Consider the following 288,358-nt stretch of genomic DNA (forward strand, 5'->3'; position numbering starts at 1 on the left):
ATACAGCACTTAATGCATCTGATGAAGATTATAATCCACAGGCATTTATGTCATAATAACATTGTTACTCTTTAAGGTGCCACAAGACACTAACCTGGTCCGCACGTAACGATAACCTATGGTATGGGTTGTTGAATTCTGGGTTGTCATGATGTGTGAATGTGACTGCTAACAAATCATGGTTAAACCCAGAAAGAGTACTCATGGTTTGTTGTTGGATTACAAAATCTGGGTTGTTTAAACCATGGGTTGCTGTTATATGCAAACCCAGAACCAAGGGTTAGTCATGTGTTATTTTGCCAGGCTACAAAGGCAGCAGGGAGTAAAACAACAACACCCAGGCACTCAACCTGTCAGTACTTCAACACCACAAAGGCATTTGGGATACAGGGAGGGAGCAGGGCAAAGGAGGAGGGAAACAAACAACCCAGAGATTGAGAATGCAAACCACGGTTTGTTTGATCATCTGCCAAACCAACCAGGGGTTGGGCAACAAACAGTGAGACAGTTTGCACAATATGACAGCCCATCATTGGTTATTCACCCATGAGGATTTGCGATGTGTGCCAACCACCATTTTGAATATAAAGCCCTGGCCAGGGGTTGCCATGGCCTGCACATCCAAACTGATAGACAGCATGGGCTATGAGGCACCAAGGTTTAATTAACCCACAGTGGACTGTTGTGACATCTGAACAGGGTCAGTGACCTGGTTTGCACAACAGAACAATCCTTGGTGGGCTGTCACCCTTGTTGGTTTCAAGGTGGCTTGCCGTGATGTCCAACCCCATTTCCTCAGCAGTTTCCTCATTGTGGTTTGTTAACCACGCACAAACCATCCTCAGAACCCATTGCATGTTATTTGCTTGTTCAGGATGGCTTGTCGTGACTGGCAAACTTGGCAGAGTGGTTTTATGCTTGTCAGAAAGGGCTACTGAGCTACCTGGCAGGAGTGGCGAAAAAAACGGTCATCTCGCTAGTGTCGCCTCCTGCCTCCATCTTCCTTTGCTCTCCATACCTCCTCTAATACATAAAACATGCCAATTTACTCCTCCACTTCATTGCCTCCCTAAACAATTTTTCCACCTTCAGGGATTTGTGCAAATTTAACTTGTTTTTAATTTGGGGAACATTTACGCAAATTTACAGTAATTACTGTTCTTATGTGCAGTTACTATTGTACTTTAGTGGCATTGTGCAGATCAGTCCAAAAGTTCTTAAAAATAAATAAATTGTGCAAATATCCCATAAGGTGAAAAAAATCTACAACCCCCCCCCATGTCACTAACGAGCACATTTGCACTCGTTAGCACAGTAAGCTCCTGAGGCTGTGCTGCAAAGGCTTATGGGATGCATGCTGGCAGCGGGCAGGAGGACTGAGGGGAAAACAACCCACAGCACACTGCAGAGCACCTGATCGTCTGTCATGAGTAATATTGGTTAGTGACTGAATAACCCACCCATGCTTATTTTCAGTGTGGCTTATGACGTGGGAACCAGCCATTGGGTTAAATAAACCACGGGTTAGGATTATATGAAAACCAGGCCACTCTGTTTTTCAAAAATCTGTCTACACTGTGACCCACACTTGTCTTTGGGGAAAAGGCGCATATGAAATAGAAACACTTCATGGCTTTCCAAGAGCAGTATATTGAGCTGTAAATACTATGGAGGGTTCAGGCCCCACAGGTTGTTAAGCAGGGTGGCCACTTACTCATAGGCAAAAAAGAGGAACTGCATCACCAAACAACACAAAAGAGAACACAGATTTGCATATGCATAGATTGAAATTTAGAAACAATTCCTAAAATTTAAATAGGAATATAATACATCTCACTTTATTGGGGAAGACTATTGTCAATCATCCCAGAGTGCAGGACACGGAATAATGGCCTCAAGTTACAGGAAGCCAGATTCTGGCTGGACATCAGGAAAAACTTCCTGACTGTTAGAGCAGTACAGCAATGGAACCAGTTACCGAGGGAGGTTGTGGGCTCTCCCATACTAGAGGACTTCAAGAGGCAGCTGGACAGCCATCTGTCAGGTATGCTTTAAGGTGGATTCCTGCATTGAGCAGGGGGTTGGACTTGATGGTCTTATAGGCCCCTTCCAACTTTACTATTTTATGATTCTATGTGATCTATGCACCTAGTCAGTCTGCTGTTCAGATGTTAACTGTTCATGGGCAACTTCAAGGCCCCTTCTGCTCTCCTTCCTTATGGTTCTTTATCTGGATTTGGGTGGATAGACCTTCAGAGAACTTACCTTTGTAAGTTAAGATACATTGCTGCCTTGCTACTAAGCTTGTAAAAATAATTTCCAAATATTTAAATACAAACCATGAGAATATTGCTTTGGATCTTACTTGCAAACCAAGTTAAATTTAATAAGCAGCAGGCCTGCCAAGTGCGACCATGGATAAGGCAGCTAATGTAAACACAGGGAAAAACAGTTATGTGTTGGAAGGGGAAAAAAACAATGGAGAAAAAGGTGTGGCCCTTCATCTAAAACATGCTACAAGTCATATCAACATATTGGCTGTGCTTGGACATCACTTTATGCCCCGATGGATTAATAAACTACTCACAACAGCTTATTTTGAGCATAAGCTACTGTTATCCCCCACACGATCAGACAAATAAGCTACTGTGAGCAATTTGAGGATGAAAAATTGCTGCATTTGGCTTTTTTGTTTCTGCCTTTGGATTGCGAAAAGTCATGGAAGGACATGTTAGTGCAAGAGGTCTGCCATTTGCCTGAGGGGGCAAAAAGAGTCCCAAATTACTGTAGAGTATTTTATGTAAGCTGCCTTGGGGGATTCTTCTGGATCAAAAGGTAAGGTAGACATCAAATGAATAAAATAGCTGTATCGTTTAATTCCATATCCCTCAGATGTTCCATTTCTATCTAGAAACATTGTTATAATTAAACATCTTCAAATGTGAAAAGAAATTTCTGTATTGTCTTTTTTAATCTCATCCGTGTTGAAATAATACACGACATAAAAATTGAAACAACTTGCTTGTTCTTTGTCTGATAGCCCATTTTTAAAGTAATACTGGAGCTAATGTCTTGAAAATTTGGTAAGAATTTTAAATTCAATTCAGTCTCCTACTGCCTGTCCTCTATCGCTGTCCCTTTTCCTTCTTTCAGCATCTCTCCTGAGTGTGCGTCAATGATCCACCCAGCAGGGGTGCAAGGTAATACTAATCCAACTAAAAATTAATCTAACATTAAAGTTTAAAACAACAAGAGGATAATTGTAGTGTTCCTTAACAGCAATATAAAGGAAACTGGCAAGAAAGCTAGCATTGGTATATCACACATTTTCTACTCACACAGGGCCTTGAAATGTTACAGGAAAGTGGAGGCGAAACGTATTTCATGTATTTCAATTACATTTTTTGCCATAGTTAACCGTCTTGATGACTATATTACTGAACAATTATTTATGGACAGTCATACTTTTATGTTGTGTGAATGGATATACTTAGTCCTCCAACCCAAGCTTGAAATACTAGAATTCAGGCTAGAGATGTAAAATTTCTGGAAATTTTGAAGCCATGGGAAAAAACACGTTTTTTTCTGGGTGGTTTCGGGAAAAACAGAAATTTTCAGAAAAATTGAAACATTGCAATATTAGCACTTTTTACAGATTGAAAGTCACTTTGTTACTTTAGTAACATAAAATGTAATTATGTCCAAGTTGGTTTGGCATAAAATTATTACATTTGGTATATTAAAAGTACAGTGTATTCAAACAATTATTACAAATTTACTTTACCTTTTTTTTTTGTAACAAATGGAGCTACAAGCTCCTGAACTGTTAGGAACACCTGAACTGTAAGGAATTTCTTTGGTTCTGCCAGTTTATGAGGAGCAGGCAAAAAATCAATTTAAAACAACAACAGAAGAAACCACCAACATTAGTAACAAAGAAAATTGTTTGTTTCCGCTAGTCCTCCAGTGTCAAGACATAAAGCCCCCATTCCCATAAAAAGAACTGAGAAAAAAGGGGGAACCAAGATTCAATGAATATGTATGAAATTTATTCAGAATCATTTTCTGACCTATAGCTATCACTATCAGTTTCAGTCTCTGCTTCAATGGCAGTGCCCCCTAGAGGCAGAAATGCATCTTGCTCTTGCATTTGAGAGTTGTAGTCTCAGTTTGCAAACTAGGACTTGCTTGTCCTTGGTGCACAGACACTGTAATAATCTGATACTGTACAGTTTTTAGAAATCATTTGGAGAAGAAAATATCTGAACACCTTGTCTTCGGTGTTTTTTTCTAAATTTTTCTGGGTTTTTTTCCAGGCCTTCACATCTCTAATTCAGGCCAAGCGGGTTTTTGGTTTTAGGCTATTCAAGAAGCCTTGTTAGTTGAAAGGCATTTGGCCGATTTTAAGGATTTTCAGATGGGCGGAAAATCACATTTTCTTACCGTTGCTCTGCTTCCTGCTTCTCTTCCGCAATAGGGAGGAGAAGAATCACATGAGAAAGCAAGCAGTGGCCCGTTCAATTTAGTGGGACAGCACCCCCTGTTGGGCGTTTTATACCACAACTTCTCCTGCACATAGCAGGAAATAGTGACAAATATCATTATTGTTCACAAGACTTGGGTTTTCACTCTTATTTTGTAACGAGAAACAGCAGAAGACGCGGGAGATGCACAGGAGGATAACTGTGTCATCAAGATGACCTGCAAACATCCGTGAGTGGCCAGTCATGAGAGTGCTATAATGTACTCATCTAAAGAAATTCTTTGTCATAATTTTTAGATTTAAAATATTAAGGCTTTTTATTTTTTGCATTGTTAGATTTCTTATAATACAATTTGCATTAATTTGTATTAAATAATCCCACATGGAGATATATATTTTCCTTAACTTTGGATTTTGTTGAGGTGTGAGCTCATACCATAAACATTTTTGAAAATGTCTATGAATGCAGTCTTCCTGGGAGCTAATGGCAGCACTGACAAATGTGTAGTTTTAAAAAGGCTTTATTATAGACAAACTTGCTCTTCTTACAATGTGATTGCTACACACTATGAAACACACCAGTCACTGGTTGTGTGCAATTGTTACAGATTGTGTGTTCTCTCACTATAATAAGTCACAAATCAAGAGAAGTTTTACAATTTTGTTAATCTGTTACAAAGAAAACACCTCTTTACAAGCAAAACAACAAAAAAACACATACATAAGCAGTCAATGGAGTTCATTGAAGTGTAAAAGACTTCATATGGGCATAAATATGATTTAATAGAAAGCATTTCTTTCATGTGCATTATAAATGCATTTTGGTTTCTATAAAGATCAAGTTAGACGCTAGAACTGAAATCCTCAACTACTTGATGAGATAGGCTCAACTTGGGCAAACTAGTTTGAGGATTGCAGCATCACGTGAATCTGTTGTACAGATTCATGAGTGTCATCAAATGAATCTGCTGTACATCATTTAGGATACAAGCAATTGTATACATTAGGAGACAAGCAGAATAACAGGGTGTTTTCTCTAGGCACCGAACAGAACCACAAAGTAATTTAATGTATGCAATAGTAAACATGTCAGTCTAGTGCATAGAGATTCACCATTTAAAGGTGCATCAGTTCCAGTGTTTTCCATAAAACATTAAGCATATCTATCTTTTTATCTATAAAAAGGCAGCACCTCTACTGCACCACAGTGTAGGGGCAGCAAAGAACAAACAAAAACAAAATAAAACCCCAGAACATTTGACAGGCCTCTAATGTACTTTGACGGTCACGAGAACACGAGATCGAGGCAGAAACTAGCCATTTTAGTCATCCTACTTTTAAGCAGCAGCTCTTGAACCAGACCCAGGAGGAGACTTAAAGATTAGTAAAAAGAACCTGTCATGGCAAAATAAAAAGGAGAGGTGTGTTCTGCTGTACTTTCAATAAGGCTTGAGTTCAGTACACACACACACACACACACACACACACACACTTTTCCAATCAAAATTACAGGGCCAGAGGGTGAACAAGAAAAGCAAAACAATGAGTACCCTGAGTTGTATCCAATGTTAGTCTAATTTAAGTCCCAGAAGATTAACATTGGATACAATTCTCTGTGCTTTTGCAAATTCAATTTAATTCCTGGATTAATTCCTGGATTTGGGGGAGAGCAAGAATTGGAGGGCATGCTTAAGCTGTTGATGTGGTCTTGCAGGCACAAGAGCAGCCATATTTGGCAATCTTTCACCTCAGCGATACCAATGCTTTCTATTCTTCTATGCTGTAAGCATCTAGAAGACAGTTGAGACAATATGCAGGCGGCTCTGCGTTTAGAGAAATCATAACTCCCAAAGTCACTCAGTTTTCAGTAGTAAAGCACATACTATACATCTCTCGGGGAATGTGGGGGGAGGGGAATGAGAAAGAACCCATCACACACAGCCGTATTCATACCAAACAGTCTGCTGATCACCATGGGGATCTGGTGATGATGGAGGGTTCTTGGAACTGAGCCCTCTGTTTGCTTCTTCGGTGCCCCCTGCCAGGTTTTTATTTTCAGGTGATCGATTCTGGCACTTGGCAAAGGAGGTGTCATTTGCGCCTGGCGCTTGGGGATTGCTCCCCTCGGTGCTGCCAGAGACAACTCTGACAGGAGTCACAGTGGCCACTTCCCCAGACCGCAACGCTGGCTTAGATTTTATTTTAGATGTAGCATACTGTGGAGAGGAATAGTGCTGCTCCACACCTTTCGCTCGTTCCTGCGGCAAAGAGTTCAGATCATCCTTAGATGTGGTGGGAGAGTAAGAAAATGGAGGCAACAAGAGCGACCTGTCATCTTTTGGAGGCGCTAGAGACAGGCGTCTAACATCAAGCTGTCGACAGCGAGAATCAACACTTTGCAAAGAACCCACCACCTTTGCAGACTGTGGCCTCTCTCGCATGGAGACCTGAGAGCTGGCAGCTTGGAGAGTCTGGCTGTCTGAGTCCTTGCCCATATGGATATCTGCAGTCACAGGCTTCGGGAGGCTATCATAGCGCCTGTATATCTCTGGGCCAGTGGCTCTGAGGAGGTCCGCTGAAGCCAAGCTGAATGCACGGTTAAGTGATGTGCTCTGCCTGCTCGTGCTGTTGCACAGCTGAGCCTGTGCCACCTGCCTTGATCCCCTGCTGGCCTGATTTTGAGATGCATGAGTCAGCTTGTAGGAACCTGTGGAGTTTGCCAGAAGCTCCGATTCAGTTGGCCTAAGGTTTGGTTTGACATAATGGCCTGGCTTTGTTGACCTTCCGTCTTCATTAGTGCTGGGCATCTTTACGGTTGGAGTGACATAGCTGGTGGGTGTCTTGGTTGTCTCTTTCCTGTTGGCCTGAGAAACCTGACTTCCAACAGATGGAGGCTCATTTGCTTTTCTGAAATAGTCACTCAACAAGTCATCTCTACTGGATGGATCCTAATAAACAAACAAACAAACAAATAAATGCATACATAAAATAACTTGAAGCTAATAAAATCACACGGTGAATATGTGCACACACACATTTAGCTTTCAGAGTTTTCACCAAAAAATGGTTTGGGTATACAGAAAAAGTAAAAAATGCAAAATACTTTCAACAGGCTGTCAGATCAATCTATCCATGAGCAAGTTGATTCACAAGTACTCATAGTAATGTGCTGTTACAAAACATGCACTATTATTCACACCCATTGGTAAATTTACTGGGCACGTGAACACCCCCCATAATGCAAAAGTCTTGGGAAGGGTAGGAGTATAGCCAGGGGACATCCTGAGAGCCAGTGTGGTGTAGTGGTTGGGATGCGGGACTGGGACTTGGATGATCTGGGTTCTAGTTCCCACTCAGCCATGAAGCTCACTGGGGCAAGTCCTAACCTATGAGGATAAAATGGAGAGGAGGAAGATTATGTAAGCTGACTTGGGCTCCTTGGAGGAAATAAAGCGGGATATAAATGTAATCATAGAAAATAATAATTAAAATTTAAAAACCTAGAACGATGATAAAAAGTAGTACTAGTGCACTCCCAATCTTCAGGTTGTCTTGTGAAAAGATCAGAACCACGTGGTATCTTACAGCTGCAATATTTTTCTATGGATACCAATGAAGCAGCCCATGATTTGTGAACCTCCATTGAATGGGGCTGTGATCCGACCCAATAAAATACTATCATCAGAGAAAAGTAAAACTTACATAAAAATTGGTTTCAGGATTGAGGTGCATGCTGAACATAATGAGATGGTTGCCTGTCCCTCTAGCTTGCTGGCAGCCCCTTCATAAGCCTAAAGTGTTCATGTGGAAATCCCCAAAACTGTGTGCTCCGCCCACATACCATAAATCAGCACACAGACACATCAATTTCAAATCATAAATGGAATTCTGGATAACTTGGCAGTTGGTGGTGTCATAAAAAATAATTTAAGATGGAATAGGAATTAGCAAGGATATTTACTGGTTTTGCTGGAGTGACTTTATCAAACTCTTAGGAGAAGGGGAGAATTATAGATTTTTGAAGAGAGCTAAACAGGCCCTAACAGAAAATATGTGGAAAATGTTCCATGGATACAAGAAAGGTCTCATTTCTCAGCTGCTAAAGTACTACAGGTAAAAAAAAAAGTATCATCCCATGAAAATAATAATAAAGGCACTCAAAAGCAGTAGCTTCTTTTACACACAATCATTAAATCTCAGCTTTGATTTAAAATGGGCACTTTCTAGCCTAATGGAAATGTTAGCCTAATGGAAACAATGAGTTCAGGAAACTTAGCTTTTTTCCGCTCAAGGGACCACAGAGTTTCTCCCAATCATACAGCTCTACTTCCAGTAATTTACATACAATATTCATTTTATTACAATACTGCTTCTTGTGGAGAAAAATAAAGTGAAATTCTACAGAAACTCAAATATTAAGCTCAGTATTTTGCTAATGGAATGAATGCACTTTCCAATTAATATTAATCAGCCTGAATTCTATCACTAGGTCGTACCACACGTATCAAAACAAATGAAATTCAGGTCCACTCCTTTTAGTAGATCTACTCATAGAATCACCCAGTAGTCAAACTATCCAGGCTCTCACAGGGCTATATCCAATGTTAGTCTAACTCAGTGGTTCCCAAAGTGGGTGGTACTGCCACCTTGTGGGTGGTGGGATTGCATAGGGAGGCATTAAGAGGCAAGGGGGCGGCAGGGGGCGCTAAGAGGCAAAGGGGCAGCAGAGAGGCGCTCGAGGTGGTCTTTTCCAAAAAGCGCCTCTCCAGAAGGTCTTAAAACCCAGGGACATTTTTATGGGAGAAGGTAGTTTGGTCTCAAGCCATATAGGGGAAGAATCCACACATGTATAATACAGTTTAAGAAGAGTCCTTTTAATGGTGAATTTAAATGTTTCAAAAGCATCAAAACGCTAATGAAGAGACATACCCTGCTTGGTGTGCCACGCCACGCCGGCTGCAAAACAGAGGTGTTCGCTCTCTTTTCCCTCCCTCCCTCGGCAAGCTTGCAGCGGGTGCTCCAGATTTTGAATAAATATTCAATTAATTGTTAATGTTTTGAATTTATTGTTATTAACTTCCTTAGTGGGTCATTGAAAACCACTATTCTGAATAATGATTTTTATAGAGTAGGGTAGGGGGCACTGGGCATGAGTTTGTGGAACCAAGGGGGCGGTTACCTGAAAAAGTTTGGGAACCACTGGTCTAACTGAAGATTCATCTACTCTACATAGGACTAACATTTGGATTCAAGCAATGGTACATAGTTTTGTGCTCTCCCCTTGATCTTATCACTTCCAATCCCTACACACAGAAAAGTTTGTTCTTACATTCAGGGGAGAAAGTCTGTTACTTTCTTGCAGGAATTCTTCCAAGGTTACCATCTCACTGCCCGGAGAGGCGGATCGGTGCCTGACAGGCGGCACCTGGGCTTGGTTACTTTTCTGAGGTATATCGTATGAGAACAAGCCATTCCTAACAAGGGAGGGGCTGGGCTTAGTGTTTGAGGCCCCAATAGTAGAAGAGATGGGACAAAACAGGCCTTCTCTAGATGAGCCAAGCACGTCTTTACTCAGCGCCATATCTTCACTGCTGAGACTCTCTGATCTGCCACGAATACGGTCAAAAGATCCTGTGTCAGGAGATTCAAAAATATCAGTTAAGACACTTTTTCTTTTACTTTATGAAGAAAAGCTTTCTTTGAGCACTACCAAAATGTGCTCACCAAAGACCCAGGGATACTTGCAGTAGTGTAGCTAAGTAACTTTAGACCCTGGACCTAATGGTCCGATCCCCCCGCCTCTCCCCGCTCTCTGGGTGCTCATTTGGGGGGCACCTCGGTTTTGGGCCTGTGAACTTGGCCCCAAGACTGAACACTTGGTCATATGTTCAAACATGGATTTTTAATACCAACTGCTATACAGAGCAGGAAATAAACCGCCCAGAGAGCTTCGGCTTTTATTTATTTATTTATTTATTTATTTATTACATTTTTATACCGCCCAATAGCTGAAGCTCTCTGGGTGGTTCACAAAAATTAAAACCATAATAAACAACCAACAGGTTAAAAGCACAAATACAAAATACAGTATAAAAAGCACAACTAGGATAAAAACCACGCAGCAAAATTGATATAAAATTAAAATACAAAGTTAAAACAGCAAAATTCAAATTCAAGTTAAAATTAAGTTTTAAAATACTGAGAGAATAAAAAGGTCTTCAGCTGGTGATGAAAGGAGTACAGTGTAGGCGCCAGGCGGACCTCTGGAGAGCTCATTCCACAACTGGGGTGCCACAGCAGAGAAAGCCCTCCTCCTAGTAGCCACCTGCCTCACTTCCTTTGGCAGGGGCTCATGGAGAAGGGCCCCTGTAGATGATCTTAAGGTCCGGGCAGGTACATATGGGAGGAGGCGTTCCTTCAAATAACCTGGCCCCAAACCGTTTAGGGCTTTAAATGTCAATACCAGCACTTTGAATTGGGCCCGGACCTGGACTGGCAGCCAATGAAGTTGTAAAAGGACTGGTGTAATGTGATCTCACCGGCCAGTCCCTGTTAGTAAACGGGCTGCCCTGTTTTGTACCAGCTGAAGCTTCCGGACCGTTTTCAAAGGCAGCCCCACGTATAACGCATTGCAGTAATCCAAACGAGAGGTTATCAGAGCATGGATAACTGTAGCTAGGCTATCTCTGTCCAGATAAGGGCGTAGTTGATATATCAACCTAAGCTGATAAAAGGTGCTCTTTGCCACTGAGTTCACCTGTGCCTCAAGTGACAGTTCTGGATCCAAGAGCACCCCCAAACTACGGACACGATCCTTTAGGGAGGGTGCAACCCCATCCGGACAGATGAACCACCCGCTAACAGTACCTCCGTCTTGTCTGGATTGAGTCTCAGTTTGTTACCCTCATCCAGTCCATTACCGTGCCCAGGCACTGGTTCAGAACAGTCACTGCCTCATCTGGGTTTGATGAAAAGGAAAGGTAGAGCTGGATATCATCTGCATATTGATGACACCTCAGTCCACATCTCCGGATAACCTCCCCCAGCGGCTTCATGTATATGTTAAACAGCATAGGGGATAAGATAGAGCCCTATTGGGCAGTATAGAAATGCAATAAATAAATAAATAATGCAGGCCTTTACGGTGGGATTAAGATTCAGTCTATTAAATTCTAATGCATTATTTAAGTGAAAATACCAGGCTACAATACACCAGATATTTTGAAAATACCTTACCTTTCAAGTTTAAAGGAGAGCTGCTGGTGGATGCATTTTCACTATTCTCTAAGCTGTTTGGCCTGGAAACTAGGGGGGAAAGAGGCAGAAGGACATTAAGGAGGTTAAAAGGAGTCCCATTTCCCAAGCTGCATCAAATTTGAAAGAAAAGGCAACATTTTTACACTAGAATAATTCACTGGAGAACAGAATACTCTCTCATTATGCTCCAAGGGAATATCTTCTGTACTGCATCATATATATCAATTAACTTACTGTGCTTCTTGTTTGAAAGCTCTACCTCAGGGAGGTTTTCACACAGATCACCATCTGAATTATGACCTGGAGAGAAGAAAGCAAGATATAAGAAGGTGATGTTCAGAATAGATGGATAAAACCAGCAGACATGTTCTGGTGAAGATTTTTAACTTTAGGAATAATATATGCCAATATAGGGAGACTTGAAGGATTGTTGTAGAGAGACAGTTGCCAGTTTTAAGAGGAGTCATGCAGTCTAATGGCACCTAACCAAATAGTAAGTGGTCATAGGATTCAAGATCACACCCCAGTAAGAACTAGGATGGCCATATAGGGTAGGGGAGCTGTTTGGGACTCTTAATTTATTATTTATTTATTGAATTCATATACCGCCCCATAGCCAAAGCTCTCTGGGCAGTTTACAAAAGTTTGCTGCAGAGACAAAAGCAGGCACAGTAAGAACACTTAACAGAGGTGAGGGCTTTCCAATGCATGTTGTCAAAACAATTCCTTCTATGCCACACAGCACCAACAGTGTGCAAGGGCCAATGTAAATTGATGGTGGCTTTTTTGGTAAATGGGGCAGTATATATGACAAATTATTAACGAATATACTGGCAACCCACTAGAGATATGCTTGACCTGCAGCTGAAGTAGAGGAAAGGACTACCATATACAATATCATACTGCAGACTTCCCTATTCTGACACCCTACAGATATGTTGGACTAGAACTCCCATCATCCCCGGCCAGAAGGCCAACACAACTGGAGGCCGCCAGGTTGCGGAAGATTGGCATATCCCTTTTTAACGCTAGGGTCAACTGTAGTACATGCCAAGTACTTACGAAGAGCATGTCTTTAAAAGGTACTGGCTAACCGTCACACACCTAGACTAAGGAAAGTCCTGCAAGGATTCTGCCAAACTGAGGGCCAAATCACACATTAAGTGTTCTATTTATTTGCTGTTTCTCCCCTCCCATGCAAGTGGCTTACTCAATTGGCCAGTATAACACATGAGCCAGTCAAGAGATCAGAAATCAAGGCAATGCCTGCGCATGTAGCGTTTCCTTCTTTTGAACATGGAAAGTGCTTCCTAAACACAGATCAGACTGAAGCAGAAGTCCCAACGAGGTTCGACGTGCCACATACCTTTGGGTCTGTTTTGTTGTCTAGAGGTGGGAGTAGAACTTGAGGTGGCCAAGTAGGTGGCTGAGGCTGAGTACATCCTGGAACTTGGCTCCATAGAGCAGTGCTTGATAGCAGAGTCTGTGGCATTTTCAATGTGGTCACTGCTGCCTCCGTAATGAGAAAACCTCTTCAGCTTTGAATCCACTAATGATCAACGGGAGAAGATGGAAAAACAAAGAGAGAATAAAGCACACCACAGCGAGACACATATCTACCCATTGTCTTATAAATGCAGCAAGCAGGCACACAGCAGTGGCACAAAAGATGCACAGACTATGCAAGCTGCATCATTAAAGTTTGTCAGAGGTTATATATTTGCAACCAGATGCCAGCTCAGTAAGAGGCTCACGAGTGACAGGAAAAGGAGAGTGTTTTATACCTGTTATAGAAAAAGTGGAGCCATACAGAAGATGTGGAAGGAGACATTAAGGCGGCAAACCTATGAACAATTACTTGGGAGTAAGCTCAACTGGACTCATTAGAATTTATTTCAAGTAAGCTTTCATAGGATCAGATTGCACAAATGCCATCTCTTTCAGTTTAAAAATAAAAGGTAATTGATGTTTGGTGTTAACAGAACAGGATTTGGGCCTACAATCGCCAGTACACCATTTTGTTCCTGCAACAAATCATGTTCTTTAGGGAACTCCTTTTATAATACAATAGCTTTTAACATGGTTAAAAGTTAGGTTGGGGGGTTTCACTTATAAATTTTAAAGTGGCTCCAAAAGCATTACTTGCCAAAATTATTTGCTGCAGTAATGAGGCAGAATTCATTAAATAATTCAGAGCCTTGAATGCCTTAAGCCGAACAAGGGGGTGGGGTGGGGGGAAATGGGCAGATCCGACACTTTAAAAATTAGCTCTGATGAGAAACTAACTTTCTATGTTTCCAACTGTTTTCTAGAATGTTTCTCTGTGAGCAACAGCACTGAATTACTGAAAAATAAATAGGATGTGGCACAAGTAACAAATGGCTGGCACATACAACAGGAAAAAGTAAATTAGTGCTAAAGACACAGATTAGTTACAAACTATATCAAAGAAAGTCTGAGGAAAATGTCAGGAAGCGGTGCTGATTATCAAAAGTTATCTTTGTGTAAATGTATGGTGCAATGGCAGAATGTATGCTTTGCCATATCCTGAACAGCAAATAAGTTATCTAATGTGCCCCACATTTTAGTGGTTTATAGAACCATCCATCCGACAACAGCTATGGGAGCTTGCAAGCCAAGGTTTCTAAGCCAAACTAAAAAGACAGGAAAGTAATATTCTTTATTCGTTCAATGCGGAAATCCATGACATATGATAATGCACCATATATCATAACACACTCTGGCTGGGGAAGCAGAGGAAAAACATATTTAAGCAGTTTAACCAAACTGCCTGCTATGATGAATACAAAATGGATTGGTACAGTTCACTCTGATGCAGTGCCCTGTGGCATTAATGTCGGCTTGCTAAGGGCAGCTGCTGTGGTGTTCAGTATGTATTGCAGTGGTGTTTTCTTACTAATACTGAAACCACTTTTACTGCACATTGTGATGATACTGCTCACTCTGCATTTTCTAAAAGTGGGAGACACAGGTTAAGGTATTAAATTATTTGGGAGATTACAAGGTCAAGCTATCTGCCAGTAATAGGTGTCTCTCTATTTCCATGTCTACATTACAACAGTATCAGAAAATAGACAACAGCATTTTGGGAATAACGAGTACTGCAAAAGCTCTGTTACATATAGGGAATCCTTCATATGAAATAAGCAAATATTAAGGAGGATGCATTATCAGCAACATAGCAACAGCAGTTCATTTCCACATTTGGACAGAACATGAGGCACATCAGAGACTGCAAAACATTACCGAAGCACACAGCAAGTTCACTTACTTAAGATGTGCACCATCACCAATAGCACTGTAAGCATATGGGCACATTGTCATAGGGCTCATTAAAGTGTACTGCACTGAAGAAATGATCCCGGTTGTACAATAAAGAGCCTTCATCTTATTGAGAGGGAAGTGTGGTCCATGTCGACTTGATCAGCTCTTGGATTTAGTCTGTGTCAATGATGTGCTGAGTGTGTGTGTGTGTGTGTGTGTGTGTGTGTGTATAGAGAGAGAAGTTATAGGTTTGATTTTTAAAAATATATATTCAGAAATGCATTGAAAATAAATGACAAGAGAAGGTATTAGAGGCCTCCCGTTTCCGAGAAAGAAAGTGGCTCATTAGAAGAGGATGGGATGTCAGAAGACGACCAGAACCGTAAGCGATTAGAGAGAGACGGATGATTCGATGGAGACTTAGGAGACTTTTCTTTGGGCTTGCTTGTGCTTCTCAAAAAGGCAATCTTTTTGCGTTGAGCAGCTAATTGTTATCACCCAGAGATCCCAAAAAGAAGAAGAAAAAAAGTAAACAGAAATAACTAAAATGTATTTCAAACCACTAAGACACCAACTAAACACGAAAGCCTAATTATTTCTACAGCAGCCGCTAAATCAGGTAAGGGAATTAGATAAGAGAAATGCAGAGCAGCAACTACTAGTATCTATGATTAAACATACACTGTAACTTCATACATATAATAGACAACTTTGTTCTTGCTTTTTTGGTACTAAGTTTTAAAATGACACCGTATTATAGCAATCCAAATGTGTATTTCTTAACCAACAAATTATACGGAGGGAATACAAACAGTATTTCATAGAACTGAAGTTTTCAGGGCACTTTACAAATAAAATTATAAAAACATTATCAATACAAAAAACAATAGAAACATTAGAACAGCATTGTTGGGGAGTGGTAATTGGCTGCAGCTTCTTAATATGTATACAGTGTGTACATGGAAAGAACCCTGCCCCCCAGTGTGAAATTATAATACATGAGGGATTCATGTCAATTTCTTCACAGAATCGTATATATTTGAATAGTACCCTTGAACTCAACATAACTTAAGTACACAATTAAGCACTCAATTTCCATAAACTACAACTGGGATATAGCCCTAACTTCCCCTTAAGATTCCTTTGCTCAAAACATGCTAAGCCATGGTTAGGTTGCTAACCATTTTGCAGCAAATGGTTAGTGGGCATATTTAAACCGCGGATACATAGACACCATGGTTAGGAATGGATCACACGAATGCGGAGTCAAAATGCTTAGCTCAAAGTGCTTAACCACTGTGGCTTAGTGTGTCATCTGAACAGGGCCAATATGTTGCTACACGCATTTGTGATACTTCATAATCAGAAATATCTGTGCAGCACAGAACATTAAGTGGAGAGTATTCTCAGCAATTTCACATTTTGTTTCTGTCCTTTAATAAACACATTTCCCCCAAAACTTTCTGGGAGTTACTTCTACCTCTATAAATCAATTATCTGTTACAATTTATCATAATGTACTCCAATTTTGTACTGAGAAATAGGCGATTATAAAAGGAAAAACCACCAGCCAAATCCATATGTCTTGTGATATCACTAACAATTCTTCCCATTTTCCAAATCTGAATCTACACTGCTGTTTCTTTTCCACCTGCTCCCTCTGCTGTTACCAAGTCAAACCACATCTTTGATGTGAAAAAGGTGTTATATTACATGGTTTTTAATAGATGAAAGTTAGACTCATTTTTTTGTGGAAAGCTCCCATAAACTGATGGTAAAATGCAATACATTCAGAAAACTTTGGGTTATCATTATGTGTGAAACAGATAAATTAAAGTCTAACTGGTGTGGTTCAGGTGTAACCTTAAGGCTGCAGGACATCTAGAAACATCTAGTCATTTAAATCTACAATTCCTCCTCCATTAAGGCTCCAAACCTGATGGAGTTCCAAAGAAGCCCCCTGCTCCTTGTTGAGAATGAGTGAGCAGTGAAGTGGCCAAGTTTGCTGATGACACCAAATTATTTAAGGTTGTTAAAACACAAAGGGATTGTGAAGAGCTCCAAAGGGATCTCTCCAAGCTGGGAGAGCGGGCATCGAAATGGCACATGTAGTTCAATGTAAGCAAGTGTAAGGTGATGCACGTTGGGGCAAAAAAAAACCCAACTTCAAGTATAACCTAATAGGATTTGAGCTGGCTGTGACCAAACAAGAAAGAGATCTTGGGATTGTGGTGGACAGCTCGATGACAATGCCCACCCAGCGTGCGGCCGCTGTAAAAAAGGCAAACTCCATGTTAGGCATTATAAGAAAAGGGATAGAGAATAAAACGCCCAGTATCATACTCCTTTTATACAAATCTATGGTGCGACCACACTTAGAATACTGTGTACTGTTCTGGCCACCACACCTAAAAAAAAGGATATTCTAGAGCTGGAAAAAGTGCAGAAAAGAGCAAGTAAAATGATTAAGGGGCTGGAGCATCTTCCCTATGAGGGAAGGTTACTTCAACTGGGATTGTTTAGCTTGGAAAAAAGGCTAAGGGGAGACATGATAGAGGTATACAAAATTATGCGTGGTATGGAGAATGTGGTTAGGGAGTCATTTTTCTCCCTCTCTCAAAATACTAGAACCCAGGGTCATCCCATGAAACTGACTGGTGGGGGGTCCAGGACAAATAAAAAGAAGTACTTCTTCACACAGCGCATAGTTAAATTATGGAACTCACTACCACAAGATGTAGTGATGGCCACCAATTTGGATGGCTTTAAAATGGGGTTGGATAAATTCCTGGAGGCGAAGGCGATCAATGGCTACTAGCCCTGATGGTTGTGTGCTATCTCCAGTATTCAAGGCAGTAAGCCTGTGTGCACCAGTTGCTGGGTAACATGGGAGGGAGGGTGCTGTTGCACGATGTCCTGCTTGTTGGTCCCTGGCCGATGGCTGCTTAGCCACTGTGTGAACAGAGTGCTGGACTAGGTGGACCCTTGGTCTGATCCAGCATGGCTATTCTTATGTTCTTATCTAGGATCCACAATTAATAGCAATCAGCGCTGGGATTCATTGACAAATCTTTATGTCCTGGAAGATGGTTAATGAGCAGTATAGCCCTGCTCCAACTCATTAGTTTGATAAGCAGTGGATGCAACCTCAATGTGTACTTTAAAAAATAACCAGTCTGTAATAATAATAATAATAGTAATTTGCAACCTGTACAAACATGCACTTATTTTTAAGGGTGAATGGCAGAAATGGCATACTGGAGCCACAAGAGTGCCCACTGTCTCAAAAAGACCATTCTCATCTTGTATGGATCACCCTAGAATGCCCGAGACAGATTCTCAATAGGACTCTGAATTCTAGCTTGGTTCTGTTTTGCTTACTGTTTTCTGCTTCTGCTGGAAGGAGAAACAAAGAACTATACAGTTGCATGGAAACCCTGGTTCCTTCCCTGGTGAATCTTAATCTTTTCCTAGCTAGCTTCCTTCACCAGACCATTGTCCTTTTCTCACTTTCCTTCCTCACATTCAGTACATACATGATTGGGAAGGTGTCTGCTAGCCCTGCATTCAAGTGGAAGGTGTGTAAATGCATCAGCCTTTTCATGCAACTGGGGGCCTGGAGTGACCAAGGTTCCCAATTACACATGCAGACCCTGTGCACCTACAGGTGCGCATGCACTCTCCCTTCCCTTGTTACACTTTCCACTGAACGTGCAGAGGTAGAGACCAGCAGTTGTAATACCCTAATACAATCTTTATTGAATGTGTGGAGAGAAGGCAAGAATACTTTCAAGCTTGTCTCCTTAGCATCTCTTGCATTTGGACCACCTAGCAGGCAAGAGCTCATCTCCTGAGTGGAACCAGAATGTACCACGAGCCCCTCAATTTCACCTTTCTTCACAAAATGGGCTACTTGGCTACCTCCTTTGCCTAGGCCCTTGAACCTGTTTTGTTAAAATGCTCAGAAGAACGCATCTTTCACTGTCCAGTAACACAGTCTGTGCTTCAATCTTTCTTTTGCAGGGTTTCAATGGCACTTGGAAATGCTCATCTCTGGATCTTAATCTTTTCCTAGCTAGCAAACTTTGCCAACATAATCTATCCAATATGAAACTTCTGAGCTGGTTAACTACACATTAAGTGCAACACCATTTACCTTTGCCCGCAGATCCATTATCAAGTTCTCTACCTTCCATGGAGTTGGACTCTACAGAGGTGTTCTCCAGACTTTCCTGCTGCTTGGGCAGCTGTGAAGGAGATGGCGACCCTGCAGTGTCTGTGCTTTCGGAGGGCCATGGAGGGCTCTCGGCTGAAGATTTCAGCTGTTCTCTTGCAGCCTCTTTCTTTGGCTTAATGAGTTTAACCAAGGCTCTAGCTCCTATCCAGTGGTTTTTCCTGTTATTGGCAAATTTTAACAAGGATCAAGGGGCAGTCACTTTGCTCTTTAAATTTTTAACACAGTCCACTAATTTTCTTAATTATCTTGATTTCCTCCATTAAATAGCAATGCAAAATGGCCTTAGAGCCAGGAAGTCAGTAAATAGACTAGGAGTTTTGTGGCTCAAAAGTTAGCAGGATAAAAAGGCACAGAAAATACTCCAGCATTGAGTTACGACATAAAGATCCATAGATGTTGGTATTTGTTGGCTCTATCAGGGCTGTTTTTATTTCCATTACAATCAGAATTGAGCCATCAATAATGGCTGCATTTCCCCAAATTTTATTAAAAATTATCTGTTAAAAACTTTTCTGAGAGATAGACTGGGGTTCTTTAGGATACAACCAATCTACTTACAAGTTGATTATGTCCTTGTTCACTGTTTGGCTAAATATAGGTTTCAGAATCATTATAGATACACCTTACAACAATTTGGCAGCCATGTTTGGATGATCATATCTCAGACCTAATAACCTGAAACATGGACGGACAGACACAGCCATTTTACTTAGCCCTTCATACGAGCTGGCACACAAACCAGAAAGTCTACCATAATTTATAGTTTTCCATTCCATCCAAACTGGGAAACTATAGTTAATGGCTTTGGAACTAACCAAGACATTAAACTGTAGTTTCCTGGATGAAACAGGAAACTGTAGTTAACTGAAGACCTCCTGGCTGCTTCACCTGCATAAAGGGAAGAGTGAAGCAGCTGCATGTGCAAACACAGTGTTTCCTCTTATCTTGCTAATTAGGTCAAGATACAATTGTTTGAATGCAGCTTGAATCTACAATTGAACTGATTAGCATGTGACAAAAATAATCCAAATCTGGATTGGCTAAGCCTCAATAATATTTTTTAACAGCAGAAAAGAGATGCTAACCAATCTTCATCTTTCTATTCACAGAGGGATTGTATACAAGTTGCTTCACACAGATAAGGGACATTTTTCTGCATAAGACTGGCTTTCACATGTGCTATTTCAAAATTGAGAAAACTTACTTTTTTGGAGCTGGATCATAAAACTTATACTGATCCATTATTTTCTCCTCCAGTTTTTCTTTGTGTCTCCTTAAGGCATTTAGTTTATCACTGTTGAGAACCAAAGAAGTGGGGGGAAACATTTACTGATTGCAGGGAATTGAGTGTATTTAACAAATTAAACTATTACAACTTTCCAGGAGAAGAAAATTCTGTGTCCCTCAGGGCAAGATCTGGAGTGATGAAAAAGCCTTCTGACAGTACCTATCACATAACAGAAGTAATTAAAATTAGGATTAAGCTCCTTAAGAAGACTTGATTGGTAAGGTAATTAAAAGGGTACAGCACATAAACAAGAATTTTAAAGAGCCACAGTCTTTGGAAAGTATGGGGGGGTGTTTGGAGGGGGATAGGCTGGTAATTTCCTCCTTTCTTTCTTTTGGGGGTACCTATATATATGTCATGGCATCATGAAGAGCCTTCTCCATTGTATGCATTACAGCATAGTTATGTTGGGAGCAGAATACCGCTTTAGCTTTTATCTACTGTGTGTTGTAAAGTAGGTAAAGAGAGTGCTGCTCTTACATATATTGCTTCTGTTCCTCATGGTACTGTTCCTTGTTCTCCATGTTCTGCTCCAGCAACATTTGGTTCTGCTGACTCAGCATCTGGATCTGACTTAGGAGATGGTGATTCTCTTCTTCTAAGTTTCCTTTTAGTCGAGCGAGCAGCTATTCAACAGACACATCACGGGTGAATTTTCTTTGGCTGCACTCGCCTATGTGTCATTAATGCAATTTGAAATACCAACAGAAAGGTAGTGAGCTAGGGACTCTTGTCCCAGGTCCAGGAATTGGGGTGTTGGCCTGTTCTGGAGGCGGTTGCACTCCTTCTGAAGGAGCAGGTCCATAGTTTGGGGGGATGCCCCTGGATCCATCTCTGTCACTGGAGGCCCAGATGGTCTCGGTGGCCCAGAGCACCTATTACCAACTTCGGTTGGTATGGCAACTATGCTTGTGCCTGGATAGGGATAGCCTAGCCATGGTCATCCATGCACTGGTAATCTCATGACTAGACTACTGCAATGCACTCTATGTGGGACTCAGTTCAGAAGCTGCAGCTAGTGCAGAATGCAGCAGGTAGGGTGCTCACTGGGACACCTAGCTATGGTCACATAACACCTGCGTTAAAAGAACTGCACTGGCTGCCTATTAGGTACTGAGCCACATACAAGGTTATGTTATTATCCTATAAAGCACTAAACAACTTGGGACCAGAATACCTAGCACACCACCTTCCCTTGTACAAACCCAAATGACATTTAAGATCTTCAGAAGAGGTCTTGCTGGTCATTCCAAAATGAACAGAATGTCACCACGGAGAACCTCGATGGTGGGCTTTCTCTGTAGTGCCACCCACCATCAGGAAAACTCTTTAGGAAGTAGAAAATGCAACATCCTTTAAACACCTCCTGAAAAAATATCTTTTCACACAGACTTTCCCTGTGAACTGCTGCTGGATTTATTTTGGTTTTACAGGGAAATTTTAAACTTTTATGTTTTGATTTGTTATATTTTATGGTTTTAAGAGAGAACTGTCCAGAGAGTCTTGGCTACTGGGCAGTATAAAAATGTAATAAATTAAATATAAAAATAAAATTATTGTAACCCCAGCTCAGCGCTTACATTGGCCAAGTAGTTCAATGAATGACAGACTTGTCAACACTACCCATCCCCACGTAAGATTTTTACACTTAAGACGCACAAACCTAATTATGTCCCACTGAAATCAATCATTTCCATAGAGAGGGAATCTAGACATGATGGGCAACATGGACCAACCTGGTTCGTATCCTAAAAACCAGGGGGGGATTTAAAGTGCTATTATGGATCTGAACTCGACCAGCGCCCTCCCTTTCCCAAGGATAGCAGGAATAAAAAAAAACATTCTTGAGAGATGGAGACAGTGAAGGCATGGAAAGAACTTAGTTTCTCACTCCCATCTTGCTAACTTAAGATATGGCAGCAACCCAATCCTAACACATAGGGTTTGACCTGAAACTGTTGCCATTTAAGAGCAAGTAATGGCCATCAAATTATGGTCAGTTTGCACAATCACAGAGAGGAAATGAACCATGGTGGCTTATTTCCTCACCACATGTGTGCCAGTTGCATGCTGGCATAATTACCCTTGGCAGCATGGCTCTTCACGTCATGTGAACCCGGCCAGGATGGCTTGTTGCCATGGGTAACAGGCCATGGAGAACCCATGGGCTGTTGTAGGCTTCTGGGTTTCTATTTACCTACAGCTGCCAAAGGTAATTATGCAAACCCCCCAAACACATGATCAGCATGTGCGTGGGAGGCAGATTAAGCAACCACGGGTTATTTTCCCCTCCGTGATCATCCAAATCCAGTCAGTGTTTATGGAAGGGTGAAGCGATCCAACAGTCACTGCCTGTATTTCATGGTCCATAAATCTCACCTCACAGTGGTTGTCCAGTTTGGTCAAGGAGATGTCCATGTTTTGGTGTTGTTCCTTCAACTCATCATAGTGAGCTTGCCAACGATTCAGTTCTAGTTGGGAATTATTCAAAGATGTTTTCAACTCCTTAGTGTGGATATGAAGCCCTTCATACTCTACTTTGAGCTTGCTGTGTAAGAAATTCACCCTAAAGTAGGAAAAGAAAAACATGTCACATCCCAAAGCAAATCTGAAACTGCAATGTTAAAGCGAGTGAATACCATCATAGGATTTAAATCTGCAATAAGCACAATAGCTAAAACCTTGGTCTTGCTGAAGAAAAGGAATTCAATGTTTTTGAAAAATCAGAAAGTTTTTGAACCATTTTTAGCAATGCTAAATAAAGAGGCTGATCTTTTTTCTGTTAATAAAAAAATGAGCACCACAAAATTAGCAAACTAAAAATTCCTAATACTAAAATATTTGAGAGGAATTACAAGTTTCCACAGTAAGATTTATTTTATTTTTTAAAGTGAGAATCTACTTAATCCTGTCGGGGATGCTTTAGGGTAGATTCCTGCATTGAGCAGGGGGTTGGACTCGATGGCCTTGTAGGCCCCTTCCAACTCTGCTATTCTATGATTCTATGATTTAATATAATAAATGTTTAACTATTATGCCTTGGCCAAAATCATTATTGTGGTGTTTGAGTGGTTTAAAATATAGCACTGCCATATTTTTATGCCAGTCTGAAATTTCTACGATTTTTCAATCCTGTGGTAGTTAATATTTATTAAATTTATATCCTGCCGTTCCCCCCAAAATCGCACTCAAGATGGCAGAACACTTCCAAAGTTTCCAAACTTGTAGCTGTAATGGAGTTGTGGGGAGAATTTCAGAATGGGAAAAATGCAACAAAGTGAAGGAGGCATCTTTATCTACATAAAAGTGAAAATACTATGCTGGATTCATCTTTCAAAAATTTACAAATCATTGCCTCTGGGCTATATGATATACACTTGTACACACTGCTATTGAAAAAGATGGGTCAAAGACTTAGAAAGTGCAAAAACACTGGAAGGAAGGAAGGAGAGAAAGAAAGAAAGAAAGAAAGAAAGAAAGAAAGAAAGAAAGAAAGAAAGAAAGAAAGAAAGAAAGAAATTATAGCTTGGGGACACACAGAAATTGAGTACTAAAGCTATGATATTGATGATGCTGGGCCATATACAGCCAAGCATGATGAGAAACAAAGGCTGATGTTCTGACACATCTCACAAAGGGCGTGAGCACTGTTTGCATATCACGTAAAGAATGTTCAACCACTAGGGCATGCTTTTTTTATATTCCCACAAATGGGATGGGATCAACCAAAAGCGTGCAAAGTGGCCTACATCACTTCTGAAGAGTGCTACCTTTCCAGTTCTTCTCTCAGCTTCTGGTTCTCTGCAGTCGCTATTGTGCTCGCTCTCTTTTCCTGTTGTAGAAAGTCTTTTTCTGTTTTTAAAACCATCTCCAGCTCTTCCAATTTGGCTTTGTGCTGTATCAAGCCGTTATATCTGCAAGAAAGAAATAAGAATGGCTATTTTGCCTTAATGCCTCTCGCTATAAAAATGTGAATCAGAAAAGTCTCTTTCCTCTGTACCATAAATCCCAATGGTTTACAATAGAGAAGGTACAATTCTGCCAGAGTTAAGCACTTCTGCGCACAAGCTTAATTCTCTCCCATTCAATCAATGAGACATAAAAGTGCTTAAGTTGGCTGGCCTGTGACCACGTGGCTTGTATGTATTAAGTTATTTTATGCATCTAAGATACATGCCTTGTGTGTGTGTATGTTGGAAACCACTCTAGTTTAAGGAGAAGGAAACATTAATACTTCTATACATAAATATCAAGCTTATCTATAGTATATGAATGAGGTTGGGGTTTATTTTTTGTAGATAACTTGACACATAGTTATTTTTTATTTAAAACTGATTACACTGAGAACAATCCTATGGTCCCTATGGCTAGAGTTTCAACACAAAACCTAAAACAGATGAATGTTAGGGCCTTCCTAGACGAGGCCTTAGCGCGCCTTCTGTCCCGGCTTCCCTGCTGTGCGTACAGATGACGCACAAGGGAATCCGGAGACAGGCCGCGCTGAGGCCTCCTCCAACGCGGCATAAGCGAATTCGCTTATGGCGCGCCTTTTCCCCAGCTCCAGCCTCAGGCCGGAGCTGGGGAACGTCTAGGGACTTCCGCAGCTTTTCGCGGCTCCTCGCTTACTCGCGAGGAGCTGCGAAAAGCCGCGGACCTGGCACACCGCTCATAGGAGCGCTGTGCCCATCGGCGGGGGGGGGGGCGAAGGCTGGGAGGGTGGGTGCCTGGGTGGGTCCGATTGCACCGCGCGCCGCCCGGGCAATGCCTCGCATGGGGCGGCATTGCCTGGGCAATGCTGCCCCATGCCAGGCATTGCCCGGGCTCGGGCAGCGCGCGCGCGATCGCACCCGCCCTCCCCCCGTGCCACCCACCCTGGCACCCACCCTCCCAGCCTTCGCCCCCCCCCCCCGGTAAAAAAACAAACAAAAAAACCCACTTACCTTGTCCGCCGTCTTCGGGTCGCACCCGGCCCCTTTAAAATAATAATAAAAAATGGCGGACGCCGCAGGGACATGATGTCCCTACGCATCCGCCGTGTGGTAGCCTGGGGGAGGCGCGCTAACGTTAGCGCGCCTCGGCCCCGCCTCCCTGCCGGCGTAAGCCGGCAGGTCTAGCAAGGCCCTTAGTCTCAGCTCTAACAAGACAGAAGGAGCTTTCATCTTAAATTCAATGCAAAGTAAAGGAAGTCTATAGCCCTAATTCAAGGTAGCTTATCAGAATAATAAACGTGAGTTTTTAAAAAGGCAATCATCAATCACTGCTGCTTCCTGGGCATATGTGGTCATGGGAACACATAGCAGGTTTCTAAAACTGTCAACTGCTATAAAGTTTTGACAGGAATATATTATATTCAAATCAAGGAACATAAGTAGTTTTGCCAACTGACTAGGAAATAAAGCCAGCCTGGCCTGCTGTTGGGCTTTTAAACAAGAGCTTGATCTGTAGAAAACTACAAGTGAAGTTTTTCATGGTATGGAGACATTGGCCTAATGTACACCAAGCAGGATATTGTGCTATGAAAGTGGTATGAAAATGGTATATAAAAGGCAGGAGCCACACTAATGCTTCATAGCGGTATTGAAGTACACTGACAACTGTTGGGGCCCATTGACACACATACCATATACTGCTTTCATATTGCTTGGTGTGGCTCCTGCCTTTTATATACTGCTTTCATAGTGCAATATCCTGCTTGGTGCAGATTAGGCCATTATCTGCTAATGTCTGCGGAGTAAGAGCAACTAAAAGCACAGGAGCAGAGACCATTAAAAATGGTTGAGAACCCTACTTATTTTACTGTAAGGGTTTGTACCCTGCCCCTTCAACAAAATTGAAGGGTGGCTTAGACCTAATGATCCATTTCTTCTGACCGCCTAAGGAAGGACACCCTACCTTTCTCCCAGATCTTTGTGCTCCAGGTCAAGATTTTTGTGCAGCATTTTGAGGCAGCTGTGCTGTTTTATCAACTTTTCATATTCCGTAGACTGCCGCTCATGCAGCGATGCTAGGTGCTCGTGGTCTTGAAGGAGGGACTCGTACTCCGTTTTGAGCTGCTCTTTGTGTTTCAGCAGGTTGTCATACTCATTCTCCTTAGCCAGCTGCTGGTTTTGGAGTAGGGTGTTCTGGGCCATCAAGGAGGCACTCTGGGAATTTAGGGTTGAGTTCTCTACCTAAAGTTTTCTCAAAGACACAGAAAAATGAATTGGAATGCAGTAGCATAAATTGGAGAAACATTATAAAGTGCCCAGGTAGATGGTTTCTATTTCAGTTATATTTCAGTTTCAGATTAGGACCTGCATTTCAACAAAATATAAAAAAAACCAAGCACACAGTCCATTATTAAAGTAAAGCCAAACCACACATGTACGTTTCTGGTAAAATGCATGTGTTTTGGTTTAACTATAAAGCAGATATGGGGTAGTCTACTTTCATCAATAGTTGGAGGATGGAAACAAAACCCTAGAGACCTCTTCCACCTTCCATCCCTGCGCTTTGTGGCTTGAAAACTTTCCTGCCCAGCTGGTTCACTTCCAGTATCAGAACTGGGTAGGAGTGGGTGTGTGGGTAAGTGGAATTACAGCAGTAGAGTTGGGAGTGGGTGGGTTTCATTCCAATCCTCCATTTAATAATCCTCCTTTTTATAGGCAAACATGGTTTGGATCTTAAATTGGAATTCAGGAAATTTTCTAAACATAGAATAGGCGAGTGTGTGTGTGTGTGTGTGTGTGTGTGTGTAAGTGTAAAATAATAATGTCCATGAAATTTGTAAGAATAATCCATATGCTTATTAGCTTTCTTGCTAATGGAGAGAAACCCATCTCCCAAGTCTGGTCCCATTCTCTCGACCCAGATCCCAATCTTCTTCCACAGCATGGTTTGATTAAGCCACTTAGAGAGCAATCCTATGGTTGCTAGAGACGTCTGGGGAGCCATAAGATAGTTGAGATACCTAGACGTGAGGTCAGACCCAGTAGTCCAAGCTGCCCTCCCGATTCCTCCCCCAGCCAGCAAGGAGAAAACCATGCCAGCCACCTCTCTGAGTTCACAAAAGTGAACATGACAAGGATGGAAAGAGGGCGATTCTGTGAGTGGGGAAGGGAGAGGACTGGGAAAGTAGGGATACAAGCTACCCCCAACCCTCTCCAGTCTCCTACCCTTGCCCTCCCTGCTGCTTGTCTAGCTGAGATGCAGAGCAGGAGGAGGGCAGAGATGAAGATCGTGTCTGCCACACCTCCCACCATGCTTCGGATGGCCATTAGCCCCTGAGTTCAGAGGTTTACAGCCATCCCCATAGGATTGTGCCCGTAATGGAAGATGGAGCTTGCATGTTCATTTTTGTTTGCTTGTGGCAGGCTGCAGTAAACATGTGAGTTAACTGAAGAGGGAAAGAGGTCTTTCCTCACTTGCAAAAGGCTGAAGTCTCCACTATGAAGTCTCCATAGCCATTTTACCATTCCAAACCACAGGAGTCCCCAGGGGTAGAAATATAGGTTAACTTCCATTATCCGGGCAGTATTTTAGCCAGTCTGTAGACTGATGAATGGTACCCAGGCATGAGAAAAGGATTATCATATGTTGCAATTGCAATCTTGGATTACATTACATTTTGGAAGTTGCTTTCCCTTTTTTAATGGAAATCAAACCCTGAATAGAACATAAAATCTAACCATTTCCCATTTTTACCAATAACTAAGCTATCTATTATTTTTACCCCTTGCTGGGGTGGTAGTGAGGGTGCCAACTTGATTTCCTCCCAAATCAAAACTCAAGAGACCAGTGCTAGAAAAATGGCTATTTTGTGGACACTCCAAAATAAGCCACCTAGAAAGTTTCTGGGGGAAGCATCCAAGAATTTTCCTGACCTGGAGCTTGGCTGTTTGCATTTGCATTGCAGTGTTGTGCTCTTGAAGACAGGCATTTTGCTTTTGTAGTGTCAGGATCTGATTGTTGAAGGAGGTGTTCTGAGTTTCCAAATGCCTTAGCTGTTCTTTAAGAAGCTGCTTTTCTGCATGCAAGGCTGCATTCTGAGAGAGAATCACAATTCAAAAACCATAAGGGGAAAATACTACACATTCTGAATTTAAGTTCAAATAGAATGCAAATAGTTCATGAGCGCCTTTTGAATTATAGATTTCGAACTGGCCAGTGGTGGCAAGGGAAACTGGGAGACTGCACCTGCTGCCTCCCAGGAAGAACTTCACAGCAAAGGGGAAACCAGTGTGGCCATATCCATTGCACAGCTGCTTCACTGCTTGTTTTCCTCTTCCCTCCTCAGCCCTTTTCCTTTTGTATCTTGTCTATTTGATTGACAGCCTACAGGCAGACCCTTGTCTTATATTTTACAGCACAGAGAAAACATTAGGCACTTGCTAATAATAAAACATTAAATTAAATTATATTAAAATATAACAACAACAACAACTCATGCTACAGATGGAGGCAGGAAATAATGGTTACAATTACCCCTTGCACTTGTCTTTCAAAATAGTAGCAAGAAAGTAATTGAAATGAGATTCTGTCTCTTTTTTCTTGAACCAGTGTTTCTCAAGCTGTGTTCCAAAGTACTTTTTCTAACCCTACACAGAGCAACAGTGAGATCCCAGAGGCCTGGCCACGGCTTGGTGTGAACAGTTTGCACAGCATAAAACGTATTCCAGCAGCCTCCATAAATGCATGAGTCCCTTGTCTGATCAGTCAACACAGAAAAGGTTTCCTGAAGGTAAAAAAAAGTTTGAAAGCCACTGGCCTAAATAACTGGCTTCCCTAAAAGGAAGCCAGGCCTTCTCCCTGTTTTTCATTCAGGCAAATTCACCCTAGCCCTACCTGGGGGAAGGTGTGATTCTGTAGTAGATTGATGAATGCTATTACAGAATAGCTTCTGAAAATCTATACCCATAAGGGATGCTTCACACATTAAGATTTTCCTACAGAGAGAAACACCATATAGGAAAGTGTGTGTTTACTGAAGTGCGGTTCGCACAAGTTTTCAGAGCCACAGAGACAACAGCCAATGAAAATTTTATGCCACCTAAAAAGGACATAAGCAAATCCAGGAAAGCCTGTATTTGAAAGTACAACACTTACATTCCTTTCCAGGTCTATAGCTCTGTCTTTTACTTTCAGAAGCTCCATCGTTGCTTCCTTGTGACCCTTTTCCCACTTTTCCTTTGTCTGATGACTGGAAACAAAGTTTTCAATGGGTTGCTTTAATGAATCTTGCACATGCATTCCGTCCTCTTGCTTCTGCTTGAGAACTTCAATGTCCTTTCTCCTCATCTGGAAATATAGACAAGGCTTTGTAAAATATGTCACTGAATACAACTGCGTTGTCTACAGAACTAAATTAGACTAAAATTAAAACCAGGGCCCTTTATCACTAGATCTCAAAATATGTGATCAAAATCATTAATTTAAATCAGGGGTGGGGAATCATTTTTCCATCAAGGGACACATTCTGTCCACACCCTTATCTGGACAGAGATTTTATTTATTTATTTATTAAAACATTTATATCCTACCCTATATCTCAAGGATCTCAGGGCAGCATACAGATAAAATCATAAAATAGGACAATAAAAATACAATTCTAAAACAAATTAAACCATTAATATGTTAAAACCAATATGAAATTTTAAAACAGTAAAATCCAATTAAAGCAAGGCAGTGTGCAGGCTTTTAGATTTAGCCATTAAAGATTTTGTTAGCCTAGCAATCCAGACTCTGATAACCTCTTATCTGTATTACTGCAATACATGGAGCTGCCTTTGAAAATGGTCTGGAAACTTCAGCTGGTACAAAACTGGGCAGCGTGATTGTTAATAGGGACTGGCCAATGAGACCACATTATGCCAATACTTTTCCAGGTCTGGGCCCAATTCAAAGTGCTGGTATTAACATTCAAAGCTCTAAACAGCTTGGGGTCAAGTTATACTCCCATATGTACTTGCCCAGACCCTAAGATCATCTTCAGGGGTCCTTCTCCGTGAGCTCCTGCCAAAGGAAGTGAGGCAGATGACTACCAGGAAGAGGGTCTTTTCTGCTGTGGCACCCCAGCTGTGGAACGAGCTCCATAGGGAAGTTTGCCTGGCACCTACGTTATATTCTTTTCTACGCCAGGTGATATTACCATCGAAGTCTTTTAACTTTGCTGTTTAAATTTGTATATTGAATCTGTATTTTAAAATCTCTGTAGTGCTTCTCAGTTTTATTCCATTTGTACTTTTATATTGTGGTTTGAGTTTTATACTTTAAATTGTACTTTATGGTTTTAATTTTTGTGAACTGCCCAGAAAGCTTCGACTACTGGGCGGTGTGGCATTACACCCCACAAGTCAATTCCAAATGTATGTCTGCAGTTTGTAAGTCTGTGGTTTTTAGAATGTTGGCCTGAGTGGGTGGCGTTAGAATGTCTTGGGAGTGGGGAGGAGTGATATATAAGGGAATGACTGAGGGGATTGAAAAAACTTTTCAGGGGGACTTGTTAGGTACTCTTAGAGTCTGTAGTGCTCTCTGTGTTTATGGTACTTAAGTTCTGGGAAATTTGAGGATCAGTGTAGTGAGTGGTGTCTTTAGAGTGTGGTGTGCATGTAGTGGATGTATATTAATCAATACTGAGAATAAAGAAAGTTCAAGAGTGATTGTGTGAGAAAAAGGAAAGCGCGTATGTGAATGAGTGACAGGATTGTATGAAAGGTTTCAAAAAGGTTTTTAAATGGTTTATTTGAAACAAAGCTTGTGAACTTTTAAAAATAAATTTTGATTGTTTTATTTTAAAACTACCACAAAAATCCCACGTGTCTGTTTGGCATTTAAGTTTACACATTTAGCACCCACTCTGACAATCATTCACCTATAACTCAGAGCACATTATTATATATATTAAAATCCTTCTCCATTTAAACCCCTTTCTCCACATAGTTTGGAGGAAGGTGGTTTTTATCCCTTGCCTCAGGTGTATCAAGTGGTGGTGCTTGGCTTGAGCAGGGAGTAGCTGCGGCCGGGTCTGGTGTTCAGAGCCTGTGTCGCCCCATAATAAGTGGTGGCAGCCGTGAGGTCTGGTGTTCAGAGCCTGTGTCGTGACAGGCGGTATAGAAATGCAATAAATAAATAAATAAATAAATAAATAAATAAATAAATAAATAAATAACCTGTTTGGGGCCATATGCCAACGGTGGGTAGTGCAGACAGAGCCTCTCTGCCACCCTTGCTGGCTTTCCTTCTTACCGTATTTAGTTCATCCCGCAACTGCTGATTTAAGTTAAGGAACTCTTGCAATTGGGCCTCCAATAAAATGATTTTCTCTTCTTTATTAGCTAATGTGGTCTTCAAAGCACATTCACTTTTGCTTTCCAAGATCTTATATTTCCTGTGAGGTAACAATGACAACATGTCAGTAACGGAAAACGTAGAAGACCTACCATTTTGAGAGATTTCAGCCATTCATCCTAATTATTAGCAAAGAATTCACACAAAAAACAGTTGCCTTCTATCAGTGTCCTGTCTCGTCATCTGCAAATATTTATTTATAGAGCTAGAAAATTTAAATTAGGGATAAAGCACCTACACATGCAAAAGGGTGCTGTGCTGGGGGGAAGTGGGAAGAAAGACGTGCATCCAACACTCTGGGGGTGCAAGCAGGTCATCTGTGACAATGATAATCATCTCTGTGTGATCCTTCCTCCAGGTGGTGATTGGTGCTGTTGGAAGGGACAGTGCTGATCATCTGTTCAATGGAGAGAGTTGGAGGGAGGAGATATTTACGTGCACACCCCTCTGCTACGTTACAGAAATATTTGCCCATGTCATGTGTCCAAATCTATGTGAAAATGGTTTCAATAGTAAGTGGCATTCAATAGTAAGACACATGACTGAATCAACTGAACAACAATATTTAGGTAAAAGCAGTAGAGGCGGGTGGCTCCAATGTCAATGGGCTGGTGAATTCATAACTCTTGGTTTCATTCAGAACTCTAAAAGAGCTGTCCATGGTGCCACCAGTAAGACCTGGTAAAGTTCTGGGCTCATTGAAGTCAAATGAAAAGCTCCTATTAGTTTCAGGAAAGTCACAATTTCACCTTTAATTCATTACGGCTTGTAACACGTCACTGTTCTCAAACTTGTGCAGCACCATTAGGTTTGATAGGGGAGGTACTTTTATCTATGGCCTAATCTACATCAAGCAGGGTATTGCACTATGAAAGCGGTATGAAAGCGGTATATTAAAGGCAGGAGCCACACTACTGCTTTATAGCAGTATTGAAGTGCACGGACAACTGTTGGGGCCCATTGACACATACCATATACTGCTTTCATAGTACAATATCCTGCTTGGTGTAGATTAGGCCTATGTAAGCTTCTTGAAGAAACAACCATTTGACAATTCAATTTCTTTAGCACAAGCAACAGCATCAGCGGTCCCAGAGAAATCTTACCAAACTGAGAAACAGCTTTTGACCAGAGTATCTAGAACACAGGGGAGAAATGAGCAGAGATTAAGATAAAAAAGTACAGGGAATTCTTCCACTGCCCATCAGAAAAAGACTATTTTCTCACTTGTCATGGTTGCCATTATCATCTTCTAGGAGCAGCTCCTTATTCAATCCAATCTTCTCCAGTTCTTGGTCCAGCTTGTCCATGTCACAAGACAGCCTCTGGCTCTTTAACTTCTCAAGAACCAAATCCTGGAAACAGGGCCAATTTTGTAAGTCAGCAGAAGTGAGAACAATTATTACATAAGAGTTTTCAACAGAATACTAGATTTATTAGTCCCTCAGGTCCACTCTCTTTACACAGATATCGCAGTTAGACAGAAAAACTATGTGATTACCATATGTACAGTGTTAACGTAAGACAAATGCAAATGACTTACTTTGCTCTGTGTGTGTGTGTGTGTGTGTGTATGTCAATCTAGATATTTGCATTTGTCACACATGTGAGTGTGTAGGTTATGTTTGTGGAAAAAAATCATCATGTGAGAACAGCCCTTGGCTTTTCAAGGCAAATACACATTTGTGAAGGGCCAGTCACTGGACCTCTAGGAAAAACCAGTCTTGTAGGCATTATGAGTTTTGACTGGCTTACATATCCTATACAAGGCCCGTTTCCTATACAGGACATAATCTGAGGATACTTATTGAAGCTAAACAGGTCTAAGTATGAGTTTTGTCAATCCCACAGTAGAAAGCAGCCTGGGAACCTGGTATGCTGCCTTGAGTACCATGTAAAAAAAGTGGGATACAACTTTTATTTTTTATTAGGAACATAAGAAGTGGGGGTCACAAATCAGGAAGGCAAGGGCTAAAGGCAAGGCCTTTCACATGACTCTTCAACTCTATGATTGTGGGCCACAGAGGACTGTACCTATCAGCTACAGGAAGTTTCCTGAGAATTCAGCCATTCTTTCTGGGCCACAACAAAATGTAATACTCCTAATTGCCACACAGTGTCCCCCTAATTCTTGATTGGAAATAGATACAAAATGTTCTATATCAGATGCTGAAATACACATGCACTAACTTCCTGACTGTTAGAGCAGTACGACAATGGAATCAGTTACCTAGCTTTCTCCGCTGTGGCACCCCGGTTGTGGAACGAGCTCCCCAGAGAGGTCCGCTTGGCGCCTACACTATACTGCTTTCGTCGCCAGCTGAAGACCTTTTTATTCACTCAGTATTTTAACACTTAATTTTAACTTAAATTTAAATTTTACTGTTTTAACTCTGTATTTTAATCCTATATCAACTTTGCTGTGTGGTTTTATCCTGGTTGCGCTTTTTATACTGTATTTCGTAATTGTGTTTTAAACTGTTGGGTGTTTTACTGTGGTTTTAATTTTTGTGAACCGCCCAGAGAGCTTCGGCTATTGGGCGGTATAAAAATGTAATAAATAAATAAATAAATAAATAAATAAATAGGGAGGTTGTGGGCATTCCCACACTAGAGGCCTTCAAGAGGCAGCTGGACAAGCATCTGTCAGGGATGCTTTAGGGTGGATTCCTGCATCGAGCAGGGGGTTGGACTCGATGGCCTTGTACGCCCCTTCCAACTCTACTATTCTATGATTCTTTGATTACTTTGCTTACCTCTCTCAATGTCGCTAGTGTTCTCTTATCAATGGTAACTTGCTTAAGGAGGTCTTTATTCTCCTTTTCAAATTCTTTCATCTTAGTGGACAAGTCTCTGAATCTGGAAAGTTCTCTTTCTAGTATTTTATTTTCCTTCTCCATTGCTGCTAGTTTTACAGTGTTCTCATCCAAACTAACATCTTTCAGCTCCACCTGCTGCCAAAGCCTTTTCGTCTCTTTCTCCAACGTCTTCTTATCTTTATCCAGTTGGGACACTTCTTGCTCTAACAATTTCTTCTCCTTTTCCAACCACTCCATCTGCTTATTTGAGACTCTCAGCTCCTCTAATTTCCTCTGAAGGGTTTGATTGTCACTTTCAACACCTTGGAGTTCTTTCTCCAACTGCTGGATTTTCTTACTGCTATTTTCTAATATCTGCTCGAGTCTTTGGTTCTCAGCATTCACACTCTGGTAACTCAGCTCCAATCTTTCCGATTTCTTAACCAGAACTTTTAACATCTCCACATTTTTCCTAAGTTCCTCCTTTTCCCTTTCCAGCTCTTTATTTTCGGCCTCGAGCTGGGTCATTTTTGCACTGGTAAAACGCATTGCCTCTACCATTCTCCTAAGTTCCAGGTTCTCCTCATCTAGCTCCTTGTTGTCTTTTTCCAAGCTTTCCAGCCGGACAGAAACATTGTGTAAGGTATCTAGAGATTTTTTTAGCTTCCGGTTCTCTACTTCAAGATCCCCGTTTTCTTGCTCAAGAACCTCCACTTTCTCTGTAGTAATTTTCATGGCAGCAACTTTCTTTGTGAGCTGCTCATTCTCTCTCTCCAACCGGTGAAGCTCTTTGTCCATTTCTTCTACTCTTTCCACTTTTTCTTTAACCTGCTCAAAATCCTTCTGCAATTGCTTCTTCTCAAACTCCAGCTTGCTGAGCTTGCTACTGGTTTCTGAAACCGTTTCATGAAGTACTTTGTTTTCCAGTTCAATGTCTTTCACTCTGGCCTCACTACTGACTTGAGACCTCTGCCTCAGAGACAAAACCACTTGATTGAGATGGTCCGTTTCTTTTTCCAGGTCTTTCATCTACATTCAGAATAAAAACAAGACAGCCCAATAAATACCAGAAAGCTGCAAGCACACCAGCATATTTCAGATAAGGTAAAGCAAAATCTGGATCAACCAAGTGAGATACAGAACATGATGAGTTACATTATAGCAAGATGTACGCAAGTATAAAAGACTGTGTGGCTGGTTCAATAACTCTTTTTCCTCTGTTTTGTGTAATCTCAAGGCATTAAACATCCTACTGCTTGGTGCTAGCCTCAGGGCATGCCAGAAGACATCTCTGAGTTGGATTTCATGCCAGACATTGCAGAAGGCAAGTCTGGAATCCTTCAGGGAAACTTCTTTTGGTGGCATTTTTACACCACCTTCATAAAGTATGAATTGAGCTGCATTCACTTCTTATTCTGTCCACATATTCATACTACTGAAACAGATGTCATGTCTAAGCAAGTACCCTTCAGTATCCCTAGGATGTTTGCCTTGTCATTGCCTTGTACTGTTACAGCAGCCCACTCTCTCGGGAGGGTGCATTTAAAGGTTAGGATTACTCCACATCATGAAGCAGATACACGCTATTTCAGAAAGAGGAGCCTTCCGCTCACATGTCCCATACAAAGCTACTTGGAAATCCCATTGGCCAAGTCAGTTTTACAGGCAAGCTGGTCACCTCCATTTTTTCTTTCTCAAGACTAACAATAAATTGAATAGATGCTGCCTACCAAGCTTGTAATGCACACAACTTGGTGGAGGGCATTAGGCACAGTGGTAGAGCACATGATTTACATGTAAAAGGTCCCAGATTGAATTCCTGTCATTGCCAGGTAGAACTGGTAAAGACTCCAGCCTGAAATCCTGAAGAACTGCTGCCCTATAAGCGTAGGCAGTACGGAGCTAGGTGAACTAATAGCCTGGCTTTCTATGTTGCTTTCTATGTAATCAAAACATCAGCATCAAAAATGTGGCCATTTGATAAGCATCTCTGTAAATTTTATCTGCATGCAACTAAAGCATCTCAATTTTCCCCTGTAGCACTACTGAGATCAGACAGCATCCTCTCGAGGGGCAGGAAACCAGTGCCTGGGGACCCTCAAAGTATTTACGTGGGCAGAGATTAATTGACCTTTTTGATCTTGCTTAAGATCAATTAATTTTCCAGCAACAACAATTTTCCCTGCCCTTTTACATTTATAAGCCAACAAGTCTTTCTAAATAGGCAACCCAACATGCCTCTGGGATTACATTTACAAGGACCGTCTCTGCACCTGTCTCTCTTTGTCAGCCTTCAAGGTCTCCATCATGCCCTGAAGCTCTTCCTTCTCTCTGAGGAGCTCCTCACTTAAAGTCTCCATGTCTTGGTTACTTTGCTTCTCTCTTTCAATCTGGTTCTGCAGCTTCTCGATCTGCATTAAGAAAATTACCACAATATATTGCATGCAATCCTGGTACAAATATCGCTCACATATAAGGGCATTATGAGAAAGTATTTGAAATTTACCAAGTTACTTTTCACAAAGTAAAATAACTTAACAGAAATATTGAAAGACTTAACATGATAAATCTTTTGATTTCCACCTTCTTCGGCTGCTGTGATGTGAATCAAACGATACTGTAGCCAAGGGGGCGTTTCTAGAACAGTGAAGAGGGAATATTCTGCTCGTTGTGGTATTTGCTTTAAATGAGTTGTGTCAAGTATTACCTTCTGGGATCCAGAACAAACTTGTCATAGAGCCATTCTTTTTCTGACCTCACAATTTAAAAAGAATTAAATATGTAAATTCTTTGGTTTTAGCAGAGCAAATTCTCATTCATTTTCTACATCTTCACTGGTAACCTTTTGAACAAAAATAAATAAATCCTTAGCTAATAATCCCCATCCAAACTGGGATAACCTAAGCAACTTTCCCAATAGTTAATGCACAATTTAAGCAAGGGTGGGAAGAGATAGGGAAGAAAAAACATCACACTGCTGATGCCAATCTTTCTCTTCTTTGGCATAAGACCACCTGCTTCATTTGGCAAAACAACTACTCAGTCTTACAAATGGACTATTTTATATTCTGCTTCCATTTTAGGTGAAAGTTGTAATTTATTTATTTATTTATTACATTTATATACCGCCCCACAGCCGAAGCTCTCTGGGCGGTTCACAAAAGTTAAAACAGTAAACATTAAAAAGTATATGAAATTTAAAAACCATCAGAAACATAAAAACAACAGTATAAAAACAACAGTATCCATTATGTTTTGGATTATTTGCCAACATCAAGCTTGCATCATTTAGGATTTGGTAATTAAAAGAATTTTCTTCTTTTTTTTCTGTAGAATTAAACAGATTCTGTAGAATTCTTCATGGAAAAGGTTTGTGGCTGCAAGATGTTAAGCACTAAAAACAGAACAGCTGCTGCCATCTGGTACTATCAGCCAAGCTGCTGGCTAATTTAGGTAGCAAGAGCATTAGAGCAGCAGGGCATTTCTTCCCTTCTCTTCCCAATGGCTATGCTTGGACACAATGCTAAACTATAGTTTAGTGTTACGTGAATGGGACTTAGGGTCATGTGCTCCCCACTTCCTCCTCTAGCACAGCAAGGAAGCGGACAGAAGCTTTTGCTTTCAATTTTGATCCAATTACACTTTAATTTCACATCCACACCCTAAATTACGGTTAATCTTAACCATGGTTTATTGAAACCATGATATGAAGCTGGCTTGTGTCAATAACATATAGTCAAGAGTAACCACGGTTTGTCTGGGCCTGGACATAACACTAAACTGCAATTAAAAACAAAATGAAAGCTTCCCATCTCCTCCTCATGGCCATGTTTAGTTCAAACTCAGTGTCAAATGTAGACAATGAGTCAAACCTATATATATAATGATTTTATATACCTCTATTACACCATCTTGATTCAGTGTCCTTTCTGAACCACCACAAATCTCAATTCTGAAATTTCAATTTATTTATTTATTACATTTTTATACCGCCCAATAGCCGAAGCTCTCTGGGCGGTTCACAAATTTATAATTTATAATTACATAAATTTTAACACACCGAGTTTCAGATTTCACAGCAACAGTTATGCTCTAATAAGGATAATCATATCGCATTTTAATGTTTTTGATGTGTGTGTGTGGCCTGTGAACACCACATTGCAGAAACTGAAAATATGGTAGTGCAGACATCATAAATCTCATAAGGATGTAAGAACAGCCCAGTAGGGTAAGCCCAAAACTCATAAGAACATAAGAAGTGCCATGTTGGATCAGACCAAGGGTTCATCTAGTCTAGCACTCTGTTCACAGAATGGCCAACCAGCTGTCAACCAGGGACCAACCAAGCAGGACATGGTGCAACAGCACCCTTCCACCCATATCCCTCAGCAACTAGTGCACACAGTTGCTTGAATACTGGAGATAGCGCTTAACTCAAGTCATAGAGCCATTCCTAGCGCTTAACTCAACTAGTCCAGCTCTTTTCTAACAATAGTCAACCACAGTTTGCCCTTCAGCAACTGGGATTCAGTAGCATGCACCCCTTGAACATGGAGGTTCAGTTCATGGCTATTATCTATTGATAGATTTATCCTTCATGAAATTATCTAATTCCCTTTAAAACCTATCTAATGACCAAACTAGGCAAAATGCCATTCATGCATTTAGCATAATTAATGTACAAAAATTATTGCCGCAAGATGAGGTGGAGGCTGCTGGCTAAGGGCCAAACTAGATGCAGCACAACTCAAGCAAACAGCAACAGTATGAATGTTTTTTTAAGAGAAAATCATAGGGGCAGGGAGTGGGCTGCTCTACATTAGGATTCATGCGTGGGGACACAGGGTGTGTAGGGGGCAGGATGGTTTTAACAATTTGCCTCCTCACTGTGATCCTCATTGTGATTGGGCTCTCTGTGCCTGCTAAGTGTATTGCGGGGGAAGCTCCCATTCACTCTGATGGAGTTTCTCTACCTCTCCCCTGCACCATACAAATAGCAGGGATGCCTCACCCCCACCCCCAATCAGGATTAGAACTGCAGCACAGATCTAGGGTTAAAGCTTCTTTTTTTGTACTTAATTCTGATTGTTATGATAATGTACAAAAATTAAAGATCAGCATATGTTGTCAATTCTTTCTTTAGTCTATCAAAGATTACTATAAATGTAGGGAAGATTCATGCATTAAGATCAAGTCCAGAGTCAGTTATTCTTAAACTGCAGCCTGAGGGAATGCCAGGCAAAAGTTCAGCTATGCACCAACACTATGATGTAGGTGGAACATCAGAAGAAGAAAAAAACCAAGTGGATAGTTACAGAGATGGTAGTGAGAGAGAAAGATCTCTAAACCACTGTATATGGGGATGAGGGCGGGCGGCTGAGAGATGGCATTTTCAGTGTCATGCCTGAAATTATACAAAAGAATATCCAACCATTGTGTACCATACAAACAAGCTTATTCAAGTGATTCTTTGTGTATAAAATACGCTAGCCTATTCACATACTTGTCCAATTTGGCCCTTACTTCTGAATGAATTGGACACCCATCCAAACACCACCACATTGGCAAGACTGTCTGAGAAACAGATGGCTGAGTTAAAAAAAGAAAGGAGCTTGGTCGGCAGATTACAAGCACATATTAGCCTAAATTACAGGAAACAGCTAGATAAGGCAGCCCTGCCCAGTTTGTAGATAAGAATGTTTGACCTTTGTAAGTGTAGCAGCAACATGGTTCATTGGCCCCCAAGGGGATATCTGACAAAGGCTGGAATAGAAAGCTCTTCTGGCAAGAGCTGCTATTCGCAAAAGCCTCCCAGGGGCCCAGAAATGAAATGGCAATGTCTATTTAATCTACTTGTTTCTTCTCAAAGGCATTTGGGATGAAAAATTAAAGCAATGTAGCTCAGTGCTCACTCTTGTTATGTATCCCTTACGTAATAATAATAATAATAATAATAATAATAATAATAATAATAATAATAATAATAATAATTTCATACCCGCCTCTCCATTTTGATCAAGGCGGGGGAACAACAGTAAATACAAAATACATAAAATTGAATTAAGAACATAATATCCATTGCTAAAACATCTAAAAACCGTCTTAAAACATCTTAAAATTCCACTGGATAGGCTTGCCGGAAGAGATCAGTCTTGATAGCTTTCTTAAATGCTAACAGACTGTCAAGTTGAAGGCAATCCCACAGGTAGCCTGGACTCAAACCATGTAGGGCTTTAAAGGTGATAACCAACACTTTATACTTCGCCCAGAAACTAATTGGCAGCCAGTAAAGAGATTTTAAAACTGGTGTTATAATCAGGGCAAAAAATTGCAAGTTAAAACTATCAAGCTATTAGTCAGATACTATCAAGGGCACATCATATACCCCAGGGTGCCTTGAAACCACCAAATTGCTCAATGAGTTAGCAAGATCTATCTAATGGAGAGTTTTGGGTTACTCATATGAACATGAATTAAGCTGTCTTAGTCCACCTTGTCCAATATAGTCTAATCTGTCTGGGAACAACTCTTCAAGGTCTCAGCCATAGATTTTTGCCTGCTCACAACAGCACAACACTTGGTTTCTCTCTAGAAGACCAAATGAAACACTGTGCTATGAAAGCATGGCAGGAAGGAGGGAAGAATAGGAAGATAGAAGAAGAGGGCCCAGAAGGAACAAAAGCCAGTGAAGGAAAAATGGAACCAAGAGTGGACAATGACCTTCTGATGACATATTACAATTCCCACAAGGTATCAGTCCGCTGCAGCAAAATAAAGAAGTGTTGTGGCACCTTAAATACTCACACAATTATGGCATAAGCTTTTGTGGACTACAGTCCACTTTGAGATTTATGAAGTGTTCTTGAGCTGGTGGGTAATATTTACTCATGGCTGTAAAGTGTAAATGTGCCATATGTACTTTACCCACGCACTTATGATAACATGCCCTATACCTCATGAAGTGGACTGTAGTCCACAAAAGCTTACACCACAAAAAATGTGTTCATTTTTAAGGTGCCACAAGACACTTTGTTTCTCCTATTTTACAAACTTTGAGGCTGAAGTTCACACATATGTACTAAATGGCCTGGTTCAGAGATTATACTAAACCATGGTACACAGTTGGCAGAAGCCTTGGACTCACATACTTCCCTCTCTTTAGTGTGATTATGAGGAGAAGTTTGGAAGCAAATGCTTTCATATTAACCATGGTTTACGATCCTGAATTGTTCAATAACCATAGATTAAACTAACCACAGTTCCCTTGATTTGGACACAACCAGGAACCCTGGTTAATTTAAAAGTGGAAATGAACCTTTCTAATTTCTTCCTCACAGCTGTGGCAGGAGAGGAGAGGGGAGGGGGAGTGTATCACCCAAGGCTTGTTCATATAATGCTAAATCATAAATTAGCATTTTGCCCTAAAAGTCTATTGCAAAGAAGATGGAATTATTTGCTTTGGCTGCGATTAAATGTTCCAAAATGTTTTGTAAAGGCTGCACTGCTCTTTCTAGATGCAATTACTCCAGAATGATGCCCCTCAACATAGGAGTCTTCAAGATACAGAAGAAGAGAACCACCTTCAAACATACATTTTAATTCTCTCCAGGAATGCAAAAACTCACAAAATGAAAGCCAAAGCCAAAGCCAAAACAAAATATTGCTGTTGAATGTTATTACTGATAAATCCATTACCCGCATTTACTGTGTAACTATACGTAAGAAGGGATTCAAGCAACCAGCTATCTGGACAAATTCAGTTACCATACTGGAGTAGCTTCTGTGCTGAACCATGGTTAGCAGAATGGAATACATCATTGACCAAGAACTTTTATTTTTAATTGCTGTTCCTCAGCTGGGCTTACACTTGCAAGCAGCTGGCACTTCCTCTCATCTTTCTCATGCGTGCACATTCTTTTTTTGCCCTACCCCTGGCACCCTCCAGCACTTGGTCAGCCACAATTCCAGAGTCCATGGAATGCTATTCCGTTTTAAAACAGGAGGGCAAAAAACGTAGCAGTGAGTCATGGTAGACCATGATCTATGACCAATGTTGTACCACTTTGAGGAGGGTGAAATGCAGCACTCAGAAGAACAGGTGCAGCTGTTCAAATGGCTTACACTGCTGGATACTCTTTGCAGCCCACCTTCCTGGTATGAATCAAATAAATAGTAAGCCCTGTTGCATGAGCAGAAGTACACTCATGTGCCCTTTGACGGACCCATTGTTTTACTGTTATAGGAAGCCTCTCTGAGTTTTTGATATTGGACAGCCTATACATTAATAACAATAATTTTAATATCACCACTGCTGAATCTTTTCAGGATCTTTCTAAATGCTTCCTTTAAATACCAGAAATGTTCTGAAAGGCAGCAGGATTGAACTCCTCTGCTTCTGCAATTTGGCAGCACTGCCAAAATTTGGTGGCAAATTGCTACATTATGCCCATTGCCCTAGCATGTGTTAGTTACACCTTGAGCAACCCTTGGTTTAAGCTAGCACAACATCATTAGCACTGGGGCACAGTTAGATTCTACCCTTTGTTCTGCACCCCAACAGAACTCATTGGTCTCATAAATAGAATTTAGAATATCTCCACTTGCTCTTATGGGTATCTTTTGAAATACCTAATCCCCAATGGCTCAATCCACAGTGCAATTAAAAAAAATCTCGACAGCTTCCCCTGCTGCCCACACCCCAGGGAATCTAACTTGTTTCCAATATGTTGTAACCATTCTTCATAAAAGTCAATGAAAAAAGTTTAAAAAGTTGAGCTACGTTATCATGAAATTCATAACTTGATGATGAAGTGCAAAACATATCATGATATACCCAATCACTTCATTTGGGGACAGCATAACAGCCCCAAAATAAGCTGACCCAGTGATAATGAGGGATGGAGAAAAACACTGGCATTATGGGACAGAAGATACCAATGATGTAAGTGGATCAGAAGAGCAAATAGAAGATGTCCTAGAGAAAATATAATAGGCCCAACTCTCTCCTTAGTGAAGATTTAAATGGAATCACATCAGAGAGGCAACTGGCCAATTGTTTACTCTCTAGAAGTCAAACACTCTTTGTTTTGTGTTTTTTAATCACAGTCTATTACAATAAATTACAAATAATTGGTACATACCAATCCCTGTGCATATGCCATAAACAGTAAAAGTCTTAAAGGATCTGCACTATAAATTCCTTTCATTTATTACATACCTATACCACCCTACAGCAAAGCTCTCTGGGCATTTCGCAAAGTTTAAAAACCCTAAAAATACAGTACTGTGCATAATATAAAAAGACCTAGTAGCTACAAACATAAAACCAGGGCGCCCGCACACACACACAATATTCCATGACCTAAATAAAAGCATATCATATGCTACAAAAGGCTTGGTAGAAGAAGGTTTTAACCTTGTGCTGAAAGGATAAAAATGTTTGTGTCAGGTGAGAGTTCATTCTACAAGTGAGGGAGGCAGGGTGCCACTGAGAAGGCCCTCTCCCTTCTTGCCACCTTTCGAGCCTGCCTCAGGGGAGGCACCTGGAGACGATGAGCATAGCGTAGGGATAGATTCATGCCAGGAGAGACACTTCACCAGGTATCGCAGTCCCGAGCTATGCAAGGCTTTATAGGTCAAAACCTACACCCTGAATATATTTACTTTTAAAAAAAAGCTTAATGTGAATTTGATAAAAGTTATCCAAAATGCTATGATATAAAATACACTCAATATAAAGTATGTGCTGAACAAAGTCTGGTATATACAAAACATTAAGGATTGCTGCTCACATATATTGGCAAAGCCAAGAAGTCAGCAGAGTGCAATTACATAATTAGGAACAAAACTTGAGAGTTGGGTTGGCACTTAAAAACTGCACTTGAATTCCAAGGACTGACCCAAAGCAAAGTTCAGAATTATGCGAGGGTTTTTTTTAAAAAAAGATTAGGCCAGCTTCCAAACAGTCCCTGGTAAGCTCAACTAACATTCTATTAATTACCTTTTGGCCAAGCTGTTGGTTCTCATTTTGCAGTTCCACAAATTTAAGGCTATTCTCTTCAGTTGTTACAGATGCATCCCTGAGCTCCTGGATGACGTTTTGCAGGCTCTGGTTATCCTTTTCAAGCTTCAAGATGCGACTCGATGCACATTCGTTCAGTTCAAAGACAAAAGATTTCCTTGCTGTTGAAATACAACATTCAGAATACCCAGATGTCACATCTTTGTAAACATGGATCCACTCCCAGGATTACAAAACTATGCCTTAATCCAATCTGCATCAACCAACTTGAGTAAATATCCATCCTTCCAAAAGCAAGGAAAAATAAAACGCACATTAGCCTCAAAACACAAGGTGCATCACTTCTGCTTTGAGAATTGTATTTATTTTTATTTTCAAACTACATGTAGAATGTTTCTCTCCTTTCCATCTAAATCAAGGAACCTGTTCTAGTTCTAAATCAGTGTCTGGTGTCGGTAAGGGACTAGATGAGGATGAACAAATTGAAGCTTAACCCTGATAACACCAAGGTGCTCCAGGTTAGTCGAAAGGCAGATCAAGGAATAGGATCTCAAATTCTGATGGATGGAGTTGCACTCCCCTTGAAGACTCAGGTTTGCAGCTTGGGTATACTCCTGGATTCAGCCCTGAACCTGGATGCCCAGGTTTTGGAAATGCCCAGAAGAATGTTTGCACAGCTGAGACTTATGTGCCAACTGTGGCTGTTCCTAGAGATGTCTGTTTTGGCCACAATCACACATGCCTTAGTTATATCCTGTTTGGATTACTGCAATGTGTTCTATATGGGTCTGTCTTTGAAAACTGTTTGGAAACTTCAGCTGGTCCAGAAAGCTGCAGCCAGACTATTAACTAGGGATTCCCTCCTTGCGAATGCAACAGAAAGGTGACCTTAACTTAACACAATAGAAATGAAAGCAAGGAAGTTAAGGAAACAGGTTAAAAAATGCAAGCACGATAAAAGCACGAACAGTGGCTGTTTAGAATACTGTCTATGGGCTTTCTTTGAATATTTGGAATTATACCGTATATTGTGGGAAGTGACATCTGATTATCTATATTGTTTGGAACTTTTAAGTCAGTCCCGAGAAAAATTAGCCCACAGTACTAATCAGCTTGGCACACCATTCCTAACCATGGTGGCTACAATAACCACAGTTTATACATGCTCACTAACCACTTGCTGCCAAAGGGTTAGCATGGCTTAACATGTTGTCTGATCAGGGCCATTAAAAGTTAGTGAGAAACTCTGGAATAAATAACATATGCACCACACCTTATTTAAATTCAAACTAATTATTTTTTTTTAAAAAAAATCATCTGAAATTATCTGATTTTTAAGTGATGTAGATATTTTGTATCTGGCGCTTCTGCTAGGCCATTATGCAAAGGAGAACCATCATTCAGAAAATAATTGCAGCTGCTAATTAACAAGTCCCTGCTTCTGCCAGCAGCAGGATATGTCACTGCAAAAAGCAGGAAAATCTGGCAAGAAACCGCAAGACAAGCTTCGAACAGGAACTTTTAAGCCGCAAGGCCCAAGATAATTTGTGCCTCAAGGCAAAAGATCCAAACGGAGTCCCACCCTAACTAGTAAAATAATAATAATGAGCTATATAATTGGCAATCTGCTGGCCTTTAACAGAAGCACAAAATCTGCCACCCAGGTATGGCTGCCTCTTCGCCCAATGGCGAAGTTTTTAAAAACCAAAAAGGAAAAGAAATAGGAAATCCATCTGATCAGAGCAGGGCAAAAGCTGACTTTCTAATGTATTAGGTTTAGTATTTATTATGGGAGCCTCTTTCACACTTGCGTTACCAAACCAGAATTATAATATAATAGTCAGGTGGTAACTTTTTCAGAGTTACCTCATGTTACTTACTATCTGAGAGATCGGTGCTCTTCGACAGCTGCTCCAGTTCCCGGCCCAGGTGGACAGACTCATTCATGCTTTGCTTCTGAGCAATCTCCAACACCATATTCTCTTCCAGCAGCTCTTCAATTCTCTTTTTGTCGGTATCCCTGTCCTAATGGAGAAGGGGGCAGGCAGGAAGACATAGCTAGGGTATTATGAACTACTGAGAGTCTAGATTGGATCCTTAACATTTATACTGACAAAGGGCACTATGTATTAAAGGCAATGGCAGCCAATGTCTTCAGCCTGTTGGTATGAGGAGTTGGCCTCGTCAGTTAAATCGTTCATGTGGAGAAGTCCCAACCTAGCCAGGGCCCCTCTCTGAAATATAGTTTTTGCACTATCTTTTCACAAGCTGTAGTTCAGTAGCTTCCAGTAGCAGCAGCTTTACAATGCATATTCTCAAATTTAATTCACCAAGGTTTTATACAACATGTAAGGCATAGTAAATATTTATTTATTTATTTATAACATTTTTATACCGCCCAATAGCCAAAGCTCTCTGGGCAGTTCACAAAAATATATAAATATATAAATATATAAAATATATAAATCAACACAGTAGATGCATAGTTTTAACAAGAATATATTTTCACCGAAGAGTGGCATCAAATTGTGTTTTCCCCCAAACTTTGGGTTGTAGAGTCAGTGTTTAGATTTTTTTTAATCGTAATACTAATGTCATATATTCTCCTAGTTAATTATATATCTGTCCTAGAGTTCACAGTGTCAGATATGCTTTTAAAAATATATTTTGGCCAAGACCAATATTTTGAGTCTACAGCTTATATTAGAGGTGTTCACACAATGACTGTCGCCCACTGTAGCTTATTTATGCCATGGTGGGTTGTAGTGCATGCTGGCCACCATTTTTAATATGCAAGCCACAGCGGGCGGATACCATAGTTGGACATACCACACGTGAACCTGGGCCGCGTGGATTATGCAAGGGTTAAATAACCTCAGATAACCTTAGGGAAAAACCCTCATTGATTAATACCACAATTAAAACATAAGTATCTTCTATGAAATATGCCACAATGAGAAACTAATCTATTTTTATCACTTGTTCTCAGTATTTTCAGACTTCTCATTCTGTTCCAAAGAATAATTACCTTCTTCTGGGGTATATACATATATCATCCTACCTCTTAAAAATAATGTTTAAAAAGAAAATCCCACTAATAATTAAAGACATCACACTGTACCAGTTCTATATCATGAAGTTTGGATTTCAACTGCAAGTTCTCCTTTTCAAGTTCATGCAATTTATCACCACGAGCTCTTGCGATCATCAACTGCTCTTCTAGCATTGTCTTCGTCTCAATCAATATGATGTTATCTTCTCTAAGCTCCTGCAAATAACAAAAAAATGTAACATACAAAGTTGAGGGTGATTTCATTAAGGTTTCAAATGCCAGCTAGTTTAATACACTGCACTTTAATATGTATTTGTTTATTTGATTGATTGATCTATACCACACCTTAAAAGACAGTTTTATAGTTGATGTTCGACTTAACAAATCACAAAATCATGCCATTTGTGAAACTGAAATTGTATAAAAATAGAAATAACATCTTGCAGAGCAGGGAATTTATTTAGATCAGCAAAATCCGTGTTTTTAAGCTACAACCGGATAGCAATTTAAATGTTAATTTTAACTGGAATTAAACGATATATTAACCTCCCTTCATTCCTATGAGATTTAAGACAAAACAATCACTGTGACATAGCACCAAACTATATGTAACAATGTGCCCATATGTATGATGAGCCCAGTGGCTCCTTCTCCATTGCTAGACATTTCCCTGCTTCCCAATCCTCTTCCAGCATAGCTGTGAGGAAGGGTTTAGAACCTTTCACTTCTATTTTTGATCGACTACAGTTCAGCACTGCATCCGGACCTTAAGTTGTGGCTAATCTTAACTATGGTTTGTTGAAACAAGTCAGCTTCATATTTAAGATTAACCACAGTTTGTAGGGCTTGGACCAAATGACAAAGTGCAGTTCATAAATGGAAGCAAACCATTTGTGAACCGCCCAGAGAGCTTCAGCTATTGGGCGGTATAGAAATGTAATAAATAAATAAATAAATAAATAAATAAATAAATAAATAAAATAAAGCCAAAGTTTCCCATCTCCTCCTGGCCATCATGCGAGAAGAGAAGAAAGAACTCCATGGAAGCCAGTGCCTGGGGGATCAGGGAGGCAGACTGAACTTTTGAATTTACAGCCGGATCCTAACAACTAGCTGGATGCAACTATGGCTGAGTTCTAGCAATGGAGAAGGAGCCATTGGGCAGCTCTAGAGAGTATCAGTGAAGTCTATGGGGAGTGTCTTTAGCAGTGTAAGGAGAATGACTATGCTTGATCACGTTTTAAGGTTCTAGAGGAGCCTGGACTCACTTTATTCACATGGTTATCAGCTACTTTTTACATCAGCTAACGATACAACTTTTGCATTGAACTTGGCCATGAGGAGGAAATTGGAGCTCCTTGGAATGATTCCAATGAAAACATAAAATGAAAAAGTCATTCTTTAGCCAGGTTTTACAGGCAGCCATTTCTGGAGGGGAGTTATTATGCTGCAGCTTTAAGAACTTGCGGCTTGGGCTGAAATGATTACTGTTGGCCTCTTGTCCCTGTAACCCTTTCTGCAGCTTGGAACTGTTGTAGAGAACAACAGAAAGCAACTAGGGTTGTACTTAGACCAGCAGAATAGCAGAAGAGAAAACCCACTCTCTCCTGTAACGGTATTTGCTGCCAGGTTCCTCTAGCACTGAGGTCTTCAATGTGGTGTCCATGGGCACCAATGGACAGGGGAAGCCTTCCTTGGTGCCTCCTAGGCTCTCTGCCCCTCTTGATTTGTATTCTATTTTTACTTTATTTTAAAAAAATAATGGCAAGGGTGGCACACTGCAAAGTGAAGTGTCAGCCTCCAGTGTCATCTTTTTTTCAAATAATGCCCCAGGTCCCACTTTTCTTAGCCCTAAACATTAACTGTGAAATGAGTATTGGAGCAGAAGAATGTGTGTTCAAAAGTGTGGTTTTGTGTTTTGGAGCTCAGAAATCCCCTCTGCCATTTTGTGAATGGGCAACACACACACACACCTGGCAGCCATTTTGTGGGCGTGCTCACAGCACTCTCAATATTCCAAATACAGCACTGGCCCCAAAAGTCCGGGACCCCTATTTCAAGGGCACACTACTGGGAGTGGAAAAGGATTCTCAGCTCTTATCTGGTATCGCCTCCAGTGAGAAGAAGGGATAATTCATACTACTATTTAATTACTGGTTGTAAGCCATCTTTTAAAAACTTGCATGTGTGGAAAGGCTGGGTTACAAATATTTCAAACAATACATACATAAAACGTGAATAAACAAACCAATAAAATGGTTTTATTAGTTGTAAAGCTGTTATGATTTGGGAATAGGAATACAAATTTTAAAGGGCTGATCTGTATTCTATGAAAAACCAAGAACAAAACCTATTATAATGAATGATATTCAGGAGAGTGATATTTAATTAATTTCACTTTTATTTACCTTTCCTCCATCATGGAAGTCAAAGAGGTTTGCTAGGCAGTCTCCTACGTAAAAGTGACCAGACACAAACCTGCTTAACCTCAGCAAGGGTGTTGCATAATATGCCCTCAGATCATTCCCTCAGGCTACCTTCTTGGCTTTTATTTTGGAATCCAAAGGATAATCAAGAGTGGAGAGACAAACCTTGGGATTCCAGGGAAAGAGCCCCAAAACAGAAACAGTTATTCATCTGGTTTAAAATACAACTAAATAAACTCACTTACACTCCTGACCACTGGCCATACTGGCAGGGAGTTGGTGTCCCAAACACCTGAGAAAGCTACCTTCTGCCCACTGCTGAAATGGGTGGTAAGGTGACCAGCATCCCAACCCTTACTCAAACCTTGACTTGCCTCCATTCGTGCCTTGTAGAAATCCACGTCATGCAGTTTTTCTTTACACCGGACCAGCTCCATCTCAAGTCTCTCCACTCTGTTTGCTTTTTCTCTTAAGGAATCCAATTCATCTCTATAGGCCCGAGCAGAGCGGGCATCTGCCATGAGGTTAATGTTCTGAGTAAAACAAGAATAACAGAACAAAGTTTTAAATTGCTGATGGCAAGGAAGACATGTATGAGAAACAATACAGTCATCAACACAACACTAATTGCTACACAGAATAATCATTCAATCCCGTAAAACAAAGCTAAAATATGCAGCAAGCTTTGCCAAACCACTGAGTTACTTATGGAACTTATAACTGCTAAGCAACCACACAATGGCCATATTGGCTGGGGATGATGTGAGTTGTAGTTCAACACATCTGGAAGATACCAGGTTGGGAAAGGCTGGTCTAATCCTTCCTGAAAACATTAGGAGAGTGAATGTTGTAATACTAACATGTGTTGATAATACAATATGCAAGCATTTGAGTTGCACAAAACTCTTCACCAGACTCTTCGATAGGATCTTTTCATTCTGCCTTATAATAGCATGACTGCAGTCCTAAGGAACAGACCAAAGGTGCAACTAGTCCAGCTTCCTGTTCACATAGTGTCCAACCAGATGCCTCTGTAAAGCTTACAAGTAGGGCATGAAGGCAATAGCTCTCTCCCTTTGTTGTTCCACAACAACTGGTAATCTGGAGCATACTGCCTCTGACATGAGGTGCTATATAACGACCATGACTAACAGTCATTAAGGGCACTGTCCTATGCATTTTAAGACAGAAAGAAAGGCCTACAACCCCCAGCTGTCGTTGTAGGCCATTTTTTGTCTAAAAATGCAAAGAATTGCCTCTTGATAGACCTATCCTCCATGAATTTGTCTGTTCCCTCTTAAAGTTATCTAAGCTAGTGCCCATCACCACATTTTATAGCAACTAATTTTTGGCATGAAAAACATTGTGTGAAGAAATACTTTCTGAGGTACTTTCTAGGGTTCTGAGTAACCTGAGTGCCTGCATGTACATACACTAATAGGAGTGGTCAAAAAGGGTTTGAAAGTGATAATTTCTTACAATATAATGTAATATTTCTTCTTTTTAGTTTAATCAATATCCTTACCTCCTGCTTTATTTTCTGCAGCTCCAGGACTAGCTCATCCACTTCATGCCTAGTGTCAACAAGTTGCTCTGATTTTTCTTCCCTGAGGATTTCATACAAGTTGGTTAAAAATTATCACACCAATCCCTGAAACCATCAATAATAAACTAGCAAGATACATATCTAGGCCTAAATGAGAAATATGCCATGATTCAAGTTTTCTTTTCTGCTAATTTATCAAGATCAGCAAAGTAGGCTCCAATTATTTAAAAAAGTTATTTCTTTGTAATGGATATTAACATTCCCAGTGAGTCAACTAAGATCCACAGCCAACAAGGAAGTACATTGAAAAAGCCCCATATAATGAAGTGTAAGTAACATTAAAACTGGAGCCAAACTGGAGCTGAAAAATTAGGAGGGTAGAACAGACAGGTTGAAACAGACAAGCAAGGAGTATACCAAGAAAAAAGTCATTGCAAAAGAAAGCTACATGATGTTACATCTTCCGGCTGGTTTTCTAAAACTCTCTATATAGAAACAGCTGCACAATGAGTGAAGATATGCATCTTTGTTAAACGTGTGAATGGGCACACTCCACATCACTGGCTGCGGCTGCAGGGGTAGTGAAACACACACGAGGGTATCACAGCAAAGGGTAAATTATATCAGACCTTATGGAGGACGGGGAGATTATTTATAAAAATCTATGGTATGACCACACTTAGAATACTGTGTACAGTTCTGGTCACAGCACCAAGAAAAATATTGCAGAGTTGGCAGAAGTGTAGAAAAGGGCAACTAAAATGATCAAGAGGCTGGAGCATCTCCCCAATGAGGGAAGGTTACAACAACTGGGATTGTTTAGCTTGGAAAAAAGGAAGCGAAGGGGAGACATGATAGGGGAGTACAAAATTATGCATGGCATGGAGAATGTGGATAGGGAGAGACTTTTCTCCCTTTCTGATAATGCTAGAACCCAGTGGGGTCATACCATGAAGCTGAGTGGTGGGAGATACAGGATAGATCAAAGGAAGGACTTCAAGGACCTCCACTTCCCTTACTCGGCTTCGTCCTTTTTCTTCTGCTGCCCCTTACGCCTGGAACGCTCTTCCAGAACACTTGAGAACTACCAACTCAATCACTGCTTTTAAAACTCAGCTAAAAACTTTTCTTTTCCCTATAGCCTTCAAATATTGAGTTTGTTCTGACTCTACACTGTTTAGCTTCACCCTACCCGGTGCCTGTTTACACTTCCCTGTGCCTGTTCGCATTCTCCTTCCCTCTTTATTGTTTACTACAACTTATTAGATTGTAAGCCTACGCGGCAGGGTCCTGCTATTTACTGTGTTATCTGTACAGCACCATGTACATTGATGGTGCTATATAAATAAATAAATAAATAAATAATAATAATAATAATAATAATAATTCACACAGTGCATAGTTAAACTATGGAATTCACTAGCACAAGATGTAGTGAGGGCCACCAATCTGGATGGCTTTAAAAGGGAGTTGGAAAAATTCCTGGTGAAGGCTGTCAATGGCTACCAGTCCTAGTGGCTATATGCTACCTCCAGTATCAGAGGTGGTTGCTGGGGAACACGGGTGGGAGAGTGCTGTTGCACTCATGCCCTACTTGTGGGTTTCCTGTGGGCAGATGGATGGCTATTGTGTGAACAGAATGCTGCTCTAGATGGTGTCTTGGTCTAATTCATCATGGTTCTTTTCATATTCTTATAATTTGACATGCAGGTGTCCCTTTTGGCAGAAACTCCATCTCAAGGAAAATGTGGACTTCTGCCCTGAGAAAATACAGAAAAAGTGCCCCACCATTCACCTGCATCAGACTTGCATATGATCATTCACGTATTACCAGATTCTGTTCCCTATAGCTTTTAAATATTGAGTTTGTTCTGACTCTATACTGTTTAGCTTCACCCTACCCAGTGCCTGTTTACACTTCCCTGTGCCTGTTCGCATTCTCTTTCCCTCCTTATTGTTTACTACAACTTTATTAGATTGTAAGTCTATGCGGCAGGGTCTTGCTATTTACTGTGTAATCTGTACAGCACCATGTACATTGATGGTGCTATATAAATAAATAATAATAATAATAATAATTCCAGAGGAGAAACCTTGTTAGTCTGTTGCAACAAAAACAACAAAGGGTCTTGTGGCACCTTAAAGACTAACTCATTTATTCTGGCACAAGCTTCGTGGACACTATCCACTTCATCAGATTCATAGATGAAGTGCATTTGAAGTGGGCAGTGTCCACAAAACTTTATGCGGAAATAAATTTGTTAGTCTTTAAGGTGTCACAAGACTCTTTGTTGATAGTATCAGGTGTGCATATCCTGTTATTTTCTATACACATTTAAGAATTTAAATGCGGGAGTGGGATGAAGTAACACTGGAAGCAGCTTTAAGAAACAGGTAGTGGGGGTGTTTATGCATGTGAGAAAAACAAACCAAGTCTACATAATTTTTCAGGAATATCTTTCCAAATGTAGGGCTGCCAGTACAGATCAATGGATTGATGCTAAAACTCCCTCCACCAGGCATGCAGTTCTATATAATAAAGGATGCAAAGAGGCAAATCATTCCCCAGCAGCACTCGGGACTTAGTGTCAGTACTTACAGCTCTTGTCTGATCCTCCTTAGTTTAGCCTTTGTGTCTGCAAGCTCCACAGATAGATGCTGTTTGTCCTCATTGGAGAGGCGGCTGGCTGGACTAGGGGAAGAGGCTGGACTTGAGGTTTTCAGAGGACTTGGTGGCTGTTGGGATTGTAGGTAATCTCTCTCCTGAGTGAGATCTACAATTAACTGGAAACAAAACACACACACACACCACCCAAACCAAAATGTTATAAGTGAAGAATTCATAGAAGGATCTCAGATTGCTGCACAAAAACATCGACTATATGGAAAGATCTAAGCACAGAAATTGTTAGCGACACAAGTACATACTGTAAATCAAGTTTGTACTTGAGTTACAAAGAGCTCAGCTATGATCATAATGACCAATAATCTCATACAGCAGCCAATTTAAGAAGCTGGATTCATTTATTTAGCATCACCAATGTGTGTGGTTCTTTACAAAGGTACAACCAAGAGACAGCTCCCCACCCTTTCAATTTAAAATTTGGCAGAGGCACTAGAGAGGGGGGAAGGCGAAAGCAACAAGAGTATAGGGGACGAATATGCTTTCATGTCAGCTCTATAGACTTAGGCTTGGCTATTTCCCTTTGAAATAGGGAAGCAACCAACAGTACAGCATAAAAAAAGAGCTAGTCACTTACAATGCATACCTCCAGTCTAATATTCTGAAACCAGTGTTTAGTTTAAAAAAAGGAGAGGTATTGCAAAGCGGTTTCTACATGGAAGCAATTCTCTCCTCTTGGCCAGATATTCATCCTGGCAAAGGAGGAAAAAGCACAAAGACGCTTCTGTTTCCTTTACAAACCATGTTAGGAGCACTTTGAACTTTATAAAACACAGGAATAAAAAACATGCCTGAGTAGCAATGAACATGAAACTGGTGTATAAAATGCCATGATCTACAGTCATATTCCCATTTCATCACATGCTGCTATCACATTTTTTTCACTTGTGGGCACATATGCTAGAAAGCTGTGTCTAATTATGTCAACCTAATATGTGTACAGCAGGATGCGAAGTTGATGCATGCACAATTATCAGAAGTCATAATCCACAAAAGACCATGCGAGCTAATTCCTACATAGAAGTATTTTTCATCGAGGAGTATTGTAAAGTTTTGAAATGGTTGTTGGGAAATATAGTTTGAGTAGTTTGAGAACTATGGTGACATAATATGCCCTTAAAGTTAATTGACTTTTTCCTAAAGTGTTATGCCCTAATCTCAGTCTGAGTTTAGGAAATGAGCATTTCTGTTATTTTTTCTTTCTTTCCATCGCTTTAGCTCAGATACTAGAAAATATTATGCTTCCTTATAAGGACATTTATGTTAGTGAACCATGAAGTGTATTCAAAGTTCAGCTGTTTTAATGAAAACAGTATGAAAAATAATCTCCAGATGCATTGATAATAACATGGAGCAATGGCCTTAAAAATGCATGTCCATGTAAAGGCTCTGTTCTGATTTACTAAAGCAGCTGATAGCTTTCCCTCAAACAGCCTGCACTGGTCCCTCAGCCAGATCCCAGCACATGGCAGACTGCACACATGGCACAGAAATACAAGGAAACCTCCGTTTCCATGGTACTCTTTCAGGCACTGTTTCCTGCAGTTCCATATTTTTACCCTAAAGCACGAAGCTGGGAGTGGAAAAGATGTCTGTTTATTTCCCTTACACAAGACTGTAATTTGACAGCAACAAATCTGCCTGTTTAAATGCACATCTACCCTAAACACGTATGTAGGCAGGGGCGGGGGAGGGGGGAACAGAACCCCGACTGGCATCTTGTAGCTGTACCTCCATGTAGCCTCTCTTCCCAGCACTTTCCTCTCTGCCAAGTTCAGATACCAGAAGTGAACTCAACTGGGAGAAAAGTGCTGGGGCGGAGGGAGAGGGAGAAAGGACTGTAGAGAGAAAGGCCATAAGAAGAGCCAGGCTGGATCAGATCAAGGGTCCACCTAGTCCAGCATTCTGTTCACACAGTGGCCAATCACACCCCTTTAGGAAACACACAAGCAGGACCTGAGTGCAGTAGCACCCTCCTAAGAGACAGAGTACAAATAAGTGTTTAGCATGCCTCACCAACACATCTTTTTGTTCTTAAAATCAGCCCTTACACACACACACACACACACACACACACACACACACACACACACTTTTTATCAGGACAGACCCACATTTACAAGACATCAACCCAATTTGGAAACATCCCATGGTTTGTTAATTCAACATCAAAGCATGGGTTAAAACTCCGGGTTGTTTCTCCCTCTAATCCAGAATCCAGAATTCTTAGTTTGGACATCACGGTGAACAACCCGGGAATGTTCCTGGGTTGTTTAGCAAAGCAAAAGCAAACAAGTGGTCAAGAACCAGCACATTTATTCACTCCCACATGCTCACAAACAACCCATGGTTTGTTCATCATGGGTTGTTGATCATGCGAACCTGGTCATTTAGTTTGGCTCTTAATATAAGATCATCTGGCAAGAAACTGAAAGATGGCTTTTAAATGTGCTGAAATCAAGAGGAAATGTGCTGAAATCAAGAGGAAATGCTCTTGAATCCCAAGAGTGCAAACAGGGAATTGAGATGGCAGGGTCAGAAACAAATTAAACCTACACATCACAATAATGAGGTGGTAGAATTATGGAGAAGGATCTAATGGTGTCTGGCTGCTAGTGCTATTTACTTTATGCTAGTGGAAACCAACTTTCCATAACGTTAAGTGTTTCCAAGCACAACGCTTTTCCAAGGAATCATGTTGCACTAGCACGTGCTATTCCAGTAGTACAACATCACTAGCAGCCAGACACAGTTGGCTCATTCCCATGGACTGTACCATTTCAGGCTGTAGGTAGGTGAAAGGTCATATCTGTTGCATACCTCCTCCACACATAAAAAGGTATCTGTCTACATTAATGTAGCACTTCAGAAAGGCGTAATGCAGCCCTCTTCTCTCAGATGTGGTAGATTATGATATGCACAGAGCACTTTGCCTCCATCTACAACCTAAAACTGTATAGTCCAAAATTCTAAGCCACTCATCTATATAATATGTAGAAAGGCTCAAATACAAGATGTTGAGCAAAACAAACCCCTTACAAAGTTGTTGTTGTTATATTTTATAACATATATTTTATATACTGCCTTATCTGCTAAAAAGCCATCAAGGAGGTGTACAAAAATTTTAAACAATAAAACCTTACAACATTAAAAACAATAACATTAACTGCACATTTTAAAAGGCTATACCTGAGACACATTTTAAACCAGGAACCTGTGCTTACCTGCTTAATGTTATGTAAGCATGGAAATGGAAATACTATCACTACCTGCCTGACCTCAATTTAGACTGGGACAGAGCAAGAGGAAGCCTTAATTTACATTTTTCAAGAACAGGCTCCTAACTGGCTAGTACTTGGTTGAGGAAATCAGTATAGGTGCAAAAGGTTAATAGAGAAGGGAAGTCCAAATTGATACTTCAAATAAAATGCAATCTATTAAACACAAAGTAAAAACACACAGCACTAAGTCACATTAACCGTACCTCTGTGCATTCATCTCTCTCATCAATCAGCCTCTTCAGATGGAAAACCATATTTCTGGAGAGAGACTCTAGCTCTTCTGGGGCCATATCTGGGAGCTCTAGCCACTGTAAGTCGAATACATTCTCCTGATTATGTGTTACCTAAAATCAAGGAAAGGAAAACAAAAACAGGAGATTCATCTATTTTTTACTTTTTATTGGAAGATATTCAGATGTCACTTGACAACGACAAGATAAAAAGCTGTGCATGAGCTTTGTCCATAGACTGATCCTGCATGTGTTGATCCAGAGGTTTTACATCCCACTGTGTGTAACAGGACTTTTCCCAGTGAGTTATTCCTAGGATTGTGGGCTAAGTAAATAAACACATTCCAATAGACTTCCACAGTAATTTCTACATTAACAACATCTGCCAACACCACTGCTTGGTCCTTCTATCTCGCTTTGTAAAATGATTCTTCCCAGACTTGAAAATGTTGTCTTCCACAAAAGTTTTTAAATCTCATGGATGGAGAAAATGCTTCAACTTGTAACTGACTAGAAGTATGATGGCAACCAAGAGATTCCATTCCAGCTTTTTGAAAAAGCATTTTGGTGACCATTAGAAACCTGATCCTCCGTCCTCCTTTTACCAGGGCCATTTCTACACCTAAGGACTGTCCCAGGAAAATGGAGGGATCATGCCTGCCTGCTCCCGGGATCCCCTGTATGGCATTTGGATGCACATGCACGATCCCGGGATATAAGGCTGGTGTAGACATGCCCTACTATTCCCCAAGGAATTAAAGGAAATAGTTCTACTCTGGAGCACTAGGATGAAGTATAAGAGAGGTATAACAATACTATCTTCATAAAGTTTCAAAGCACACTTTTCGGTGACTCATGTTCTCAGAACATTGTTACTGATAATGCAAGAATAACTTAATTTTTTTAAAAAGAGAAGATGGTTATAAGGTAGACCTGCCATTTGCCCTTAAAAGCCCTTCTCCTTAGATCTAAAATCACTGGGACAAGATGCAAGCAGTTAAGTGATGAGAGGAAGGTACCTAGTACATTATAAGACGTACTCTATTACAATATCATTGCATGTAGGGCAGTGTTCTTGTTCATTAAAAAAATAAGAGACATAGCCAAGAATTAGTGCTACATTGGAATGGATAAGAAAGGAGAGGGGGGCGCTACATGACCAAGACCCACAATACATACAGGAGATTTTATTTGTTTATCTTCTGCTACTTATACCACAGGATTCTATATTCAATTTCATGCTAGTGATGTGGTAGGCAATGCAGAAGGATTTCATCACTGCAGGCTGTATGTCAGCTAAGAGCTTACCAACCCCAAAAACCCAAAACCCAAATAAAGTGTATGATCATGACTTTATTACAAGCCATGTAATAAATCTGCAAATCAATCTACAAATGTTCCTGCTCTAATAATAAACAGAAACTGGAATAAAAGTCCAACCACTGCATAACTACATCAGTGGTGCTCTAGTTGGTGCTTTTGATGCCCATTTGATGACTCTGCTTTTTCCATTTATGGTCCTAACACAGGGACAAGCTAGACATTATATTATAAAGGGAGATGTAAGGAGTCTGTGAAGTTGATTATAGCATCAGCACAATGAATTAAGGGCTGAAGAAGACAATGGGAGCCAGGTTGAAGGGAAGGTTTCAGTCACAAGTGGAAAAACATAATCTGGGCACCAGTTTTAGCCAGCGACAGACAACAGGTCTACTCTTTAACACACACGGGCACACACACACACACACGGGCACACACCAGAAGGGTAGACTCACAATTCATGTTTCTCAGTCTGAGTCTAAACAGCTCAGTAGAGTTGGTGTTCAGGCATTGCTGATAGTATATCTGTTCTCTGTTGCTAGTTATGGCTAAAGATACTTTCCCGCACCCTCATGGAAAAATTCCCACGGATACATTACCCCCCCCCATATATATATACATTGTAAATGGTGTATAAATCTATTAAATATACTCTGGTTTTTCTTCAGATTGTTTAAAACTTTCACCTACTAAAATCAATCAATCAATCAATCAATATTAGTGCAAAGGCCACAGGAGCATGACAGAAAAGGCTTAAGGAATTGAGAACCCTACCTCTTGGATGTGTGAAACAATTGCAGCCTGAGTTTCAATATCTAGTTGTTTTATCTTTTCAATGAATTCTTCTTTTCTTTCACACTATAAAGGAAAACAAAAAATGCATAGCACTCCTATAAATGGTGCAAAGATGCATGTCCATGATCAAAAGGTTAGTTCTACACTGATGATACACCATTAGCACATCCTGCCTCCCATTTATGGTACCCTCTGTACAGAGATGCTTACATAGCACCTAATTTATTGTTCCTCTGGAACCAGGCAAAGGTCTTATTATTTTCCCAGGCTTTGACAACTTGAATTTGGAAGACATTTTATTGCTGCTGGTGTTTTCTGTTCTCTTAGCATTTTTGAAATGTTTTATTTTATTGCTTTATTTAGTGTACTTATTTTTATTGTGTGATCCACCTTCAAAATGTTTACATTAAAGAATAGCATTTAAAATATCCTCAAACTACAACTAGTACTTGCATGCTAGTCATACAGGTAGTTTAGGCAATTAATTTATTGTGCTCAACAAAAGCCACTATAGGTATAACCCAAGTAGTAATTTAGTAGTAAACTTACCTGCACGGCACAACCCAACACCAACAGAAGCAGCTTTTTAATTTCATCCATACTTTTACCTAAGAGGCAAAAGCTGACCATTAATATAGAAATTATGAAGAATTTGATTTTTTTAAAAGGCCAGAGATGTTTAAATTACGTACTATTTGTTCAGGATGTGGCATATCCCTAAGTTTCAACCATAGCATACAGCGTTAACATTGCCTTGCATTTTTCCTCATCTGTTTGAGAATTTAAGCCAGTATGCTTATAGTTTCTGGTTGCCAAGGAAATGCTTAAGACCTGATCATTGTGAATACTTTTAAAAGCTCAAAAACTTAGATGGCAAAGCATACTAAACACAGGTGGTTGGTTTTTTTTAAAGAAACGTTATGACTTTTAAGGGCTTATTGAAAATTACTACAAATGAATGTACATATTTTTGGAGTCATGTGTATTTGATGAGTCCCTTTTCCCCAGGGCATTGGCATGTGTGTTACTACCAACATGTTTAAGAAACCAGTTGCCTACTCCAGGTTAAGGTTCATAATAAAGTGCCAAAACACCGTCTCTCCAATTCTTCAGTTAAAATGACTGTTGACTTGATCTACAACAAATTATTGAACTCATTCCAAGAGATTAGAACATATAAAAGCGGTCTTACAGGAGACAAACCATTGCTCAGTCTAAACCAGTGCGATATACTCTTGAGTGGCAGCAATTCTCCAAGAAATCATCCTTAATCTGCATGTTTCTTTTAACTGGAGGTGCCAGAGGTTGAACCTGGGGCTTTCTGAACGCACAACATGTGCTCTACCACCAGACTAAATCAAGACTACTTTGATCATCAAAGCGGCACCTTCCTACTCTGAATTTTATAAACACATTTTGTTCCTTTTTTATTATTATTTTAAAGGTTACTAGATTGAGAGATAGTGACTGGCTCAACTCACTCAGTAAGCCTCTTGATTTAGCAAGGATTTGAATACAGATCCCCCCAGTCTCAAACCCAACACTTTGGCTACATAGGTTGTTGGGTGTATCTGACCCTGGAAAATACCGGCTTACCAGAGCTACAATGAAGGAAATCAAGGAGAATGGAGAGAGGCAACTGAAAAGAAGAAATAGAAAGGGTTCCCAGGCAACTAACTGTATCAGTTTCATCCTCTAGGTCCACAGTTTTCACTTACATAGCCCCCTGGGACTTGAATTCAACTACTGACAATGTCATAACATGACTCACATAAATGAAATATGTTTAAAGCTCTTCCTAGTCTAAACAAAAACACCAAAATGTAAGGGTTCCATAGCCTTGTACATGAGTTTCTCCCCCCCCACACACACACACAAACACTTTTGAGTTTCCCAATGAATTTAAGCATCTCCTTAATTCATGCACAGCTATATAGCTAAGGGCCAGGTAGCTAATCTGCTTAAGTGCTTTCCTGGATCACAGCCAGGAAAGCACCCTTCACAATATGAAGTCTTTAACTTACAGGAACTACCCTTACACTTATTTTCTTGTGCCACTCTTCAATTGTACTTTTGAGAAGCAAATATGAAGTCCCACAAGTCCAGATCTACAAAAACAATTTTGTGCATAATTTAAGTTTACAATTACTTTGCCTGTAGATGAAAGAAACGATTTACAAGCTTAGATAACTTGGATCCATGGGAGAAGAAAGCCTGGATTGGGTTAGGAAGATCTGGAGGTTCACACAGGCTTCTCACCTGCAGTGCAGAGGTGCAAGCCATGGGAGGCAAAACAGAATAAAGACACAATTCTATGCATATTTAGACAGAAATATGTCCTACAGTCCCCAGGCATTGATGGGTGCTTGTGCCTGTATGGAATGGCAACTCTCTACTCTTTTTTACTTAGACATACTAAGGCCATGGATAGATGATGCACAGGAGATGACGCACAGGAGATCCCGGGGGCAGCGAGGGATGATCCCTCCATTTCCCTGGGATTTTGCCCTACCCTTCTAGCCCGGTTTTTCCATGGTCCCGGGCTGATCTCAAGATTGCGGAACATGTGGCCGGGCGTCGTGGTTTGTCCCAGCTCCTCATGAGTAACCATGAGAAGCCGGGAGCCATCAGGGGTGGGGTAGGGGGAGTGGGGAAATTATTTTTAAAAAACAACACTGATTTGCTCCTTCTCCTTTAAAAACTAAAACAAAATGGCAGCCGCAATGTCGTGTGTGTAAACAAGGGCAACGCTCTCGCGATCATAAAATCGGGAGATCGTCACCCTTTCACCCCCTCTTCTAGCTGAGGCCAAAAACAGAGAACAAATCCCATACAGGTAGTAGTCTACCCACTGCACTTGCAGGTGCAAACATACTGAAATGATTGAAAAGCACTTGAAAGTTAAGCGTATTTTACTACTGTACTGAGATTGTTAGAGTTTTGCATTAATTTATAAGCCAACTGCACTGTACTTCCCCAACAAAAATTCTAGCTATGCTTGGAAAATTCCCCTATTTAAAATGAAAGATGGAGAAAACATATTCAGCAGCTTTACTCTCTTGAACCATTAAAGTTAGGGTGTGCATGCATATAAAACATGAAGAGGATGCTATCTACAAGAATATCTACTGTAGTAACTACCCAATGCCCCAAAGGGATGCAGCCGTCTTCACGTACTGTACCAGCAAGATTTAGATAAAGCCATTGCATCCTAAATGGAGCTTAAATGCACCTATAAATGGTGTACGGGGAAAGAGGGACATCCCGGGTGTGTACATGTGTTATGAAGACATGAAATGGAAATATGATTCAAAATTTACATATGCAGAAATGTAAATCACATTTCTTGAACATATAATGAAATTCAGAAATACACTTGATTTATAAATGTGTACAATTCTTACTGTGTAAAGTCTATAACCACTCTGGTCTGGGGTGTTTATGAATATATTCTGTTCAATAGAGGGAATATTCTCAGGAAATTAATCTCATTTCCACATTCATAGAGATTTTGGGAGAGGGCAAGTAATGGGCCAACACCTGAATGAGTCTTTGGGCAAAATATACTGTACACTTGGCTATGCTAATATATGATCACTAATATATGATCGAAAATGGAATGGAATTGATAAATTGTGTTAATACATATATTTAGATTTACAAAAGGCACAGTGACCTAACTGTTATTCAACCTGGTATACAAATTCAGTATTTGGGGGAGGGGGGATCACTGTTGAAAAAACTAGCAAGAGAGAAGGGCTATTTTTATTGTTTTCCTGAATTTTATTTTAAAAACTCATCCCATGTGCCTTTCCAAAATAAAAAGAGTTCATCTTTTAAACAGGTTTTCTATGGCCTCAGCTAGACCTACGGTTCTAGAGCGATGGAGGGGTTATGATCACGAGTTTGTCCCCCTCTGTTAACACGTGGCGCGCAATGTCCAGGAAGAAAGAGGCGTCACGCCCGCCATTTTGTGTTTTTTTTTTAATGAAGGAGCACAAGAGCGCTCGAGCGCTGAAATGTGATGGTTTTTTTAAAATAAATAAATTTCCCCACTCCCCATCCCGTGTGCAGTTCCCGGCTCCTCGCGAGGAGCTGGGGAAAACCGTGACACATGCCCACACATTCCATGGTCTCGGGATCATCATGAGACCACAGAAAAAGCGCACTTAAAGGGTAGGGCAAGATCCTGGGGAAAGGGAGGGATCATCCTTCCCTGCTCTCGGGATGCCCTGTGTGTCATGTGGGCACACAGGGATGATCCCCGGGATAAGCCCTCATCTAACTATGGCCTAAGTCAAACTTCATAAAAATGATTAAAACCATGTTAGGGAGCATCCTATCCCAGGTACCATAAAATTGCTTGTAAAACTGCTCCGAGATCAGAGACTGCACTCCGAACTTGGAACGGGGGTTGGAGATCGAACCCCAGAGCCCTCACAGCTGACACAGAAAGAACCATGCTAGCTGCCTCTTTGAGGTCGGAAACACAACCTCAGAGAGGGAGGAAAAGAGGCAAGGAAGGAGGAGACCGGAGAGGCCAGGGTATGAGCTATCCTGAGTCTCTGCTAGCCTCCTTCTTTCCCCCTGCGAAGCTCCTTCAGTAGACGGGCTAAAAAGTCCATCTAACAAAGGTGATCGGAGGACAAGGAGACAAAGATCACCTCTGCTTCGCCACCTGTGCTGCTGGCTTTCAGTCCGACAGGGCAGAGGAAACCCAGAAGCCTCTGTTAAATGTCTGTGGTTTGTTGCCATTTATAGCTGAATTGTTCATATTCAAGGGCAACTCATTTACTATAGTGGCTTCCTCCTCCCCCACCCCTGCTTTTACAATCCACAGCTCTACTAGTATTTTTTTTAATTGTTTCCTCAATGCCTACTTTCCAAAGGTCAGGTTCTCTGTGCAAATAAAAAGATTGATCCTCACTTGCAACTACTTTTAACATGGAAGGTAAACTGTAGTTTAAATGAAGGGGGAAAATAATTAAAAATGCCTTAAAATGATAAAAAAAACTTAAATTTTAGTTATTTACTTAAAAAAAACACTACAGCACAAAGAGATTTTACTTATACCAAAGAACCACAGCAAATTTTGATTAGTGGGATTATATGCTTAATTTAAGCAAAACTCTTCCCTTCTTCCTAGTTTCCATTTGAATGACTGATGCACAAAGACTGTACAAAAGAATTTTTATGTGGGAGCAAACACAGGCAAATAAAAAAAGACAGTAGAGTTGAAATGAAGTTCATTGCAAACCCTTCAAAGATATTATCTGCTCCTACCAAATGGTGAGAAAACTGATTGCATATCAAATGCTGATTTACCTATATGTTACTTTCTTGCATTTTGTCCCAGCTAAACCCAGGATATTTGAAGCACACATTTATCCTTTTAATTTCATGAAGAACACTGTAGAAATAGGAACCTGGGCCAATTGGGGCTCCTTGGTGCAACAAATGCATGGTTAAAGGAGACACGTACATGTTTAGGTTGAAATCCAACCATGTCCATCTGCCACTGAAATGGGCACCATTGGCAAAAATGGATTCCCTCTCTGCCCTAGAGCTCCATTAAAATCTACTCCAGAGGGTCGGGGAGACCTTCTAGAGAAGATTGGGGGTCACTGGGGAGAGGAGAGGAGAGGGAAGGATGCTTGCATGACACCGGATGTCCCCATGCAAAATGTTTTTACTAGACAGCAGAGTTGTAATGTGTACCTATTACAAATAAAATAATAATAATAATAATAATGATGATGATGATGATGATGATGCATGACTTGCAAAGGCCGTTATGCACGAAAAGAGAAATAATAATTAATTACATTTATATTGTGCCTGTTTTCCTCTTGCAAAGAACTCAAGGCAACTTACATGGTCTTCCTCTTCTCTCCATTTTATCCTCCCAGCAACCTTGTGAAGTAGGCTAGGCTGATAGTCAGTGACTGGGCCATGGGGAGTAGAATGCAAATCTCCCAAGTCCCAGCCCAACACTCTAACCACTACAACACACTGACTCTTTATAACAAGCTACACTCCTTAAAGCAATAAGTAATCTACTTATGACGCTATAAGGCCTCTCACGATAGCGATAGTGGATAAAACAAATATTCACAAAAAGCAACTGTTCAGTTCTGGCTAGACTGAGATCACACAGGTGCACAATTTGTGTATCCATTAAACCACATGTTTCACCCTGTATTGCAGCTGGCCAGATGCTCAATATGCCCCCTGTTTTTGCAGACCAAAGTAGGTGATAAAAATAGAAGGTTCCTTGAGATCTGAGGAACTGAAAAATACAGAGGCTGGAGTTTATTTCTGCAGAGATCCGAAACTGTAACATGGTCAGAATTTTATTATTAGAAGCTTCTTTCTTCTCAATAGTTTTGCACTGTTCAAAAGGCACTACATTTTTGGACTATTTTTATTTATAAGTCTTCTCATTCATTACTTGTTAGAGATAATAGCTAAAGTCATCCATCAAAATGGAGGAAGCAAAGGATAAAAAAGGAAAGTTCAGCTGATTTGGACCTCAGGAGAACTACTGGGAAAAGGTAGACATTATTATGTCTCAGCTCTCGCTGATGTGGTCTAATTCAGGGCTGCAATACTTCATATCGCAGGTAGAGGCTTACTTGACTGAATGCTCTGCTGTATAAAAATAACAACAACAATCCCTTTCTGACCTTGTATGTATGATTTGTTTTAGTATTGTTTTTATTATGCTTGTTGTAACCATAGGTTGAAACAATAAAGCTTTATTACTACTACATGTAAGGAAGAAAAGATGCAAGTCTAATCTTCTTCTTTACATACTTTACATGAGGGCTGTATTGGTACGGAGGAGTGTTCAGTCCTGTGGGACCCAGATGCAGTCTACAATGGTCCAGCCCAGAAGCTTATCACAGGAGGTAGGCCTATTTCAGCAAAGATCCAAAATGAACTGAGCTCTTAAATACTGAACATTGCCTGAGCTTTGCTCTGTAGGTGAAGGTAATTGGAAGTTGGAGGGAGCCCACTGTAAACTCTGTCTTCTATCGTAACTTCTGTCTTCTCTGCTGGGAGCTAACACAAAAGTCAAGGTCCACGGGTGACTGGCTAGGTGACAGACCTGCAGATTTAAGTTCCTTACTTCAGGGCCAGAACTATTCACATGATGCACAATAGGAATATAAAGCCTCTTCCTCTGAGTGTCGTACTAATTGGGCTGGTCCTCAAGTAATCTGGCCCAGAAGGAGATGCAAGAAATCTAACGCCACCCACATAAGGTGCTTCTACCTGATTTTCAGCAATACTCCCTTCCCCCAGTAAAACGTGCTGTGCCCCATCTCATGTTACCCTTAAGGATCCTCCAGCCATCCAGAGATACTTTTCTGGGAGGCTTAAATCAGTGCCAGCTCCAGGTTTTTGAGGGCCCTTGGTCAAGACACCCTCAATGAGCCTCTTCCCTTGGTGATTCTATCTTCTCATTGTCATTGTCACCAACTGCTATTGCTTCTCTCTCTCATTGTTGCTACTAGCTGCTTCACAGGCAGATAATTAGTAAGCAAGCAGTGGCATCTACAGTGGTATCTTCTCACCACCACAGTCATCTGGACCAGACTGAGAGGTCATAGAATCATAGAATAGTAGAGTGGGAAGGGGCCTATAAGGCTATTGAGCCCACCCTCCTACTCAGTGTAGGAATCCACCTTAAAGCATCCCTGACAGATGGCTGTCCAGCTGCCTTTTGAAGGCCTCTAGGGTAGGAGAGCCCATGACCTTCCTAGGTCATTGGTTCCATTATTGTACTGCTCTAACAGTCAGGATTTTTTCCCTGATGTCCAGCTGGAATCTGGCTTCCTGTAACTTGAGGTAGATAAACAAGCAGGTTGCAATGGTGAAAAGGAAGAACAGCTCCAGAGGGTTCATGGCAGCAGGCCCTTGCTCGGGTCTGAGCCCTCGGCAAATGGGAAAGTTCAATTTCATGAGCATCTTTTCACTCACAGTTCTCAGTACCATTCAACAGCGGTATTCAAGCTCTAATGAAAAAGTCTGCTAACATATCCATGTTCACTACTCCAGGCTTATGGTCTTTTAAGGTTTTGTGTATGCTTAAAAAGGGAGAATGCTGCCAAACTTGTTTCATTGCACTTAGTAGTAACTAAATATCCAGATTAAATGGATTATAATTTCAATCTTTTAATCATAATCAATCAAATTTAGGTTAAGCTTTTCTAGAACTTTGTCTTCCATATTCTGAAAAATACACAATTCCATCAACTTAAATACTATATTACTTCAAGAATTTGTTAAAGTTATTTGACCATATATTTTTCATGTAGATGTGCATGTAAATGCATAGCGTACAGTATTTTTTGTGGGAGAGGGGGAGTTATTAAAACACATTATTGACACATTCTGCACATCTCAAGTCACGGTTATGGCCTTGTCCATGTAGTAAGATTTTAAAAGAGAAAAGAAAAAGTTACATGTGTTTATAATAAAATAATAACCAATAAATCAATAAAATAATAATCAAAGCTCTGGCCCCTACTACCTGGTGAAAGACTAGCTTACTATTTTTATTAAAATATATTGTTGTTGTTGTTGTTGTTATTTTAAACACATTTTTGTCCCAACAGCATTTTGTGGTTAATAGGTATATTTATTTATTTATTACATTTCTATATCGCCCAATAGCCGGAGCTTTCTGGGCGGTTCACAAAAATTAAAAACATTCAAAGTATAAAACAACAGTATAAAACCATAATATAAAATACAATATGCTGAAATTAGAAGACTAACACAAAAACACAATGCAAAATAATAAAATAAGAAATAAATACAAGTGTAACTCGATACTTCAAATTAGAATGCATTCAGTTATCACTCTTTGCTCCTGCCCTTTCTCCAAGGAGTCCACGGCAGCATACACAACTACGCTGTGAGGTAAACTATGCCAAGAGGCTTTCTCAAGACCATGCAATGAGTGTCATGGCTGAGCTGGGATTTAGAGACAAGGGAGATCTGTTCCAATGCTCTCTACTCTCTTTATATAACAAATTCATAAGCCGTCTGAAAGCATTTGTGTTCATGGGACAATGTTTGAGGCCTGTAGGGTTTTTTTCCTATTTAGCACTAGGTTCTTGGTTCAGTGCTATATGCATAGTTTCCTCTGGTTACCCTTTCATTAATGCTCACTGGATATAGTTAACAAGTTCACTCTCTCCTCTCTATGCGACGAAGAACAAACAAACAGAAAAGCTAATTAATAAGATTCAGTGACAGAGCCGGCTAGGTCTAACACCCTCCTAGTGTGTACCATATGCCAACCATAAAGCAGTTCATCCTCTCATGTGGGAATGGCTTTGACACAAGAGATACTTTACCATGTCCTTTAATGTCTAAGATTTGTGATGTGTGTTCCATGGTCCAGCTGAGATGGTGAAACCATACTGATAATTAAATGGCAGTTGTTTCTCTATTAAGCGCTGTTCGAAGATATCAGGCAAGAGCCCCAGGGGAATAAGTTCTCAGCCTCGGAGCAAAGAGGCAGGTGGCAAGCGTAATTCCTAATGAGGCCTAGCTCAAAACCTCACCTAAACTGGGAATATTGATAGTTTCCAACATTACGTCACATTTCCTGCTTCATGCCAAAATACATTTAATTTTAGATAAAGGTATTTGTTTGTTTGTTCATTTATCTCCTCTGTTGGGAACTGAATGGGAGATGCATTGAGGAGGAGGAGGAGGATACAACACCCATCCTGACATAGGTCTGAACCAAATGCAGGGAAGTAACATTAGTTTTTAGAAGTGAGAACCTGTATTAGGGGGGAAATGGTTTGTGTTGTGGGAACACAGCACTTCATGTATATTTTTATTGTTACGGTCCGATACAATGGGTTTTTGTTTTGTTTTTAAAAAAGGAAACTTCCAGACTAAAAGATTCCTTCTAAAATCTTTTTCAGACCTTAGAGTTGCAATAGTTAAACAGAGATTCCAAGGGTAACTTTGAATGAAACACTGCAGCACTGGAATCGGTTAACAAATGATATGTCATGGTTTAAATTATTCTGCTGACAGCTTCACACAAAGACGCACAACCAAACAGGTTGTTCTCCATTTTGTCTTAGAGTAAGTAACTCTTCAGTATCCATGCTTTAAAGTTTCAGAAAAAAACAGAATACATTTAGATTATGTTTTGGATGAATGATTCATAAACTAGCATTATATTAATTATATTTAAGGTTTTCCCCTTATTAAATTCCTTCCTTGCTTCACGGTACTCCTTCTCTATCAGTGTCATGCATCCAACGAGGTAAGGCTCATCTTGCCAACAAAAAGCATATGCCACAATAAATTGAGAATTTAAAACACCACAGAACTCTTAGAGTTCTAGGTCTCAACAAATAGCCTCAGATAAGGGAATCATTTTTTCTAAAAAATAACACAATGGTATTTCCCTTCTTTTCTGAAAATTCCAAGGCAGCCACTGTCATGCTAGGTCACTTAGCCATTAAACCGATGGATTTGCAGAAAGGCCATCTGCTCCCTAAAGTGGGCCGATGCCGTTAGGTCTTGAGGGAATCAAACCTGTCCTTTGGAAGCCTCTCTCCAGTACAGGGGCAGAGGACCCCCCATACTCACACAGGAAAGGGATGGTGAGAAACAGATGGCAGAATTGTTGTGGGAGGCAGGGAAAGAGATTAGAGGGTCAACAACACAAAGATAAAAAGGTAAAGGAATAAAACAATGAAGAGAAAATAGGAGAGCAGTTGGAAACAATGGAATACGATAGCAGAAAAATGGATTAAAATTTAAGACATTTGATTCGTCCAGATTGCTACTTTAACATTATTTGTTCCTAAGGAAACCGGAGATTACTTAATCTTCTGCATGTTTAGACAGAGAAAAGGTCTACTACTCCTAGCATGTCCCAGTCAGACTGGATCTCTAAACATACATAGGATGCACAGGCATGATGGGAGTTGTATGCCTTTTCTCTGTCTAAACATACATAGGATGCATAGGCATGCTGGGAGTTGTATGCCTTTTCTCCGTCTAAACATACATAGGATGCATAGGCATGCTGGGAGTTGTATGCCTTTTCTCTGTCTAAACATGTACAGGATTGCACCCTTAATGTCTCCGTAAATGAAGCAGTCCACAAAAAACGGCAGGTTCATTTTATTTGTAAAACCATCTGTGCCCATTCCCCATTCACTTTCACTGTCCCCATTTATACGCCTCCCCTTCTTTTTCTCTCTCTCCACACAAATAAGCCATACACAGTCACTCACTCAACCTGCGAATATAGGAACATAGGAAACTGCCATATACTGAGTCAGACCATTGGTCCATCTAGCCCAGTATTATTGACACTGACTGGCAGCAGCTCTCCAGGGTTTCAGCCAGGAGTTTTCCAGCCCTACCTGGAGATGCCGGATATCGAACCTGGGGCCTTATTTATTTATTTATTTCATTTATATACTGCCCCATAGCCGAAGCTCTCTGGGTGGGTTACAAAAGTTTAAAACAGTAAACATTAAAAGCATACAAAATTTAAAACCATCAAAAACATAAAAATAACAGTATAAAAACAACAGTATCCCTTTAAAAACAACCGTTCTGTGGTCCGTTAAAAAATAAACTTTGCATTGTTAAATGCCTGGGAGAAGAGAAGAATCTTGTCCTGATGCCTGAAAGATAACAGTGTTGCATGCAGTGTTCTGCATGCAAAGCTGAAGCTCTACCAGTAAGCCATGGCCCCTCCCATGCCATTGTGGTAGGTCTACCTCTAATGCCAGTCCAAGAGATTTTGCTGCCTGAAGTGGCGCTTGAGTGCTCTCACCCTACACTAGAGCCAAAACTTTAAGAAGTCTTGCTGCACCATTCAGACACCAATTGCTGCCTTCATCTACCTCCCCATCCTTTCCTACCATGGTGCCACCTGAAGTAGTTTGGTTTACTCTGCTGCATGGCAAGGATGGCCTTGTCTTTTCTATGCACCACTTCCCACCAATAGCTCCAACTGGTCCCTAGACCTGGCATGGCAACAAAAACGTCTGAGCAGCTGGAACTCTCATGAACTAGATATGGGACAATCAGGGATGCTCGAGCTCCAAAACTAGCCTGTAATATAAAACAGGGCAAACATGTTGCACACAGGCCATAGCTAGACCTAAGGTTTATCCCTGGATCATCCAGGGGTCAAACCTGTTCATCTAGGTGACACACAGGGGATCGAGTGCTCAGGCAGGGGCAAACCCTGGATGATCCCAGGATAAACCTTAGGACTAGCTGTGGCCACAGTAAAACCTGGAGTAACTAGTTCATACAATTAAGCCACCATCAACAGACTTCCTCGCCAGATCCTCCATGTACAGTCGTGTGAAAAAGAAAGTACACCCTCTTGGAATTGTATGATTTTACATATCAGGACATAATAACAATCATCTGTTCCTTAGCAGGTCTAAAAATTAGGTAAATACAACCTCAGATGAACAACAACGCATGACATATTACACCGTGTCATGATTTATTTAACAGAAATAAAGCCAAAATGGAGAAGCCATGTGTGAAAAAGTAAGTACATCCTTACTGCTTCCATAGAAATGAAGATGCTAAGTAGCAGACAGGTGCTGCTAATCAAGAGGGTGTACTTTCTTTTTCACAGGACTGTTCCTTCCCTATAGTTTTTCCATTTCTTCCTCACACATTTTCCATTAGAAGGGCAGAATCTAGTTGGTTGCTTCTCCTCCTCTCCCTTCTCTACCCAGGGCAAATTATATTATTGGGTATACTTAAGCAAGCATGGATTTAGCCACAGAAAAGACAGAAGATCAAGCAAGCAGATGGACAATTAGATTTACTGACCGATCCCTGCCACTAACCATACCCTCAGCCTGCAGCTCCTGCTCATTGGTTCCTTTTCTGGCTGACTGTTTTCTACCACTTCAGCATCATGTCAAATCCTATCAATTTGAGTAGGCTTCTTTCTGTGGTAAAAACGCTGCAACTGCCAACGCTTTTGCGAGGAAAGGGGGAAAATACTTGCGGTTGGCACAAAATTAAACACACACAGTACAAAAAAACCCACCCTCTTTAGAGATGTGAATACCACGAGAGATCAGTTTCATTGCCCTGGCTATAGCCCAACAATGATCTTGAGACTTAGGCATTAGTTCAATGAATACCCTACAATGGGGCTGCCACCACAATGGAGACACAGACACAGTTCAGAATTACAGCCCCTTTTAGTAAGAGATCAGACCCTTTTAGTAAGCATGGGTACGGATTAATTGCCAACCTTTTCCCTGCTTTTGTACTTCAGTTTTCTTGTCTTCCTTATATAACCTTTCTAGCTTCTTGTCTCCCTCTTTTGATAGATACTCTTTCATGGGCCCACTGATCAACAGTGAATGAGCACCCTGCCAAGGCACTGGTCACTGAAGAAGCAATGACTATGCCCGGAGGACAAAAGATGCTTCTATGTCACATTTCATTACGCTAGATTCTTAGGGGTCAAGATTCTTTGGATGCCAGATGTTTGAGGATTGGATATAGTTTCTAATGGTGAGGGAAGACACCCTATGCATGCTTAAGCATCCCTTTCTGTGACCTTGTTCCGATGACACTCTAAGCCACGGGGTTAAGCATTTTGAGCTAAACATTATGGCTTAGTGTGTCATGTGAACCATTCCTAACCATGGTGGCTACAACACCATGGGTTAAACACGCTCACTAACCTTCAGCCTAACTATGACTTAGCATGTTGTCTGAGCAGGCCCTGTATTATTTATATCCCATTTCTGAACTAAACTGTTTTATGCATGGATATATTTATGTATCAATGCAATGTTATGGTCACCCAGTCTTGGGTTCGAGTTTAGGTAGATCTGGGCTTAAGAACATTATACCCTGTATAAGTGCAAAAAAGGAGGAGGAGGAAGAGAAGGAATTAATAATGATGATGATGTTTGGTTAATTTTCTGCACTTACAAGGTATTCTTCTTAAAAGAAAAAAAGAATTTATTCTTAATATGAAACATTTAGTTTCAATTCTATGAAATAACACAGTGTAAGGTCCAAGAATAACCAACTGAAGCAAACATGGAAAGTTCAAAAGGAAGGAAGGATAAGAAGATATATGTTGACAAGTTAACTGACACACTTGTTGGCTCTCGGCAAATATTAATGAAAAACAAGAGCCTGAGATAATCCCCTGGGGAGAAAGGCACCCTATGTAGTCCGTGCACTGACCCACAGCAAGTCTGGAAAGAACAGGAAATGCAGTTGCTGGAGACAAGAAGTGGCGGCAGAACACACCAATCAAGGAGCGGCCGGGCTGCTGCTGGGTGAGAAAGCAGAATGGCCTGAAAGGGAATGTGCACTTTAAGCCAAAACAGTTTAAAAGATGCTACTCATCAGCTCATCAATAAGATTTGCCAGCTCCTTGAAATCACTTCAAGCCTGCCCAGACGCCAGAGGTCTTTGAGGAGTTTTTTTGTTTTTGTTTTCAAAGCAGCTTTATGAAACTCTCTTAGATGAGATTTCCTCACAAGCTATTGGAAAACGTTGTGAAGACTCTTAACAAGTGGTTAACTGATCAAAACTGCTCCTCCAACACCATCCCATGCTATTTTGCTTACACACACATGCCAGTTTCCTATATTCCAGGGACAACCGGACTTCAGCTCCCATATAACCCAGCCAATGCCCATGCTGGCTCAGAATTATGGGAGTTGCAGTCCAACACATCCGGTTGGAGAAGGCTGCTCTAGCTCAAAATTACACTAAACTATGGATTTCCAGTGGCGCTTGGGTGAAAATGAACACATCCAAACAATAAAACCAATGAGGACTTTGTTTGACTAGTTCTGCAAGGTACACACATAGATGTTCTGGGACTGTACCGATCCACCTTCTATTGTTGGAAGAACACATCACAAGGGAGCAAACCCCCACATATTGATACCTGTAAGCCTTATAAAACCAGCTTCCTGTTTTTTTGAAGCAGAGGGAAAGGTACCTGTTTTTCAAATGCTTCTGATAAAGTCCTGTTTAGCACTACAGAAAAAAATGTAGATGGTTCACGAAGCCACCGTAGGGACTTGCCCTTAGCCAGCAGCATAGCCAAGAATTTCAAACTTTTATGACAAGGTCCAGCTTGTTACTGGCAAACAGGCTGCAGAAGGAAAAGGCTCCGCAGCTGAAATCACAACACTCTAGTCTCTTGCTCTCACCTTTTGGATGATTTCAATGTCACAATGCTGACTCACTGGAAAACATGCTCTTCCCTACATGACTCTGGGCACCAGCGCTGTTGTTCAATGGAAGCAGCACAACTACACAGACCAGACTTCCCCAACCTGGTGCACTACAGAGGTGTTGGACTGAAATTCCAATGATTCCCAGCCAACATGGCCATTGGCCAATACAACTGAAGGGGCCCAGGTCAGGGAAAGGTTGCTATATAGACTGTAAGTACCTATTGTTCATACCTGCCACTTTTTGGTTCGAATAACATGTGAGATAACCAGATGTCATCTATTTTAACCAGCCTCCTCTAATCCTCAGTGTCAAACTAATTTCAACTTGGCGAGCTGCAAGAGCTGCTAGGTATAATCAAGCTTTTATTTTAAGCGTGAGAGCAACACGGTATCGCAAGGCTACTCACCAGACAGAGGATCTTTGCCAACTATCAAGACATTTGGCAAATTCATTATGATAAGTTGCTGGAGGACCTCCTAAAAAGAAGAAAAAGACAGAATAAAAACTGAAGCCAGTTTCTGAGAATGCACTGCAATAGTAGTTGTAAAATATCACTTGCCTAGATGATGATGATGATGAATTACATTTAAATACCACCTCTTAGATAGTTTACAAAGATTAAAACATGAAACATTAAAAACAAATATACAAAATTTAAAACTATAAAAAACATAAAAATAGATTACATACAATATCCATCTATTCTGGGTCAGTTAAAAACTCAACATATGCTGTTAAATGCCTGTGAGAAGAGAAAAGTCTTGACCTGGTGCTGAAAAAATAACAATGTTGGCGCCAGGTGAGCCTTGTCAGGGAGATCATTCTATAATTAGGGGGCCACCACTGAGAAGACTCTCTACTTTGTTGCTGTCCCTCGAAGCAGGCACCCAGAGGAGGACCTTAGATGTTGAGCATAGTGTATGGGTAGGTTCATGTCGGGAGAGGCATTCCATCAGGTATTGTGGGCCCAAGCCATGCAAGGCTTTATAGGTTAAAACCAGCACCTTAAATCGGGCTCGGAAATGTACAGGCAGCCAATGCAAGCAGGCCAGAGTCAGTCTTGAACCTTCTGGTTCCAGTTATCAATCTGGCTACCGCATTCTACACAAGCTGCAGCTTCTGAACCATCTTCAAAGGCAGCCCCACGTAGAGTGCACTGCAGTAATCTAACTTGGAGGTTACTAGAGCATAGACAACTGAAGGCAGGTTATCCCTGTCCATATAGGGGTGTAGCTGGGCCACCAACCGAAGTTGGTAGAAGGCACTCCTTGCGACTGAGGCTACCTGAGCCTCAAGTGACAGAGATGGTTCTAGGGAAAAACCCAAGCTACAAACCTGCTCCTTCAGAGGGACTGCAACCCCATCCAGAACAGGTTGAACACCCACTATCCAGTCAGAAGAACCACCCACTAACAGCATCTCAGTCTTGTCTGGATTGAGTTTCAGTTTATTAGCCCTCATCATGTAAATGTTAAACAGCATGGGGGTCAAGACTGATGAACAAACCAGTAATGGAGGAGAAATTCAGGGTGCAATCCTAGGTTGCATCCTTGATTGTCATAAGTCCCCGAAGTCTTATAATCTTAACAGGGTGGGAGGAACAGTGGAGGCAATCTTTGCCTCCTCATCCTCCTTCCCTGCATTTTTGCTGGGCTACTTTGGGGGCGGGGGGAAGGACGCTGGAGAGGTCTCAGGATAATTCGTACCCTGGCCTCTCCAGTCTCCTCCCCTTCCCCTGAAATGCCCGTCTCCCAGGTTGAGATCTCAACCTAGGAGAGCACCCTTCCACTTTCACTGGCTCGGTTCGCACATAATGAACAGCCACCATGGGTGAATTTCCCTGTGGGGCTTGTCGATGTGGTGACTGCCACAATTTTTAATATTCATGGTGCACCTTAATGTCTTATTTGTGAACCCTGTTAGGGTGGATTGTTGGGGTGATTGACAAGCCATCTGCAACCTTCAAATAGTCCATGGGTTCTGGGTGGCTTGTGAACACCCCAACAACCTAACCTTGCGAGGTTCGCATGTAAGAAGCCAAGCACGGGGGCTTTTATCACCAACCTGGCACCCTTGGCCCTGCAACCCACCATATCTAATAAGCGGGGGGGGGGGAGGAGCTGTAGTAATTGTGTGAACCAGCTAATTGTCTTTGCCTCTTCTTCCCTTCATCCTAATTTTAAGAGCCCTGGGCATGCTATCACTTCAGGCCTCCAGCAAGAGTAAGCTATTCCTTGCCTGGCAACCTGCTGGATAGGAAGGAAGCGGGAGAGAGAAGTGGGTGGCAGAAGAAGAAAAGGGGTGACCCGCCTAATGGTGACATGTAGCTCTGTGAGGGAATATGACCCTCACCAAAAGCTATGGCTGCCCATTCCTGCCTTACAGACTTATCTTCATAGACTGCCAACAAGTTGGCAGGGTTTGTTCTTGTATATATCTATTTGTTTGATTTGTACCCTGCCTTTCTACCAAAAACTGGCACTCGAGGCGGCTTACAATCATTGACAAAAACAACAATAATTGAATACATTAAAACACAATTAAAAACACAGCAATAAAAGAGAATGACATGCATCCAGCTCAACAGACCTGCTGACACCAAAGGCTCACCTGAATAAAACAGTCTTTGCCTGCCAGCGGACGAACAACAGAGTGCGCAACCCTTACTTTGTGCACTATTATAATTAGTGCGCAACTGCCTTGCTGTAGAGGTGCTTTAGATCTCATAGTGCTAACTGCAAGTGAAGTGACAGAAGGAGGCCTATACCCATAAATGTCATTTTGCCTCTGGCCTAGTTCAGATTCCCTAAAAGGCACCATACATACTGAAAGGCCCCTATGGCTGCACCTCACGGAGGAAGTAACATATCAGTTGGTGCAACCACATTGGCAGATGCTGTTTCCTGGCAGCAATTTTGGTGAGCCCAATGGCATGCTTTTCAGCTGCTCAGCTCATGTGAATTTGTGTAGATTTTAAGAGCGTCTAAATGGAGCAAATAATGAACTGTAGACATGCGGGCCTTGGTTGATAGATTTCTGGATTTTTTTCTGCAGTATGTTAAACAGACAGTAATAACAACATAAGCCATGAAATGAGAACACTTCCATTTGTGGTAGGGTGGGGGAGAGGAGATATGGGTAAGAGGAGAGGAAGGAGGTGGCAAGCTAACAGAGAGCTAACCCCCCCTCCTCGCTTCTAAATGTGGCTAGTCAAGGTCAATTCAGGGCAGAGGGTTAACGAAACCGCATTTGTTAACAGACTTGCTTTAAAGTCAGTCTCAGCCTTGAATACCTACTGGCAAAATTGATTAAACAGCCCAAGGGCAAGCTAATGAGCAAAAGGTTAGAGGAAAACATGCAACACCCCAGTTTTCACTTGACATACTGGATACCACAAGATAAATGGGCTCCTATATAGCAAGAATGGCATAAAACAACAATTATAAAATGATGGCTTTGTTCTTTATACCCGAAGGTTTTTACTGGTAACTCAATTTATATTTGTCACACAATATGTCAGAACTTCACTTAACATTGACATTTACTGGTACTACCAGTTTTAGAAGGACAGTGCTAAATGGCAGAAAATTCTAACATTTACTGGTGATTCTCAAGAACAACCAAGCATTCCACTGTCCAAAACATGGCTCAAACTGCAATTTGACATTTATTGATAAAATGTCACTTTTATTTTACTTTACAAGTGTCTAGATCACATACTCATCACCACGAATCCAAGGGTGGTATAAAATCAAGGCCAAACCAAATGTTATTTACAACCCCTTCCATTCCAAGTAGAATGTTAGTGTACCTGCCATATCTATTCACGAATAGGAACCTCAGCCTGATATTTGTATGTTTATCTTGCCTCTTAATTACTCCTATCTTCTTTACTGAGCTAGTAAACCGGAAACAGAGAGCCAGTGTGATGTAGTGGCTAGAGTGGCTTGGGAGATCTGTGTTCTAGTGAGCATGAAAGCTCACTGGGTGACTCTCACTGGGTGACCAACCTACCTCTCAGAGTTGTTATGAGGATAAAATTGGACAAAAGGAGGATTATGTATACCACAGTGGGTTCCTTAAGGAGGGAAAAAAGCAGGATATAAATAAAATAAAATTGGTCAATAAATATCAGCTTTGGATCCACAGGACAATTACCGTATTTCTTCGATTGTAAGACGCACACTAATTTCAGAATCACCAGAAAAAAAGCTTTGATTCTAAGATTCTAAGATGCACCCTTAATTCTAAGATGCACCCCGTTTTTAGAGCTGTTTATATGGGGGGGAAGTGTGTCTTAGAATCGAAGAAATACGGTAATGCCGCTGGTGTTTATAGGTATAAAACAATAGTACGTGGAACTAAATGGTCAATCTATTTTCCAGGAGCTTCTCTGAATACAAGGAATCAATAGCGATTTCTTCTTTTTTAAAAAAAAAAGTATTGTTCAATTCTCTCAAGAGAGCAATTATAATTCTTTTCATTTTGGGGGCCGAGATCTGCATATACACAGCTGAAATCAAGGCTGAACTTTCCAATTTGGCCTCAATCACTGGGTTGTTTTGCATCATGTGTAAACTAGGAACTTAGATTGTTGGAGAGAAACAATACAGAGTTGGAACCTAGGCTCTAAGTGACTGGCCAGTGGTCAGCGAGCTTCATGGCTGATTAAATAACTAAGCACTATACTCGAGTGGTTCTGTAAGTAATTTTAAAGTATAAATAGTTTAATATTGAATATGAAGCAGGAAAAGTAACCAGGAAAAAAAAATCAAACTTGGAGAAATGTAATCATATTTACATGTAAAAAAATAAGATGTGATAAAAAATTATAATGTGTTCTTGAAATACCATTGACATTCCACCAACTTAATTCCTGTCAGAAATGTACATAAATGAAGCACATTAGTAACTGGCAAATAACTCAAGTTATTATAGGGGATTGTCCATTTTTTATTACCCAAATCATTTGCACACCATCAGTGATAAACCAGCTACAGCACATGAGAGTGTGCCAATAAGTTATACTGAGTGGCCTACTGAGCTTAGCTCCTATTCATTGCTGAGAACTCTGCAATTACCTGCAAGAACAGGAAATCCTTGACTTACAAACAATTAAGGCTGTTAACAGTAATCAGAGGCCTCATAAAAAGGGACTGCAGGGTTTATTTCGCCCACACCCAGTACAAAACCATTGTGGCATGCAAGGGAGTTTGTTTGCACTCGCTCTGGGAGGGGGGGAGCATGGAGAAAGAAAAGCTATGCAAATTGGTTGCAGTTCCTTATGCTGATGTGTTATAAAGGTGGACTATGTAAAACATCAGACTCACATCCTGAAGGAGACATAGTTAAACATCATTAGCACAAAATGATGGATTGAACCAATAAATGTGAGAACAGCAACACATGGTAATAATCTTCCTTAAACTCTTTAAAAAATAGTGTTAATCAACTTCCCAGCACAACTATTAAAGTAGCTATTAACAGCAATTCATAAATCACTTTAAAAGTTTTTTTTATTGTAACACACATCCAAAATTAAAGACCACATGTAATCACATGTGCAAGCATTTAATTAAATTAGTCTCCAGGGAGGTAGCTCAGAACCTCCCCATCGGGGTGTTCTGTACCCATTTAGGGTAGGTACTGAGGTTAAAAAGGACCAAATTTACAGTAGCCATGTTAGACTGTTGCTGGAAAACCTACAGAGAGTCATGGGGCACCTTATAAACACATTCACAAGTGGGATATGCAACACAATCTTGTGGTGTGAAACACTAAAGTTAAGGATTTCAGCAAGCCATGCTCTCTTCCAAGATATTCCTTTCCTGCCCCTCACCCCATTTTTGTCCACCAGACACCGTTTTGTTACCACTGAGCATGCCTAATCTTCACGGAGTTGCTTTTTGGTTTCCCCACATCACAGCCTGACATTTTATTTTATTTTTTGTAATTCTACAAATCTTGGGGTTCCCCCAAGGATTCTAATATTTTTGTGCATGCATAGTGTCATTTAGCTACATAAAGGATCCACACTCAGATAATGAGTTCGCAATCAGGATATATTGGATAATGGCATAAGCTTAGATGTCTCTTTATGGTGCCACAAGTAGGGATGGCTGAACAAGCAATATTCGAGATCACTAGGATTATCCGAACACTGTCTTGTTGCTTGCTTCGTACTCAATTCATGTTCACGTTTGTGATCGCTACTCACTCTGTGTGAACAGGAAAATTTCACAAATCGAGCAGCGATCGAATGCGAAAGTTTTCCAAACTTCCCCAAATCTGCACAACTTTCCCCCACAGACTGAAGCAGGGCTTTAAATCTGTGGGGGGATTTGTACAAATTAGGAATTTTGCGCAAAAGCAAACTGGGGAAAGTTGCACAAATCAAATGCAATTTGCCTACATTTTCAGTGGATACATGCTTGTGATCGTGTTTGCAAGGGCATGCTCACATGCTTTGCAAGCAAAAACTAAATTCTCATACACCCCTAGACGCAAGTGTTTGTTGTTTTAAGGTAGTGTTGTGATTATAGTTTTTGCATATTCTCTTACCTTTACACAGTTAATTTATTCTGAATTTTGCTTTTATCGTCTGTCTCACATCACAAGTCTATTTTGACAGGGCCTGTTTTCTTGTGTGTTCTATACAGTACTTCATTAATGTCATGACCACAACGTTGTATTTATCCTTAAAAGAAAATTGGTACGTGGTTTAAACTTTTATATAGTGATTGACTGGGATTTTAGTGTTTATTCTTGAAAGCCACTTTGCGAGGACTTTCCCCCAAAGCTGGGATGTAAGCATCTAAACAAAATGTAAATAACTATCAGTAGGAATGCAAGAGAGTCACACACTGTTCTCTTCAGCGTAAACATGATGAAAAACTTGAAAGGAACCCACAAATTGAAGGGGGGAAGAAATCATGATTAGAGGAAGAGTCATGGACACACATCACACACTGTGATTCCTGAGTTGTTTAATCCAGGAATAGCCAGGGATGAGTGAAACTGTTTCTGTTTCAATTAAAAATCCAGGAATATCCCGAAATAGGTTGCTTCGTGATGTGCAAACCTGGAAACCCTGGGTTGTTTATGGGTTAAACAATGCAGAGTTAACCCAACAATTGCCCATGGTTTGTTGCTGGGTTAATTCTGAGTTGTGAACAACTCCAGAATTGCAGCGTAACATGCAAACTGAGTCCCCACAAAATTCTACCACAGGCCTGTCTTGCTGTATCTCATTTACTCACTTTACACTCTTATGAAAGAGAGGAAGTGGACATTTATCTAAGTAAAAATGTGAATATACAGCAACAAATCATTCTGTCCAGAAACTCTATACTTGTCCTATACTAAACAAGAAGGCTAAGGATATTTAGAGCATAATTAGACTGCAACCAAGGATTATTGGGCATGTTCTCAATATATAAGAATAAATAAGAATCACCATTTTGGTTGTGCATTAAATTCATATTTCGTGTTTTAAATTGACAAGTGTATTTATTGTATATTTTTTATTTAGAATCCCATATGCTCCTTTTTTAGACCATTCCATGGCTATCACTGAACTCACAAAGATTCTTAAAGATCATCTCAATCGTTTTGTCCTCTTACTTCTACATGCCAACATCTATTCTTCTAATCAGATGTAGTGCCTGCTTATAGCGTTCTAGAAGTGAGTTTAAGAATATGTAGCCTAACTACAATCATGTTTTATAGGGGCATCTGTTGCAGATAAACTCCCTGCTCATTTTCAAGCCTACTGGGTTATCGAGAAGCAACTGAGTCTGCACTAAAAGCTGGAAAAGCAACACTGATGTAAACCCACAAAAACGCTTTAGACTTTAAACATAGTCATTAAGATTCAAGTAACCCCTCCTTGCTTCCTTAAAGCTACATAACACATGCAGTCTTACCCCGCATTGCATTAGAGCCCAATGTCTTGCACTAATTTTGAGAACGTATCCTTTTAAAACATAAAACGAACATAAACATTACATTTCAACTCTCTGCCAACATATAGGTTCCCAAATAAATAATTCACGGGGTGCTATCCACTGCAATTCAATGCCTTAGCCAAGTTAATTCCATTTGTTAATGGCCCAGATGACATTGCCAAGCACTCGTTTGCTACTCGCATGTAATTAACGGCAGGGATGAGATCACTATTTTATTTTATCTTTGCAATAAGATGAAACTGCTGTTGATAAGAGTGGAATCAGTTTTGGTTTCAAAATCAGTATTTTACTTGCATCTATGCAGGGTATAAAGAACTGGCTTATTCCATTTAGTTTAATGTGGTCCAGTCCAAGTAGCATAACAGGGGGCTGCTGCATTCATGTCCTACTTGTGGACTTCCCATAGGCCCCTAGTTAGCCACTGTGGAACAGAATACTGGATATGCCTTTGGCAGGGCTCTTAACATTTCTCCAGCGACTCAAGTAGAGGCAGCTCCCAGCCCTGTTACTCTGGGGCCTGTTCTTTTCCTTCTAGTGGATTTTCTACTAAAATAATCCCTTTCAAGACGCTCCCACACCCCACTTTTAAAAAACTGACGAAACCTCCATTCTTAATTGTGCCTAGAAAAAAATAATGAAGTCAGGACTCTGAGTTTCAGCACCACAGGAACATAGGAAGCTGCTCTACTGATTCAGTCCATTGGTCCATCAAACTCAGGGTTGTCTACAACGGTAGATGGAGCTCCCCAAAGATTCAGAATGGGATCTTTCCCAGACCTACCTGGAGGTACCAGGGATTGAACTTGGGACTTTAAGCATGCAAAGTATGTGCTCTCCCACTGAGCTATGGCCCTACCTACCATCCCTTTGCCCACAATGCAGGGAGATAATTGCAGTAATTTGCCTGTACGTTTTACCAGCTACAGAGATATTCAATGTGGACAGATCTGAACATTTCAAAGTGCTATTAAAAAGGGTTGTTGTTGTTGATCAACAGCAAGTAACAGCAATGTGCATTTCTCTTCCTACGTTCTTTGAAGATTTACTTATTTATTGCATCTATATCCCACCTTCTTTCCTCCAAGGAACTCAAGGCGGCGTACATAATCCTCCTCCTCTCCATTTTATCCTCACAACAACAACCCTGTGAGGTAGGTTGGGCTGAGAGTTTGTGACTGGGCCAAGGTCACCCAGTGGGTTTCCATAGCTGAGTGGGGACTAGAACCCGGATCTCCCGATTCCCAGTCCAACACCTTAGCCACTTCACCACACTGGCTCTCTAAACAAATGTACAGTTTTTTATGAATATGGTATATTGTATGGCACCACTGTCCCTATCATAGCATTGACAACTTCATAGGAACATAGGAAGCTGCCTTATATTGTGCCAGACCATTGGTCCATCTAACCCAGTACTGTCAACACTGACAGGCAGCAACTCTCCAGGGTTTCAGGCAGGATTCCTTTCATCACCCTACCTGAAGAAGCCGGGGATCGAACCTGGGACCTTCTGCATGCAAAGCAGGTGCTCTATCACACTGAGCTTACAACTAAAGCACCACTTCAGGATTATACTTTGCTGCAAGGTAAGCACCTCTCAAGTTACTACAACAACACACAAACACTTCCGGATACAGAAATTCAGATGTTAGTATTTAATGCTATATATTTTCATAGTTAAATTTTTCACATAATCTAGGAACACAGGAAGCTGCCTTAGGCCTCAGTTGGAGCATTAGTCCATCTAACCCAGTTTTGTCAACACTGGCTGGCAGTGGCTTTCCAGGCTTCCAAGTAGGATTCTTTCCTAGCATTACCTGGACATGACAGCAATTGAATCTGGGATCTTTTGCAAGCAAACTATGTGATCTACCAGTGAGCTACAGGCCCTCTGTAGCGAAGTCTAAGGAACCCAATTCTGAAGTGTGATAAGCATTCATGGTTTTTGACTTTGGCATTCAAACACAAACTCAGCAACAAAAGCTTCTACAAATCAAAAATTTCATTTGAACATCTACCAATTTTCCCAAACCCCATTACCAAGTATGGTGAGCCAGTGTGGTGTAGTGGCTAAAGTGTCGGACAGGAAGTCAGAAGATCCTGGTTCTAGTCCCCACTCAGCCATGGAAACCCACTGGGTGACTTTGGGCCAGTCACAGACTCTCAGCCCAACCCACCTCATAGGATTGTTGTGTGGATAGAATAGAGAGGAGGAGGATTATGTTCTCTGCCTTGGGTTCCTTGGAAGAAAAAAAGGCGGGATATAAAATGCAATAATATTTTTTTTAAAATCTCACTGAATCAGATATCTGCTGTTCTACAAAGAGAAATCTAATTGTGGAAGCACAAGCTTGCAAGCTTGTATTGCCAGCAGCATCTTTTACTAATTGAATTACTAGTTGGAAATAAAAATTTAAAAAGAAGTGTATCGATTTATCCTCAACATCTCATCCTAAAGCATGTGTGAGCAACACTTCATTGTTAATATTGCTCACTAAGTAAAATTACCCCAGATTTTCATTTGATTTTGCTTTCAAAAGCCAGTGGTGGTTTCTCTGTAGTAGCTGGTAATAATAAAAAGTGTGATATGCTGAAGGGCTGTCACTTAACATTACAGACAGACAGCTAAAAATTCAATCCATCTGTTCAACATGCTTTGAGTGCCTTAGTCTCAAAGGCCCACATGTATCCTGGAGGGGAAACTAGATGCGCTACACATCAGATGACAAGTAATACATTCACTAAAAGCTAACATTATAGAAGGCTCTTTGTTTAAACAAAGCTCATCATTCCTATTTTATGTATTTTATTTATTACATTTCTATAGTGCCCAATAGCTGAAGCTCTCTGGGCAGTCTGCAACAATTAAAACCATAAAATACAATATAAAAGTTCAAAACTATAGTATATAATAAAAACAAAAACAAAAGTAAAACCTAACAGCAGTGCGAAGATTTAAAACACAGTAACAGATTTAGAACAAAAGATACTGAAAAACTAAAATGCTTGGGAAAATAAGGTCTTCACCTGGCACCGAAATGAACACAACATAAGTGCCAGGTAAGTTTCTCTGGGAAGCTCATTCCACAAATGGGGTGCCACAACAGAAAAGGCCCTCTTCTTAGTAGCCACCCGCCTCACTTCCTTTGGTGGGAGCTCTCGGAAAAGGACCGCTGAAAACGAGCTTAAGGTCCGGGCAGATATATATGAGAGGAGATGATCTTTCAGGTAACCTGGCACCAAGCCATTTAGGGCTCTGAATAGAAGCACTTTGAATCAGTGGTGGTATCCAACCTCTGGAAAGCCCTCTACCGGGCAACTCAGAAGGCAGAAAATATGGTACATTGCAAAGGCCTCCAGAAAATGCACTTGTTCACTGAGACCTTCTCTCGCTTTTAAATAACTGTAACTGATCTTATGCTGCTTCATCTTACCGCTTTTTGTATTGTTTGGTATTATTGTAGTTTTTAATTTGTTTTTAATAGTGTATTCTAAATAGATTTGTTTTATTGTTGTAACTGAAATAGTTTTACTAGTGTTTTAATCTTGTATTTAAAGGAGATTTTTAATATTGGTGTGTGAACCACTTGGAGTTTAATATTAAGCGGTATATAAATATTAATTAATAAATCATGAATAAAATAAAGGTCATCAAACAGGAGAACCAAGGCAGTTTCTGTTCCAAAACCAGGCCTGAAGACTGAAATTGGTCTAGATATTCAGACACGAGTGCCTGCGTTGACCAGCATCCACCCACTCAAGTCTCTTGCCCTAGAAGGTAATGTTGGCTACTGACCTATAATTGTTAATATCAACCGGGTCCAGGTTAGGCTTTTTCAGGAGTGGCCTAATTACTGCCTCCTTTAAAAAGAGGCTGGTACCACTCTCTCTCTCAAGGAGGAATTTATAACCTCCTGGACCCAGCTGGACATCCCCTCTATATTAGATGTAACAAGCTATGAAGGACAAGGGTCAGGCAAGCACACAGGAACTTGCCCAAGCACCTTGCCTGCATCCTTGGGCCTCAACAACTGAAACTCATCTAATAAAACTGAACCAAATGGTGCTTTGGGCACCTCTACTAAGGGTACTACATAAACTGTAGCATCCAATTCATAATGGATTTGAGGAACACCAGTTGTTGGGGGACATGGGTGGGAGGGTGCTGTTGCACCCATATCCTGCTTGTGAGTGACTGGTCGATAGCTGGTCGGCCACTGTGTAAACAGAGTGCTGGATTAGATGGACCCTTGGTGTGATCCAGCACGGCTATTCTTATGTTTAACTTTTATCTTCAAAATGCCACACAAACAGTGTGCTCCTGAAGGTTCCACTATCTCTCTCCTAGGCCCAGATTGTAGTAGGCCATGAACTACTTGGAAAGGCTCCACTGGAAGACATTGAGAAGATGCAATGGTGTTGGAAAAGAACTCCCCTTTTTGCCACCCTCACTGCCACAGTGGAGGCGTGATAATGAGTTCTAACTTGTGTTCAGTCGGACTTGGCACAAAATTTCCTCCACCTGTTTTCTAGCCATCTTCCCTCTTGCTTCACTGCCCTCAGCTCTGGTGTATCCCAAGGAGCTGGCCAGGCTCTGCTCAGAGGGAGAGAGCAATTGGGTGCAGTCATGTCAACTTTGTATTTGCAATTCTAGACTGCTTATGGAACAGCCACCCATTCAAATGCTATGAATTAAATTATGGTTTTCAGTAATAAGTCAACTACAATTGTTGCATTCAGACAACACAATAGTGAATGGTGGGTTAATAGTCAACTCTACAGTGATTATCGAGGAGGTACTCCCAACACGACTTGATTTTAATCAACTGTGATGTGGATTAAGGCTAATGTCAAGTTGACTATTAGTCAATGGTGTGTTTGATTGACACATTCCTCACCCTCTCTCCCCCTCAGCCCTCCTGCTGGTATCCCATCAGCATTGCGAGTTCCGCTGGCTGGACTAGAGCAGCCAACACCACTTTGGTTACTCTTGCCAGGGGACTCTGTAGTTGCCAAAATAACCAACTGTGTGTGACAAAATAGTCAACAGGGCTCGACAGACGACATGCTAAACAACGGTTGTTCAGATAATCAACTCTGTACAGCATTGGTTATTTGCGTTGGTTATTTTGGCCGAATAATGAATTGTGGTGTGAAAAAGTCCTGACAGATGACACAATAACCAACTGTTGACTATTTAACCCACCATTGGTTATCGTGTCGTCCAAACCCAGTCGATGAGTGAGCAGGCAGCAACAGCAAGGGTGAGCAGCAGTAGAGCCAGAGGGCTCCAGGAACTGACAGTGGGCCCTCCTGCTGAGATGTGAGCCTTGACAGGTGCCCCACGATGCTGGCTGTTAGCATGGTTGAAGCTTTCAAATGCCATCACCAAGCTATGAACCCTTAGGAATCTGTGAGTAGGGAGCACAACCAATTATCCCCACTTAAAGTAATCTATTTAATCTCTTGTGCATCTTACATATAACTAATTCGGTTAACATTAACAAACTTGTTGAGCTTTATTCTCCACCCCCCTCCAATGTGGCCCTATATTACTGCAGTACTTGATGCGTGTAGCATTTCCCACAATAAGAACCAATCAAGCATTTCTGGCTTTAAACCCCACATTTTGTTTGCTGAGGAGAAACCCATTATTCTCTCGTCCCAGGCATCTCTTCATTAATGCACCTTAGAAATCATCAGATATTTAATACTACATCTGGGAATTTCCATGAAAAGGCCAGAAAAAAATATTAACAGGTGCAGCTCAGACCTGTAAGATCCTTTTATCCTACCGTCTGTCACAGATGCAGAGGCGGGCGGCAGTGTCCCTATATAATCATTAACATTCACAAAAGATTAACTACAGAATACTCCTGCTCGGCCAGTTTTTGAGGCTTCCAGGTATTATACTTGCAGCATTACCAGCTCTTGGTTTTGCTGAACATACCATGATATTTAAGTCTGGAGGGTTTTTTGTTATGAAGAAAGTATTTTAATCTTTTGAATGATGCCAGTAATGTTTTATTTTTGAAAGGTACAGAATTTAAGAAGAAAACGCACACCGAAAGACACAGGTAGAGGAGGAAAGAAGGGAAAGCATAAAACAGAAGATGATCTCAAAAGGTCACCTCAAGGATAAGATAATGTACTGACCAACATGTTTCATTATAAGTCTTTAGTGGGAGCAACTCTGATATTCTTTCAAAGAGAGACCAAAACAGTCTTCTACGCCAGGAGGTATAGAAAAGCAGGCACATTTTAGATGTGTCAAAAGGAAGGAAATATTAAATCCAAATAATCTACCACTATAGTCTTCTTGCAATATGAAAAAAAGTTTCAAGCAACTATACTAAATTAAGACATTTGAAAGAGGAATAGTTTTATTCAGGCTCTTCACATCACTTAAAAAAAAAGTCTGTCTGCATTACTGTGTAAGAATAACCCCAGCCAAGGTGTCACTTTACCTCATCAAACCTGTTCTTTCACAGATAATGCTTCAAACTAGTTGATTCTAATAAAAGGTTGGTGAGAAACTAGAGAACTATCAAAATTAGCTCATTCTATTATAAAAGCAAATTCTGCAGGAAGCCGTCACGTTTTTAAAGGAGTGACATTCAACGTGAATATATAAGAACGTATACTCAAACCAAAGTGGGTCAAACATGATGCTTGGTATAAACTGCTGGACTGGGAGTCAGGAGATCTGAGTTCTAGTCTCCACTTGGCCATGGAAGTCACTGGGTGACTTTAGGCCAGTCATAGGGCTCATCTACACCAAGCAGGATATTCCACTATGAAAGCAGTATATAAAAGGCAGGAGCCACACCATTGCTTTATAGCGGTATTGAAGTGCACTGCAGGATCTACAATACTGCTTTATAGTGGTACTGAAGTGCACTGACAACTATTGGGGCCCATGACACATCTACACCAAGCAGGATATACCACATTGGATGCTGTATGAAAGCGGCATATGGTATGCAAGGAGAGGAAAATAATTCAATACTTAAGATAAATTAGGATGCAATCTAATGCATGTTTAGACAGGAAAAAAAGTCCTGCTTTTCCTGTCTAAACATGCGTAGGATTGCACCGTTAGTCAGCTTTCACTTTGCTACTGAAGGCTCCAATCCTATGCAAGTAAGTACCACTGAATTTACAGAGATTTGCTTGCAAGGAAACATGCATAGGTCTGGCCTGTAAATCACCAACATGGCTGCCAAGCACTTCCTTTCAGAAAGGCCCAATTAAATTTACCACAAGCCTTTCAAAAATTTACCACAGGCCTTTCAAAATATTTCACCTAAGTGCATTTGAGGGAGGTGACAGAAAGCCCTCCTCCATCAATCTGGGACCAAATGCCATTGGGCTTCTTCCGTCCCAGAACAGTTTCCCTCATTTGCCATGGTGACCTGGCCATTATAACTATCATTTTTTAATTATGATTTTTCTTTTTCGAATTTAACAAAACAAAAACAAATTGCGCAAAGAAAAAAAGAGCAAGAAATTACATACAAATATCAATATTCCATCAAGTACATTAAAAAAAGGAAATCATGCATAAGCTTCAAGAAAAGCAGGCTAAATATCCATAGATTTATCCGTTTGTAAGTGGTGCCTATATACCAACTGTTCAAATGTTGACAGCATTGTCATGTAACATTATGTAAGAATTAGCACCTGAATTTGTTCATTTTTCTCTTCCCACTCCATCCCCTTTGTATTTTATCTATTATATTATATATAATTATTTTAAATGGTAAAGTCTTCAGTGCCTTCAATGATATGAGCTGTTTGCACAACACGATACCCTGTGGGTTATTTAACCCACAGTCAAGCTGTAGCGCATGCAGCTGCTATTTTGAATAGGTAAACCCCACTCAGGGGCTATCGTATCATGCAACAACCTCACAAGCATGGTTATGCGAAGGTTAATCAAGAGTATGCAAAGGTCTGTTTTAGGGTTACGCAAGGGCTGTTTCAACCATTGCATAGCCCACACTTACCAGGTTCACATGATATGATAACCACCAAATGGGGGTTGTATATGCAACCTGGAACCTGCTGGCACTATGGCTCATCTGAACCCAGTTACTGAGTTGGAAAGAACCTCAAAGGCCATCAAGTCCAATCCCCTGCCAATGCAGGAGATCCAATGCTATAGTATCCCTGATAGGTGGCCACCCAGCCTCTGCTTTAGAACCTCCTTGGGCTCATCTACACCAAGCAGGATATTCCACTATGAAAGCGGTATGAAAGCGGTATATAAAAGGCAGGTGCCACACTACTGCTTGGTGTAGATGAGCCCCAACAAACTAAGGAAGAAGACCACCAACTTTCAAGGCAGATTGTTCCACGGTTGAACAACTCATACTACAAGGAATTCTTCCTAACATTTAGTAAAAATCCATTTTCTAATCATTTGGTTTGTGTCCTACCATGTGGAGTAATAGAAAAACAATCCCGCCCCCCGCATCATCTGCGTGTCAGCCCTTCAGATATCTGAATGTATTGAGCTCGAATACAATGCTTTGAATGTATTGGCAGAAACATGACATATAAAAGAGGTGGTGGTGGTAGAGTGAATAAAATTTAAAATGAATTGGTTCTGTTTATGATTAGGAGTTTTGAAGTTATTTAATTCAAGTTATCTACCGCTGCTTGAAAGTTTCAGCTGTATTCTTAATATTCCCCTCCATCAGCTGGAGATACATTTTGTTATTAGGGTGTCCATGTAGAGATGTGGACATCGGGACAGGGTGGGGGGAGGACTTGGAAAAATGGAGGAAATCCCAGAAAAAAAGTATAAACAATTAATCCACACACACACACTTTTTCCTTGAGATTTTTCAAAAATTCTAAGGGAAATTCCCCCCCCCCCGAACTTTTCTGCTCCTCCCACCTCCACATTTCATCTGCTTTCCTCCCAGGCTTTCACATCCCTACACAAGTGCAGTTTCATGGGCAGTGTACTGGAGAGAGCCCTGCTAACGCTTAACCACTTAGGAAATATGTCTATGGTTCTACAGCTGTTATCCATTAAATATATCATCAAAACAACCAAACACTTTGCCTCTGCTAAAATACCCATCAAATGCTGAAGTTACTATTTAAAGGACTACCAAGTCCTGAATTTCCTGCACGCAGGGCAGTGACAGGCAGCATGAAATATGCATAGCAGGAGAGGATTCTTTTGTTAACCACAGGCAGGTTGCCTCCCATACATGTGCAGCACAGACAGAAAAACCCTCAATAATGAGGATAATGCAAGGTTGTTTATTCAGAGTAGATACACACTGCCTCCCATACCTCTACCTATTTGCCTTTAGGGCTTGTGCCACACATTTTAGGATGGTAACTTGAATAGACCTGCTTTGAATAAATCTTCTAAAAGAACTTGCTTTTGAAAGATGAAACACAGGTGAGAAGATGCTCTAACAGCTTTTTGAGGCCTTTTCAGGGGGTATCCTAAAGTGGCAGATAACAATTTTCTGCTTAATGAGCTCTTATAAACACACAAACAAGAAGATTGGCCCCTCTACCATCACTGAATATTTAATGTCACTCTACATTATGTCTATCATCAGCACAGCTGCTCTTTTGCATTGGACTCATTTACCCTAGGATGTAAGGCAGCAAAAAAACAACTACGAGTATACTGCATTTATTCATTATAGACTCTTTGATATACGTAGCATTGTGCCTTTTAAGTATCTATTGTCCTTCTGGTCTACATGATCATTAGCTTGACAAATAAAAGACTTACTTTAATGCTGAATGGGGGTGGGGGTGGGAAAAGATGAAATTGGAATTTAAAGATCTAGGAACCTCCAGGCATATCAACAACTTAGCATCATGCAAAAGGCTTTAATGCAGATCTAGAATGGCTTTGGATGGGCTGTTGACCTCTGTAGGATTCACAAGGTTTTGGCTTGCATGCTGTTTCCAGACCAGATCAGAAAGCCATTCTGGGATGGTAAAAATAATGGATCTTGTGTCCAGTCTTGCTATTTACTGTTTTACTCTGTACAGCACCATGTACATTGATGGTGCTATATAAATAAATAATAATAATAATAATAATAACAACAGTGTGGAATCCATCTACACTTACGACAACCCAGGAATCAGGCCTGAATTCTAACGAGGAATGAATTCAGTGTAGGAAATTGGCAACTCCTCTTAGCAACTATGAACCATTTCATTTTTAAAAAATCAGCAGTAGGGTTCATTTGACTGAACAAAAGAACAGTGGGGGGACATGTTTGATACCTCTAGTGCAATAGGTCGGAGAGGATGGTTTTTAATTTGTTACTAAAAACAAATGTTCTGATAATCTGTTATGATGGGTTGTCAAGTGAAAAAGCCAAAGCAAACAGTGATGGAGAAAGCAGGAATTACTCAATACAACCACGCAGAACTCAATAGATTAATTATGCAAGTTTCAGCAACAATGTTTAGCACTTCAATTCCCTTAGTCGCAAAGCAACTGAAGGTGTTGACCTCAAGAGGCACCTTGCATGACTAGGCTTCCAGTTAAAGAGGATAAACTCAGAAAGACAAAATACTGGGTGGGTTCTGTATGTGTAGGCTAGGGGCACTTCACATGTTGTCAAATCAGAAGTGCATCCTGTGAACAGCGTAACACAAGTGAAATAAACCTTGTTGACAAAACTTTTATGATGGTGGTGATGGTGCTAGTAGTTTATGATACTATTTTTTGTTGTCACTTCCTTTGGGATCATCACAAAATTATTCAAAACAGCGAAATACTAAATGCAAGTACCTTAATTGTGTATATTTAGTAACATTAATAAAATGATCAGCACAGTTGCTGGTCAACTGGGAGTTTTCATTCTCACTGAGCCATGGAGTAGAACGCTGCCTGTACTTTTTTTCTTAATCTCTCCAAGTACAGGATTGGAGACTTACTTTAAAATAAAGCTGTACATGCAGCAAAGAGACCTAGGAAATTGTGGGAGGGGAGGCTGCCCTGCACTGCCACCGCAGCAATGTCCCTGACTAGAGTTATTTTGCTTAGGGCCTGGTGCTTCATTATTACAACATTATTTGGATGAAAATGTACAGAAGTCAACAAACTATATGGTATCTCCAGCTTTGCTTTTGCCACTCTATTCTGGCTGCATTTCAAGCATTTTGTGAGAATCTTTCAGTGCAGGAGAGGGAGGGGGAGGAGTTTGGAGTGAGTTTTGAGAACCATCTCAGCAAAGCAGCATGAGCTTAGGAATTTATCAAGAGCGTCAAATCCTCTAAATTACGATAAATTCCTGAAAGCTTGACAACAATGATGCCTAAGCGATAACACCCACAGCTTACTATATGAAGCAGCACAGGAAACCACAGCTAGTTAAGAAAAACGTCCCCTCTATCCCCAACATCTCTGAAATTAGAAGGTAAAAATTTGACGCATACACGAAGGTGCAAGCAGCCCTTCTAGGAAGCAGCCCTTTGTCTTACTCCCCTATCAGCCTCACCTTCTGTTTCTAAAAGCCAGTGATATTCACATGTCCCATTCAGATAAACCATAGCTACAAATCATGCCTCTTAGACAACAGCTTGAAATGTGCTTTTCACACATTCAGGAAACAAACCCTTTCCAGAGGAGTAGCCAAGACAGTCTGTTGTAGCAAAAACAAAAAAGAGATTTGAGGAGCCTCAAATACTAAACTAAACTTCAATAATAAATGTGTTAGTCTTTAAGGTTCCACGAGACTCTTCATTGCTGTTTCTTTGACCCTGTAGTACTTGTGTTCATGTAATCTAGATCCAACACCATCCTACACATTTCCTGCAACTTAGCTCAACTTTGGAATAGACAGGGAAGTCTCTGGAAAGGAAGCCACACTTCTCCTGTGCCATTTTAAGTATGATAGCCAAGTCAGGTTCAGCCTCGTTTCCCCACCATTCACTGCCTCTGTTTCAAAGCCGGACTCTGCTCACCTCACAAGGCATGAAGAAATCCGCCATTCAGACCCCAGGTTGAATTCCTGAGGCAAATGAACATGTAATTAGGCCTACTGCTGCAGCACGGTTAGGAATACTTTTTTTATCAAACAACTTTAACCTTAATTTTGGTTTTTAAGAGGTGTTTAAATCTGCAATATGTCAAATATGTTATGCTTCCATAAACCAACAGATTCCTATGGAATGTGTTCCCCACTGAGGCCCACCTGGCACGAACACTGTCATCTTTTCGGCACCAGGTAAAGAACACCCTCTACTCCCAGGCATTTAATGGTCTATATCTATTCTTGATGTTTCAGAACAGGCCTATTAGGGAAAATATTGCTTAAATTGTTTTTAGCTGATTGCATTGTTTTAATTCTTCGATGTTAAAAAACCTTAGACTATGCTGTATTTTCTATTTTTGTGATTTGCTGTAAATCGCCCAGAAAGCTTTAGCTGTGGGGCAGTATAGAATTGAAAAAAGTAATTCACCTGCTTCCATTTTCTAGTTAAGGAGTCTTGTGGTTCCCAAGGGAGCACAGCCTTTTAAGTCTTATGACAACACAGCTGTTCCAAATAAGCCAAGCATTAACCCCAAACTGACCTTTTCTTTCCTCTAACCCAATGAGTGACAAAATAGTCTCAGCCTTGCAGGTCTCTTGGTAAATACAGAATGGAAGCTGTGCCCACTCTAGGTGACACCATGACATCTTTTATGCATTAACCCACATTTGTTTCAACTATGGATGACTGAAGGTTGTTTATTTTTATATTGTTTCTGGGCTTCCCTGCAATTAAATTGCGTTACCACATACTCAGCAACTGTGACAGCCAGTGACTGCTCTGCAGAAACCATTTTGGTCTGTTGAATACATTCATTATTAGCCCAATTAGAGCCCAGTTGAATTTAATAGCTTAACTTCCAAGTCATTTAGTGGCTTAACTTTTATTATTGCATTTTGCATTTATATCCCACCTTTTTTCCTCCAAGGAACCCAAGGCGACATACATAATCCTCCTCCTCTCCATTCTATCCTCACAACAACCCTGTGAGGTGGGTTGGGCTGAGAGTCTGTGACTGGCCCAAAGTCACCCAGTGGGTTTCCATGGCCGAGTGGGGGATTAGAACCTGGATCTCCTGTCTCCCAGTCCAACACCTTTGCCGCTATACCGCACTGGCTCTCTTGTGTGTTGTGTCTTTTTAGATTGTAAACCTGTGGGTGGAGACCGTCTTATTTTACTGACTGCATGTAAGCTGCTCCGGAAAACATTTTCACTGAAGAGTGGGATAAAAACACTTTAAATAAACTAAATTATAAACATCCACAATGTTAACGGCAAATTCACTTAAGACGCAATCCTATGCATGTTTAAGCAGAAAAAAAATCCTACAACTTCCAGCACTCCCACGGTGCACTCCAGCTCCTGTTTCTTTTTAAAAAATGGCAGGTGCGACATCCTCTTGCTCCTGGGATGTCGTGTGCCGCGTGTAGATGAGGGGGATGATCTCTCGATCATCATATCGCGAGATCATCCCCCTTCAACTTTAAAAAGCTTAATTGCTGCATGGTGGTATTTGCTCTCCTCTATTGCAATGTAGCTTTTAAACAGTCTCCATTAGACCAAAGGACTTTTTTAAAAGACTGAGAGGAGAGGTGTGTGTGTGTGTGTGTGTGTGTGTGTGTGTGTGTGTGAGAGAGAGAGAGAGAGAGAGAGAGAGAGAGAGAATATATGTATATTTGAAGAGTGTACGGGCAGAGACATTAGGGCTACAAGCAAAAAAAGAGGAGGCCCTGCCCACTTTAGTTTGTGGTGGTTACTAGGGAGAGGGCCTTTTCTGTTGTGGCATCCTGACTGTGGAATAAGTTCCCCAGAGATGCTTGTCCAGCACCTACTTTATGGTCTTCTTGGCACCAGGTGAAGACTTTTTTATTTCCCAGGCGCTTTATTCTTTTAGTTTCTGTTGCTTTCAGTTCCAGTTCCCAAGGCATAGTGTCTAACTTTCAACACAGCCCTGATCTCAAAGAGCTTTGGCAATTGGGTGGTATAGAAATGCAATAAATGAATGAATGAACAAATCGTGTTTTTGCATGTATTTCAGCTTCTGCAAGTCAATCAGTGGATGGATCCAATGGGCTGGACCCAATGGTGCCCTTCCACCAGCAGAACAAACACTACTACCAGATCAAATTATCTTTCCCCCACTGCATATGCTCCAAATCCGCTCTGGAGGAACAGATCCCGAAGCACATTTGGGAGCATGCACGGGAGGGGATGGAAGGCAAACTCCTGTTGTGTGATCACAGGTCCGCTTGCACAACATTAGTTTTAACCCAGTGATGCCAGCCTTTAAATCTTGTACAAAAACAAACTGAATAAAGGAAATGCACTATCGCTAAAACGTGGCATTCCAATTTTCACACACTTCCCTTAAGGAAGCAGCAAATCCCTCTTCTATTGTTTTCCATGAACCTCCCTTCCCATTTCCATTCTACAATTTAAATCAATCACATTTTCACTTGGTAACCCGGTTTACCTCCTGCTATTAGAGATATTGCTTAAAATGAACCATTCCCAAAGCTTTGAGGAGTTGTTGTTGTTGTTGTTTTTAAACCCACTAAGAGCAAAGAGGAGGTTTCAAAGTAATTACTCCACGAATGACCAGATGGCACAACTGTTTTACATACCATACACAATTATGTTTAGCTTTGCCACAAACTGGAGTATTTTCCAGGTCTTCCTAAACCCATATCGCTCAGCTTTAAAAAAAAGCAATAGTTAAAAATGCATTTGTTTTCGATACTGACCTTGTTTACACTCAAAGAATATAACTTATTCCAGAGACAAAAGCACCACCTTGAGAAAGCACCAAAATAATTAAACGTTTGGAGGAAGACATGGGAGTGTAAAGAAAAAAAACATGCTCAGACTTGCTATTAGGTCTCCTAACTTTATGAAATAAAGATTGCTACTATTTGTTTTACAACAACAACTGGATTTATGAGAGTGTAAAAAGAAATTTAGCTGCCTGCAACGGGTGAGATGCTGGAATAGGCTGCCTGCCTGATTTAGAGTTATTTCTCCTTCCTTCAGCAACTTTCAAGCTCTTTGGCTCTGCAGCAATCTATCTCAAAAGCAGGGAGGTAATTACTGAGATGGTCACCAATTAATTGCAAAAAAAACCCCAAACTTTTACAAACCATTTCTCCAAAATGATTGTAACACGCCAGGCATAGACCCAGTTTGCACATGCATGTGCGTGCTGCCTCCTGCGCACTCTTCAATCCTACTTTTAATCAACAACCTATGATTGGTCGGGTCACAGGTTGTGAATATGACATACAGGCTGGGAGTGCTGGGTTGTTTAGGGGTTAAACAACTGAGCAGTTATCCAATGGTTTCTTGCTGGGTTAACCTCACATCTTGCTAACAACCTGGCCGATCATAGGTTGTTGAGGAGCATGTGGGAGGCAGGGCGCTCGCTCACTTCTGCATGGCAAATCATGCACGATTAATTAACCCACTATTTGCCATTACATGCAAACTGTACCATAGGCAATGTGGGCACACAATTGTTAGAAGTGACCTTGGGCAGAAGTCACAGCTTCCACATTTGACAGAAAAGTTGGTATCTGTAAAGTACATTACTTCTGCTGTAATCTAGATTACCAAAATAGCCACCCTGACTGTTACCGCCCTGTACTTGTTCTTCTGCAGTGAAGTATTTGTACTTGATTAACATAGACACCCATTGATGTTTTGTAAATGTAAAAAGAACCTCTTTTTGTGCAAATCCTGGGAATCAAAGTGCTGGTATTGACATTTAAAGCCCTAAACGGTTTGGGGCCAGGTTATCTGAAGGAACGCCTCCTCCCATATGTACCTACCCGGACCTTAAGATCATCTACAGGGGCCCTTCTCCGTGAGCCCCTGCCAAAGGAAGTGAGGCAGGTGGCTACTAGGAGGAGGGCTTTCTCCGCTGTGGCACCCCGGTTGTGGAACGAGCTCCCCAGAGAGGTCCGCCTGGCGCCTACACTGTACTGCTTTCGTCGCCAGCTGAAGACCTTTTTATTCACTCAGTATTTTAACACTTAATTTTAACTTAAATTTAAATTTTACTGTTTTAACTCTGTATTTTAATCTTATATCAACTTTGCTGTGTGGTTTTATCCTGGTTGCGCTTTTTATACTGTATTTCGTAATTGTGTTTTAACCTGTTGGGTGTTTTACTGTGGTTTTAATTTTTGTGAACCACCCAGAGAGCTTCGGCTATTGGGCGGTATAAAAATGTAATAAATAAATAAATAAATAAATACAAAGCATGCATGATTCAGGAGAAGATGCAACATAGGTATCTACTCCTGTCTTCTCAATTAGTCAGCCTAAGAAACAATGAAACATGCCTCAACTTTCTAGTAAAACACAATTGAATAGCCAGAATTAATTTATACTCAACCGAGAGCACAGTCCACTGGGAATCTCCAACAGGAACATCAACTAACCAACCTCTGCTGTGCTATGGGAACATTTACAACATATGCAAACTGCAGTTGAACAACAAAGGCTAGTTCCCAGACGCTACACAATGGAAGCACTTCACAAGGGAAGCTGCTCTAATTATTGCATTGATGGAACACTCAAGCATTATTGCTGAGGATACTCCGAAATTAAGCCTTCAACACATCACATACCACAAATGGCTTTTTTAAAAATCCTATTGTTTGCCTATCAATAGCTACAGGTTGATTGACTCAATGGTTTGTTTAAAAAAAAGATTTCTTCAATAATTTTTTCAAGCACTATTTGCAACTGAATTTTTCCACCTACATTATTCTTTTCATTAATATTCAATAAAATACTGAGAATGAACAAGAGATTAATAAAAGCTTTGATAGTACAGACAAGAGAATAGAACAGTTTTGAGATACTCCAATTTAGCAAGCATGCTTCCATACTCCCTTACCCAATAGTCATTCCCCAGTAAAATACAAATCAATTTTGAGGAAAAAACAGAATATTAAAGGTAAGAAAAATAGGGGCTCTTGTGCATGGGTGATGCTGAAGCAGAGAACAATTCTAGAAAAGGCTGCCCAGTTATATTAAGTTTCTTTTGTTTCGCTCTCCTGTAATACACAATCCATTCTTGAACTGACAAGTCTAAAAGGCTTTCAACCTATTTTTCAATTCTAGGCTCAGAACAAGATTTCTAGACCTTTAAAGTAATATATTTTGCCAAAAACCATGTTCTGACAATCCAGAATAAGGCAGGTTTTGGAGGCTAGTAGACTGAAGAAATGCAACCTAAAATATAGGCTCAGTTCAGAGAACACGTTAGTCAACACAGTGAGAAACGCCACTGGATGCTTGTGCTTTTAGGGGGTACTCCTCACACAACATGTTCTAACTCCACCATTATGTGACTGTGGGCTCCCATGGAGTTGAGTAAAAGGCAACATGATGTTTAATTGACAGTTCCTACACCCTCTCTCCTCCCCCAGTCCTCCCGATGGTATTCTGTCAGCCATTGCTGCAAAAAAACAATCCTGGCAGCTCTCCTAGAGCGGCACTCTGTCCTTTTGCCACTTTTGCCAGGGAACTTTGTAGCCAGTGGGAAAAGTCAACTCAACACAACAGAAAACTCCATGGAGCCCTCCACACAACACGCAACACAATGGTTATGCAAGAACTCTCCTCTGCACAGCGTGGATATTCACAGTGGAGTGTTTTCTAAAAAAAACCTCCACTGTGGGGTGTTTCCCCCCCCACACACACACAACACATTTCTCAACAACAGTGTAAAAACTCCACTGTGGAGTTCTAAAACTACCGTAGAGAAACGTGTTGTCTGAACTGAGCCGTAGTGTTTAAATAAAAGAGGTAAAAACAATGCTAAGGGGCAATATTCAACTACTGTATGTAATTCTGCTAATTCAAATTACATTGCCCTAGTGTAACACCAGTAGCATTTATTTCAGTAGCATTAATTTGAATGCCATGTTTTCCAGGGATTCCTGTTGCACAAGTACTGCCTAATGCTAAGGGCAACATAATTTGCACTAGCATAATGACAGTGTTAGACGCTACCCCACATTAGCGCTGTCAGTGGCATCCTTCCAAAAGGACATAATAGGATACAATATTAGAGCATTTCCAAATGTCATAGACTTGAACTGCTTGTGAACCAATCACATGATCATTTGAATCTCCAGCATTTATCTTCTTTAAGAAGCTCATATGTGTTTTTTTTTAAAAAAAAAGCTGTATCAATTTTGCAGACTACAGTATATTTGCTGATTTAACCTAAGTTCCAACAGATAAACAAGGTAATGTTCAGAGGACAACTTTCAATGCCAATTGATTAGTGTTGCACCTCAAATCATGAATCCAAATATATTCAATGTCAGGTTTGTGACCATCCAATAAACAGCAGGGCCTTAAAAGAAAAGAACAAAACTCTTTAATAGGTTTAGTATTGTTGGAAGATAAGAGGCAACTAGCACATCTGGGCCAAACTTCTGCAAAATTTGTATCTATTTCCAATTGTATTGAGATTCTGCTGAATCAGGTAACATATAGACTGGTCACAAATCTTCAAAGGAGTAAATCTCATAACTAGAACTAAAACAAATTTAAACTTCCACAAGTCAACCCATGTTTTCCACCAGATTTTCTTTCAGACAATATAGAAATCAAGATTTTCCCAGATCTCTGTGTTAGTATTGATTGAAATGAAATGAGATTGAATTGCAGTAGCCAACCAGGCCTTTCCAATCAGTTTGATGGTGTGACTATACATTGTTGGATAATTTAAGTGCTGATAGCCTCAAACTGCCCAACCATGAAGTAATCTTGCTAGTTCTAGATGTGCCCATCCAGGTGGATAGAAAATGTTAGATAAGGACCAGTGCTTCACACTAGCTAATAAGAAAATGTCATTATGGTACACTATTAACTTTAATATGTCAAATCCACCTTCATCCAGAAGAAGTTACTTGCGTATATTCTATTTTAGACTTGACATTCAGTACTGATTTAAAAAACTATCTTAGAGATTATCTATTTTGTCAAAGCATTCTTGAAGAATAGGAACCAGAAGTCCTCTTAAAAAATAAGTGCCGGGATGACCTTCATTTTGAATGTGTCTTTCAAAAGGACCAGTAACCCAGGTTAAACAAAGCAAAAGGCTTCATGAGGGCACGCATAGCTGATCATGTTCTTGAGTTACTGTCAAGGCAATTCTTCTCCTGCCCATATATAGTTTTGTGTGCATTGCAAACTGAATGCAAGTCAGAGAAGAGTAAGGTAACTAGGAAGAGTGTGTCACAGGAAATCACTTCTTATTGGTGAATGCTAGATGCTAAGATGTGAAATTCTTTGGTTTTAATAAGCCAATACAGCAATGTTGCTAGCAACCGTTTTGCACACAAAAAGCCATAGCTTGAAAGTAACTCACTTTATCACATTCACTGTAATTTCCATTGTTATCTACGGACAGTTTACACAATCTACCCAACACCATTCCTACACATGATGCATAGGAATTTGAGGAGTTACCTAAAATTAAATACATTTCCCCTTTAAAACACACATACAGAACTTCTAATGTGTTTCAAGGAACAGAGCATTAACTGAAAATATTTCAGCAAACACAGCTTCCTGTCTATTTCCTGTGGCAAGTCTCTCTCTCTCTCTCTCTCTCTCTCTCTCTCTCTCTCACACACACACACACACACACCAAAAGCAATTAAATTATTGTGTATCTCCAATATAAAAGTACAAAAGGTATACCTGATAATAGGTCTTGATGTTTCTGACCAAGATAGTGAGGTTTTGAATCCGGAGGTTGATATCATTGTTGACAGGTTCATTGACACGCTGGTTTGTTGGCCGTGGATCTCTATAAGAGGAAACCAGAGTTTTAGAAAAGTTAAAAGAATATAGGAATTTAACAATTATTAAAACACACTCTTTCCTGAGCACCCCCTCAATGTCACTTGCTCCTTTGGCTGCCACTCAGTTCACCCTATTTCACTCTGAAACCATAAATCCCTAAGTTCTTTGCCCTCACAAAGTCACTCTTCAAGTTGCACAGAACAAGATGTTAGAATTCTGGATTTTACTTCAGACAGTAGGGCCAGTATTGCATATCCTAAATATTCCCCCTCAGATAGCAATATATATTACACACATGTATGGAAAGAACTAAAACTTCAGACTAAAAGGTGCTCGTTTCACTACAAATAGGGCATTTTAACATTCCAAAATGCAACCTCCCATCTGCAAACTGAAGTCTTGCAGTCCAAATTTGACCATTTCATTCTGAACAATTTGTACAATAGTCCTTATACCCAAAATAAGAACATAAGAAAAGCCACGCTGGATCAGACCAAACATCCATCTAGTCCAGCATTCTGTCCACACAGTGGCCAACCAGCTGCCCATAGGAAACCCATGAGCAGGACATGAGTACAACAGCACCATCCCACTCATGTTATCCAGGAAGGCCCGGTCTTCATGTGCAGGAGAATGAGCGGGTAGCATGAACTGTGCTACTCCAGACTACAACATGAGGTGTGCTATTTTTAAATCATCAACAAACCCACTATTCCTAAAAACAAAACCACAACAAAACATGAGACGTCAGAATCGTGCTCGTTTCCCACTTTCAGGAATGGTAGTCCATTCTACTACCAGAAGATTCTTTCTACTTCCTGTGTAAACAAGACAGAAACTATTTGTTATGTACAGCCCCCAGCTAACTATATGTACTATGCATAACAGCACCAGCAATTATGTAATAAAGGTACTGACAATGAAGGGTGTTACAAAGGCAAACACCTAAGTAGTCCTTGCTTCAATATTTCTTAATTAAGTCAAGGAATTTTTTCTACCTTAAAGCAAACTAGCAAGCTGTTCTACTGTATGTAAACCTCAATTGTATAAAACTGTTGTAAGAAAGAGATCACTTATCTACTGTTGTATGTCAAGTAGTTTCTTGCTCCAAGCCACTCACCAGTACACAAGACTTAGCAGTTTAGGGCTAATTTACACAACACATTCTCCATCCACACAAACAATTCCAGCCTTTTTCAAATGCAGGCCCACCAAGTGATCACAGATATGTTAGAAGCCATGTTGAGGACTGAGATGTAGGGAGGGAAAGAATATCCAGTGCCCTGGTCTGCCAACTGGTGGAATTTGCCCACTGTCTTTCCCCAACACAGTTCCTGAACAGCATGTGTTAGGTATGCAGACGCGAGCAAGAAGCCCACACAGCTGCTCACAAACAAAAGAAAAGCTCTCATTACAAGGAGCTTAATCCGATTCATCAACAAGGCGGAGATCAGATGCATAATAATAATTTTTAAAATTACAGCAGGTGACGGCAAAAGCAAAAGCTTGAGGCTTTCAAAGATGTCTGGGAAAGATTACTACCCAAAGGGTTTCGATTCTAGGTTGTCAGACTTTGGCCTGTTAAATTGCCTCCATTACAAAAGGCATGGTTTGGCCTTGAAGCAAGAGAATTAGACTCCTGATTCTCATCCACTCAAGGTTTGCAGCTTCTCTTTTCACTCAGATATAGTACCTTTATTAACTCTGGGCAACAAAGGATTGTGAAGTTTGATGGGGCAGAGGGGGAAGAAGAGGGATGGTGAGGCAGTTACCATAGACAATGCAGTGAGTATGATAGCACATGATAGCACTCTTCAAATACTTAAAAGGTTATCACACAGAGGAGGGCCAGGATCTCTTCTTGATCATCCCAGAGTGCAGGATACGGAATAATGGGCTCAAGTTATAGGAAGCCAGATTCTGGCTGGACATCAGAAAAAACTTCCTCACTGTTAGAGCAGTACAACAATGGAACCAGTTACCTAGGGAGGTTGTGGGCTCTCCTAGACTAGAGGGATTCAAGAGGCAGCTGGACAACCATCTATCAGGGATGCTTTAGGGTGGATTCCTGCACTGAGCAGGGGGTTGGACTCAGTGGCCTTATAGGCTCCTTCCAACTCTACTATTCTATGATTCTATGAGTAGGGCAAGGCCTAATTGCTAAATCTCCCCCTCTTAGCTTTTCGCAAAACAAATGTGGCATCAAAGCCCTTAAAACAGCCTCCTCCCAACCTGGCATCTTCCATGTGTGTTGACTACAACATGCTACAACATGCAATTGTAGTCCAACACGTCTGAAGGGTGACTGTTTGGGGAAGGCTGCCTTAGAAGAGGTAAAATCTGCTTCCCCCATACCAACTGGAAAAGCTTCGGAAAGAACCCTAGGAAAGTTCAGAAGGGCTAAATTGCTCTGGCTCCTAGTTATCCTTGTCAGTGGAGGTTGGACCATCCCGTTTCCATTTCCAGTTGGGCTTTACTTCCCTCCCCTAGGAGTAACTGCCAGCCAGCCATTTTTTCAACAGTGGGAGACTATTGAGGTGGGGCTAAATATCTTCCCTGCCCGCAGGGACCCCAGCCACAAAGGCCTAAACAACAAATGACAACAGGAGACTCTGACCTTCAAATACTGCTTCATAGTTGTGTTTATATAAACATATTCTTATTAATGTCACATTATATTGTATCTTATTGCTACCAATTCCCCCCATCCTCCTCACCCTCATTTGACCATCCTTTTCTACAATTCAATTCTAAGGTCCAAATGTTGTTTCTGGATTTTTGCAAATTAGTAGTAAGAATAACACAATCGATGGAGTAGCAAGATCCAAAACATTCATCCCTCTTCTTAAAAACGGGATTTGCATTAAAAAAAAATTAGTTACCATCTCACCAAAGCGAAGTCTTCCATGGAAGTACATGGTTTATGTCAAAAACTCTTCAAAGGGAGTTAAGTGGTGTTACTTTTAAAAGCAACATCAAATTCATTTTAAGATCTGCTAGCACATTTTCCAGTCTCCAGTTCTGCATCATGATTTGGCAACCGTTTACAACATGACTGACTGAATTCTACGGTCACCATTATGTATTTATTAAGCTACTGAGAGGTTGTTGAGAAAATTCAATTAAGGTGTTAATGGGCAATTAAATGAGAAACAAGCTGGAGGGGGTTCAGAGGAGGGCAAAGAGGATGATCCAGTTCTGGAAACAAAGCTCTAGGAGGAGAGACTGAAAGAACTGGGCATATTTAGCCTTGAAAAGAGAAGACTGAGGGGGAGTCATAGTAGCACTCTTCAAATAGTTATTTTTTTATTATTACATTTATATACCGCCCCATAGCCAAAGCTCTCTGGGCGGTTTACAAAGATTAAAACATTGAACATTAAAACCGATATACAAAATTTAAAACCATAAAAAGCAGAAAAACAGGTTAGTTAATATCCATTTAAAACAACTATTCTGGGCCAGTTAAAATTCAACATATGCTGTTAGATGCCTGGGAGAAAATTCTTGACCTGGCGCCGAAAAGATAACAATGTTGGTGCCAAGCGAGACTCACTGGGGAGATGGTTCCATAATTGGGGGGCCACCACTGAAAAGGCCCTCTCCCTTGTTGCATTTATATCCTGCCTTTTTTTCCTCCAAGGAACCCAAGGCAGTGTACATAATCCTCCTCCTCACTATTTTATCCTCACAACAACAACCCTGTGAGGTAGGTTGTGCTGAGAATCTGTAACTGGACCAAAGTCACCTAGTGGGTTTCCATGGCTGAGTGAGGACTAGAACCCAGATTTCCTGTCTCCCAGTCCAACACTGAAAGGTTGTCACACAGAGGGCCAGGATCTCTTCCCCATCACCCCAGAGTGTAGAATACGGAATAATCATGCATTGACCAGGGAACTGGACTTGATGGCCTTATAGGCCCCTTCCAACTCTACTATTCTATTATTCTTGTGCATTTCCATTAAGCTGCTGTGAATACATTCAACACAATCCTCAGAAGAAATTTTGACAGACTCTCTCTCTCACACACACACCCCCACACACCGCTGTGAATAGTGGCCACATGACAAGGCAGCTTATTGTGAAGTCTGCAGGTCACTACAAAGAACTTTATTTCCAATGAACACGTTCATCCCATCATCTGGCACAGACACCCCTATGCAATGAGGGGATTTATCACAAAGGAAGTAGCTGTTTGGGGCTGTTCCAAAACAAAACAAATGACCACCAGTAGCGTATCCAGTCTGTAAATTTATAGATTTAAAAATTTAGAATTATAATCATAGAATAGTAGAGTTGGAAGGGGCCTATAAGGCTATCGAGTCCAACCCCCTGCTCAATGCAGGAATCCACCTTAAAGTTTAACTGAAAGATGGCTGTTCAGCTGCATCTTGAAGTCTTCTAGTGTGAGAGAGCCCACAACCTCCCAAGGTAATTGGTTCCATTGCCATACTGCTCTGACAATCAGGGAGTTTTTCCTGATGTCCATTCGGAATCTGGCTTCCGGTAACTTGAGCCCATTATTCCGTGTCCTGTACACTGGGACGATAGAGAAGAGATCCTGGCCCTTTAGAGATTTAAAAACCTCTCTCTCTCTCTCTCTCTCTCTCTCTCTCTCTCTCTCTCTCTCTCTATATATATATATATATATATATATATACACACACACACACACACACACACAGATTGAGAGAGAGAGAGAGAGAGAGAGAGAGAGAGAGAGAGAGAGAGAGAGAGAGAGAGAGAGAGATTTTAAAATGTGAAAATTTGGGTATAAAACACCAGCTTCAATCACAAATAAGAGTATGCTACAATACCATTTCTCAGCCAGAACGAATCACAGGAACAGGCCAAGCCTCAGTGAGGGAACTGTTTTGGGGTAGCATCCACAGTAAACTTTCAACCAAATAAAGAAGATAATTAAATTTGGATTGGAGTAACCAACAACACATCGATGAGCAGCAATGATACTTGGTCCCACCATCATCATAGGCATAGTGGGCATACAACAGAGTGCCTTCTTGGTGGTCATTCACCAGATTTAGAACTCCCTGCCAAGGGAGTCTTAGTTGCCCCCTCTCTGTATAACAGAAAACATCTAGTAGCCTCTGCTAATGCAACCTTCCACAACCTAGTTCCCTCCAGATGTGTAGGACTGGCTGCGAATTAATGGAGTTGCAGTCCAAAACTTCTGAAGGGACCCAGGCGAGGCTGTACTAATCTATCAATACAGGAGAAAGTGTGGTAGCTCTGTTTTCACGATTTTTTATAAAAAAATGACCAATTACCACCATTTGCACATGTGCAAATGACATGTAGACACACCCTCTGGCACATTTACCAACATAGCCATGTGTTCCATGGACTAAAATTTTAGTCTGTGTGTATTTCTCTCCACTTTAGAAGATCTGAACTTCAGATCTCCCAGACAGATCTCCTTGAACTCTGAGCAACAAGCACAACCCCATCTAAATTTTCAGGGTTACAAGCCTGTTGTGTTGTGCGTCCGGTACACTTTTGTAATTCTAGAAGCCAAATGAAAGGTGCTGAACTTGGAGAAAGCTGGACAATATGTTTCAAAGAGTTATTCACCTTTCCAAATTCTGTGTGCATGAATAGGCTCTTCTGGCTATTAAACAGAGCTCACTGCCCTGAGTCAGAGGGAGGAGGAGAAAGAAAAAAAACCGAACTGATTTAGCATGTTTGGCACCTACAGCAGAATTACTACCACCATGAAAGATAAATGACTTCCGATGGCTGATTTTCTATTGCTTGTAATTATATCACAGTGCAAAGTCCTGGAAAGAATATGATGGAAAAACAAGCTCATGACTAAACTTTATGCTAAAAATGCCAAGATTAACTGAAATACCAAACAGATACGGTAATGGGTTTTGTTCAAAGAGCTTCTACCCAAGCTTAGGTAAGTGTTCAAGTAAGTCTGTACACTATTTCAGGAAACCCTTTCCACACATTGACCCATTTGCTGAGGATGTTTGACACACAGCATTCTGGGGCATGTTTTAGCCACCTCGAGAACTCTTGTGTACAGAAAATAAAATAAACAGGACGCAAAGTCAGTTCACGCAGGGCAGTAGCCAGTTCTCACCACTGCCTCACAAGAACCAAGAGTGGAACCCAGAACAAAGCCAATATTGTCCTGTAGCTGCATACTGCTAGGGCAGAAGAGCAGTGTCATTGAGCAAGTTTGCCCAAACGTCACTGATTTTCACACTCAGGGACCCTCATAAGCTTCCAAGATACCTCTAGATTCTCCAGAGAAACAATGTTCTATTGTATTGGTGTCCTCCAGACATGTGGAACTAGGATTTTGACTGGTTCATCGAAGGATTCTCTATTCACTACTGATTATCACGTTTGAAGCCCTAAATGGCTTGAGGCCTAAATACCTGAAGAACTGCCACCTTTCATACTAGCCTTTTCCAGCAGGCCTACCCAGATGAATGTGAAATCAAGAATTTTTAAGATGTGTTGATTTGTTGTACTAATGTTGTTCCCTGCCTCAATCCAAAGGGAGAGGCAGGTAGTAAATATATATATTATTACTATTATTATTATCCTGCCTGTTCACTAAGATCTTTAGAGGCCGTTCTCTGAATTCCATCAGTGGGAGACATACATTAAGCATTTACAAAGGAAAGGACCTTCTCCGTGTTTGAAGTACCTTCCCAAAGTGGATATGATCAGCTCAAACTTTGCTTTCTTTTCAATGCTAAATTAAAACCTTTCTTTTTTTCTAACCATTTTTTTTTTTTAGAATTCTACAATTTAACATTTTATTTTTTAAAACGGAAGTGATTGTTATGTTTTTGTTTTGCTTGCTGGTTGAAGGGTTGCTGTTTTAATTTGTCTTTTAATGTGTAATTCTATGGTTTTTATATTGGGATTTTTTTATTATTTTAATATTGTGTACACCACCCTGGGATACATTGTGGATGAAGGGCGGTTTATACATTTCAGCAATAAATAAACTACCCATCCTTGATCATTGGCTATGCTGTCTGAGGCTGATGGGAGCTGTAGTCCAAAAGACCTGGAGGGCACAAGGTTGGGTAAGGCTGTTCTACTGCATTAGGAACTTCAGAACATTTAACATCCCTCAATCTTTTCAAATTATAATTTGCTTATCATCTTACCCACTTCAGAATTTCTTCTTCTGCAGCAACTGTTGAGCAGCAACAGCTGAGTCATATTGTGCCAAGCACAAAAGTAGATTTGAGGTCTGGCCTGTAACATGGCGTTCATAGTGGTTTGGTCTTGGGCAGTTGAAAACATGTCTGTCTCACCTGGTGATGAACAGATGGTGACCATATAACATCCTGGTTTCAGCATTAATTGGAGGCTATACAGTTGAGTCATTGCTCTCCAGTTGCCCTTGTTAAGAGGGACCTACATGGCTATTGCTGTCTCTCTCAAAAAATAAATGTACACACTTTGCCCATGCTACACAACAGGTGTTACATGAAACTCCCAGCATTATCAATGCCTGAAAAACATTTCCATGGCCACAACAGAGAATAGCATAGGGAATTTACACGGGGAGCACTGGGAAACGAATGCAAGAATGGTTATGCATGTTTGATGACACTTTCACCAGTGTTTACCATCAACCAACCATCTTCTATCTAATTCACAAATATTTTACTGACCCAATGAGACCAGTAAGGAGACTATAGGGCTGTTTACACATAATGGCACTGAATTCTGGGAATGCATACTTTGTGAGAGCCACTTCCAGTTCCCAGTAACAGCCTACGAATCTCGTGACGACCAACCCCAGGCACTTTGGGTTGTTCATGGGTTAATACAGCATTTGTAGGTTGTTGCTGAAAACGTGGAGCAGTTTGTGAATACAGCACACATTCTTACAAACCGTGGGTTACTTAACCCATGATTTGCCTTCATTACTTGTGAATAATGTCAAAGATGCACAGAGTTCATAAAGACAAATAATTGAATTTGTTATACCAGGGGAGTTTAACAGCCCGTTCCCCTGAAACAATGAAGGAGGGTTGCTTCTTTTCCAGCCTGCCACCTGGGAGCCGTTTATAAAATATTAAGGATAGAGACGAGCAAACGAGAGATGTCTATGAAATACAGATGGGACAGAAGAAGATTGCCTTACGGGCGTCTATTTGCCTGCTGTTGTTTGGTTCAGTCTGAGTGGATAACTACATCCCTCACATGAAAATGTAACAATTGCCTGGACAGCTCAGACCAGAGAAAAATCTAGCACCTTCTCTCCAACACCATCTAAACAGAGACCTCCAGGAAATGCACAACCAGAGTGGAGAGAGAGTCATCCCGTCTTTGCTCCTTTTGAAATATTCTGGACAGACTAGCTTGCAGACAAATATCTTTGCTTGTAGACAAGAGAGCATCAAAAATTCACAGCTATTCTTATATTTCCTCTTTCATCACATACAGATGTCACAATGCCAGCCTCTGATACCTTGGCGCCCTCCATACATGTTGGACTACAACTCCCATCATACTGGCCAGAGATAATGGGAGGTGTAATCTAATACATCTGAAGGGCACCCAGCTGAGAAAGGCTGACATAAACCATTCACTGGATGGAGTGGCCATACAACTAGTCCCCCTCAACCAGGGTTAAGGAAACACAATGCCTGCTCTCTGACATAGGCAAAACATATTTGTTTCTTCTTCTGGTAGAAACAGTAACAACAAAACAGATCCCACCTAACAAGGATAACTAGAGACAAATGACTAAACTTCACAGCTTCTAAACAAAGCTGAAACCAGGTTGCTACGAGGGAACCAATATGTTTTGTTCAGAAGTGGGACTCTCTTTACTAGGATTAATCTCCATGAATTTGTCCAAACCCTTTTACAGCCATCCAGGCTAGTGGCTCAATACTACATCTTGCAGCGATCAATTTATAATTTATGCATCTGTGAAGTAGGCCCAGGTCCAGCTTTTGTTGGGGGGGGGGGGGGCTGCCCTCATCTAGCCTTCCAGTACTGTTACACCTGGGCACCCCCTCCCTGGCATGAATGAGCTCACCAAGTGGCAGCAGTACCTCTATGGAAGTGCTGCTGGGTAAGCCCACGAGCAAACACGAGGGGGTAGGGGAAGCCGCCAACCTTGTGCTTGCAGGCTCACCTGTTAGTGATGCTTTAAAAGGATATTGTTGGGTAAGCTGGTGAGTGAGCCAGTGCAGGTGCCATGCGTGGGACCAGTGAGACGTCAGCCCTGGTGGCCCTGCCCGAGAGCTACAGCCGCAACAAGTGCTCCACTGTACTGATGCCAGGCCTGATGTAAAGAACAACTTCCTTTTCATTGTTCTGATTCTACTGGAAGTGAGTTTCAGCAGAAGTTCTAGCATTTTAGGAAGAAGAATAACTTCTCCCTATGCAAATACCTAGCAGACGGAGTCTCTGAGAAAGAGTATTTCTCAGTATTTCATCGGGTGCTTTGGCGTTCCAAGGCAGTTATGGTGGACTGCAACTCCCATCATTTCCATCCAGCATGGCAATTGCTGGTTGGGCACTATGGGAGTTGCAGTCCAGTACATCTGTTGGGCACCAGGTTGGGGAAGGCTGCTCCAAGGCATAAAGCAAGGACAAAGCTGTCACCAGTAACCTGAGAACCTTGTTTACTGAACTACATTGTTGGGGAAAGGGAAGAGAAAGGGAAAGTTCAGTTTTTATAGCATGGGTGTGAATTTCCAACAGATCCTGAAGTAACACAATGTAAGGCACCGAATGTTTGCTCTTAAATGGACAACATAGGTTGCTGCCAACTAAAGTAGACCCACGGAACTCAGAAAAGGTGTATAAACTACCACAACAGGAGTATTTATTTATGATTACATTTATATCCCACCTTTTTTCCTCTTGTAAGGAACCCAAGGTAGTTCACATGGTCCTCCTCCTCTCCATTTAATCCTTACAAAAATCCTGAGCTAGGTCAGGCTCACAGTCATTTACTGCCCCAAACTCACCCAGTGAGCTTCATGGCTGAGTGGGGGGGGGACTAGAACCCAGATCTCCCAAGTCCCAGTCCAACACTCTAACCACTACCCCACACTGTCTTTTGTTAATTAACCAGAAAATAAAACATTTATTTGTGCAGCACCACAGATGTGGCCAATACTCAACATATGGGTTCAGATGAGTTGCAGGTTGCTTATTATTAAAATCGAAACTGCCAAATTGATTAATATCTTTATAGCAGACTACCTTAAAGGTTGTGTATTACCTGGCACAAATACTTACATAAAGGACATGTTGTGTGCTTATGTTGAAAGGCTGTCTATGACAACCTTCCCCTGATGTGCTGTATTACAATCCCCATCACCCCAGCATGCACAGCCACTGGCTGGGGCCAATGAATGTTGTAGTCCAACACATGCTTCAGGGAACCCAGTTGAGGAAGGCTAGTCTAAAACAACTAATACATCTGAATTTATGCTGGGGTTAGAGAATCATCTACTAAAACAAACCAGCTAATTTTAATGTTAACTATGCAGGTCATGGCAGCTGAGTAGAGGTTTGTTTCTGACTATTTATCTACTCTGAGCCCAGGTATTTCAGTAGCTTTATTTGCTAGATAAATATGCTTAATCATCCAGTTATTTATAAAATGTATTGACTTCTTTTCCTAAGAAATAAATAATCCTAATATTTACAAGCATTTAAAACCCCACATAAACCATCACAACAAAGCAAAATGCAGCAAAAAAACACCCTACTATACTCAGCCAATTCATAGGACATTAAAACAACCATAAATCAACTAAAAGCTCAGACGTGATGACAGGAGTCTGGGGAACAATTGTCAAAGTAGGGCAATCCACAGGAAGAGCCCAGCTCATGAACAGGGTTATTACTGTACTTGTGCACCTCATGACCAACCACAATTTGCACCCCAGTCTAACCTACCCATAAAATTATCTCAGAGGGGAAAGGGACAAAAAGTGTTAAGTTCTGGCAGGTTACGTAAATAAGCTAAAATAACTCCCCAAGCTAAATGCAAGAGATAAAGATATTGAAATGTGGGCCAAAACAGACATTACTTTAAATCTGTATCTAGCAGCTATGTCTTTCTCCCCACTACTTTTTACTGTACAATAGGTAATCCAAATCTCAAAGGCCCCCCTATTCTTACCAAAGGGTCCAGATCAGCTAGAGTAAAAATGAAAAAGAGATGCAGCTGTTAGATACAGATTTAAAATAACATCTGTTTAGTTCCCCAGTCCCACCCAGGGAATAAGGAGTGTGCTGACATAAGTTTACTGTCATGAAACATAACGTAAGTTTGCTATTGCATTAAGGGGTGAAAACTCTGCTCAAAGCCCATGAAAGATACTGAGATCATCAAAGGTACTGAAGTTTACACAATCCCTACAGAAGCCTTCTCCACTCCTGGGTCCCCAGGTGCAAATACAAATGTTTTCGGACTTCACTTCCCATCACCCCAGTCAGTGTGGCCAATGGTCAAAGATGATGGAATTGTAGTCCAAAAACATCCGGAGACCCAAAATTGGGGAAGTCTGTCCTATTCTAGGGATGGGCAACTTCTCACCCCCTAAATGTTTTGGCCTATAACTCCCATCATCCATCAACACTAGCTATGCTGGCTACAGCTGATGGGAGTTGTAGGCCAAAACATCTGGAGGGACACAAGCTGCCTACACCTGCTCTAGAGCTTACATAAGAAACTCATCTAAGTAGTCACCTCTTTTGTTTTAATTGATTTTAAAATTGCATATACTTCCTTTAAGGAAAATTGAATAGGCTGCCTTTAAGCCCTCTCAAGGCGGCTTTGAATCATGTGGTTAGAGTGCTGGACTAATACTCGGGAGGCCCAGGTTCAAGTCCCCACTCAGCCATGGAAGCTCACTGGGTGAATTTGGCCCAGTTATTCATTCTCAGTCTAACCTTCCTCACAGGGTTGGTGTGAAAATAAAATGTGGAGGAGGAGGAGGAAGAGGAGGGAAGAAGAATGTACATGCCCTTGGCCTCCTTGGAGGGAAGGCAGGAAATAAATGTAATAAATAAATAAATCACAAAATTTCAAACACAAACAACAAAAGCTATGTGTACTGCAGGGAAAGAAGTTCATCAGTCAGATCTGCACCATGTTCAGACAGGCAGCCCTGTTGTCTAACTACCAAGTCATCACTTCGCCACCCACAGGCCAAGAATCTAAATGTAGCAGATTAATTCATGCTGAACAAACCATCTACTGTGCTTTTTTTAAATGCAATGAAGTGCAACCTTAAATCTTATGTAATACAACAACTTAAATAACATAATGAGATGCACATGCCACACTTGGATCTTTCATCAAAACATTTATTCGGTTTCAGTTTGAAAGCTAGTAGCCTGGTTCGCACATAGTACTAAGCCATGGTATGGGTTGCTGAATTCTGGGTTGTTGTGGTGTTTGAATGTGGCCATGATAACAAACCATGGCTTGCTAACAACAACCAACCCAGAAGAAGAACCCATGTTTTGTTGTTGGGTTGTGAACTCTAGATAGTTTAAACCATGGATTGTCATTGCAAAGGCATTTGGGATACAAAGAGAGAACAGCTGAAGGAGGAAGTAAACAGAGAACCCAGGGATTGAGAAAACAAACCATAGTTTGCTTGATGGTCTGTCAGGCAAACCTGATTAATGTAGCAAACCATGGATTAAATAAACCATGGGTTAGCATTATGTGTGAACCAGACAATATCTTGGTTCAAGTCCATGTACAGTTGTAGACCTCATCAAACACAGTTACTCTTAGGGCCTTTCCAACTAAAATGGTGAAACAGGAACCAATTTCTTCTTCCCAATACAGTATGGATGACTATGAAAACTTCTTACAGAAAGGGAAGCAATGATAAAAAAATAAAAATAAAGCACAGCTTGCTCAATAGCAGAGGCAGTTTCTGAACCCAGTTTCAAGACCCAAAACGCATGAGCTCTTATGCAAAGCAGTAACAGTAGTCCTACTAATAATATCACCTTCTCTATATCCTGTTTTTCGTAACACAGTTTTGCTATATCTTGAAGTTAGCTGCAATCACAAGGAAACATAAAAATCCAAACCCAATTCATCAAGATGGCATCTAGGTGTAAAGTTACACAAGCACGTGGTTTGTGTTCTACCAATTCCATTGAACATGACAATGGACACACTTAATGTCACGTGAGATTGGCAAGAAAAATATGCAGCAGCATTCAGATAATTTAATAGAAGGGGCTTTGCTATTTAATGCATCAATGGTCAACACAGGAAGTAAGGAGAATGATCATCTGCCAAGAGAACCCATATTAACTCAACAAGTCAGAAAATATACGATCAAATTTGGCAGGCGTCAGCACAAGAAGGTACCAAGCCAAATGCTTAAAGAACAGTTTTACACCAGGACTGAAGAATTGATGAGTCTACATTGGAAACACATTTGCATTCTTCTTTGAAAGCTCCGTGAAGCAGAAAACAACCGTTTGGGATGGTTGTGGGGGGCTTCTGTGATTTACAGGCAAAGCACTATGTGCTTTGCGGAATCTGAATGCCTAGTCAGAAAAGTGGAAAGTCTTGGGCAGTAGCCATGACCACCTTTGCAGCACAGCTAGCCTGGATGTACACAAATGCCATCATTCTGGCTTCTTGTTTAACAGACCCAACCTTTCTGGAGAAAGATTTTAGTTTCACTGATCCCGAGGCAAAACTTGGCACACTGCCAACACACCCTATTTTTTTAAAAAAAAAACTTACTAGGGGGGGGGGGGAGAGCCAGCTGTGCTGCAGCATTTCAACAGTCACCATGTTTAACACGCCTCACATTTGTCTTAACTTTGTATCTGTGGAAATCTGTGAACATTTACACCTGATTACATTGGGTGATAGCCACTGCATAAAGAAAAAATTATATCTTTTCAAAACGCAAGCCTCAGAAGACTTAACAATTCCACTTTGACGACCTCTTTAAATGTTTAAAAGGAAGCACACATGAAACAGGTCTGTTTCATCATGTCACAAACTCTGTGAAACGAAAGGATGTGGTCAAAGTCAGGCTTAACTGAGCTCAAAGAAAAAAGACGGGAGAGATTACTTATGCACAAATTAAAATTTCTCACAGACACCACTGTTTCCTCCCTCCCTCCCTCTCTCCCTCCACTACCATTTTAGGTGAACTTCTTTTCTCGAGAGTCCCATGCCAGATTTGTGAGATTTAGTCCAATTTGTACATAGATTTATCATATGCAGCTTCTAGTAATGTACGCACAGTACATTAAAGTTTCACATTTCAAAAGAAAAGAGTTGTACTACGTCTAAAAAAAATAAAGTGTGTGTGTGTGTGTTTATGTTTTAAAGGCAACCTGACCCCCCTCTCAAGTTCTAAGCACTTCTTGGGTCTTGTATACTCATAAAGCTACTTTACCGACCTTAAGATCATCCACAGGAGCCCTTCTCCATGAGCCCCTGCCAAAGGAAGTGAGGCAGGTGGCTACTAGAAGGAGGGCTTTCTCCGCTGTGCCACCCCGGCTGTGGAATGAGCTCCCCAGAGAGGTCCGCTTGGTGCCTACACTGTACTGCTTTCGTCACCAGCTGAAGTCCTTTTTATTCTCTCAGTATTTTAACACTTACTTTTAACTTAAATTTAAATTTTACTGTTTTAACTCTGTATTTTAATCTTATATCAATTTTGCTGCCTGGTTTTATCCTGGTTGTGCTTTTTATACTGTATTTTGTAATTGTGCTTTTAACCTGTTGGTTGTTTTATTGTGGTTTTAATTTTTGTGAACCGCCCAGAGAGCTTCGGCTATTGGGCGGTATAAAAATGTAATAAATAAATAAATAAATAAATAAATTTACACCAACCACAAGCTAATCCAGCATAGTACTCTCTGCACAGGCCTTCCCCAACCTGGGTCCTTCCAAATGCTTTGGCCTTCAATTCACATCAGGCCAGCCACCAATGCCAATGGTCAGGAATGCTAGGTGTTGTAGTGCAAACAACCTAGAGTGACCCAGGTTGAGGTAAGGCAGGCCTACACCAATTGGCAATTCCAAGGTCTCGGGCAGAGACCTTTCCCAGCCTTGTGCCTTGAGATCCTTTAACTGGAGATGGCAGGATTTGAACCTGAGAGCATGTGCATGTAAAGGAGGTTCTCTAATGCTAAGATGTGGAATCTATTTTTCTTTTCTTCCTTTTTATTTCAATGGAACTAGCCCTGGGACACAGCATCGCAACGTACTATTTCCTTTTTTAATTTGGCCAAAATACATTTAGGATGCCATCCTATGCATGTTTAGCAAAAAAAAAAAATTCCACAACTCCCATCACTGTAGTTTTTTCTCTCTGTCTAAACATGCATAGGATTGCACCCTTAACATACACTTTGAAAATCTGTCAATAGCAGCATTGGAGGAAGGCTGTTTCTGTGACAATCATGCGTCAGAGGTGAACCATGATGACATTTTCAAAGGAGGAAAAGGCGAGCACCACCCAGCCTGGGAACTAGGGTGTCCTGTCAATGGCATTGATTTCCAATACAAATGCTTTCATTCCACCAAATCTAAATGCATAACATAACACCAACTCATGTCCCCCACTCATTCCTTTAATTATAACTCACACTTGCAACATTATTTTGTTCAGGAAGACTCCATCTACTAGATCCATGTACATTGCGAGCTTTTCTTCGTTACCATTCCCTAATGGTCCAAACGTTTTCACCTGCCAGAAAGAAGAGTTGTTTTAGAAAATGATCTCAAAAATTAAACACACAAACAGTTTTCCACTTCACCCCAAGACACCTGGAGTCATACCAGTAAACTAAATGAGGGTCTGTGTTTTGGACTACAAACTCCCATCAATCATAGCCAGGATGGCCAACAGTCAGGGATTATGGGAATTGCAGTGCAAACCATTTGGAGGGCACCAGATTGTAGTAGGCCAGTTGAATTTTAAGATATCTTAAAAGATTTTAATAATGTATTGGTTTTATGTTTTTAATCAGTTTTATGTATTATTGTATTCAATGTTGTTTCCCATCTCAATCCAGAGGGAGAGGCGGGTAAGAAAAAATTGTTGTTGTTGTAATTATTAGTGTTCTTGTTTGTCAATCTTGAGCATCTTGTTGGCCACTATAAGCAAAACAACATGGCCAGATTACCAAAACGCCTGCCTTCTTCTACAAGCACGATAAACGTGGCTTTCTCTCATTACTTTGTAATAGCATTCCTGATGATTTGGAGGCCTGAACTATGCGTGTTGCAAAATGAGATGATAGAACAATTACACAGGCCTTAACTAGACCTAAGGATTATCCCAGACAAATGGAGGGGTCATCCCTGCATGCTCCCAGGATCCCCTGTGTGTCATTTGGATGCACAGGAATGATCCCAGGACAATCCCGGGATATAGGCCTGGTCTAGCCATGGCCATAGTCAGACTGTAGGCAGAAGAGATCATTGCTAAATCCTGCTCTATGCAAGTACTCGCTACATGTAAACACCACATCAAGGGGAAAAGTTCTAACCTAGCCTTCCCCCTGCTGCAGTAGTTTTCAATTTACAGAGAAGTTATTTAGGGGAGCATAAAAAAATGCAGAGATTCCACCTGCAGCCTCAAGTGGTACGGTACAGTGTTACCACGTTATTCTGTTGCACGTGCAAACCCAGCCTAGGTCACACTGTATAGTGAAGTTGGAATACTTGAGGCAAGGAGAGGGGAGGATCTTGGTCAGGACAGAAAGGTGCAATAGATTGTCTTTATTTATATACCGCTCCCCATTCAAAATTTTGGATGGGTGTACAAGATAAAACAAAAACAGAAGAAAACACCTTAAAATAGATTTTTAAAAGCAGCAAAATGAAAAGTGAACCGTGGCTGGTCATTAAGGAAATGCTTCCTGGAACAATGATGTTTTCAGGAGGTGCCAAAAGGAATACAAAGTTGGCGCTTCCTGACCTCCAGAGGCAAGGAATTCCATACAAGGGGGGCTAGCACGCTGAAGGCTCTACGTGGGTCTATGTGGAACCACCAGGAGCAGGCCCTCGGATGACCTCAGTGACCAGGCAGGTTGGTAGGGGAGAAGGCGCTCTCTCAGGTATCCTGGTCCCAAGTTGTTTAGGGCTTAGTACACAAGTGCGAGAACCTTAAACTTGACCCGATAGCGAATAGGCAGCCAGTGCAGTTCCCTCAGCAGAGGAGTTACATGCTGGAAAGGGGCAGCTCCAGACAACAGTTGAGCTGCAGCATTCTGCACTAGCTCCAGCTTCCGGAGCAGCTTTAAGGGCAGCCCCTTTCATTTCCTTCCACACTTTAAATACTGTGGCACAATCCAGTCCAGGTTAAGCATTCTTAGTCCCACTGATTTCAACAGGAGAGTCAAACATAGGAAGAGCATTCTTCTACAACTCTTCTACAGTGGTGGTTTCCTTTAAAAAAAAAAAAACTTCCTTTCTTTGCAGTTATTCCTGCAAGCTCCTCCCATCCTGAGCAATGTTTTGCCAGGATACAATTTTTATCTTAAAACACACAGACAAAAATAGGTCCTGATGGTGACCTCAGAAACGTTTCCTCCTCTGGATACAAGCAGGTTCACTTGCTCTTTCAACCTCAGGAAAGGTAGTTAGCAAACATAAGCAAAATGTTCTTACCTTTTGTTAGGAAATTCCCACCCCATGATAGGAATATGTATTGAGAACCATACCTGTGCACAGTGCAACATATTTCTTACACGAATCGCACTTCTGCATAGGAAGTAGCACACAGACCACAGGAAAATCACCACATACCTCACCATGTGGACGCAGGGTGTACCAGAAGGGCTGGGAAGGAAGCCATGGCTGATTAGGGCTTTTAAAGAGGTTGCTAGCGCAGGGAGAGAGGGGGAGTGTGCACACACACAATGTAACCCATGGTAACCCAATGTAATGTTTGATCTACATGTGGTTTGAATGCTCTTTTTCTTATGCAGAAGCCTTATCTGTGTAGCAAGTGTCACATTTGAAGCAGCTTAAATGGTTACAGTGCACATGCACTTTTAGTTTAAAAGATATATATACACACACACACACACACTCCTTTAAGTAACTTCTGACACCTCACTGGGATCAAGATGCTGCATTCTTTAAAACAGAAGAGAATCTTCACTCCAGAAGATTAAAGTCTCGTTTATTGGATGTCTCCTTTCCACAGAACACAATGGCTGTACTATTCGTAACAAGAGCACAGTTACCAGTGTGTGTGTGTGTGTGTGTGTGTGTGTTTTCTCAATTTGATTCGGCAAACTTAGCAACTGGCACAATTTGCTGCAACTTATGGTTTCAAGAATTCTAGTTGTGGCTTTTTAAGCGACTTCCGCTGAAATTTCCTCTCCTCCCCAAACACAAGGCGCACACAATTCAACTCCACCAACTTGTCTCCACGCGGAAAGCAAGAGGAAAGCTACGCTAACAAAGGCAGAAGCGCACATTCGCGATGTTTGTAGCCCGAGGAGCCCTTGCTAACTCGCATCTCTCCCCAAACTCCGGACAGTTTGCCTGGGTGGCCTTCCAGGTGCTCCACGAGGCGCAGCCAGCCGAGGTCTCTCTCTCCCCGTCGCGGCGCCTGCCTGCCTGCCTGCCTGCCTGCCCAAGCGAAGAGGCGCTCCGTCGCCGCCCGCCCGCCCGCCCGCGCCTCCTTCCCTCCCCAGCAACTGGCACAACAGCGCGCGGCCGCCCTGCAAACTCACCCAGGTCACCAAGGGGCTCTGCAGAAGGAGCTCCAGGAGTTCGGAAATGGTCACGTCCATGTCGCCCCGGCAGGGTTCCTCGCTTGGCCTCGGGTGCCGAGAAGGGGGCGCTCGGAAAGGGCTGGCTCACGCGGGGAACAAAGGCGAGGAGCCCATGGCCCGGGAGGAGTCGCCTACCAGGGGAACAATGCGAGGCTCATCTCTTCCCCCTCCCCTTCGGCTGGAGTGGGGAGGGACGGAGACACACAACACCCGGGTCGCGATCAGCAAGCCCGCCTGCGGCGCTTCCACTTGCCAAAGCCGCCTCCGCCGCCCCGCGCAGCCCTCGCCAGCAACCTGCTGACCGGCAGAGCAGGACGCGGCGCGGACCGGGTGGCTGGTTGGTTAGCAACCGAGTGGCGGCGGTGGTAACCGATCAAAGCGCCCGTTCGTCTGCCTCCCCTCGGATCGTAGCGGGCGTCTCCTCCTCCTCCTCGAGGGTGGCTGCTTGGGAAGACCCAAAGGGGAACTCCGTGGAGCGGAGCTCCGGAAAGTTTTCTGCCTTTCCGAAAACAAAGCCCGAAGCAGCGGAACGCGCAGCCCCAGGTCCCCCGTCGTCGTCGTCGCCGCCGCCGCGAAAGCGCTGCGAAGTCTCCGGCGGTGCGAGGACTACTACCACTACTACCTGTAGCAGGAGCGGCGCTTCTCTCGTACGCCGGAGACGAAAGGGAGCGCGCGGCGAGGGCGCGGAGAGGGGGTGTTAAACAAACACACGCGCGCGCGCGCTCAGGCACATTGATCGACGTTGCTGATTGCAAATGAGAGTCTGGGGGAAAGGATTGCGGCTGACCAATGGAAGTGGCCTCCCGTCTAATTGGGCTGGGAAGGTATTAATTGTTCGGCGCCGATGAAGCCGAGAGCGTTCAGCGTGGGTAGGAAACGCGGGCCTGGAGGCGCTGAGGGCGCGATCCCGTCGGCACCGGCCGGGTTTTGCTGCCACAGAAGTTGTGCGCGGAAGCCGGCTGGAAGGGTCTCGCGCTCGCGAAGAAACGTGCGTCTGTTGTGGGTCTCTCGAGTTTAGTGCTTCTAGCGAGCAAGCCGCAGGGTCACAGCGCTACGCTCGGCGGGTCCACAGAGGTCTCGGAGGAGCCGGCCCCGCGAATGGGGGAGGAGGGACGGAGGGAGGGTCCCGTCCAAATAATCTGCTGGGTACCGAGAGGATGGCGAGGAGGGAAAAAGACATTCCGGGCAGGCTGCTTAACTTGGCGCGAGGCGGAGAAATGACGGGGCTCCAGTTTTCAGAGCAAGAAAAACAATCATGTCAGATGAAGGTCCCCAGAAAGGAGGGGAAGGGAGGGGAGGGGGCCGATTCCACTCCTTTGAGCGGCGCAGGATGTTTTTCTTCTGTGCTAATGGCCTTTTGCTAACATGACTGCAACACTAGGCTTTGCCTATTGTGTTTAAATATGAACTCATGCCAAAAACGTCCAGAGCACAAAGGGAATCAGGCAAGCGACCCTTTAGAAGTATACAGGATTAAAGCCCCCAGAGTCCTGGGAATAATTTAGGAAGGATGAGAGAGCGGGGAGGCAGATTACAAGTCCTGCAGAAGCTGCCGCTTCGGAGAAGGGGGAAGCTGTGGGTGTCTCTCCCCTTGCCTTGTTTTGTTTTTGCAGTTCACATGGAAGTTCTCCAAACACTTAAGACCAACAAGGCACTTCTGGATATCGAAGAACTAAGGGCTTACACGCACAACGTCTATGCTAACAGCGAATTAAGTGCAAATAAAAATAAACCGTAACATTTATATAGTGTGTTTTAACAAGAGGTACAGACTTAAACTTAAATCAGACTTGCATCTGATAGAACTAGATTCTAGTCAACAAAAGCTTATGCCATACCTTCGTTAGGCTTTGAGGACCTACAAGACCCTTTGGTTAAGCAGCAGGGTTTAAGGTGTCTTGTGCGATGCGTTTTGCTAAACCCTGCTCACTCACTAACCACAGTCAGACCATCTGTGGCAGGGTTAGCGGCTCTATCCATGGCTTAAAGTGTTGTGTGCGACAGCATGGGTTGTGCTAACCCCAGAGAGCCACAGTTTCGCTAACCACGGAGCCTGAAGCTCAATCAGACGAGGAAAATCGTGTTTGCTTACCGTCACTTCTCCACCCTCGCGTTTGTCCCTCATTACTTCCTCTTTTGAAAGAGGAAGTAAACAATGTGCACGTGGCCCATTCAGTGGGCTGTTTTGATCCTACTGCTTCTCCTGCACACAGCAGGAGTTAGTGACAACTTCCGACTTTAAAATAAATCAGACTTACTGGGGTGCTTTTTGTGGGGAGAAGAAGGGGCGGGAGGTGTATGGGGCGTAGATGATGTGAGAGGGACCTGCGAAAATCCATGAGTGCCCAGTAAGGAGTGTGCAATAAAACGCTCATCTGATGGAGCTCTGTGACATTCAACCTTGTTAAACAGGGCCGGTGCCAGACTATTTTGCACCCTAGACAAGGCGAGCTACTTGCACCACCACCACCACCCAAAAATTGCCAACTTCGATTCAGCTGTTCAAGAAGAGTTTCTGAACTATTATATTTTCCTTTTATTATGTTTTTTTTCTTAAAACAACTAATTTGTATAAAGCTGTGACCTTTAAAGGGCAGTACTGCGCCCCTCTGAGGTCTGCACCCTAGGCGGCTGCCTAGTTGGACTAATGGTAGCGCCGGCCCTGTTGCTAAGCATATCAAGTTAGTCTTTACAGAGGATGTTCAACCAGTGTGCTCAAATTATTGGTTGGGGGAGATAGGGGAACTCTTACTGAAAACAAACTGATCACATCCCATGACTCCTTCCGGTTTTAACCAAATCACACACACCCATAGCCTTCTAAAAAAAAAAAAGTAGCTACAGGGACCATCGCAAAAGGGGCGGCATGCTTCCTCCTCCTCGTTCCATAATTCAAGTACTGAACATGGGTCAATCTGGATAGACCGCCTGAGTAAACAAACTGAAGACCAGCCTATCCTCAGCCAGGCACAGACTCACATGGTAGAGAGAATCATGCAACAGTGATGGGCTTGAGCAGTGGTGGGGTGTGAGGAGAACAGTGTTTTAAGATGGTACCCAAAGGTGGCCAAGGGCATTCGAGCACTCTTGGCATACCAAGGTATCCACATCAATCTTTGAGGAATCTAAAACCAATGGGCAAGGATTAATTTTGTTAGCATTTCTTTAAAAAACAAACGTTTAGTCTTTGTTCAAGTGTATAGATTTTTTTTAAAAAAAAATTATCTCAGACAAATAAAGATATAAAACTTTGAACAATTGAAGGAAAAACATATAGCTGCAGGCTGTATCTTATTATATAGACAAGACAAATGGTGCGAGATGAGAGGGAAATTTGTTTGACAGCTCAGGTTTTGAATCAACTTCTAATTCTGAGTCATAAATTAGGGTGGGTGAAGATGAGTTCCTGGCATGCCCTGCAATGCAAGTCTAAGGCAGTTCTGCTGAAAGTTCAATTTGTTTTCAATCAGAGATTTTTAATGGGGAGGGGAGGGGAGGGACTGCTGCACCTAGAATGCCAGGTGTACTTTTGGTTTGAGAAATTACCTCTCAAAGCTCTTGCTAAAGAGAGAATTATTAGATACTTTGTTTTCCATTTTATGCTTTGTTGAAATCTCACTATGAGCAGTTGGCTAATATTTTATGACTGTACCTGTCTGTGGCCCTTTTCAGTGAATAAGTGAATAACCACAGTGAATAAGGCAAAAAGCCTTATTCACTGTGGATAGAGGCATGGTTTAAGGTACCTTCTGATCAGGGCCTATCTATAGTTACTCACACCTCATTCAGGAAGAGTCTCATATAATTCCAGCACCAAAATAACATCTGTAAAGTATGATAGATATCACTTTGTGGCATAACTTAACCCTAGGACAACTCCAGTATTAAAGATCAAATTGTATTTTTTCCTGAGGGCTGCAAGCCTCAAAAGTTGCACTTAAATCATTGTGAAATGCAATCAACTTTTATGCATGCTTACTGGAAAGTAAGTCCCACTGAATTCAGTAGCGATACGGTCCCAAATAGTATGAATAGGATAGCAGGCAGCCTGAAAGTGCAATCCTAAATACATTTCATAGGGAGTAAGTCCCATTGACCTAACAGTAGAACTAACTTCCAAGTAAACCTGCTTAGGAATGCTTTCAGACAACCATTTTATCACACATCTGCACCTGAAGAGTATTAACTTCTCCTTACTCATTGGCAGAGCTATCTCAGGATGAGAGCTCGTACTGGGGTAACATAGTAATCTGTGTGTACACAAGGCTATTAATTGCTGTATCTACTTTTGGAGTTGTCACAGAATTGAGAACTACACAAAGATCTTTTCCTTGGTCGCTTTTCCACTACGTAACTTCTAAGTAGCACTGTGCTATAGTGGAATAGTGCAAACACACAAGTAGGAAACTGTCTTTTCGCTTTCAGAAATAATACCCCATTTACTCTGTTCGTTAAAAAAAAATGCCAGGGAAGTCCTCTTAAAAAACAGAAGCAAGACTGGAGGCTCATGTTGTTGTCAGAGAGCCTGTAAAAAACTGTAAGTAAGGAAACTCGAGTACACAATAAACACCTCATGTAGAAAAAGTTCTAAGTGTGTGTAAACTGTCGCGAAGGTTGCAATTCTCAGTCTGTTCAGACATGGTACTTGGGTAAAGTAAATGGTTTTAAGATCTAAAGTCCTAGGGTAGTTCCCGATGAGGCATTTATACTGCCGTCTTCCTGCCTCGTTCACAGAATTTTACAGGGGAGCCAGACGCCTTCCACTCATAACCTTCCCATATTTTCTCACCATTTCTTCCATCTTTTTTTCCTATCACAGGAAATCCATTAAAGAAACAAAGATAGAATTGCTGCACAATGCCTTCTGTTTGGTAGCTCCAGGAGCCTTCTGTCTGACAGCAGCCCTCGTCTGTCATAATAACTGCTTTCTTACCTTTCTGTAAGCTATTGCTTTCAGCAACATTCTTTACCAGCCTATCCCAATTAGATATAGATAGCCCCTGTAGAGTTTCTTTGGTCTAACATTTGCAAGTATTTATTTATTTATTATTGCATTTATATCCCGCCTTTTTTCCTCCAAGGAACCCAAGGTGGCGTACATAATTCTCCTCTCCATTTTATCCTCAGAACAACAACCCTGTGAGGTGGGTTGGGCTGAGAGTGTGTGACTGACCCAAAGTCACCCAGTGGGTTTCCATGGCTGAGTGGGGACTAGAGCCTGGATCTCCCAGTCCAACACTTTAGACACTACACCACACCACACTTTACATACTTTACTACTATGAGCAAGCCCTGCAAATTATTTAGAATAGATCTGAAATGATTGCTTTGATTATTATAGCCCAGCAGGCAGGCAGATATATGTCAGCATAACAGTTGTATCATAATAGCACAACAGCTTAAATTATATATTTTTATAAGACACTTGTTAAAGTGACTCTGAAATTCATGTAGGATCTTGAACAGAGAAATTTGGGGTTTGTCGAGTCGGTATTAAGTTGGCTCTCCCTGCTTCTTTATCTCTGAGGCACTCAAAACTCAATTGAACTGAATGGAAAATCTGTATCTGACCAGGTGGGCGATTTGTTATTGAAACAACTAAGTGGGAAATCCCTTCCTGTTTATATAATCCTGGCTCTGTACACAATTCACTAAGTCAGTACTGCTGGAAATATTAATCTGTACTGTTCTCCACTGTTAACAAATTGAATGTTTTGCTACAATCCAAGTTAAACCAGCTGGACTCAGCATTTCAGCTACACCTGCATACCTCAGGTTGATTTACACTTGCTGGAATTTGGAGATGTGCATAAAATTCTGTAGTGATGATGTATTGTTAAATTATTCTTCATTTCATGCTTCTAGGCATGCTTAAAGAATAATAGTTGATTGTTGCCTCTTTTTAAAGTTCTGCACAGATTTGACTGGAGAAACATATCAGTCTTACAAGGTGACCCCTCTGTCCTTTCCTCTGTATGCCTTAATAAATTGATCTTCAACAAACCTGGAAGAAGCAATGAAGAAAGGAGTTATTTCTAACATACTAAGACTGAAATCCTAAACACAGTTACCTAGAAATAAAACCCACTGAACACAATGGGACTTACTTCTGAGTAAACATGCATAGCTTTGCACTCTAACACAGTAACTGTTGCAACTTAACTTCTTGTTGCATATTGGTGGTTCAAACTATTAAATACTTACTAGTTCCACCAATATGTGAACCAGTTATGACAGAGTGCGTGGATTCCAGGTGGTGTAGTTTCAAGGTGACTAATGTTGCATCTTATATACTTTTACTATTGAACACACTGACGTAGTTCCAAGAAAATATTAATAGAGCTGTGCAGTAAATGCTTGTTTAAATGGCAGTTTGGCAGCATTTGGCCAACAGGCCTTGTGCAAGATTTACGTGCTGATTTTTCATAATGGCTCGGAAGTTATCAGCACGCTCCCAAGAGCTACCTCAAGCAACAAGGCATGTCCATTATTTATTATTTTTAAATTCTTTGCTGCTCTCCGATGTGTTTTGTCTGACATGTATATATAGTCTCACGGAGAAGTGCAATTAAATACAATGCATGGACGAATGTCAGAAGTGTCCTCATTTCTGCAAGCTCACTTCACCTATCGACCTAGCATGACTTCTCTGTCATGTGCTTCTAGTGTAAGATTATTTCTTCATTTAAATTTTTACTAATTATGTGTAAGATTGGGGTTATGAAAGTTTGTTAGCATAGAGAAAGAAGCTTTTGGGGGGCATGGAATGGGTTTAAACGGGTGTACAAGTGATATGGGTAATGCTTTAATATTAAGGGGACAAGTAGGCATACACACATAGAACACTGTATCAGGGGTTTAGATAATTTAGTTTGGATAAGGCCTGATAGAAAATGATTTGGAAATATGATTTGATATTGTTCAAAGACATTACTCATGGGGACTTGCAACTTGGTATTGCTCAAAAGACATTAGTCATGAGAACTTGTGACATGTACTAACTGTAACTGGGTGAAGGGTCCAGGGTAAAGGACAGGTGAGGCTAGGGTGACCATATGAAAAGGAGGACAGGGCTCCTGTATCTTTAACAGTTGTATTGAAAAGGGAATTTCTGCAGGTGTTGCTTGTATATATGGAGAACCTGGTGGAACTCCCTCTCCATCACAACACTTAAAGCTGTAGGTGCCCTGCCCTCTTTTAATTCTGGTCTCTCTAGTATAGCTCCTGCAGCTTTAACTGTGGTGATGAAGAGGGAATTTCACCAGGTTCTCTATAAATACAAATGACACCTGCTGAAATTCCCTTTTCTAAGAAACTGTTAAAGATACATGAGCCCTGTCCTCCTTTTCATATGGTCACCCTAGGTGAGGCTGTACCTAAGAACAGAGAAATAACCCAGACAGGTTAACCACAACTTGACCTTTTGTTGTCATAAACAAATACGTCAGGTAAGTATCTAAACTAATCACATGGACCAATAAATTTAGCCATTTCAGAATAAATTAATATGTATTAGGAGGGAGGTCTTTGTCTTTGGGAAAAGTATTTAAGTTTAGATACACAAGACAAAGATGTCTTCCCTTTCCCTCGGGCATGGTTTGGTCTTGCCTGGGAGAGACGGGAGTCCCTCTGTGAAAAGGAGCTCCTTCACAGAGTCAGTATGGGTGGTATTGTCATGTTGTCATTGGGGGTGTGATGGTCTATGTTTGTCTTGTTCTCCAGAAACCTGCTAGACTTGTATGTTCTTTTAATTTGCTTTGCTGAATGGAAGTTCGTGTGTCTGTTTGGGCTTTAACTTCCTTAAATTGTTTTAACAAATGTTTTAAAGTTATAACAGTTTCATTGTGCTTGTGAGTCTGAGTGAAGTTAATTATTCTGGATGGCTATCTCTGGATCTTCCATACACCTACTATAGTGGGGAATTTAGGGAGTACTGTTGCAAGGTATTGCAGGAACCTGCACCTATGTTCAGTACCTCTTAAAAGACCACCAGAAAATTCCTCCTACACTAGTAAACAATGTGTCAGAAGGAAAGGAGCTAGAGAGCTGAAGGGGAGGAGTAGGAAAATATTTGGCACAAACATTTGTTCCTCTTCACAGGGTACAATTTGAGCTATACAAACATCTAATGGCAAACATCAATTGCAGGACACTGGAAGGTTAAACCAACTGCAAGTTAACACTGCCCCCAATTTATGTATTGCATCTGGCAGCTTCTTTAAACACTGTGTTATTTCTAATACTGGATAGATAACAAGAACTATGGGAAATGATGTTAAGTATAGTTCTAACATCTGCCCAGCTCATAGAAGCCTGATAATACAAGACTTTGAACACTGCAATTTGTCTTATCAGAGGCAAAAGTCAGAAAAAGTGTGTACATGTGTGTGCAGTGACTGTTTATGAATGACACTGCAATCTAAGGATATTTGCATCACCTAGTGGCTATAAAAAAATGCAACAATCAGAACTGTAAGAAAATCAACTCCAGTGATCACAGCAAATTGGGAGTTTGTTTTAGGACAAACATACATGTAGTTAGCACAACCGATGTGGAAATTGTCACAATGACACCACTGAAAACAGGTATTTCTTGGAAACTGTGACCAGATAGGCCAATACTTATTTTTTTTTCGGCACCCCCACAGCTGCTTCTATGGCAGAATTCCTGGCCCATTACACTACTATCTGTTGTCTGTTTTCACCTAGCTGCTCATTTTTATGTATTACTGTTCTTTTGTCATGGTTCTTTTTAGTTCCTGTTTTATTCTTTGATTTTAATGTTGTTGGGCAAGTTGAGTACCGTGGATTATATATAATTAATTAAAAAATATAAGAACCTAACTCTGCTCAGCTGAATGTAACAGCAAACTGTTATGCGGGACCCATCAAGAACATCAGCCTATTGTAAGCCTGCAGGCAGGGACTGACTGATTGTGAGCCCCCGGCCCTTTATTTTTGGGCTGAGGAGCAGCATACAAATATGTTAAATAAACAAACATAAGGAACACACAACACAGAAAAGGAGAAACCATGTAAGCCAAAGACAATGGATACATTGTAAACTTACACACACGCACAGGTGCTCACAAACCAGGGGCCAAACATTCTATTGTTAGGACAATCTTCCCCAATTTAGTGCCTTCCAGATGTGTTGGACTGCAACTTTCACCATCCCCAATCATGGCCATTGGACATGGTGGCTGGAGACGATGGGAGTTATAGCTAACACATCTGGAGGGCACCAAGTTCAGGAAGGCTGTGCTAAGGCATCTGCCAGTCCTAGCTGGACCATTACACTTAATCAAGCAATAGGCCTGTTCAGACGACACACTAAGCCATGGTTAGGCCACTGACGCTTTTGTGGCAAATGATTAGTGAGCATGTTTAAACCATGGTTATGGTTAAGAATGGTTCACACGACACACTAAGCCATGATGTTTAGCTCAAAGTGCTTAAACCATTGTGACTTAGTGTGTCGTCTAAACAGGGTCAATGTGTTTTATGCAGAAGTTAAATCCCACTTTCTTCACTGGGAATTACCTCTTGGCTTAGTCTGCACTTCTACATATACTTACCTTGGAGTAAGTTCCATTTAAACACAATGGAGCTTCCTTCTGAGTAAACAAGTATAGGATTACTTTGTATGGTTGCAATGTCCCTCTAGTTTGGTGAGAACTATAAATCAAACCCACAACAGCAAAGTCCTCCGTTATTTATTTATTTTTGGAATTAAAATCAACCTAATGGATTCCCTTGGATTATTTTTTAAAAAAGAAATAAATCCTTTCATGTAAGATTCAACAGACCCCGTTTCAACTCAGAGACTTGAAGAGACAGATGCAACGATATTGCCATTTCCTCAGGCGCCTTGTTGCCATTTTACAGCAATCCTGAAACAACCTGGGGGGAGGGAGAAATGTCCCAAGTGAAGGCATTTTCAAATATACTTGGCAATTGTAAACAGAGTGATTCGCCTCTCTCCTACTGTCTCCCAGCAACGGTTCCAACTATCAACAAAGCGTCTCCATTCATGTGTTGTCTAAAAGTCTTAGTTCTTGAAAGGTAGGGATAGACTGGTTTTACAGAATGCTAGAACAAAGAAAAGGTAGAAGGATAGCAGGCCATGCCATTCTCAATGCTCAGATTTGTGCCTTGGTTATTCAGAAGGAGGGAAAAACTATAGAAATTATCCAATTCTGAAATATATTTAGTCATGAAAACAGCTGTACAAAAAACACACCCACCCATATCTTAAATCGTAGACGCAACATTGTAATTTTATTGACATTTATTTAAATCAAGCTTGAAGGTTTGTATTGTTCATAGAAAAGGTAAGAAAAATGTGAATTAATAAAAGTGGAGATGAAGATTCTCAGGATTCCTGGAATATTATGGTCCAAAACCAGCAGTTGGTGAGTTCAGACAAATGATCAAGTGTTAACTTACCATGTTTGCAACCGCTGAACAAGCTGGTATTCAGTATTGCAACTGACTGCTTACATTGTTCTGATTTTATCTGTACGCCGCTCTGAGATCCAAGTGATATGGGCGGAATACAAATGTTTCAATAAATAAAATAATAAAAATCATAAAGGGGAAAAACCATAAATGTCTGCACCCGATCAAAAACATTGGGTAGTTTGAGGCCACGTTACCACATATTTGTACTTCATCTGGGGCACAATCCTATGGGTTGTACCCTCAATGATCATAAGCTCCCGAACTTGGAGGCTTGTGAACATCCTATGCAGGGTGGGAGGAGTGGCAAAGGTGATCTTAAGAACAGCCCTGCTGGATCAGACCAAGGGTCCATCTAGTCCAGCACTCTGTTCACACAGTGGCCAACCAGCTGTTGTCCAGGGACCCACTATTAGGACATGGAGCAATAGCACCCTCCTAGCCATGTTCCCAAGAACTAGTGTATGCAGGCTTACTGCTTCACCTCCCTGTCCCCCAGCTCTGCAGTTTTTTTTTGCTAGAGGGGCATATCGGAGTGGGAGGTAAGGAGGCTAGAGAGGTTTCAACATAACTTGTGTCCTGGCTTCTCCAGTCTCCTCCCCTCCCCATTTACCTAAAAGTTCCCTTCTCCGAAGTAGAGTTCCCTGCCTCAGAGAGTAGCTGGCACAGTTCTTTCTGCACTAGTGATGTGGGGGAGGGGGCAGAGCTCTGACTTTCCCCTCCGAGGATGGAGCACTATCGCCAACCTTGGATTAGGGAATCCGAAATATCCTATGGCTCCTCAGATGCTGTCTAGGGGCCATAGGATTGCTTCCTCCATCTCTCTTTGTAAATTGTATTTATATTTATCTGGAATCTGCCTTAGGGCCTTTTGTGGGTGCAGAAGGCAAGGTAGGCATTGGCCATAGCTAGCTCAGGCCTATATCCTGGGATCATCCCTGTGCATCCAAATGACACACAGGGGATCCTGGGAGCAGGCAGGGACGACCCCTCCATTTGCCTGGGATAATCCTTAGGTCTAGCTAAGGCCATTGTCTAAAGTAAAATAAATTTGACCTCACATCCACACTTGATGTATGGTATAGATTTCCTTTACCATGTGGCATGGTGATACAGGTGATACATCCTGAAAGTTTGGTAGAGTGGTAGAATCGCCCTCACTACTTGCCAAACACTACAGATGACCTGGGCCGGATCTACACTACTGCTTTAAAGAGCTTTATAACAGTTTTGACAACTGAATATGGAGTGTATCCTGGGCCCAAACAGTTGTCAAAACTGTTATAAAGCGCTTTTAAACAGTAGTGTAGATCCGGCCCAAGTTACCAAAAGGTTACATTCACACATTAATTTTCAGAGGAAAAATGTTGGCTGAACATTTGTACTGTAGGGCTATACCATAGAGGGAAAATATTCCTACTCTTCCATCAAACTAAAGTAAATAAGGAAATAGACCTTCTCTGCCAAACACATCCACCAGATTTTTAAATGTAGTTCTTGTACTACCATTAAACAAACAGTAAATGTAATTAGATTGTTGCCCTAATCATAGAACTATAATAGCTGCTCAATTTCATCAAGACTTTTAGAACCATGGAGCATGGGATTTCATGTTCCTAACTTCTCAGCTCTGCATCTAACAGATATAATCAAGTCAATCAATCGTCTTCAGGAAGTAATAAGAGAAAACAAATTAATTAACACCTGTAACCTCAATGAAGAGTGTTCTTCATTCTCCGCTTTTGAGGGTATGAAAAAGGGAGGAAATACCATCTTTATTTATTTCATTTCATTTCTATACTGCCCAATAGTCGAAGCTCTCTGGGCGGTTCACAAAAATCTTACCTGTATGCTATATCCAATTTATTGTAGCTCCATGATCCAATGTCATTTATTCAAATTCCATCCTGTACATGACTCCTACAGCATTTCCCCCAGATACCAGCATCATTCTTTGAAATCCAAGGAAAACCATCCCATGGCATCCCTTGGCAGCCTGCACCATGGCTGAGCTATACAAGTCAGTTAGGAAGTTTCTGCTAATGCTTACCTTTCTATGCCACTAAATCATACATGGTTCTACAACGTTTATTGGTGCCAACTGGGGAAGACATGGTAGAAGCCTGCAGTGAGAGCCCAAGTGGAACCCAATAAGCAGAACACTGGACTTGGACCCTTGAAAGCTGGGCTGAAAGTGCTGCTTGGTTATCAAATCACTGGGTGACCATGGCAAAATGACAGGCTATTACCATTAACATAAACTCGTTCTGAATAACTAGATATTGTAATTTCTCCCAAAGGTTTGAAAAACACTTATGTAAAGTTCTGATGCTAGTGTTGTTTAGAAGCATATCCAGATGTCTTCTACACAGGAGACTATTAGTGCCACAGAAAGGATAATAGGATGTTGACACATCCTTGTACTGCCATTGCAGTATAGATAGCTAATGCAATACCTAGGTTTGACTTTATACTGAAGGCATTCTATACCCCCTCCCGCCCCCTCACCATTATACTTTTCCTTTGATGCTGAATACGATTTAAAATAAAATAATTAAAAGGTGTAGAATAATTAGAAAACTCTATAATGAACAGCAGACACACCCTACTAAGTGAGAAACTAGTAAATTTTAAAAACCCAAACTTCGGCAGTTTTATGCAACGTAAGCTGGGCTTGAGTAGTGAGAAGTGTAACAGAATATTTTAGAATATAAAAACTGGTAAAAGTGAAACCATCAGTGGCATCTAGAAAATATTATGAAAGGATTCAACCCTACTGCTTGCAGTTAGTGTTTCAGTTTATTCTAGATTGTGGGATAAATGGGTTACACACTTGTAACTTTCTAGGGAGAAGTCATCTGCTGTAATAAATTTGCTAGGCACTTCGAGGAGAAAGTTGCTTGTATTCGCTCAGAAGGTGCCAGTTATTGCAGAGCCTGGGGAGGCATCCAGTTCCCCAATCTTGACATGTTTCTTGGGATCAGTTCCAGTTGTTGGCAGCCTGATGATGTGGACAAGATGCTTGGATCAGTCCACCCCACCACATGTAAGGTTGACCTTTGCCCATCTTTGCTAATACGATCCAGCAGAGGTGGATTGATTGGGTGGGTCCAGGGGGTGGTAAATGCCTCATTTTGTCAGGGGGTGGTGTCTGCTGCCTTGAAAGAGGACCTCCTGGACCCAGAGGCATGTGACACTAATACCCCCTTTTTGGGTGCAGTGCTTAAGCATGTGTTAATTGGGCAGCTTCAGAAGTTCTTGGAAGAAACTGATTATCTGGACCCATTCCAGTCTGGTTTCAGGCCAGGGCACGACATTGAAACAGTCTTGGTTGCTTTGACAACCTACTCCGGGTGAAAGACGGGGAGCGCTACCCTGTTGATCTTCCAGGATCTCTCAGTGGCTTTTGATACCATTAAAAGCGGTCATGGTATCTTACTAGATCGGCTCAGCAAGATGGCAGTAGGAGGCACTGTGTTACAGTGGTTCTGCTCCAACTTGCAGGGCCAATTCCAGAAAGTGGTATTGGGGGATTCCTATTGCACCCCATGGCTATTAAGCTGTGGGGTGCCACAGGGCTCTATTCGATCCCCCATGCTGTTCAACGTCTACATGAAGCCGCTGGGTGAGGTCATTAGGGGTTTGGGGGTCATCAGTATGCTGATGATACTCAGCTGTATTTCTCCTTGTTGTCAGAGTCAACTGGGGTGGTGAAGGTGCTGGACCAGTGCCTGGAGGCTGTAATGGCCTGGGTGGGGGCTAATAAACTGAAGCTGAATCCTGATAAGATGGAAGCTCTGTGGATTAGTGGTTCCCGAGTCTGGGAATTGGCAAGCAACTTGTTCTGGATAGGGTTGCACTCTCCCTGAAAGAGTAGGTGCACAGCTTGGGAGTACTCCTAGATCCATCCTTGACACTGGAGGCCAAAGTGGATTCCGTGGCCCAGAGTACTTGGGGGCAGCTTCAGCTGATCCACCAGCTACAGCCTTTCCTGGACAGGGATAACAAAGCCACAGTACTGAACGCACTGGATTAGACTACTGCAATGCACTCTACAATAGGGCTGCCCTCGAAGGCAACTCAGAAGTTGCAGCTAGTGTAAAATTCAGTAGCTAGACTGCTGACCAGTACATCCCATAAACACCATATAACACCAGTCTTAAAGGAATTGCACTGGCTGCCTATATATACTTCTGGTCAGAATTCAAGGCATTGGTAATGACATTTAAAGCCTCGATATTTCAGGGAGCGCCTCTCCCTATATATGCCTTCCTGAGACTTGAGATCTGTCTTGACCTCAAGGACTTGGCTCCGTAGCATGTGTCTCCCTCACTGTGGACAGAAGTAATGTGAACTGGGCTATAAGCACAGATACTTGAAGTCTGCTCTTTCCCTGGAAAAAGGCTGGTATATTGATGTGATGGTCAGGATAAATGCAATTCAAATAAACACGGTACAACTTTCTCTACTTGATACTTTCTCCTTACAGCATGAGGAAGAGGTACACGTGAACCCAAGAATTGTACTAGGTTGAGACATCTGCCTGGAAATTAAACAAGGGATCATATTCTGAATAGTCTTCCTCTCTGTACACTTCCAATAAAAAAATTTGGAAAATTTTTAGGGAACTAAAATAAGTCCAGTTTGCAATGAGCAGACAAAAGGATAGCTACTGTTACACCCATAGAATATCTTACTATTTCTCTCCCAAGGATTATAGTGATAACCTGAGTTCTCATTAAAACGTTATAATCCCGGCATAAGATGCAACAGTAAAACTGGTATTCCAAAGGGAGTCAGAAGTTTTTTTAAAAAATACCACTAATGCAGTAATTCTTTCATCTTTATTTCTTTTTTTCCAAAATTCAAATGTGTCAGTATATTTGTATTCTTAAATAACCACTTCAAATTTGGTTTAAACGTACCAGCATAGTTCCCAGTTAAGAAATTTTAAAATCTCTTTGGAATACTAATTTCATATTTATAGGTTACTTAAAAGTTGTTTTTTAAAAAAAAAAATCCAACCTATTTCCCTGAATTGTTTCAAGACAGTTGATGATGTAAAGTTTAATATAAAATATTTAGTCACAAAATAGTATTGCTTTTGTATGCACATTGTGGCAAGATTAATTTGCTCTTTTTCAATAAAAATTATACCATCTCCCATAAAATCCTAAACGTATTAAGAATTGTGTTGTAGAACAGAATTACACAGGTGAAACAGGTACCAGCACAAGAGTGAGATTATATTACATCAAAAAAATTTAATGGTCCCAAATATATACTCAACAACTAAGCATACACTCGGGGCAAAATAAAAATAAAATTATGACACAAAAGTGACATTTAGAATTCCATTCAATCTTTTTTAATCAAGGGATAGACAAATCCCTCACTTCCAAACAAAAATCTGCAGTTTAAAGGGCAAAAGGGAACAGATTAAAAAAAGAGGAAACTTATGTTCAGCCCTCCCCCAAAGAGTTTTTTTTTTTAAAACCTGTTGTAGCTTGACTAAAATGTTCAGAATGTATGGTTTCAAAGGCAGGTCTCTTTATACAAAGAAACTGCTGGCATTCTTAGCTAGTGAAGAACTATGGCAGAAGAGCCTTTTCTTCAAAGTCTTGTACATGGTCCAAGAAAGCATATTCTGATTGTAACAACTGAACAGCCAATCCAGAATTCCACTACCAAAACTTCTGCCCTGTTGGCTTTATATTTTCCGTTTCCTTCCCTGAGAAAAGGGCAATGCGTGGTCCAAGCTGGAGAGGTGAAAGGCATGTCTTTTCCATAAAGTGTAGTATTTCCTCTTCTTCTGCTCCTTCAAATTGGCACTTGATTAGCAGAAATCCATGTTTTTAAGTTGATCTGTGTTATACACAGTAATCTACTAGAGACTGCAGTTTTTAAATTACGGACTTCCCCCCCTCTGGAAACCTAGTTTATCACTCAACCAATATTGATATTCAGAGCTGTCATTATGAGGATTCTAGCTTTGCTTTCTGTGACAAAGGTAGGCTTTCTTCATCATCATCATCATCATCATCAGGATAATCTACAAGCCCCACTAGTCCTCCCTAAAAATGAAAAAAAAAAAAGATTTACAAGCATTATCTTTTTGAATGATCAAATTAGGATAATTTCATAAAATTAAATCTTCCATTTAAAACTACAACAATTTGACAAATCATTCACATGTATGAATTGTGCACAAGTTACAAGATCCAAGTAATTATGAAACATACTGACAGGCTGACTAATAATATTAACTCCTGTATTGTACAAAGGTTTATTTAGATGAATTATTAACTATTAAGGGGCATGGCTTTTACCGATTATGTGCAGCTACAACTCTTCCAAGCATTTGCTTGATAGGAGTCAAGCTCCCATTCACAGTAATCACAGCAGAGAAGGGAACTGCAAAAAAGGGGAGAGCACAGGACTCCCTAAAAGGCATGGAATAGAAGCAGGGAACCCACAAGTGTCAATTCAACATGTAAAACCTTGGGGATCACCTTGCTAAGTGGGCGATTTGTTCCCCTTTTCCCAACCTGTCACTGTCAAAGGCCATCAAATTAGCCTCTATGCAGTCTCATCTTGTCAATTTCCTTGCATGTTTTGTACTGCTTTTGCTGCCTTTGGCAGCTGAAACATACAAGAGCACTGACAAGGCAAAACTGACAAAAACCGACAAAAAAATTATGGCACCATTTACACAAATTCCTGGGGCTGATGATAAACAATTTAACGGTTCCATTTGGGCCAAAAAAATTAAAAAGCCGAGGAACAAAAAAGGGGTCGTGATCAGAGCAGGGATGGGCGGGACAGGATGGACAGATAAGACAGGTTCTGGCATGCAGAACCCTGCAATATCAGCTAAAGGAGGGGGAGAACAATCCACAGTGAGAATGATCATCTGTCAGACACTCCGTGGGTAGTTCTGCGAACAATGAACACTATATAGCTTAATCGCAGGGTGGTTTGTCGTGTTATGTGAACTCATCCAATTTAGGGATGGGTATACTGTTTTGATAAAGCAGCATGCTTTGATTCAGGAGAAAATAGTACCTTGGTAGTTATAGCTGCCATCTGTGATGTGCTTTTAGAAACTGATCCAGGCGATCCGGGTGACCCAGGCGATCCTGGAGATCCAGGAGACCCAGGCAAATTACTTGCAGTTGACTGGCTGGTGAGGTTAGCCTTTGTACCACTAGAGAAGGAAAGTTTAAAACTTGGACTCTGGCGACCGGAAATATTTGTTTTCAGAAGGACCTCCTTTTCTTCACTTTCTTTAACTGGAATTTAAAACAAATACTGTTGTAATAAAGTTCTATTGTGAAAGCAACAGGCTTAAAACACAAAAGGCAAGTTCAAATTTATCAAACTACTGTTATATTCCTACTTTTTTTATAGTGGCATTTTACTACTGATTTCTAGAAAATGAATGTGGTAGCTACTGAACCTAGATTAGTTGTGCAGCACATAAACCTGCCCAAATCTATGCATGCTACAGGGGAAAAGGTCTTTTTGGTGGTAGCATTCCAGTTATGGAATGCCCTCTGCAGGGAAGCTTTACTGACAACTTTTTAATACTCTTTTCAGGATCAGATGAGAAGACCTTTTCAATTTTACCAGGCTTTTTAAGCTCTGTGCACTTTCTAATGCACTGAATTTTAGAACTACTGTGCACTTTTAGTGATACTGTTTTATATTATATTGTGTTACTCACTGCTGCTGAAATTGTTATGGTGCTTTTTAATATTTGTATTGATTCTTGACTAATGATACTTGAATGATTTATTGTTGCAGGCCACTCGGAAAACATGACTTACAAATACTGAAAATAAATGCACACAGACAACTGAATCTGGAGGACTAATAACAGTTAAAAATACCCATGGACAAATTGATATACAAGGCGCCACATATTAATTTTGCAGGCACTCTTCTACAATCTTTCTGTTGGGTTCACTGCCTTTCATTTTACATCCTATGAATGTTACTTATTTCTGAAATGCTCATAAAGGACAGCAAATTATGGATTTACACATTTCATTGTTGCAGTCTTGCCACGTTTTCCTCACTGAATTGCTTTAAACAAATGGACAAATATACTTTGGCTTCAATAGAAATCTGTTCTCACTTTATAATTTGCTTTTCATCAGTATTTTAAAGTAGGGTTTAAAGCTATGACAGCAAAGCCAGGTTAGTGTTAATCATAACTAAATGTAGTAACAATGTAAGCCATAGATATGATAAAAGCCAATAGGAGGACAGGACGGGATTTATTCTCGAGAGATAATCCAACCACCTAGTCTCTTAATTATGGGTACAGCTTGTTAGTTCTGTACTGGCCTTTGATGTAAAACCTAGCTGGGTATGCATTAAAAGGTGGAGTGAAACAGCAGATCTTCCACTGCTTCCAAAGCCTGCTGGCTCATGCCGACCAGGGCAGACTTAACGTTTTCTGTCTGTGGCACTGGTCTTATTTTCCGTTTCCCTCCTGTTGAAAGCTTTCCATGGGTGTAATTGGGCCTCTTGGGAAGACATTATTATTATTATTATTATTATTATTATTATTATTATTATTTATTTATTTATTTATTTATATAGCACCATCAATGTACATGGTGCTGTACAGAGTAAAACAGTAGATAGCAAGACCCTGCCGCATAGGCTTACATTCTAATAAAATCATAATAAAACAATAAGGAGGGGAAGAGAAAGCAAACAGGCATGGGTAGGGTAAAACTAACAGTATAAAGTCAGAACAAAATCAAGTTTTAAAAGCTTTAGGAAAAAGAAAAGTTTTTAGCTGAGCTTTAAAAGCTGCGGTTGAACTTGTAGTTCTCAAATGTTCTGGAAGAGCGTTCCAGGCGTAAGGGGCAGCAGAAGCAAATGGACAAAGCCGAGCAAGGGAAGTAGAGACCCTTGGGCAGGCGAGAAACATGGCATCAGAGGAGCAAAGAGCACGAGCGGGGCAATAGTGTGAGATGAGAGAGGAGAGATAGGAAGGAGCTAGACAGTGAAAAGCTTTGTAGGTCAACAGGAGAAGTTTATATTGGATTCGGAAGTGAATTGGAAGCCAATGAAGAGATTTCAGAAGTGGAGTTACATGGTCAGAGCGGCGAGCCAAGAAGATGATCTTAGCAGCAGAGTGGTGAACAGAAACCAACGAACTGATGTGAAAAGAAGGAAGGCCAGTGAGAAGAAGACATGCTCCCCCCTGCTGATGGAGGCCCCCTACACCAGCAAAGGGGCTTTCTCCCCCAGCCAAATCTGGTGGTTAGGATTGCTCTGTAAATCTACTTAAACCTAAAATGTTTTCTTTCATTTACTTACATTTTTTTCTTTCCATAAATTTACTTATAGGATCCATAATGTCTTCATCGTTTTTACTTTTGTCAGAGGGTGGCACCACTGCTTCTCCATCTTCTATATCATCTTCATCAGTGTTAAACCACATCTCTTCCTCATCCTCCAAGGTCCTTGCATCCCTCCTATATCTATGGTTTCTCAAGATGGACCGCATGCTATAGAAAAGGATATTTTTTCAAGAAGGTTATAAGTGTACATACGCACTGTTAAAAAGGTAGGAACTTACAAACAAAGAGAAAAGTGCTGAAACCCTTAAGATTTCTTACATAATATAATCCCCGAAGGATTTATTTATTTATTTATGAATGTGACACACTAGAAAAATAACTATATATGTAGTGGAGGCGTTTTAACATTAAGCTAAAACCACACGTGCATCAACATGCGCTTAAAAGTGTGAGTATATGTACGTGCCTGACACCATTTCTGTGCCTTTTTATTTCTCTCATCTCTGATATGATTTCCTAGTGCAGGAGATTTGTGAAAAAATAATGCACTTCCGGTCAGCAGCTGCATATTGTAGGTGTAATTTGTAGGCGTATCAAAGTTTGCAAATCACCCAAGGAGCTCTGTCTCACAGCCTACAAAGAGCAAGTAAGACTCACTGAGATCAATGAGATTAGTTGTGAGGAAATCAGTACAGCTACTGGGCTTCAGCTATAGGGTGGTAGAGGAGTGTTTCTATCTATAAAGCTGGAAGTATATATGCGGGTTTATATGTCTGGAAATGTTTACCCACTTCCAGATGAGTTAGAAATTTGGCATGCTGATATGTCTGGCTGTACAATGTACTAGAAAAAATATCTAAAAACATGAATTTTTCAGTTTTAAGTATTTTTAAAGAATTTAATAAAAAGCATAGGCTTACGCCTACAACTCCCAGCATGCCTTGGGCAGAACTCCCAGCATGTCTTAGGCAGGAGGCCAGACTTACTGGTGTTTGATAGCCATTGTGAGAAAACACTTAGTAAAGTAATATAAGAATCTATTTCTCAAGGATTGAGTGTTCAGACTTTGAAGCTACACAGAGCTGCTTCCCTAAACTCCTTGCAAAAAAAATTAAGAATACATAGAGCTTCACAATGAACGGGTTTGGATTGAGCTGTGGCACCTGTGAGTGGGAAGTCACATATCCAGCCCCCACTCAGGGGTTGACGTGTCATAAGAACCCAGTGGGCATGGGTTAGCAACCCTTTCACAGCCCTAGAACAAACCATGGGCTATGCAAGGTTTTTTTAACCCTCACATAACCATGCTCACCAGTTTCGCATCACATCACAACCTCCAAGTGAGGCTTGTATATTCAAAACAGTGGGTGCACACACCCCACGTGTGCTGCAGCCTCACCATGGATTAAATAACCCATGGTAGGCTGTAATGCCGTACAAACAGCCCCAATGTACATTTTGATTATTATTTTAAAAAATCACATATCTTGTGGACCATTGTGAATATCTCCTTCAAACGCAAGTACACCCTTTGGGCCAACTTTAACCATTGACCAAAAGGGATGAATGTGTTTAGACCAATACCAAATATTAATGTAGGTACTTGGTAGTTGTTTTTGTGGTGTGGGATGGACAAGTTAGATTTGGAGATATCACTAGAACAAGTCTGAAAGACTGAGAATGAAATTGGTCAAGATGTTGTGCTTGCAGTCAATGGGGTGCAGTTATATAAATTTACTCACATGCAGTCCCACTCCCCTTGGTGAGACTTACCTGCACTATCAGGGATGCAAGAGAAAATCTTCAGGATGATTTGAAAGCTTTGATATACATACAATTTACACATGCATTATCCAGCTTGTAACCGATAGTATACTATTTTAGCCCTACCTAGCATTGAATTACAGAATAGGTTATAGGGCTTTATGGCTTTTTTTTTTGGCATTGAGAAATATGCATTTGTGTTACAGACATCCACTTAGAAAATTTCTTTGCCTCAATTGTATGGAAATGTGGATTCCTTCTACAATCCCAATGTACTTTTTAAATTAAAGGATCCTTCCAACACAGTACAATGGCTCTTACAGCCCCACTTATGCTCTTCATTTAAAAATAAAATGTCAAGTCAGTTGGCCACTAAAAGCGGACATCTGAGCAACAGAACCAAACTGTACTGTTCATTTTTCCCCACTAGTTTCTCCTCAATAGGAAAATTGTTTATGAGAGAGCCAATAACAATTTCAGTGTACACTAACCTGTCAAGTTTGGGATTATCTTGCCTTTCCCTTTGTTGTTCATAACGCAATTTCAAACCTTTGAATGTCTGCACATAATCTACATCTTCTAGTGCTTTCCAGTAATTCTCAATTACATGAGCTGTTAAGGATTTTATGTCTTCCTAGAAAATAAAGTTATTTTTCCCAATTAAAAATGTTAAAAGGTAAACGCATAGAAAAGCCATAAAGATTTATTCTCAAAAGTGTAAGGGATTTAATCTAGTTTATTCAATGGTCAGTCAGTCTTTCATCCATACAACTAGCTAAGCACCATGAGGTTATATATGGCTGTTACAATAAAAAATGCAATAAATGGAAGTCAATTTTTTTTAGGAAGAAGCATGTTATATCAGTCCCTGATGTACTGTTGAAGCTAAGTGCTATTAGTAGTTACAGAAATAGTAAACAGACAGAAAAGTTATTATTTGAAGAAAATCTTTGTGTGAACATTGTTCTTAAAATCTTTTAAATTTGAGAGGTCCAGGCCAGAGCAAGGCCTATGATTCAGGTGATTCTGATGATACACTAGTGGATGACTTTTACAAAAACAACAGTACAATCCTATACATGTCTATGCAGAAGCAAGCCCCACTGAGTTCAGTGGTCTCACTCCCAGGTAAGCGTGTATTAGAATTGCTCTGTAACTCTTTTAATAGTGCCACTTTTGTCCCATGAACTGCAACTTGCAACTTGCCATTTTATATTTCATGGAAGAGGTGCCGTGATCTCATTTTGATGAGACATGCTAGCCATGTGAGCAGACCGCTTGCATGAGCAGGAATTTTGTTCACACATACAAAAGACTGCCAGTGGTGTACTGTCAGAATCAATGTATAGTTAGCATAAGTACTCTTTGAGCAGGATACCCAGCCAAACAGTAGTAAACGTAATAAGTTAATTTTACTTTTGCTCAAAACATGTGTTTTAGAACTGTTGCTACATTTTTTAAAAAATGGTTATAAGTTTGTATTTTGGGGGAGGGGGGATTTGCACCAAGTTCCAGGGCAAGTCTCCATTTTCAAGAAGTTTTCTCCTAATGTTTCAGCAGCAGTACATGGTTACTAGAAACGCCACTCTTTCTTGGGAAGTCAGGGAACGGTTTTCTTTTGGGTTCACTGAAACTAACATCTATGCGCTGCATATTATTTACTCAAGTTCTTTGGTTGTACTACATTGCATACTACAATTTAGATTTGGATTAATGTTTGGGGGATCTATTTTGTGGTAGGGGACCAGATACAATTTTCTGCCCCCTGTAAACTTAGTGGATTTCCATTTTTCCATCCCTATATTTTTATAAATTCAAAAATAGTATCTCAGTATCCTGACACACTGCATTAGTGAGGTATTACTGGGTAGTCCTACTTAAATCCTAATTCTGAATAAGGTTGTCCATGACTTCCTCTCCATAAGGATGAGAATCTCTTCTCATGATTCCATCACTACGATGGAAATACCCATCAACCCTCAGTATCAGTATTCATTTCTGTCTGGATGGATCACTATCTACAACTCAATATGTCCAAGAACAGGCACAGAGCTTCCTCTCATCTAGCTCTGTAAACCTTTCTTGTTTCTTTATCCATTTCTTTCTAAGCAGATAATTAGCTGTTTATTAATTAACTTCTTGTTCACTTTCAGATTTAAGATACTGTTTTGACACTTTGGCATCCCCACCAGTGTCAGCTTCCACCCTCTTTCTAGAAAGAGGCACTCACCACTCTAATGAATTCAAACATCTCTATAATAGCAGAGTTCATCAGATTATAGCGGGATCCATTGTTGAGAAATGCTTTGACCACTGGTTCAAACAAAAAACTTTTCATTATATAGCGGTTGTAGAATTCATCTTTCAAACCAATTATCTTTCGTTTAAAACGCAGGGCACCTAATGAAGAAAATAAAATACTTAAAAAACTATTTTCACATTGCTTTTGAAAAATAAACAACCTCAAGATGTCCATTTTGATAGAACGGCCCCTGGGCCCTTAAGCTTCTCACAACTCAATAATTGGGGGGGGGGGAAATATAACGGGCAAAATTCAGCACTGTGCTAGCAGAATTTTCCCATCTTTCCTCCACCCTGCAGCCGTCCGTGCACCCCTAAGATCTGCTCTGGAGGGTTGCTCATCTATCTAGAGCAAATTTGGGAGGGCAGAGGGGCTGAAGGTGGGAGGGGCAATCCTTAAATTGGACACAATTTGATTTCAGTCAATGCAAGAATATATTAAAAAGGAAACAGGGATACTGAAGATATGTCAAAACAGGGAATACACCAAGGAAGGATGAGCACAGTATCACACAGAAGGTGCAGCACTCAATAACTTACGAAAAAGAGAGAAGTCACTGTGTTACATATTATAGTAGAAAAAAATTGGTTCAGACACACAGCAGCTCCACACAAGCACATTATGAATGTGCAGAGCTGAGCACAGCCCATTGCCAGGCTGCCACAAGTGGAGGTGCCATATAAGTCTCCATGTTGTCTGTCTATACATAAACATCCCAATTCCTGTACATTGCTGGAATTTTTATTGCATTCAACTGTTTATATTCACAATTATTTTTGTTTTGTTTTGTTTTGCACAGCATTGTTTGAAGAGCTGCTTAACAAAGCACTACTGTCAAGGTCCACCTAGGATGACAGAAGATGTGAAACGACCTAGAACACTTTTTTCTTCTTCTGTAGAACATTCTCCTTTAATAAATAGGGTTAGCATGGAGATTACGATAGTCACGATATAGCTGCTAATTGGTCATGCCTTTTCTCATTTTATTTCATTATTTTTTTAAAAATGGCTAAGTCTGCAAAAATCTCACGAAACATTTTGATACAGTGTCATACTCACATAGTGCCAAGAAAGCATGCTTTGAAGCCATCAGAACTAGCACTCTTCGAAGAATATCCTTGTTAATAATGTAGTTCTTTATATGGTATGTATGATGTTCTACACAGAAAGTAAGTAACTCCAATATCAAGGCTAACAGCTGGGCTGTCTGAAAGTCATCTAAAAACCAAACAATTAAATAATAATATATTTGCTGGTAACATTTTGTTTATTGTTTTTGATAAACACACATTTTATGCTTCTTCCAATTTACTTCTTGCAAAGGTCAAGAATAAATAATAAAAAGAAATGCCAGTTTGAGCTATGTTAAGCTATTTAATTGTCTATCTTGTTGGTTGAGCGAATGAAGTAGACGTGCCAACTGAATCTATTACCACAAATAAATCACTACCTAGCAAACATTTTTCTCTCTCCATGGATGTCTTTAGTTCTTTTACTAGTGTAGACAGATGCATCTGCAGTGCTTGGTGCCTTTTACAAGGAACATATACATGAATATGGAAAAACTGAGCCTCATTTGCATACATAGAGGGCAAGCTACGTAGTTGTACCACGAGCAATAGCACAGCAAGGCACATACAAGGCACATACTTCCATGCAAGTATCCAGTGATCTCCCACCTGCCTTGTGCTCAGATCACATTTTCTGGAAGCATGTGAGGAAACTAGATGACTGCAAAAGACAGAGCTATGCACTTCAGTAAAGGGATGATTCCAAGTGGCTGGAATAAGGGTCATCAGCAGGAAGTAGACCGAGCCCAGATGTCAATTACATCCCCAAGTACAACCTTTTAATTTCCACATACACCTGAATAATTGCCATTCACCATTATGGGGAGATATAAAGTGCTGTACTTAAAACACCAATGCGGTTAAGATAAAATCTGCCCTCCATCCCCAACAGGCGGTGATCTGGGTTTTACCGATAGGGATGCAACAGAGCGATGTGCCCACAGTAGGCCTTGCAATACAGAACTCCTTCTCCCACACAGGTCCCACCTGTCATTTTCCTAGTTATGAACTATAATGCAAGAGATTCCTCAAGACTCACCTTTGCTAGGTTTTTCCTCCGTAGTATTGGCCAATAAGGGTGCAGTGAGAACATGCATACAGTGTTTGTAAAAGAACCCCAAGAATTCTGTCTTTTCTGTTTTCTGTGGAATAAAAAGAGGTGAAATCAGACTTCATGCATATTAAGCTAAGAGTTTTAACAACTGGAAAACAAATATAACTGTAGCCAGATGTTTGCTTACATTGGCAGTCGCGAGCATATTTTCTGGATCCACCAAGGTGCGCAAGAGACCCATCAGCTGGACTGCTCCTCCAAGTTCAGGATCTGTATCACAAATCATGTGTTCTATGATGAGGTTAATGAGTAAGATATCCTGGTTTAAAAAAAAAATTAAAACACCAAAAAGGTTAGTCATAACTAAGATGCAAGATGAGACATACCAATAGGCAATTCCAGATAAAGGCCTGGATTTGGAGCTGTGGACTTGTGTTTCTGTAAGAGCAGCCGGTCATGCTGCACAGTAAACCATTTTTGAAAATGGAGGGGAGGGGAGTTTTCAAATGATGCAGGACAGTCTGCAGTCCAAGCGGGGATGGGAGGCCTAAAATCCCATAAGATACATATACATCCCTGGGCATGTCTGAAGCAGCTACGTGAATGCTGGCGAAAGACTTTAAGATAGGGTAAATGTATTTTTCAAATTCCAATACACACATTACTACTCTGTGAGGTGTAGGGAACTGCCAGAGTGCTGCCTACTTGTGAGGAGGTAAGTGAGGTTATGCTATATCAAGTTCCTCTGCATTTTCTCAACTAATCCAACCCAGAAAAAGGCAGAAGTATTCTGCATCATCCTGTAGCTAAGCACAAACTAGCAGGATGTTCTTAATAGGAGCATCACTGGCCTGGCATGAAGTTTCCTCGCCTTCTCCCATTCAGAGAATAGAGAGGACAAGGTTCCGAGCAACAGCTGCAATAGTTTCTCTCCAGTACTTGCTCTGTGAAGGAGGCAAGAGGGACATGCACATGGAGAAGATCAAACCATGCAGTGCCATGACAGATGACCCACAATCACCGAATTAAGTGCAGAACCCAAGTCGTGCACTGAAGCTCCAGTACAAGAGATACACACTAAAAGGGGGGGGGCTAAATAATTAAAAATATATATTAAATGGCAAGGTATTAAAATCCTTCCAGAAATGCTATCTGGGTTGGGTGCTGGAAGTATTGCTTAGGTGGCCAATTCCAGAAGGTGGTGTTAGGTGATTATTGCTTTGTCTCTGGGCTATGTGGTTCCACAGAACACTATCTTATCTCCCATGCTGATTAACATGATCTACGTGAAATCGCTGGGAGGAGTTATCTGGAGATGTGGCCTGAGATGACACCCAACTCCCTCCCCACTTTACGTCAAATCCAGTGAGGCAGTAAATGTTCTGAACTAGTGCCTGGCAAATAAGCGGAGACTCAGTTCAGACAAGCTCTTGGATCCAGCATTGTCACTGCAGGCACAGGTGGTCTCAGTGGCATGGAGCACCTTTTGTCAGTTTAGGCTGATACACCAACTGCAAATTTTCTGGACAGAGACAGCCTAGTGACAGTTAACCTGATAACCTCTCGCTTGGATTACTGCAGTGAGTTATATGTGGGACCGCCTTTGAAAATGGTCCAGAATCTTCAGCTGGTCCAAAATAAGGCAGAAAGATTGTTAACAGCAACTGGCCTATACAAACGTATCATGCCAGTGCTTCATGATCTGCACTGGCCTCTAGTCTACTTCAGGGCCCAATTTTAAACCCTAAACAATGCAGGCCCACCTGAAGGATCATCTCCTCCCATATATACCTGCATGGATCCTAAAATAATCTTCAGTGGCCCTCCTCCAAGAGCCCCCAACAAATGAGGTGGCTACTAAGAGGGCCTTTTCATCGGTGGCACCCCAGTTGTGAAATATCCTCCCTAGAAAGGCTACATTGGACTCTGTTCAATCCCAGGTGAAGACCTTTTTATTATCCCAAACCTTTTAGTCAGCTTTTTAAAACAGTGTTAATGTTTTTTAGAGTTTGCACTGCTGGTTCTTTCTATTGCTTTGTTTTCATATTGTAACGTTTTGGTGAACTGCCCAGAGGTTTTTGACTATTGGATAGTATAAAGAAATATTAAGTAAAAATAAAATCAAAAAAAGTATGGAACAAAAATTAAGATGAGGCCATTTGTGTTGGTATAACACAAATGCTAGGTACAAAATTGTCTGAACTGCATTTTTATTTCTCTATACAAACTGTTGCTAAAGTCATATTTTGCAATTATTTCTTTATCAGGTAAAGGGATAACTGGTGGGAAATAACTATGTAAATCTAAATATACATGTGAATGGACTGAGAGCTGTTGACAGGACAGATCTCTCTGTGGCAATCCCTTGTATATCTATGCTGGATATGGAGCAGAGCGCTTTGCCTTCTCTACACCCAGAACAGAAACCAAGGAGACTGCTAAAGGTAGGGATGGAGCACGCCATCTGCCACTCTGGCAGCTCTCTGCATTTCTATATTGGGCATGGAGGAAGCAGGTTTTTACTATCCTACTTTTCACTCATAAAAGGGGCTGGCAAAGGAGGAAAGGAGCCATGTGCACCTCCTCAGCCAGCCTCTCTAAAACAATTCCCAAATTAATCAGGAATTTAAAGATAGGATTTGCAAATATTGGTTAAGAGAAAGCCTGGTTAGTATTAACAATGGTTAGTGCCAGTGGATATGTAACACTGACCATTCTGAACTATGTTTAAGGCTGACTAGGGAAGGAAGAGGAAAATGTGTGCAGGGAAGCAAGAGGGACTACATATCCCTAAGGTTAGCTCCTGGTGTGCAAACTGTGGTTTGCAGGGAGCCAGCAATGTATCTGCAGCAGTGATGTAGGTAAAGTTGTGGGTTATGCAAAGTAATGGTAGCCACACATTTATATAACTCCACAGCCATTAGTAAGGAAAACAATAGTATTGCCCCAAGCCACAGTAATTAAAAACAATTTTGTCCAAAGAGACGTTTTGTCATTCATTATTAATGGAAACATTATTTTAAGAAGCATGAAAGGCCCCCTACTTACATCATCATTCTGCTGAGCTTCCTGCATGACAAATTCTCGTACCATAGATGGATTATATTCAACCAAATATGAGAATATATCAGTAGCTGCGCTTCGCACTTGTGCATCATCCATACCCTGCAGTCAAACAAAAAGACATTGGCTGCGTTCACACAACGCAATAGTCAATCAACTCAACAGTTAATCTAGGGGGTACTCCCCACACAACATGATATTAAATCATGGTGTGGATTAGGATCAGTGTTGAGTTTACTATTAGTCCACGCTGAGTTGACTCACTCATCCCCCACCCTCTCTCCCCTCTCAGTCCTCCTGCAAGTATCTCATCAGCCACTGCTACCAAAAATCTATCCTGCCAGATGGACTACAGTGGCAGCTATTGCTTTGACCGCTCTTGCCTTGCGGCGCTGTGGGTGATGAAATAACCAACTGTGTCTTCCTCACAGCACAATAACCTGAGGAAGGTTGAAACTAAAATAAAAAATAAAAAATGGGTATTTTGTATTTCTAATTAAAGTTCCCTACATAATTCAGTACCATTTTTGAGGCTTTGCCTCAATTTTTATTTGGCTGTATTTAGGTGCTATCCTCTTCTATTTCTTGGACTATGATTGGGCACAAGACAAATCAAATATTTTCCATAGCTAAAGTACTAGACCAAAATGATACATTAAAAAATTGCAAATATTTCATCACTAGATTACTAAGGACCTGTAGAAAGCTGGAACGTAAGATGCAAGTTTCAAAATAAACTTTAGAAACTTACTAGGATGACTTCTAGTGCTGGAAGAATGCCCATATTAGACAATGTTTTGAAAAAAGCATCTCTGTTTTGGGGTTGTAACGTTTGGGAAAATGCACAAAACTCTTTAAGGAAGTTTACCTGAAAGACAGAAAAAAGGTTCTATTTATCAAGAAACAGAATGTAGCAATTGCCTTATGAAGCACATTTTAAATCATTCTTACCAATTCTTGCCTTTTCTCCTCATCTGTAGCTTCATCTGTTAGTTGTGCAAACAGGTCAGTCAAAAATCTTTCATCTTCCTATTTAAAAAAACCAAACCACTCATGTTTTGTTTAGAAATACACATTAAAGCTAAAGGTCCGTAATATATCCTCTACCACCCACATACTAATTACAAATTGGAACATCTGAAAGGACAATGAAGTACATCACTAGTATTCATTGTATTAACAATTATATAAAGCAAGCCTTGCCTCACTTTAAGGGCAAATTCCCACTGACTTTAGATGCCAAAGATATCACCCACAATGAGCAACATTTCACTTACCTACTTACTTGCAATTCCTGTTCTATGTACAGAGCTATCTAGAGGCTAGCAATTACCCAATGTAGCAAATCTTATCAGCTCTGTACATAAGCATAAATTTGTGTGATACAAAGAAACATCACACTATTTTACCTCTCTCCTTGTGTTCACTCTGGATGTAATATTGGAATGTGGTAGGTATTTTGGACTATAGACATTCATTTCCAATGTTCCTAAGCCACACTCCAATTTTAGATCCAACACATGGAGGAAAGGTAAGCCTGGGAGGCCCAGGGTCTGAGATTCCACTCTTCTGACACACATACATTCTAGGCAATTTCAGGTACATATGAATAGGGCATTAGCACTGCTTCTCACAAATCTCTTGTAGAAAAAGCATGTGTGCTACACTCTCTAAAGTGCAGCACAACAACTCCCTGATCTTTCCACTGAAAGAGCACAGACAGGCAGCCACAGCATGGATTAGTTGCTCCATCCATGTATTTGCAGCACAGAAAAGCTTGCATACCATACTTTGTATGACATATCCACTTTTGTAAATAGAGATGATCATCACTGCATGTAAAAAACATGAATAAAAAAGCCAAGATCATGCAAGCACACTGATATGCTGCCCACTATATTTTAAAAATGAAAACTGCAGCAGTTTAAGTACATATCTCATTGAGAAAGCTTTAAGTTATTCATTGCACTCTATTTCAAGCACCCAAACTAAGCATTTACATGGTCGAAGTTAAAAGCCCTGTATAAACAAGTGCAGAAATCATGTCATGCTAAGTGATTCCCGTTTCCCGTGATTTCACAATTACTTGCTCCGTTAACATGCCTTGTAGATTTAATGTTAAATACATAAAGTTCTACAACATGTGCTAATAAAAGTTACTGGAAATTGTTTAATGTTCATGTTTTCCAAATAAAGGACACTTTTTCACCTTAGACAGCAACCATAGAAGTGTCTGCCACCAAGATATTCACATCCTTCTCTGAACCTATATTCCTCATCTCTAACACTGAAAGTGGCTCAATATTTAAAAAAAGAAAAGAAAAAAGGTATCACTTCGGAAGTAGCCTTGTAACAAAGTCAGAGGATATGATTGTAACTTTATTCTATTCACATATTTTTATGTTTGCAAAACAATCAATACATTTCCTCCAACTTCCTTTAGGACAGCTATGCTCATATAGTCACGTTTTCAGAGTATGATCAGCTTTCTGTACTTTCTGTATATTGGATCTCCCCAGCCCTATGGCAGAGAGAGGGAGAGATTCCCTCAGAGGAAGAGAGTTGACCTAAGATCCTCCATCCCTGCATCACTTATCTCACCAGTGTCAGAGTTCCCACATCAGAAATGGTTAAAAAGGGTATCCCCAATCATGCCTCCAATATGGGGAGTATTTATACCAGCCCTGGAACTGGTATAAATACTTTAACTCCTATTACATGCCATGAAAAGGAAATAGGTTAACCACATTCCACAAACAGGAAGGAAGAAAACTCTGCCAGCATGAGCCCATTGGGGCATAGGATATATCAAAGGCTTGTAGATAGGAATACTCTATCTACAAGTAGAATTACCCTGCCCATTTTGTACTATAATCTCAGCATTTCATTCTTTCTCATGCATAAAACTTTACATCAGACCTTCATAGAAGCATAGAATAGTAGAGTTGGAAGGGGTCTATAAGGCCATCGAGTCCAACCGCCTACTCAATGCAGGAACCCACCTTAAAGCAAAATCCACCTTGTTAAATTATATTTCATTACTTGATCAACTCTCCGGTTTGAGGCCACTTTGAATGTTTCACATATTCTAGTAAATATAGTCATATTATTATCTCCAACGTTATTCTAGGCAATAATGGTGATAAGAACTACAGTTCTACAAGGAACATTATCAGGTTGGAAAGAGAGGTCATTAATAACATGCGAAGTTTTTCCAATAACAAGTTTACCTTTTGGTAGGTTTCTTATATTTCACCATTTATATATTGCCCAAAACCCTATATCCTCTGTGATTAAAAGTAAACATAGTCTTGCCCTTCAAGGAAAGATTTCTTTTGAAAATGTATTATATGAGTGGAATTTTAGTGCTTTATTAAATTATGAACATTTGAATCTTTGGTTTTTTGTAACTTTCCAACATGTTATGGTGATATGATGAAATTTTAAATCCAACAAGTTTCATAATGACAAACACCTCTGAGGTGTTAAAAAAAAAAGCTATTCTGTTACTTGCAATCATTAATCCCAAAGTACGGATGTGTTTTGAAGAGTAATGCCTATTTTCAACATATGTTGTAGCGATACTTATTTTCATGCTACTTCCTGAGCACCTTAGTATATCCAGTTATAGTCTCCCAGTATTTGTTACTTCTATTATTGGTATCAAATACTGCTTGACTTGCCAGACAAACCTTCTACAATAATCACCAAGGTAATTTCTAGTGAGATCCTCATCCTGCTCCTTTGCCTCTGCCTGTCCTGAATGTTAGTTTTGAAATCCCCATCCCACCCCCGCACCCGTCTATGGTAAACAGAGATGTGAAAGCCAGGTGTGTGTGTGGGAATAACAAAACCTGAACAAAAACCATTTTTCTCCTGATTTATTCCAAGGACCATTTGTTTTTCTAAAAAATTGAACAGGCTTGGATTATTAAATATTTTCTTTTAGAATTTAAGGCAAGGTGTTTACATAGTTACCCAGCCTTTACACCCCGCAAATAATTTCTAAAAACTATGTAATAAGAAGACTTTTATTAAAAAAGAAAGAAAAAAGACTAAAGATATAAAACGTCTGCAAGTAATGAAGCCATGGGGGAAATGTTTATTTTAATCCTATGTAAGATTCCCAGCAGTGTGATTTCTTCCATTCCTTATTACAACAATTGATCTAATGTATCTTTTACTGATAGAGCATCCTTAAATGTCTAAGTCATGCTCAGCTTTCTAGCATGTGAGTAGGATCACTCAATCATAATATAGGAAAAAAATGTGCATCTTGTGCCACAGAGTCCTGTGTTTGGGGGCTTGTTCTGGTTAGATGCTGCAGCAGTCAATTAATATAGTTGTAGTTTAAAACCCACATTTGGGGGGAAAAACCTCAGGTTATTCTACCTCAGGTTATCCCACCACTGTCACCAGATGTGACAGAACAGCATGTGGGTTACCCCACCTATGTTTTTTTCTTTTTAAAAAATTAAGTTTGAGGCTTGGGTCTATAGAACTCACTGCCACAGTTTTAATATATCATCATCATCATCATCATCAAATTTATTTCTTACCCGCCTCTCCATCTGGATCGAGGCAGGGAACAAAAATAGAATATAAAAATACTATAAAATATATATAACTGATTAAAAACATATAAAACAAATACATTATTAAAGTAACAGCCCAATATCTTAAAATTTGACTGGGTAGGCCTGCCGGAAGAGATCAGTCTTTATAGCTTTTTTAAATTTGGAAAGACTGTTAAGTTGGTGAATCTCTCCCAGCAGGCCATTCCACAGTCTGGGAGCTCTCAATTAGACCTTGCCACTAGGGAATGCTGTCTCAGCTACAAAACCTTTTAATTGCTGTCATTAGAATAAACCTTCTCTACCTAAAGGAAACTCAATAGCCTGGATCCTATGGCATAGGCAAGGGATTGACATAACCACTAGAGACAACCTTTCAAAATGAACAAAAAATAAGATATTCATTAATGGAAATAATTTACAAAAATAAATGACATTCTTCAAATAATAGAGATTGCTTAAAGTTTCCTATAACTTTAGGAACATAAAGACAGTTTATGTTCTTAAAGCAGCCCCAACCTCATGCCCTCCAGATGTTCTAGACTACAGTGCTCAGCATTCCTGACCATTGGTTATGCTTCTTGAGGCTGATAGGAGTTGAACTCTAAAATATCTGGAGGATACTAGGCTGGGGAAGGCTGTCCTAAACCAAAAAAGTGACTTTCGATCTGTAGAGAGTGCTAAAAAATAAGAAGTATTCTTATTTTCCCCCAAATTTCCATCTTTTTCCATGGCTTCAAAATTTCTAGAAATTTTACATCTCTAGTGTTAAGCAGGGTTTACATTCACTAGACATTGGTCAGGGGTGTGTATCTATACGGGAGAGAGATCATCTAACTTATGGCCTTACTGGAATAAGTTTCAGCTTGGTCTCCCTCATCCACCACAGAACCAACTCCAGGCACCAGTTCAAGAGCTCTGCAGCCTCCCTGGAATCCTTGTGTGGAAAAGAGAGGTAGAGCTGTGTGTCATCAGCATATTAACGAAATTGAAGCATGAACCTTTGGATGACTTCATATAGATGTTGAAGAGCACTCAGGATAAGATGGAACCCTGTAGCATCACATAGTACAAAGGCCATGGGGTGGAAAAGAAATTATCCAATACTACCTTCTAACCATCTAGGAAGGAGAAGAAGCATGATGGAGTATTGTGCATCTAAACCCCAGGAAAGAGAGTTGGAATAGGATACAATGGTCAATGGGATAAAATGCAACCAAGAGTAGGTCCAAGAGTGTAGCACTCCCACCATCCAGTCCCAGTGTAAGTCATCCACCAGTGCAACCAAGGCTGTTTCCATCCCACACCTAGGGCAGAATCCAGTCTAGAATGAATCTAGGTAACCATTTTCTTTCAAAATCACCTGGAGCTGAGATGCCACCATCCAAAAAAGGGCAGTTTAGAGCCTGGACAGTAGTCCAGGCTCTGAAGTTGCTTCTTTAATAAGGACCACACTACTGTTTCTTTAAGGAAGCAGGAACCACCACTTCTTTCAAGGAGGCATGCACTGCCTCCAAAGTTCAAGTCTTCAAAGCTTCCATGGATGCTTTTACTAGCCACAATGAGCAGGATCCACCACAACCCCAATAGTTACTAAGTCCAAATTATTTGAGGGCCAAACGTCCTAACTTTTTATACAAGTCTCCAAGTAATTAACCTTGCTAGTTATTTTAATTTGATATAGTTCAAGAGCTAGAGGCATAATTTCTAAATCTTACCAAGATAAACAGGCAGGATTGGGGGCTAATTTAAGACAGCTTGCTTTGTCATAACATCTGTCATGCATTAGATATTATATTCTCTAATGCACAAACATTTCTTTAACTCTGTCCCTTTTCAGTACTGCAAATTACTATAGTAATTAGGGTGCATGCACAATAGACACTGATCCAATCCTCTGTTTAGGTGTTTGAAGAGGCAGGATTCAGAGGTCTCCATGTGCACAATAACGTGCTGCTTGTACCTGCATCTTCTCTCAAGTTCTATGTTCTTAGGGCTGCACAATTGCTATCCCAGACCTGCTGGATACACCAGCCATGGAACAGTACTATGGGGAGGGAGAGGAAGTATCCCAACACACACACACACTCTTTTGTTACTTCCTGGGATGGGGGGAAAAGGTAGGGACTTGGTGCAGCAGTGAACTCATGCCTGGATAGCTAGGAAGACAAAGAGTGCCAATCCAGCTAGCTCCTCCCTCTTACCTGGGCAGCATGAGGAACACATTAGGAACTGTAAAGACAACTTACTATTAGGGTGCCCCTATTGCATGGGGCAGTGTGCAGACATACCTGTGTTAGCAGTCAGAGAAAGAAAAAGAGAGGGAGGGGAGAGAATGTGTGGGTATGTGGGGTGCCCGTGTGTATGTATCACTTACACACACACCAGTTGGATCCATAAAATATAAAGTATTTAAGCTTAAGGGGGGAAATTCTTAGAACCACGATCTAGCAAAAGTATTTCCAAGCAAGCTGCTACTGAATCATATTGCTGGATAAATATGTATGTTTTATTGCTTTTTTCAATACCATGCCAGGTTTTTTTTTACACTAACAGAAAGAAAGCATGATCAAGTTAAGATGCATAAATCATGCATTTAGAAATATTGGGAGTTTTAATTCAACACAGAATATTAGCAAAACCCATTTGCCAGGTGATATACTCCCAATTTTCTACAAAGAGTTTCACAGTGACAATCTCTGAACTTATTTATATCCAGGGCTGGTTTTATACCCACAGAATTTTGCATGCAATTTGCACAATGACAGCTCGTGTAAATTTTTTAAAACCACAGATTTAAAAGAAAAAGAAAAAAGAACGCAAGTTCTTAAACCAGGGGTGTTGCTATGTCTATGCCCATGGGATCCTGACCCCAAATCTATTTTCCAGGGATTCATAGCAGAGAGCCCTGAGTGTCCATTTGTGCCAATGGAAGGGATTTTTCTGTTTAATTGTCATGCAGGGAGTGATTTTCAAGTGGAGCTGCAGCCTGGAGTGCAAGGATTAACTTTCGTCTCCCCATATACTCCCACACACATATCCAACACACCTCAAATGGCTAATGAGCTCAGGAAAAAGTGCTTCCATTGAAGCCAATGCAAGGTATTTTCTACATTCAATTGCCAATTCTGGGTGATTTTCTGGGGGATCACAGCTGGTGAGGGAAGAGTTAACTGTACCCTCCCAGCACACTTTAGTGTCGTCGTCCCCAATCATCGTCCCCAATCATCGTCCCCCAGCATGGCAATTAACCCTATGAGCCTGGGGCCCATATCTTTTAAATGCTTAGTGATATCTCTATTCTAAACCATATAATAACATAAGTATTTTGAAAACATGCAGCAGACTCTCAGAAGCCTCCAGTATTTATGGAATACAGCTTCCATATCCTACATGACCAGCTACTCCTCACTCAGAGTGTCTAGCCATACTTTCCCCACACTACATCCCCCTTTGCAAAACCAGAGAACAATTAAAAACTCCAATCTAAATCTAGATTAGGAATTGTTTGGTACTGATTAGCATAATGCAATGACAACATAATTTTTAACATACACTTTAGGTTTTCCTGGCATAGCAAGAATACCTGCCCTTGCTATGACAGTGACTTACATACTTTTTATTAAGAAAAGCCGCAAAACACAATTAAAAACTTGCCATTCTTTCTAAAAAAAGAAGTTGCCTCCCTTTAGCTTCTTGGGCCATACAGTCTTCAACATCCACTGATGGTAGCGGATCGGATGGTCCATTCACAAAGGTCATCTGACTTTCTTTACTAACTTTTCAAAGTTGTGATTACATGTTCACCAAACAGCATAAACCATATAGTTTAACGTATAGTGCTTCAGTTGTTTTGAAGTTTGTTTTGAAAAATGGGATATAAATAATTTAATTAACTTACAAGCACAGGCCTTTTAGACAGTAGCAAATAACGTAATTACCACTTTGACGCACAGAGACTCCCAAAATAAAAACCATGAAGCCCATTCTGTGTAGCCACGTGCCTAGAAATATGGGGAGGCGTGTGAAAGAATCTAGCATGATTTAGTTTTAGACAATATATGCTCTTTTTTGTGGAGGAGTAAAGCTGGAAAACCTTGGGAAATGCCTTTTGTGGAGATACTTGGTAACTCTTACTACAGATTGTGAAAAGACACTACTGTGAGGCATAGATCATATGCATCATGCAAGAACCAGGGTCAGAATCATGGGAATTAGATGGAATGAGGTATGTTTGAACCACAGTAACCATTTTAAGGTAGGTTAAGAAGTGCCAAACTCTAAAAGCATATGCAAACGCTTACTCCAGGTAACTGATAATGCCAATTTCTATCTGAAACCACAATCATTTATGACCCAGCATCCCAAGATCTCCAAGTACATGGAATACCCTATTATGTTTGACAGTAAGGATCCAAACACAGACCTCAAATCAGAAACAGATTAAAGAGAAAAAAAATCCCAGACTTACCTGTAACATACCAACTATTTCTACTTTATTAAAAAAGATGAATGAATGAAGAGTTGATAACATGTTTTCCTCAAATACTGAAGGAGTAGGAAGAACCATATCTTGAATATACTGTACTCTGTATGTCTGATGTATTTTTTGTTTTAGCTCTGGATCAGATATTGGAATAACTTCTTTAAATTTTGCAGTTTTTGTCAGAAATTCCCTGTGTTTCCGTGACTGTGATAAAGAAGGATCATATTCTAGGCATCCAATTACATCCATTATACATTCTTCAGAAAACATGACTTCAAAAAGTGCAGTTCTATTCAAAAGGAAGATTCCCTTAATAATTTCATACAAATGGTGTAGTCCTTCAATGTTCTCCAAGTCCTCACACACGTGAAAAATTTCTAGGAGCTTTTTAATGTAGCCCTCATTTTCCAGTGCTAGAGCAAGTTTTTCACGCCGCAACGGGGAAGGTAGCGAAGAAGCCACAAGTTCTGCAATTTCCTCTAGTCGACTTAATTCACAAGATGGCAACTCTAGACCTGGAGATGACATATCATCAAAGCGTTCCTCTTCAGATTCATCCACCAGATCCTGAGTAATGTCCACTGAAGGGTCTTTCCCTTGAACCTATTAAAGTGAGAAAAAACTAGAAGCTACATTTTCAACTTTAACTGCCAGATGGCTACTGCCATATAGGCACTCAGCCATAAAAAAAGAGCATTTTTATCATAAACGTTTCTTAAAAGCTATAAATCAAGAAAAAGTCATTGTACTAATTCATGGAATTGGTAGGACCAAAGACTAAGGTTTGCATACATACTATCAGTTATTAAAACATCTACAAGAGGGGGGGGGGAGTTCGGCTTCAGACAACGCCATACTATGGCAACTAAGCATCTCAATGCAAAGAGGCACCAGGGTTATCTTCAGACACTGTTACCCTAGACCAGCTATCCCCAACCTGGTGCTCTCTGGATGATTTGGACTACAACTCCTGATCATTAGCCATGCCAGTAGGACTAATAGGAGTAGAAACACCAAACTTCTGGAGGACACCAGATTGGGGAAGGCTGTCCTAATCCAAAAAAGTGACTTTCGATCTGTAGAGAGTGGCATTTTTACTATTGCTTCATCTTTTATTTATTGTTTGCCTATGAACGTTTTGTATTTCTATTTGAGTATTATTTTTAATTTTCGTAAATCATCTTGGAAGCCATCCTGATGATATGTAGTATATAAATATTTTAAACAAATAAAAAACAGCTATTCTAAGCATATGCGTAGTTCTGATCAGACCTTCCATTCCAAGTTTAACTGGGACATCTTGCCAACACCCCGTCTCCCATTCATATGTACAAAAAGCTAAAAAATGATCTTGGTACTGAAAAGTGGAGTGTACACTTTTTTTTTTTGCTATTGCTATTTTAGCACTTCATTCTTTGTAAGTAAAATATTACCTTACTGCTCAGTGACGTACGACAATGGAGTATTTTCCTTTATATATTTTCTATAAGCAAGAGTTTTAGATTATTTGTTCTCCTGTTTAGTTTGTCCAATTACATTTTTTTCAGTTTCATCAAACTCTGAAGATGCATGCACAGAGCTGGCTGGAGAATGTTGGGAGTTTAGAACTTTTTTTGTCTAAACATGCATAGGATTGCTCCCTAAATAAGCGCAAAGCCTCTGAGAAAAGTAACCAGAATGAACTATGGTTAAACATGCAAGAAAAAAAAATTACCTGACATATTTTTTCCCATATTTCATCACATCCAGCTTTTTCTTGAAAGCTAAGTGCCAAATCATAGTTCTCTGCTTCAGACCACACAATCAGCGTGTCCTTGAAAGGGAAAAGTTATGTTTGGTTAAGCTATATTTAACATTTTAGAACATTCTGAAGATGAATTACTTGGTGCAAAAATGTTGAGAGAAGAAAAGTAAAATGTTTCACCTGCACATTAGATTACACTTGAGGTATCAACAAAACAGCATAACCCAAGAATTCGCATACTATATTGTCAGTGTCTAGTGAGTTGGTGCAGAGAAATTCACATGCATGGCGCAATGGCAACATCCATACAATGCTAGCCTCTAGCATCTGGTTGCCGTTGACCAAACTGTGGCTCAGTCAGGGTAACTCTGACTGGGTTCGCACAATAAAGGAAAGAAACTATGCAATCATAGGTTATTTCCCCGACCTGAGAGTGGCCATAATTACCCTCGCCTGGTTCGATTAGTTATGTTGTCTGAACACGGTGAGGATGCATGGCGGGATTGGGTTACAAACCATCGCACAACTTTAGGACATGGGTTATAGGATGGTTTGTAAAGCCACCTGCCAGGCTCCCTCACTGGGTTCAGACAACACAGGAAACTGTGACTGGCTATGGTAAATATGGTAATGATGTGGAATGTGACTGCCACATGAAGGGCAGGAAAATAAGCTACGATGGCTTACTTTCCTTCCCCACTTGTGTGAACCTGTCTCTGTGCTACAATGTGCTTTATAGGAAATTGTGCTACATATCAGTGGTCAAAACTGCTACATATTTATTTTGACAAAAGGTCAACTTCTCATTTGTTTCCTTATTCATTTTTCCATATCACTAATAAGAGCTACAATTTATGTGTGTGTACTGAATAAAATAATCCAAATGTGTACATCACTTCAACTAGTGCAAAATATGGCAGCCAGGTTGGTCACTGGCACATCTAGGGGTGACAATATTACACCAGTTTTAAAACCCTAGCAGCTTCTGTAGTATTCTATAGAATACTATATTACTATATAGTATTAAATAAGTATAGTAGTAAATAGTATTCTGTACTATTTATTATATTTCTATACCGCCCAATAGCTGGAGCTCTCTGGGCGGTTCACAAAAATTAAAAACATTCAAAGTATAAAACAACAGTATAAAACCATAATATAAAATACAATATAAAAGTTCACAACCCAGGTTGCTACAACCTAGGCAATATCAGCTTGAAAGCACTTTGAAATTGACCGTGCTGATAGGAACAAGGCCCAATGTTGTCAATTTTTTATCACAAATCTACACAGGGAAATATACTGATAAAATTGTTACCTGTTGCTTCTGGTATGCAGTATTTGGATTGATTTTCGACTCGAGAAGAAGAGAACCTGAAGAGAAGGGGGAAAGAGATTATGAATAATAATATAGAAATTAGTTACTGATTCTGCACATCCCAGAAGTAAAAGCAACATAAACCATACAAAACATGCTTCGTCAAATAAGCCTTCGGGGGGATAACAGGAAAGCTGCCAACATTTTGTACAGTAAAAGAAGTGGTAACCAGCCAGCCACTATTACAGAGATGAGGCAATTTTGCATGGTACATTAGGCTTGGAAACTATTTCAAATCATTAACCAAATTTCTAGGTGCCTATATCAACTTTCTATGCTTTTATGCAAAAAGGCACTGAAATCCCTCCCCACACTCTCCAGCTAAGCAGATCACATAGATATGAGCAGTACTTAGTTTAGAAAATAGATTGTCCCACATAAGTCTCTGTCCTGTCCATCAGCACAGATCTATAATTGATCAAATCAGTGGGTCAAAAATAAAGAATTGGAGAGTTGAGCAACTAGGAAGAAGTGACTGGGTTAAGCCAGAGAAAACAAACTTCCTAGGACAAGTTGAAGAGAAAAAGTTCAGCAGTCTTGAAACATCTTGAATAGGGAGTGAAGACAGGGAAGCACTACTACATTTTGAAAGCAGTCTATGGCTCCAATTTTTTTCTTTCATCATGAAATAGTGTGTGTGCGTGTGTGTGTGTGTGTGTGTGTGTGTGTATATATATATATATATATATATATATATATATATATATATATGTTATGCTTCCTAAAAGCATCGGGGGGGGGGGGGGGATAGGATAGCTTGGTTTCCTGGCTCAGAGGCTGGAGACAAGCCTTCGGAACCAGGAAATTGCACTCCCCTCCCACTCGTAGCCAGCGTGGAGAGAACCGCGCTGACTACCTCTCTGTGCTTGGAAAATGGAGTGGGGAGACAGGGAAAAGGGGCATCCCAGTGGCAGGTAGGAGTCCAGGATGGCTATGATACTACATATTGTATGGCTGCCCCAGCCTCTTTCCCTCCCCATCTGAGGTCCCTCCACTTAATGAACAAAATCACCCATTTAGCAGGGCGGCTGGAGTGCAAAGGCGAAGATCTGAGGTTGCCAGCAATCCACATAGGTCTCTCTTTTATGATTTTATGCAAAGCACATTCTATAATACAGTGAAAAATTGACATGTAGACAGAAACATTTTTCAGGGTTAAGTTATTGAACAAATGAACAGGTTGATGTGGTATCTAAAAAGCACATTTTAAACTCATATCTTCCCTAACCTCCATTAGTAGGAGGTTTTCAGCATTATATAATACTGAAAATGTCACTAAGTTAATGGTTAAATAATTAACACCCTCACTAGAAGGATTGTGTTTAGCTATGGCTGCTGGCTTAGTACACAAAGATAACAGAAGTTCATTGAAATTGATTTAGCAAAATGGACAGTTTTTCACTAGAGATTAAAAATAGGCTTATATTAGAGACATGTTTTATTATCTTCTTTTAATACAAGAGCACTGAAACAAATAGTTTAAAAACAGGCAGGAAATACATTCTTTTTCCTAACCAGAAACACACCACCAGCAGCAAAGAATGTAACAATGATTGCCATTCAATATATCTCAAATATATGGGACTAGGGCAGTATTTGTGATACTTTTAGGCAGCGATCCTATACCCAATTACCTGGGAATAAGATTAACTGAACTCAACAGGATTTAGTTCAGAGCAGATGTTATGTAGGATTGCATTGTAAATTACTATAAATGGGCACATTATCAGAGTTAAGAAAGGCTATAGAAAAATAGGTCTTTTTGGATGCCAATATTATTATACAGCCTAACTATCTGTTTCTCTGTATTGGGGAGAATCAACCAGTTCTGCCTCCCCATCCCCAAAGAATCAAACTGGTGATCCTTGCATACAAGAGTGGCAAATGCCTTTCTTTGTCTGGATTGTACATTTTAAACCCCCCCCCCTTTGCACTATCTGGCACTGGCCAGTATCAAAACACACACAAATATATGGGCTACTGGAAACTATGTGATGTCTAAAGTCCACTAAGCCTCTAGTTATATATATATATATATACACACACACACACACACACACACACACATGCTGGATGGGAGCCTTTTATTTTTTTGCCCCCTCCCCATTGCCTTACCTTGGCTCCTCATTTTTTTGCCAGCACTATGGTAATAAATTCAGAACAGTAAATCCCATTCTGCTGGCGGGTGCCAGACTTTTCCAACTTGCATGGATCCTTCCCACCTGATTAGTAACTTCCCACAAAGATGATGAGTGTGTAGAAAAGACCTATGAGATTGACTCAACCCACACAGCTGGAGTGCACCCACACACTCCTCAGCAGTGTGGAATGACAATGGCTTTTGCACCGTAATCTGTGTCCATATGCATGTGTGCAGACATACGAGAAAGAAGGGGGTATTTATCATCACAGGATCCTTGCCCTAAACACCGGGACTCTGCTTAAACATCCCCAGTTAACACTAACAGTATGAGCTTATGCCTGTTTACCTGGAAGTAATTAAGCCTCAATCCTATAGGTTGCGCCCTTGATGATCATAAGCCCCCAAACTCAAAAGCTTAGGAACACCCTATATAGGGTGAGAAGAGCAGTAGAGGTGATCTTCGCCTCCCCATCCTCCTGCCCTGCATTTTTTGTTACATGAGCTTTTTTGCCCTGCATTTTTCTCTAGGTGGGCTTTTACCCCCTCTCCAAGGTCATTGTTTCTGACCTCAGATTGAAGAATCCAAAATATCTAGTGGCCCTCAGACTCTGTCTAGGGGTCATAGGATTGCTCCTTCCATGGGTTTAATTCAGAGCTAATGCAGTTAGGATCAGGCTGTAAGTCGGAAATCTTATGCACACATTTGGAAGGAAGTCTCACTGAAGCCAGTAGAACTTACTTTCAAGTAAACAGGCACAGGATCAGGCTATAAATCAGCTCTGCTGATTTGTTGTTTGAACTCGTCACCTAGTCCACTAACTTTCATATATATTATGGAAAAGAAGTTTTTATACAGCAACTCCAAAAAAGGCCACTGAAATAAAAACAGTATTGGAAATAAGAAGAGAAGACAATAAAATACATAGCTATATGGTTAAAGATCAAAGAATGATCCTGACAAATGACACTATAAACTATACAAGACAGAGTTTAAAGTTTAATTTGCAACTTCATATGGCAGTTTTACAAAGTATATCATCCCTGTGACAGTCAGGGAAGAAATTTTATGTTTGAACAGAGAGATGTGCTTGTAAACACTATTTCAGAATTGTGGTTCAAGTGTTTGACAACCTAAAACTATGGATACCCTTTATTATTATGTAGGGAGAGAATAGATGCTGACAACAAATTTAAAGTGAATAAATAGCCTACTCACACTCACCATCTGTTAAAATGTGAGATCAATGAGACAACTGAAGGATAGTATCTACATTCATTAAAATTAATGAAAGTTTTACAGTTATCTTCCATGGGATATGAAAGACATCCTAAGTTATTTAAAATAGTTTGTAGAAATTTACAAGCCTGAGACACAATCAATTGAAGAACTCCTGAAATATTTATTTGGCATAGCCTTCTATGAATGTTTGACAAAAACCTTTCAGAACTAATTAAGTCCATGAAGTCATCTAAACAAGCTTTGTAAGACAAGCCATTTAAATTTTTGTGCAAAATATGATAATTAACACTATTTTCTCTAGCCTGGATATTACATCCAAAGGGACTGTTGTCAAAACAGTGTCTATCAATGAACTATGTTATTTTCACAAAAACTTACAACGTAATATTGTTACGTAACTAACATCAGCACATGGTAGGAATGTTCTCTCATGTCACCCAACAAAAAACACATAGAGAATAACTCTTACCTGATTTCAGACTCTCAAATAAATTATGCATATAGAAATTCAAACCCAGATGCAACTACCACCACACATCCCATTATACAACTTGAAATTTCAATACCTTTGATGTTCACGTGTTCACATGTAGACATGCTTACCATCACTCTCTGCCCTGACTAGCAGGGACATGCCCTTCAGCCTTTCCACATAGCCAGAGGACACATGCCCAGTGCCACGATCGTCCCACTGTCTATCTTCATTCAGAGTATAAACCTTCACCCTCCTCCGGGTATCAGTCATCCTGCCTCTTGCCACACCACAACGGTCTATAATCGTTGATCGAGCTGAGATGTGATGGGGGGCTTTGCCCCCCTCAATAAAGGGGAGCAGAAAAGGGAGTAAGAATCCCACACAATACCCCAAAGAGTTCTCTTTATTGCCACTGCTAAAAGGGGGGCAATGCAAAATGAGAGTCAGTGGTACTATGGGAGCAGATAACTTTTTCACTGAAGCAGTAGTAGCAGCAGCTTCGCAGAATGTAAGAGAACAGGAAGTAGCAATGCTAGAGTTGAAGAAGAAACAGAACGAGGAAAGACGGGAAACAATAGTGGAAAATTGGGACAGGGCACCTAGCGAGGGGCCTAGTTACATAGGTGACAAAAAGCAAAAAAGAATGGACGACATTATTCACCAACGAAGAAGACTGGCACGAATAAGGGAGCAAATCAGGGCACTCGGGAGAAAGGAAGCAGCAGACAGTTCAGTGACAGAAGAGGTAAGAGGAAAGGGTTAGCCAGGCACATCAGTGCCCCCCTCCCAAAATGAGAAGTGAAACTACCAAGTGAAAGGGGGGGAAAATACGAGGGAAAATCAGGGGGCGTAATGGGGAAGGGGGGGTGACAGGAGGGGAAGGGGGTGGCGAAGATGACAGAGGGGAAGCACGAGAAGAGGGGATCGGCTCGGTCCTCTACCCGGCCCTATTGTGCAAGTAGCTGCCAGGCCCGAAGCCGCTTCTTCTCTCGCTCTCCGCTGGTCAGACTAAGGGGCCGAGACGGAGCCGCCCCTTCTTCCCAGAGAAGGCCGCGGCCTAAGCCGGGGGCGGGGGACGCTGCTGCTGCTGCTGCTGCGGCCGCCTGCTCGGATGGGGGCGGGGAGAGACGAAGCGGGCCCTGTGGGGCGCGCAGGCGGTCTCAGCGCCCCGTCTCCCCCATGAGCTCTCCTCACGAGCAGCGATGACTGCACTCCCAGCCCGACTCCGCTGCCGCCATGTTCTTCCTGCTCCCGCTCTTCTTGCCGCCTTCGAGACTCAGCCCAAGCTCCTTCGCCCGCTCCGCGTCGCGTGCTCCGCTCCGAGCACCCGGCAAGGGAGCGGGGGACCCTCCGCGGGCGGTCTGGGTGATCGACGCGCCGGCCGTTCGTGTCCTTCTGTCTCTGCCTCAGTCACTGCGCGTCCGCCATCTTGGTTTCACCTCTCACTGTAGGCGCGGGGTCTCCTAGCCAAAGGCGGCACGGGCCGGCCGCGAACATTTAAAGGGCCAGCAGCCTTGTTGGGATGACGGCCGCCTCGGACGTTTACACACACAAAAAGGCGCGCTTCGCACCTGTCTGACTTGAGAGGAACACCAGGAAGTTTTCCCAGTGGGAAAACAAAACACTTCCACGTAGGGAAAGAGTAATTTCTGAAGCAGTCTACAGAGAACCTGAAACAACTAAGACCCCGATCTTCTGCATGTTTAGACAGAAAAAAGGCCTACAAGTCCCAGCATGCCCCAGTCAGTATAGGACTGGGGCATGGTGGGAGTTGTAGGCCTTTTTCTGTCTTATACATACATACATAAGAGTCTTGTAGCACCTTAAAGATGAACAAATTTATTCTGGCATAAGCATTCTTGGACACTGTTAACCTCATCAGATGCAGATAACCTCAACTTGATGAAGTGAACAGTATCTGATGAAGTGGACAGTATTCACGAAAGTTTATGCCAGAATGAATGTGTTAGGACACAATCCTATGCATATTTAGACAGAAAAAAACCCTACAACTCCCAGCATTCCCCAGCCAGCCATGTTAGGAGTTATAGGACTTTTTCTGTCTAAACATGCATAGGATTGTGTCCTTAGTCTTTAAGGTAACATAAGACACTCTATTGGTTTTGTGTAACAGACTAACATGGGTGCCAGAAATTGTTACAGAGAACCTAGTCTGTATTCCATGAAGGGAACAGACAAGGCTCCCTCCTCAGCATTTATTTTCAATTTCAGCACTCAGGAACACTTCACACATGACATTTCTGACATACAGCAGTAACGGAAAAACCAAGTACAATGTTGTGTTAAAAACCTGAGTTGTAGGTCTTTTTCAGCAATGAACTGAATCCAGCAATTCCCCCTGACATAACAATCAAATCAGTTTGAATCAGGATTTCAGTCCTAATTCACTATCTAGAGAGTGAACTACATACACTTTCCTGGAAGAAAAGAATTTTACTGGTAAACTGTGTTTGATCAATAAAATGAGCACTGCCTGGTTTGCGGTCTATAAAATATTCATTAAATATAGCATTATGTCTGAATGGTGTTCATTTGTGTACTGAGCTCCATGACTCAAACACTTTGAAAACATTCATATGATTGAAAGTTACCTTTCAGACCTAACATGCCCTTCTTAGATATGCATTCTTCCCTGCTTTAAGATCTCAATCAATTCACAAAAACCCTTGGAAGTTACCTTAAGATACATGATGAATTCAGGGAGCAATCCTATGCATGTTTAGACAGGAAAAAGTCCTACAACGCACAGCATTCTTCAGCCAGCCATTCTGTGTTCATTCCATTTCTTGTATCTTTTTTCTTACCTCAGAAAATCTATTAAAAAAGAAAAGCTGCACAAGTGCCTTCTGATCATTAATGTAAGCAACCTCCCTCTGGAAGTACCACCAATGTGAATGTGCTACGTTCTAGGCAGAGATTTAAAGGGCCCTGTCCACTTGCCCTACCAAGAAGATAAAATGTAAAGACTTTAATTATGACTCATATGGCAACACTATTAAACATTTTTTAAAAAACAAACAACCCTGTGGCTTTCTCCGGTACTTAATCAGAAGAATGTTCATTTTTGCATTTTGTCTTAATGTGCTGAAGAACCTTTTATTGAGAAATAACTAGGATATAAAAGATAGAAGGACAAGTAACATATATTTATTAATACTTTACAATCCCACCCAGATAAAGTTAAATTTAAGTTGACTAACCAAGGATGAAGGGTGCAATCCTATGCATGTTTAGACAAAAAGTCCTTCAACTCCCAGCATTCCCCAGCCAATTCTTTATCCATTTACCTGGGAGGAAACCCCATTGAATTCAGTGGGATTTATATCTGAGTAAACATGCATAGGATGTCACTGTAAGGCTGCAATCTTTTTCACTCTTACCTGGGAGTAAGCCTCACTGAACATAGAGAGACTTACTTCTGAGTAACACTACAAACAAGTCTTGTACTAAGTAATGGACATAAAACTTCTTCTTAACTTCTTCTGAAATATCATTTTTCTAGCAAAAGGATTGCAAATGTCTTGGCTAAGTAAAGATGAAGAGTTGCCCAGCTATTGATATGTAAAATTACTGCTAACTAAAGTGAAGCATGCCCTGGAACAACAGAGGAAGGCAGGCTGAGATATTCTGCTGAGTAGGTGAGCCAACTTATGATTCTGCTAGCCCCAGGGACTGTATTTAGTTGCCTGAGAAAAGTCACTCCCTGGCTAGAGCTGAAGGAAATTTAAAACAAACAAAAACTCCCAGAGTGATTGCTTGTTGATTTGAGCCAGCTGTGTATGAGCATCATCAAAGTAACATTTTATAAAGCACTCGTAACTGGCCACTCATGGATTTTCTCAGGTCCTTTTGACGATGTCGTCCACATCCTGCACATCTCCCGCCCCTTCTGCTCTTTTTTCCATCAAAAATCACCATATCTGTCACCATTTCCTGCTGTATGCAGGAGAAGCAGCGTGATAAAAAATGCCCATTGAATGGGCCACATGGTCTGTGCTTGCTTCCTCTTTCTTTCCCATGTGAAGAAAGAGGAAGCTGTTTGCCCCTATTGTAGGAGAACAGCAGGAGGCAAAGCAATGCGAAATGCAAGTTTCCTCCTGTCCGATGAGCCTCCATGTCTCTTATCTGCCGAGCTCTTTGGGGAGAGCTGCTGTGGGCCACCACCACCCCTCTAACACCAGGCCCTCATCTTGACAACGGACGTCAGGTCTGCAGCGCAGGGTGGCACGAGGTGGTGTGCCGTCGCACTGGCACTCCTTTTGACCCTCCACAGCAGAAGGAGCGCAGTTGTGGGCTTTCCAGTAGGCATCGCTGCACCCACCCACCCACATGGCAGTTCTAGGGCTCCTAGGCGCATCTGTGCCCCCTCTTCCAAGGTCAGGGTTTGTTTGTTTTTAAATTGGCCTTAGTTTCTTTTTTTTCTTTTTTAAAGCTGTAAATGCGAAGGATCACATTTACAGCTAAATGGGGGGGGAACAAGGGAGAGGAATGGGGTGCTCCCTCCCTTGGAGAATATCCAACCCCCCTTTAATTTTTTTTTAACAAAGGTCCACAGAGGTGCAGAGCCTTGCTCCAAACTAAAAAAAAGTCGGGGGGGGGGGAAGTGCCCCGCTTTTTTTAGAACGGAACTTTGGGGCTTTGCCACTTTCCCACTCACTTCGGAGTGGCGGCTGCATCATGTAGATGATCTGCTGCCACTCAGAAGATCCTATGGGGGAAAGTGCCCATCTAGACAAGACCCAGGTTGATTGGTTTTTGTGTGTAGGTGGGTGCATGGATGGGTGTCTTCCCTGCTTAGAATCCAATCATATGCCTGGGAGAGAGGATATGGGGCCCAAGTGAGAAGCCCCCAATATAATGTGGTTATGGATAGAGAGGAAGGTGTGGAATTGGGAAGAGGACTAGCCAGGTGGTCATCTAGATGACCACTGGATTGCTTCTCATTATTTTTTAACCAGCATTTGCCTTGATTCACTTCTTCTCAAAGAGTGTTACACTGCTGCAGCAGCAGCAGCACCAATTTATTTCCTGTTGCGGTGCAGTCTTATGCAGGCTGATCACTCGGGAATGAGCTCAAGAGGGCTTACTTCTGAGTAAACATACAAGGTGGGTTGCACTGTAAGGCTGGAAACATAAGGGTGCAAGATTACCAATAACAATACTCGTTCAAATGCTGTTAAAGTTCTGAGTGCGTATATCTTTGTGTTAGTGTCCCTAAGGAAATGGGATAATTGAACTTCTTGTAACCATCCCAGGCCTAATTCTCCTATATCAACTCTAAGTTGTTCTATTGTTTTGGGTTTATCCTGGGCTTAGAAATCTTTCAGTTGAAAATATCCCTTCTTTTCCCATTCAGAAACTTTAGTAACAATAGTTGCGTTTAACTTACCCAGATATGATTGTATTGGGGTAAGGGGAGACCACTCTGGGGACAGCTTAGGCTGCCACTTTTTCCAAATTGTAAAAATAGTCTTGGTGTATGCATTTTGAATATTGTTTATATCCTTTGTTTTTATAAATTGAAAAGGTAATGCCCATAAAGGGCCTTTATTCAACATTTCTTCTTCCAAGCATATCCAGTTTTCATTCGCCTTCATAATTATAAAATGAAGCTGCCGTATCTGGAAGGCTTCATAATATATGGTAATGCAAGATTTGGAAGTCCCCAGCCTCTGTTGCCAAGTGAGGCTGCGGATGTACTAAATCAGTTTATGGCTATGAGCTTTATCACAGCAGTGTTATACTATGCAGTCACTGCGAATTGCATGCAAAGGACTCAGAGGTTTTCCACCTTATAATCTGCTTTGATTGTGAAGTATTCCCCATGCATCCTGTCTTAATTGTGCAATAAAGCAAAAAGATTCACCATATTTAGCTCCTACTTTTTGAGCATATCTTCCGAGCCGCCGCTGGGGCGCAGGAGCAGGATTTTAAAGAAATGCTTACATCTGCGTAAGCTTTAAAGATAAAGACACCAAAACTGACACAGTAATAGATATTAGGGAGAGCTTTAAGCATACCAAATTTGAATTGAATTGGGTCATCCATTGATTTTTTAATGATTTTTTACATTTCCCCCCTTAAACTCACTTCCTGGTATGCAAAGGATCGCTGTCGCCCGATAGCAAAAACGACAACAACCGCGAAAGCTTAGCGCTATGGGGGAAAGCAGATACGTGGGATGAAGCTTTCCGACAATGATCTGGATGGAGGTTAGTAAACCGAAGCTTAGTCCAAACAAGACCGCGAAATTATTAGTGTGTAGTTCTTCTGACCGGATGGAACGTGCTCATCCTGTTCTGGTTGGGGTTGCTCTCCCCTGAAGGAGGAGGTTCTTAGCTTCAGGGTTCCTCTGGAGCTGCCTTTGTCACTTGAGGCTCAGGAGGCTGCAGTGACTCTGAATGGCTTTAGATGGTGGCCCAGGGATAACCTGGCTTCATTTGTCTATGTTCTAGTAACCTCCAAGTTAAATTACTGCAATGTACTCTATGTGAGATTGCCTTTGAAGATTGTTCAGAAGCTGCAGCTTGTACAAAATGTGGTGGCCCAATTGATAGCAAGGACCAGAAGTTCTGAACGTATAACACTGATTCTGACTTATAACACTGATTTTGACCTGCTTGCACTGGCTGCTGGTATGTTTCCTAGCCCAATTCAAGGTGCTGGTTTTGACCTATAAAGCCTTACTTGGGGCTCATCTACACCAAGCAGGATATTCCACTGTGAAAGCGGTATGAAAGTGGTATATAAAAGCCAGGAGCCACACTACTGCTTTACAGCGGTATTGAAGTGCACTGACAACTGTTGGGCCCATTGACACATGCCATATAACACTTTCATACCACTATATTCTGCCTGGTGTGGCTCCTGCCTTTTATATACCACTTTCATACCACTTTCATAGTGGAATATTTTGCTTGGTGTAGATGAGCCCATGGTTCAGGACCACAATACCTGGTGAAGTACCTCTACCAGCATGAACCTCCCTGTATGCCATGCTCATCATTTAAGATCCTTCTCGGGGAGCCTCCTTGGAGGAAAGCTTGGAAAGCAACAAGGGAGAAGGCCTTCTCAGCAGTCATCAGCCCCCCCCACCCCATTATGGTGTCAACACCAGGGTAAGACCTTCCTCTACTCTCAGACATTTGGCAGCTTCAATAAGGGTTTTAATCAGGTTCCGAGATTTCTTAGCATTGACTGTTAAAAAAAAATCTGTGTGTGTATTGCTATTTATATGTTTCTATGTCTGTGGTTTTTATATTATATACAATATTGCTTTTTAAAATGGTTTTTAATCTTTGTAAACCTCCCAGAGAGCTTTGGCAGTTGGTTGGTGTAGAAATTGTAATAAACTAAATGAAACATAGTTATTGCTGTTGATGGTCCCTTTTCACTAGTTTCCGAAATTGTAGCGAAACTGTAGCAAGTACAAGTGGGGATTTTGATGCTATTTTGTTTCCTCTTAGTTTCCTTTTCAAAATGCTTTCGATCTGAATTTTATACATTTGCAGAATATATGCCACAAGGATAATACCTCCTGTTATTAAAAGGGGGAATCATCAACCTAACTCTGCAAAAGAAAATAAGAGAATTTAGAAGGACTCTTACCCAGTGCCTGTTTACCCTACCCTGTGCCTGTTTGCATTCTCTTCCCCTCCTTATTGTTTTATTATGATTTTAATAGAATGTAAGCCTATGCGGCAGGGTCTTGCTATTTACTGTTTTACTCTGTACAGCACCATGTACATTGATGGTGCTATATAAATAAATAAATAAATAAATAAATAAATAAATAAATAATAATAATGAATAGTAATTGTCAAGGGCTTAGCCTAGCTGGCATATAGTGAAGCAACCACCTGTGAATGTGCTATTGGAGCAGCTGGGACAGCACCAGCACCCAAGGTCACTTCTAAGTTCTGACTAATTGGGCTGACTGATTGCACCTGGGATCCTGAATGGTAGACACCGATCGTTGTGTTTCGAGCCCCAATGACTGGGCCATCCACATAATCCGAGAATTGACCAAGAAACAAAACCCTATGAGTCTGGAAACAAAACCCTATGAGGAGAGACTGAAAGAACTGGGCATGTTTAGCCTGGAGGAGAGAACATTGAGGAGAGACATGATACCACTCCTCAAAGCATCCCTGACAGATGGCTGTCCAGCTGCCTCTTGAATGCCTCTAGTGTGGGAGAGCCCATGACCTCCCTAGGTAACTGGTTCTATTGTTGTACTGCTCTAACAGTCAGGAAGTTTTTCCTGATGTCTACCCAGAATCTGGCTTCCTGTAACTTGAGCCCATTATTCTGTGTCCTGCACTCTGGGATGATCAAGAAGAGATCCTGGCTCTCGTCTATGTGACAACCTTTGAAGTATTTGAAGAGTGCTATCATGTCTCCCCTCAATCTTCTCTCCTCCAGGCTAAACATGCCCAGTTCTTTCAGTCTCTCCTCATAGGGCTTTGTTTCCAGACCCCTGATCATCCTCATTGCCCTCCTCTGAACACGCTCCACTTGCCTGCATCCTTCTTGAGGTGTGGTGCCCAGAACTGGATGCAATACTCAAGATGGGTCCTAACCATTGCTGAATAGAGGGGAACCAGTACCTTGCACAATTTGGAAGCTATATGTCATGTCTAACCCTACTGCCCCTGTTTTTGGAGAAGATGTTTCAGGTAATCAATCAGAACCAGATTCAGAACTAGAAGACGCAGTGCCAGACACCAGCCAGCCTGTACCAGTGGGGGAGGAAGCTCTCACGAGCGATTCCCCAGTTGGGAGTCAGCCCTCTCTAGAGCTTATCTCCTCAAGGCCAAATCCTACACACTCTGTGGGAAGTGAGGTTTCTTCTGGTGGTGAGCGTCCCAACAAGCTAGCTGATGCTAGGGTCCGCTGGAAGCTGGAATGCACGGCACGAAAGGGAGGCGTGAGAAAGTCGGAGAGATTACGCCAGAACCTGCCACCATACCAGGCACTCTGAAGTTATGGGCGTTTGAGAAGTAGCTTCTTATTCTTCTTGAATGGACAATTGTCTTGTTTAATTTGCATAGCTTTGCCTAGGGGGACGTTTCCAAGAGGTTAGACTATTCAGGTAGAAGAGACGTTTATTGCTTAATAAAAGCTTTGTGGATTACTTAGCAAGCCTCATCATTTACCTCCCATCGAAAGTAGGAGCGTTCTGAGAAACATGACACTATACTTCTATTAATGCATCCCAAAATAGCATTTGCTTTTTTTGCAGCCACATCACTCTGTTGGCTCATATTCAGCTTGTGATCTACAATTCCAAGATCCGTCTCACTTGTAGTATTGCTGAGCCAAGTATCCCCCGTCTTGTAACTGTGCATTTCATGTCGTTTTCCTAGATGTAGAACTTGGCATTTATCCCTATTAAATTTCATTCTGCTGTTTTCAGCCCAGCGCTCCAGCCAATCAAGATTATTTTGAAATTTGTTTCTGTCTTCCAGGGTATTAGCTATCCCACTCAATTTTGTGTCATCTTCAAATTTGATAAGCGTTCCTTGCACCTTCTCATCCAAATCATTAGTAAAAATGTTGAAGAGCACTGGGCCCAGGACTGAGTCTTGTAGTACCCCACTCATTGCCACCCCACAGGTTGAGAAGGTACTGTTGATAAGCACTCATGGAGTCTGATTCTGTAGCCAACTGTGTATCCACCAAATAGTTGTTCCATCTAGCCCATTTTTAGCTACCGTATTTCTTAGATTGTAAGATGCCATCGATTATAAGATGCACACTGATTTCAGTACCACCAACAGAAAAAACCTAAGACACACCCGCGATTCTAAGACACACCCCATTTTTAGAGATGTTTATATGGGGGAAAAAGTGCGTCTTAGAATGAAAAAAAATAGGGTAGTTTGCTAATCAGAATATCATGGGGGACTTTGTCAAAAGCTTTGCTGAAGTCAAGATATATTATGTCCACAGCATTCCCACAGTCCACAAGGGAGGTTACCCAATCAAAAATGAGATCAGATTAATCTGACAGGGTTTGTTCTTGACAAATCCATGCTGGCTTCTAGTAATCATTTTTTCAACGTGCTTACAGATTGACTTCTTTATAATCTGCTCCAAATTTTTCCCAGGGATGGATGTCAGAGTGACTGGTCTGTAGTTCCCAGGTTCCTCCTTTTTGAAGATAGGGACAACATTAGCCCTCCTCCAGTCATCTTCCATGATTTCGCAAAGATAATTGACAGCGGTTCTGAGATTTCGTCTGCTAGCCCCTTCATTACTCTAGGATGTAGTTCATCGGGCCCTGGAGATCTGAACTCATTCAAAGAAATTAGGTGTTCCTTGACCATTTGTTTATCAATCTCAAACTGCAATCCTGTCCCTTCAACTTGTACTTCCCTTTCTCTGGGTTGGGGTGGGTTGGGGTGGGGGGTTATAGACCTGCTTTTGGGAGAAGACTGGGCCAAAGTAGGAATTGGACACTTTGGCCTTTTCTTTGTCATTTGTTATCAATTTGCCATCCTCATTAAGCAGTTGAACCACCATTTCTTTCCTATGTCTTTTACTATTCACGTATCTGAAGAAAGCCTATTTATTGCTTTTAGCATCCCTCGCTAATCTCAGCTCATTTTCAGCTTTATCTTTCCTGTCGCCATTTCAGCACTTCTGTGCTACCTGTCTGTACTCTTCTTTTGAAGCCTGGCCTTCCTTCCACTTCCTATATGTATCCTTTTTTGTTTTCAGGTCATCTCTAAGCTTTTTGCGGAGCCACATTGGTTTTTGTAAACTGCCCAGAGAGCTTCGTCTATTGGGCAGTTTAGAAATGCAATAAAATAAATAAGTAAATAAATAAATAAATAAATAAATAAATAAATTCTTCTGTTGTCTTCTATCTTTTTTCCTTGTTGGAATTGTTTGTAATTCTACCTTTAAAATTTCCTTTTAAAAAAAACTCCCACCCATCTTGGACTCCTTTTCTCATTAGGGTCACTTGCCATGGGACCTTCCTTATCATAGTTCTGAGTTTATTAAAATCAGCTTTCCTAAAATCCAGAGTATCTATATGGCTACTCTCAGTTTTTGCTTCCTTTAAAATCAAGAATTCAAGTATGACGTCACTTTCCCCCGAGCTCCCGTAATTGGCACTTTATCCACTAAGTCATCCCTATTGGTCATAGAATCATAGAATATCAGAGTTGGCCATCGAGTCCAACCCCCTGCTCAATGCAGGACTCCACTTCAATATGAAGTCAAGGATAGACGATCTTCTAGTTCCTTCCTCTACTTTCTGTAGGAGAAAGTTATCACCCACACATGTCAGGACTTTCTTGGAAGGGCCACTTGTGGCAGAATTTGTCTCCCAACAAATATCAAGGTTTAATGATTAGCAAAATACACACAATCTGCCTGCCTGTTTTGGCCAGTTCCTTCCCATATGTTTCAAGTCTAAGGTCAGCAGATGGTGCTGTTTTACAGCTCATTTTCCATTTATTACTGCATTTTCAGGGTTTTATAAATTGACAGCTTTCCGCTTGAAACAGCGTGAGAGGCTCTGGAGGTCAACAAAGTCATGTAAAAGACCTGCAAACTTCTATGAGTGATGAATCAGGAGCATGCAATGAATAGCTTGTGTGGAGAAGCTCTGATTCATCTTGGAGGAGAAGGCTATCAATGGCTACTAGTACTGATGTGCTACCTCCAGTATCAGCGGCAGTAAGCTTATATATACCAGTTGCAGGGGAACATGGGTGGGACGGTGCTGTTGCTCCCACATTCTGCTTGTGTGTTCCTGGTAAACAGCTGGTTGGCCACTGTATGAACAGAGTGCTAGACTAGATGGACCCTTAGTTTGATCCAGTTCAGCTCTTACATTCTTAGTTAATCTATGAAAGAATGCAATATGTGTGCATGCTCCAAGGAGCATCAAGATCCCCCATCCCCACAACATATAATCCCTCTCTCTGCTTCTCACCTAACATAATGACACAAGTTTTTCTAGTTGAATTGTAATATTCTGTGCCTGGAGGGTTTGTTTGTTTGTTCTAAGTTTCTTGGTATGCAGGCTTTTGATTGATTGATTTTTTTAAAAGTAATCTTTTTCTTTCGGTTGCGGTCTGTATACCTGCCACTAGATGGTAATGTTTGCCTCTCTTTCCATTCATTTCTAAGCAGCAGGGTTTTGTAGCCTATTTGGTCTTAGAATGAGATTAAATACTTCTATTTATTGCCCATTTGTAAACCTGAAGAATCATTCCCTCCAATAGTGAACTCAAGTGGAAAATGCCAAGAGAAACTGAGTTAAAACAGGGCCAATTAGAAACAAGTATGCTGGGTGGAATCACAAGGTTTGGAGGAGTACATTAAAAGGGGGGGCTCCCCCAAATGAGGACTGAGCATGCTCAGTAGTCACAGAATATTGAGTGCCAGCTGGAAAAAAATATAATATCCTGGCTTGCTTGTTAAAGGTGAGGATATACTGCAACATTTTGTTGTGGGTCTCACTTGATTGATTTTCTTCTACGCCTCTGATGCATTCTAATAGAGTGTGTTATTCAGTACAGTAATGTGAACTAGCCCTTTTAACAATTAAATACTCCAAACTCTACCACAAATGACTAAACATCAAACCATAATTAAACCAGTTCCAGAAATGACAATTATTATTATTATTATTATTATTATTATTATTATTATTTATATAGCACCATCAATGTACATGGTGCTGTACAGAGTAAAACAGTAAATAGCAAGACTCTGCCGCATAGGCTTACAATCTAATAACAATAACAATCTAATAACAATGAAAGTCAAATCTAAAACTCAACCTCTACCTGCTCCCTAAATGTCTATAAAATAATGTGCACGTTGCACTTTCCCCACTAAAGGCCAGGAGAGATTTGTGGGGTATACAAAAAGACAGAGGGGGTGGGTGGGTCCTAGTGATGCCCCCTGAGTGAGTTCTGCAATTGCTACTTTGATTCTGCTAACTGTCATCAGTCTAGGCCTGGTGTCAGCAGACATCATAATTTTATTTATTTGGTTTGTACTCTGCCTTTCCATCATATAAAATGGTGCTCAAGAGAGTGAACATTAATAAAATAATAATAAAATATTCAGTTTAAACAATCATGAAATTCAAATAGATTAAAAACACAACAATTAAAGAAATGAAAACAGTAGACAGCCCAACAAACCTGCATTAGGAACAGGTTGCATGCCAAACGTTGACTTGAATATGAATGTATTTGCCTGTCAGAAGAAGACAGCACAGATGGACCCAACTATCTTCCTTTGGCAGGGGATTCCAGAAACTGGGAGTGGCCACCAAGAAGGCTCTCTCTTGCATCCCCCCCCCCATTTCACCTCCCATGGTGATGAGATTGAGGACTTCACCACATGAGGCTAAAATCCTGCATTCTTACTGGGGCTTCTGCTTTCGGATTCTTTGTGGGAATAAGATCAGCTGCTTTACATGGGCAGACACATCCTTTGATTCGGGGAATGCCTTTATATATGGTTTATTTTATAGCCACTAGATGGCACTGTGGTTATAGTGCAACTCCAGAATTTCATAGGAAAGAATTGCACTTTGGAATCTTATCAGGTTTTCCTTGATCTTTTTGAAAGTGAAATAAAGCTCAAAAAGTGTGGGTGACACCTTGGAGGTTGATGACATCATATAAATGGCCCACTAACTTCCATGAATGACCAATCACAAGCACGCAATAAAATCTTTGTGCAATTGAATCCAGAGAGTGTAATGAAGCCCAGAGAGAAGGGCTAAATACCTGGCAAGGCTCACACCCAGCAGGAATCCACTGCTCACTTTTCCTGTCTTGGCTGTGTGAAAGGCTGGAGTGACAGTCTTTCTGGCCTGCATACTTCCACAGTGGGTCCATCCTTCTCCTGACATGCACACCCTTTCACACGCATGTAGCAACAGACACTACAGGATAGGCAATGGGCAGTAATAAGGATGAAGGTGAAGAGCTGTGGTTACTCCACAATGAGGACTAAATTAAGAAGAAGCTGCTGCTCCTCTTCCCACTTCCATCCAACCATTGCTCATGTTGCTCACTGGCCCTGTGTGTATACATGGTGAAGACACTTGACAGGAGAGGGAAGGGAGCCGAGCCAGGAGCTTTGAAATTTTTATGCAGCAGCTTGCACACCCAGCACCATCCCTAGAAAAGAGGTTGGGGTGGAGGACAAGGGACATCAGTTGACAGGAAAGGTATTTTGCTGCCTAAGATGGTGTCTCATATACAGAAGCCCATTGGATTAGCAATTGAATCTTCCTTCAACACTAGTGATTGGAACCCCTGTACCTGAGTAGAGCTGGGCAGGCCACATGGCACAGCTTTGTCTTCCAACACCTTGCCAGCACTTCTTGCCCTCAAGTATCTGCAATCTGAGGTGTCCGCCTCACTTTGCCTAATGCTAGGGCTGGCCATGCAGGAAAGGATTAGTAGGCAGCAGCAAAAGGCAAATCTCTGCCCCATCTCATATACGGTGGCAGTTCTCTTCCCCCCCTCTCTGCCCTATCGTATGTGTATATGGGAGAAGGGCCCATGAGGGATGTCTTGCTGCAGGCCTTTTCCTCAGTCCAGCAATTCTCATGTGCCTTACAGCTCACGTACAATGAAACATGCTCAGTAGCAGTATTTGAAGATCTATAGCCCGGGACAAAATGTGCCCCTCCTGGAATCCCTACCCAGGACCATTTTGAGGTGCTGCCTCTTGATATGATTCCAGTATGAAGAGGAACAAGCAACAAAAGATTCCTAGGTAATTGCATCCATGACTTTTCTGTATGTTCCATCATGTTTCTTACCCACAGTGCCTATTGGGATGCAGGACAAAGGAGTAACTAATCACATGTCAGATTCTGGGGATGAAATTGACCAAAACCACTATTGGCTACAGTTCGCATGGCTTCAGCATGGCCTTGGGCCTAGATCCAGGAATCAGGCAGCTCCATTGCTAACTGATTCTCTGCCCTGCCCAACTGTTGGGGATAATTTTGGGAGTGAGAAGAGCACTAGCCCCACCATGGTGTGGGCCAATTATGTCTGTCCCTCTTGCCACCAAGGTGTGTGTGGCAGGCATGCTCGCCCCCAGGCAAGGTTGAGCCCCATCCCAAGATCCCAAGATCTTTTGGGGAGCAGGGCCCCACAACCCCCACTCCTCCTGAAAATGATCTGGCCCAATGCTTCCAGCACCTGTGACCAAGAGATTGTGACAAAATTAATAAGCATATAATGTTTTAATTATATTAAAATCTTACCACATGCTGCTAAATGCCTCGGAAAAAAGGAAAGTCTTGAACTGGTGCAGAAAAGACAACAATGTTGGCACAAGTGGGCCTCATCAGGGAGATCATTCCATAATTTCAACAACAATGAAAGGCATATGCCTGGCCCTCCTCATAAATGAAAGGTAGGACTGTCCTCTTCCTCCTCATGGACCCCATGTGGCGTACAAACAGGAAGCCAAAAAAGTTGGGGTCCAGGCACCTCAAAGGGTTTTTTTTAATACTAAAATAAATCCTCATTTTGGTTTTTCTTTTAATTTAATTATGTAATCTCAGAACAGGGCTTGAATTTTTTTTAACCAATGTTTTCTAAGGTTTGTGATTATGGAATTCCTCCCGTCCCAACCTCAAAATGGTCTTTAATTCATAATATTTACTTGTAGCTTTCTCCATTATTTTCAGGACATCAATTTTTTGCATCCTGTCTTTATTTATAACAAATTATTGCAATTCTTTTGCTGCATTTTCTAAATAATCTTTAATCAAGAAATAACTGGTACATAAAAGATACATGGGGCAAATAGGTGTGTTTTTCAGAAAACATTGTATATAAAATTTTAATTATTTTATTGTATATCACTTTGCTGGCATTTTATGAAAAGCAGCCCATAACATTTAAAAATACATACATGCCAATTTCCCACACAAAAAAAAATCAAAAATAATAATCAAGAAGTCATGACAAACAATGACTAAAAGAAATGGAAAAACAAATATTCCTTACATCTTCTCAAAAACATGTTCATAACAAATAAGGGTGCAACTGTTTTTGATCAAGTAAATATGGAAGAGTTCCCATATATAGGTATATGAAATTACTGATAAAACTGAAAAGGAGGACATAGTTATTACTAACAGTCACTTTTCAATTAATTTCATTCGAAGCTGCTGAATCTGTAGTAAACGAGGATTTTGATGCCACTTTGTTTGTTTTTAGTTTCCCTTTCAAAATGCTTCCTATCTGAATTTCATACACTTGCAGAATAAATGCCACAAAAATAATACCTCCTATTAATACAGCTGTAAATGAACTGATAAGATATTGTGTTGGAAAAGCCAATGGAGAATCATCAACATAAATCTGCAACAGAAAACATGATTATTCCAAAAGCCACTGCCTTCCAGAACTTGAATACTATCTTATGATTGTCAAGCCTTATTGGCAGGATATTGGAAGTGGTATTAGTGATAGCGACCATCGTGTGATGCAAATACAAATGGGGGAAAGGAGCCAGCGTACCCTGGAAGAATCCTTGCAGTGCAGACATTGAAGCAGCAATCCCATGCCATGCTTCCTTGGGAGTAAGTCCTGCTGAACTTTGCTTACTTATGAATAAATAGTATTGGGCTCTTAATTGTATGAGATTTATTGTAGGATATTTCATTGTTTTATAACTCATAAAAAAAATCTTCCTCTAGACAAGTATGTCCATTGTTATTGTGCTAAGAAAGTATGGCTCTCTAAGTTAAGCATGGTGTTTCTGTTTGGACATTGGTTCAAACGATTATGGGAAGGGTTCACAATATGTATGGGCTGAACGTATTTTAAGAGTTATGCTTAGGGGATGCTGTATTTTGGTATTATGTTTATGTTCTGTTTTTGTTTTGTTTTTTTAAAAAAGCTAATCACTATACCTGAAATTCATCAAATAAGTTACAAAAGGAGACTCCAGGAATAGTAGATACCCTGAAATGGAAAAGCTCAGATCCCTGTTGAAAAGAAAAAAAAAAACACAAAAAACATTTTTATCAACATATTGTAACATTTATTGTCATTCTAGAAACACACCAGAATTAATGGAATCTGGTTGCTGATAAAAGAAAATGTTTTGTTTAGTTTTTACATTTTTCCTGAATAAAAACTGAAGTGCAAACTGTTTGGTGCAATATGGCCTGGATCAGGGGTGAGGAACTTTTTTTCTTCATTCGCTCAGGGATAATCTTGGAGGCGACATGACAGTGCTGGGCAGGGCGAAGGGTGAGCCACAGTAAAAAATGAACAGGTCCACCTTATTTTCTCTCTCCTACCCCCTCTCCCTGCCCACCCAGTGGGCTGCCAAGGGAAGGAGAGATCATTTTTGCTAGCATTCTGAACTGATCTCTTACAGGATTTTGAAATTAGTCTGAGTGCTGCATACAAGTTGCTCATGCCCAGCCTAAAGTTTGTTGCTCAGTGTAAATCAGGCAAAGACTTTTCAACTTAGTATACTTGAGTTATGTTTTATCTTGATAGGTTCTCGGAAGTCTTGCCCAAGTGAGGAGAATAAAAGGGAGCACAAGATGGAACAAAGGCGATGCAAGCAGACAATAAGAGATGCAAAAAAGCATTTTGAAGACCATATCGCTAACAATATCAAGGCCAACAATAAAGAATTCTTTAAATATATAAGAAGCAGGAAACCAGCTAGGGAAGCAGTTGGACTGCTGGATGACAATAGAGTTAAGGGAGTACTAAAGGAGGACATGGAGATTGCAGAGAAGGTGAATGAATTCTTCATATTGGTGTTCACTGTAGAAGATATAGGACAGATACCTGTGCCTGAACTGATATTTTCAGGATAGGAGTCTGAGGAACTGAGGGAAATAGTGGTAACAAAAGATGAAATTCTCAACTTTATTGACAAATTGAAAGCAAATAAATCACCAGGCCCAGATGGTATCATGCTGTCTTTATACAAATCTATGGTGCGACCACACTTAGAATGCTGTGTATAATTCTGGTCACCACACCTAAACAAATACATTGTAGAGCTGGAAAATGTGCAGAAAAGCACAACTAAAAGGATCAAGGGGATGGAACATCTCCCCTATGAGGGAAGGTTACAACAGCTGGGATTGTTTAGCTTGGAAAAAAGGAGGGTAAGCTGTACAAAATTATATGTGGTGTGGAGAACATGGGTAGGGAGACATTTTTCTTCCTTTCCCATAATACTGGAACCCGGGTATCAGAGGCAGTAAGCTGGGGAACATGGGTGGGAACGTGCTATTGCACTATGTCCTGCTTATGGTTCCCTGGTTGACCACTGTGTGAACAGAGTGCTGGACTAGATGGATCCTTGGTCTGATCCAGCATGGCTCATTTTATGTTCTCAGCTACAGTAACTTTTCTAGAGCCATGTGTTTAATAACTTTATTGATTTTTGTTGCTCCGTTATCGTACTTTAACCACCTTGATAGGGTGATACCTTAAAGGCAGCCTAAAATATTTCTAAATAAAGAAAAATAAAACACATAAGGTGTTGTTTGGCAAGCAAGTCAGTAAGAGGATTGTGATTGGCAAACAAGCATGTGTGTCGGGGGGGCAAAGGTTTCCCTTCCTAGCTGCAATCTTGGTAACACCCCCTTACCCAGCATAGCATTTAGCAGTGGGGGGGGGGACACCTCCCACTGATGCAAATAGGATTTCTGCATGGATGCTGGTAATTTTTACTGAAACCGTGGGTGGGAAGGCTTAACATTCCACCCCCATGTGCTGTGATGCCACTCACACTTCCCCCTGCCCCACAGTTCCTGCTAATTACATTTTAAAAGCCACAAAATGATTTCTAATCACATTGTTAATGTATTATTATTTTTATTATTATTATTTATTTATATAGCACCATCAATGTACATGGTGCTGTACAGAGTAAAACATTGTTATATCACATCCTACCTAAACATATTTAAAAGTTAATGCTTTTAGACACATAATAAATAACCAGTTCACTATTTTCTAGTTTGAAAATGACCACATGCCTAGGAGGACAGCCTGTATACTGTCCCTGTGCTGCAAAATGCATTTATTTATTATTTATTGCATTTATATCCCAGCTTTTTTCCTCCAAGGAACAAAAAGTGGCTTACATAATCCTCCTCCTCTCCATTTTATCCTCACAATAAGAATGTAGATTGGGCTAATTATTATTATTATTATTATTATTATTATTATTTATTTATTTATTTATATAGCACCATCAATGTACATGATGCTGTACAGAGTAAAACAGTAAATAGCAAGGCCCTGCCGCATAGGCTTACAATCTAATAAAATCATAATAAAACAATAAGGAGGGGAAGAGAATGCCAACAGGCACAGGGTAGGGTAAGCAGGCACAGGGTAGGGTAAAACTCACAGTATAAAGTCTGCACATCAAGTTCTAAAAGCTTTAGGAAAAAGAAAAGTTTTTAGTTGAGCTTTAAAAGCTGCGATTGAACTTGTAGTTCTCAAATGTTCTGGAAGAGCGTTCCAGGCGTAAGGGGCAGCAGAAGAAAATGGACGAAGCCGAGCAAGGGAAGTAGAGGCCCTTGGGCAGGCGAGAAACATGGCGTCAGAGGAGCGAAGAGCACGAGCGGGGCAATAGTGTGAGATGAGAGAGGAGAGATAGGAAGGAGCTAGACCGTGAAAAGCTTTGAAGGTCAGCAGGAGAAGTTTATATTGGATTCTGAAGTGAATTGGAAGCCAATGAAGAGATTTCAGAAGCGGAGTAACATGGTCAGAGCGGCGAGCCAAGAAGATGATCTTTGCGGCAGAGTGGTGAACAGAAACCAACGGACTGATATGAGAAGAAGGAAGGCCAGAGAGAAGAAGGTTGCAGTAGTCCAACCGTGAAATAACCAGCGCATGAACAACCAGCGCATGTAACATGTTAGACCAAAATCACCTAGTTTTGTTAGCTATGTGAAGTACAATCATATTAAAAAGGGAGCAGCCTCCCTGTCATGCTGGCCTCCAGCAAAGAGACTTGCTTTGTTTCTTCCTACAGGGAAGAAAGAAACAAGGCAAACTGAAGCCATTTCAATGGAAGGAATAAAAAAAAAGCATAATTGAATCCCCCATAAGACATTTATCTGCATATAGAAAACCAAATAGCAGAGGAGAAGACTCTATCCAACCTGCTATGCTAGATTTCTTATATGTATGGGGGGGTTTCTTCCATGGAGGGAAGCATTAAAATGATGGCATCTACCACCAGCTATGTGAAACAATACTGTTCACAAGTACTTTTACCATGCTTGTCCAGAAAGCCTGTTACAGATATGAAATTGTGTATGTCACTCAGTTTTACCAGCAGCGACATCAAATATTTGCCATAGTGGATTTTGTATGTTTTAATTTAATATGGTAATTCTTTAATCTCAAATAGATACAGAACTTCAGATAGAGGAATTTGGGTACACACGTTTTACTTTTTTTTGTCCAAATATCTATTTCAGCAAAACTTACAGTTATGGTTATACTCAAGCCATCTGGACTATATAGCTGGGTTTTGAGCTTAGACTGCAAATATTTTTTTATTTTTAATGTACTTGATGTTGAATTGGAACCTGAAAAATAGTTAAAACAATGTTATGAGTGACAGTTCCATGTTTTTCTTGGTGTTAATCTTAGGCAGAACCCCTTGTACACATTCTCTATAAACCCTCCCCACAATCCATTTGACTACCAAATCCTGGAGAAAGTTTTACAGAGAGTATACAAAGGGAGAATGTTATATGTAGAATGTGGATTGGGAGACATTTTTCCCTCTCCCATAATACTAGAACCCAGGGTCATCCCAAGAAGCTGATTGCTGGGAGGTTCAGGACAGATAAAAGGAAGTCCTTCACACAGTGCATAGTTAAACTCTGGAATTCACTAAAAGATGTAGTGATGGCCACCAATTTGGATGGCTTTAAAAGGGGGTTAGGTAAATTCCTGGAGGAGAAGGCTATCAGTGGCTACTAGTCATGATGGCTAGGTGCTATCAGAGGCAGCAAGCCTATGTACACCATTTACTGGGGAACATGGGTGGGAAGGTGCTATTGCACTGTGTCCCGCTTGTGGGTCCCTGTTTGGCAGCTGGTTGGCCACTGTGTGAACAGGGTGCTGGACTAGATGGACCCTTGGTCTGATCCAGCATGGCTCTTCTTATGTTCATATGTTCTTTAGCTCAACTGGGTGGGAGATCTTCACCAGACAACCTCATGGTGGATCTCCCTTGCTCATAAGCCTTGAGAGCTTTCCTGAGCTATATCCTGCAGACTATCCACTGGAGACCTCAGCAGTTCTTTCTAGTGTCCAGGACATGGAGAAAAAGTAAGACAAAATTTCAGATATAATGTTTCAATAATAATGAAAGGAAAACAAAATTAAATAAGTGTTTTGATTCCACTTTGCAGAATACCATCTTCCTGTTAAAGGGAATGAATTACATGACAAGAAAGAGAACCTGAAACTATACTGAAGACACAAGCATTTCCAACAGAATTTCTCTGGTAGGAAGGATACTTCTGAATTCCAACATTCTTCTGCTCCCTACCTGAAATTTTCCATTTTGTTCTGTTGTTGACTTCTGTTATTGTGATAAAATAAGGAGATGTCAGGTTTCGAGAATGACCCTCATCCTCAACAGTGAAAAAGAGACCAAGTTTTGTTACTGGAAATTTCATCCGCAGAGCCTACAGATACAAGTTATACAGAAATGGCTGATATTAAAATAATGATATACTTAGTAGTATAACCTCCACCCTGTATGGAATTAAATGGTACGAGATGAATGTAACATTTTGTATTTTATGTTGCTAACATATTGTTACTGCCCAGAGAAGTTCAGTTATTGGATGGTTTAAAAGGACAATAAATAAATAAATATGGGCTCATTCTGCTAAACAGGCGGGCTGGTACAATTCTTGCCTCTGCCAGGGCTGTACTTCCCTGAAGTAGGCAATAGCTCCTACTTTCCCAAGCAATGAGAAATTTTAGGCACAAGCTATGGATATTTCCTTAGGATGAGAAAAGACAGGTATGAAGTCTGTAATATTTGCATTTGAAAGATCAACAGGCACTCTTTCAGCAAGCAGGAGATTTCCAAGCAGCAATTTGTGTACTCCTGAAGAAGAAGCTTCCCTGTTCCCAGTTAACGCCAACAACAAATATTTTACAAGGCTTGATAAGCTAGGAGCAATGAAGAAGACTAGGAGATGGCTAGAACACAGGTAAGATCAAATACAATATGATCTTAGCACAACTAAGAGTACATTAATCGGAGTCTACAGGAATTTTTCCAAGGGCAGGGGGCAAAGTTGCACAGTACATTGTCATTGTAATCCTCACAGATTGAGCGCTTCGCTACATCACACCTGTGCACTTTCATTCTGTATCCTCTTTGAGCTCTATCACACCTAGTGTTTTTCCCCCCTGATATGCACCCGCGATTTTGACCTCTGTTTCGTTAGTGCAGCAAGTGCTGGTCATTTTTACGTGCATGCGTTGTTGTGCTAATTCACCTCGTTCACTCTCCCACTCCACCCCACCTCATCCTGCTTCTTCTCCTTCCTCCTCATTCATTGGTTCTTGTAATTGATGAACAGCTGCCTCCCCCTCTCTGGCTTTGTTGTCTAGTAGGGGTGTGCAGAGTGGGTCTGCTCTGCTCCAAACTGTTCCATTTTCAGATAACTGCTCTATTATAGCCTATGGGAATTAACCAAAATGCCCTACTTAAGAGCTATCATGGTGCCAAGTTTCATCTCTTTATCTTTAAAAATGACAGTTATATAAGTATTTTGGTTAATTCCCATAGGCAGGTGGGGTTGGTGCAGCAAAAGTCCATTTAAGCAACTCAGCACAAGCCTATTCATTCAACATGGCGTGCTGGAGAAGGAAAACTGCCCCACCCTCCTGTTTCATCAGCAAGACTTCCCTTCAAAGCACACGCCCCCAACAAAGTACATAGCATGAGGACAGCAATACATGGGAGTGGAAGAGCGCTTTAATCCCACATAAGGAAATAAGCTGGACTTTCCCTGGTCTGGGAAAACAGAAAAAATGGAGGGGAAGAGGCGGGGTGACTGCAGAACAGGCACGACATCATGTGAGTACTGTGTTGCAAAACAGGCATGTCAAGAGTGCAATAAAACGCTGGTGTGATGGCGCTCTTTGTTGCTTAGCATCACATTCTATAGCATTTAGAAGTCTACAGTAGCAGAATATCCTGGGAACTGAACAGCACTAATGGAGAAGAGTGTATATAGTCAAGAAGTATCATGAAGTCCAACAAAACTTTATTTGGAGTGAGGGGTAAAAGACACGTCTAGGAACAAGAGAAAAAAACCCTCAAATGCAGAAACACAGTATAATTAAGAATATGATATCAGATATTTTATGGCATTGCTGCCCTTATTACAACATTGACAACTACGCATGACTTGTCCTAGAATGGAAATACTGGTGAACACTCTCTGGAGCCGTCTCCCCCAATATGGTACCCTCCGGATGTTTTAGATGACAGCTCCCAGCATTCCTGAACATTGGCCATGTTGGCTGGAACTGATAGGATTTGACGTCCTAAACTAGAGAGTAGCAGTCAAGCCTGTGGAGAGTGTCTTTAGCAATGGGAGGAGAAAGAACAGGTTGCTTACCTGTAACTGTGGTTCTTCGAGTGGTCATCTGTGCATTCACACATATGGGCTCTGCGCCTGCGCTGAACTCGAATCGGAACTTCTAAAGCTGAGTAGTTTTGGCGGGAACCCCTCCCCCACCGTCCACTATGCATGTCCACGGGTTCCCGCCTACTCCCTCAGTTCTCTGAGACCGCTTCAGGCCCCAAAGCGAGGAAGTAGCCACTTTATATCAACATCAAAGACAAAAAGCGGGGATGGTGGGTGGGTTGTGTGAATGCACAGATGACCACTCGAAGAACCACAGTTACAGGTAAGCAACCTGTTCTTCTTCATCGTGGTCTCTGTGCATCACACATATGGGCGATTAATAAGCTCACTTACCGGAGGTGGGTAGGTGATGTCTCAGCCCAAAATCGAAGACAAAACTGCACGTCCAAAATTGCAGTCAGCCCTGGATCGCACATCAAGGTGATAATGTGAGATGAATGTTGATGGTTGGGACCATGTAGCTGCTTTGCAGAGGTCGGGTATAGTCACTCCTCTGAGGAAAGCCGTCGACGTTGACACTGCCCTGGTTGAGTGAGCTTTGACAGTATTGTCAAGAGGCAAACCAGCAATTTGGTAGGCTAACTTAATAGCACTAACAATCCATCTTGACAGCCTTTGTGAAGACAGTGGTTGTCCTTTTGTAGGTCCATTATAACAAACAAATAGTCTTTGTGTTTTACGGAACGAGTCAGTGCGCGACTTATAAAACGCAAGGGCTCTTCTAACATCTAGAGAGTGCAATCTTGACTCCAGAGTTGTTGTTGGACATGGAAAGAACTTTGAGAGGATTATATCTTGGTTTAAGTGGAACTTGGACACAACTTTGGGCAGAAAATGCAAATCTGGGCGCAAGACCACTTATGGAAGGACAGATATGGTGGGTCTATCCGCAAGGCAGCCAATTCACTCGCCCTCCAAGCTGAAGTGATGGCTATTAAAAAGACAACTTTCCATGAAAGTAAACTGAGGCTCGAAGTGGCCATGGGTTCAAATGGCTTAGACGTTAGGGACTGTAGCACAACAGATAAACTCCATGCTGGAACTATGGCGCGAACAGGGCGTGCTAAATTACGTAGTCCCTTCAGAAACTGCCGAACTGTAGGGTGAGTAAAAACCGAAAAACCTTGGATCAGAGGATGAAATGCTGAAATAGCTGCCAAGTACACCCGTATGGAGGATAATTTAAGAGCTTTTTCGTATAACGAATTGAGGAAAATGAGTATATCCTTTAGGGACGCAGAAGAAGGGTTAAAACCCGTCGTAGTAGCAAAAGATGAGAATCTCTTCCACTTTGCCTCATAAGATTTTCTTGTTGCAGGTTTCCTAGCCGCTGTTAGAATGGAATTAATTGCATCCCCAAATCCTCCCATTACATCATGATCCTCCAAGCTGTCAGATTGAGTGTCTCTGATTCCAGGCATCTCGTTCTGCCTCTGTCCTTGGTTAGAAGAGTCACAGATGATGGGAGGCGAATGAAGCAATTGCGAGACAGTGCCTTCAGGTGAGAGAACCAGTGCTGGCGAGGCCACCATGGGGCTACCAGAATGCAATCTGTCCTGTCCCGCCGAATCTTTTGGAGTGATTTGGCAATGAGAGGATATGGTGGGAATAGGTAGAAGAGAGTTCCCGTCCATCTGAGTTGGAACGCATCTCCCAATGAGCCCCTCCCTATGCCCGCTCTCGAGCAATAGTTCATGCATATCCTGTTGTGAACTGTCGCAAACAGGTCCACTTGAGGCTGGCCCCATATTTGGAATATTTGATTGAGTTCGATGCGGTTGAGTTCCCATTCATGAGACATACTTTGCACCCTGCTCAGGGCATCCACAAGGCAGTTGTTTTCACCTGCTATGTGGACTGATGACAGCAGAATATTCCTGTCGACTGCCCAGGTGAGCATTAATATAGTCAGACGATTGAGTTTTGAGGAACGTGTTCCTCCCTCTTTGTTTATATACCACAGAACTGTGGTGTTGTCTGTAATCACTCTGACATAATGTCCTGATAGGTAAGTTTCGAAAGAGTGGAGTGCCATAAACACCGCTGTAAGTTCCAATAGATTTATATGAAAAGTCCTTTCCAAGACAGTCCAAACTCCTTGTGCCCGAAGGGGCCCACAGTGTGCCCCCCAGGCCATGAGTGAGGCGTCCGTGACTAAAGTCCTGGATACATGCACTGGGTTGAAGGGCATGCCTTGCTTCAGGTTCTCGATATTCGTCCACCAATTGAGGTCGATCTGAACCTCCAATGGTATGACGAGTTTGACCCTTTGTGCATTCTGCTCCCCGCGAAAAACTCGTAGAAACCATTCTTGGAGTTTTCGCATGTGGAGCCTGGCCCATCTTACTACTATGACTGTAGAAGCCATGAGGCCCAGTAATCGTTGGATCACAAAGGCTGTAGTGTGACAATGATGGCATAGCTTTTCGGCCAGTCCCGACAATGTAACCTGTCTTTTGGTAGGGAGAAAGACCTTCTCTGCTATTGCGTCTATGGTAGCCCCTATGAAAAGAATGGTTTGGGACGGGTTGAGGTTGGATTTGGTTAAGTTGACTTTGAGACCTAGGAAATCCAGACTATTTAGAACAAACGCAACCACATTCAAGAGTTCGTTCCTTGAATCTGCGACCAGGAGCCAATCGTTGAGATAAGGGTAGATTTCCACGTCGTGTAGCCTGAGAAAAGCACAAACAGCCGCCATGCACTTCGTAAATACTCTGGGAGCTGTTGCCAATCCGAATAGTAGGACTTGGAACTCGTACATTTCTGTGCCAATTACGAAGCGGAGGTACTTGCAATGGGTATCTCTGATTGCAACGTGGAAATAAGCGTCTTGTAGGTCTATAGATGCAAACCAGACTCTTGGACGGAGAAGAGGTAGTATGGACACTAGGGTGGTCATCCTGAATTTCCTGGTTTCTATATATTGGTTGAGGTCCCTCAGGTCTAATATAGGCCGAAGACCGTCATCCGCCTTTGGAACCGTAAAGTACCGGGAGAAGTATCCGTTGTGAGTGGAATATGGAGTCACCCTTTGGATAGCACCCTTGGCTAATAGGGTTGCAGTCTCTGAAATTAGGACTGGTGATGTCGGTGATATCTTTACGGTACCAAGGGGAGGGAGGTCTTTGAACTCTATGTGATAACCTAATTGAATAATTTCTAGGATCCAGTCTTCTGATGTTATGGTTTGCCAATTGTGGAGAAATTTGGATAGGAGATTGCCAAAAAGTGGGGCAACTCGAAGGGCGGACAGTGGAGTGTCGATGAAGTCAAAAACGCTTTTTAGGCTGCTGTACAGGTCTCTGACGATAAGGACGGAATCTATTTGTTGACTGCTGCCTTCTAGGCTGCTGCTGTTGCTGTTGATATCTAGGTGGGCGATTAGCATTTTCACTAGATTGGTAAAAGGGTGATGGGCGTGGCCATCTACGCTGCTTATACTGTGGTTGTTGTAGCTGCGGGGAGATGCCCATTTTTTTTGCTGTCATTTTTGCTTTTTGAACAGCCTCCATCGCTTCATCCATGGTAGCATTAAATAATCCTTCCCCATCAAAGGGAAGGTTTTCAATTTTAGCTCTCGCCTCTGGTGTCAAACCTGCAAAATGAAGCCAAGCGTGACAGTGTAACGCTATTGCCCCCATCATTGCCTTAGCTTCACAGTCTGTGAGGTGTCTGGTGGTATTAAGTTGTAGCCTGGATAGGCATAGGGCTTCACTGTGAAAAACTCTGGCAAGCTCTCTATGCTCCTCAGGAAGATGATTGCAAATGGTATCCATCTTCTCCCATAGAAAGAGTTGATAGCAGGACATCATTGCTAAATAGTCCGCTACTCTTAGGCTCAAAGCTGCTGAGGAGTAGATGCGACGACCCAATAGGTCTAAACGCCTCCCTTCCTTATCCGCTGGAGACGCATGCACCGTCTGTGATTTCCCTTGCGACGACTCCACAATTATTTAGTTCGGTCTGGGGTGTGTAAAAAGGAAGGTTGCATCCTTTTCTTGCACCTTGTATAAGGAATCTAGTCTGCGTGAGGTTGGTGCCATTGTGGCTGGGGTCTTCCACGATTGTTTTACTGTATGAAGAAGTGCCGGTAGAAATGGAATGGAAACCGGGGTTGCAGCCTCTGTATAGATGGCATCAAATACCGGATCAGATATTCGCTCAGGTGGTTGCTGTGTTTCAATTCCCAAAGCCTGAGCCATACGCAATATCTGGTCAGCAAATTGTAAATTGTCTTCATTTGGTGATGCCCCTTCTTGGGCAGCCACTACATCATCTGGGGATTGAATAGAAGGCGGAACAGAGGAGCAGGAGCTAGGATCCGACTCATAGTCCTCTGGGGACTCATTAGTTAACAATTGGTCTCTAGGCTGAGTAGGCGAGGAATCTTTTCCTCTCTCCAACAATTGTGATGGAGATGCTACTTGAATGACTCTTAATTGAGAAACATTAGTAGCCATTGGGATCGATATACTAGGCAAAGTCTGTTGTTGGTCTTGCTGTCAATCCCGAGCCACATTGCCTTGAGTCAGCTGAACTGCTGCCGAGGCGGCTCAATCAGTGGGTGGTTCTCGGTCCCGAGGAGATGCCTCTCGGTCCCGGAAAGACTCCTGGTCCTGAGGCAGAACAGGTTGCAGCAGAGGAAGCGTGGTCTGTTGACGTCGAGGGGAGGGAGATCGAGGAGGCAAACACAAATGACCCAAATAAGGTTGGTCCTGATAGTGATCTCGGTCCCGATATGGGGAGTAAGGCAGGGATGAGCACTCCTCCCGGTATTGAGGAGACCTTGATTGGCCGAGTAAGTTGCGGAGGAGAGCGGGAGTGGTACCGATCACGAGGCGGGTAATAGGTTGAACGGTCATGATTGTAATAATAACGATCCCTCCTCCAATCCAAAGAGTGACGGGACACATAGGAGGGGCCCGACTGCATTGAGAGATTATCCCCTTTGTCCTGAGATAAGGTAGTCTATAACCAGCCACTTTTGCTTATCTCTTTGGGCAGTGTGCCCAGACTGGGAAGCCCGCCAAGAATCAGACCAGACAGCACTTAACGATATAAATAATAATGTGTATTGAGCACACAAGTTAAACACAAAATAGAACAGTCTTTTAGTGCTCACGTAAAGTTCCAAGCCACTTCCATATAACAGTCCAGGGTTCAAAAAGGCACAAGAGAGCAAGTCACCAGTGTCGATAAGCCAGTCCAAGTTTCAAAGGGCAGGAGATAGTCACGGGGTCCAAGCAGTCCAGAGTCCAAACGATCCAACAGGAACACGGCACGGTCAAGGGTACACGGTCCAGAGCTTCTCCCAGGCAAACCAGATAAGCTCTGACAATTTGCTGGCCTGCGCACTGCTACCTAAATACACCAGCTCAGCCTCACAGCTGTTCCTTGTTCAGCTGGCGTTTATTAGCAATCCGCTTGGATCGGTGTAAAGCCTCCTTCTCTGCCCTTTGCTGTTTGAACGAGGGCATGTGTAACAAGTCTGTTTGCTCCTCTTCTAAGTTTGCACTGGATGAGGCCTCTGCTGGCTGTTGATCAGCCAAGCTGGTACTGGGTCCCGCCTGTGGCTGCTCATCCCCAGAGTCCTCATCCTCAGAAAACTCACCGTTCCTCACACCCTTCTCTGTGTGGAGAATAATGGTGATCAGGAAACGCTGTGGGGTAGTAATCTCTATCCCTAGAGCCATAGCCTCTATACGGAGAGCGGCTCCGGTACCGAGGTTGACCAGGCAGCGTCTGAGGCGGTGCCTGGTATGGTGATGTGTCCCAGATCTCGCCTTCTGAGATCGATACCAAAGGGACGGTTTCAATCCTCAGTACCGATTGGGCTACTGGAGCTGCCGGTACTGAGGAGAGAATTTCTGGAGTCGGTAATGGGGGCGGGGTCAGGCCACCCGGCGCCGGTTCAACAGAAGAAGGTTTGACTTTTGAAGATTTTCCTTTATCTTTCTTCCCTCTTTAGGGTTTTTATTTGTTTTGGCTTTTTTGGATATTTTTTTCGCAGTTGAGATTGTTAGTGAGGGCCCTGCAACCTGCGTATCAGATTGCATTGTATTATCTGTTACTTCCAATGCCTTTTCCCAAAGAATCGCTCTTAGGCGATCAGCACTGTATTTTTCAGTCTGGCGAGTAAACCTGGCACAAAAACGGCAGGTCTCTACAATATGAGACTCCCCCAAACAATTTAAACACAAAGAATGTCCATCCGATGGGGGTAATTTACCAACACATTCTAGGCATTTTCTAAATAGTGCCTTAACGGCCATGCAGCCCCTAATCTTTAAGGGAATAACCCTAAATATCTAAAGCTACAATAATTAATTTTTAATTTTTAAAAAATATATATCTACAGAAAAATAGAAGAGAAGACCTATATACAGAAAAAGAAGACTCAGCTGAGGTAAATTTGTCTAATACGAGACGTATCAGAAGAAGTCCGTTAACGAGCGTCCTTGCTAGAAGGCGGTTGAAGAGAACTGAGGGAGTAGGCGGGAACCCGTGGACATGCATAGTGGATGGTGGGGGAGGGGTTCCCGCCAAAACTACTCAGCTTTAGAAGTTCCGATTCAAGCTCAGCGCAGGCGCAGAGCCCATATGTGTGATGCACAGAGACCATGATGAAGAATGGGCATACTTGATTAAGGTTTAGGGTTCTAGAGGAGACTGGACTTCTCACTTTATTTTCCAAATTCTTCTCATACGCATTTTACATCGGGTAGCTTATACAACCTTTGCGATGATTTTAATTTTGAACTATAGCAATGTTCTTTTGGAATTGCACATTTTTCACTGAAATTGCACATTTTGTGTACGGTCATTACCAGTCCATTTCTGAGTGCAAATCAAAGTGCTGGTGCTTACCTTTAAATCCTATATTGCTTGGACCCGGGTACCTTAAAGGGATGCATGCTCTCTTATCAGCCTGCATGTATACTGAGGTTAGCTTTGGAGGCTTTCTTCCAAGTGCCCTATCACTTGAGATAAGGCAGGGGTCAAGAGGGTTTATGGAATTACCTCCCCAGAGAAATTTGCCTGGCACTAAAATTACTGTCTTTTCAGTGCTGGACAAGAACCGTTTTATTTTCCCATGCTTTTAAAATGTATTTTTATTTTAACGTGTTGTAGTTTACTATATTTGGTTGTTATTTTTTTAATTTTATCTAGTCTTTGCAAGCCATCCTGAAAGCATTGCTTTCAGTATATAAACCTTTTAAATAAATGATAAAATAATTCAAATTTTGTGGCACGTAGTTCTTACCTTCTCCTTGCAATCTGAAAAGGCAACTGAAAATGACAACTTCATATTTTTTGTACATCTACATTCAGAGCGTGTTGACTTGTTAGCACATTGCTTGTACTGTCCAGTAGCCTGTGGAAAAATATATGCAAACTGAATACAACACAGTTTGAGCTTTATCACACCAGCGTTATACTGGGCAATCACTGCGAATTGCATGCAAAGGACTCAGACGTTTTCCACCTTATAATCTGCTTTGATTGTGAAGTACTCCCATGCATCCTGCCTTAATTGTTCTATAAAGCCAAAAGATTCGCCATATTTAGCCCCTACTTTTTTAGCGTATCTTCCGAGCCACCACTGGGGGCACAGGAGCAGGATTTTAAGGAAATGCTTACATCTGTGTATGCTTTAAAGATAAAGACGACAAAATTGGCACAGTAATAGATATTAGGGAGAGCTTTAAGCATACCAAATTTGAATTGAATTGGGTCATCCGTTGATTTTTTTTTATTTTTTTACATTTCTCCCCTTAAACTCATTTCCTGGTATGCAAAGGATTGCTGTTGCCCGGTAGCAAAAACAACAACGGCGAAAGCTTAGCGCTACGGGGATAATCCGAGGGAAGCAGGTACGTGGGATGAAGCTCTTTCTCTCATCGTTCCAAGATTTTGAAGGCAAGCAATGAATAAACAATGCCCTTTTCAATTTTGCTTACAAGGTAGAAACAACAGTAATAATAAATAATCTGGATAATACTCAAGATGAAAATGATTTGGGCAGTGTCTCAGCTACCCATTTTTCATCCACCACTGTTCCCATGAATGATCATGGGTGGTGAATTGGGATGGGATGGGATCTGAGGCCAGGGAAGAAAGAGAAGGCAGCAGGGAAGGCTGCGGTTCAAAGGGTGGGCTGTGCAAGGCCTTGCTTGGCTCATATCTACTTATAAATAGTTGTTCAGAATTGCTCACTGTTATCAGTCCCTAGGGACTGATATCATGCCCACAGCATCCCTAGGTTTGCAAATGTCAGATGGAGATACTTTTACTCTGAGGGCTGCAACAAATGTATGCCTTCCAATTTTATTGTATTTATTTAATTTTATTGTTGTAATGTGTTATCTGTTTTTGAATTATATGTATTCCACCCTGGGTTGTCTTATGAATGAAAGAGTGTGTTAGAATTGTATATAAATAAAATAAATAACATAAAATCTTGACCGGTTCAAGATGTTCCTAATGTCTCAGATGGGCGGTTTGCCTTCTGGGGACAAAACGTATTTTAAAAGTTCTGAGTTCTTATGTCTATTCTGATGTCTGTATATTAATTCTTCATCTGGTATGGAAGAGAATTACAACACTAGTAGCAATATTGCTCTAGATATATATTTGTGTGTTTGTGAATCTGCATGCATGCACATGCCTGTACAAGTCAGAGATTAGAGATAAGATGGGGATTCATCAGGGTGTGGGACTTGGAAAAGGGTGGGATTGGGTCCCATGGAGGGTGCCCACTCTTCTCTGGGCTGGATTGGGCACCTCTGTGAGCCTATAGGCTGGAGGTTTCCTTGCCCTGTTAGACAAATTACAAAATTATCCACCTTATTAGAGGTCCCGTTTGATTATATAGATTTGTTTGTGGTTTTAGTGTTAATGAGGACGTGCGACAGCAGGGTGTATAAAATTGATAGCTATTTTAAAAAATCAAAGTTTCTACATGAGCAGCTACCAAGACTTACTTTTGATCCTGCGAAATAATCTCTCATTCTAGGTTTGCTAGGGTCAGCATTATAAAAGTTTTCTGTGAGTGGAACAGCAATTCCTAATTCAGATGGTGGTCTGTAGTTCACCTGTATGAAAGAGAACACTGATCAATAATATGACAGCTGGTCCCCTCATTACTACGTTCCTAACCCTATACCCATTTACTCATTACTAATTCCACTGATTTCAGTGAAATTACTGGTTAAATTGGAATTTAATGTCATAAATCATGGGAGTTGTGAGATAAGTACAGCTAGAGTGGTCATTAAACAGTCCAAGGTCAGCATGCTGAAAATATGTCGGGAGCCAAGGCAAACACCAGATTTAGGGATGCGCAGAAGTATGGTCAAGTTGTTCCAGGTCTAGTCCGAGCAGAGTCAGGGAGCTGGCAGGAACGCTACTGAGACAGAGCAACAGGAACGAGGATAACAATTGCTTCCAGCAAATACCCAGCATCTGAGGCTTGCCTTATATTGTGCTGCTGATGACTATGGGGGGATCTACACAGCGCCGTGAAGGCGCTTGCGTGTGCCTCCAGTGCGCCTCGAAAGTCATTGTGTAAATCCTGCCTCAGACTATGCTGGGAAGGGCGCCTCTAGTCCATCCGTCAGGCTGGCCCCGCCCCATCCCGGCCGTGGGCTTTATAATAGGAAATCCTTCCTCCCAATGGCCCGGGCTGAAGCATTTAACCTGTTGCTGCTGGAGGGGGCGGCCTCTCCCTCAGGTTCATCCCCACAGAGCTACGGGGCCCCGGGTGAGTGTAACCTCCTTGCTGCCTCGGCTTTTCTGTGGGCGGCGGCGGGGGGGAGAAGGATGCTCGTCTGCCCCCTCCAGCAGCAACAGGTTAAATGCTTCAGCCCGGGCCATTGAGACAGACGGACTAGAGGCGCCCTTCCCAGCGTAGTCCGAGGCAGGATTTACACAATGACTTTTGAGGCGTACTGGAGGTTCACGCAAGTGCCTTCACGGCGCTGTGTAGATCCCCCCAAAGTGAGGCCAGCTATGTTTGGCTGCAGCTAGCTTCTGCTTGTTCATGTGCTAGACCCCTCCCCAAACACTCTCAGGCCCAGCTGTTCTGTTTTCCTCCTCTATCCCAAACAGAGGCACAACATTTAATTGGAATGAAACATATGCTAGAGGTTCATGCAAGGTGTGGACCATAGTTTATATGTCACATAACTGGAAAAGTATATCAGGGAGATCCTTGTTAGCATCTAGCAAGTAATCCTGTAAATTCAGCTATGTTACAGCAGGGCTCACAGCAAAGCGCAGTGCCAAAGCACAATGAATTTTATAAGTTCTCTCAAAAGCTCTGCTATGATAGCCATCTACCCTTATTCCTTTTGTAAACCACCCTGGGAATATGATTGAAGGATGATATAAAAATTTATTATTCAAAGTTATGTTGAGGGCCATTTTCTTGATAGAATGGCAGAGTACGATCAAATAATAAATAAATAAATAAATAAATAAATAAATAAATAAATAAATAAATTTCGGGAAGCTATGCTATCTTTCTGGCGCTCTAGCAGCTATGGGCCTTCTCCCACAAATGGCACGGAAGTCTTTTTCTGTGGCTCCAGCATAGCAGAACCTGATGCATCTTTATGTTGGATGCTGACTCTTGATTCTATAATGTTGGGTGGTTTTAACCACCTGCAATCAGCTGGATATTCTGAGCTTCCCGGAAATCAAAAAGTGTGGAGCAGCATGTGAAAAGAAGAGGTGTGAATTCACTTTGGATGAATCCCAAATCTGGAACCAAATCAGGCCACTTCAGAGAGATTTGGGGCTTGTCCAAAGTGAAGCTGATTGTCCTATGAATTGGCACAAACCAAATCAGGCTTCTTCTGAAGCTTTGAGAGCATTTCGAAGGGAAACAGAAACACACACACACCAAACTCTCCATAGAAGGAAAACACCAGGGACGGGGAGAAGCAGGTATAGATTTATGCTTGACGGTGTTAGCTTCCAACTAGGGAATAACTATCAGGCCATGGCTAGACCAGGCCTATATCCCGGGATCATCCCTGTGGATCCACATGATGCACAGGGGATCTTGGGAGCAGGGAGGGGATTTCACCTTACCCTTTTAGCCTGATTTTCCCGCGGTCTCAGGATCCTTACCGGCAGTGTCTTTAAAATTCTGGAAATGAATGAATCGTTTTGCTGTGCAACAGGCTCTTCAGATAGCCAGTCTTTCACAGAGATTTGAACAGGCAGAACGTAGTGCATTGTTTTAAGATAAGAGCAGGCATTCTTCAGTGTTAAGACAATAGTTGTGACATCACAAAGAAGAGATGCATACGTAATAACCACAGCTATGGTGGTTTTACCCTAAGGATGTTTATTAAAAGCATAACATTAATATATCTCCAATATAAATGAATAATTAGTTTTCTACCATATGAAAACATGGATGTTAAAGTAATCCCTTAACATTTCTTTTGCCTGTGAAGTACATATAAATAGTGCCTATGGGGAAAGTTCCAGATGCTGTCTTTTAATTGGAATAGTTCAAGAAATGAGGATAACATGGAGAGGAGGAGGAGGATTATGTACACCGCCTTGGGTTCCTTGGAGGCAAAAAGGCGGGATATAAATGCAACAATTAAAAAAAGACAAAAAAAGACAGATTGCTTACCTGTAACTTTGGTTCTTCAAGTGGTCATCTGTGCATTCACACACATGGGTTCTGCACCTGTGTGGACCCTTGTTTCAGGAGACTTCTAAATCTGAGTTGTTTTCAGCAGGAACCCTTTCCCCATCACATACTGCACATGTCCTAACGGGTTCCCACCTAACCCCTCAGTTCCTAGAGACCGACATTGTGACCGAGGAATTCCCTGACATCAATAGGGATCTTTATCGATATCATACACAAGTCTCTCTTCTCTCTCTCTCTTTCTTTTAAAACAAAACAAAATACATAGACACCTAAATGGGGTTAGAGGGAGGGTTATGTGAATGCACAGATAAGCATTTGAAGAACTACAGTTACAGGTAAGCAACCTGTCTTTCTTCTTTGTGGTCTCTGTGCATCACACACATGGGCTAGTAACATGCTGACTTAGTGGAGGTGGGTTGGTGTCTACACAAAGATTGATGATATTTATTTATTTATTACATTTATATACCGCCCCATAGCCGGAGTTCTCTGGGCGGTTTACAAAAGTTAAAAACAGTGGATATTAAAAAGAATACAAAATTTAAAACCATCAAAAACATAAAAACAACAGTGTAGAAACAACGGTATCCATTTAAAAACCACAGTTCTGGGGGCCATTAAAAAACAAACAAACTTAGCGTTGTTAAATGCTGTTAAATGCCTGGGAGAAGAGAAAAGTCTTGACCTTGTGTCGAAAAGATAACAATGTTGGCACCAGGCGAGCCTCATTAGGGAGATCATTCCATAACTGGGGAGCCACCACTGAAAAGGCCCTCTCCCTTGTTGCCATCCTCCGAGCTTTCCTTGGAGTAGGCACTCGGAGGAGGACCTTAGATGTTGAACATAGTGTACAGGTAGGTTCATGTCAGGAGAGGGGTTCCATCAGGTATTGTGGTCCCAAGCCATGTAGGGCTTTATAGGACAGCTCTCCCAAAGATGCAGTCTGCAAAGGTGCAGGCAACTGAAGTCACAACTGTGCGAGTTGAGTGTGCTCTTACTGGAGCTGTTAAGAGATCTCATAGGGTAACAGTGTTAGTTACCCAAGTGGCAAAACATTGTGTCAACACCTGCAGTCCCTTCCGATGCCTTGAGAAACATATAGAAAGCCTATCAAACTTTCAAAAAGATTGTGTACTATCCTTATAAAAGGCTAAAGACTTTCTGACATTCAATGTGTGCAAGGTGGTCTCTAGCTCTGTTGTAGACGATAGAAAGGCAAAACTATATCCTGATTTAAGTGAAACTCAAAGACAACCTTAGGTTGTAGTAGGATGTAACAGGATGTAGTACTACTTTTTCTTTATGAACAACCAGGTAAGGCACATCATCTCGGAGAGCACAGAGTTTGCTTGCACAATGTGCCATGGTGATTGCTACTAATAAGGCCACTTTGAAAGAAAGCAGTCTCAACTCCACTCTTGGCAGGGTTGAAAGGATTTACAGCAAATTGCTTTTAGAAATGCTCCATATTGTACAGTTGGTCTTATTGAGGAGCCAGATTCTGTATCACCTTCAGAAATTTATTTGTGGTTGGGTGTGAAAAGAGAGTAAAACCATCAACTGGAGGATGAAATGCAGAATTTGCCAATAAACAAATGGGAAGTGATAACAGTTTATGTCCCTTTTCAAAGAGGGACAACAAAAATAATAAAACTTGAGGAACTGAGGCCAAACACGGTGGAAAATTTGCTTAGATTTGCAAACTTAGAAAAAAACCCATTTGCAATTGTAGGACCAGTGAGTAGCCAGTTTCCTAGAAGCATCTAGTATCCTCTGAATGGACATGTGAAACGGCTGCAAGGCATGACTTACACCTTCCATGCCATCATCCGAAACATCACGAGGTTCAAGTGTCTTGCCTGACCTTGTTGTTGGGTTAGACCTCGAGTTACACATAGAAGCGTCACAAAACACAGCTCTCTGGGCTGCCAAGGAGTGATCAAGATGCAGCTTGTCCGATCAATGTTGATCTTTGACAAGACCTGTGTTTTGAGTGGAAATGGGGGAAAGGCATAAAGTAGCCCTTGAGTTCATGGCATAAGTTCATGGCATAAAAGCATCCCCCAGCGACCTCTTCCCATTCAGCTGCAATACCAAGGTACTACTGCATTGTGTTTGGTAGCGAAGAGGTCTACTCACAGCATGCCCCAGCATTGAAAGATCGATTTTAAGACTGTTCTGTCCATCTCCCACTTGTGGGAGGTCCGTGTAGTTCTGCTGAGAAAGTCCGCTAAGGTGTTGTCGACCCTTGCCACATGTACTGGGACTAACCATATCTCTCTGTGAACACACCAATGCAGGATCCGCAGGGTGAGGGCCAAGAGTTTGGTCAACCGAATCCCACCTAATTTGTTCAAATAGGTGACTACAGTCATATTGTCTGAAGTAATCTGTATCGACCTGCCTGTTAGTTGCTGTTTGAATGCCTGAAGGGTTCTCCCACACTAGAGGCATTCAAGAGGCAGCTGGACAACCATCTATTAGGTATGCTTTAGGGTGGATTCCTGCATTGAGCAGGGGGTTGGACTCGATGGCCTTATAGGCCCCTTCCAACTCTACTATTCTATGATTCTATGAATAGCCTGGAGCTCAAGAATATTTATTGGTCCTTCTGTTCGACTGCTCCCATCGACCACGTACTATCAGTTCCATGCAATGTGCACTCCAGTCCTGGAGAGATGCATCTGTGGTGACTGTTCTTGATGGTAGTGGCTCACAGAATGGAACACAAAGTGATTCTCTGACGTGTCGTGGTAATGAAACGTGAGTATGATGCATGTTCTTGGTGAGATCAAAGTTTCTCAGAAACCAATTCTGCAGAATTCTCATATGGCATTGTGCAAATTCTACCACTGCTGTTGTTGATGCCATGAGGCCCAATAATGCTGTACTGAAAATACAGTAGTTGTCTCTCAGTGGAGAAGGTTTTCTGCAATTGAGAGTATGCTGTGATGTTGGTCCTCTGGTAAGAAGGCATGAGTCCAATACTGCTCTGATGAACTGCATTACTGTTTGCGGAATCAGGATTGACTTTTCACGGTTGATCTACAGAAGATCTTAGAAGTTGCTTTCTCAATGATGCTACCAACAATCAATTGTCAAGGTATGGATATACCCCAATGCCATGAAGGTGGGCACCCACAACCATCATACATTTGGAAAAGATTCTCAGGACAGTCGCAAGTCCGAAGGAAATAACTCATTACTGGTATATAAAGTTCCAAATAAGAAAACGAAGGAACTTGCGATGAGATCTCTCAATTGCGATGTGGAAATATGCATTTTGGAGTTTGATGGATGTGAACCAGGTCCTTTTGTTAGCAGAGGAAGAATGGATGTGGGTGAAATAATCTGGAATTTCTTTGGAGTGAAAGCTCCATCCGAGGAGCGTTTTACTGCATGCTCGTTACTGGGCACTCACGGATTGCTCACATAACATTGTCTGCCTCTCTTGCATCTTCTGCCCCTTCTGGCCTTTGTTGTGCCACAACACCCCCCACCCCACCCCCAGAAAAAGTCCAGTTGCTGCTCTCTCCTACTGGACTGAATGGGCCTATTACTTCCTGTTTTCAGGAAGTGACGTCGGAGCGATGACAGAGAAGCAATAGGAGCCGTGCGTTTCAACCTAGATGTGATGGGGCTTTAAGATACTGAGAGACCTTAAATACAGAATCAGTCAAAGCCCCCTGTCTCTCTTTGGTACTGTGAAGTATCTGGAATAAAACACCTCCCATAATTGAGTCCAAGCCATTGGTTCTATGGCACCCTTGTGAAGGAGCATGACAACCTCCTGTTGTAAGTCTTGTGATGGGACAGTGACTTCTACAGTACGGAGGAGAAGAAGGGCATTGAATTCAGTTCTGTAGCCATTTGCAACTATGTGTAGGACCCATCTGTCCATTGTAATTTGTGTCCAATTTGGTAAGAAGTCTGAAAGAATATTGCTGAACAGTGGTTCTTGGAGAATCGGTGAAGGTGTGAGGCGGACAAAGGACCCATCACCCCTACAGAAGGAGCAGCTGGTCTTCAAAGATTGGTACTGCTTCCTTTGAGTGGATTGCTGTTGCTGTTGTCCCACTGGTTGTTGTTGCCGCTGTTGATTAGAGAAGTAATAATTGGATTGAGATCTATACCACTTTCATTGCTTGTGGTTGACTGAAACCCATTAGCCTTGCTGTCATCTGGGCTTTGTTTATAGTGTCTAAAGCCTCATCTGTTTTGGCATTAAAAAGACCAAGGCCATTGTACAATAAGTCTTCAATATGAAGACTTCAATAAATCTTCTTGAGAGAGGCCTGCAGACCTCAGGTCTGCATGGTGTCTAAGAGCAATGGCCCCAACCAAGGCCTTCGAGCCACAGTCCACCTGGATGTGTGGATCTGCAGTCTTGAAAGTTTTAGTGCTTCATACGTGGCAAATTCATTTTATCATCCAGCAAGTCCTCCTTTTTCTCCCCAAAAAGGATCTGATAGCCAGATAATTGCAGCCTGGTAATTGGAAACCTTAATCCCTAGAGTTGCAGAAGAGTAGATCTGTCTTCACAAGAGGTTAAGGTGGTGTCCCTCTTTATCAACCAGAGATGTATGTTGTCGATGGGATTTCCCTTGTGCAGCCTCAACAATAACTTAATTAGGTGCTGGGTGTTGGAATAAAATTTCAGCTTCAGCCTGTTGTATTTTATACTTGCCTTCCAATCTTTTAGATGTTGGGGGCTTGGAAAATGGAGTCTTTCAGGATTGTGTTGTAATCTCTAGTAACACTGGTAAAATTGGTATCAACACAGGGTGTGAGGTATCAATATCTACAGTGTCAAAAACTGGATCCTGTATGGTTGAAGGTGATTGTTGAGCTGCCATACCCAAGGCTTGGGCCATTTGAAAGATCTGGTCTGTAAATTCTCTGAGATACTCCAATGGTGCGATGGCATCATGAGATGTTAGCTCTGCATCAGGGGAGGAGATGGAAGGTTGAATCAAAGACAGGGAAGTAGTATTGGACTGGTAGTCCTTGCCTTCCGAAATCAGTGACTCATGAGGAAGTGGTTGACTATCCCCTGGGTGTTGAGGGTCATTACACAGCTGATGATTGCTAGACGGCTGCTGGGTGTCTGCAAAGTGATGCAAAGTATGACTCGATAGCAGTGTCCCTAGAGCCTCCGACATGGATGTGGGGAACATTCCCAATTACTGCACCGATTGTGGCCATTCCCATGGTGGTTTGGGGAAGGAATAGAAACAGAAGCACGTGCTACATCCGAAGAGCAGTGAGGCTGAACATTTGGATCCACTGAAGCTGGTGGTCTGGATACTGTTGCCGAAGGCTGTTAGCATTGATAAACCACTGATGGTTCTTGCCAGCGGTGATCATAATAGTGGTCTCCATAGCTGTAGGGACCATAGGGATCCAGCTCCCAGTATCTTGATTGGTAATATGAATGCTCCCAATCAGATCTCCTTTCCCAGTCTATAGGAGAGCGAGATCTCTCCCTAGGGCCGCTATGAAGGTAGAAATTAACCCCTCATGTAGGTCGAAGAGAACATAGAGTCGGGCAACCCTCGAGAACAATCTCGTTGAGGTGACCTATGACTTCGTCTAATCAAACGCGATGAGGCTGGTGGTGTGTTTTGAATCTTGCCCTCGGAAGTGAGTTGTCTATGATCTGGTCTCAGTACTGAACTTGATGTTGGTATTGCAGCTTGCAGTAATGGTGGTGGGTGAAGCAAATTTCTCAGTGCTGATGGTGGTGGCGAAAGAGATCTCCTTGGCATTGAAAGTGATTCACCTCGTTGAAGAGAGATCTCAGTTATTGGAGAGATCTCAATCACTGGCTGGCGCTGAGGGGGAGATCAGTGCCAAAGGACTCTGTGGAAGAGTTAGAGGAGTAGACCGGTGTGGCGGTAATGACAATTGTGGCCATTTGGGGTTCAAATCCAAAGTCTCAGTAGTCTTAAGAGACTTTTTCTCTTATTCCAGTACCGTGACTTTTGAAGGCCTGGATTTAGCCTTTTTGGTCAGCTTTTTAGGATCTGCCTGGTGTAGGTGGCTGATCTGGCTGACCAGTTGTTTCCGGTGAAGATCTGTCTAGGGATTTCTCTCTCATGTTGTTATCTCTGGAAGTGCCAAGTGGCTGATCTACAGCTTGCAGGGCTTTACAAGATAGCCTTCAGTCTGTCAGAGCGATGTCTTTGCATTTGCTTTGGAAAATCTTGGCAAAATCAACACAATTCTACAACACGGCCTTCTTTTAAACAAAGAAGACACAGGGAGTGGCTGTCAGATGGCATCAATTTACTCCTACACTTAGAACATTTTTGAAAGGAGGCCCTTTCATGATCCAAAGACTGTGAATGGAACAAAACAATAATCAAATAAAACGAAGAGGTAAAGTAAAACTAAGAAAATGAAAGAGAACTGAGGTGTTAGGCAGGAACCCGTTAGGACATGTACAGTACATGATGGGGGAAGGGTCTGCCTCAGCTTTAGAAGTTTCCTGAAATGAGGGTCTGCACAGGTGCAAAGCCTATGTGTGTGATGCACAGAGACCACGAAGAAGAACATTTTGTTGACAAAATACCTCCTCCTCCTCCAAAATTAACTTTCGCTGGATTGTGGCTGATATGTTCATATCTCATTGAACTTCAAAGAATCAAGGTCTCTCATGATTATCCTACAGTGAATTGTGTAAACAATTGAATTAGACAATAGTGAAGCACTTTGTACACTGAAACTTAAGACGGACAATACTGTAATATATTCCACCTATAATTAAAACAATGTAGGATAGATTATTTCCTGTTTACACAGGTTTAAGTTGCCCAGGTGTGTATTCTACACACCCATATCATATTAATCTACACCAAAGGTATCTCTAACCTATAGATTTTAACTGGTTTAATACTAATTCCTTAGTCCCAGAGTGCCCTGTGAACTATAGTTCTGTGAGGGGGGGCTTACAGATCTCTCACTACACTCATCAAACAAGATTTTGTGTAGAAAACCACAGTGCAAACTAATTTAAAATCAAAATGTTTCTGGTGTAGATGTATTGGGGAGAACAGCACTGGTATAACATCTTAAACCCTAGATACACATTAAACCTGCTTGCATATTTTCAAGACATACGAAACAAAGGTGGTTGTGTGTTACCTTTTCAAAAAATTTACTATGAACATTGATATCGATTATATAACTATAATTGTCATCCCAGTAATCTTCTGCATTTACGTCCAGTAGAGAAGGCCTTCCAACTATTATGTTCATCACTTCCAAATGAAACACCTGATAGGCTGTGGAATGAAACAGTGAAAATTATGAATATTTCCCTTTCAACTTTTTGAAGCATGATGACCCAAGACCCAACTTTGAGAATCCAATTAGGACTTTGAGCTTTTTGGTTTGTTTATTTATTTATTTATTTATTACATTTTTATACCGTCCAATAGCCGAAGCTCTCTGGGCGGTTCACAAAAATTAAAACCATCATAAAACAACCAACAGGTTAAAAACATGGTTTTTAACATGGTTGATTCCATGTCATTTTCTTTCATATACATCTGTACAGAAATACAACTCAAAACATTAAATCAGAATGAAAAATGTATAGGATAGGCTTAGGTTGCTTAGTTATTTTGCTTGGGGTATTGTTTCAAAGGTTCTCTGTGATTTTCTCTATAAACTTTCTCTATAAACTTTTATCAATAAACTTTATATCTACCTCTAGAGTTGTGTGTGCCCTTCCAGATAAACTTCAGTACTGAACAGCACCTTTAGCTGGGGCCTTTGCTACTGAATAACGTTTTTGCTTGGGGGCTTAGAGGAACGTCTGAGAGTCCCCTGGCTTAGGCTAATGTGGACATAAAGGGCTGGTGGTCTACTGACTATTTGTTGTCCCTGCCTACACTGCAGGGAGCTTGGGCAATCCCCTTTTCCCTTTCAGATAGATAAGATATTGGTGCTCAGGGCAGCTAGCAACAATAAAAGTCAAAATAAAGATAAAAGCATAATTAAAACAATCATAAAATAAATACATTAAAAAGGACAGGTTGCTTATCCATAATTGTGGTTCTTTGAGAAGTCGTCTGTGCATTCACATATATGGCCTCGGTGCCTGAATGGAGCCTTGATTCAGGAAACTTCCATAGGTGAGAATGTTGGGGTGGGAAGCCTCCCTCACTATCCTGTTACGCATGTCCCAGAGGGTTCTTGCCTATTCCCTCAGTTCTAGTGAGACCCCATTGTGGCCTCGGGACCAAGGGCAATAATCAACACTTTGATACCAATACTCCTGCAAGCATCAGCACCAAAGCAGGAACGGTGGGTACATTGTGTGAATGACCAGATGGCTGCTCAAAGAACCACAGTTACTAGTAAGCAACCTGTCCTTCTTCATGGTTTCACTGCATCACACATATGGGTGATTAGTGAGCGCAGTTACTGGAGGTGGGTCCGTGTCCTAACAGAGAACAAATGATAGCACAACCCTTCTGAAGTAACAGTCTATTCGGGACTATATGTACAACTGGTAGTGCTGGGTAAAGATGGTCAATCCTGACCATGTCACTGCTTGACGAATGTTTGGAATGGAGACTCCCTCTATCAAATGCCCCCAGCTGAATGAACGTGGATTGGTCTAGAATGATAGCCAAACCCAGCCCCCCCCCCCCCCCCACACACATAAAGTTGGACCTGGAAGCCCGTGTCAGTCAGCTGCTACTTTGTAAGACATTTTAGTTTGCTGGATTTGTTCCTGCACAAGGGTGTGCAGTTGTTCCAAGAAGTCATAGGCAGCCAGCACCACAGCAGAACCAAGGGAGGAGGGGAAGGTCCTGGGGGGATATCCATAATTGGCAAAGAAAGGGGTTTGGCACATGGAGAAATAGAGGCAAGAGGGCTACCCAGTCATGGTGCTGGTAGTTTACATAACAATGGAGGCATTGTTCTAAAGTAGCATTGGTGCATTCTGTCTGCCTGTCAGTTTGGGGGTGATGAGCAGAAGAAAATGTGAGTTCTATATTTAGTAACATTAGCAATTCCCACCAGAATCAGACAGTGAACTTGGTCCTTCCATCCAAGAGGAGCCCCTCGAACCAACCATGTAATCAGAAAACATGGGTTAGAAACAATTTAGCAGTTATTTTGGCTGAGCCCCAAGATGGGGGAGATGGTCTCTGAACCTTGGCATTTCTGTCTGATAAGCTCCTGAAAAGATTCATCCTTGACTCCTGAAGAGTCTTGAAGAATCTTCTCCTCTGTTTCCTGTTTTGGCTGGTATACTTCTAGTGCTGTTCCTTCTTCTTCAGATTCAGGCCCTGAAACCCCTTTCCCCACACTAGGGAGAACAGGTCTGTTCCTATTGACACTATGAAGTCTAAGGACCCCTGCACGAGCATTCCCATGGGGACTTTACTATGTGGGTGCTCTGCTCTCTTTTATGCACCAGCAAGGAATCCCGTATCTGTCCTTCTGATGTCAATGTGATCTGAATGGTATCGACCATTGGTATCAAGACATTCAGTCTTATCTGGATCAAAGGCGGTGGTGGGTCGGAAATCATCTGACAATCATTGGAACCAACAATGTGGGCAAAATTCTACCACATGGCCCTGTCCCAAACAAATAAACAAAGGGAGTATCTGTCTGAGGGTGGTAGCTTGGACACATTTCCTAAAAGATGCCTTAAGGGCCATATGCACTCAGGTGAAAAATGTGATTGTGAAGATTGCACCAAAGAAAAGGAAAACAAAGAGAAAATGTTAGGAAAGGTAGAAAAAACATGACAGAATAAGAAAGACAAAGATTGTCTGATGACAAGATGTTCCCGACAAGGCAACCACAATGGTGGTTGAAGAAGAACGGTGGGAATAGGTGGGAACCTGCTGGGACATGGATGGTGGGGGAGGATTCCTATCAAAATGTTCTCAGCTGTGGAAGTTTCCCAGATCAAGTCTCCATACAAGTGCAGAGTCCATATGTGTGACGCACAGAGACCACAAAGAACAACAATTGAAAACACAATAAAAGAATAAAAACAGCACCCTGCCACGAGAAGGACAACAGAGAATCTAGTCTCCTTTGGCAGGGAATTTCCAAGTCTGAGAGCAGCCACCAAGATGGCCCCCTTTCACATTCCCATGTACCTCTGACAGTGCTGGTAGTCAGAGAAGGGCCTCCCTTGCAGATTTTTAAACCTGGGCAGGCTTGCATGGGAGAAGTTGGTCCTTCAAGTGGCCTAGACCCAAGCCGTAAAGTATATATGTGTATAAATACACACACACATTTTGTTGGATGCCTTTTCATTAAATTTATTATTAGCTAGACCAAGTATTTTCATTGAACTTACTGTAAATCACTCTTAAGTAAAATGAAGTTTCCATTCATATCTTTTCAAAGACCCTTATATCCATTTAACAGAAAGTATTTAGAGTGGAAAGACATGTACACACACACACACACACACACACAGAGAGAGAGAGAGAGAGAGAGAGAGAGAGAGAGGATTCTAAAAGCCTTACCTACATTAACTGGAGTTACTCTGAAAGTATATTGAAGTTTTGACCCAAGATCTAAGTATTCAATTGCATTAAGTGGTAGGTCATCAAACTGTTGAATGGTATATCTACACGTGTCAACAGTAATTTTCCATTTTCTTCCATTCCTGGTGCCAAAGTCATACAAAAACCATTGCCCAGGTGGAATATGTGCATTTAAATGTACTCGATTAGGCATAGTGGCATGTCCCAAAGCATTGAGGCCATTTACAAACTCAGTAATAAAGAAACTGCTAGAGCCTGGAATCACCACTGTTTTCTCAACATCTGATGCTGCAAATACATCTGTACCTGGAAAACCACAAAAAAATACGTCAAAACATCACTGAATGGGTAAAAAAAGAAAAGTATTTTCCTGTGTTGACATTGATATGGATGTACCTAATATACATGCATACAAAAACTGATCTGAAGCCAGATTCATTTGGGGCCCAGACCCATTAGAATGATAGAGCATCTTAGATTTAACAACTTGCTTGTTATATGACAGACCTGCACAATTTGTGTGGCCTTAAGCCAAATGTAATTCACCAACCATATATAGTATTTATTTATTTTATTACATTTTTATACCGCCCAATAGCCAAAGCTCTCTGAGCAGTTCACAAAAATTAAAATCATGAAGAGCATAAAAACAACCAACAATCTAAAAACACAAATACAAAATACAATATAAAAAGCACAACCAGGTAACCCAACATGTCTCAATAAACCTCCCATTTTGCCTGAGATAGCAGAAATAAGGGGATAATTCCAAGCTAGGACTGAAATTAAATGATCCCTGTATATGACACCCACATTCATAGGCTGCAAATTTGGAGGACGTTTCTCTTATCTTGATGGGCATACTTACCCTACTACCACTTTTTTGTCCCAGTGACCCCAATGCAGCATTGTTCCAGGTGTGTGTGTGCGGGGGGGGGGGGGATATGGCAACTCCCACTAATGGGCACCCCAAAGCCCTAGAACAACAACTGAGTCATTTTGAGGTTGAGAGAATGGTGGCTGAGTCCCAAGAGCAGAGTTGTGTTGCTGCTGCTGGCATGTTCGCCACAGGAAACAGCAAAATAAAGCAGAAAAAAGGAAGTTGGTGCCTTTGCATCATCTGCTAATGATATCCCACACATGTGGCAAAATTTCATCCCCCCAAACAGAAAATCCATTCCCCAATTGAGGGGGGGGGGGCTGAATTTGATCCTATGAGGGTCACTCAAATTTTAGCCGTAGGTAATCCTTGTACTATTTTCATGTACTTCTGAGGCTTGCAGGAAACATTTGGATTGGTGGTTCACAATTTGTGCAGGACTAGGACAGTCCACCAAACACTGAATTAGAGTTACCACCCAAGAATCCTAAACTGTGTTTACCAAAGGTTGATGAGAGTATATGCCCAGATATATATTTTTATAATATAATTTCAATAGACAAAACAAACATTGAAAAGATTAACATGTGGGCTAGATGATAGTACCATCAAGTGGATTCACAGTGCTCATCAATGGGTCCTCATCAAACTGGAGGTTTTATGTTGGGTGCCTCAAGACCCATTACTTCAATGGTATGGAGGGAATTCTTATCACATTTTCAGTTGAATTTGTAAGCACCTTGACTATTCCCTTAAACTGAAGGCATTTTGATCCTAGAATTGTATTAAAGTATCGGGGATAGCTCAGACGGTGTGGTCAGTGAGTTATTATTATTATTATTATTATTATTATTATTATTATTATTATTATTTATATAGCACCATCAATGTACATGGTGCTGTACAGAGTAAAACAGTAAATAGTTAGAGCCAGACATCCTGAAGAGTGAGGTTGAATGGGCCTTAAGAAGCATTGCTAATAACAAGGCAGCAGGAGACGACGGTATCCCAGCTGAACTGTTTAAAATATTGCAAGATGATGCTGTAAAGGTGATGCATGCCATATGCCAGCAAATTTGGAAAACACAAGAATGGCCATCAGACTGGAAAAAATCAACTTATATCCCCATACCAAAAAAGGGAAACACTAAAGAATGTTCAAACTATCGGACAGTAGCACTTATTTCACATGCCAGCAAGGTAATGCTCAAGATCCTGCAAGGTAGACTCCAGCAATTCATGGAGCGAGAATTGCCAGATGTACAAGCTGGGTTTAGAAAAGGCAGAGGAACTAGAGACCAAATTGCCAATATCCGCTGGATAATGCAGAAAGCCAGGGAGTTCCAGAAAAACATCTATTTCTATTTTATTGACTATTCTAAAGCATTTGACTGTGTGGATCATAACAAACTGTGGCAAGTTCTTGGTGGTATGGGGATACCAAGTCATCTTGTCTGCCTCCTGAGGAATCTGTATAACGAACAAGTAGCAACGGTAAGAACAGACCACGGAACAACGGACTGGTTTAAGATTGGGAAAGGAGTACGGCAGGGCTGTATACTCTCACCTTACCTATTCAACTTGTATGCAGAACACATCATGCGACGTGCTGGGCTTGACGAATCCAAGGCTGGAGTTAAAATCGCAGGAAGAAACATTAACAATCTCAGATATGCAGATGACACCACTTTGATGGCTGAAAGCGAGGAGGAGCTGAGGAGCCTTATGACAAAGGTGAAAGAAGAAAGTGCAAAAGCTGGGATGCAGTTAAACCTCAAAAACACCAAAATTATGGCAACCAGCTTGATTGATAACTGGCAAATAGAGGGAGAAAACGTGGAGGCAGTGACAGACTTTGTATTTCTGGGCGCAAAGATTACTGCAGACGCTGACTGCAGCCAGGAAATCAGAAGACGATTACTTCTTGGGAGGAGAGCAATGACAAATCTTGATAAAATAGTTAAGAGCAGAGACACCACGCTGACAACAAAGGTCCGCATAGTTAAAGCAATGGTATTCCCCGTAGTAACCTATGGCTGTGAGAGCTGGACCATAAGGAAAGCTGAGCGAAGGAAGATAGATGCTTTTGAACTGTGGTGTTGGAGGAAAATTCTGAGAGTGCCTTGGACTGCAAGAAGATCAAACCAGTCCATACTCCAGGAAATAAAGCCAGACTGCTCACTTGAGGGAATGGTATTAAAGGCAAAACTGAAGTACTTTGGCCACATAATGAGAAGACAGGATACCCTGGAGAAGAGGCTGATGCTAGGGAAAGTGGAAGGCAAAAGGAAGAGGGGCCGACCAAAGATGGATGGATGATATTCTGGAGGTGACAGACTTGACCTTGGGTGAGCTAGGGGTGACGACAGCCGACAGAAAGCTCTGGCGTGGGCTGGTCCATGAAGTCACGAGGAGTCGGAGACGACTGAACGAATAAACAACAACATATAATCAGATCAACCTTTTGTGTAGAGTTCAGGTCAACTCTATGACATTAATCCTACTCAGAATGCAGAAGTGCCTTTTTTTCTAAAAGTGATCTTGTACATCAAGACTGTAATTGTTCAAAAACAGTGCCCTCAACGTGCTGGCCGTCATATACAACTGGGACTTAGTGGTTACAATTGAGGGTGGAGTAGAAGAAAGGATACAGATGTATAACCATCCACATCTTCCATTGTTAAAATATACAAATTAACAAAGGTGTAATATCAAATTGAATGGAAAAGTATACATTTGTGTTTCAATTGTTAGTTTTGAACTTACCATATTAAAGGTAATTTTAGGGCATGTAAACAGAGTAGAAGGTCACAACAAAATAGGGTGGCAAAATCAAAGTAGAATTTAGTATAGCCATGGATAATTCAATTCCTCTAAAATATGCCTAATCTCCAAAGTGTGTACCTTTTTGGAACTTTATTGAATGAGAGAATAAAAAACTGCTGCATATAGAGTATGGGTTTGGATATAGAAAACCATACAGGAAGCTGAAATTTTCTACTCATAATGTCTATTGTCTGTCATTATACAAGTTTACTTCAGTTGGAGGTATAATGTATTAAGACAGATTATTTTATGGCTTCTAGGAACTGGCTGGAGGTGGTGATATACCTCTTCAAGAAACTGAGACATTTCCTGGAAACTAGCAAACTTAAATTTTGCTACTGATAGAATTAATTAGGATTGTTATGAGATACTTCTTTCAGTTTTTGAACTGATTTAATCTAAAGGTGATTTTCTCAAAACACGATCTGTACACTTCTTGCTCAACAGTAGCTAGCTAATCAAGATAATAATAATAATAATAATAATAATAATAATAATAATAATAATTAAAAAAAAATATTTATTTTTTACCCGCCTCTCCCTCTGGATCGAGGCAGGGTACAACACAAATACAAAACACCATAAAAAAATATAATTGATTAAAAACATATAAAACTGATACATTATTAAAAGCAGCACATTATTAAAAGGCATCTTAAAATTCAACTGGATAGGCCTGCCAGAAGACATCAGTCTTTATGGCATTCTTAAATTCCACAAGATTGAAGTTGACAAATCTCTCCTGGCAGGCCATTCTACAGTCTGGGAGCGGCAGAAGAGAAGGTCCTCTGGATAATGGTTGTCAGCCTAGTTTTTGCTGACTGGAGTAAATTCTTCTCAGAGGACCTGAGTGTGCAGGGCAGATTGTACAGGAGAAGGCGATCCCGCAGGTAACTTGGACCCAAACCATGTAGGGGTTTAAAGGTGATAACCAACACTTTATACTTCGCCCGGAAACTAATTGGCAGCCAGTGTAGTGATTTTAAAGCTGGTGTACTCACCCCTAGATGTAAAGGTGACCAACCTGGCTGCCATATTTTGCACTAGTTGAAGTTTCCAGACAAAGCACAAAGGTAGCCATATGTACAGTGCATTGCATAAGTTAAGACTCGAAGATACCAGCACGTGCACTACCATCTTTAGGTCTTCCAACTCTAGGAAAGGGTGCAGCTGGCATATAAGCACTCCTGGCTGTTGCATGTATCTGAAATGTCATTTGGAGCGATGGCTCCAGGAGTACCCCCAAGCTGCAAACACAGTCTTTTAGGGGGAGTGTAACCCCATCCAGAACTGGTTGACACACCTCCAAACCCAGGTTGGTGGCTTTGACAGTAAGCACCTCCATCTTGTCTAGATTCAGCTTCAGTTTGTTTTTTCTCATCCAGCCCATTACTGCCTCCAAGGATTTATTCAGAGGAGAATACTATCCTTAGCTGATGCTGTTGTTGAAGGCATAGAGAAATATATTTGGGTGTCATCAGCATACTGATAGCACCCCACTCCATGCTTCTGGATGATCTCTCCCAGCGGTTTCATGTAGATGTTAAACAGCATTGGAGATAGGATGGCGCCTTGTGGTATGCCATACAATAGCTCCTTCTTTGAGGAGCAGCTATCTACAAGCATCACCATCTGGAACCTGCCCAAGAGATAGGACCGGAACCACTGAAGCACAATGCCCCCAATTCCCAATCCCCTCAGCTGTTCCATAAGGATACCATGGTTGATGGTATCGAAAGTTGCTCCGAGATCCAGAAGTACCAACAGGGACACACTCCCCCTGTCAATACTCAGGCGTAGATCATCCACTAAAGCGGCCATAACGGTCTCAACTCCGCATACTCTAATCATTGTTCTCTGAATTTACTGGTACCTCATGCATATAATTTTAATGTGTAACCTTAAACCTCACTCATGAATTCCAAGTCAATATATACATAGTGTTAGAAGCATGGGGTGGAAAGTATGCATTAACATCCTCTGCAATACACTCTAGTGAATAAAGCTGAGAAAATCTTTAAAGCTCCATCACACTTGCACGTTTGCCCTCGTTTACCCTCGAATTATCCACCCTCGTTTCCATAGTGTATGAAAGCTTGTGGACTTACACCTGTACACTTGTATGTTCCAAGCGCCTTTACACCTTTTTTGTACTGCACGCTACACGTTGCTGTTATCACGCTGAGGTTTACTCTCACCTTGTTGTTTTCGCCATCGCCTCCACCCATTGACCACCTTTGTACCTCCCCCTTACAGTTTATTGGTTGTTGGAAGTTTTTGCATTGCTTTTTCATTAGGAGTAGCTTCTCTTGTTACTGAATAGTTCTGGAAAAGAACTCTTTCTCCCCTAAGTACTGGCAACGTATATTCGCAAGGCTTGGCTAACCGTGTTTCCGCCTGGAGGCTTAGGCACATTGCATACATAGCTTTTAATAAAACTATTTCTGAAATCTCCAGCAGCGGTGTATCTCCCAGGACAGGGCAGGTACCTCTTACAGCTGGTGTGAAACATTTCCAAACGAAGCAATACTTTTTGCTCCACAGTGACTGCTTATATCCCACATGCAATGTTTACCCATACATTAACTCATTAATCAACTACAACTACTATTAGCTGCCCTGAGTTGCAGAGCACTTATTTCTAGTTTGCTGTTTCCAGAGCTTCAGCTATGGGGTGGTATAGTAATTCAATAAATAAATAAATAAATACTTTAAAAAGAAAGCTTCTGAGTGACCACACTATTAAAAATCAGTTCTATATGTGTTTACTCAGAAGTAAAACTCTATGTTCAATGGGGTTTACTCAAAGGTAAGCCTGCATGTGATTTTAGCAGTTGAAATCAATGGGATTTACTTTTGAGTAAGGGAACCAGCAGATCTGTAGTTTATGAACTTGAAGATGTACAGCTTTGCATGATCAAAGCAATGGAAGATCAATCCTACAATCTTTTACACTGGTGGACTATGAGGAAAAGGGTTTAAGGGGAGAATTTAAAAAATCAAGGAATGATCCAATCTGATTCAAATTGGGCAATCTGAAAGCCCTCCTTAAGAGCTATCACTGGGCCAATTTTGATCTCTTTATCTTTAAAAATGAGGTGTGTGGGCACGCTTATTCACAGTTGCATCCTGTTCAATTCAATGGGCTTAAACCCCCCTCTGCCTTTGGATGCTGAGCTGAGGGAAAGCGGGAAGGAAGGGACGGCTTGCTTTGCAGGAGGGGGACCTTGACAAGATCCTGTGCGCACTTACTTGGGAATAAGCCACATCAGAGCCTTGGATTGAGGGAGACTTGCAGCCCCCCTTTTATTGACAAGGAGAGAGGGAAAGGAGAGGGGAGAGAAGCTACAGAGCCAGCTCAGTCCAGCTTAACACCTTGGTGGGGAAACTAGCCCAGACAGCATGCCAAGTAACCTCTCCCAACCTCCTAGGGAATGAAGGTGAGGAACACCCTCCCTCATTCCCCCCTCTATAATGTTACCAATGCATCCCCCTCTTGCTTCCCCACCTCCCAAAGCAAGTCATGAAGCAAAGGTGGAGGAATAAAAGTACAATAGACCGTTTTTTCATTCAACCCAGCAGCCAGGAAGCAGGAGGAGGAAAGGATTTGAATTGGAATTATAAAACACCTGCTGGAGAAAAGGCATGCCCCTCTCTTCCGAGATCAATACCGCCCCTTGAACACACTTTCATCAGCAATACCGCCCCTTGAAAACATGCTCACAAAACATCGGATTGAAAACAATGGATGAAAATACATGTTGAAGTCTGAGTGGTGAGCTTTCACATTACTGGAAGAACCAGACTTTCCATGCACCAAAAAACATCACCCGGGGGGGGGGGGGGAGGAGAGAACTGCAATCACAGCAGGTCATGGTCAACATCATCTGAGTCCTCTTCATACAATGCACTGCGACAGCAGACTATAACACTGGTGTGATGGAGCTTTTACCTGTACTATCCAAAATATCTAAGTATGTATGCCTGTCTTATATTTTTCCATAATGAGTGAATCTGGGGCTGAATTAGTAGCTGAATTAGCACAATGAGTGAATCTGGGGCTGAATTAGTGCCAGATAGTAAGGGTATTTATTGCTCTTTTCAACAGCCACTTGGATTGAGGAGTGAATAGGGTTTGAAGTTTAGAATAAGATTGGTTAGAATGAAGGTTAGAAGAAAAGAAATGGGACCTGCAACAAAACATTGCAGTACAGAGTGCTTCCATTCAGGATTCTAGCCAGTCACTCAGCCAGCTTTACCCTTTTCCAGAATACTCCATTCCATTTCCTCTCTCCCTTGGTTTTCTGTTTCCCCATCCCACCAGTCAGCATTCCATGCCAAGTGCATATGCTGAATCCTAACTGAGCCAAGTAGGGCTTTCCTCCTAAAGATTGTACTTCTGAAAATTTTAGGGTTTCCAAAGGCCTTCTGACACCCCTCTCTTGCATGTGGATGGTGCCATTTTGTCTACATAAGGATTTCTAGTTAGAGAATTAATTTGGTATTAGTATATATGAATGTGGTTAGAATAAGATTATGAAAGAAGTTATGTGTGAGCTGCAGAAAATAATGGCATATATAAAAAGACAAGACATTGACAGAAAGTATGTGTTTACATGCAGTACTAAACTGTCCAGCTTACTCTGAATAGAGAGAGGGAAGTTAGTAGACCAATTAGGAGAGATTGACTCAGGCGGGAGCAATATCATGCTGCCCTAGAAGGATAGCATCCCCATATATTTCCCTACTTTCTATCTATCTCTATTAACTCAGGTCTTATCTCACCATGTTTCAGTACTTAACTAATGTGTTAATTTTGTGATATACCTGATTGTCATGATCTGTGAGAATTCATATTATATTGCCATATTGATCTGAGTAACATTTAATTAGGTTTTTTTTTGTTATAAATTTCCTATATATTTGACCACTATATTCTTCATCAATTGCATCAAGATCCTGATGCCATAGTTAGAGCAACAGAAGTATGAAAGGCAATTCCGGATGCACATGTCTAGACGGCCAAGCGGTGCTAAAGCAAATAATGCTATAGGTTGAGGAAACATTACAGGGGTGGGTGCAGCAGGAAGCACACAGCAGAAACCAGTGCCCAGCAAATATCCATTTTTGGAGCCAAACGATTCAAATTAGCTCTTAGCATAGCAAATTTAAATGTTGTTTCTTTTTAAGCTGGCTTAGAGCAGCAGTTTCTGCAGCTGAAACTCTCCCCATGGCCTGAGTTCGATCCCAGCGGAAGCTGGTTCTCAGGCAGCTGGCTCGGGTCGACTCAGCCTTCCATCCTCCCGAGGTCGGTAAAATGAGTACCCAGTTAGCTGGGGGAAAGGTAATAACGGCTGAGGAAGGCAACGGCAAACCACCCCGCTATAAGGCCTGCCAAGAAAACGTCAGCGAAAGCTGGCGTCCCTCCAAGAGTCAGTAATGACTCAGTGCTTGCACGAGAGGTTCCTTTCCTTTTCCTAGCCACAACACTCCTCCCACACGTTCAACATTGATTTGACCAGGAAAGCAATAGGATGTGAGAAGTAATGTCAGCAGAAGAATAATTGGGTCACTGTGAGCTAACCCAAGTTGCTCCTGTAAGAATTTAAACTTTTGATTCCCGGCAGCTTAATATCATTAATCGATGTGGAGCGAGAGAGAAATAGAGCTTGGCCAGAAAAATATCACACAGTTACTTTCCCAATGTTTTTTGACTGATGAAGCACTGAAACGACCAACATATTTCGGAGTTGTCGCTTTACGTCATGCATTGAGCATTCTCTCTAGTGACTTTGCCCGTTTTCTTTGTGAAATAATTGGGAGAATAACATTGCACACACTGTGTAGTTATTGATTATTGTTATTTCTCAATAATTATTTCTCAATAATTAATTGTGTGGATATATATACACTAGTGTTATTACCTTTCATATAGCACCATCACAGTGTCTCAGCCCATTTTGGAAGAATTAACTGGAACCAATGCTGCATTCTGTATTTTGTATTATGTATATTATACATTGAATTGTGTAGCCCATTGGGTATGCTATTTATATGTGTGACATAAGCATCTAGCAATATTAGTATGAACATTCAGCATTACTTATGTTTAGCATCATATATATAAACAATTATAACAACTCTGCAATTCACTTTTCATGGTCCTTGTTTGTTTGGAGTATTTACCTTGTTGATGGTTCCTTCTACTTTAATTCTTACAACACTGTAGACATACCTGCAGTTGTAAGTTGAAGCCTATATTCAATAGTGCCAGCTGCTGGAGCCAAAATGGTTAAAGTATTTGATATAGAAGGGCTGTTAGCCTTTGATTCAGCCGGAAACCGATCCAAAATATCTACAAGGATACATGATACAAATTGTGGAGGAATCTTTTGACTTAAAACCTTCGTGATTGTACCTGATCCACCAGGCCTAAATGAACAAACAAACAAACATGCATTTATTACGACCTTGATGTAAAATTACACTTTAAATAAATTTAAATGTAGCATGATCATAGCTTACCACAAGTGTCACTCTTGACACTTACCTATGTGACAAACCTACAAATCCTAGTATGTGTAAGGATTTTGTGCTTCCCCCTTGCCCCACCTGGCTGATTACATCAAGCAGGAAGAAGATGACTATACAGAAGATGATAAACGCTTAAAATGGAGACCCTGAGAAAATGGAGGCCTTGAGTGACTTGCTGTGACATCACCACAGGGAGGTCTTGCTGGAGCCCTCTCAGTGAGGGCTTCTTTCCTTCATTCTTCACTTCATGGCAGCTTCAACAATAGAGAAATGTAGCTTTCAGAGGGGAATGAGTAGTAAATATGGACATTAGGTGCCCTAGAGAGCTAAGCTTCCTATTAAACAAGAGAGCCTTGCTGAGAGGACTCCCGTAAAACCTCCCGGTTTCCTTCCCACTTACCTGATGGCAGTGGCAAGGGGACATCTCTGGTGGTGGGGAGTAATGGTACTTGAGCAAATGTCTTATGAGCCTCTCCTGTGCTTTACAACCATTATCATATTTTTTCCTAACGAGAAAAATCTGATAATATTTAGAAATAGAATGAGTCCCATGTAATTGTGCAATTCCGTTATACTACATCGGCGCCTAGTGCCTGCATAATGAAACATATAGAAAGGCAGAGAAAGAAAATTCCCCCCAAAAAACCACATGTAAAGGAGCCCATCTTAATCCCATAAAGAATCCGGAAGCAGTAGCCTTGGTAAATGTGCGGAATAAAATCCTCTTGTATAAATGCTCATACTTTATGGGTTCTTTCCCCTAAAGTGGCATTTTTAAAAATTCACAGCACATTTTAACCTATGAAAGATATTCTTTTTAACTATCTGGAACAATGTAGTATTCCTTAACAGGTTCTTCTTAAAACATTTGCTGTTGCTGATATTTACCCATATACTAATGCTTTCCCTACATGCAGATGACTGAATGTTGCATCAGCTACTCCTGGGGCCAATGACACATGGTTTAAAAGGATCATTTGGTCTTCAGTGATGTACTGTGCAGCCAAAGCACCATTAAAACCTAAGTCATCCTCCTAGAACAAAGTAAGAAAATAAATTAACAGAATTCTTCATATGCTTCTTCATAGACACAAATCTTGCTACACTAGCTTATGAAGTAATCTGAAGGTATCAACATATCAAGATTATTTAAAATAAGTATTGTTTAATAATTATTACTAATTTTTAATAGTAGCTATTAATAATTTTGTATGTTTTATGATTATTTTAGGCATTTTTATACTTCCTCCTTTCAAAGGAGGAAGGCATCTCAAAGCAGTTCACAGTTACAATGCAAGTGCAAAAATAGCTTTCAGTCCCTCAGAATGTCAAGGAGCTGACCCAGCTCTACGATTTGGTTAAGGACATTTGGGAGCAATTATATCAATGACCTGGGTCTTGTGCTCATTACAAGCAATTGGTACTTCACCTGATACCCTTGATGGATACATTTGGGACAGACTTACACCTCCCCCATAAGAACATAAGAAGAGCCATGCTGGATTAGACCATCGGTTCCCAATCAGCTGCCTGTGGGAAACCCACAAATAGGGTATGGGTAAAATGGCCCTCTGCTCATGTCCCCAGCACACTGCCCCTGATAGTGGAGGCAGCATAGAGTCATCAAGATTCATAACTTTATGCTCCATGAATTTCACTTTACCAGGTCTCAGTTATACAAGGCGGGTTATACATTCTTCCTAGATTAGATCTAAGATATTCAATGCCTTCCCAGTGACCAACCTGAGATTCACAAACAGATCTTCGGGCCCATGGGGAGCTCTCTAGCTTCTTTTAACATTCTAAAATAAGACATTTAAAAGCCAATATTTTCTCATGGTACTTAAGAAAAGGGCATTTATTTATTTATTTATTTATTTATTTATTAAACTTATATACCACTCCCATAGCCATGGCTCTCTGGGCGGTTTACAGGCATAATGTTGAGCAACTTTTAAGTCCCACTCATTTCAAAGGGAGAATTTTGGCCACGTGTTTGTTATCAAAGAGGGTTGTAGTTCTTTAAATTAAGACTAATATATTGCAGCCTGAGCTTTAATTGGCCAAAGCCTATGCTTTGTCCAATGTTTCTGCTTATGATAGCTCAACCTACAATAAATTTGTTAGGTTGCAACCTAAGCATATTCAGAACTTGGAAATAAGTTTCACTGAAATTAGTTCGACATTCAACCAATATGCTATTTGTTTTTCAGGAATTGTAGTACTGTCTTTCCCCCCCCCCCTTTTTTTTTTGCCATAACCAACTATCATGGTGAGCCTTCTGACATTTAGTTAGCGTATTAACAACACAAATAAATATTTTCTAGAATTAAAGTTGTTCTGAGAATAAAGGAATTAATACAATTAGAATCCTAGCACTAGGATCTTCCTTTGATGTGGAGGAAGGGTGGATGATCATCTTCATTTAATAATTAACATTTCAAAAACATGCATTAGCACATCAAAAGCATACTAAACCTTCAATAAAGTTTTCACATCCATCTCAGTAACTGCTAGTTTATCTTCAGATGTTTCATTCAGCATAACATGTTTTAAAGTTCCAAGGTGGTCAAAGTACATGGTGAAGATATATCCTCTTGTAGTTACAGTTATAAGATGTGCATATTTTTGTAAACCTACAGAAAAAGGGGGAAAAGACAATATAAATAGTGGATTTGCACTTAATTTTGCTAGCATAAAGAACATAATTTCATTGTAGAAGGGTTTCAAGATCTCTCCTGATTGAACTACATTTCATCCTTATCATGAGGAAATACTGTTTGGATTAGGAGAACGTGTATTTACATTATTTACTGCTCAGATATAAGCAATTTAAATGCAACAGTTTCTAAAAGAAATTCAACAATGGCCAGCATCCAAACAAATGCATATATAGAAAGTACTTCTGTGCATATATGGGGCTGACAGTTTCTGACTTTCCTTCTGGCATCAGTGCTTTACACCTCATGGATTGAAGTTTTGAACTGCAGTAGGAAGCAGGTGGCTTAGAAGCATCTGAGAGCCACTGGAAGATCGCACATAACTTAAGCACAGGTTGCTTACCTGTAATTGTAATTCTTCGAGTGGTCATTTGTGCATTTACACATATGGGCTCTGTGCCTGCACAGAGCCTCATTCAGGAAACTTCTATAGGTGAGGTGTTTTAGGCGGGAACCCTTCCCATACCACCTACTGCACATGCCATAGCAGGTCTCCTGCAACGTGTTTTCCTTTCGTTGCCAGCTGAAGACCTTTTTATTTTCTCAGTATTTTAACACTTAATTTAACTTACATTTAAACTCTGCTGTTTTAATCTCATATTTTAACCTATATCAATTTTTTTTATCCTGGTCGTGCTTTTTATATTGTATTTTGTGTTTTTAAATTGTTGGTTGTTTTATTATGCTCTTCATGGTTTTAATTTTTGTGAACCACTCAGAGAGCTTCGGCTATTGGGCGGTATAGAAATGAAATAAATAAAATAATAAATAAATAAATAAATGTAGGGCCACTATCCTTACCTCCTGTGACACACCAATGAAGAATCTCATACAGCCCTTATACAAATCTATGGTGCGACCACACTTAGAATACTGTGTACAGTTCTGCTCACCACACCTAAAAAAGGATATCATAGAGCTGGAAAAAGTGCAGAAAAGGACAACTAAAATGATTAAGGGGATGGAGCATCTCCCCTATGAGGGACAGTTACATGAACTGGGATTGTTTAGCTTGGAAAAAAGGAGGCTAAGGGGAGACATGATAGAAGTGTACAAAATTATGCATGGTATGGAGAATGTGGATAATGAAACATTTTTCTCCCTCTCTCAAAATACTAGAACCCGGGGTCATCCCATGAAGCTGATTGGTGGGAGATCCAGGACAAATAAAAGGAAGTACTTCTTCACACAGCACATCATTAAATTACGGAACTCACTACCACAAGATGTAGTGATGGCCACCAGTTTGGATGTCTTTAAAAGGGATTGGATAAATTTCTGGAGGCGAAGGCTATCAATGGCTACTAGCCCTGATGGTTGTGTGCTATCTCCAGTATTCGAGGCAGTAAGCCTGTGTGCACCAGTTGCTGGGGAACATGGGTGGGAGGGTGCTGTTGCACCATGTCCTGCTTGTTCATCCTTGGCCGATGGCTGGTTGGCCACTGTGTGAACAGAGTGCTGGATTAGATGGACCCTTGGTCTGATCCAGCAGGGCACTTCTTATGTTCTTAATGTCAACATTAAAAGTTTGATGGGCTGTGCCCCCCCCCCCGGATGTTCAGGTACACAGTTATCGTAGTGTCTAACATTTAATACATTTAACTTGAATACATTTAATACATGGAATGCTTTCCTCAAAAGCTCTGAGCACCTTCTGTAAGGCACAAAGTTCTAATAAAGTGATGTGGTAATTGACCTCCTTCACTGACCATCTGCCATGCACAGTTAGACCCTCACAATGTGCTCCCCAGCCTATTAGAGAAGCATCTATCATAACTATTTTCATCAGCTAATGAAAAGAGATGCCTTATACAAGATTTAGAAGTCTGGTCCACCATCGAAGAGATTCCTTTACTTGTGGTGGGAGCGAAATCTTGTATGATGTGCATTCTGGTCAAGATCAAATGCTCCTAGAATCCATGCCTATAACTGTTTCATCCTGAATTTTGCAAGTTCTATGACAGCTGTAGTTGTCACCACAAGACCCAGCATATGCTGAATGCAGAAGGCAGTGGTTTCTTCTCGGTGAATAATCTTGGCAGCGAGCTTTGTGATATTCTGACCTCATTGTGTGGGAAGGAAAGCATGACCTACTGTACCATCCAAAATTGCTCCAATTGTATCCTTCTGTGTGTCAATAGATGGGATTTGTTGTAATCGATGTATAGCCCCATAGAATGAAGAAGACAACAGGTAAGGTCTACTGATCTCCTCAGGTGCTGTTCCATAGACGCCACTATAAGCCAGTCATCAAGCTAGGGGTATACCTTATGGCTTGTAGTCTTAGGTGAGCACAAGCCACCGCTATGCACTTCATAAAGACCCTTGTGAAAGTCACAAGGCTGAACGGAAGTGCACAGTACTGATAGATGTTTGTCCCTATGGTGAATCTTAAGTAACAGCAATGTGCATAATTGATCACTATATGGAAGTAGGCATTTAGAGATCAATCAAAGCAAACCATTTGCCTCAGGATAAAAATGGAAGAATTTATGCTGACAAGACATCTGGAATTTTCTTGGAGTAAGGTAGGTATTCAGGATTCAAAGATCCAGTATCAGTTGAAACCCTCTGTCTTTTTTCGGTACTGTGAAATACTTTGAATAGAAGCTGCCGAGACAGCAACTCCATGGTACATGTTCAGTAGTGCCCTTCTGAACTCATGCATAGGCCTCCTGTTGTAAAGCTGTGGTCAGGCTGTGATTTCAACAGTATTAAAAGGAGCATCAAATTCGATCCTGTAACCCTGGCCTTATGTACAGTGTTGAGGGATTCATCAGTCTTGGCATTAAGGAGACTGAGACCATCAAAGGGTAGGTCTCTTTAATCCTTGCCTGTGCTTCTTGAGACAAACCAACTGACCACAACCATGCATGTCAGCGTAATGCCACTGTTCCAACCAGTGTCTTCGAGTTCAGTCTATTTGATGCCCAGGTGTATTTTATTTATTTTTTTATTATTGCATTTTTATACCGCCCAATAGCTGAAGGTCTCTGGGTGGTTCACAAAAATTAAAACCATTCAAAGGATAAAACACAGTATGCATGATATAAAATACAATATAAAAACACAACCAGGATAAAATCAGCAGCAGTGCAGAAATACAAATTTAAAATACAAATTTAAAACATCAAAGTTAAAATTAAGTTTATAGACTGTTAAAATGCTGAGAGAATAAAAAGTTTTTCACCTGGCATCTAAAAGAGTATAGTGTAGGTGCCAGGCGGACCTCCTTAGGGAGCTCATTCCACAACCGGGGTGCCACAGCAGAGAAGGCCCTCCTCCTAGTAGCCACCTGTTTCACTTCCTTTGGCAGGGGCTCACAGAGAACGACCCCTGAGGATAACCTTAGGGCCTAGGTAGGTACATATGGGAGGAGGCGTTCAGATAGCCTGACCCCAAGCCTTTTAGGGCTTCAAATATTAATAACAGCACGTTGATGTATGGACTTGCTGCCTGGAGAGTTTAAGCGTGAACAAGATTTTGTTTGTCTTCTGGTAGATGTTCCATTAATTTGCCCAACCTATCCCAGAAGAGAAGCTGGTAACCTGCTATCGCTGCCTGCTAACTGGTAACCTTAAGGCTTAGTGCTGCCAACTAATAAACTTGTCTACTAAGCAGATCCAGTCTGTGACCCTCTTTATCAATGGATGAAGCATGCTGTTGGCTAGACTTGCCTTCAACAATAATGGAGTTCAGGGCTGAATGTTGAAAAAGAAACTCCACTTTCTCTCATTGTACTTGATACAATCCTTTAAGTGTTTGGGATATTGGTGACATAGATTCCCCCCGCCCCAGAAGTGTTTAATAGTGTCCAGAAGTACTGGTAACATCAACACTGATACAGGTCTAGATGAGTTGGTAGCAACCGAGTCAAAACAGGGTCTTGTACTGTTGATGTCAATTGTTGCACTGTGATGGCCAGAGCTTGTACTGGTCTGGTCAATACTTGGTCTGTGAAGTGACCTAGATTCTCTGATGGAAAAATGGTGTTGTGTGACACTATCTTAGCATCCAGTGATGAGACAGATGATTGGACTGATGAGGAGGTAGAGTCTGAGCAATAGTCCTATATCCCAGCCCGTGCAAAATGCAGCGGCCAGATTGATTTCGGGAACCAGAAGGTTTGACCATATAACACCTGCTCTGGTCCGCTTGCACTGGCTGCCTGTATGTTTCCGAGCCCAATTCAAGGTGCTGTTTTTGACCTATAAAGCCTTACACGTGTTGGGACCACAATACCTGACGGAACGCCTCTCCCGACGTGAATATACCCGGTCACTACGTTCAACATCTAAGGTCCTCCTCCGGGTGCCTACTCCGAGAGAGGCTCGGAGTGTGGCAATGAGGGATAGGGCCTTTTCGGTGGTGGCCCCCAGACTGTGGAACGATCTCCCTGACGAGGCTCGCCTGGCGCCAACGCTGTTATCTTTCCAGCACCAGGTTAAGACTTTCCTCTTTGCCCAGGCATATGGCGGCACATGTTAATCACCCACATGTTTAGTTTTTAATCGGTTTTTAATGCTTTATGTGTGTATGTTCTGTATTTTAGAGTTTTAAATTTTGTATACTTGTTTTTATCTCAATTTTAGAATTTCTGTAACCCGCCCAGAGAGCCTTGGCTATGGGAGCGGTATATAAGTGTAATAAATAAATAAATAAATAAAATAAATATCCCCAAAACTGGTGACTCCTGTGGCTAGATAAAGTCTCCACTGGTAACTGCTGAATGGTCTCCAAAGGTTTTGCCACCAGCTCAGGGAACAGCCCTAACCACTGTGTTGATTGCCCCTCTAGGTTTTCAATAGGTTGGACACCCCTTGGGTGAGACGGCAGTGGATCTGGACTGACTTTAGGTGGCCTTCTAGAAATTGTGGCTGACATCTACGAATTGATGGCGGATCTTGCCATCATCTATCAAAATAACTTTGACCATATGGATCCATATCCCAGTATTATGGTCAGTATTGGTGATGGCCCCAGTCAGTACACCTGAACCAATCAAAGGCCGACCTTGAATACTCTCAAGGTGTTCCCCTTGGGTAATAATAGTCCTGTACAGATGGGCCGAGAACAATGATTCTGGAGTGTTGTTCTTAGAGTGTTGTCTATGAAGTCTCCTCAGCGTATTGGTTGATCTTTCATGAGGTCTATGCTGAGAGGGTGTGTCCACTACGTTCTGGAGCCAGCCTAAGGGCATGTGGTCTGCAATCAGAGCAAATGGCTAGCAGATTATACTCAAATGTCCTCAGTGCCCATTTGATCATCAGAGCCTCATTCTCTATTATGGAGAACTCCTGTTTTGGGCAAGAGCTTAGGCAATAGGATTTCTAACCTTCCAAAAGTGCTTTGCACATCAAGCTTGTGAATTCTTAGGATGTTTGGACATTGAGCAAAACAATGGTATCACTACTTCCTGAGCTCTGTGAAACAAGATAATGCCATGGATGGTATCTTGAGGTATAAAGAAGAAGACCTGCAATCCTCCCAGGGTCTAGGAGATCTTTTCTGAGGCTTCTGGTCATCCAGAAAATGCCAATACCGCTATGATCACAGATTGGATTCAGTTTAGAGGGACCCCACTTTGTACTATTTCTCTTTGTTCTCTTCTTACTGGTGAATAGATATTTGCACAAATTATGATAATAATTTGTGTAAATTTGCATAATTGCACAAATTACACCCTTAAAAGGCATAATTTGCACAAATTGCGGCTGTAATTTGCACAGATTGTGGCTATAATTTTCACAAATCATGCAATTTATGGTCACAATTTACACAAGAGAAGGGCGCCCCTTGCTCACAAGCATGCCAGCAAGAGTTCGATAAACCACTTGAAATCTGCCTGTGCAGTTTATGTTCTGTGATGGCGGTAAGGAGCTTGATATATCTCTTCCAATGGATAGCGTACCACTCCTGACACTGGTGCTCTTCATAAGATTTTAAATTTTTCGTTTAATTTAATGATTTTTCACTTGTTGTGAACTGCCCAGAAATATAATAAATGAAATGAAATGACACAACATTTGGGGCACATGCAGCTGCCTACTCAGGGGTTGTCATGCCATGCAAATCTGGCAAGCATGGATTATGTAAGTATTAAACAACAAAAGAATTTTATTTAACCCTCTATTAAAGTTAAATAACCCACAATAACCTGTAGTGTATCTTCCAAACCTGGTCACTGTTTCTCTCTGTACTTGACATTTCATTGTTTGCTGTTCCTTACTGTTCTACATTTTGATAATTGATGTGTGTGTGTGTGTGTGTGTGTGTGTGTGTGTGTTTGATAATCTGCCTCATTTCACATGTCCAAAGATTAAAGCCTGAGAATAAATCTATATTTTAAAAAATTCTCACCTGCCTTGGTATAGAAAATGTTCCCCTTGTCAGTCATAAATACAATAGCTTGGGTGTAAACACACATGTCTACTTCTGTAATAGTTTCATTCTCTAGTTTAATCATTCTTAAAAAATCACTGCCTCCATCAAAAGAAACCCACACCTAAGAAAAAAGACAAACATGAATATAAAGATAATTTGAAATATAAACAGATATCACGGTATATTGTATAAGCTGACTAATATAGACAGGTTGCTTACCTGTAACTAGTTCGTTGAGTGGTTATCTGTGCATTCACACGTATGAGCTCTGCACCTGTGTGGAGCTTCACTTCAGAAAAACTTCTATAGTTGAGGAAAATGTTTTGGGCAAGAACCCTCCACCACTGCCATACTGAACATACCCAGTAGGTTCCCGCCCAAAACCTCAGTTACTTGAGACCGTCGTTCGATCTCGGGTAAGGTGTCTCATTCCAGTACCAACAAGATGGCTTGCCCAAATTTACAGCTTATAAAACCTCACAAAAACTGACGGGGAAGGCCATGTAGCAGCTTTGCATAAGTCCAGCAACAGAATCCCCTTCACAAGTGCGGTAGATGCTGCAATTTCCCAAGTAGAATGAGCCTGAACTTGGGATGGCAATTCTACTTTCCAGAGTTAGGAAACCAATTTGATAGTCTGTACTATCCAGGAAGCTAACTGCTGCGATAACACAGGAAACCAAATGTATATTGTGTATTGTGAAATTATTCCATCCTGGATGCTAAGGCTCTTCACACAGCTAACATGTGCAATACTCTTTCCACATTCAACTCAGGAGAAGAGAAAAAAGCAGGTAGTGTTAATAATTAATCTCCTTTCTCCCAAAGATAGTGTCTGAGTTCCATCTTAATGAAATCAGACACTATCTTTGGGAGAAAGGAGATTTCCAGTCGAATGACAACTCCATCCTTATGGAAAATGAGGTGCAGAGGATCCACCTGTAGTGCAGAAGCTCATTATTATTATTATTAGTAGTAGTAGTAGTAGTAGTAGTAGTAGTAGTGTATCCCGCTTTTTGCCCAATACTAACCCTTCTAGAGGATGTGACTGCTACTAGAAAAACCACTTCCCAGGAAAGAAGACCTTTTAATTTTCTCAGTATTTTAACACCTAATTTAACTTAAATTTAAAACTTGTTTTAATTCCATATTTTAACCTATATCAATTTTTGCTGTGTCCTGGTTGTGCTTTTCATATTGTATTTTGTATTTGTGGTTTTAGATTGTTTTTTTTTTTTTTTATGCTCTTCATGGTTTTAATTTTTGTGAACCTCCCAGAGAGCTTCGGCTATTGGGCGGTATAAAAATGTAATAAATAAATAAATAAATGTCACAAGTGGTCATCCGTTCAAAAGATTTCAATGTCAAAACTTTCAAAGAGTTCCTCTATTTCTATTTCCCAGTCCAGTTCCCATATCTGTTTTAAACTATTGGTTGAACCCATGTCTAAATCAATTAGCATTCTATAAATATGTGACACCAGATCTTTCTCCTCCTTGCTTACAAGTTTAAGTATGGATTCAAATGGTGTTAAATTTCTCAGGGCCTGTTCTTTAATATCCTATCTCCTAATAAATGTACCTACTTGATACCATGCTAACCATGTTATTCCAGCTTCCTTCAGGTGAGTCCTCCACAACTCCCTGGGAAGAGGCTGAGCATTCAGGTAAAAATCTTTCAATCTGTAGAGCCCCTTTTGTTGAAGGCCGTTATATCCATTGGACAATCTTTATTATGGAAGGTGAGGTGACAATATAAGGGAATCATAGGGGATATGCCTGGAAGGAATTTACCCCCTACCTTTTCATACCTGTAAAATTGCTAACATAGAGGTGTCGCTAACACATATCCTCTTAAGTTCATTTTTAATATATAAAAATGAATCCACTGTCAATGATGGTAACATCATTCTCTCAACCTGTACCCACTGATGATTATCATCAGTCAATAACCAAGAAAGGAGGTGGTGTAACTGATATAATTCATAATATAATATGAATTATATTATGACATTTCAAGTCTCCTTCCTTCAAATACATGGGGTTGGCTTTCAAAAGAAGTTAAGAACCTCAATAATGATAATCATTACATTAGTGAAATTATGTATCGATTTTATCAACCTATCTTACACACCTGATTTCCGAAAACATAGAGAAAATGACTGCTTGGGTGGAAAAACATTCCAAATGGCACAAAGGTTGGATCAGGAAACCAGAAGGCTGGAAATTTTCTTTTTTTATTCATTTTATTGTCCGTTAACTTATGCACGGATACCAATCCCCTATTCTAGGAAGAAAAGAAAAAGACATAATTACATACAGGGAGACAGAGGCCTTAGCTAGACCGGGCGAAATCCCAGGGTGAAACCAGGATTGTCCCTGTGCGTCCACATGATGCACAGGGGCTCCTGGGATCAGGGAGGGATTATCCCTCCCTTGCCCCGGGATCTCACCCTCCACTTTGGGCCTGCTTTTTGGCCCGTTGCCACGGCTTGACCCAGCTCCGCGTGATTACTCACGCGGAGCCAGGAGGAGTGCTGCGCCCATTGGGGGTAGGGTGGGAGGAGTGGGGAAATTAAGTAAAAATTTAAAAAACCACCTTACCTTTGTGCACGACCATTCATGTGCTCCTTCTCCTTTAAAAATTAAAAAATGGCAGACGTGACACCTCTCTTCCTGAGGTCGCCGCGCCTCACGTGTAAACAGAGGAGGGATCTCGCGTTAATCGCTACACGAGATCTTCCCTCCTCCATCCTGGATTATCAGGTAGGTCTAGCTAAGGCCAGAATGATCTTGCAGAAACAGTGTATCAAAACGTCCAAGTAAATTAACCTGAAGACAAGAAATTCTTAGCTTGTCTCACTGACTGAAGGGCAGTATTTGCTTGTCCTGTTTTGATTAATAGGTTTCAGACTCTTTTCCTGAAGATGTGGAAGTTGCTGGGAAGTTTAAGACCAACCAAATGCCCCCCTTTTCTGATTGATTAAACTGGCCAGAAAAGAACTACCCACTTGGTTGATGGAGACTGTGAATACATCTTTGAGGAAAGGACTACTCCTATTTGTGTTGAAGAAGGCAATAATGACCACCACTATTTAAAAACCAACCAACCATTCATTAGATCCTATCACCCAGGATAACTATAGGCCTATCTCAGATTTGTCATTCTTGACAAGGTTACCCAACTCCAGGCGTTCTTGGATGAGACCAATTTTCTTTATTCTTTCCAATCTGGGTTCTGGCTTGGTTTTAGGACTGAGACAGCATTGATCACTCTGATAGATGACCTACACCAGGAATTGGATAGGGAGAGTACATCCCTCTTGGTTCAGCGGGCCCTCTTAGTGGCTTTTATCTTTTTAGATCACCTGGCTAGGATGGGAACAGGAGGCACTGTTTTGCACTGGTTCTGATCATATCTTGAGGGCAGGCCTCAGACTGTGGTACTGAAGGACTACTATTCAGCTCCATGACCACTGGCCTATGGGGTCCCTTAGGATTCCATTCTGTCTCCTATGCATTCAATATCTACATGAAAGCACTGGGGGAGGCCATCTAGTGATTTTGATCTAGCTCTTCCTTCCATCAAATGCAAACGAGGGTCTGAACCAGTGCCTGGATGTAATCATGGTTTGAATGTGGTTTAATAAGATGAGACTTAATCCAGAGAAAAGAGAAGTGCTGCTGGTTAGTAGTCAAGGTAAGCCCAGGATTAGGTGAATGGGTTACTGTGGATGGGACTGTATCACTTGAAGAGATGCTCCTGGATCCAACATTGCTATTTGGTGGTCAGGTGCTAGATGGTGATCAGATAAGAGTCCCGTTGCACAACTTTAGCTGATGAACCAGGGCCAGATCTACAAGTCGTTGCGAAGGCGCCTTTTTTAAAAGATGTACCTAAAAGAAGCGCCTCTTTCTTTACTGTGTGTACTGTGAGCTAGGCAGTGCCGCCTGCGGAAGAATCTCTACCCCATTTAAAGACGCTGCTCGGGCCGCTTCCCCCTCGCGTGTTCTTCCATTCGAATAATCCCCCCTCCCACCCGGCAGCTCTTCTGGCGCGTCCCGGCGGTGGCGGCTCCTCCTGCAAAACACTTTTCTCCCTCGGTGTGTTTGTATTTGCGTTTGCGTGCGCGTGTGCGAGCACACACCGAAGAGAGTCCCGGGGAGATGACACCGTGGGGGAGAGCGAGAGGCAGGGGCTGAACTCGTCCGCCTTGCGCACGCAAACGCAAATACAAACACACCGAGGGAGAAAAGTGTTTTGCAGGAGGAGCAGGTGACGCCGGGACGCGCCAGAAGAGCCGCCGGGTGGGAAGGGGGATTATTCGAATGGAAGAACACGCGAGGGGGAAGCGGCCCAAGCAGCGTCTTTGAATGGGGTAGAGATTCTTCCGCAGGCGGCACTGCCTAGCTCACAGCACACACAGTAAAGAAAGAGGCGCTTCTTTTAGGTACGTCTTTAAAAAAGGCACCGTCGCAACGACGTGTAGATCTGGCCCCGCTGTGCCTTTTCCTGAGTAAAGCAGATCTGGCCACTATTACACATGCCCCTGTCACATCCAGAAAATTTGACTAATGTGCTGTATGTAGGACTGCCCCCTAACCGCACTGCAGGACATAAAAAAATGTTGCAGAAACTGAAGCTGGTGCAAAATGCATCAGCCAGTGTGGTTTCTCAGTATATAAAGCGTATATGTTTTATCTGCACTATCTTAGTGTGCTTTTGGGCTCAATTCAAGATAATGCCATCTAAATGGCATGGAACTAAGGGGGGATCTACACTACTGCTTTAAAGCGCTTTATAACAGTTTTGACAACTGTTGGGGCCCAGGATACACTACATATACAGGTTTCAAAACGTTTTCAAAGCGCTTTAAAGCGCTTTAAAAGCAGTAGTGTAGATCCCCCCAGGCTATTTGAAAGACTATCGTCTCCCTCATTGGCCTGCCCACCCATTACCTTCACCATCAGAGGCCCTGCTCCCTGTCCCATTGCCTTCAAAGATTCAGCTGGCTGGAACATGTAGTAGCATCAAGGTTATGGAACTCCCTCCCTACGGAAGCCTAGTTGACTCCCTCTCACTTGGCCTTCAGGTATGCTTTAGAGTGGAGTCCTGCACTGAGCAGGGGGTTGGACTCGATGGCCTTGTAGGCCCCTTCCAACAGTACTATTCTATGATTCAGGCAAGCAGTGAATTCATTCCTGTTCCACCAGGCATTTGGGTTGTCTTAATTACTGTCCAGTCACTGTGGATTGTTGTTGCTCCATTTCTTTTAAATCTTTGTAATTAATTGTAACTGATTACTGTGATTTTACTTGTTATCATGTTTAAACTGTTGCAAGTTGCTTGAGGTGGAGATGAGGGACAGGGTTGAGGCAGCTGCAGAAGACAACGTTGACCCTAGCAGGACAGCCAGGGAATTGGGGTGTGTGTGTGTGTGCAAAGCCCCAGACTGCTTCCAATCTGATCCATTCTAAATCCACTCTAAACAACAACAAAATGCTCTGTAGATAGTAATAACAATTGAAATAGTGTTCTTTCACACATCGTACCTGTTGCGATAAAACAGCGATGCCAGTGTTCTGTTCATAATCAATCATAAAAGAAACGACACGTCTAGAAACTTGCTTTTCAGCTTGACTTCTGTGAGGCAAGCAACTGTGCCATTTTGTAAATGAATCATTGCTATAGAAACACGTAGATTCCTGTTAATATATATATATATATATATATATATTATATGTATATTAGAAGTGCAATGGTAGTAGATTAAGGGAGCAATACTATGGCCCCTCCAGATTGTCTGAGGGGCCATAGGACACTGAGGACTTGCAACTTTGAGACCGTAAACAGCACTACAACCTCAGAGATGAAAAGCTTTGTTCAGATCTTCACTCCCTACCCCATCCCAACCTCTGCAGATAGCTGTGCAGCTGCTCCTCTTCCAAGGTCCCTGTAACACTCTCAGACAAGGACAGGGAGAGGGAAAAGGGCGTGTGCTGGCAGATAGGGAGGGGAGAGGGAAGGAGAAGGCAGGATACTGTCATGTTTCCCATTTCCCCCGGCATTCACGTTTTGGCAAACTGACACGGGACATCCACATCAGTGAGCCTTCTTTTACTGAGTGAAACCTCAAGTTAAAAAGCTTAATGGTTACACTCTTCAGAAATACTTAAAGCTGATCAATGATCCGATGCTTTAGGCCCCCAGATAACGTACAGTCAAAATGCTACTCACTACAATAACAACCTGGTTTCCCAGTTGCCATCTCAACGGTTCCAAAATGGGTTCCAAACCCGGCCAAGGGAGGGGAATGATTCCTGGTCTGTTCCATCAGGCAATCACAATGGGACCTTCTTGAAAGGCTTAACAAACCATCCCAAGGGATCTAGTCCATACGTGGGCCACACACTGGTAGCTCAAGGATCATGGTCAAAACCTAAACAAAAATCTCAGGCACAAGAAGTCCCGTGCTTCTGCTTTAGCACTGGGAACTCCCCGCCACCTGCATCTAAAGAGAAAAAGTCCAATGATGAAAACGAACCCCAGTCTACCCTTACACTGAATGTGCTCCTCATCTGGATTGGGGCCCTACACCAGATTTATGCTCCTGGCTTCTATTTTCCCCTGCAGCACCTTTAGGGGCAAACAGCAGTGAGGGTAGTGGGGTTTTCAGCCAGAAACCCATGTGGCACTCCATCCTGGATCAGGAGCCCACACCTGCTTTTCTTTCAGAATAAAAATGACCAGTTTAAGCACGCTTTTCAAAAAGCACATATTACATCACATGTAGTTTGGCCCTAAAAAGCATGTGAATAGAGGAAAGGAAACTGCATAAGCCATAAAAGCCCAGTCATCTGATTGTTGAAAGAAGGGGTAACATTAGACATTTAACATCCTAAACATGATAATCATAAGCTTTTGAACTTGCCTGCTTTCCCTCTTCACCCATCCTGCGCCAGTGCCCGCCTCCATTCAGCTTGGTCAGGACTTCAATGAAGCTCCTTCCCGCTCTCATGCCCATTCTTCTATGCACCATCTGCTGGGCTTTCAGTGAACCTGATCAGGGCTCCTCAATTAGCCTAGGCCCTTGAATCCCGAAGGGTGCCTGCTGTTCACCCACATTCCTACTTAATTAGGGTATCCTTCACCTGAGATCTCTTATCCATTTCTTGGTCATTGTTTATCTTACCTTCTTTAGTTTTGGGTCTTCTATACATCATCATATAAACCAAATGAATATTTAAAAGGGAAACTCTAGTGTACCAGTGCTGGGAGAAATGCTGCAGACCACAGCAACTCTGTATGGCCCGGCTGAAATTGATGGAGACTTTGCCTAAGTTTCTTTTTTGTTTCTGAACACTGATTTGCCACCATTGCTGGAAAATCTGTACTAAACTGAACATGATTCCAGGTTATAATTAGCTACACACTTTTCTGTCATTTGCCTTACCTGGCTTAATGTCTTCTCCTTGTTGAATGAGAGACTAATATAGTCCACTGGAAGAAAAGGATAAATGCATTAAGACCATAAGAAGAGCCCTGCAGCATTAGACCATCAAGTCCAGCATTCTGTTCACACAGTGGCTAACCAGATGTTCACGGGAAACCCAGAAGCAGTGCAACAGGACTTTCCTGGCCATACTCCCTAGCAACTGGTGCAAATAGGGCATGTAGAAGAAGCCTTAGCTTTTCATTTCCTGCTTTGTGGAGCTTGCACCAACATGAAATAGCCTTAACTCTGGTCATAAACCAGCAGGTTCTTCATCACTGAATTATTTTTTTGAAAAGGGATTTTACCGTATTTCTTCGATTGTAAGACACCATCGATTGTAAGACGCACACTAATTTCAGTAACACCAACAGGAAAAAAAAACCTAAGACACACCCGCGATTCTAAGACACACCCCATTTTTAGAGATGTTTATATGGGAAAAAAGTGCATCTTAGAATTGAAGAAATACGGTAGAATTACATTGTTGGCAACCTCCCCAATGAATTTGAGCCTACTTTCTTACAAGTTTACCTATATGATAAATGGAATTATAAATTCTTAACTAATGGTAATAATGATTTCATTTCAGGTATCACTATTCTAAAATCCTGGGGAGAACTTGGACAAATTCAGGAGACTGTCCTCTGCAGACAGAGGGATGACGCTGAACTAGCAAGCTCAACCAAACTTCCCTCCCTCATGTGCTGAGATCAATGAAAATGATTAAATAGGGCTTGATTATCACAACCATCATAGTGAGTGTACACAGAGGGTGAATGGATGTTCAGTGAGACATGAACCTTGCATGGCCCTTTCCCACCACACATAAAGTAAGAGCAAGGATTCAGGTCCTTATGCTGGATTTCTTCTTTCAGAAAGGTGGTGTGAAGCCCTAATCCTTGTGCTCCCCACACCTGGGCATTCCAAACCCACCCCTCTTAAATTCTCTAAGAGTCAAACTCCTTGTTACTTTAAAGATGTAGCTATTGTTGATGTTATTGTTTTACTCATAAAGTTCCATCACACCGGGGGTTAACACACTCCCTACCTTGCTTCCCTGCCCGTGTTTTCCTTCCTCAGTTACTTCCTCTTTTCAAAAGAGGAAGAACCCAATGAGCACGGGGCCCATTGAGTCCGCTGCTCTAATGGCACTGCTTCTCCTGCACACAGCAGGAGAGAGCAGCAATTCCAAGTTTAAAAAAACATCGGACTTAAAGTGGTGTTTCTTGGTTGCTCAAGGAAGGCGCGCGGGAGGCAGATGACATCACGTGAGGGACTTGAGAAAACTCTGTGAGTACCCAGTAACGAGTATGCAATAAAACGCTCATCGGATGGAGCTTAAAAGTAAGCTCATGTGGATCAAGATCACAGAGTGACAAGTAGGGGGCTTTAACCTTTTGTCTGCAATTTACATTACAACTGGATGACTCTTTGATCATGCAAAGGCCATGGGAGGCCTAATTCAGACTGGGAACATAGCAGAAGGTTCGAAGGATTTAAGTCTCCTTAGCACCCCCTTCCCAATCCATGTAGTGACATATAGTCTCATCTTATGAGGCCACATTCCATAATTAAAAGAATAGGCACTGCACCTAGAAAGCCTCAGTAATAAAATTCCTCTGAAAATACTGGAGTACAGGCAGAGTTCTAGCTTCAGAGTGAAACTGAGCATGCACAACATAACTTTGCCAGCAGTCGCTGCCATAGGCTTTCATGAGGGAAAAGAACCGTAATAATTTTTGAACCACCACTCAGAACATTCACCAAACTCATGAAAAGCACACCTCCTCAACAAGCCTGAATAAAGTACTACAGTACTTTTCAGCAAATGTGTAAGAAATATATAAAATACCAAGTTGCAACTTGGAGTAAAAAGGACAAATATGTTAATTTTCAGCACTATTTAACTTGCTGTACCTGCAGCAAATTGTATCGGATGGATTTGAAATTGTGCACAATTGCAGACCTCGCCAGGTAGATCATGGATACCAAGATCCAAGTTATTAGCTCAACAGGTGTATTTCTTATAAGCAGTAGATTTTTGAGGTTTATAATGGTGGAGCCTTTTTTGTGTGTGACTCATCTTAAGTATAGGGACACTGTAGCTGGTTAAACCAATGTGTCCTTTTCTTAGCAGCAAATATTATAATGTATTCATCTTACAAGATGTCTGAACATATACCAAGAAAATATATATATATATATATATATATATATATATATATATATATATCACACACTGGTGATGTGTCCCTGCTTTAACATCTCAGAATTCCCTTTCTTGCTTCATATATTTATACTGCTTGCAAATCTGGTTTCCTCACCTTCATAGTCTTCTTTGTTAGCTAGACATTGGGTGTTATACCATATATTTGCCCTGAAATAATCATCCTATAAGAAACAGAATGTGAAATAAGTATTTAGTGTTTTGAAGTATACTACTTCAACTACTACTTCATCTACTACTTTTGAAGTATACATAATACAGCTTATAAGATTCTAAAGTGGTCCACACAATCAAAAAACCCACTTCCTGGCTGCCACATAGTTCCTCAACATCTTGATGGAGTTGGAGGAGAGTGCTGATAGGAGTGGCAAATGTCAGAGGATGTAGAGAAGTGCATTTGCTCACTAGCTTCTAGGGGTGTGCACTCTGCACTGAAAATCAGGGGGTTCGATGGACCTCCAATGGACCTCCAAACTTGCAGTGCGGTTAGGAGGCAGTTATTTGCTTCTTCTTGTAGTACCACCCCACGCTTCCCTTTGTGTGTGTGTGTGTGTGTTGTTGTTGTTGCTCCACACATGGAGATAGGGGACTTTAATTTTTGTAGGAGTTTTCTAGTTTCTGAAAGTTCTGCAAGCTCTCTTGAGAGAAGATGAAGTGCATCTGAAGTGTGTATGTATGGGGTGGGGAATGGTTGGGGAGGGAGTTTAAAAAATTCCGAAACATCAAGGCATGAAGGGATTGCATCCAACTTGGCATGGCTAAAGCCCTACTTAAGAGCTAACAGGGTGCCAAGTTTCATCTCTTTACCTTTAAAAATGACAGAGATGTAAGCATTTTTGTTAATTAATTTCCACTGACGCTAATACAGCGGTTCTCCGAAAATGGAGTGGTTTCCCACCAGGTAATCCAATGCTGTGGGGAGACCAAGCCACCTCGAAAATCAGGGTGGGGAACCGGAGCTCTGCCCTGAATTTTGAGGAGGAGAACACACACACTGCACACCCCTACTAGCTTCTAGTTCTGGTGAAAGTGCCAGCAACATTACTACTGGTCATTTACCTACAGAGTTCATCACCATAATATTACCATAAAGTACAATCAATCAATCAATCAATCATTCTTTATTGTTTGTAGCCAATGGCCATCACAACAACCATAAAGTACAAAAGAAAGGGAATACTGTCCAGTTCCTTCCCCCCACAGAGGAATTGAATTCCCACCTGGCCTTGGCCCCTTCTCTTGGGGACACTCCACATATATTTTTTATCTTAGCTTTTGTGAACCACCCAGAGAGCTTTGGCTGTGGGGCGGTATATAAATGTAATAAAATAAATAAAATAATAAATAATAAATAAATAAAGTGAGCTGAAGAGCTGTCTGGGTATTCTGCTGAGCTATGCACCCTTTTTCCCAGTGGTGTTCACTCTCAAAAGTATGGAGTTAGAACATGTTGTGTGGTGAGTATCCCCTAGAAACTCAACCACTGAGTGGCGTTTTCCAACTGTGCAGAGAAACGTGTTGTCTGTACTGTGCCTTTGAGACTGCTGTCCGAAAAAGCCATGAGAAATTAAAATAATTTGACATTAGGAAAAGCAACATTTGGCATTTTCTCACCATTTCAAAGCCACATAAGACTGGTTTGGCGAACTGGAAGGAAATAAGATAAAATAAAATATGAGAACAAAAATTGCGTGAATCATGACTTTGTCTCCCATACTTCCCAAAAAGCAATTTTAAAACGTATTACTTTATATATTCAGTTACTATTTGTGCTCAGTCTTGATATTATTCATTGCATTTATTCATTGCTTTCCACCACAAAAAACAGTCTCAAAGTGACTTACACACATAAATACAAAAAAAACCATAATTAATATAATAAAAACAATATAAACTATAATCAGCACAATAATACCCATGAAAATAAACCCCATAAAAACATAATCTAAAAATACAATATGAAAAGTGTTGATCCATAATATGTTCACTGTATGCTAACCTGCAACATTATAACCAGTAAAACAAACAATTTTTAAGTAATGTGTTTGTCCCAGCGCTGATTCTTCAAATATTTTAGCCATGGGACCCAATTTTACACGAAGAGTTCAGCTGCTGGAGTTGGCTCGCAAAGCAGAAGCTGTCACAGTCTCCCTCCTGGTTCAATTAATGCAGACTCATTGGCTGTTCAAGGGATGTAAGAGACATCTCAGGGTGCAGCCTTCTTTTTAGATTTGCACTCAGCCACTGTTGTTGGGCTGTGCTTCAGGCTCCTTCCTCCTTGTCACAGCTTTGTCTGCTTGTTTTGGCTTGCTAACAGTGTCTGAGTTCAAATTGGATTTCAGAAACTTCTTTGCAAAGATGCCCTACTCACTTAAACAGGTTTAGAGCTTAGGTAATGGGTGCCCAACCTGCAGCATGAGTGCCACAAATGATATGGCTGGACAAGAACAGGAAGACCCATGGGACTGACCGTAGCACTATACGATTGCAGCCTCAGTCATCACGAAGTAACTGTAAACATTCTTTCAGTATACTTATTAAAAGTTTTATAACACCAAATGTGCAAGGATACATTAAAAAAGATACTTATGTACCTGCAGCATTTCTCCAGTCGGATAACGCAGATCTTCACTAATAAATAACCCCAGAGTAGTAAGCATTACTAAACGAGTATTTATTAAAATGATATCCACAAGTGCAAGACCAATGCAATCTGTGGGAAAGAAATCACAGCTATTTTTTTTCCTGTTTCTCAATGATCCGTCTTTACTTTCTACAGATATGGCAAATTACAAGCATATTTTAACACATTCAACCTAATTCCCTTTCTTCTAGTCAAATCATATTGATCCAACAAACTTAAGGATCACGCAAATCTGTTAGATAATCCATGCACTACATGCGCATTTGAAGCCAGGCTCTGGGTTTGTATGGTGCATTGTTGGGGGTGGGTGGGAAGTAGCCTGTTCAATGATACCTGCAGGGCTGGCCCTCTCATGAGGCGGGGTGAACCCCTTGCCTCAGATGGTGGAACAGTGAATAGCACTGCTCCCTCTGCCTGTCACTGCTGCCTCCAGCAGGTGCTCTGAGGAGTCCAACCAGCTGATCTCCTGCTGTGGCATTTGTCGCAGTGGGATAGAGTGGCCAGCAGTGCTCTGTGGAAGAGCTGCCCCTCAGCAACTTTAGCAGGTGCTCCAGAGAGCCCTCCAGCCCCACTCTCCTGGGGGGATTCCACACATTGTACTGAGGGCGCTTCTATGCACCCCCAGTGTGACCCCAAAGCGACCGTGTAGCTTGCCTGCGAAGAGACGAGGAAGAGGCGTCCTTTCCGCCGCCACCACCCACCAACCTCCTCGTCGGCCGGGTCGGAGAGCTCGGCGGAAGAAGGCGGGGTGGAGAGCGGAAGCTCTCCACCCTGCCTTCTTCCGCTGAGCTCTCCGACCCGGCCAGCAAGGAGGTAGGTGGGTGGCGGCGGCAGCGGAAAGGACGCCTCTTCCTCGTCTCTTTGAACAGGCAAGCTACACGATCGCTTTGGGGGCGCACTGGGGGCGCATAGAAGCGCCCTCAGTACGTGTGGAATCCCCCCTGCTTCAGCAAGCTGGATGGTGGATGGAATGGGCTCTTGTTAGAGCCATGCCAGTTGCTTCTTCCAGCTGCATGACTTTCGAGAGAGCTGATGTGGTAGCAATGGTAAGGTTAAGGGGTGGGGTGCAATAAGGTGGGGGCAGACAAGGCAAAGGGAAGGGGTGAGGAGCATGATGAGGCAAAGGGTGTGACATGATAAAAGGAAGGGGGGTTAGCAAAATAAAGAGAAGGGGGCACGATGTGGTAAATGGAAGGGGGACATGATGCAATGGCAGGCATTTGTGTGCTGTTCTGTCTCAGGCAGTGGGAGAGCTTGTGCTGGGGCTGGATTCCTCAGGTCCCTTCCTAAGATTTTTTGCTCTCTTTTTAAAAAATAAGTGTCTTGTCCTTTTTCTTACAAAGATATAATGGAAAATATCTAGATATGAACTAATCTAATTTTTATCCCCTTGATATTCTGATGTTTTCTGATCACCTTAAAGTCTCCACAGTTCTGCTCCGTTAAAAAATCTATATCTAAGGCAACCAATTACATGTTGTAGCCAAAAGAAACATTTGCAACTGAGCAAATGAAACATTTACAATACATAAATTATACACAACAAGCAAAGTCTTTAAGCCAAAAGATTAACCTCACAGGCTTGCCTGATTTGGGAGTTTTTCACAGCAAATTTGGCTGTGTTCAACTTAACAGGCTTCACTGTGCTAGACAACACATATTGAATTTCATCAACACATACTTACTTTTATCCATGTCATTTTAAATGCCTATTGACTCTAAGCTTTTTTTCAAATATTTTCCCCTTGGAATTTAATGTAACTTACAGTAGAAGATATAATGTATGGTATTATCATGCGATTGGTATCTACAGATACAGAAGTCTGGAGTGTGGATATCAAAAGAATACAAATATTATGATTAAAATACTGAAAAGAAGGAATTACCATCTTCTAGAGCTTTACAAACTGTGTCTGTCAGGTTATACCACATTGTATCTCGACCCATAAATCCATTGTTAGTGACTCCTATAATTATTCCTATAAATCCAAAAGAAAGGGATACACTTATGAAAACAGAGTATGAACTCTCCTTGTTATCAGAATTCTCAGTGCTGGTTTACAACAATTACTAGTCTTATAGGAAGGCATTTGGAAAAAAAATAGTGTAAACTGATCACTGCATTGCAGTCACAGCTAGTGCTCATTGGGGTTGGTGGGGCCAGTAGAAGATCATGTGTGGCACTCATCATCTGGGCATTAGAGCAAATGTACCTGTTTGTTGGGTTCTCTCGGTGGAGGCTGGTGGCTCTGATGTCAGTCCTAAGGGCACTGTTACCAAATGTGCTGCCCATCCAGACACATGTACAAAGCTTGTTCACATTCTCACAAGACAAATATTCGCATTTTAACATTGGCAAATATATAAAGGTTATTGGCAAATAAACTTGGCATGTTTGTAAAGCAGCAGTTTCTGCAGCTGAAACTCTCCCCGCGGCCTGAGTTCGATCCCAGCGGAAGCTGGTTTCAGGCAGCCGGCTCAGGTCGACTCAGCCTTCCATCCTCCCAAGGTCGGTAAAATGAGTACCCAGTTAGCTGGGGGAAAGGTAGTAATGGCTGGGGAAGGCAACAGCAAACTACCCCATTATAAGGCCTGCCAAGAAAATGCCAGCTTTCGCTGGCGTCCCTCCAAGAGTCAGTAATGACTCAGTGCTTGAACGAGAGGTTCCTTTCCTTTCCTTAAATGTACAAGCTGATTTTTGGAAAATCAGCTACGCAATGCATTTGCAATGAATATACACCATCAAACATTATACTCCTTTGAAAGCTCCAGCCTTCACTGAGAATTGTGCCTTGATGGGGAAATTACCTGTGTTCTTGGTGAGGCAAGATTTTAGCTTCGGGCCTAAAATTGAGGCTGTGGATGTGTGAATTGCTTGGTTTGTAAGGGGAAAAGAAGGGGTGACAGAGTGAGGAGAAGGGGATTGGGTAAACAGGAGTCCCTAACACTTATGAGAGCTGGAAGCAGAAGATAGTGTAGGGCTGAGGTGGGGTTGAAGGGCTAGGTTGGGTAGAAAGTTATTCTGAAAGAAACTGGACTGTGTTCCAGTTTCTCTGGCATCCATTCACTGCAGTTCGCAATACCATGAGCAAGACTCTGACCAAGGCTTGAAACATTCACATATTCCAATCTGTACGGCTTTCTGGTGTCTCTTGCCTAGGTAAGCCCCTGAACCAGGTGATGGGAACCACCCGCTGTAGTGTCACCCTGTACTTCAAAGCAATAAAGAGTTTGTCTTGAGCTAGGGTGACCATATGGAAAGGAGGACAGGGCTCCTGTATCTTTAACAGTTGTATTGAAAAGAGAATTTCAGCAGGTGTCATTTGTGTATATGGAGAACCTGGTGAAATTTCTTCATTACACCAGTTTAAGCTGCAGGTGCCCTGCCCTCTTTTAAATCTGGTCACTCTAGTATAGCTCCTGCAGCTTTAACTGTTGTGATGAAGAAGGAATTTCACCATATTCCCCATATATATAAATGACACCTGGTGAAATTCCCTTTTCTATGCAGCTGTTAAAGATACAGCAGCCCTGTCCTCCTTTTCATATGGTCACCCTACTTGAGCATGGATGGGAGAGGACATCCTGGGCAAGATATATCAGAGAGGCCTCAACTTAAAAGAGGCTTGGGTGTGATCCCAACCAAACTGCAGGCTGCACAAAGGTGTCCGGGGCTCCAACTAAAAGCAAGTTACCAAATTAGACCCACATGAGTTTAAATACATTCACAGACACACACGAGGGGGGGAAAGGCAGAGATGCAGGCTACTCTTTGTAGAAAGACTCCAAAGAGTTACATACCTTTCCCTGGGATGAAGCCCTCTACTGCAGACTGCAACCCCTGGTTTCAGGTAAAGTGGGGGGACCCCTATTTTCCCTTTTTTAAAAAGGCTTGCTTTGGTACAGGGGCAACCCACGGACCTCTCCTGCTAGGCTACAAAAGCCACTGGGGGCTGTCTTCATGGCATCGAGTTGGTGCCACGTTCCTCTTAACCCCGCTGTTTTGCTTACCCAGAGTGGCGTCGGGTAATCCCCACACCAAGGAGGGAGTGTGGGATTTCTGGCAGTCATCCAGATACTGGAGCTGCCCCTGCTGTCCTCTTCCTGGCTTCCGGTGACCAACCGCTGGTCATCTTCCACCAGGACCACCCTTTGGATCGGCCATGGAGTGGGGTCAGACAATGGAAGAGCCGAAAGTTCCCAACTTTTTTACTGTGCAGCTTCGCAGAAAAGCCCTGCAGTGGCTGCAAACCTGCATCTGCGTCATATAACTGATGCAGCGCTGATTCGCAGCCAGCATGGGGCTTTGACCGCATATAGACAGGTTCCAGAAAGGTATCACTCTTTGTACTAAGCGCACCTGTGTTTTGCCTAATTTTACCCCATATCTGTGCCATGGATCTCAGACATTTTTTGAAGGCCTGATTAGAAACTGACAATGCTTGAACTAGTCATGCGTAAGTGATAGACTTGCATAAGATTGTCCCCTTTGTGCATTTTTTTGCCTGGCTAGAGGTCAAAGCATCCAGCCTATTGGTCTTGCACCAAGATGGAGTCTGTTTAGTTCAGGCCAAATGAACTACTTCATAACAATTCTTAATAAGTTTATTCAGAAATGAAAACCACTGAGGTTAATGAGACTTACTACCATTTCTGACTGAGTAAACAAGCATAGGATTGCCCTGTTAGAATGTTGAGCTATTAGTTTGTTGGGTGCTCACTTAATGATATACTAACACAAGATAATGCCCTTACCTGTAACTTTTGCTTCATAAATCAGACCCATTACCGCTGCATCGCTTGCACAAGGACTCTTCGCTATTGTAATATTTATTATTTGTGGTATTGTATCTGTAATATCCACTAAAACACCAAGTTTAAAAGTCCACTGAAGAATAGGCTCTATAGAACAGAACACATTAAAGACTGATGTGTAAAAAAGCAAAAACATTTTCTGCTTTTACTGAATAATAAGAAAATGTAGTTGAGTGGTTACAGTATTTGGCTCTATCACTTTGTGAGATTGAGTTAAAAAATGACTTCTCCAGGTTGATATAGCAGTGAACACATGGTACTTTTAGGTAGTACATTCATTGAAGCCAGATAGCTGTTTGGCTAATTGATTCATTCAGCAGATCCTTTCTATTCTGGAGTCAAGTAAGAGAAAAGAAATTGGATAAAGGGTTTCTTTACATTAAAGCAAAAATTTCACACCCTTACCAGGCTTTCTTCTTACAGAATCTTTCTGGGATTACAACTGGAACAACACAAGTGCCACACTGGTTTTTTGGCCTTTCCCTTGTGGGGAAATTCCATATGTTTCATTTATACAACCAGTAGAAGGTGCTGCAACATTGTAGTGTCATTGTGCAATCCTGGAAATACATCACCTCTTTGATGGTGGCATATATTTGTTACTGCATTTTCAGTGAGTTAAATCACAGTAGAATAAAGCTAAAAAACTGCAGCAGAGGCACTGGAGGATGATGGTTATGAAAAGGACCCACAAACTTCAATGAGTAACCAACCGTGATCACATGATATAAACCCAGTGCAGAGAGGACAGAATAATGAAAAATAAAAATGGACCGATGTTTCCAACATGGCAGACTCATCTTGAAATAAAGAGAAGGTGACATTCAAGATGGGAACTCCCTTTGTGGTGTATGTTGGCAGGGGGATCAGGGGTGGAATGGCCTGAATCCATGGCCATTTCCTGGGATTTGGGGCGACTAGCTTGGGTTCATCCCAGAAAGCCACTCAAGGACCTGTATATGAAGGAGTGTGGTTCTTTCTGGATGACATGGGCCCTCACTTCAAAGAGTGCATGGAATAAATGAGATCACGTGGTCAGCTAACCATCAGAAGAGCCATGCTAGATCAGACCAAGGGTCCATCTAGTCCAGCATTCTGTTCATACAGCCTGTGTGGGCAGCACAGCCCACCACAATACTCAAGTCAGCATATGCATCCTGCCCAGCCAGAACACTCAGGAAGGCTCCGTCTTCTTCAGGTGATTCAGCAGCAAGGAGCACAGCAACAACCCCAAGGGCCAGCAGAATCACCAAGGGAAAACCTTACCAAAATGTAGCTCCAGATGGGTGACCAAGAAACCCAAAGAGGATTCAGAAAGCAGGGAAACTTTAGGTGAAACCTCATCATCTAAGGGATCCCCAGCACCAGCCAGGAATTATTAACTGTCTGCAACCCTGGCTTAGCCTTATGTAAGAGGGGATGGTATTCCACGGCAGAGGTGGTGTTTTGTTCTGGCCTGAGCTAGAGCCCTCTTTGTAGCTGCAGGTCCAAGCCACAAGACTCTGTGGATTTGTGGGCACATTATTATGCATTGGGCCTGGAAGTACACCTTAACATCTGGACTCCTGACTAGGCCTTTGCCAAGGGCTTCAGATCACATGGCCTTACAGGAGGAGCATGCTCTGGAAGGACTGGATACCAACAGTGACAGCGCACACGGACCTCAGGATGCAACTGTCATTCAATTGGGGAAAAATATTTGAAGACAATGAAGGGCCTTAACCCAATCAACTCAGTCTGAATGCACTTAGAACAGTTATTGACTGGCTTCCCTGGCATAGTAATCCTGTGGTCTGACCTTCTGGAGATGACCTATATGACTGATGTGTCCAGAAACAGCTCAACAAAGGCCTAATCTACACCAAGTAAGATATTGCACTATGAAAGCGGTATGAAAGCAGTATATGGTATGCATCAATGGGCCCCAACAGTTATCAGTGCACTTCAATACCACTATAAACCAGTAGAGTGGCTCCTGCCTTTTATATACTGCTTTCATAGTGCAATATCTTGCTTGGTGTAGATTAGGCCAAAGACAGACAATTCTGAATAGTTTTATTTCAAGTCTATGTAACTCCTCTTTAGTTTGATCTTGATTCACTTTTTCTACTCCTCAGGCCTAAAGAACTCCTGAAAATATGTCTCAATTGACAGCAAACTATCCTGTGTGCCCATATTTCCTTTTATTATAATGGCATCACTGGGATAAGTGTCCCAGCTGGCCTCCAAGTATAAGGCCATTTATTTAATGTATGAATAAATTCAGAAAGCTTTAAAGTGAATGTTTATGCTGCAGTTAATTTCATCAAGATCATAATTACTTGTAAAGCCCCCAACAGTCTATGCAAGTTATGTCTTACCTCGCATTATATCCAATAAGGTTCCTTCAGTAGTGAACATATTTAATCCATGATGCATATTGAATTTTACAAACCATTCTTCTATTGGAGCAATATCTGCTTCAACAGCATGTACAAAAGAGAAAGAGATTATTCATATGAACAAACAAGTATTATGGTTATATGTTCTTTTAATATGTGATCCGTCATGGCATGGTGTTATTCACCTCTGTTAAGGTCAAATAACTATTTATAAACCATTTGGCTTATATTTTGGGCTAAGAGTGGTTCCCATATCTAGCAATTGGCTAAAAAGATGCCAGAAATTCCAGGTGTTGTGAGATTTCTGCCTGTCCTCTTCTCATGATAGCTGGAAGTTCCCAACTTTCATGAGAGCTTAGTTGGCATGTAGAAAACCTACTGAGCACCACAGGAGTTTCATTGGCCATGGTCAGGGGTCACAGAAAAACAGAGTTGGTGCTGTCCTCCTCCAGCTTGCAATCTGCTCCCCCTCCCACAGATATGGCAGTTTGGGAGGGGAGACTTTGAAAAAAAAATCCTGCTATCAGGCCAAAATAAATATATCACTTATAGAACTTCTTTACGTGCTGTTGGCCTTACTAAATTTGTCATACATTTGTCCAGACAATTAGAATTGCCTCTAGTGGAGTTTATCTGCTTAAGTTTACTGGTATAACCTTAAGCTTTCTGCTTTTTATATTTTTATATCCAAAGGACCACATTTTATTGAATACTTTATTTGTATTTTGCAACATGATGCTACAATTTCTGTGTTTTACATTGGGCCCGTTCAGAAGGCACCTTAAACCATGGCTTTAACCATGGTGAATAAGGTTTTTTTTGCTTCATTCACTGTGGTTAAAGCAATGGTTTAAGGTGTCTTCTGAACACAAACCAACTTTCTGGCTTAACCACCATGGTTAAAGCCATGGTTTAAGGTGTCTTCTGAATGGGGCCAAAGTGACTTTATATAGTTATGACTTATAGCTAATAGAGCTAACTCATTTGTCTTGACTGAAACTATGTAATAAAAAGCATAATGGGTACAATTCAGTCAAGAACTTGTTATGTCCAGTTAATTTCACTGGAACTGAAACCTAATTTGGAGTATATTTTTAAAAAGCAACGAAAAGTAAAATTTAAAGGTGGGCAAGCATAGGGCAGATTTAGTGTGAAAGAAATGCAGATTGCTTACCTGTAACTGTAGTTCTTCAAGCGGTCATCTGTGCATTCACACATATGGGCTCTGCGCCTGTGAGGAGCTTGTTTCGGAAACTTCCATAGCTGAGGCTAACATTTTTTGGTGGGAACCCTTCCCCCGCCATCCACTGTGCATGCCTAATGGGTTCCCGCCCTTCTCAGTTCCTTGAGACCGACTTGCTGGCCCCATAACTAGGAGATAAACCACTCAGTATCGACAGCACATCAACACTGACACTAAAGTGGGGATGGTGGGTGGGTTGTGTGAATGAACAAATGACCACTCAAAGAACTAGGTAGATAAGCAACCTGCATTTCTTCTTCGTGGTCTTTGTGCATCATACATATGGGTGATTAACAAGCTCACTTACAGGTGAAGGATAGGTGTAGACCGATGTCCTATTGTAAGATAGACAATAAGCCTGCTCTCCCAAAATTGCAGTCTGCCCTGGAAGCCATTGAAACACTACACGTTGAATGAGCTGTCACCAGACCATCCAGCTGTGAGCCCTTTAACTTGTAAGCGAGCTTAATTGTATCAACAATCCATACTGCTAGCCTCTGAGATGGCAGTGGTTGTCCATGTTTAAGGCCACCATAACAGACAAACAGCCTTTGTGTCTTACGAAAGCTGTTTGTTCTAGCCTTGTTAAAGGCCAGGGCTCGTTGTACATCAAGTGAATGTAACGCCCTTTCCACTGGAGTGGAAGGGGATGGGGAAAAAGCTGGTAAGACTATCTCCTGATTGAAATGAAAGTCTGAAAACACTTTAGGTAAAAAGGGCACATCCGGTTTGAGAACAACTTTCTCTTTGTGGAAAATCAGATAAGGTGCATCAATATGAAGGGCAGACCGCTGGATCTACGGGCTGTCGTTATAGCAATCAGAAAGGCAACCTTCCAAGAAACTGATCTAATATCCAAAGTTGACATTGGCTCAAATGGTCTCAATGTCAGAGATTGAAGCACAACAAACTCCATGTCAGGACAAAATTCCAAATCCAAGGGGTTAGATTTTTAATCCCCTGAAGGAATCTTCTTACAACAGGATGGGTAAATAGTGAAAATCCTTGGATAGAGCCCCAAAAAGCAGTTAGGGCAGCCAAGTACACACGGATTGATGACAGCTTCAGCCCCTTTGCATATAAAGTGTGTAAAAAAGTAAGTACATCTTTTAAAGACGCAGAGAAGGGTTGGAAACAGTGCAAAACTGTGTATTTTGAGAAGGTATTTCATTTCGGTAGTGTAGGATTTCCTCATTGCTGGTTTGTAGGCTGCTTGCAATACGGCATCAACATCCACACTGACAATGGTCACAGTATTGGGATTCTCCATACTGTGAGTTTGAGCTTCTGAGGATTAGGGTGACGGATTCTGCCTTGATCTCTGGTCAGGAGTGTGGGTATCGCCGGAAGTGGGAGGAACCTTCTCTCTGACATTTTATTATTTATTTATTTATTTATTTATATAGCACCATCAATGTACATGGTGCTGTACAGAGTAGAAGTAGGCTGAACCAAGTCGGTACCGACAAGGTTGGTTGCGGCCTTGCTACCAGAGAGTCTATCTGCGGTATTGGCAAATTCAATAGTGGTGGAAGAGGTGAAACCTCCTTTGGTACCGTAGCCCTGGTATGAGGTTTCTTTGGCCATTTGTCCTTTTTCTTATGAGCATCCCCAGAAGGCTTGAGTCATCTAGTCTTTTTTGATATCTTTTTCACTGTAGAAACAGCTAAAGAGCTGCCCTGAGCTGAGGCATCGGAACGACCCATGGTCCAAGGGCACTGAGTGGATTATTATTATTATTATTATTATTATTATTATTATTATTATTATTTATTTAGGTGGCTCAGACATGGTTTGCGGTTGGCTGCGCCAAAGTATCCACGGCCTCTAGAGTTCTTTTCCACAAAGTTGCCCTTAAACAATCAGCTCTATTCTTTTTTGTCTGTTTAGTGAATTTTGTACAATGGCGACAGGTCTCTACAACATGAGCCTCTTTCAGACAAAATAAACAAAGTGAATGTCCATCCATTGGTGGAAGCTTGCTGCCACATTCAACACATTTTTGGAAGGGAGCCTTAACGACCATTTGAGTCCCTGCCCCCAATGCGATCTGAGATCGTCGGAGGGATCAAATAGTGTGTGTGTGTGTGTGAATAAAACTAAGCAAAAGAAAAACAACAAAAACCTCAGCACTGTAAAAAAGAGATTTCTCCTCACGAGAAAAACAGAAGTTCTAGTGAGATGTCCCTTCAGCAATGTGGTTGAAAGAGAACTGAGGAGAAGAACCGCCCAGAGAGCTCCGGCTATTGGGCGGTATAGAAATGCAATAAATAAAGCGGGAACCCGTTAGGCATGCACAGTGGATGGCGGAGGAAGGGTTCCCACCAAAAAACATTAGCCTCAGCTATGGAAGTTTCTGAAACGAGCTCCGCGCAGTCGCGGAGCCCATATGTGTGATGCACAGAGACCAAGAAGAAGAAGATGGTGTACAATTGTATGAGTTTTAGAAACGGAAAGGATGGAACCACCACATTATAGCACTGGCATGAATTATGCTAAACATCAGTAGCCTACGAAGAGAAATTACAGACAATTATAGCAATCTCTCACCTGTATTATATGTAATCTCTTCTCGGGGGATATCAATTGACCACGAATCCACATCTGCTCCCTTTTGATCAAGAAATTCAAACATAAGATTTTAAAAATTTAAAACCTGAAGAATCACACATATTTTAGATAAAATACGCAGCCTGATATCGTGTAGTTGAAAATGTTAAGACTCTGAGCAGAAAGGCATGGCTTCAAAGCTCTGCGCAGCCATGAATCTTACTGTATCACCTTGGGCCAGCCAATCTTAAAGCCTAACCTAGTGCTGGTATGGAGATTTTAAAAAACATGTTGCATTTACCTTGGAAGAGGAGTGAAATAAAAAGTGAGACATAATAGATAGTTTTTGCTTATACAGGGGAAAAAGTCAGCTACACCTAAATTATAACGAACTGCCAGACTGTCATTTTGCTAACCTGTCACATTCTTGCTCCACACCCAGTGCTTCTGCTTCTCCACATCTTATTCTACAAACTCCCTTTCCATCCCAATTGCAATCATTCCTGTTACACCTTTGTCCCTCACTTCTTTAGTTCTGACTTTAAAACAAAATCAAGGATTTAAACAGAATCCTGGTAAATCCTGTGATTGTATTCTTTAATTGTCTGAAGTTCGAAAACAATTACAAAGATAACCTAGTTCCCATTCCAGAAAAAAAAATATGCAAAAAAGAGAAAGGGAAAGAGAACCTAGAATAAAGGAACTTTTATGAAGTCTTCTTTTCTGGTCCATGTGGAGAAGCTTTTTTTTAGCCTCAGTGCTGTATTACCACCTGGGAAGTCTTTTTGCAAGGCCAGAGTGTAAAGTAGGCAGGGTCGCCCCACACTCTTCCTCAACACTATTCACACACACATACCTATTAGGCAGCATAAACCTCCCCTCACCACAATCTCTCCCCTACTGAGTTGTTCTGCTCAATGGAACCACTGCATCAGGATGCTTAGGACAGCCCTCATGTTGGGGAACCACTACATCAACATGCTGGGAGTGCCGTGAAGCAGAGGCTTCCCACTGATCTGGCTTTGCTCAGCCTTCGTCTTTCTCAATGTGGAACAGAGCCTTGGAGAACCGCTGCATCAAGAGACTCTCAGCATCCTGAAGCAGTGGTCTGGATGGGGAGACCTCAAGGATCACTGCTAATTTTATGTTTTCCTCTACTGCCAATGCTACATTTTTTTTCAGGCTACAAGATAGATATGACTGGACAGAAGGGCTAGTAAAACAAAGGCACACACACACGCACACACACTTGTAAGGTTGCTCAAAATGTCATATCTATCTGGCCTGATGGTCTGAATGGAAAGCAGACAAACAGGATGCTTTGGTTGTGCTTAAGCAGCGTTGCTCAGAACGAGGATGGAGGCCAGAGCCAGAAGCTTTATAAAAGCAGGTGGATTCCACTGGCCACCTTTCTCTTGAACTCTGCTGAACTGAGAGCAGTAACACCACAGTCAACATACCCATCTGCAGTGATGCCACTGAAGAGCAGCAGAAAGCAGCCAGCAACACCCTCTTCTGACAAGCAACTGCACTAGTACACTGATTCAGAGAGAGAAGCACATCTGTCTGTACTACAGGAAATATTTTGAGGGGTCTGGATTTTCAGGAAAAAACCCATGGTTAGAGATGTAACATTTCCGGACATTTTGAGGCCATGTAAATAAACTTTTTTTCCTGCAAAAAAAATGAATACTTCTTCTTTTAGCACTCTGTACAAATCTAAAGTTTGTTGCTTTAAGACAGTCTTCCCCATCCTGGTACCCCCCAGATATTTTGGACTTCAGCTCCTATTAGCCTCAGGCATCGTGGCCAAAGGTCAGAAATGCTGGGCACTATACTCCAAAATATCCAGAGGGCACACAGTTGGGGAGGGCTGCTTTAGTAACAAAAATCAGTGTTTCTGTTCCTAAAGTTATTTTATGTATAACTTCATTTGCTCATGAAATTATCATAATATTTTTTAAAATTTTAAACTAAAGTCAGTTAGTAAATTTGTAAGTATTGTCTGATTAGATAAGAACTACATTAAACGACAGCATGAGAAAAACAGGACTCTATAGAAAAAAACCCAAACTGTCAAGAATGCACATTTACAGCCAATAATGCACAATGCTGACTCTACTCACAAGTTGGGAAACTGAGCATAAATGTTGATCTGTAAAATATGCTTTAAATCAATAATTTTAATAAGAAATGAAAGAAATAACTATGCTGAGAACCTTACAGAGAGGATTAAAAAACATTTTCACCCATTGCTTCATTATTTCCAGATATTTTACATCTTTAGCCTTTCTAAAAAAGCCCTGATCTTATGTCATAGTTTTTAGAAATCATTTTTGGGGGAGTAAAAGATGGGTAACAATATATAAATACTTTGTCTTAAATTCTAAAAGGCAGTATTTCATAATCCAAAGTTCTTCAATTTTATTTGGAAAAAAGCAAAAAATGGACCTTGGAAAGAAATGGAAAGAAAAATGCATTCCCCCTCCCTGAATTTTTGCAGTTCTTATCCGGCCCTTCACAGCTGTACCCATGATTAATGTGTTAAGACTCTTGACTAATCCTTTTCATAAATATTTTTTCCACAGTTTCACATAGGTTTTGCATCCCCATGTAATCGTTTTCACAGATATGGCTTCACAGATGTTCTTTGGAGGAAAAAGCCTGTGTTGGAATCAGCACCTGACAATTGCTTTTCCTGGAAAAACTCTTCCATTGCTTGTCAACTTGTTCCTGCAATAGCAACAGGAAGCTGCCTTACACCAGGGGGTTGTCTTGACGAGGGGCCTTCCCCGGGATGGCTACGCAGTGGCGCTAGTTCATTTATATGACGCAGACTAGAAAAGTCAGGGATTACCCCAACTTTTTCCTGTGAGCAAAGCGCAGACACACATTTGCCTCTGTCGCCTTGCTCCAGAGTTGCATCAGAGGTGTGTCCTGGCCAATAGCGACCCCTGATTGGTTATCATCGCCAGACAGGAGGAGGGGAAGGAGGGGGCAGACTAGCGAGCCGAATGGCCACTGAAACCTGCGGCACTCATGCAATGACGCACAATTGGGTGGTGGTGCATGGACACAGCAGCATGGGTGCAGCGGCTCCTTCGGCTGCAAACCTCGCACTTGCACTTCTTGCTGTGGAGATAACTAGCAGGAGCAAAGTGCGGGATAGTGGGGGTTCGAGGCATAAACGCAACCTCATATAGACAACCCCCAGGTCAGACTATTTGTTCAACTAGCCTAGTATTGTTTACTCTGACTGGCAGGGCTCTTCAGGGTTCAGGCAGAGGCCTTTTAGATCACCTTCTAGTCTACCTGATTCTTTTTAATTAGCAATTCCAGGGACTAAAACTAAAACTTTCTGTATGTAAAGCATGTACTCTACCACTGAGCTATGGTACCTCTCAAAATGTCTTACCAAAGTCATTTTGAAGTAGAAGACTTTTGAGTAGGTACTGTTGAAGATCTGTATGCTGGGAGCAAGTCCTGCTGAAGTATAGAGAAGTAGGTTCTTCCTTCTGTTCTCCTTGGTGTCCTCCTTATTGATGTCATACAAATGACAAATGACTTTCTTTAACAATAAATAAAAAAACAGGATTAATGTATGAATTACAGATCCATAACATCCAGTACCATCAAAACCTTCAATGACAATCTTATGAACTAGACTTCAAAAGCCCAAGACACAAGTAATGCTAAGCCACCATGGTTAGCATTGGGAAACAAACCATGATGACTTAGCTTGTCATGTGGGGAGAAAAACTGATACTGATGCTAATGAACCACCCCCCTGCAATAGAGTTAAGAGGCCTTGGGGTAGTTTACCATGTCATCTGTTGGGCTCTCCATGGTTTAAAATGGATGTTCCATGCAAAAAACCCAGTTGACCATAGAGTCAGCCACCTAGAGCATTCATCACTTCCAGCGACACATAACAACGGATGGAGCAGTTACCCCACATGTGATTGCCACTGGGATAACCAGCGGCAGGAGGCTAGGAGACTAACTATGATGCAGGGAAGTGTAAGTAAATCACAGCATGCCACACAGTTCCCAGTTGTGTGAAGGAGCACCATGGTTTTCCTAAAAAAACAAAACCTCTAGTGCCCCTAAACACCCTTCCCCCAACTGCTTCTGAACAGACCCGATAAGTGTATTAGCCTTTAAGATGGGGATGAGGAATGTATGGCATTCCAGATGCTTTTGACTAGAAACTCCCATCATCATTCACCATTGTTTTTGCTAGCTAAGGCTGATGGGAATTGAGTCTAACAACATCTGGAGGGCTACTTATTCCCTATCTGTGCTTTAAGGATTCACAAGTAAAGGTATGGAGAAATCCGCCCCCCACCCCAAATTATGTAGGGCCATTGGGTGTGTGTTTTGTTAGTTTCAGGACGTGTGGGCAAATTTCACTATAGTTTTCATGGGGGGTTACCTGACTATAGCATAGATGAGGTGGATCAGATTATAGGTTTTGTTGCACTTAAAAACAGCCTTGTCAATAATAGGAATTATATTATATTGCGCTTTCTTTTAAATGAAAAAAGGAAACCCCTCACAATGGCCATCTCATCTACTCTACCAAGTAAGCAACTCCCCACAAACTTTAGGGATATTCGCTTGCCTCTTTAATCTTAGGAGGTGTTTTATTTCCCTTCCTCCCCCCTCCCCTCCGCCTCACCCTGAATTAAACTGGGGCATTAGTTTGCAAGCCCTGCCTCTTCCAAAGTAAGATAGGTCTTAAATTTTTGAATCTGGCACAGCTAGAGAATTTTTTATTCTAGAAATTGAAATTCTTCTAATTTTAACTATTGTAAATAACAGTCCCTTCCACAGGAGAAGCAGCAGGATAAAAACGGCCCCTCAATGTGCCACGTGGTCATTATTTACTTCCTCTTTCTTCCCCTTGCAAAATAAGAGGAAGTATTGTGGGATAGAAGTGGGGGGGAAGCAATGGTAGGAAAGCGTGTTTCCGTCCCCACCCCGTCTGATGATGCTCTGGGAAAGAGAAAATCAGTCATTTTTCCTTTTCTTCTCATGAAACATGCCCATATAAAACACAAAAAGGGGAGGTGTTTTTTTAAATTGATGTATGATGGCACATCCCACCCCCTACTCTCCCACAACATTTGCAGGGTAGTCTTTATAAGCTATTAGGAGCTTAAACAGGCCAATTCCTCTTTCCCTTGCCCTCAGTTTTCATTCCCTCACTTCAACTTACACTTTAACATTCCATATCTCAACTCCTCTTAGCCACAGACGAAATGTATAGACTCACACAGTGCGCCAAGTGTCTGGTTCCTTTAGACCCTATTCTCCATCCCAACCTTCACCCCCACAGTGGAAGTGAGTGCTAACCTTAGAAAATAATGGAAAAATCCAAAATTTAACATAGTGATTGGGGAGCAGCAAGGACAATAGTTCCTATCTTTTGATTTTCAATGTGAACCTGGAAGTTTCCTCTCTCAGATAATTAGATGACTTACTCTTATTTCTATGATTCATCATTCTGTAAGCTCACAGGTGCTTCTTGGGCCATTTTGTTTAATTTAAATTTAGATTTACAAGTGTCTATGCTTCAGCCTGCCTAGGATGTCCCTTGAATAAGCAGAAATAACTCTGTTTTTTGGGATGTCCCCATTTCTTTTCCAAACTGTTATGGTCATGGCCAACTGATTTTAGTATTACAAGGAATAATAAAGCCTACCATTTTCTTTCATGCTTATGACCAGTTATTTTTTTACATATTTTACATTTCTATAGTCATAGTGACTAGAAAAGTATAACTGAAAACTTACCAAATTTTTCTTTGGAAGGAACAATTTAATGGCTTTAGGTTTTAAAGTATCATTCTTGAAAGCCTCTGTGTAGCAGGCAAAACTTGAATTGGACTTCTCTAATGGAGAAAAATGTAATTACTATAATATCTTTGAAAAGATTACTGCATACCATAATCTTGTTTGAGTAGTTTAGTTAGAAAAGGAGGATGTAGAAAGACACACAGATATAAAAAACACAGAGAATCTTCCTGTTCATTGTCTTTATTTAGTGTGAAACATTAAAAAAAAAGTTACCCTACTAATGCAATTTGAAAGCAAATGCATTTCAATGTTCCCATAGTTCAAACTGAAAGAGAGGGGCTTATGACAGCCCTGCAATATAGCTCACACTGAATAATGCAGGTCAAGTTCTGAGTAGTTTATAACAATCCTGCAGGGCCTGTTTGCATGACCATGGGGAGGGGGGTAGTAGAAACACAGAGTGAGGAGGGGTAAGGAAGCCATGACAAGCATGCCCCCCCTACCCCAATCATGGAACCATGCCGAGCAGTGTGGTTCCCTTACCTCCCCACTACCCTTGGTCCTGCTGTTGTTTTCCCGCTGCGGCAGCCACACATCCCAGTGGCCACCGTGACAAGAATGGAGTCACACTGGCTGCTCCAGCTGCCGCTCGGCGATTTCTACCACTGAGATTGCCCGAGAGGGCTAGAGCTCGACAGACAACAGGGTAAACAACCCAGGGGCCGTACTCACTCTGCAGAGGATGGGTAACGAGGTGGGTTGTGGACCTATCATGGGCACAGAAAACTCCCCCCATACGGCATGCTAAGCCTACGTGGGTTTATTTGTACCTAGGTTGGATGACTGTGAATAAAGAGGTTTACAGCAACCCTGCAATGTAGTCCACTCTCAATACTGTAGGCCAGAAGTGGGGCTCAGACTGGTTTGAATTCCAAGTCAAAAGTCTCTCATACCAGTGAGGTTGCTGTAATAGTCAATCAACTTAAATTGCCTCTTCCCAGACGAAATTAAGCACTCAGCTTCATACAGAAGCCTCATGCTCCATCAGCTGGCATGGGGACTGGCTACGCTTTTAAAAGTTCAAAAACTCAAATATTAATACTAGATTCTGCCTGGGAAGTAAGACCCATCAGAACAGGGACTGCCACCTTTATGCTAACCTTTGTCCTTTCAGCTCCCTCAGCTGTTTTGAACTTGTACTCAATCACTGCCTACCCCTTTAAATATTCACTGAGTGCAGGAGTGGGGAGGGGAGCATAACGAAGGTGTTAGGTATGGAAGTGCAAAGGTATGGTCAGCCTTACTGATTTTAAAAGCTTCACTGAGTGGGCAGGGGTGCAGGGAGAAAGAGCAAGCCTCCCCACTTCCCCGCACCTACCCATTTGGTGACCTTCTATACAAACTTTTTGTGAGCTAGCCTGATTTCATGAAAATCTGTATTTAAATAGAACCGCCTCAAAACCTGTTTCCTTGTAGATTGGCTCCAGTACTCATAATCTGGACAGGACATTAGAAAGTTGATATAATGGAAATCTCAACTTGCCTTGTTTATTGTAGGAAACTCCTACTGAACGTTTTAAAACTGCTCCGAACATAATATAAAGCCACAACAACTCCATCTGTAAAGGGAGGGGAAAAGAAATGTAGTCGCTATTTGTTGTTCATTACGGCCATGTAACCGATCCTGTGAAGTTTCAAGGCAGGCTATTCCACATTTAGTCCTGCGCATGTATCAGGATGGTTGTCGCTTTGCAATTATTTTCGGGGAATCATCAGTGAAAGTGGCACTGTGTAGACAACCGCAGGTTTATCAAGCAAGGTAGTCAGTTATAATATACTGCAGGCTTCTCAAACACTAGGGTGACCATATGACAAGGAGGACAGGGCTCCTGTATCTTTAACAGTTGCATAGAAAAGAGAATTTCAGCAGGTGTCATTTAGAGAACCTGGTGAAATTTCCTCTTCATCACAAGTTAAAGTGCAGGAGCTATACTAGAGTGACCAGATTTAAAAGAGGGCAGGGCACCTGCAGCTTTAACTGTTGTGATGAAGAGGAAATTTCACCAGGTTCTCCATATATACAAATGACACCTGCTGAAATTCCCTTTTCTATGCAAATGTTAAAGACACAGGACCCCTGTCCTCCTTTTCATATGGTCACCCTATCAAACACTGCCTGCGACTATTCATTCACTGCTACAGCAGTAACAACAATTTGGTCAGGGATGAGGAATAGAGAAACACCACCATTTTGCTTTTCCTGGATTAACTGTCGTTCCCCTCACAACTGCATTTAGGGACACAACGCCTGCAGATCCAGTACTTTAACTGCACTGCAGCAGGACTGCCTTTTGAGCATGTTACAATGTTGTAAATCCTATCAGCCTCTGCCATTTTACCACCAACTGCCAGACATGAGCTTGTGTACCATAGACAATCAGCAGATGGTCACTGCTAACGCTCAATCTTTCGTTTTGCAGTATCTACATAATAAGTTATAGTTGTGTGGCCAAACTCTCAGTAATTCATTTCTTTTCATATATATATATATATATGTCCTACAATTAGGAATGAAGAGCAGGGCTGTTGCTAGGCGCTTTAAAGATTTGGGGCTCAGGCCCATAGGACATACAACAACATAACATTTCTATATTTTGATTAATATCTATATATGCATATGTAGAAATACTTCCCCCCCAAAAAAGAAACATTCTTATGAAAATAGAAAAATCCAACTATGAAAATCATTTCCTCTAGTTACATTTAGAAACACGGCTGTACGAGCACCTTGCAACTTTACATATTTAACAAGTCTGTTTCAACTGTCTTTTCTTTGGAGGATTGCATTTAGCGCTGCACTTGTAAAATAAAATGAGCTGCTGGACCTCCCCTCTGAAAATGTGTCTTTATTACATACACAACTGTTGTCCCCTATACTGGTGACCCTCAGTGAATGGCAGCCTTTTGGGATTTCCCAAAATTCAAACAACAACAACAACAGAAAACAGCTTTCTGAGGAAAACAAAATGTTGACCACATTGATTCACCTCATCCCTAAAATATAGCTGGAAAAAAATTCACCTCATCCCTAAAATATAGCTGAAACAAACAAAACACCTGACTGCTATGCCTGCAATAGGTGGGAGATTAAAGACACTGTGCTCTATGGCCAGATATAACATAGGACTAGGAATCCAGTCTTTTTTCCTAATTATTTGCAAGTGTGGCCCTCATATATTTCTATAGAAAGACCGCCTTTGATTTTACTACAGAATCAGCACTGTCACATCTGTGAGTTATTGTGAAGATTTATTTGCACATCACTCAGAGGGAGCAAGACAGAAAATGTTATAAAATATTCTAGCTTTTCACAATCATATTCTCTGCCCACGCCCTTGCTTGTCCTTGTTTTCTTTCCCCCTGTGTTTAAAACATGGCTGCTCTAACTCTAGAAAGGGTAAATGTTCACCTGGCTCCGCTGCAGAGCCCTTCTCATCTAGCTCTATCGCAGCCCTTACTGAGACATTTACTATACTTCCAAAAGAGCCAATCAACTGTTTCTTCCTTTGGATTCCACAGGATGGCAGTTGGAAGATATCAACTCCTCTCACAGATAAATGTATCATAAACATAGACTGATCAAACCACAGGAATCTTTCTGAGGGGTTACAAATGATAGATTTTCTCAGAAAGCAGAAAATCATGTGGCAGCAACAGATTATACGTTCCCTTTCCAGTTCCACCACCACTCCACACTTGCAAGTGTGGACCAATGATAAAAACAAAACAACTACACAGGAGACCTGCTAGCCATGTAATTTTCCTCAGTTGATCTGCTACTGGAGCTAGGCAGCAATATGAAATGCCAGGGGCATCTGGGCAGGATCTACACTACTGCTTTATAATGGTTTTGACAATTGTTTGGGCCCATGACACATTCCATATACTGTCTTCAAACTGTTATATCCTGCTTGGTGTAGATCTGGCCCTGTTCATGCCTGCCACTAGATGTATTAGTCAGCTTGTTGCGATGTTTCTGACCTCCATTATTCAATCTACTTCTGCCTCTTAACATGAGGTTTGTTGCAAAAATAGCTCGTTCCCTGGTGTACTAAGTCCAATACAGCACACAAGGAGGAGAGGAGATGAAGTATGAGTCAAACAACATTTATCCTGCAGAATAAGAGACACAAGGAGCTAATTGCTGCAAAGCATGAGCCTACCTCGCAAGGGTAGCTAGGTTTTATACACTATCTTCTTTGGTGCTGCATACGCAGACACCATCTAACGGGAAATTTCTAGCTGGAAAAGAGAATACATGGTATTTTCTTTTGGCAAGCATCAACACAAAGAGATAGGTAATCACTGTTCCTTAAGAGAACATTAACTTGATTTTTGGTTATTTAGGAATGCTCCAGCCCAGATATTCCGACTTTGCAACATTTCATTAGCAACTACCGTAGCAACTCTGCCTCAGAGAGGGCACTTTTCCAACAAGTTGGTGGGGTGTTTTACAAGGTAAGGGAGGAGGGGCACAGTGACAGATTCCCTCAGAGAAATGTGGGCTAGAGGCCTCATGTATACCTCAATCCCAGTGGTAACTGAGTTTAGACAAACTCATGACAAAATTCATTTAAAAAAACAAAGGCAAGTTGTCCTTGTTGCCTCACACTGATCAGATAAGCCTGGTTCTCTGATGCAATCAGCAGAACCAACTTGTAGATACTGCAAGTAATATCAGACCTCCTGTCACAGAGTCCAGTCCAGTCCTAAGCAAGAGCCAGAATATGGTTTCTGGAATATGGGAGGTCAAGTAACCTTGTTTACACTAAGGGTATCCATTGATCTTGGCAACTTTTAGCCAGATAGTGTGCAAGCGAAGGGATACACAGGCCATGATCTAAATTCTCTATTTCCTGCAGAAAGGTTTTGTAAAATGTTTAGCATGAAAGAAATAGGCAGGGCTGCTCTAGGAACCTTTTCGGCTTAGGAGTGGCATTGTTGTTATTATTATTATTTACTTTTATATACCGCCCCATAGCCGAAGCTGTCTGGGTGGTTTACAAAAGTTAAAAACAGTGAACATTAAAAAGAAATATACAAAATTTAAAACCATGAACAGCATAAAATACAAACAAAAACAGACAATATCCATTTAAAAACAACTATTCTGGGGTCAGTTACAAAACTCAGCATATGCTGTTAAATGCATAAAAAATCATTCAATAAATAAATACAAACAAGACATAAAATGCAATCATGACTTTCTTATATCTTATTTTGCCTCTAGATTACATTAATAAAAGCACAAAACAATCTTTACACCCAAAGCAAAGCTCAGTTAATGTCCTTGTGCCTTGCAACACAATGTGGCAAGGCTGTGAGAAGACTGCCTCAGAATCTGAGATCCTTGAGTAAACTCTGCCAAGTACAAGAGTGTTATCTCCAGGAAAAATATTTCATAACTGTAAAATGAGATACTATTTAATTCTAGTCCAGTTTCCTCCATGTCACTGGGATAAGGTAAAAAGCCACTGAAATGTCCCCTAAATACCACCCAAGAGTACTATAAAATAGGTTGGATTTAATTATGCAGACAATTATATAACAAGATGTAATATGTTATTAGGACCTGTGACTATTTTATTAGACAATTGAAAAGGGAAGATCTTCTTTTTCATCCATATTTTGGATGGTACTAAACTGCCTATGGCAATTACCTGAACAAGCAGAGAAAGAGAGAGGTATCTTCTTTAAATGACAGACACACACAAAAGGGAACATCAGGGCCTGCTCCAGTTGAATGCCCTCCTGCCCCCCTGACATCTACAGCCCTATATGGAAAGGAACATCAGATGCTGACTCCTATGGAGATTTTTTTTAGCTTTTTGGCATTGTGCAGTTTGGGTTTTTTAGCATACGGTCCTTGTTGTATCACATTTTATAAATATTGTAAGCCACTTTCAGGATTCTAGTCAAAAACTGGGACATAAATCTACTAAATCAATACTAAATTAATAAATATAGGATTTGGCAGAGGGTACAAGTATAAAATGCTTCAGTGCACAGATGATCCTAGTTGATTGGGGTGTGTGTGTATGTGTTTCCTCAACATTGCTGTTTTCTACTATAGACACGTTGTGGCAGCAAAGCACAGCTTTTTCTTTTTCCTTCCCAACAATTTTCTGTGCTTAAGAAGAGAATCTTAACTGTGGACTGTCACTGACTGTTTTAAGCAGGCCTTAAAGACCTAGATGTTCCAGTCTCCTTCTAAATGACTAGGTGCCAATCTTTATTTTCTAAAAGGGAGTTTTCCCTGTTGCTCTTATTCTTAAGCATTTTATGCTGTTTTAATTGTATTTTATATTTTAATTATATCTTATAAACCGATTTGAGGAGGCTTTGCTGTGAAAGGCGGTGTAAAAATATGTTAAACAAATAAACATTTGCCCTGCTAGCAGCATACTAGAGATACTTCATTTATGATTACGTTTGATGGCAGTGTTAGAATGACATAAGCAAGCTTTTTGCTTATTTTTATTCCATCTTTATTTATCAAACCAAAACCCCAAGATGGTTAATAAAAAGTCTACCTTCTAAGTTAGGGGTCTGCAAAAAATCACAAGGTAATAAATAGGTAATCCGTCCCCAATAGTGCAAACAGCATGGCTGTTTTGCTTTGGAGCTCACCTAATCTTAAACCTTAGCAGTCTAACACTGTATCACAATTGTCCCATAGTGCAGAGAGTTGACATAACAGGAAGTTGAAGTAAAAGGAAGCTGCTCATCCAGCCATGAGGGACCTGAGCTGGGACCTGCCTTCACTTCGCTATGTTGCTGCCAACCCCTGTGGTTTTGCTGCTGCAGTGTGGCGGCAAGTAATCTAAATTGCTGGAGGCTTTGCTGGCTTTCCAGCAGTCATTTGGCTTGCCAGGCCTGCTCTCTGCCCTCTGCCTGACTTCAGGCGACCAGTCACCAGTTCCCATCCACTGTGAAACACCCCCAGCTCAACACCAGAGCGAGGTCGCACAGCGGAAAGGCTGTGACCTCACTGCATCTGGAAAAGTCTGGGTAAATCTCTGACTTTTCTTACACGCAACTTCGTGGAAAAGCCCCACTGTGACTGACATAACTGACACAGCACTGATTTACAGCCGCCATGGGGCTTTGAAGATGTATAGACATCCCCCTAGACAGGACAGCAGGGGGTATTTTTAATCCCTCCCTACCCTTATACTAGTTTGTGAGAACTGGGGTTGCTCTCTTGCAAGCCTGTCTAACTTTTATACCCCTAATTAGATTCCCACGATTTCAGCTGCAGCCAATCAGATTAGAGCACATCGCTCAGTTACTCAGTTGTACCAGACTCTAATGAGTGGAATTTCAAAGGGAGATTTTGGTCAGATTAATCTTCTGGGATCATGATTTTTATCAGAGGAGTGGACAATAAGTGGAGATTAAAAAGAGGACTCAATTTGAGTCCAAGTAGGACTCAATGTACACTTTCAAAATACGCTCTATTTTATTTATTTATTTATTACATTTCTATACCACCTGATAGTCAAAGCTGTCTGGGTGAGTCACAATAATTAAAACCATAAAATACAGCATAAAATACAATATAAAATATAATGGTATAAAGCTGCAGTATAAAAGTGCAACCAGAGTAAAACCTAGCAGCAGTGCAGAGATTAAAAACAGCAAAGCTAAAAACTGGAAAGTTGAAATGCTAAAAATAAAAAGCTTTTCACCTGACTCCAGAAAAAGCACAATGCAGTTGTTAAAATTGAACTAAATACTGATTTTTTAAATAAACACATACACTCTAGCCCATAAGCTGCACTTAAAATCTAAACTGAGCCTTTGTGCCAGCTCCAGATTTTTTAGAGTCTTGGAACAAAGGGACCCCCAATGCCCCCCACCTAAGCCTACCTTCTCACACAACCATTACCACCAGCTTCTATTGCTCATTCTCTTTCTCTTGATTCCTACCGCTTGCTTGCTTGTCCAGCTGAGAGCCCACCTTCAGGCTGAGAGCCCAACTTCAGTCACAGAGTGCTTGCTTGACAGGCGGTGAGCAAATAGGCAGTGGCATCTAATACTCTTCCTTCTCACCACTACCAATATATGGCCAGGAGGGAGAGGCAGGTGAATGAGCAAGTTGCAATGGTGAACAGCAGATGCAAGTCCAGGGGGATCTTTTCAGGTGGCCTCCTGCTGGAGTGTGGTTCTTTGGCAGGTGCCTGTCCTTGACGCCGACCCTGCTGAGCCTACACTGATCTTCAACTGACAGCTAAGGCTTAATCTACACCAAACAGGATATTGCACTATGAAAGTGGTATTTAAGGCAGGAGCCACACTACTGCATTATAGCGGTATTGAAGTGCACTGATAAATGTTGCGGCCCATTGACACATTCCATATATACCGCTTTCATACCGCCTTCATAGTGCAATACCCTGCTTCGTGTAGATTAGGCCTATGTCTACACTTTTTAACTGACTTTTCCAGTAGCTAGATCTGCACTGTTTGTATACCATGGTTTTAATTGTAAACTGCCCAGAGAGCCTTGGCTGTTGGGCAGTATAAATATGTAATAAATAAATAAATAAATAAATAAATAAATAAATAAATAATTGTCATTGCAGAACTATATAGTAGTTTTTATCCACTTTTCAAAATTGAATTTGGTCTAGGTTTCTAGATGAGGTTTAGTGCAGCCACTCAAGTCTTGTATGCTGGAGTAGAAGGCCGCCCAGAGAGCTTTGGCTATTGTGCGGTATAGAAATGCAATAAATAAATAAATAAATAAATAAATAAATAAATAAATAAATAAATAAATTAGAACTACAAGAGCTGTAAGCTTCTCCATTATTGGCTTTCCTGGGATTTTGCCCCTTTGCTGCACTCTTTTCCAGCTTCAACTGATGATTAACAAATAAAACAAATGGGGAGTAGTAATTCTCCTCACAGTAGTGTTTAATTCACCTGCATGCTTAACTGTTTGCCCCTCAATGCTTTGACACTTGGGCTGAAATGCTTCATCAGCTGGGGCTCCTCTTGTGCTTGCAGCCAGAGCTTGGCTCTTTCTATTCTTGTATTGACGTTTGCGTATTCAGATTTTCCTCATCCTCGACCGATGTCTTCTTAATCCAATTGAGCGGTGGCAGGACTCCTTGGAAGTCTGGCCAAAATTAACAGCTGTGGAACAATTTTGCATGTGTACATATGCACGGCTCTGTTTGCAATTTCATCTGCGTGCATGTACACAGCTGCCACTAGCTGCATTTTCTTTGTTTTTGGCCGTAGCTAGACCTAAGGTTTATCCCAGGATCATCCCTGGTTCGTCCCTGCCTGAGAGCTGGATGCCCTGTGTGGCACTTAGATGAACAGGTTTGACCCCAGGACAATCCTGGGAAACCTTAGGTCTAGCTACGGCCATTGTCTTGGGGTGGCGGGTGGGGAAAGGGGCTTGTGTGACATGTTTGTAAAATGACTAGTTTTTGACAAATGTGCATGTCCCCTGCTTTGAGCATTTGTCTATACTTATGAATATAACTGGTGTTTTTTTGCAATTTATAAGATTGAGGACTGATCTACTCCATGCATTTCTATTGCTTAAATCACAACTGAATTAAAAATCATGTTTGAAGGATTTTGAAACTTGAGGCGCTTCATTAGTGATGACATTTTCACAAATACAAGTTGTCATGGTGGTGCAGTGATAAAGATGATAAATAAGCATGTATGAGGTCACATTTAGAATCCCAAAATCATGCTTGCTTTCAGGGCTGCTCTGACCACTTATGTGAAACCACTCTTTTAAGAAAATGTGCTACACTCAGAGATGAATGTTTTAGGAACTGGGGTTACAGGTTAAGAAAATAGACAGTACACAGTTCAAGTTTATGAACCTTTTCTCTGGCCCTACTAGCTTTTCAGAGGCAGTGAGATTTTGATGTTGGGCTCCATTTCGGGAGCAATACTATGGTCCCTATACAGCGTCTAAGGGGACAGGATCTGGGGATTCCCACCTCTGAGGTTGGAGATAGCGCTCCAACCTCAGAAGGGGGAGTCAGAGATCTGACTGCCCTGTCCCCACCCCTTAGTATCCCGTGGTAATAAGGGGTACATTATGTTTTTATAGGCAACTTCATAAAAGGGTTTCATGTATACTGTAGATCTGCGGATCCAGGATGATTCATGTGGCAGGTGTTTATATGACGTCACTATTAACATTTGGCATTAACATTTTGTTGGTTAATTCCTTTCACACCCTTCTTAAACAAAGTGCTGGCTCTGTGCCATGTATGTTGCATAATTCTGGATCACTCAGAAAGCCTCCAGTTGGCAACAGCAAGCTCAGAATGAAAACAGCTTTCCCTTTATTTGGTTTATCTTCAATAAAAGCCAGTGTGGTGTAATGGCTAAAGTGTTGGCCTGGGAGTCGGGAGATCCGGGTTCTAGTCCCCACTCGGCCTGGGTAACCCACTGGGTGACTTTGGGCCAGTCATGGACTGTCAGCCCAGCCTTCCTCACAGGATTGTTATTGTTGTGAGGATAAAATGTAGAAGAGGAGGATTATGTATGCCACCTTGGTTTCCTTAGAGGAAAAAATGCGGGATATAAATGCAATAAATAAATAAATAAGTATAATCACATTGAGTTTACGGCACATATAATACCTGTCCCTAGTTCTATCCCTACAAATTAGGGAAGCAGGATAAACAGCTGTGATTCAATTTTTTTTTCTTTCATTATGATTGCAAACGCAGGCCCAAAGATGGGATGCAGAAGCAGGTATTCGTATACGTAGAACAATTGCTTTATATTCCTTTCCTTGAATTTAAGTTTTTGTTTTATAATAGAACAGCTGTTGGTCATTCATCCAGCACTGTTGTTAATGAACAAGACATCCAAATTCTTTCATATGCTCACTTTTTCATTAGATCACTCTAAGATTTCTATTACCAATTGAAACCTGTAGTAAGATCAGCATTTATCCCTTACACATGCAATACTTTGTAGGAAGAGGAAGGGAGGGGATGTAATAAAATATAATCAAAAGTAGTGAAGAGTTGGCTGGCCAATTGTTTTTCCAAATATACATCTTTAGCTGGAAAAAGATCCCCATTCTTTGCTGATGAGCAGGGCCCCCATTATGCAACTTCCTTTTATGCCTAATGCATACCACATTTGCACTGCAGGGTTATCCCCATCATATTCTGTTTGCCTTACATTTGTAATGTTCCAGGTCTTTAAATATTTGGTGGAAAGGAGAGATCTTTGCCAGCTGCCATTTACTATTTAGGCCAGAGGATGTTTCACTCTGCACCTGCTGACACCTGGGATTGACAACGGGCTTTAGCCGCCCCCTCCCTCCCCTGCCCTGCAGCTATTCGAAAGGTTTGGCTATGCTGCTGCTTCCTTCAGGAGAGGAGAGAGCTTTGCTAGCTAATATTTTACCATGTGGGCCAGAGAGCATTACATTTTGCTCCTATTGAGACCTAGAACAAAATTGTTGAAGTTTTTATTTGCCTTTGCTAGTTTTCCATGTTTTTTTTAAATGCTAATGATTTTGCTCTTAATTCTGCGCCTTGTCTTTCTCTCTCTGTCCTAATTCAGTCAACCCTACTTTTTTCTTTTGCTTCTCTTGGTCTTCTAAACTGTCATTCTGTAGTTAATAAGTGAGTGATCTTTTTCTCACCTAATTAAAAAAAAACCTGGATTTCTCCAGCTGACTGCACTACCACTGCTGCTCCCTCCATGGTTCATTAACCATTTAGGTCATTCCTTAGTTCACACACAAAAACCAGCCATGAAATCTCATCCAATCTTTAGTTTCAGGTGCATTCTTTTGTTCTGAGGCATTTTGAAAAGATATTTACCCTCCCGCAAACCAGTACAGTAGCATTACCTACCCTGATTCTGAACGTTTTCAGTGCACATAGCACTGCAAGACTCCAAATTAATCACCAAGGTATAGTAACTGGGAACACATGTAACATAGAGCTCATACAGAATATTAGTCTTACTTAGAATAAACCCAGTTTTGAGTTAGACTAATATTGGATACAACCCTAGGATTGCCATGTTTAGGCTGCAAGTCCATGCACATTTACCTTAAAGAAAGCCACATGGAACACCGTGGGAATTACTTCTGAGTAAACACACACGATTTCACTCTAAATCTTTTAAATATAAACAGCTTTTAATTATCACTTCAGTTGGCAAAATGAGTACATCATCATGAATTTGGTTGTAACCAAATACAATAGATACCAATTTTATTTTAGTTATGGAATATGGAGTTGGAACACAGGTTATTGATGCTAAAAGTTCATTATAGCCCCTTTCATATTTTACATAACAATTTCAGGTTTTGGCATGAGGTGACAATGATGACAACAGTATGCACCAAGTTTCTAACAAACAAAATATTTTTAAAAAATTGTACTTGCTTTTGCTCTTTGCTAAACCCTTAGCATTTTTAAACTGGAGACTTCAATAGAAAATTGTACACTTTAGTCTGCTTTCCCAGAAAGATGAACAAATTATCTCCATAATAAACTTTCTGCATATTAATGTATAGAGCTCCTGAAATTTAATTATCTATAAAAAATATGGATGGTAACTCCACTGTAGTTGTAGTTGCAAAACATTTCAAATGGCCCCAACACTTGTGATCCTTGCATATAAGCACCTTGGGTATCCAACTAGTTACCTAGAAACAGAAATAGTATTTGCGAGACAGCCAGCATGAGGATTCGCACTAGGTCAAATCCCCCTTCAACAGCTTTACAGCAAACTGAATTCTCTTTATTAAAGCTCAGTGTGAGCACCTAATCTGATGAGAGGCATAATGGATTCATATTCATATTCATGAAACACTCATTTGGTGCTCCGTGAAAGCTAATTTCAACGGTCATCAAATTCTTAGGTGGACCATCCTGTTGCTTAGTGCTTATCCCAGTGGTGGGCAACCTTTTAGGCAAATGTGTCACAGATCAAGTCAAAAGTATAAGGTAGCATCACTTTAGTGTACATTACAGCTCCTTGTGCCTTGGAAAGGTTTTGACTGGGTTCACACAGCAAGCTAACCCATGATGGGTGGTTTCTTTTAGCCATTATTAGAAAAGGAGTTGAGAAAAAAACTTTTATACAAATCTAAGGTGCGACCACACTATACAGTTTTGGTCATCACACCTAAAAAACGGTATTTTAGAGTTGGAAAAAGTGCAGAGAAGAGCTGGAGCATTTTCCTTTTGAGGGAAGGTTACAACAGCTAGGATTGTTCATCTTGGAAAAAAGGAGCCTAAGGGGAGACATGACAGAAGTGTACACAATTATGCATTGTGTGGAGAATGTGGATAGGGAGACATTTTTCTCCCTCTCCCATAATACTAGAACTCGGGGTCATCTCACGAAGCTGATTGGTGGGAGATTCAGGACAGATAAGGAAGGACTTCCTCACACAGTACATAGTTAAACTATGGGATTCACTACCACAAGATGTAGTGATGGCCACCAATTTGGATGGCTTTAAAAGGGGGTTGGATAAATTCATGGAGAAGAAGGCTGTCAGTGGCTACTAGGTTCTGATAGCTATGCACTACCTCCAGTATCAGAGGCAGTTAGCATATAAACACCAGTTGCTGGGGAACATGGGTGGGAAGGTGCTATGGCACTGTGTGGTTCCCTGGTCGACAGCTGGTTGGCCACTGTGTGAACAGAATGCTGGACTAGATGGACCCTTGGTCTGATCCAGCATGGCTCTTATGTTCTTAAGTTAGGTTAGCATGTTGTCTATGGAATGTTCCTTCCCCCCACCAGAGTGGGTCATTTCCCCCAAATATGCCACCCTGAGAACCCAGTCTGTAGTAGAAGTTGTTTTACCTATGGTGGGTTAGTGTGTTGTCTCTTGTGCTAGTGTGGGTTACAGAGATCACCTACAGAGCTGCTTGGCTGCTGTTTGCACCTCCAAAGCAATTTCTATTCCCACCGCAAAGGAAGCTGGGATATGTGCCTGGCTGGATGGGAGGACTACAGGACAAGGAGAGGTGTGTCAAATAAACTACCCTTTATATCTTATTTGCCTGATTGTCTGACAGGAGCAGTTTACATAACCACCTACCCATCATAGCTTGCCACCCAGCATGGGTTAGCGTGAAGTGTGAAACCAGCCTTTGTCTCTAGACTAAGTGAATTGACTAGTTGAACTGGAAAGTCAAATGAACTAATAGAATTGGAAAGCAGGCTGGGGGCATGTCTACATATAAGAGTTTGCCCCAGGGTGGCTTCGCGGTAGTAGCACGTCATCTACATAATGCAGCTGCCATTGCGAAGCCATCCGGGGACAAACCCTGGGAACTCTGCTCCAAAAAAGTTGGGCTCTTACCCCGACTTTTTTCGCAGTGTAGCCTATGGTGCCCCCAGATTGGTCACCATGGGCAGCCCCACATCTCTGGAAAAGTTAAAAAAAATGGGGGGGAGAGGAATGGGCCGTTATTATCTGTATCTGCGGAACTCCACAGATACAGATATTTTTTAAAAAAGGAGGGGAAGAATAGCCCTATTCCACTCCCCCACTTTTTTTTTTTTTTTTTTTTACATTTCCAGAGGTGTGGGGCGAGAAAATTTGCACTTGCCTTCCTTCCCGCGCATATGCCAGGAAGGAACGCAAGTAATGCCGCTGTAAAGATGGGGGCCGGGTCATAATCCTGATTATGCCATAACTATGCCAATGGATTTGCATGCTCCAGCTTAGTAACACAGCAAACTCCCAACGCAAATGCAAATTTGGCTATCCATGGTTTAATATCCAGCCATATATGCCCCCAATTCACCACAATGAACTCTTGAAAGATGTATCTTAAAACACTGGAAAGTGGTGACAATTTAGCTTTAAATAGGAAGGTGGGGATGCGAGACTGAAATACTTTGCATATGGCAAGAATTGCCTTTTGACACCTGCCAGCTTTCCCCCTCACTTTAAAGTCATGATATGCAAACATCCTTCAAAATCACTTTAAAAATTTTATTTCAATATTTTAAATAGTAAAACACTATTCTGCCTACCTTACCTCTCTTGCTAACCATGAAGTTTTAGTACTACTAAGATGCCCATGAAATAATTTTAGAAACAAAAATGTTAGCTGAGGCATGGTTTTCAACTGATAAAAAGAAAAATCTTTCTGAAAGAAAGTCCTTCCAAGTCATTTTTACTTAAATCTTAGAGAGTACATTAAGTTAGTTTTTCTTCTAAGATGCATATAAATATACAAAAGTTCCATATGTAATCCTTCTAGAAAATAAAAGCCACAGTCGTCAGTAAGTAGTCAGGACATTAACTTCGCAAGGTGGCATTGGAGTTCCACGGACATGTCTTAATATTGCCACCACAACTGCTCCTTCTCTCATTTTCTCCTCCAGAGGTGACACTGTACACAGTTCATGTAGGCATTTATATTCTTTTCTCTTACTCAACGCCTGTTTGTTTTAAATAAGTGCAGAAGCCTCTTGGGTCAAGTCCAGATCAGTACCAAAAGTACTGTCCAAGGCATCATCATGCTTGACTAATGTGATGCCATTTAACAACTACCTTCTCAGGATTTGCAATTGTGTCTTTCCACTGATCAGCAGCTTCAGTACTGTTGCTGTCACTGCTTAGCCAGACCTGCATGGGGCAAAAATCAGAGGGAATCATTACATGGAACTTACCAGACCCATCCTGGACATTTATTTCAATCACTGAACAAACAAAATATGTACTTCAATGCAGTGTGTGAATGAAGAACAGAAAGGATGCCAAAAAAGTGATACACCTTGGGCAGTCAGAATTGTGTTTTTTTTTAATTAGATCTTGCTGCTAGTTTTAATATTCTGTCAGTTTTAATGGATATGTTGGCTGAGTTTATATTTTTATTGTATTGTTTTGAGAGTTTTAAGAAACATCTACATACTTCACATGGGATCTAAAGAATTACTTCTGCTCTGGCGCTATTAACAGGCTCTATTGTTGTTTTTAAAAATATCCCCACTGCACGAAAGCCATCCTGTCACTCACATTCTATAATATCAGAATCAAATGGGTACTGAAAATCACGACAATATCATAAAAGTCTGCAAAAGTTGAAGAATGAACTTTAATGATACTTTTTTTTCTTTTCTTTTTTGTAGGATGTGACAAAATGTTGAGCTGTATTATCGGAAACTTGGGAGCTGGAATGGCAGGTTTGCATGTTTGCAATGCATCGTCAGCCACTCAGTTTTCAAATTTGTACCATGTCAAAGATACCTTCAATGAGAAGAAGTGCCAAATGATGCTTAACTTTTCTATATATTAATTCAAAGGTTTGCAGTGGATGACACTGTGCAGTAAACTCGCCATGCATATTTTGGAAAAAGTCCTGAAGTACATACCCACAACAGAACATATTACTAAAAATGGCCCACTGTGCATTCTGGATTGTTGCAGTACATAAAAGGTAGGGAAAATTAGATTTCAAAAATAAATATTTGTGATGCATATGATTTAATCACCCAAGACACAAGTGCCTAAAAAGCACCTTTTAAATGCAAATTTGTAGTTTAAGTTTACAGTCAAAAGACTGTTAACAGTGATTTCCATTCAGTTTCAACATTTTGATTGAAAGTCACAGTGTTTTTATTAACTGAATTGGAAAAGGGCCATCTTGCCATCTCGCAGAAGGCATTTTTTCTTACACTCAGAGCTCTACCCTACTATACCATCAGGAAGCAATACTTTAAAATACTATTTTGTCCTATGCAGCTGGAAAGAAGTAGCAATATAAGTTGACATTTCCTTCTCCATAATTGCAATGATAGCACTGTAAACAGATACCACCTTCCGTTATAGAAGCTATTCAAAATCAGAGCTATCCAGCAATTACTTGTTTCATTTAAAAAGCCTAAGTTGGCAGTCTCCAACAGTCAAGTCTTGTTGACCCAGTATTTCATTCCAACAGTAAGAATAATAATCTCGGCCTGGTCCGGGGAATCAAAAAGAAGGCCCTGAGGGTTTTATATCAAGTCCTATGTGGGGTCCCCATTCAGCCACAATTCACACAAATTATTTAATAATTTTCATTGTTTACATTCAGGGAAGAAAACCACTGCTTTAGCAGGGCACGTGAGCTGATTCACCAATACCTGCTACTTCATGCCATAGCTCTAGTCATCCTTTCTATTTCTGAAAGAGCAGCACAAGTGTCAAAGCAGTGCAATGAATGCAGGGCAGGGTTAGGGGCAGGGCAGTGGAATGTACAGAATCTGCAGTTTGCCAGCTTTTGCAACCAGTGTATTGTGAGTGCAGAAGGACAATGAAGGAGTGGACTTCAATAAAGGAGTGTAGGGCTAGTAGGACTAGGAATTCCACCCACCCACCCCCCAAAAACACATTTTTTAATCAATACACATTAGAGAACAACAAATGCTTACTGTATTGTATAAAACTTCTAATATGGCAGTTCCACAGTTATACTTATGTAGCATGAAGAGCTGCACAAGTTATACATTGAAATGTTTAAGGCATTACCTCCCTCCAGAATGATCTTCGTGTGATAGGTGCTCTTAACTTGTTTTCTTTGTTTACATTTCTACGAAGCAATACTGGTTCTGCATCTCCTTAATCCAGGGGATGTTTTTGACTTCAACTTCCATAATCCCCGACCACTGCTTATGTTGGCTGGGGTTTATGAGAATTGGAATCCAAACTATCTGGCGAGACCCAGGTTGCTTGCACTTGCCCATATCTTTCTACAGTGATGAATGAGCTTCCCAGCTAATTCCATTTGCCATATACTGGTATGCTACCCTTGAACTCTATATTCCTATTTGGCTTTCCATCCCCATACTTTCATGCTAATGAAAGAAAACCTAGTTTTTTATGACACATAGGACTCATCATATATGAATAAAAATGCTAATAAAAGGTTTTGGTACTTTTTTAAAAATGTTTGTCCAAAATGTTTGCTGATGGGAGGATTTTGGATAACAAGCAACACATAGGACTAGGGCTTATATGGCAGTGAGTTGGAAGATGCTCAGGGCCTGTCAGTACTGGGGTGGAGTTAAAGCAATGTCACTGATGGAGGGGCATTGGTTGGGGAAATATGAGACGGTACACAATGAAAGAGGGATTTTTAAGTTAGATTTTTTTGTGTGGAAAAATGATGGTTGTGGACTCTGGGCAAATTCTAGTTGGGAAGTTTAGCCCTCCCACCCCCCAATCTAGGCGCAAGTTATGTAAGAGGGTTTATCTTGCAGGATAACTACTGCTAATTTACTCAAAATGAACTAAGCCATACTTTACCCGATATAACTTGAAGCTGAAATCCATAAGAACTTACTGAGAAATACTTTATTTCAATAAGGATGATATTAAAATAAAGCATTTATTTTGGTTAAAAGCATAACTAAGGCAGAGTTATGACCTAAATGTGTTTTCAATCTCAGGATTTTCAGTTTTGAGGTGGGGGCAATAAACCAACCTGTCCCAGGAAGTGTTTTCTCCTCACTGAACTCCTGCTGTAGAGTTTGATGAGAAAGTTTATCCCATGCTCATTCTGGCTCACTGGAAAAATCATACTTTCTCCCCATTTCACTTGGCCATTAGTGGATTTCAGTAGCCGGGTCTTTTTCTTATCAACTAGTCCTTCCATGCTAAGCATTGCAGCCTTTACAAAAAAACCTAGTATGGAAGAAATGACACACAACAGTATTTTTTTTAATCAGTTTAAATTCAGCAAGTGTAAGAGTTTATGCTAATGTTAATTAAAATTAACACAACGCCTTTCTTTATGACAGGCAGGATTTGAAACAGGGACATATTGCAGAGACTACATTGCACAGATTCCCCCCCCCCCCCTCCCACTGGGTTCCTCACAGTGGAACTTAGATTCCACCATCACTATCAAGCTATATGAAGAGCTGATCTAACCATAATGCTTTGCCTTAGTATAGCACTTTGCTTCCCCCTCCCTCTCCATTGGCTTAAATCAGGGGCAGGCAACACAGTACTCCCAGGCACAGAGGCATCCATCAAGACCCCTTCCTCACCCCAACCCCTCACTTTGTCACTGAAGGTCTTCCTATTCCCGCAAATGCAAGTGAGCAAGTGGATGGGAGAAGAAGTGGCTGATCAGTGTGGAGAAGGCAACAAGTGGGCGGGCCTGAACATGGTGGCAGCAGGGAAAAGGAAATGGTGGGCAGGTAGGCGGGAGGAGGAGAAGGAAGTGGTGAACACAGTGGCAGGGGGAAAAGAAGACGGAGGGAGAGGTGATGCTGGAAGGAAATCCCAGGCAAGGAAGAGGAGAAAGATGTCAAAAGAGAGAGATTCTCCCCGAAAATGGCAAATGTGGGTTGAAAAAAGCAAGAAATGCGCCCATAGGCCTGAAAAGGTTACCTACCCTTGGTGTAAATGAAAACCATTCACGTCTAGGACAGCAAAGGGGTATACCTCTGGAAAAGGGGCTAAACCTTACCACGCAGCCAGATTTTTTTTGAAGGAAGCAGAGAGGGTTGCAAGAATAGCACAACTTCTTCTCTTAATTATTCATACTTTCACATATTCCAGAAGTACAGGGCAGATAAATGTCCCATGTAGACCAGAGAGTGTAAATAATATTCTTACGTAACAGCATTAATAATAATGCAATCAACTGAAAAAACAGCAACACAGAAACATGTCATTTTACATCAAATAGAAATTAATCTAGCAGGATTCCTACTGGAACTAATGTTGGCAACAGAAGTAACACTCAAACCAGCAATCAATAATGGGGTTTGTCAAACACTGACAATGGCTGAACTACTGAAGATCTACTAACCACATGACAAAATATTCTAGAAAAGGATGTACAAAAGGAACACGATACTTACTTGAAGACAGTGGTGTGGATGAGCTTGGGAGGTTCTGGGCTTCAAGAATTTGCAACTGGATCCGGCTGTTTACTGCTTGAAAACAGGTGCCTATTTTCAGTTCTGCAGCACACACCTGTACAGAGAATGAGAGTGCAAAGACATATCCAGTTTCCATCTGAACCAACTTGCACAAATCAGAAAAATAAGGCTTTTATTCTATTTTGACACTCAAAGAATGCCAGCTTAGGGTGCAATCCTATGTTTAGACAGAAAACAGTCCTACAACTACTAGCATTCCTCAGACAGTAAGACTTGTGTTCTGTCTAAACATGCATAGGATTGTACCCTTAGTTGCAGAATACCTCTGCCTATTCTATAATTGTTGGGTTGAAAAGTTCCAGCCCCATCCAATATGCCAGAATCAAGGCAAGGATCCAAAGAGCTACTTAAGATCACACGAAAGAGTTTGCCCTAGCTCTGAGGATTACCCTCTTATCATTAAACACAGCCCTCTCATACCGTATCACAAACTTTTTGAAATTCTCTTCTATTTCAAAAGCAGTTTGCCACATGGCATTGGTGGCTGCTGTCAGAAAAAAGCAAGGCTCCTTCGGCTTATAAAATTATTGTCATGGTTCATTGGAACCTGTTCCATCAGATCTTAATAACTTAGGCTACAATGTGACTTTCTTGTATGAAATCCTACAAAGGCAAAGCTCTATACTTAAACTCTATTCACCATCTATTAGGATGAATGCATCTCTACATCCATTCCATAGGAAAACCTGTCTACCCATCATAGCAAGCATCCCCATTTTTAGATCTCAAGAAAAGACGTTTCTGCTATGTCATAATCCTGACCAAGCGGACTTTAACTGGGTTTGGATGACACACTAACCAATCGTGGGTTAAATAGCCAACGGTTGGTTATTGTGTCATCTGTTAGGACTTTTTCACACCACGGTTAGTTATTCAGCTGAAATAACCAACGCAAATAATCAACTCTGAGCAGAATTGATTATTTGAACAACTGTTGCTTATCGTGTCATGTGTTGACTATTTTGTCACACACAGTAGGTTATTTTCTGTGACTAAAGTCCCCTGGCAAGAGAGACCAAAGTGGCAGCTGCCACTCAAGTCCAACCAGCAGAACTCGCAATGGCTGATGGGATACCAGTGGGAGGATTGTGGGGGAAGAGAGGGCAGGGGATTTCAAACACACCGTTGATTATTAGTCAACTTGATATTGGCCTTAATCCACACCATGGGTTGATTATAATTATGCTGTGTGAAGAATACCCCCTTGATAATCGACCATGGAGTTGACTATTAACCAACCACTGACTATTGTGTTGTCCGAATACAGCTTTTTAAACTTGTTTATTGCATCTGGCCATAAATTTGTCAAAGCTTTATAATGTTTTCTTTAAAACTCTTAGCAACCAGCTGTTGTTGACTTCAACTTGCAGAAGTTTACTCCCTAAGTTTTGCTTCAGAACACACAAAGAAGAATGGATGATTATGATAGAGAATTTAACAATGTTACTAGGAATCTGAAATACTCATTCTGATTATTTTTGATGTAGAACTAAAGGATCTTAGGGGCAGCTCATTGCATCCCATCAGCCAAAGAACAGTTGTTTTCAAAGTCATGTTGGTTTGTGATGTTCATGGATTTTTAAAAAGAGAACATAAACTTTACAAAATTAATTCAACTCAACTGTGGTTAGGTATATCACATGAGATTCAAAAGCCTTACACTATTGGGAACAAACCTTTCCCCCTTTTCCCTCCTCTTACATTCCAGCACTGGAGGTGACACTGCGGGTTGCAGAGGAAAAAGGAAATTGGCAAAAATGCCTTCCCGCTGTAGGGATTGGTCCAGCACCTCTCCAGTTGCACCCCATGAAGACGTGGCAACCGATTCTGAGTCAGATGGGAAGGGTGAGGGAGGAGGTGTTCTTGAGGTGCCAAGGTTGCAGGAGCAAGAGATCTGCCAGAATAAGTGACCAAGAGGTTGCCCAGCTGCAGCCTCATCATCTGGAGGATAGCCAGACAAGACCCTTTGAACTTGTGGGAATTCAGGATCCTAACGAGAAGGAAAGGCTGGGAGTAAGGGACCCACAAGTTAGGCATCAGATGAGAGTCATGAAGCATTCTAAGACCATGGAGGTGACCTAGAAAGACCCACATTGAAGGCAGGACTTCATAGCCCACTCAGGTTGTGAAGGGATGCTCGGAGTTGCCCATGGCAATTTCATCAAAACTCTCTTTCATTGTGCTGTATCTTGAGATAGCTACCTATAGCTTAGGCAGCAATGTTTTATGCAAACCAAGCAACTGAAGTCTGCTCCTAATCAATTATGTCTGCATGTCAATTACATCTGTAGCCTGAGGCACTGCTCATCTATCTGTAGTTTGCATAAAATGACTAGAAATATGACTAGGTCACTTGACCACAATAGAAGCCAAGAACTGGGCACCCAACACCTTCTTCCCCTAGCAGTAGTCTCCAATGGATGGAGTCCCTTCCATTCAGAAGGGTTATCCCTAGCCCCAATCCCAAAGTATGATGTTATTTTGTTTTCAGTTGCACATGTAGTGGTTAGAAAGTATCACTTTCAATATCCTAGCCAGTAGTACCCCACACGATATCCATTCCAGACAACTTCCAAGGCTCTCTGGAACACAATAACTTACTGAAGCTTTGAAAGCAGGTGCTATCATCAACCAATAGTTAGTTTCTTGTGAGCTGAGCTCTCGCAGTGGCAAACTGCATTCTCCTATGGTTTTCTTCCTGGGACTCTGTGTTTGTACTTTGAACACTAGTCTTGCAGTCTGTAGGAGTTGCAATTTGATTGCAAACACAAAGGTTTCCATGAATTCAATGTCCTAGAAGGAACAATAATAATTACAAAACGGAGCAATCAAAATGTTAAATCTATCCTAACAAGGCACACGCTAAACGTTAAATCTATCCTAACATGATAGAAGACAGCTATGTTAAAACCAGTGTCATCTTAGAAATAAATAATAGAGCTTTCCAGCTGATTACAACACCCTCATGTTACCTTTAATGCTATTCTTCCATTAGTAGTGATCCAAGGGTACTAGGAAGACACCCACAAATTAAAGATATGTGAATTTGAGAACATCAGTCCATAAAAATCCATAAAAGGAGCTCATTGTTGAAATCAAAAAGGTCATCAACAGGAACCTAAACAGAGTAAGCCTGGTAGATTTCTACTGGAAGGACATTCCAGTTTTGGGACCATCATTGGAATTGCCTTGTTTCTTGTACCATCCATCTAATAACATGAAATAAAGGGATGGAATACTGGGATTCTGATAGCAATCTTAAAGCTTGGACAGGTTTGTATGGAATAGCTAAATGGATAATGGCAGATCTGGTTGTGCTGAAGTAATGATGCTCTCCCAAAGGATTCTACTGTATCTACAAAGGAAATGCTACTTAAAGAACCTGATGCTTCTTGCCTTGATTGTCACTGCTTTTCGTATAGAAAAATTGCCGCACAGTCAAAAATACAGATATAAGATGTGTTCCAACAGTGATCAAGCTGCTATTGATGGTTCTACCTGGGAAGATGCATCTATCAATGAGCCTCTCAAAGTAAAACATGAAACAAAATCTAAATGCACAGAACTGATTGTGACAGATAGACATAACTGGAGTGACAGGTGTTAACACTTGCCCTTGGCTTAGGGGCAAGCAAAACAAAAACATCACAGCCACATGGTTCACAGTCTGTTTTAATGCACATGGGAAGGGACTCTAAAAGAACAGAACAGTGGAAAAACAGGATGCTTGCCATTTTTTTTTCTGGCAGGTTCGCCTGTGCCTTTAACAGAAAGGTAACGCTTCTTGAGCCATAGAGAATCAGAAACGAGAAAAAAAAAACCTGTTAGCTGTTATGCAACTATTAAAGGCATAGAAACTCTGCCAGGTACAGTTTGTAACCCCCATAAAATCACACTGGTATCCAGCAACAAGTCACACACAGCTTCTTCTACTGCACTAATGCAATTGCAAATTGGCACCCTGCCTCCTGACGCAAGGACTAACAAAGGGGATTGTCAAGGTCACACCTTCACTGTTCTTTGGAAGACTGATCTTCTCCTTAGCACTCTTAAAAAAGTGTTTTCCCTGCAAGGTCTCAAAAAACCCCAAAACACTGTTAATCCACTGTCATCACTCTTGTGGCACTACACTATAGGGCACATGCTAATTCACATATGGAAAAACCTTTTTTTTAAAAATGTCACTTACAGTGGAAGCTTCTTTTGCCAAACACCTGAACTGCACTGGCTTAGGTAATGTAAGGACTCCTTTGATTGAAATATGAGGGTTTTCTCCAGAACTAGATGACCAGCTCAGATCTTTGCACTGTAAATTGAAAATTGAAACTGATTTTATCCTACTAGTCAATGTCAATCTTTATTGCTTGTTAGCCGAATAGGCCAATCGCAAACAAATAAAATAGTAGCAAAATAACATATTAACATAATAACATAATAGCATGTCCATGCACTGTCTCACCGCAATCAGAGGAATAATACAAGATAATAATAAAAAACTAATAGTAGGCTCAATTGCAGTACCAGTACTGGCCCGCATGTAATCTCAGATTAGTAAAATTTGATCCTATATGGCAAACAAAAGCTTCCGTACTTCCAGCGCCCACTGTACAAATTTGGCAGTCCTGAATGATATATAGTGATCAGAGCCTAACAATAGTATCTGAGTTACATTTTTAGGCGACATGTGGTTGAACCCAGGAATCAGGGGCTCAAGGTATTGCTTCCTCAGCTCGACATACGCTGGACATTCAACTAGAAAGTGTGTCATATCCTCAATTTTGGGGCAACCGGCTGGGCAGTCAGCTTTAGCGCATGGATGGATCCTATAACACGCTTTCACCTCCATTAACTGGAGTGAATTTAACCTGCACGGGGTAAATAACCATCTCAACTCGTGTGAGGTAACAGAAGTTAAGTATAAAGGAACTTTTCCCGGGGCAGTAATTATACTTTTGTATTTGAATGGCTCACTTTGATGACAGTCAATGATGATTGTATTTCACAATCATACAGTCTTCTTGAGATCTCCTCTTTAGCCCCATCAAATCCCCTTGTAAGGAGGTAAACTTGTGAGCAGCCCAATTTGGATACAGAATGGCTCATCTTTTCTGCCCATGAATCTTTCCCCATATCCTCGTGTGTGGCCATAACCAGTGGAGAAACCAACTGGAACAGTATCTTTAGCCAGAAGGAGATTGCTGCTTTTAGAGTTAATGTTTGAATTGAGTGACATGCTGTTTCCAGCCGGACACTATCTTTGGATGTTGATCTGGGGACCCCAAGCGCTCTGGTTAGAAATTTATGTTGCTCAATCGCTAGTGGTGTAATATCTGTGTGGGCCCATACGGGCAACCCATACAGGATCTGTGGGAGTAATTTAGTTTTAAACAGTTCTGTTAGGGGAGCCGTCATCTTCCCCCCAGGCTCGGCTGCAAAGTGGAAGATAGCATTTGCTGTTACATTGGCTGATAAAGCTGTTACTTTTAAGTGCTCAGACCAAGATCCCGAACTCTGGACTGTTATTTCTAAGTATTTGTATTTATTCACCTGGTCGAGCTGGCGGTTGTCAATCTGCCAGCGGTATATCTTCCTTTTCCCCAAAAAACTAAGATTTTGGTTTTATCATAATTGATCTGGAGAGCTTCACTCGTACAGTATGTGCTTTGAGCTCTTAACATCCTTCGCATCCCCACTTGAGTGTATGAAAGGAAGACAGCATCATCTGCGTACAATAACACAGAGATGTTCCTATCCTTCAGGTTATCCTACTAGTAACCAAATTGCTTTCCTGATTTTCTGGTTACATTTTCTCCATGTTTTTGTGTTCATCTTAGATGCACATCCGCCTTGAACCAACCCATGTTAAATTCTCTACCATTACTAAAACTTAGATAGATTAATAATGGACTCCTATGCATAAGTCCAACGGGTATTACTCCCAGGTAAGTGTTGGGTTAGAGTTTAAAGAATAATTTTCAGGGGTGGGGATGATTTATTTATTTCATTTTTATACCAGCCAATAGCCAAAGCTCCCTGGGCAGTTCACAAATGTACACTGTTAAATGAAATGTAAAAATAAAACAAAGCATGTCACAAAAATATCTGAAACAGAATGAGATATTGAAAGTAGTATATTATATTTATACTATGAATACATTTTCACTGTTTCAAAGAAAATGGTGATCTATGTTATATGCTCTATCAGTTTTTCCGGTGACACTTATTCCAGCCCCGACATGTGTAAATTTATTTATTTATTGCATTTTTATGCCGCCCAATAGCCGAAACTCTCTAGGCGGTTCACAAAAATTAGCTGCAGAATTTACTGGAATCAAATGCACCTCTCTTGAGTCAAACTTGACTGCTGTGCAGTTAACAGTGGGGGTAACACAAAAAGGGAGAGATTGAATACTATGATCTGTATTCAACAGGAGCCTGGCTCACTCTGACTTTTCGGAGGAAAGAGGCCTCACTGCTGATCTCTGGACAGTTCTTGCCTTTTGAATAAATGGGGTATTGCAACACAAGCAAATTCCCTGCCTATCCCTCATGTCACCAGTTCAAGACTCACTGTGGGCTCAATTACTGAGATCTCTTGTTAGGCTTACTTGCACGATTGTGATCCAGATCTGTTCCACAGGAAGAACATAGCACACCTTCACATTTAACCTGCCAAATTCTCTTTCATCACCGGATAATGTAATGGTATCTGGGGATAAATCCAACAACAATTTTAGAACTTGTTCTCAAAGGCTGCAAAACATCGTTCAATTCAGGGAACCAGGAATTTTTAAGTATTCCATTAAGAATTCATCACACACCTGCAGTTACCAGGATCCATGTAACTACTATCTACAAGGAAATATGAAGTATTTGGACCCAGAAGTGTTTTTGTCAGTGTTTCAACTTTTTTTTAACTAATTCAAATGTAAAAACATCATGGAAGGCTTCTCAATATTATATTAACATGATAGA

General features: G+C 41.3%; 4 protein-coding genes across 4 annotated transcripts in view; all 4 read right to left on the reverse strand.

Moving 5' to 3' along the window:
- Positions 1-4,986: 4,986 nt before the first annotated feature.
- On the reverse strand, positions 4,987-122,079 carry CCDC88C (coiled-coil domain containing 88C). Its single transcript, XM_063117962.1, has 30 exons — positions 121,845-122,079; positions 118,740-118,840; positions 103,011-103,119; positions 75,692-75,761; positions 60,577-60,635; positions 60,007-60,090; positions 57,886-58,026; positions 54,318-54,502; positions 51,698-51,779; positions 50,547-50,705; positions 47,816-47,962; positions 46,575-46,719; positions 44,674-44,855; positions 36,947-37,084; positions 34,632-35,702; positions 33,103-33,230; positions 31,774-31,915; positions 29,635-29,826; positions 28,413-28,574; positions 26,443-26,720; positions 24,321-24,464; positions 22,930-23,116; positions 21,031-21,176; positions 20,467-20,556; positions 19,182-19,420; positions 13,107-13,289; positions 11,975-12,040; positions 11,720-11,788; positions 9,813-10,114; positions 4,987-7,431 (listed from the first exon to the last, which is right to left on the reverse strand). Exons 1-30 carry the CDS (start codon positions 121,902-121,904, stop codon positions 6,415-6,417), a joined length of 6,078 nt encoding a protein of 2,025 aa, XP_062974032.1. The 5' UTR covers positions 121,905-122,079; the 3' UTR covers positions 4,987-6,414.
- A 15,306-nt stretch (positions 122,080-137,385) lies between these two features.
- On the reverse strand, positions 137,386-168,379 carry PPP4R3A (protein phosphatase 4 regulatory subunit 3A). The gene is made up of 15 exons (XM_063117969.1): positions 167,092-168,379; positions 163,046-163,101; positions 161,698-161,796; positions 159,969-160,586; positions 151,875-151,952; positions 151,675-151,791; positions 150,909-151,025; positions 148,048-148,179; positions 147,846-147,948; positions 146,796-146,954; positions 145,665-145,834; positions 143,926-144,068; positions 141,687-141,877; positions 139,413-139,639; positions 137,386-138,421 (listed from the first exon to the last, which is right to left on the reverse strand). Exons 1-15 carry the CDS (start codon positions 167,231-167,233, stop codon positions 138,323-138,325), a joined length of 2,451 nt encoding a protein of 816 aa, XP_062974039.1. The 5' UTR covers positions 167,234-168,379; the 3' UTR covers positions 137,386-138,322.
- A 14,765-nt stretch (positions 168,380-183,144) lies between these two features.
- Positions 183,145-263,019, reverse strand: CATSPERB (cation channel sperm associated auxiliary subunit beta). The gene is made up of 26 exons (XM_063147633.1): positions 262,944-263,019; positions 261,398-261,495; positions 259,015-259,167; positions 255,600-255,660; positions 251,786-251,881; positions 249,366-249,512; positions 246,497-246,589; positions 244,561-244,679; positions 243,581-243,613; positions 242,064-242,130; positions 239,698-239,744; positions 237,797-237,949; positions 234,378-234,530; positions 232,221-232,365; positions 225,619-225,776; positions 224,029-224,174; positions 222,842-223,038; positions 212,880-213,206; positions 209,515-209,654; positions 201,828-202,037; positions 199,676-199,786; positions 197,956-198,066; positions 188,561-188,699; positions 187,486-187,586; positions 183,915-183,989; positions 183,145-183,360 (listed from the first exon to the last, which is right to left on the reverse strand). Exons 1-26 carry the CDS (start codon positions 263,017-263,019, stop codon positions 183,145-183,147), a joined length of 3,372 nt encoding a protein of 1,123 aa, XP_063003703.1.
- A 13,593-nt stretch (positions 263,020-276,612) lies between these two features.
- Positions 276,613-288,358, reverse strand: part of TC2N (tandem C2 domains, nuclear) — a 22,500-nt gene continuing 10,754 nt past the window's right edge. Inside the window, exons 6-11 of the mRNA XM_063147634.1 lie at positions 287,992-288,092; positions 285,573-285,689; positions 283,985-284,176; positions 281,303-281,417; positions 279,913-280,112; positions 276,613-277,076 (exon numbers count right to left, since the gene is read on the reverse strand). Of these exons, the coding sequence (XP_063003704.1) occupies positions 276,966-277,076; positions 279,913-280,112; positions 281,303-281,417; positions 283,985-284,176; positions 285,573-285,689; positions 287,992-288,092 (836 nt within the window). The 3' untranslated portion in view covers positions 276,613-276,965. The remainder of the gene's footprint in view (positions 277,077-279,912; positions 280,113-281,302; positions 281,418-283,984; positions 284,177-285,572; positions 285,690-287,991; positions 288,093-288,358) is intronic.

The sequence above is a fragment of the Elgaria multicarinata genome, chromosome 2 (genome assembly GCF_023053635.1).
Source record: "Elgaria multicarinata webbii isolate HBS135686 ecotype San Diego chromosome 2, rElgMul1.1.pri, whole genome shotgun sequence".
Lineage (NCBI taxonomy): Eukaryota > Metazoa > Chordata > Lepidosauria > Squamata > Anguidae > Elgaria > Elgaria multicarinata.

Excerpts from the sequence above, each read along its gene's own strand:
- CATSPERB (XM_063147633.1), bottom strand. The coding sequence starts at position 263,019 with ATGGAGTTGTTGTGGCTTTATATTATGTTCGGAGCAGTTTTAAAACGT. Across the intron at positions 223,039-224,028 it reads GGGAAAGCATTAGTATATGG|GCCTGGTGGATCAGGTACAA; the intron begins GTAAATATCAGC and ends TTGTTCATTTAG. Across the intron at positions 209,655-212,879 it reads AGTAACTCCAGTTAATGTAG|CCTATCAGGTGTTTCATTTG; the intron begins GTAAGGCTTTTA and ends TTCATTCCACAG.
- CCDC88C (XM_063117962.1), bottom strand. The coding sequence starts at position 121,904 with ATGGACGTGACCATTTCCGAACTCCTGGAGCTCCTTCTGCAGAGCCCC. Across the intron at positions 58,027-60,006 it reads TTGTTTCACACATCCAAGAG|GTAACACATAATCAGGAGAA; the intron begins GTAGGGTTCTCA and ends CCTTGATTTTAG. Across the intron at positions 29,827-31,773 it reads TGCGGGATGAACTAAATACG|ATGAGGAGAAAGGACATTGA; the intron begins GTAAGAAGGAAA and ends CTATATTTCCAG.
- PPP4R3A (XM_063117969.1), bottom strand. The coding sequence starts at position 167,233 with ATGACTGATACCCGGAGGAGGGTGAAGGTTTATACTCTGAATGAAGAT. Across the intron at positions 144,069-145,664 it reads TGTTTGAATTCATTAGAGTG|GAAGACATAAAATCCTTAAC; the intron begins GTGAGTGCCTCT and ends TTTATTTTCTAG. Across the intron at positions 139,640-141,686 it reads ATTTATGGAAAGAAAAAAAT|TTAAAGAAAGTGAAGAAAAG; the intron begins GTAAGTAAATGA and ends TTTAAATTCCAG.